The 288,358-nt window shown below is 39.4% G+C and overlaps 1 protein-coding gene across 1 annotated transcript; it reads left to right on the forward strand.

Moving 5' to 3' along the window:
• Window positions 1-2,737: 2,737 nt before the first annotated feature.
• Window positions 2,738-240,385, forward strand: fstl4 (follistatin-like 4; the record flags this gene model as incomplete). The annotated part of the gene is given in 16 exon segments (XM_079248015.1): window positions 2,738-2,887; window positions 10,685-10,718; window positions 78,009-78,181; window positions 78,183-78,253; window positions 145,701-145,887; window positions 151,131-151,251; window positions 199,719-199,885; window positions 202,989-203,109; window positions 207,012-207,173; window positions 212,887-213,021; window positions 216,320-216,346; window positions 217,485-217,603; window positions 219,045-219,194; window positions 226,605-226,712; window positions 239,385-239,494; window positions 239,683-240,385. Coding segments are annotated over 16 exon segments (2,538 nt in total).
• Between the last annotated feature and the right edge of the window lie 47,973 nt (window positions 240,386-288,358).

Genomic DNA, 288,358 nt, shown 5'->3' on the forward strand with positions numbered 1-288,358 from the left:
TTAAAAGGAAAACAAAATTAATATTTTAACATCATAATTTTGAATCATTGAAATGATTATTTACTTCTTGAAAAAGCCTGTTTTGTAGGTAAACAAGGACCAGATTCCTTTAAAAAAAATTCCTGAATCCAAGCGATGATCCGGATCACCACCAAAATCCAATCACTTCCTCCTTTTCACATATCCAACAACTCCTGAAAATTTCATGAAAATCTATCCATAACTTTTTGAGTTATCTTGAACACTAACGAACAGATCAATGCCTGTAAAAACATTACCTCTTTGGCAGAGCTAACAACAGCACATCCCTACTCGCTAACGCTAACTTTGCCATCAGGAATGCTGGAAACCATGACTCCGGGTGCTTTAGTTTCAGATTCTCATCCATGACTGTCGTGCTGCTGTGGTATGCCAACTCTACATGGCAGACTACACATTTCACATGTTTTACATTTTGTTTAGCGTGAAATATCCACAAACTTTGCAAATAGGTTGCGCCACTGTCAGTTTTCTCTTTGTTGTTTGAAAAAAGACGCTGCACAAAATGACAACACTGCCCCCAGCACTTCCTGTGGTGCATTGCATCATTTGCTTGGTGTGTGTAGAATTCTTATACTGTCTGAAGAACTATGATAGGTAAATGACGTTAAGTTACCTGATGCAGCGTTTTATTAGCAAAGCCGTTACGACTGTTTATAATGCGATGCGTTGACAATGAAATTTTGCGTTGATGAACTTTCATTGTCGACGTTGTCGAGTTTGTCGTCAAATTGTTGCAGCCTTATCTTCTCTTCCCCTCTAAATCTTGGTGCATTTGGCAGAGAAAACACATGATTTTAAAGGTCTGACTCATGAGAGTTGTGGTATCCTGACTGAGAAGATCCATCATCCCGCATCCCTCAGAGGAACTGAGTTCCCAATCAGAGTATAGCTGACTATGCTGATGTGAATACTTAAAAGATTAAAGATGAATCTTAAGAGACATAAAGAAATTTGGTTATTTATCAATTCATATTGAAAACTATCTAGCACAGAGTAAGCTTTCCGACAGCTGCACAATGTAGTAAAGGTCAAGGTGATTCCCACTCCCCTGCAATATTGAATATTTCTGAGAAAAGCATCGAGAGACATTTACCAGCATGAACATCTGCAGTACTGATGCATCGTGAGATTTTGCAGCCTTGTTGCCATTTGAGTACAAAACTTTATGGCCCCATCAGGGAGATATGTTTTGCAGACAGGTTCTGCTATAAAATACACAATAAAGCCACATTATAAAGTACGAGGCCACAATAAAAGCAATAAACAGATTACCTGAAAGGACAGTGATATGCATAACAAGCTCCTGTTCAACCATAAAGACCCGCATCAGCTGATGAGATCAAATGAAAGGTTTTAACCTGTAGCAAATTTCACTTTCCTTTACAGGGAAGGAACTGCAGACGCTCGCTACAATAACAGACACATAAGTGTGCTGTGATTAACATATCTGTTGTAACACAAAATGAACATGGCTTTAGCTGAAATGAAATTAAATGAATTTCTTCTGTTGCTTATGTTGCTGTTTAATGCAGAATGGGGTGTTTGACTGTTCTGCATTACATTATAATGTGAAGTTGTTATATCATTACAGCACTTTCTCCTTCTGCACATCATTTAAAGTTCAGATTTTAATACAAATGAAAAGCTTTCTGGCTCGTTCGCTTTAGAATCAGATCCACCAAAGCTAAGCCACGTAAACACACTTCATTGTTAAATTATTAAGTGCATATTTGTCTGTTTAAGATGATTCACAAAGTACCTTAGGAGTTGGTTATTATCTGATTGAAATCATTTCCAGTGTAGCGGCACTGAGGCTGGTGCATTTGTTTTCCTTAGAGTGTGTGTGTGTGTGTGCATCTGTGTAGGTGTGTGTGAACAAGTGTGTATGTGGCACAGTGATCAAATTGATCAAGTAATTTATATTTTAAGCTCCAGGGCTACTTCTTTATTTGCAACTTCAGAGGATGGTTCCTTTGTTGACATCAAAAGATTTGCAGTGTCCTTTTTAATACAGATAATTATCCACAGCAGTTACGGCTTTGATGTGTACAGAGCTTCTTAATGCTGAGTGTGTGTACGTGTTTGGGGGTATTTTGTACTTGTACCACATTTTCTGTGAGCAAGCGTGGACCATTGTTGGTGTATATGCTCAGTCAACCAGGTCATGGTAATCCAGCGTGGTTGAATGGTGGATAAAAACACTGTTGTTTTTTTGGTCTGTAAAGACATTTCAGCTCAGATCTGAAATGCTTTTTGGGTCTGAACGGACCAGCGACTCTTAAAGGAGCCAAATCCTAAACAAGAGCTCAGAAACCTGGATCTCACCAACAGTCGGTTAGAAATAAAGCAGCCTTTACGATGGCAGCTTCTATGTTAATATTAAATGCTTGTTTTGACAGTATAATGATTATTTCTCTGAATAAATAACTGGAAAATGTAAACTTGTGGGGAAATAATGGAATCAGAAGCAAGAATGTGAGTGAAGAAGGAATGCCTCGTGATTATTGGTCAGCCTGGCGGAACAGGCTATAACTATTTTCATACACTGATGTTTCCGACTGAACATTACTTATACCTGGTAAATGATAGAGTAATGTTGTTAGTTTTTACTTTTCATCTATGGCTTTCACAACAGAATTGGACTAAAGTGCTGTTTGGTTTTGTGTCTTTTACTTTCCTACCCAGTTAAACGCTCATGGGCAGCCTGGGTGTTTGGACTGTGGCTGTGGCCGCACTGCTGGGGACGTCAGGGTGCTGGCTGGTCGAAGGGCACAGGAGCAGCAGGCAAGGCAGCGTGGATACAGCCAGCATGCCACGTACCTCCTTCCTGGAGCCACACTCTATGGTAAATATGACTCCATGTACTCATGCTTCAGCCTTCACCTCCTTTCCTTTCATTCAGCAGACTCAGGGTGAAACAAGGTGAATAAATCAATTAAATGAACCAAGGTAGCAAAGAAAATAAGTCATTCCTGAGGGAAAAGGAATTTGTCTGTGATATGAAACTCGTAAGCCCCCTGCATTAAATACAATAATTGATGATGTTTAAATTGCCAAATAATCCAAGAACATAAAGAGAACTTCGGCTACATCTTAGAGAAACATTTTGTACATTTTCATGAAAAAAAAAAAAAAGCTATTTTTGGTCTTTTCCCATATCAAGTTATTTCTGATTTACAGTATTTTACAGGTTTTTATGTCATTATCAAAACTAAAGTGGTAAAAGAGGCCTGCAACAGGCAATAATATAATAACTCAGAACATACCGTGCTTATAACAACCAAGATGCCCTATTGTGCTGTGATTGGTTGTGTTATAATTGAGCTGTGATTTCTTGTTTGATAGTCAGGTAATAAATTACATTCTAACCAGTCAAATTTCTGTCTGCCTTTACTATAAATGGATCCGCAGTAGACTTCAACTTTCAAATGGTGATTTTTAACCCCCACCTGAATAGTCACCTGATTTGTAAGTATTCTTAGGGTTTAAAATGGCATGACCAAATATTTCTAATTATCTAAACCACAAATGTACTAAAACTACATATTGGAAAAATGGCAAAGGAATGTTATAAGCATCATGTAGGGTTCCACCTCCTGCTGGGCCGCATGGAGATGTGTCTCAGTTCAATACCCTAAACTTTTGTGGTGATTTGTGGTGTTCAGTCAGTCAAAAAAACAAACAACAATCTGACCTGTGTCCTGTGTGGGGGGCAAAAATCAGATTTGGGCCTGCACTGTGAGCATTAGAGTAATTTCTGAAGAGTGAACTTTAGTTTTAGGCCGTAAGCCTGACAGACAGGAGATCCACCATTAGTCTAGAGGCAGAGGAGATGCAAGTATTTGTCAGACTCCAGAGGACATTTGTCAGGAGTGGCAGATGAAAAAGGTTACTTTAACTGAGAAAACATGAAGTCATTTGTGCTAATTAATAATGATCACCTCTTGAAAAAATACTGTTGGTCTTCAGTTGTCAATAGTCAATCTGATTCCCATTCGGCACAGGCCTTGTTTCTCCAGTCAGCTTAATTAAAGGACAATGGTGAAAAAAACTGCACATGTGCCATTCTATGACCAGCACTGCTCTATTTGGTCAGTTGATCATTAATTACAGTTTATCATTAAATGATAAACATGTAGGTTTGCATTAGGTCACATAACTGACAGTAAGATTAGGATTTTATCATAGCACCCAAATCAAATCAAACTTTATTTATACAGTACTTTCCTTACAAAAGCAGGCCAAACTAATGCAAAAACACAAATAATGTATGTATATATATATATATATATATATAGCTGCACGGTGGCCTCACAGCAAGAAGGTCATTGGTTCGATCCTTGGCTGGGGGGGTTTGGTCAGTGGCCTTTCTGTGTGGAGTTTGCATGTTCTCCCCGTGTATGCGTGGGTTCTCTCCAGGTACTCCGGCTTCCTCCCACCATACAAAAGACATGCATGATAGGTTAATTGGTCACTCTAAATTGCCCCTAGGAGTGAGTGTGGTTGTTCGTCTCTCTGTGTGTGGCCCTGCGATGGACTGGCGAGCTGTCCAGGGTGTACCCTGCCTGTCGCCCAAAGCCAGCTTGGATAGGCTCCAGCTTCCCCGCGACCCTGAATTGGAATAAGCGGTTTGGAAAATGAATGAATGAATGATATATATATATATATATATATGTATATATATATATATATATATATATATATATATATATATATATATATATATATATATATATATATATATATATATATATATATATATGCCTGCCATTTAATGAGGGGGGAGGGGGGGGGGGGGGGTGTTACTTTTTGACATTTAGGACTTTAAAAAAAACATGAGAGAAAAGAAAATGATGATAATAATAATAATAATAATAATAATAATAATAATAATAATAATGATGATTATGAAGATAATAATAAATCCTCAAACTATTTGCCATGAAGCTCAGAAGAAACATTCCATGAAGAAAACATTAAATAAAATTAATTATGTCTAGTATATATGTCTAAATATGGAAGATAATTCATGGAAAAAGTTTGGTGATGCCAAAAAGCGAAAATAATTGCCATCATTAGTTTGGAAAATTTCTTCCAAATACACTTCCCAGTATATCTGTGAATAACATGTATGAGTATGACAGCAATAAAGATTGTTCAAATCCAGTTTGGCTACACGTGCTCCACTTGATATTACTGATTTGATCTTACAGACTTGTATTCATAGTTCATAGTTACTGACCATAGAACAAACACCAAAATATTAAAACTTTTATTACATCTTACATGTTAAACATTTCCTTTTTAAAAATGCACCTTTTTATCCTCAGGCATACAAGTTGTTGCTCGGAGAACGAAGAGTTTAGAGCTGCTTCCCAAGTTCAGTTCATCTGAAATGCTGCCTTTTCTTTTGCAAAATTAATAATTATTCAACTTTTAATGTATAAAACCTTAATTTTTTTTTTTTTTTTTTTTACTTATTCTCCTGAGAAGCTTATCTGTCAGAAAAAACAGCGGTCAAAGTAGGTTTTCTTGCATTTTCTTCATATTGTTTCAAATATGAAAATTAATATTTTTTCAAATATTGGACTGAATTTCTCTCTGGTTAAGTTGGGATTTTGGTAGAGAGGATAAACTAACCAGTTGCTCTAACTTGACTCTGCAATATCTAAATATGATCCATTGCTTTTGAATTATTAAACTAATTGTGTACCACATACTTTGTTTTTTTGTTTTTTTTATCACTTTATTTTCTTTTATCAGACAACAGAATACAAACCACAACCCAAACTGGAACACAGAATAGGGGTCACTTAGGGATCACCAAATATTTAGATGTCAGATATTCTGCTTTGTTTTGTTACTAGTTCAGCCATTTTGCCCAGCGCTTAGTGAAGATGTCTTCCCTGATCTGTAGGTAATGAGTTAGTTTAGTCAGTGTAAATTTATTCCATTATTGCCAGCCACTGATCTTCACATGGTGCATCAGATTTAAGCCAGTTCCTTTTAATGGCTTTTTTTTACAAGCAATTATTAGAAATTTAAAGAGCTACTTCTTTAATTCCTTTGATATATTTCTGGGTGGCAAACCCAGCAGAAAATACTTAGGATCCTTAAGAATGACGTACGTCAAAATACAATCAGTTATTTCAAAAAGCATCTTCCAGATGGATATGAGGGTATGAGGGTGACTGACAAATGCATGCCCACAATGTCTCCAACAAAACTGTTGTTTCCCCTTATTCCACATACTCAGATTGTGATGTCTCAAAATGGACTATTCAATTAAGCTTTATTTGTATAGTGCCGCTTCACAACAATGTTGTCACAAGGCACTTTACATACACAAATCAACATACACATCGTTTCAAGTTAATTCATACATATCCTATAATAGAAACCAACTGATTGCATCAAGTCATGACTTCGATCCAATCCCACATCCTGAGCATGCACGCGGCGACAGTGGGAAGGAAAAAACTCCCCTTTAACAGGAGGAAAACCTCCGGCAGAAACTGGCTCAGGGAGGGCAGCCATCTGCCTCGACTGGTTGGGGTGGAGAGGACAGGAAAGACAGAACAACATGTACAACTGTACTTATTCAGGAAGACCTGCGGAAAAAAGGAGAAATAAGTTAGAGACGGCAATATTGTCATATATGTATACATTAATATGTTAGAGAAATAGAGCGAGGTACTTCTCAATGCATCAGGTAACATCTCCATTGTTACATAAGTAATTGATGGCTAGACTACCCAAACCTATAAGAGCAAAGAGCATAACCTGGACAGTTGGGTCCCATACATGCAGACTCCAACTCAGGAAAACTCAAAACATCCAAACATTCTCCAAACCATTTTGATAACTGTATTGATTAAAGCAAGTCAGTAGAGAAGAAGCAGGTTTTTGTGTAAAACCAGAGGTTTTCTGCAATGCCAGCTTGCGAAGGTGGAATAAGCTTCCAGCTAAAGGTGCTGCAAGTCAAGCAAATCTCATCCTCATTGTGCATATTGTATCTCAGCAGTGTGTAAAAATATTATTATAGAGTCTGCAGAAGTCGTACTGTATGTAAAAAAACTACACCCGTCAGCCTCTGTCACAGAGAAAATGTGGGAGAGAAAAAACATGAGATCTGATCCTTCCAGAAACACAGCAGGTTTGTTCTGTTTGTGCAAATGGAATTCTGGTGGGAACTATTTAGATTTCTCCACCCACTGAGAGCAACGCTGCGGCTCGTGCAGGAAGGGAAAATGCAAACAGCCTCCGAATGCAGGAGCTGCCTTGATTTAGAGCTCAACTAATATTCTGTGGCACAAATCTCAGCGTATGAAGCACAGTGACAAAAACTAAGTCTTTTAAGTCCCAGCAAAGAGCAGAGAGTATTTTTAGAAAGAAGCCCATAGCCTTTCGTTCACCTCTATGCTTGGTTTGATTCTTTAATCAATTGATCAAACAGCGGCACTCGAGATGATAGAAGGCGGTGCTGATGAGCACACTCAATTTTATCCTGCCATCACGAGGAAGCGTGTCTGCAATTAAGATGGACAGATGGCAGAGGGAGAGGAGAGAGAGAGAGAGATAGAGATGTGGAAGCGAAGACGTAGCAATGACAGGAAGCAATAAAACCGCTGTGTTTCTCATGGGACTCTCGGTCTCCTGGGAAGCCAAGAGGGGCCCCTGAAAACACGCACATGTTTTATCTCGGAGGCTCATTACTGCTGGCATCCACGCTGAGGGACAAAAAATGCGAAATGTCACTGAGCTTCAATCGCTTCGACATATTGGCTTCTTCAAAAAAATGCTGTCGGATTGAAAAGCTGTTTCCACACAGCACGTCGGTTGTTGCTTGTTCTCCCAGCATATGTTAAGAAATTGCTTCCAAAGTTGACAGATATTTATGCAAGTCCTTATGCTGGATCACGCACATGTGATCAATCACTAACAAGCACACAATGCACATCGAAACACTTGCATCCTGTTCAGACAAACACATACATGTCAGCTGCTGGAAGTTAAAGATGTTTGGTTGGTCCAATGGATTTCTTCCAATTTGCTCTTTTCATCAGCCAGATGTCGCCTGTTTAAGTTAAACTAAAGCATTACACAACCTCTTGAAATCTTCATTGCTTGTCTTATCTATACAGAGATGGGACTATCATAATACTGCATGTTTGTTTTTATTTTTAGTGCTATATATATATATATATATATATATATATATATATATATATATATATATATTTATATATATATATATATATTTATATATATATATATATATATATATATATATATATATATATATATATATATATATATATATATATATATATATATAGATATATATATATATAAATAGATATATAGATATATATAAATAGATATGTATATGCATTAAAAGTGTGTAATACACATCTCCTCGTTGTTTACATATATATATATATATATATATATATATATATATATATATATATATATATATATATATATATATATATATATATATATATATATATAAACTGCAATTTACTCTCCGTCTTTTATATGCCATTCTCCACACAAAGCCTAACATATAAGGTAAATGGGACTCTGTAAATGACATTACATGGTATACATATGAAACTTCATGCAGATATGCTACTTACAGGCATACTCTGAATGAATACCCGCCAACCTGCCAGGTTAAAAGGACTTTTGTCTAGTTGAAATGAAAACTCACTGACTAGTTTGGCAGGAGATGAATGAAACAAAGCTTTTTGGTTATTTGTCCTGGCAGTGCAATCACTGCAGTGAACACTTTCACATGGAATATCACGCATTCACTGACTGTCTGCTTACTTTAGCATGTGTGGTGTTGTTTACACGCTGCTGCCTGCCTGCACATGGTGCAGCTAAATGAGGAGCAGAAGAAAGATGTGATGTGATGTGTAGACAGTAAAAAGACAGTAAAACTGAAAGGTTTCAGTGCCTGAGTAGGTCGTCACTGACATCTGGCATGCAGATGGCCAGAGTTTGAGCATAAACACCAAGTCTCGGGACCTGACTATATCCATAGTGGTACAAGTCTGATAGGAAATCTGATAACATGTCATGTCAATTAGATAAGGAGTCAAGATTAATATTTAGGATAAATTATCTAGTCAGGATTTTTTTGTTTTTTGTTTTTTAGGATTTTCTATTTAAATATTTTGAAAGCCTGTACAGTCAAAATGCTCCTTGTTATTTTAGTGATGTTAAAGAATGTACTTGCTAAACATTTTGAGTAAATAATTTTATTAATGTTAAGAAAAAAAGCAATCAAAGCAAAAGTCAAAGAATGTTGTTGATTGCCACGTTAATGAAAAAACTACTAAACGAAACGTGTGATTCGATGTTTAGCTGCTGTAATCCGGATTGTTTTGCATGAAAACCATCAGGCCTTCTGATTGGTTGGTAACTATGAATCGACCAGCCACATTAACAGGTGACCAGAAAGGCTCATTTAGGGTGCATTGACATCAGGTTATAACATAGTCCATGATTATTGTAATGCTAACTGGCTTGTATTATTTTTGTACATATGTATACGTAGTTCAAATCTCTGTTATGTCAATCCATTACAAGTGTCACCATAGCAACACATTAATCAACTAAGATCAGCTGGCATTTGACGGGTAAAATAGAGAAATGGCTGTTAGTTAGTTCCAATGTCTTTGCCTATTTAGCAAGTTTTGTAGAAAGGAAATAAACCTTTGTTATAAAATGTTTACCGCGTGGTATAGGCAGATTAAACAATGAGTGCATTACACAGTTATAAAGCGTGTAATACACGTCTTCTTGTTGTTTAATCCTCACATAGTCCACTAGACTTGGTCCAACTGGGGACTCAGTTCAGATAGAGACGGCAACATTATTCCTGATCGAGACTGCTTTCACGCTGCTCTTCTTAAACGAATCGGACCTTTTAGGAAACGTCTTTCGCTCTCCATCAGAGAGCAAGAAAATATGGAGCTGCTTCACATCACAGTGGTCAGGTTGCTCTGGTATCTATCAGAACTTTTACTAAAATCTTCAACATCTAAGTGTGAGTTATTTCCCTCCGCTGTCTATCACCCCGCACACATAAACTTTGGTTCACGTGTGATGCGGGTAACGATTGTTATCAGAACCCAGAATGCACCTTGTTTTGTAGACACTTCCTGTATTTTGTCTTTTTGAACAGTACCAATGTCTTCAGTTCTTTGGTTCTTTGATCCAAATCAGAATTTGTTTGCACATTCACGTTATCTCCAAACGAAGTGGACTTTCCGAGCGAACGGACTAAGATGCGAATAATAAAACTGATCTCTCATTCCAGTAGAATTCAGTGAAAAATGCAGGATGATGGCAAATGTATCAAACTAAACTGTTCAGGTCATATTTTGCAGAAAAAATTTCTCTCTCTCTCTCTTTTCCTCCTACTCTCTATCCGCTGCCCACCTCGTCCTCTGTGCGGTTGTCTTTCTAGTTTATTTTAAGTAATGAATGATTAGAAAAAAAAAAGAAGAAAAACTGAAGTAAAACACAGAAAACCAACAAACTTTCTTTCTTTTTTTTTTTTTTTTTTTTTTACTTTTTACTCCTCTGAGCTTATAATAACCACTTTTGTGTTCTCTGTTTGCAGGAGAAAGGAAAGGCAGACGGGAACATCGATCAATGTGAGTACACTTACTGTGTTCAAACCAAACATTATTTTTCAAAACACGCCACGCGGTGGTCCATTACAAAATGTTTCTATCCTCTGCTGTTGGTCTGGTGTGGACTTCTGGTTACTGGGAGACGCTGAAAGCAAATAATTCAACAACAAATAGTTCCTGTAAAATGGGCCACGAGGAAAACTCTAATAATGATATGTCTGTGAAGATGTACTGCGCTGCATTTCCTGCTTCGGTGTCTTCGGACCCTTAAAGCATGAGCGATTTAAATATAAGTTTGGGAAATATTTCACTGTGCAGATGCTGTGAGATCACTTACAGACCGTGCATGAGACTTGGAGGCGTTGTTTTATTGTGATTAATGCTGCTTGGAAATGAGAAGTATGGTGAAATTAAATGGGATTTTTCAGTAACAGAGTGAAACTAAGCTCTCCGTGTCCTTCCACTGAGTCCGGCTCAACAAACAAATACACATCTGAAATCATTTATTCACCTCTCAGTAGAGTTGTCAGGTGAATAATTATTTTGCTGTCAAGCACATTGATGCCCCTGCCAGACATGAGTAAATAATGTTTCTCCAACTTTGGCATCATTTGTTACTTAATGATTGCTCAGCAGGTTTTGTGGCTTTATAATGGACATTCTCCATCTTGACAATAAAGTCCCAGTAAGACCTGCTGATGTTTAAACTACATCCTAATTTTGGTCTTTGAGCAACTCTTCACCTTTTATTCATAAACTGTCTGACTCTTTTTCTTGCTTGTTAGTTTTTTCTGTTTCAGTTGCGCGCCGGTGTGATATTATTGTTATTTTGCGAGGCCATGAGCAGAAAGAACCAAAGATCTCCAGCGAGAACCAGAAGGTTCCGCTCACGTTTATTTCAAGACTACATTGGATTTGTAATAACCAGGCAATTTATGTGTCTTATTGTTTAACTGTCTGATGGCTTTATAGATTTCATTTACTGTGTTTTGTTAACAAGCTAAACAGCTTAAAAACAACCTTACAAAAAACATCTGAATGAGTTTTCTTGGACTTCAGTTTGAGCAGGGGTTTGTGTGTGTGTGTGTGTGTGTGTGTGTGGAGGTAGGGTTGGGGGAAGGGGTCTGAAATGGCAATATTTCCAGGGCTGACTCGACTTTTTACTCGACGGGTGACCTTATCTGTAAACATTAGGCCCACTGTGATGTGCTGTCTCTGTCTCCAGAGAGAACGCTGCTTCCTGTCTTGAGTTCTGCGTGTCTGTTTTTAGTCGACCCAAACATGAATCAAAAGATTTCTCCTCATACTTAAGATCATATTTGCATCCGTACATAGCTGAGCTGCATACAGTATGTACGGTAATATTTGGGCATTTCTGTGTGGATGTTGCATGATCTTTCTGTGTGTGAGTGTGTAAGGTCTGTCCAGGTATAACCGGGTTGAAAGACTCTCTGTTGCCCCGGTGATGGACCGTCATTCTGGCTTTACCTCTGCACACTTATTTGGTTCGTTTCTTAGTAGCATCTTGCTCTGTGGAGCGGTGTAACAGGAATCTGGAGCCTACCCCAGCAATCCCTGCATGAGAGACTGGTTTCCAGTCCATCATCGCAGGCGATGAAACATCTGATGCTGTATTTGCGTTTCTGACTGGACTTTGCTCAACTACCTCTCATAAATCTGCTGAATTGCTCTTATTTGCATTTCTAAAAATAACATTTGCATTAATACATTTAGCACTGTTTGTTTAAGAGCTGATACTTTGATAAGCTGGGATGCTAAAAATAAACAGATTTTTCTGCACTGACAAATATTTTCTCTTTAAATGTTTGCATGGTGTCAGTATGAATGGTTTTGTTGGTATAAACCTGTACAATAATTCATCATTTGGAGCATTATGTGGATGAACAGATAGGCAGCTAGGTAAATGATTGCAAGAAAAATAGTTTGATCACAGCAGGAAGTTGCACAATAGAAAAATGCCACAACAGACCTAATAATCAGTTGAACCTTCCTGAAAGACGTGAACAAGAAGAATAAAACTTAAAAAGTGTAAACATTGTAAGTAGAGAATATATGCAAACCGTTTTAGGGCTTGGCTGTATGCTGCCGCATGGTTTCTGCTGCATAAGCTGTGTTTCAGTATGAATCTTCAGTTCATTCCACTGTATAGTTTGAATGTTTGTGCATCTTCATGAATATCTGCGTGTTTCTACTCCTTTGTGTTTGTCTCAACACCATCAGCATGGTCGATAGGAATGCTGTTCAGTAAATTGCACTGCAACACAGCTGATGCAAGGCGCTTGTATTGATGAAAATACTATTTACAGCCAGCGAGATGCGGTGCGACATCACTCTGATGTCGTGTAGCGGCTTCAGTCTGCGCTACATTCCCTGAGCAGGATTCACCATTTAGCCATTATCTGTGAACACATCAAGATGTCTCCAGGACAACATGGAGGTTTTTTGCTTTATATTTGTTATTTGCTTTAATTTTGGGGACTTTGTAAAAGCAAATCTTGGTTGCATTCAGGTTATTTACGATTCCTTGCCTACTATCTGTTTGCATCTTGTAATTCTGTTGCATCAAAAAACGTTAATTCTTTTCATTAGGAGCAACAGATGCAGATATTTTGTTTTTCCATTGATGATTTCTCATCTTACCCAAAATGTTTTAAACATTTAGGTTTAAAACAAACCCAAATGGTAAATTTTTGTCATGATTTTGTGAAGTGCATGTAGCTTTACAGCATTCAGTAACTAGCAGCTGTTTTAAAAAAAAAGGAAAGTAATCTGCCACGCAGCCATCAGTGCATTATATTAAGCTACAGGAAGACATTAATAATGGATATTTTCTGAACTACGGATCATGCCACATTTGCTGGTTGTAGTGTTGAAGTGAGGGATGCTGGGAAAGTCTCTGACAGCATGTCTGCCATTTGAGGATGAGCTCGGCAGTATTTTTTAGCTTTTTCCTCACCCTGATTTTTCTCCTGAGACTAATTATCCACCGCTCGTTTGTATACTAAAATAGAGTGTTGCTATTGTGTTTCCTTTCTTGGTTTTCTCTCCTTTCCCTTGGATGATTATCAGCGGAGCTCTCTGGGACTGTTTTTACTGTCATTACCTGGTTGCTTTTCGCTTTTTTTTCATGATGTCAGTTTATCCTCTTTTTTTGTCAGTTTACTTTCCTTTCATTTTTATTCTCAACTTTTTTCTTTCCTCTTCGTCAGTGTTATTCAATTTTTTTTACTTATTTACTTTAGTTTCCCTTTCCATCCCCTCCCTATTTGGCAAAGCTGTTGTAAAGTCGTCTCCAAGCCTCACATTGAAATGATGACATTAATCAAATTGGCCCAGTTTTACTTCTGGAGACGACACACTCCTAGTGTTACCTGCTTCAGTGCAAACATCACATATGAGAATTGGCCGACTGGTCAGAGTGCGACTGCATGGAAAGTATGCAGTCATTGTTGCTGAATACTCTTTTCACAGCGTGTTGTTCCTGTCAGCAGGATCCATATGGAAAAATTGAATATTGTCCATTTATCTTCCAACGGAATGGTGATTAATTTGGTCATGAGTGCTTAATTTATGGACCTTTGCAGAGGCCTAATCAGAGTTTGTTACCGTCACAAATTAAACAATGGCAAGAGGCAAAGCGAGTTAAGCAGTCGTGTGGTTCATTTAGATTGTAATTGGGTGAGAATTAGACGGGACAAGGTTGCAGAAAGACTCTCTAATAAGCAGCAAATGACTTGGGAGGAAGCTGGGAGGAGACGAGCCGAGTGGAGGCAGCGTATGCGAAGCAGGGGATGAAGGAGGGGTGCAACAGGACAATACCACACATCCAAAGTCATTTCCTCGCTGAATTATTCAGCCAGATAAGATGTACACAGCATATTGTTATATGTTTACTGTGCTCTGACTTATGGCCATATTTGCATGCACCCCCCTGCCCCCACCCCTCCCACCCGCTTCTGCCACTGATTATCTCTGAAGAAGGTAAATAAAAGGGCAAAGAGAAAACTAGACCTCATCATGAACCAATAAGAAATGGGATAACAACTAGACATTATTGAACATGATTGATTGGCTTTGAAGTCAGGGAAACTTCAATATATATGCTACCAGTCAAAAGTTTGGACACATTTTCCCACTGGATTTAATGGAAAAGTGTGTTCAAACTTTAGACTGGTGGTGTATTTTCCAGCTATATGTCTGACCAACACATTTAGTATGTGTTTATCGGCTTGTTAGCTGAGTGAGCAACCTGTTAGGTTGAGATTTTTACGGTCAAATCTCCTCAAAGCTGCAATTTTGTAGCCGTTAGCGATGACAGTGCAACACAGGTAAAATTTGATAAAGCAAAAAAAGAGAGAGAACACACGATTGTGTTCTAAGGTGCTACATACCCAATTTTACATCCTTATAGTATTTAAAATTCCCCTTGTAGAAAACTGCAGACATTTACCTGCCATCCAGTGAATCTAGGGCACGTTGAAGGGAAAACTTGACGTAAATCTTTACCATAAGCAGTTATTAATAGTCTGTCAAGTAGAAAGTGGGGGAAAATTGCAGCGATATGATGGACAGCTGGTGATGTTGATGGATGCTGTAGTGAGCTAATGGCTGATGTATTCAACGGCAGGCAACTTTACTTTGGCAGCCGTTGATGTAAATGGGATTCTGGGTTAGAAGAGTCATAAGCAGCCAGTCGTGAGTAATGGGCTGCTATGACTGGAAGATAATAAAGGACTCCCAAGTTGTGAGCCAGAACTACTCGGATTTTCCCATTTTAATTAACAGGAAGCCGGTTTGTAAACAAACCTTACAGCCTCAGAAACCTTTGCATTATTCTGAGAAGTACAAACATATTTTCATGTGCAGCTGCTGAGCCAATTTGTCACCAAATACTGAAAAGAAACTCATTAATATTGGTTCATTAGCAAAGAAATGCCTTAACCAAATGGTTGCTTTTGCTGTAGGTTCTTGCAGGTTTGGAATTATCAAGATTCTTCCAGGAATGATTCCTGTAAGAGCTTCATTTCTGTCAACAAATCTCTCTGTTTGCATTTTGTAAGGTTTTAAAGGAATTTATTTAACACTTTTGCTCTCGTTCATTGGTGATTAATGAATAAATTGCAACTTGAAAATATGCTTTTTTTTAAAAACTTTTTAATTAGCCTAAATGTCTCACACAGCAGCATGTATGCAACTTGTATCAGAACAAACCAAATAATTTATCTCAAGATTTGATTAATTTGGTACTGTTGGTATGCCATGGCATGAACAGAAGACCTTACTAGCTGTAGGGAGGGAAAAATATCATTAATTAAAATATTAATAAATTATAAAAAGAAAAAATAGCAAATGTCTCCTTGTTGGAGTTCTGGAGACATTTGGAGTCTATCCACCCTTTCAAAAAGCAAGAGATGATTAATTCTGTTTATGCAAACTGTTAGAGTTTCATAGAACAAATAAAATCTGTGATTTCTGGCTATTGCATGCATGCATCTCTCCCAACATCATCCTAGAAACTTACAGCGTGCAGGAAGAACAGGTACGGCTGTAAGTTGTAAGTCACTATCTCTCACATGTCATAAATCTTTGTGAAATATGACTTAATTTAGCTGTTAAGTAATAAAAATTACTATGTGAAAAGTTCATTGAGACATAGAGGACTTAATCAAAATACTGAAATAAAATAAGCTGTGCTAAATCCGACCCACCTTTTCGGATCATCAGCACAAAATCAGAGTACCTTCAGGTAAAGTTATGGTCAAAAAGCTTACAAATATCCCATCACCTGCAATGCAATATGATCAGGTTTGTGCTCTCTGATCCAGCTCAAAAGCAGAGAAAGTTTTACATCGTCAGATTTATTAGCAGTAAGTGTGAAAGTCAAAGACAAAGGAGATTTGTAGGGACAGCGTTGGCTTCATGTTGAGCATGCCAACAGACAGCTAGAAGGGCTTAAGGAGGGCATTCAGCCTCTCCAGGGAGAGACTGACGGTGGCACTTTAATCTGACTGGGACAAGCTGCAGCAATGGCCGTATTTGGACACACACACACACACACACACACACACACACACACACATTTCAAGGTGTGGATAGACACTGAGAACAGACAGGTTAAGAAACACTGGAAGAATCAGCCGATACGAGTAATCCAGACATCATTATCTGAACTCCCCCAGTCAGGTTTTTAAACGATGCTTACACGTGTGTCCGCATCACAGCGGGGGCACATGACATCAGAGCAGATGTGACAAATATACGCATGTTTTTAAAGCAAGAGCAAATCACATGTCTCATCTTTCAAAAAGTCAAATTTTAACCCCAAACTGTGGCCCACTTTACTGTGATCATATTAAAATGAGCATTTTGACATAATAAACAGAACAGTCTGACTTCTTTAGCACTTCCACAGTTCACCGACTCTCTTTCTTGACCCTTAAAAACATCTTATGCAACTAATGAGTCCACTAATTGACAATGAAGGATTTCTTAATGAAGTGATTTATTATTCATTGATTCTGTTTTTTTAGAGCTCAAACTGATTTCTCTGATGCTGGTTTTTGCACAACTTGCAATTTTGCATTTAATAATTAACTCAACATTTTAGTGTTACAAACGAAGCTTTCCAAAAATCTTTCATGTACAATTTGTTATCTGCTCCATAATACTGTTTTCTAATAGTCCAGTACTGCAGAACTTATCTCATGTATTCATACGAGTATGATTGTCTGCATACCTGCTCGCTTTATGGTGGACTCAGTGAAGGGCAAAACCTGAATGACACCATCAGCGTCTCTGCAAACCCCCTCAGATCTGTCCGTTACCTTCATACTCTTCATTTTTACTGCCTTACAAGTCAACCACAGACGGCTTTATGAGCTGAGAACAAAAATGATTGCTTTGAATTCAGATTATATGCCTCTGTGCTCAGCGCTATCTGTTCCTGTTGCTTATTTCCTCTGGTACTGCGTCTGCATATCTCTATATAAGGCTGTTTCTATACAAACGGCTTACAAAATAAAAGGAGAAGCCAACAAAAGTGCATGGAAAAGTGAGAAAAACGTCAGAAAAAAATTGCCTGAGGTGACTTGGTATTGTTCTGAAAGCATCTGGAGATTTGTTGGAGTGATGGGAGACTATTCTTCCCTTATTTGTTATTTTTGTGACAGCGGTGGAAAGTACTGTCTGACAGGTCGGTCAAAAATGTTCCTCTGGGTTGAGATCTTGGCACGGTGAAAGCCACTGCGTGACATTGATATGATTTTTTTGTTTTCCCCCTACTGAATCATCCCGTGATACTCGGTGCCCAGTGGACGTCGAGACTGACAGTCTCAACGTTTTTCATCAGAATGGCATAATTTCTACTAGGCAGGTGTTTGTTTGGGACTCAACGTAAACATCAAAATGTGCCACTAACAGGCTGCAGGCTGAGTAACCGCAGTGTGACTCAGGAGGGATAATCCTATTAAAAAAAAAAACTTAATTAAAAAAAGCTGAAAAACAAAACAAAGCCTGAAACTTAACCCAAACTGGCAACCCAACTGCACTGTTACTTTAAATATTTTGCAGAAATGACTTGACTAATGACTAAAATTAGGAGGACCGAGAAATACATGAATGCCTCAAATAGAAAACAGGTTACTTTTAAAATAACTTGTCAAACTTACATTTTTTCAGATTTATTCTTTCTTTTTGGAAAAAAAGGAGCTGACCTGTGTTATTTCCATCCTAAAGTACACATGGTGGAAATGATTTAAAGCAAACTGCTGCTTCGGTTCACGTCTGCTTTTGAGTGAAACAGTTGAAATTATGATATATATCTATATCTATATATATGAGTCTCTACATGTTTCTAGATATTTCCAACTCTCTAAATGGATGCTGTCATTTTGTCAAAGCTCTATAAGCAAACTTTACTTTCTCAGTAAGATCTGCAATCTTACCTGCAGGATTTATTGTTTTTGTTCTACATTTTTGGCTGAAAAATACACAATCGTAGCTTAAAAAGTAAAGCAAAAATGGTTGCAAAATTAAAGTCAAAGCATGTGGAGTTTGTGAAATATGCACAATGTGTCCTTTAGCATCACTGTCTCGACTCAGTCACAGTTATAACATGCTGACAGCAAATGGAGTCAATCCTGGGGTTTTTACTAGTGAATGAGTGATGGGTTCATCAGAATATCAATGGAAATGCTAAGAAAGGGTTACAGTTCTGCTGTTAGAAAACACCTCAGTCACAAGGAAGCAAGCCAAGATGAGGGCCTCTCTAACTACAGTTTTATTAAGTAGTGTCAAAGAATGATTAGCAGACAGATTAGAAAGTCTCAGTTGCATCATATCGGCCTTGGAACTGGTTTTGCTGCCTTCAAATGAGGTTTTGTCAGATTTCAAGAAGAATGCTGAGCTGGCGCTGAGGTGTACGACTGAGAGCTCGGGACATGGACAAAAGAGCTGGCACAACATTGAAGCAGTGAGTGTGAAAAGAATCATCATGGCGATCACATCGGTGCGCCGCGCCAGGAAAAACTTGCGCTGAAAGTGAATCAAATTGACTCTAATCGAATTTAAAAAATGTTTTTATGAGGCAATTTTATTTCTTTTAAAATTTTCCCAAATATGACTAGCAGTCACCATTGTCCGGGTTTTGGCAGCGTGAGTGGGAACGCTTGCCAAGATTATGCCTTTGAGGACATGCTTTTTAGAATTCAATATGCAATTTGAAATTTCTCTGAAGCTCTTTGTCCACATCCCCTTCCTTTCTGTCAGCGACAAGACGGCACATAAAAGTACTGCGGCTGCTGTCACAGACACTGTGATCTCAGCAAACTACTGTATACCCATATTTCACACCGTTTCCAGAAATAACCTCACAGACTCACATGATTCTCTGATCATTGCCATTTTGTGTACACAAATCTATTTTTATAAATCACTATGAGGTCTGTCGTAAAAATATGCATTAAGCTTAATGAGATTCCTATCTTCGGTTCAGCTAAAAAACAAGTTGGTAGTGAGAGAATGGCACCAGTGGCAAGATAGGTGGGCTGATTGTAGAAAAAAACAAAACAAAACAAACAAAAAAAAAAACAAACATGTTTTAAATTAATTCACTGAATTATTTATAATTCAATAAATTTAAATATAAAACGGTTCAGGCAGCCAGCTACTGGGAGAGTAGCAAACCAGGTGCAATAATGGCAAAGTCTTCATCCTCTGAGGTCATTCTAATACCAAGGTTTCGTACTGAAACCTTTGTAAGATGCAGGTGAAACTACAAAACTGATTGCTTGAAGAAAAACAAGCACTTTTAATGGCTGACTTGTAGATTGGGATGATGGATCTTCAAATACAAGTTTAAATCATATACAACAGTTTAAATCTGGGTATATTTTGTCTTAGTTTGAAGTTTTAAATCCAGGATTTTCCAGAGTTGTTGCAGGTTGTTTATTAAATCCCGGAGGAAATTGTTGCTCCAAACCAATAAAAAGATAAATAAAGATAAGAATCTGAATAAGAAAAATGACAAATTACAGTTACTAATAACAAAAAGAAAAAAAAAAACCTGTGTTTGTACACTGTTTTCCATATGATAGATAATGAAATGTAAATATAGTTGGTACGGAGGCGGATGTTGGTACAGGAATGATTCCTGTGTCAATATTTAAGCATCAGTATAATTTTCAAGTTTTCCTTTGATTCCAGTTCTCATCTTATCTCACAGGAGAGGCCTGAGTTATCATCCATCCACTGCAAACTGCTTGATTTGATTTTTAATTCTGATATTAATTTTTTTTATATTGAGGTCTATTTTTATACATTCATTCCCACATTCCCAACATATTGCAACGGTGAGGGATTGTTTGTCAATGTTATGATACTTTCCTGTTAGTAGCTGATTGTGCAGAATAATTACTGTCACTCATGTTGACTTAGATTTATGAATAATATCTTACTTTTCTCTGCTGCTAATCCATAGTCACAATGTCCAGTTGGTTGGCCACCACCATTTTGTTGGTGTGTTTCTGGAGGTCCCACAGGATTTAAGCTTATCTATCTCCACCGTCTTGGGAGATGTTTCCATTGCGACTTCAGGGTCTCCGGTCCATCTTCTGCAGATGTTTCTGTACACTAGAGGGCTTCTTGGTTATGTCGCTCCATGTATTCTCGTCCTACCACTATCTTGCACTCTACAGCTTGGTGCTGGATTGTTTAAGGCAGGGGTCGGCAACCCGCGGCTCTAGAGCCGCATGCGGCTCTTTAGCGCTGCCCTAGTGGCTCCATGGAGCTTTTTTAAAATAAATGGAAAAAGATATATATTTTTGTTTTGATCTGGTTCTGTAGGAGGACAAACATGACACAAACATTCTTAACGTTTTCCAATGCTGTAAAAATGTGTAGAATAAATATTAAATTTCAACATTTCTGTCAAGGAAGATTTGCGTCATAGCCTGCGACACGCGTAGCCTATCAGCAGGGCGGGAGGAGGCAGGTGGCTGTTGTAAACAAACCGGCGGCTGTGTGATGGGACATGGATCCAAAAGGGAAAAAGAGAAAAATAACCGAGGAGAACAGAGGATTCAACGTTTCTTGGACCGAATCATTTGCATTCTTTGCCAATGCGGAAGGATTGCCTGAATGTTTGCTCTGTAGCGAGAAGTTGTCAAATAACAAAAAGAGTAATGTGGAAAGACATTTCCAGGGAAAGCATGCTACATTTGCAGCCAGTACCCAGTTGGGAGAGACACAAAAAGTGTGATTGCATTACTTCTGGAGAAATTAGAGAAGCGCAAAAATAGATTTAAGTGGATTGCATCTCCAAACTCCACTACTGCTGCAAGTTTTGTTGCAACCCGGGAGATAATAAAGCATGGAAAATTGTTCACAGATGGTGACTACATGAAGGAGTCAGTCATCAACATATCAGGACACCTATTTCCAGATTTCAAAAACAAAACTGAGATCATACAGAAAATCAAAGACATGCCCCTCTCCGCTAAGACAGTGAAGGAAAGGACCATTAAAATGGCGGCAACACCACCGATCAGCAAATCAAGGACATTAATTCAGCACAAGTTACGTCTTACATGCCCGATGTTGAGAAGCTGACCAGTGATGTCCGAAAACAGAAGTCACATTAAACGGGTAAGAACATAATCCTTCATAGACACAGACTGAGTAACAAAGTGGATGTTTTGACATGTAACACGTAATGTTGCTCAGGTCGGAGGATAGCTGCGTTAGTTGCGTGTCAATAGAGAAGAAGATGCTGCTGCGTTTTACCCTTGCACTTGGCATTTGCACAGTAATCAAACTGTATTAATTTAATTTATTGGTTTATTTTTTATAAATGCAGGCAGCATTTTATTGCGCTCTGTTTGTTGATAAGGGGCGCGTTATGCACATTCCTTTTTGGGTTTTTTTTTCGAATCCTCAAAATAAAAGTGACATAAAAAAATCAGATTTCTATATTGCATTTTTTTTTTTTTTATTTCAGCAAAGCAAGAAACATAACTCATTACTATATTAATGAAGTTAAACACGAGGCGGCATCGTACAACAGAGTAATCACGTGGTGCGTCATTCTCTACAGGATGCACCGCGGGGAAAATAAACATTTTATCATTAAGGCTCATTATGTATTTGTAGCCAACTTAGTCATTTTGATAGTAGGCTAATATAGCTAAGATAGATACATAAAGCATGTGTTGCCTTCATGATAAGGCTTTTAATTTTTTGCGGCTCCGGACATATTTGTTTTTTGTTTTTTTGATCCAATATGGCTCTTTTAACATTTTGGGTTGCCGACCCCTGGTTTAAGGGTTCTCTTGGCACAATCTGTATATGTGGTCCTGCATGGTGTGGTAAACCTTGGCCTTGACTGTTCTGGTGCTCAAGGCTTGCTCCTGTGCTTCCATTGTTAGTGCTTCTGTGTTGAGTTTCAGTTTAGCTATCTCACTATTGTTCATATTTACCACCTCAGCAACCTGTTGGTGGTACATCCCATACAGGGGTTATTCCTCCCGTTGCTGAGACATTCAAGCACTTTATCCCTTGGGGCCATCTTCCTGATATTTTCATGGAGTGTGGTTGCTTCATCTTGGATAGAGGTCTTGATGCTTTCTCATCATCTGCCCCTCTGTGTGCTTTGTAGCTTTTGGACACTGGATTTAGGGTGAAATCCTCTATTCACAATGAAAAGTTTCCATAATTAAACATTTGTGGTCTGAACTTCCTTCTATCTTCCACCTGGTCATCCCAGTAGGGTATCTGATCACTGGCAGGGCTTAGCTGTTAATATCCAGGATCTAGTTTTTGCCATTGAGTGAACTTCTCAGAACTTGACTTGGTCACGGTAGGTGACCACATTTCCCTGCAACTTCCTCATGATTTCCCAGTCTACTTGTGGCTCTCCTTGAAATCTGCTTTTCCACCCTTTCGGGTGGCCAGTCAGTTGTGTTTGTCACTCCAGTCCAAATGTCGTTTTGTCCGGTATATCCTGGTGGTGAGCTTCAGTGTGCTGATGTCTTGATCACATCCATGTGGAAGTGACTGATGGTGGCCCCACTCCTGAGTAGATATCTATAGATATCTCTTAACACTTGTCTATATATATCTATGGACTATCTATAGATAGCTCTTAACACTCGCCCACACAGCTATGCTAAGAACAGGGTCTCTCTGGTACAACGTTTAATATTCTGCTGGATCACCCTCTAAAAAGTCCACTGCATAATGAAACATTGCTACAGGAACTGGATGTCATTTGGAGAGCAATAATAGTAACAAAAAAAACCTCTCAGCCCTAAAAATGCTAACATTTTTTTAACGACCTCACTCTCCATCGCCAGTGAAAGTGCAAATTCCAGTTCTCATTTTTGCTACATATCTTTGATCAGGTGTTTAAAGAGATCAATTTAAAGTTAGCAAAAGTTCACATAAAATTAGCGGTGATCCTGATTTTCAGCTACTTTTACCAAAATTCATATTTAGTTTTTGGACTTGATTAATCAAGTTGTTCTTTATTTTTTCACTGACATTTCTATGTTTTCTTTAATTTTTAAGTGACGTTTATAGACAGGTAATTTTTAGTTTGTACTCTTAAAAATAATTTAGCTGAACAGTCTGTTACTTGAATAACTTTTTCTTAGGTTTTTTCTTTCTTTTTAATGTTTTGGATTTTACCGTTTCATAATTTCATCAAGTGCCAGTTCACCAGCATCACCATCTTACTCCTGATTCCTACCCTCAGTGTAAATGTAGTCTTGATGGAATTCTTTTTACTCATGGAAAGTTGGATGGGAAGTTTTTACTAAGAGAAGCTGCAGCTTGAATTTTAACTCTGCTATAGTCTCTTCCAAATGTAATCATTGCCATCTTATCCATTTGACACTGGAAATGGTTTCTGCTATAACACACTCCGTCTGTGCAAATGCACTTAGATACCTTTTTCAAATAGTCTATGAATTGAGATGCATCATTAAAGCTTGTTGATCTCTGAAACAGGTAACGTCACTGTTTTCCACCCATTTTCTTCAATTTAGAAACAGTTTAAAAGTCTCATTTTCTGCCATATTTGTTACTTATATTTGTTCTCAGTTGAACCTACATAATTAAATTTTTACAAAAATGATGGAAGATGTAACATTTACTTTTTTTTTTTTTTATCCAAAAGCTGTTCTATGTTTTAAACAAAAGCACTAAATATCATTTCACGTAGCTTAATGATTTAGTAGTTACTTTCTACTTACCAGTTAGTTAAATTAAAATAATTAGCCAAATTTTTTGTTTTGATTCTTTCCCAAAAACTTTTTATTTATCTTTTTTTTTATACAAAACTACAATCTGACTTGATCATTCATACATCCCATAATTATCATCTATTATTTATCACCAATACAAGAAAGGGATGTGTCATTGATTTAAGAGCTTTTTATTTTTGTGCATGGTATCCAAGAGACTTGTTTTTACCTGCCACTTACACAAGAGTGGAAATCCATTTTGAAATAGCTATGTCAAATGAAAAGCAAGACGTTTTTTTTTTGTTTTTTTTTTCTTTTTTTTTTTTTTTTCGTGGTTTGTCAAGCATGAAATGCTTCAAAAATTTCCGGCAGCTAATGATGAAGAGAAGATGAAGAGGCAATCTCGCTTGAGTTTGAAATATCCCTCACAGCTCTGCAGCTTCACCAGGGAATAAATAGAGTCTCCAGTCATATTTTGGAAATGCTTGTCATATTCAAACACAAATGGAGCAATTTGTGCAAATAGCATGCGTTTTAGTGGAGCAGACTCCCAGGTGTATGTACGACAGCCGGGACCTGGAAGAAAGGCTCTTCACCCTTAATGTATCAGCAATGAAAGCTCAGGCCCATGGAAATAGGGCAGCGAATGAATTAGGGTGTCATTGGTTAAGGACATCTGTGAGAAGAAAAAAAAAGGGGGGGCGTTGGATGGAGGGGGTGGGGGGGGTAAAGAGAGAGCTTTGTGTTGAAAATGCTACTTGCACAACAAAGCAGGAGCAGCGAATAGTTGGAAATCAGATGGTGGTTTCTGTGGCTGGTGTGCTTCTGTTGAGGCGTGAGAACGAGCTGTCTCCCAGCATGCAAAGTGATAATTCCACTGTCACTCTGCGTGGAAGGAAATGACAACACATTTCTATCTTGGTTAAATAAGGGTCAGATTAATTAACCATGCACTGCTTTCTTCTAACACTCAAATAAACAAAGGCAAACCAACTACTTGTGTTTACCATCAAATTTATTCATTATTTTTTCCCCAAAGAGCCACTAAGCATGAACACGGATATCATGGCAACATTGGGTGTTTCAAGGTTTTTTCAGGTTATTTTTGGTCTTGTTGAAATCATTTTAAAAAAGGTGGTCTTTACAGATTGTGTAGGTCTATTTGGGACCCACTGTTTGGAGAATTTGGCGATATAAGGAAATCTGTAAACTGTGATGGTAAAGCAGGGGCTACTGGGAAAAGGTTTTCAGGACTACTGCATTAAGTATTAACATTTTATATATCTCTTTTTGCTGAGCTTTTGATGATGCTTATAATGTTTAGTAACAAGCTGCCTTGCCGTTTCTGAGATATTTGTAATTTTCAACAAACAACAATTGTGATTTGCAAGTTTTTCCATTGAACCGTGTTTAGCACATTGTTCAGTTGATGAGATTTAATGGGAATTGCAGCTTATGCAAGATATCCACGTAGCATTAGTTGGGGGTTTTCTACTTGCTAGAGAGAATATGCTTCGACTTTTCTAAGCTTTTCTCCCTCATTTGCGTTTCTAAAACTCTGAAATTTGCTGTTTGAATGCTCCACACTGCGCCATCTTTACCGGTCATAAACTGGTCACGCCCCCCTTCCCGTGTAACTTCTGGGGGACACATATTTGCGAAAAAAGTTTGTTTACATTACACTTTTGCATAAATATTTCTGTATCAAAACATCTGAAAAACCACCTCATGACAGCGTAAAAACTTTTTAGCGATATTTGACTGCTTTTCAAAATGTAGGAGTTTTGATTGGTGTATTTTTAAATTGCGATGTTTAGTTTTTTGTATGTATGTTTTGATTTGTTCTTGTTAAACAGCATCCATGATTAAAATATAAACAATCTTTTATATTTTCTTTAGTAAAAAGTCTCTGCTATCATGCATTTGGTCTCATTGTATTTTCATGCATTTTTCACAAGTTATGACAATAACCTAACTGAAAAAAGCTAATACAAATGTTATATTTGGTCCCATGATCATTGAAAAAAAAAACCAAAACACATGACTATGTATGGTATAGGTTATGTCTTTTGAACCATTTCAGTTTGGAGGCAGATAACTGTAAGTGGGTATCCTGTTTAATCAAATAAAATCAAAGATACTTCATTCATCCCCCAGCTCGTCCAGGTTTGACATACAGACATGTAACATTAATGACAAAAAGAATTTCAGAACCAAACTGGAGCTTAGGCCCCGCAGCCAGTTTTGCCGGCGCCGCCTAATAACAGATAAGAACAGCGATACATTAGGATCATAGGGGGTCGAGGGGAAAAAAAAAAAAGTCATATAACTCCGGACCACTAGATGACGCAGTCCGGAGAGACAGGGAAAAATTTTCAAACTAAAGAAAATTTTATTAATAGTTTAACTTTCTTCACACTGCATAAAAAATTATGTTTTTTCCTGATAAAACTGCATTTTTTTTCCCTAAAAAAGAAAAAAAAAATCATAGCTACCTTTCAAAAGCACATATCTTTCTTGTTTATTGTTGTAACAGCCTGGTATTTTGTACATGATTAAATAAAGAGTGAAAAATATGTTCATAGTGTCTTTTAATTGCCTTTTGCATATATTTCTTGAAAAAATAACAGAAAAATAACACACACATATAAATTTATTTACAGTTTTCTTTGGAACTTTTTACTGGTGAAGATCAGGGGTGAATTCTACCTTGAAATTCAAATTGAGCAACACGACTCGATCGTCCTGCTTTGTCCCCCTTTGCATCTTTTACTTGGTTCACATACCGATTAGTCTCACGGACGAACAGAGCGATGATCTCATCGTTGAAGAAAAGCTCAAACAGTTCCCCTTCAGACACATCATTGTCTTCCAACTCTGGCCCTGCAAGTTCACGAACAGTGAACTGTGTTACTGTATTTCGGCGCATTCATGCGCCGGCAGCTGTCTAGCGCTTGCAAAAATCAGGCACATGAATGTGCTGACAGTGTGTTGAAGGTTAAACTGTAGATGCTGTATGACAAAAAAAGCATTTCAAAAGCCTTAAAATGTCACAACATCGGGCTGCGGTACAATGTTAAGCTGTGAAAATATAAAGGTTAATACTTAAATTAACATCGCTTGGAGTCATCGACTGTCAAACATCGTGACAGAATGTTGCATAGTAGCTCACAATAACTCGTAAGCAACGGTAGGCCTTTGTGACGGTGCTGCTGTTAATGATAACTCCAATCCACCATGAGAAAAATGCTCAGCAGCAGCTCTGTTCATATTAAAGCCACGCTGTTGTGCAAAACACACATTGCCTTCCTTCAGATGGACAAGCCAGAAAGTTGTTGGAGGAATAATCTCTCCATCACTGAGACAAAAATGGAACTTTTTTGTTTTGAATGCAAAGCTTTTTGTTTGAAGAAAGCAAAAGACACTATCCCACCCTGCTGTGAAAGATGATGGTCCCATCTCACTGCCATGAAAGTCTGTCATCATTTATGAAACAGAATGTTCTGAATCATATCCAATGTATTCAAAGGGAAAATGTCAAGATTTCAGTTCATCTCAGGTGAAATTTGGTCATGCTTCAAGATAGTGACCTCAAACATGCCAATGTTGTATCAAAGAAAGACTGATTCAGCTTTAACATTACAAATACTGTGGAAGGAGCTGAAGTGAGCAGTTTATGTTAGGATAGCTGTGAATGCTAAAGTAGAAGGTGCTGAAATTCCTCCAAGCTGCTGTGCAGGCCTGATCAACTGTTACTGGACACATTCAGGTTCATTTCTGATGCACCACTGGATTGAACCAGTCAGAAGTTGTAAAAAGTCCATGCTGCACTGACATTATATCATGAATCTAGAACATTTATGTAGAATCATGTAATTGTAATTCCTTCATTCTGGGCAATTTGAAACAAAAGCAAACAACAGTGGTAGGTTTACCATCCATCCATCCATCCATCCAACCATCCATCCATCAGTTTTCCCAACTGCTTAGTCTAATTCATGGTCGTGGTGAAGCTGGAGACTGTCCCAGCAATCATAGAGCAAGAGGGGGAGGATACCCTGGACAGGTCGCCGGTCCATCGCAGAGTATATATACCACAACATAAAATTACAATGTATCAGGTGTCATAGTCTGATGATGTCAAAATGTGAACAGTATGATGAAAAGGACTTTTTATATAGAAGTTGAATTGAACCACCAGACCTTTTAGTGACTCATGATTCATGGTTCACACAATTCTTTTGATATATACACTACTCACAAAAAGTTAGGGATATTTGGCTTTCAGGTGAAATTTCTGGAAAATGCTAAATGTTCATGCTACAGTGATATAATATCATAAAAGTAAGACATTTAAGTAGAAGGATGCACTACTGATTTGCTCATCTCAAAAAATTCATTCAACACAAAAGGTAACAACAATGGTAGTTACACCACAACAAAAAATTTGAACGTCTCAATATCTCGTCATGTGCCCTTGAGCATCAATTACAGCTTGACAACGACGTCTCATGCTGTTCACAAGGCAACTTATTGCCTGCTGAGGCATGGCATCCCACTCTTCTTGAAGGGCAGCCCTCAGGTCATTGAGGTTCTGGGGTGCAGGGTCTTGAGCCTTTACACGACGGCTCAGCTGATCCCACAGGTTTTCAATGGGATTCAGGTCTGGAGAGAGTGCAGGCCATTCCATTTGAGGTACACCAGTCTCCAACAGCCGTTCCCTGATGATGCGGCCTCGATGAGCAGGAGCATTGTCGTCCATGAAGATGAAATTAGGCCTGTGCTGTTCATGTAGGGGCACAATCACTGGATTAATGATGTTATTCAGGTAGTATGGGCTTGTCACTGTACCATTCACAAAGTGTAGGGCAGTTCTGTACCAAGTGGACACCCCTGCCCACACTGTAACACCGCCACCACCAAAAGCTGGCCTGGTGACAACAGTGGCTGATGCATAGCGCTCTCCCTGACGTCTCCAACATCGTTGCCGGCCATCATTTCTGCTCAGTGTGAATCGACTTTCATCAGAGAACAGCACTGAGGCCCACTGGTTCCTCGTCCAGCGTAAATGCTCCCTGGCCCATGCAAGACGATGATGCCTGTGCCTGGTGGTGTGGTCAGGTACCCGTGCAGGTCGTCTAGCACGCAGACCACGCTGATGGAAACGGTTTGGAATGGTCTGACGTGACACTTGGGTGCCTCTCACCTCTCTTAAACGTGCCTGGAGTTGAGTGGCATTCATCATCCGGTTTCTCAGGGCAGTGTTCACAATGTAGCGGTCATCAGCACGGGATGTGGCCAAAGGACGTCCACTTCTAGGCCTTTCTGTGACTCTTCCAGTCTCTCCATATCTCTGTTGCAACCTGCTGATGACACTCTGTGACACTCCAAGCTCAGTGGCCACTTCTGTCTGAGATCGTCCTGTTTGAAGCATCGCAATGGCAAGGGACTGTTGTTCCATTGTTAGGTGTCGTCTTGGTCTCCTGATGTCAAAATGTGAACAGCATGATGAGGACAACTGTTTAAACACCAGCTCTAATTGAACCAGGACATTTATTGGTCAATTCAAGGATCACACACCTGCCGTGATTTTTGCCGTTAAGCTCCTTGTTAGAGAACAGCAACTTGTGCAAAATTTATTGAAACATTTAACAGTTGGACATGTGCATTTAAAAGCTTAGAGAAGATCACATTAAGTTCACCTGTGCAGGTTTGAACCCAAAAGCTGAATATCCCTAACTTTTTGTGAATAGTGTATATATATATATATATATATATATATATATATATATATATATATATATATATATATATATATATATATATATATATACATATATATATATATATATATATATATATATATATATATACATATATATATATATATGTATATATATATATATATATATATATATATATATATATATATATATACACACAAAACTAGAGGTACCAGCTTGTACCTAAAAAGGTACAAATGCTTGTCGCTAGACGTGTACTCTTTTGAGAGACATTCCTGTACCCTTCAGTTCTGGTCTATTTTTGTACCTTATCAAGTTCAACCTTACCTTATCAAGTTATGTTTTTTATGTTTTTCTCAGCACTAGGCCTGGTCCATGCCACTTAGCAATATTAGCTTATCTTTAATCTAAAAATAATCTTCAAAAACTCAAAATACTGACATTGTGGGCTACAGCAAGTGTTGTGCGTCTAAACCGGTCTTAATACATTTCTTTTGAGGTGACTTATTTTTTTTTTTTTTTTTAATAAAACCATCAAATAGCAGTTGTAATATATGATGAAGTCATAGGAGGGTATAATGATTGCTGAAGAAAAGCTGGTAAAAGTCCCAGTATGCACTATGCACTGTAAAAAATAGTCCTGATACGCAAAAGGATAGAATTTAAAAGTGCCGGTACTGCATACCGCTGCGTACCGGCCCACTTAAAGCACTGCTGCTAACAATAGTTTTTGTCACGACAAACATTTTTCAATGCTGCAGATACCCTTATGGTTAAAATGGTACAAATTTGTACTTTATGTCACTTTGAACCCTTTTTCATACTCTGAAGGTGTGCTTCTGGTCTCTTAAAGACCAGTATTGTACTTTTGAGAGAACATTTCTTTAAAATGTTTAGAAATGTCCTTATCTTGTACCTCTATTTTTGAGAGTGTTTTTATATATATATATATATATATATATATATATATATATATATATATATATATATATATATATATATATATATATATATATATATATATATATATAGATAGATAGATAGATAGATAGATAGATAGATAACAAAATATTTTGCTTGGTTTTGACATTGTTTAAACTTAGTGTTCAAAATCCTTTCAGGTTTGTGTTTACTTTCTCTCCAGTGTGGTTCAATAGAATAAATGAATGATTCCTAGTTTTCTTTCCTGCATTGGGAAAGCTCATTAAATTTTGACCTCTATTAAATCACCACCAGGATGCAACTGAAGTCATTTATTTTCACCAGTCTTGTACCAACTTGCAGCACTAACATTGCCTCTCTACAAAATCAAAGTTCCTTTTGCTCATGGATGAATCTAATTATCGTCTGCTGTGCGCTCCTTATTTTTATCCCCATTCATTTAGCATATTAGGGCATTAATACTGTCAGAAATGTAATTGGATTCTTGTATCATTAAAAGTACATCTGACTGTTATTTAGATGGGGAACAGAGAATTAAGCGGTTGTAGACCACTGTGTCTCCGGCGGCTTCCACATCACATAGACACATAATATTTCAATAAAGTCACTATTTCTTAATGTATTTGCCTTCAGAAAGAAGATATGGTTCAGTAAGCTGCAGAACATAATGCAATCGCCTTTTTCATCTTCTATTATTTGCAGCTAAGAGCAAAAAGAAAGCTTTATTTTAACAAAGCCATTCTTATCGAGGATTAGGGGTCTACGTCTTCATGCAGATCATTGCTGACACATACTTGGTATTCATAAAGCTCTCTGGCCTCACTGCAAAAGCCGCTACCTGTGAACATTAGTATGGAATGTAGCCCGTCTAAAACATTACGCAGTCTGTTTTACTGCTTTTAATGATGTTTCCAAACAAAATAAACGTTGAATCAATTAATCTTTGCTTCTGTCCAAACTGTCCACCTATTGAAGAGAGGATTGGAGAAAAGTCTTTACATTAATAAAATGAAATGCCTAAAGTTTCACAGTATAAAAGCTGAACAGCATATCTTACAGAGCGTTGGCTCACTGAGCATGAGCAATAATTGAAAACCTAATGTTGCATAACTCTCACCAGATAATGGATGTTTCTTCTGGTGAAACCTGTCGTGTGGCTTCCACATTAATTACTGCTGCCAAAAGAATCTTCCATGAAACTCTATATTAAACCTTTTGTTAGCAAAATTAAAACAATTTAAAAACCTTTTTTTCCATTGCTGCATATCAGTATAGATGAGAACTGATTCTAGAATATCGTAATACTTATCAATGTGTTACTGATGCGATGGTACTACTTTGTCTTCTTTTGTCCATGGATGCACATCAAAATTAGCAGAAAGAAAGTGTGACAGACAGACTAAGGACGTATGAGGTTTGGACGTTATTATACATATAGAGCATTCATTAGCTCTTCTTTATTTATTTACAAAAGAGCAATGGATTTTTACTTTCACCAAGGAGATTATGTTTTTACCAATGTTTATCTGTTTGTTTCTTTGTGTTCAAAATAACTCAAAAAGTTATGGATGGATTTGTAAGAAATGTTCAGGAGTTGTTGGAAATGTGAAAAGGAGGAACTGAATTCATTTTGGTAGGGACCTGGATCACCATTTGGATCCAGAAATTTTTTAAAGGACTCTTTGTTCAGTATGATCATTTTCAAAATTTGTGCATGTAACTCCAATGGAAAAGAGTCAAAGCAGTTAGGAAAAGAATACAGGACAAGCCACCAACAGGTTGTAAAATATACTGAAGACTGATAAAGGAATCATTGCGAACACTATGAACTAGACCAGTGTTTTCCAAACTTTTTCATTGACGACAATAATGTCCATTCTTCTGCTTCAGTGTGAAACATTTTAAACCAGGAATCTTTGCAAACTACTTTAGATGAGTGGAGTTTTCTGAGACGATGCCGCTTTAGTAAAACAACTTTGCTATATATGATAGTTGGACAGTTTATTTCTAAAGTAACCTGCAGGCTTTTCTTTGTGTTGAGGATGAAAAGTCCCCAAGTGGTGTTATAACCTGTTTGGTTTCATATTTCATTATATTAGATAATATTTTGGTACATGCAAAAGACTGTAGTCTCATTATTACCCAACTTTGATTATTACTATTAGTCAGACAGGGGCAGATATGCTCCATCATAGTTTGTTCTCTTTTTTATTACTTGAAGTATCTCTTGTTGATTTATCATAATTTCCTATGAGTATTTTCACAAATTTATCCAGTGTAAAAACTCCCAAGTTTTATTTAGCCTTGCCGAGTCCCACCGTGATAACTTTTGGGCTTTTGAAAGTTTCATCATAGGAAGACAACAAATAGCTGTAATTGTAACAACACTAACAAAAAGGATCATTTATGGAATGATCACTTACTACAGATTTCTTAAAAATAGATTTTAAAACATGAAGCTCTAAACATTTTAATGTAGGAAATGTATGTAGAAATAAACGTTTCCCTTTAGCTCGTAATAGCTTGGAATAAACTAATATGAATATATCTTATTTTAAACATATGGGTAAAATAACAGTTATTAACATCATAAATTAAATGGTCCAATATTTAAAACCATTATGAGACAACATATACTTGCTTTGGGTTTTATATACCCAAACCAAGAGATCACTTAGGCCGATATGATTCAACAGGGATGCTGATAAAACGTATCATATTGTTTTAAATGTTTAAAAAGCTTTGAAAAAAAGTCCTGTATTTTTTCTGGTGGCCTGGCCACAGATGAGAGAGGAGAATAGTTCACTACTTGCTTCAGCTGTATCACTAAGCTGTATTGATCTCTATAGGATTTGGTCAACAACATTACTCTCACCTGACTCTGAGGTTAACCCCCAAAGGCTGCTTAAAGACTCTCTGAAGTTTATAGTGACTCTTCCAGGCGAGGGGAATGAATGCACTGTGGTTCATTCAGTGCCCAAAGGTAACCTTAGTGCTGCTAAATCACAGTACACTACTTCCAGAACACTGACTCTTTTCTTCCCTTTACACCTGATGTGACTTCTATGTGGGCTTTAGAAGTAATAAAAGTCATGAAAAAGACAGATATCGGCTTGAAGTAATTTTCAAGTTACAGCAACAGCAGTCAAACACGGCAATATCAGGAGAAAAACTTTAGAGTAACCATGAAAAGTTCCCCTGCATCTACACTGCTAGGATTCATGTTTTCGTCATTCTTTCTTATGCATATTTGCCTGCATTTTCTCCAGTCTCAATATTGAAATATCCGTGTTGGTGTAGTTTTTATTTACCGTAGTAATCTGACATCTGTTGGCAATTTTGGCACCATCTCCATGTTGAGTTGCATCATTCATAATCTCATTAGAAACAATGAATCAGTCTTGTAGTTCTATTTGCTTGCAATTCCTTCCTTGCTCTGCTGATGTTACAGACTAACTCATGACCCAAAAAAAGTCAGAATGGGCAGAGATTAATTCATGCGTGGGATGCAGTCAATCTGCAGAGCAGGACAACTAGTCCTCGTCATGTTTGCTGGAACAAAAGTGGTAGAGCTGCAGAAGTGGGAGCGCAGTGCTAACACAGATGGGCTCCTGTGATCCAAAGGCTAGATTTAAAGCTTTGTTTATCAGTGGATTCATGCAGAGGTATGCCTGCCTTCAGGACCCAGCAGCGTTGCCAGGTCCTGCTGTGCCATGATAGGTAGGGCATGAAGATGTCTGCGGGCAGATTGTGTACACGTAGGGGGAAGTGCCAGGAAATGGGCACCCCTCTGCAGCTGTGGTTAATCTTGCGACCCACAGAAAAGTAAAAAAAACAAAAAAAAAAAAGATGCACAATGCGAAATGCACAGAACGTGTGTCCAAGCTTTTGTGGCCTCTGCGTGTCGAAGGACAAAGCTTTTCATCTCACACATTTCCAAACATGCCTGCACACACCCACTGCGCCTCTGGCTCTCTCACCACTCTCATTGATCAACACAGCGAGGCCTCTGTTGCCCAGCAAAAAGCATCAATATTAATATAACTTTTGAAAGTGTTAAAAAACAACACCCTGCCAGAGTTTACAGCTCCACAGCTGACAGAACTATTTCAATATTTCTAATGTGTTGAGGTGCTAATCGTAGGGGGTAGTGGAGGCCTAGTGTTTCCAGCGATGCATGTGGATCTGGAGACCCTTCCCAGGCAGCCCGCTGCTCTGTAGTACATCTAGAGATGGGTCAAATGCAGAGCCAGATTTCCCAATTGGGATTTTAAAAAAGTAAAAATGCTTATTATTATGATAACATTACTTTTTGCCTGGTTGTTTGGTAGAAGTGATTGTAAGGGAAAATTCAACACTGAACGATCTTTTACCAAATTCACAGGTGTCGTTCGAGGTTTGCACATGACCCATGACTGAACTAGACCAGCTATCATCTTTCCAGCCTCCGCTCCCTCTATCTGCTTGGCTGGATTCCAATTGTGGATGAATATGGAGCTCAACCAAAGTTGATGGATGCCATTTGTCTTGGCAAGCAATCATACCTGTGCCAGTATTTTGGTCCCCTTCATTCTCTCTCTCTCTCTCTCTCTCTCTCTCTCTCTCACTGCCTCTCAAGACAGAAGTCAGTTAGTGTGATAAGTGATATTTATAGCCTTGATGGCAGCTGCAGAGTGCATGCACAGCATAGAAATGCAGGAAAATATCTGGAGAGTGGTCGATTCGAAGGCATCTGGGAATCGGGAGCTTTGTTTTTATTAATTGCTTTCGCTGTTACTGTCCTTTTCCCGCTCTTTCGGATTCTTTTTCTCTCCTGAGCTCCTTTCCTCAGATCAAGCTTGAAGGATAAGTATGCGCCTGATTTGCTGTTATCACTCTTCTGAAACATAGTCTGTATAGAAAATACTGTAGGAAAAGTGTTTTCACTGGTGGTGGGTTTTTTTTTTGACTGGGAATTAGGAGAGTCCCCCCCGTTTTCTCTTTCCTCTTCAGTGTAAGAGAGGCTAAAGACATACTGGCTACCTTGATTTCATGTAGCAGCTGATTGGCCGGTGTCACCTCTAATCAGCAGCAGTCTTAAGGTTGATTGAAGATAATGGATTTCCTGTAATGATGGTCAGAACCTGATGACAGAAGATCTAATCATAATTGTTGGAGTCTGCTGTGCTGGTTGCTCACCATTGATCATCTGCAGATGTTGGAGGAACCAAAACAGTTAGAAAGCTTGTATTTGTTCCACTTGAGCCCTTCAGTTACAGTAAAAGTGTAAGTAAAATGAAGTATTGTGAGGAATTCAGATGATGGTTGATTTTTCAAATCAATTTGGACCTGTAACTTTTTTAGTAGAAATATCTGTAGTCGTCTTGATTTAGTTGATTACAAAACTATTATTTAGAAGCACAAAGGAGGGGTCGAGAATAGTAGTTTTAGAATCATTGGCACCCTACAATTGTATGTTCAGAATCTGAAAATCTTTGGGATTAAATGAATATAAACCAATTTCAGAAAACTTGAATATGTTAACCAATTTCTTTTATTTAAGTTATTTAACAGAAAAATCAAAAGAAATTTAATTAAGTGAAATTTTTAAAAAATTGGAGAGAATGTTTAATTGAGACAAATTGACACTCTTTTAATCAATTTTTATTTCATTTTTTGAATAAAAATGTTTAAACTAGGTTATGGATTTTTCTCTCCCAGTTTCATTTACTACATGATGTGTTTGTACTAATGAATGGTACTTTTACTGCATGAAAAAGAGGATAATTGTTTCTGGTAAATTTTTGTTTTGCCAACCAGTTGAAATGTGGCTTAACTGAACAACATGAACAAGGGAGCTATCTGACAGCCTCCTGTCAGATATCCTGAATACCATGTATACCAATTTAAAAGACAGAAGTTTTGTGGTCAGAAAGATCCTTTCAGGATGTGATGTGAAGAAGAAAGTCAAAACAATGTGCGTCCATCCCAAATAGAATCCATGGGGCAGATATTAGCAGAACAACATTTTAAAGATAGAAAGGCTTTACAAGTGAATGAGCAAGATTGAGAAGCTGTGGTTAATGTTCAACAAGATTTTGTGTACCGACAAGTTGAAAGGCTAATCTTCAAGGAGCAAAATCCATCAGTTTATTTAAAGGCAACAAAGATCCCAACCAAACAGTCATTTTCCTACCAACAGTACAACATGGTGGAGGTTATATCATGACTGATCATGATCATATAATGACAAACAAGAGCAAAATACTTGAAAAATATTTGGACTCACTTCATTTTCTGTCATAGGTTTTTGACATATTTAAATGACTACGTTTATCTCCAAGTAGCTAATTACACGTCATATTTCATTCATTCGTTATCGGTACGGCTTAGTCCCAGCAGTCTTTGGGCAAGAGGCGTGTGCCCCCTGGACAGGTCCATCACAGGGCTAACACAAGCGGCCATTTATGCTCACACCTAGCGGCAATTTAGAGTAAATCACACAGAAAGGCCACCATTCGAGCCTCCTCCAGCCAAGAAATCGAACCAGTGACCTTCTTGCTACAGTGCTAACCACTATGGCACACTGCAGCCCCACTTCATATTTATTAGAGTGGCACATTCATTTTGTGAATTATGTTCCATAAGACATAAAGAATATTCAGTCAAGCTAGAAATGGTTTTAAAGTGGAGGTCTTGATCATTTTTAACTTCTGCAAAACTGTAATAATGTGGTAATATCACTGTGTTCACTATGTAGTATGTCCAAGATTTATAAGATGTGCACTGACAACATGCATAAATCCACTATTTCCATCGCAGCTGAGTATATTCCAGCTTGCTCATTGGCTAGCCTGCCGCTGCACCTCGCAGGAGTAAAAAGTGATGATGGAAAACGTGTTATCCATCATTAGGCAGTGCAGCATTTTGACAAAGAATTGGTTGGTGTACTATACGATCACATCTGGTTATGTAGTTGGTGCTGAAACCTGACATCAGAAATGTAAATAAAAAATATACTTTTATCATTGCAGAGGGGAATTTTAAAGAAACTAAAACCATCTGAGTGAAATATTTGAAGTGAGACGTTGATTCTTATCGTATTTGAAGTTTACAAACAGATGACATTTTGACCATGTCATCATCATTCAAGGCTTCACTTCTGAGTAAAGTGTTTGGGTTTTGGGAGAATATGAGAGGCAATAGCATATTGAGGTGATTTCTTACGTGGAAAGAGAAGTCAGCACAGTGAAGCTTCACCCAGGGGAAAAGTCTAGAGGATGATAACGTCGGCTTTTATCACTCCTTGTATGGTTGACTGCATCCTATATTGTTCAGGGACAGGCAGACCCATCCATCTCCATTGGCTTTCATACAGTAGGCAGCTCTATGGATCAAGGAAAGAGTATCAGCGTGAAATGTCAGGGTGATTTGGTTGGCCATTTACCTTTTTGAGAAGGGCTCCTGTTTTTGTAGATTCTCGGTTGCTTTGTCCTTCCACTGCAATGAAACTGTAAAAATGGACACACTTGTCTTCCACCAGAAATTGCAGTAAAAAGCAAAAGATGCTGAAATTATTTTGGAAAAAAAATGGACATGTATTCCTTTTTTTTTTTTTTTTTAATTATGTGTGATATTATATTATTATTGCAGACATAACCTAAATAGTGATTTCTAGAAAGAAATAATTACATTGTGTCATTGTGAAAATACCTTAATGGCGTCTTGATTTAGTGTAATAAAATTCCAGGCTATTAATATCCTATTGTATATGACCTTATTATAACAAATTATAAACAGTAAAAAATAATGTCTGCATGAACAACAGTAACATGCCATTGGTCTAAAAGCAAACAAGTCATGTTGATTAGCTGGCAATGTATGAACAATGATGTATTAATTGGTCATAAAGGCGCAAAATGCTTTATTTATTTATGTTTTCTGTTGGTGAATACAAGTCTTGGTCATACTGGTCAGACTGGTCCACCCACTTTTTTCATGAACAGAATTCCATTGTGTGTAAATAGGGCTATTATGTCTACACTGTCTCATGGTTTTAGTTTTCTAATCAGAGGGTTTTAAAAAAGGAGCTGCTTTTATTTTTGACATGTTTTGACCTCAGTCTTCCTCAGAAACGTCACCCCGTCGTGACGTCCTCATCAGCGAGGAGTGGAGCCCTGGTGAATTCCTGGAAGCATGACGCTCCAGGTGTTCTGAACAATTTGCTGGTTGCCCATGCCTCCTGCCTCCCTGTGGTCTTTGCAGGAGAGTCCCATATGTGGGACAGCACGAATGCCCCCCTCATCACTGTCAATTATGTCCTTTAGCCACCTCCCTACTCAAGTGCCTGAACTTGTTGCTCTCTGATCCAATGACTTTTGCGTTGTCCCAGTGCATGATGTGCTTATTTCCCTTCCAGTGATCTGAAATGACAGATTTTAGGTTTTCTTGCTCTGCAAAAGTGCAAGAAAAAATGCAAAAATGAAACAAAATTATTTAACAAGGTTTATTAAAACAAACAAAAATAAGGTAATCAATAACTCTATAACTTAATAACTATTGGTAAAAGTTCATGTATATTCTCCATAAAGTTCAGACAGGTCATGATTTTTGCTAAAGAATAGTTCAATAAATGTAAACATGTAAATAATGTTCTTTTCTGTAATGAAAAATGAAGAGAAAATGTTGTTTTCATCATTTTTAGGTCATTATGCTTTTGCATCACTCTTCCAAAACATTTGAGATTAAACTGTGCTGCATGCGGCCCCCTCAACCGAACTGTTAATTGACAGCCCTGGTTCAGTTCAGTTCAGTTCAGTTCAGTTCAGTTCAGTTCAGTTCAGTTCAATTCAATTCAATTCAACTTAACTTTATTTGTATAGCGCCACTTCACAACAATGTTGTCACAGGGCACTTTACATACATGAATCAACACACACATCATTTTGAGCAAATTCATACATATCTTATAATAGAAACCAACTGATTGCATCGAGTCATGACTTTGATCCAATCCCCCATCCTGGCGGCGACAGTGGGAAGGAAAAAACTCCCCTTTAACAGGAAGAAAACCTCCAGCAGAACCCAGCTCAGGGAGGGCAGCCATCTGCCTCGACTGGTTGGGGTGGAGACATTTAGGAGATACTTCGCTTATTCTACAAGTTGACAACCACTGTTGTGGACTGTGGACTTTCAAATTCCTTGTTAAGCTTGTTACATACTCCACGAGAAGCACGTCTGCAGTGGGGAGGGATCCCTGTGGGGGGCTTTTATGCTTTTATGTACAATGAACCCGGTTGTTACCTCCACCAAGGAGGTTCTGTTTTCCCCTGCGTCTTTTTGGTCAAGATAACTTAAAAAGATTACGGACGGATTTTTGTTAAAATTTCAAGAGTTGTTGCAAATGTAAAAACGAAAAACCAGTTAAATTCTGGTGGTGATCCGGATCACCGTTTGGATCCAGGATTGTTTTAAAAGGATTCTTTAACATTGTGCTTAGTGGAGGTTTCCGCTCCCTGAGTGCTTTTCTAGTTTCATATTTAACGAGCAACTTCGTCCGCGGCAGGGCGGGTCGTGCACGCGGCTGGGTCAGAGTGTTTTAATGCTACATGTAAAAATGTTCCTACTTTCTCACCACCTCGATCAGCTGTTTTATCAAAACAATCCGTTTTGCCGGCAACAGCAAACACACAGAGCAGCAACTCCGCTTCATGCTTTCTCTGTGTTAACCACACCCACCTCCAATGTCCGACCAATCACACGATACTTCTCGCAGCCCTGCAAGAAAAACGTTCTGCCAGCCCGGTGTGTCAAGAACTCCCCTCAAACACGTCCGTGAGAACAAAATGACGTCATTTTCTTCTCGGAGCCTCGAGAACAAGAAAAAAGTTCTCGCTTCTCGTGGAGGATGGAACAAGCTTTACCCATCAGGACTTCTGTTGCAGCTCATCTTAAGTCAATAAAAAAACACTAGGTAAAATAAAACCAACGATTATTAAAACGGATGGGTTGAACTATGTTTTTATTCTGTTGTCATTTGGAGACACTGGGTCATGGCTGACAACATAAAGCAATTTCTTCTCTGAGTGACTGATGGAAATCATACATCTTATCATTTAACAGCAACCCTCCACGGACACACACTTGCATGAAGGCCCCGCTGTATCAATCACCTTCTAGCCACAGTTTTTAATAGGAAACAGAACAGCTTAATAAATAACACAAGTCAAGCGTATACTGTTACTAATGATCTTTAGATTAGCTATTATGAGGAGCAAAAGTGCTGGGAGTCACTTAATTATTCTGTGTGGATGCCAGGACGAGTGTGTTGCAGTAAAAGCTGGCTGGTAAAAGCAGTGATGTTGCTGCTGAAGGTATGAACACACACTGCATGTCTGCGCACTGTGCTTTCATTAATCTAACATTTAATTATATTTTCCTGCATGTGTGTGGCTTTGCAGGTTAATGAAAAGCTGAAGACTTAAAGTGGTGCCAATGTGTTTGGTGCATTCTTAGTTTTGTTTAGCAGGCAAATATCTTTGCAGGTCATCAACATTTAAAAAAAGAGAAAAAAAAAAGTAATTGTGTTTATTAAAGTTCATTTTCAAGCTCTTGGAAAATCATCCTGCATTAAGACTGTAGAAATGACACAGCACACTGTTTGTGGTAGTGAATATGAGATGATACTGATACTGATGATACTGATGCAGCTACTTCACAGAGTGTGTGTGTGCCTGTGTATGTGAGAAAGGCATGCTGTGTTTGCTGGAAGTGATTTAGATATGCATCTATTGCTGTGTCTTCCGTACAATATTTTTGCAGTGTAAAAAAGCTTTATTTGTAGGTTTCAACAGACAACAATTGCGATTTGCAAGTGTTTCTACTGGATGATGTTTAATAAGCCGCAGAATTGCTGCTTATGCAAGGTAGCTGTATAACATATATCTTAGGGTTTGCCATGGCCTTATGAAGCTTTTCTCCCTCATTTCCTTTTTCTTATTCATTGTAAAACTCTGAAATTTGCTGTCATTTGTTTCTTTTTCTATGAAGAATTGGATCACCCGACGCCCCCACGCCATGTCCAGGGACACGTAAATGCAGATAAACGTGTTTCCATGACACCTTTATGATATACTTTTTTTTAAATCAAAATGTTGGAAAAACCACCTCAAGAGAGGATAAAAAAACATTTATGTGAGAGCTTCTTTGGAATGTAGTTATTTCCATTAGCAATTTTTAATGTGATTTTTAGGTTTTGTGCAGTTTTAGATAGATGATTATATGATGACTTGTGCTCTTTTCCTAATGAATGGACTCTAGATGGAGAGAGAATCATTCCCTGTCCACTGAAATCCAGAGACGTGAAAAACAAACTATTGAGAGTGATATCAAAAGTTACATAACTTATTTACACATCCTGCTTTTAAACTGAGAAAAAAAAATCCATACACAGTGAAATGAGAGCATCATCATGTTATCAAGGATGCAACATAAGTCATTACAAGGTGTCCCTTTTTCCACGCAGTTAAAAAAAACTCAGACTAACAAAATGCTGTGTAAGAATGAGACTGACTGTCTGAATTAATTTAGATGTCCTGTATAAATTATTTATATGCTTCAGATAAGTGTTTAATTTTAATAAGAGTTCATTCTCATGGGTCATGTAAGATTACATTTCAATAAAAAAGAGCAACTTGTGACACTTAATTTCAAAATATAACAAATCACACATGAATAGCAAGTCGTCTCAGAGAAATAAACGCGAAAAGCAAAGAAGTTTTTTGCTTCAGTTTGAAAGAATTGATCATGAAATTAAAATATGTATTTATGTCGATTGCATAACTGAAGAGTAGGAGAAAAAATGGGGCTAGACGATATGTGCAATGCGTTTCACTGCAACACCAGTAGTTCATGCAAACATAAACAGGTTTGCCTTTCGTTGGAAGAGGACTTAAAGCTTTTTACACTATTTTTAAAATGAAACGGTTTATGCGTCTGAAATTCAGAAGGCAGCTTTGAATGGAGTCAGGCTGTTTTGTCTTTCTGTCTTTCTGCAGAAGAATTTTTAAAGGATGTCCAAGTCAGACTTGCAACGAAATAAAGACGGAACTTTTTCAAGGACCAAGACGGTGGATTGTAGTTTTGAACTGAGAAAAATAAAATTCCACAACAACTCCAACAACTATTTGAGTGTTACATGGGCTTGCTTTGTCCTGCTTTGCATTAATGGATTTTTGTGGTAAAGTATGCGTGAAGAGTGCCTGGAGTGGTTTGCAGATAGACCACTCATTCTTTTTACCCTTTGAATTCTCTCTTTACTGAACTGCTTGAATAGTTCCAAAAATTGTTATCCATGATGATCTAAACAAGGGAACCTCAATCCAGGTTCTCAAAGACCAGTGTCCTGCAGGTTTTCCAAGTGTCCCACACCTGATTCAAATCAATGCATATTTATGAGCGGTATGAAGAGCTTGTCTGAGTCTGGTTCCAGCAGAGACACTCGGAAAACCTGCAGGACGCTGGATTGGAGGATCCTTGATCCAAACAATCAAACCCAGCTCGATCAGAGTTTGCAGGTGTTATTAAAGCCAAATGAGGTCATTTTTTGGGAGTTAATCAATACAAGTGATTGGATTGTAACATTCATTTTTGTACTGCATGTCAGTTAAACTTATTAATTATATGTGGGACAGCTGAACAGTTTATGAATCAGGACAGTCTTGATCTTACATACAGTCCATGGTCCTCCTCATTAAAGGTGGGGTATGTAAGATTTTCAATATTTTCAAAATAAATTCACTAATAAAATAACTACAATCATAATTAGATTCATTAGATAATTAGTTCCAGTCTGTCCATATTTGATGCGTTATTAAATTACAAGTTTAATTAATGACAAATGACAACAAAAACTTTTTTTTTACTGGTAGGCAAACATTTAAGAAGGGTCTTTGTCATTAATTAAACTTGTAATTTGATAACGCATCAAATAGGGACAGACTGGAACCTACATGTTTAAAAAAAAACTAATTATGAGTTATTTTATTAGTTAATTTATTTTGAAAATATTGAAAATCTTACATACTCCACCTTTAATGAACTTTTAAGTATAAAGCATAAATAGAAATAAAATATGTAACAGAAAAAGTGTTTCAAATTCATTTGAAAAAGTCAAATCAGCATTTGTGACTTTGCTCGTGCGTTGCCAGTTTTGCTCGTCTGTTGCGTTGCCAGCTGGAGGTTGAATCATGCTGTCACCATCAATGAACAGCCGTCACTCATCTTACCTTCTGATCCCAACTGAGTATCATGTCACTCTGATTTCATTCAAGAGGATGAATCACGTCTCACATCCATTAGTGATGCCTGTCTCACGCTGCTACTGTTGTCAACTGATGACGGAGGGAGACAAAACAATTAATGTCTTTATCCATGCGTGAGTGTGTTTCATGGATGGCTGTGCCAGAAGTAGAGAGAACGGGGGTGTAGGTGAACAGTCAGGGAAATGGAAAAGTAAACAACGGGCAAAGGGACATAAAAGCTCAGAATGAAAAGGATATTTTCGAGACAGAGAAAGAGGTAAAAAAAAAAAAAAAAAAAAAAGGAAATGGACATTATTAAACGTGTCCTACAGTTGCTTCTTCTATAATCCATTTCCTTTCTTCCTGTGACTGGGAATCCTTGTTCTCTTCTGGCAGCAGTGGTTTAATGGTTATTTTATGTCGACAAGAGGACTGGGGATGTGGCTGCATTTGGGTTCTTTTCGCTTTTTGTGGTCTGAATATGTTTTTGTTTAGCTGTTCTATTTGAAATATTTAGCATATTTTCCACTGTTCCTCAGAGGACGCTTTTGGCGCCAGGTGTCATGTTGGCCACACCTACAGGGACACCCTTCACGTCATTCGTCTTTTCACTCATGCCTGTTTCTGCCCTTGTTGATGTGGTCTGGTCGACTCCTGGTCCAGACGGCTCCTGTGATCATGTTTCCTGACTGGGCTCCTCTGTGCTCAGCAACATATAACTAGGCGTTTGCACGGTGATTAAGACAGGTGGTGGAAATGGGTGTTTTGTGTGTGTGTGTGTGTGTGTGTGTCTATGTACTTTTGAATTTGTGGGAAGGCTGGGGCTGATTGCTTATTCTCTGTAGTGCTTTTAGAATGTGTAAAGCACTTTGTGTCACATTTTATTGCAGGAAAAGTGATTTAAAAATAAAATTCAATTTGATTTTAATTGGATTTGATAAAAGTGAATTCCGGCGGCAGTCTTGTATCGTTTCGGTTTCTCAACCTCAGTGTGCTGTTGTGCAGAACTACACTCCACTCTGTAGAATAGAATAGAATAGAATAGAATAGAACAGAATAGAGACAATAGATGGATGCCATCCATCTCTCCTGTTTCTTTTTTCTACCCTTTTTATCTCTTCTGTTTTCTGTCTCCTTTCTTTTGCCTCCACCAACTTTTTCAGGTGCAGTATGTAAATTCACCAATAGACTGATTTAAAAATGAAGAATAATACTTTACATCCATAAAGCTCCTTTTGGCAAAAGAAAATATGTGCATTACAACACAACTCCCAGATTTCATTCTGCTAACTGATGCTGGACAGCAAGTTAAAACCAACAAGGCAACAAGTAGACTAACAAATATTTTAATATGTATCATTTTTACTGAAACAGACAAAACAAAACCCAGCTTTTTACAGAATAAAAATTTAAGGCTGGATTCTGGATTTGAATTAGGATTCTATAAACCTCACAATAACCTTTACTGGTGACCTCTTTATATCTCTTTTGCCATACAAAGATTTTTTACTGTATATAAATCTGAAATGATTACACTGTTCTGGCTTAATTCAGCTATTTAAAAGGACCACCGTGTTCAGCATTCCCCTCCGCTGCAGTTCCCACCGTCCCGTCCATAATTCAATTAAATCCTGTCTGGGATAACACAATAAAGCCATTGAGATCATTCCCATTGTGGTGCTTTTGGTCCATAATTAACATCCCTATCTCCTGCCTCGCCTGTTCAAAGGGAGTTAAGGGCAGGAGAAGGCTACAGGAACTCGATAAAAATGCAAATACCACTCACCTGTTAAATGCAAATCACAGCAGAACTGGACTTAAATCCTGTTTCATTTAAATCTCTTCATGCAAAATCTGCATTCATTTTTAATTTTTTTTCTTGCTTTATTTTGCACTGTTAACAGAAATAATTGTCTAAAAGTAATTCAAATGAAAAAAAATAAAAAATCCACAGTCGAAGGCTCAATATCTCATGGTGTTTCCATTCAAACGGGCTCTCCAAACACACACTGCTGTTGAAGCTGAACAGATAATCAGTATATTAAAGTGCTGTTTGCTGAATCTGTGAAATGAAGCCGCCCTGCTGTGTACTGGAGCAGAAAGAAAGACTCAGTACTGTTTCCTTTTTCCCACAGTGTGCCCTTTAAATATGATCATACAGCTCAGGAGTGAACAATCTCTCTGCACTGAATCGTTTTAATATAAACCCATAGATTATACATTATAATAAATGCCTCTTCTCTTCTTTTCATCGCTACTTTTTATGACTTTCTTTCTTCCTTTCTCATCCGTCTGTTGCTGTCAGACTAATCTGTTAGTTTTGCTCTATGCTAACATGGCTGACAGTGTTCCCAGCATGGCAAGCAGTTGCTGATGGCCTCCTGCATCCGCTACAGCAGTGTCCAGCATTTCCACAGGCCAGGTTGGTCTCAGCGGGGACCCGATATGGCGGATGACTCACTGCCACTTTCCCTCTGCTCTTTCCACCCATCACTCCTCTTTTTTCATCGTAATGGAGCTAATGTTCCTCCCTGTGAACGGCTAACGAAGAAGCTCGGGCCTTATGCAAACTTTATGATGCTGGAGGCCGTTTGTTTCCTCGGCTAGCTGTGGAAGTGGTGTGTCGTTTGGCGATGCACTCGTTCTAACCCTGATTTCTGCTGAATTATTGATGGTCAACTGGGTCAAGGTTGGCTTTTAGTGCTCCCCTGTGGGGCATTGCAGGACTGAGCGCAGCATCTGCACTCATAATATCATCACCACCTCGATGGCACAGGACACGGTCTCGCTAAAGCAGCCAAACTTCCAGGTTATGAAGCAAACGGATGTGCAAATGAACGATCTCACTGGTGGTATTCATAAGTCTATCTTTAGATATGACATGCTTAAACAAGGTTTTATTTAATGTTTTAGCATTATTTTTGTTTGTTTTGGTTTTCTTTTTTCTTTTTTATGTCTCCTTCTTACGTTAGATTTTCAACAATAAACCCTAAAACCAAGATGAACAAAAGGTTAATGGAGGAGAATGTAAACACACATGTTAATATGTTTTGCATTCATCATCCTAACCACTTAGTACAATGAAGGGTTGTGGGGAAGCTGGAGCCCATCCCAGCAGTCTTTGGGTGAAAGGCAGGGTACACATGCCTCGCCAGTCCATCGCAGGGCTAATAGGTTTTGATTAGCTTCAATAAAATTATCTCCTAACTTAATATTTATGCTAATCTTTACTAACCCTGTGTCATTTATTGTTGGCTTCTAATTATTTAAAATATAGTTTCACATCTTTATTATAAAGTAAAAAAAAAAAAAAAAAAAAAAAAAAGGCTTTCTATTTGTATTTGCTATATTTTTATGTTGACTACAGATGTTTTTCCTTTTATAACATGTTAATTACTACATGTGTGTGTTAGTTCAACTTTTCAACACTTATAAAACTGATTATGACAGATCTTCTCTATTAATTTACTGCATGAAATAGTATTTTCCCTGAATTCTCACAATCCCAACTCTGTAAGTAGATCTGCTGCCAGATTTTAGTTTAAGAAAGTTCATTTCTTTAACTTCTCCCAGGATTTAAGACTATTTATGAAATTGTACCTGATACTATAATGTTCTGTCCAATTTGAATGATCCAGAAGTTCCATTTCTCACTTAACAAGAACATATTTAACTCTTTTATTGCAGCTTAATTAACCTTTCATTACATTTTAATGTTTAATGGAAGCTCTGAGAAACTTATTCAATCTTTAGTTAAGTGTAAATTAACTTCTTTTAAGAAAAAGCACAGCTGGTTTTCACCTGTCCCGTCTGTGTTGAACATGCTCTTGGACAACTTTGAAAACAAGAATGCATTCACACAAAAGATCCATTAAAATTGAGTATAAATATTAAATAAATTCACTCTATGACATGTTTTTTTTGTCTACCATGCCGGAGAGCGACGTCTGCTTTCTGGATCTGCTGTCCGCACTTCTTTGCCCATTCATGCGTGTGTCTGTGTGCATGTGTGTGTTCCTGAGAACAAGTCATTTTCTCCATTGCTCTCCTCATAAGATATTTACATGGCCATCTATTATGAATTGTGATCTGATTGAAGCTGAGTGTTCCTATCTTGCCCCCTGTGTGAACTCGCCAACAAGCACCAGGTTTTTAAAAAGTCTGAACTCATTTTTGGCTCCAAAAACTCACAAAGTTAAAGACGTTTTGTTTGTTTGTTTTGTCACATCAGTGTTGCTTTTTCGGCTTCTTGTGTTGTACATGGAACACTTCTTCGCTGGTTAATCCCTCTACAGCCTGGCTAAAAGAAAAACCCTGTCAACAAACTGTTCTTTTCTAATTGTCTAGGTGCACAACTCAGGAACTTGAGTGTGGAAAGTTTTAAGTCAGCACAAAACAATGCCCTCAGCGAGCGTTTCTACCCACAAGGCAAGCAAAGCTACAGTAGCTGCTGTGTGGTTTCACCTCTATATTTAACATCCACAGTACACTGAAATCCAGGTTGTGTACGGACCACATCTACATCTTCAGGCAAGACTTGTATTTTTGACCTCATGAAAACACATCAGGTGTTCCAAAAGAGCTTAAACCCCTCATCCTATACAGGGGGGGGGACGACGACTTAGCCTTCCGCTAATATATATATATATATATATATATATATATATATATATATATATATATATATATATATATATATATATATGTATATATATATATATATATATATATATATATACATGTGTGTATATATATATATATATATATATATATATATATATATATATATATATATATATATATACATATATATATATATATATATATATATATATATATATATATATATATAGCTAAACATGGAGACAAAACTATGGCTGTTTTGGGCTTTTTATTTAGTCTTATGCCAGTATACTGCAGAAATACACTGCAACAATGGGCACAGTTTGAACAACATACGAGGCAGAAGACTTTTAACACATTCGCTACGTATTTACCCACAATGCAATGCTACGTCAAATGTAGGAAGTGACTTTTTTCGTTGTCCGCTTTCTGTATTTGGTCTGCTTGAAACAGACCGAGACCTGTGTAAGTGGACAGACTCTCTTTATTTGGACCGAATCAGAACTAGTTTGATCCAGCTCCCCAAAGGCTGATGTGAGATAGATAGATAGATAGATAGATAGATAGATAGATAGATAGATAGATAGATAGATAGATAGATAGATAGATAGATAGATAAACAGATTTATGTATTTTGTTACTTCATGTCACAAGCAGTCTATCAGTTTAAAATTGTTGTAATAAAAGTGTTGTTTTTAAAGTGTTTTTCAAAAAAGCCACTTATAAATGCAGTCTTTAAGGAAGCTTCCAGAGAGAAGGGCTTCTATAATGACTGGAAGAAGTTGTAGAAAAGGACAGATGCAGGTCTTTGCAGTTCCTATTGGGGTAGGTGTGGACGTTGGAAGAAAACTTGATATGACATTGAGTGTATGCAAATATTTATACATGAACAAAACGAAAAATGTCCGGTTATTGAGCTGAAAAATAACCAGACACCCTAAAAATAAAAACAGCAAAGATGGGTTCCAAAACTGTATTTAAAGTGTCTCATAGTACAAATATTAAAGATTTGGTGTTTGCTGTTCTAAGAAATTCTGCCACAATCTGCTTGTGATTTGTTTTATTTCAGAATATCACCAATATGATAATATGTCACTGCAACATAATCACTTCCTGTCATATCAAATCACAAATGGTGAAGCAAACATCTAAATGCAGTTTAATTCTGGAACTAAATCAGACACATAAAAAACAATCAGCTTGTTTTAACAAAAACAATCTGTGCCACATTCTTTATACTGAGTCTTAAATTTTCACATAATGCTTATTAAAACATAATATTTATTTTCTTTTCAATTCAATTCAGCTTTATATGTATTGCACCGCCCTGCGATGGACTGGCGAGCTGTCCAGGGTGTACCCTGCCTGTCGCCCAAAGCCGGCTGGGATAGGCTCCAGCTTCCCCGCGACCCTGAATTGGAATAAGCGGTTCAGAAAATGAATGAATGAATGAATGTATTGCACCACATCACAATATTGTCATCTCAGGGCAATTTATAGGTCAAAAACAAATCGAGCCAATTCATTGAATGTTGACTTCGATCCAATTCCCCATCCTGATCGTGCACAAGACAACCGTATTTAAAGCTCTACATGTCTTACAAATGATTACAGTGTCTGTTTGGTATAGTGAAACTGATTCATGCTATTGGCTTGTTGCTATGTCACTAGTTGTGATGTAAAACACCATTTCTTTTAACAGAATGTTAAAAATATTGCGCTCCACTTAGAAAATCTGTTGGAATCTGTGAGCTTGTTGGTTACATGGTGAATCAGCGATGGAGCTGCTTGAGGAACTGGAACAGACAAGCAAATGTCACATGCTCTGCAAGGACGAGCTGACAGTATGAACCCAACCTGACCGGAGCACCGGGAGTCGGACCACAGGGCCAAATATATCAAGGCCAAGAGGTCACTGTACATTTCTCTGCTGTCTTTGTCCGGTTCCCTCTCCACCTCTTTTTTCTTTTCTTTCACCTTTCCTCTTGCACCCTTTCTTTGTTCACCATCTCCCTCCTGCTCTGCCGTCTCCCGTCTCTCCTGGCGTAATGACAGCCAGCTGTCAGCACCGCGCCGGCTCTCCTGACCACCGAGCAGACCGGACAGCTGCACTGATGAGATCACTCACTGAATGTCCCTCGCTGGTCAAAGCTCAGTCAAAGCTATTTCAGTTGCGGATTTTTCGTTACTTATTCATAAGCTTCCTTTGGTTCGGCTTTGAGTGTGTGTTCGTTTGCTTTTGTGTGCCTGTCCGAATCCTCTTTGACTCCCATTCTGATTTCTGAGATTTAAACCGTAAATTTAAATTATATTTGTCTATTTATCCAAATATGTATCCACCTATTTTCTCTCTGATGCCTCTCGGGTAGCCTAAGGCGAATCATTATTTAAACATAAGAGTTGCCAGTTGTATGAGAGGGAATAAGTGTTCATGTTTTATTCAGTACTTTGAAATTTGTTCTTTTCTGTTCTTACCTTTCCCTTTACCTGCCTGGTTCAGTATGTCTGCAGCAGGTGTCTGCTGAGGTTACCACAGGTCATGAATGTAAATGTTTTTAAATTCTCCCAAGGAGTGAATATGAACAAGAGCGTTTGTCTTTGTGTTGGGATAGACTGACCAAGGAAAAAGGAAACAACAAGCAAAAGAAACGAAGCTTTATTCCGAACATAAAAACAGCCAGATGAAGGCTTGTTTGGCTTTTCTGGCAACATTTCCAGGTGATCCCACAACTACGATGCTAGTATCAAGTTGTCTAACTTGTTCAAACACATAAGATGCTCCATGATCAAGGCTCGGTTCCTTGGCTAAAACAATCTGTAGTATGAAAAAATGCACATTTGTCACATTAAAGCACAGAGCATAATTGCCTAGGTCAATTTTTAAGTTTACATTATAACTGTGTACCAATTCTACGGAAGCGTAGAGCTGTCATCCTCATAAAAAAAAGTTTGGGCCTTATTATGTTATAACGTGATAGTTTTATTGTAAAAACGTCAAACGTATCACGTTATAACGTGATAAGTTTATTGCAAAAACGTATCACGTTATAACGTGATAAGTTTATTGTAAAAACGTCAAACGTATCACATTATAACGTGATAAGTTTATTGTAAAAACGTGAAACATATCACGTTATAACGTGATAAGTTTATTGCAAAAACGTCAAACGTATCACGTTATAACGTGATAAGTTTATTGTAAAAACGTGAAACATATCACGTTATAACGTGATAAGTTTATTGCAAAAACGTCAAACGTATCACGTTATAACGTGATAAGTTTATTGTAAAAACGTCAAACGTATCACGTTATAACATGATAAGTTTATTGTAAAAACGTCAAACGTATCACGTTATAACGTGATAAGTTTATTGTAAAAACGTGAAACATATCACGTTATAACGTGATAAGTTTATTGCAAAAACGTGAAACATATCACGTTATAACGTGATAAGTTTATTGCAAAAACGTCAAACGTATCACGTTATAACGTGATAAGTTTATTGTAATAACGTGAAACATATCACGTTATAACGTGATAAGTTTATTGTAAAAACGTGAAACGTATCACGTTATAACGTGAGAAGTTTATTGTAAAAACGTGAAACATACCATGTATCTGAAAACGTGAACTTGGTCATTTTCGACTTTAGATGAGGAAATTGTTTGCGGGGTGGATAGGAGATTACAAATGGCTCATTTACAGGACTTGATAGTTTTTCTTCATACTTGGGTTGAGACATTGTGAAATTATGTTGCTTTGGAACACTTTCGATCCATTGTAATAAATATGCGTGGTTTAAGGACAGTTTTAAAAGGCATGGGTCTGTACAGAAGGAAAAATTAGTCCAATCCCCATGACGTGGCATAATGTCTAATTGAAACTTGAGCAGCGCGCGAATCGCTATGAATGCAAATATCATCGGTGCATCCAAGTGCCATCTATCCATCCCTCTTCTACCGGTTCTGATCGCAGCAGTAACCAGGGAAGCCCCCCTCCCCAGCCACATTCGCCAACTCTGCAGGGGGTCCCAAGGCGCTCCCGGGCCAGCTGAGAGATGTAATCCCTCCAGCGTTCAAGTGGTTATACGTTTTTACAATAAAACATATCACGTTATAACGTGATACGTTTCACGTTTTTACAATAAAACTATCACGTTATAACGTGATACGTTTCACGTTTTTACAATAAAACTATCACGTTATAACGTGATACGTTTCACGTTTTTACAATAAAACTATCACGTTATAACGTGATACGTTTCACGTTTTTACAATAAAACTATCACGTTATAACGTGATACGTTTCACGTTTTTACAATAAAACTATCATGTTATAACGTGATACGTTTCACGTTTTTACAATAAAACTATCACGTTATAACGTAATAAGGCCCAAACTTTTTTTTTTTTTTTTTTATGAGGATGACAGCTCTAAGCTTCCGTACAATTCAGGGTCAACACACTTTAAAGTGCAGCTTTGTTGGACGAGTTGCGGACGTCATAGTGGCGCACCAATCAGTTTGTCCTGTTTGAAAGGCTCCTCTGAATCCATGTTACAAACCAGCACTTCTTTTGGCATGTATTGAAGGTTTTCCCAGATTTCATTGTGCACAACATGGCAGGAAGTAAGAAGCTGAGGATTTTAAGCTAGTTGTATAAATCTGCAAGCATCCAGGACACAGTGAGAGGGCAGCAGCGGTATATTTTCATCACCGGACTTTGGGGTCATTTCTTTAAAGTAAATGAGGTTTTAATAAACAAATGAGGCTCAGTTCCATTTGCGTCCATGTGCAGATAAAATGGAGGGACAGTAGCATTGGCTTGTTGCCTTAGTAACTACAAATTAATTTAGTTACACAGCTGTTCCCAGTATTATTTCCAGAGGTTAACATTACCTGGACTGGGTGCGCTGTCAGCATGAGGAGAGCTCGTCTGGGACACCTCCTCCACATCTTTCTGATTTTGACACACAGGTAAACAAAAAGAAGTAAAATACAGAATTCTGGCTCCATTTTGTTTATTTATTTATTTTTTCTGTGTTTCATAAAAGAATGGGGACACTTTATTTGGATGGATGTTGCGTGTGCATCTGCTGGGCAATGGGGGACAGGTGCATGATGGGTAATTCTCTACGCCAGGTCAGCCGTCTCATCTACGTTGGACACTCCGTAGCCTACGTAATCTGAACACTCTTAAGTTTGCAGACATAGAAAGCACGTAGCTTCGAAGCAAATATGCTAGGAGGCAAATGATATGGAGTCAGATAAGAGATAAAAGTTTATTCTGTAAATCTTTTTTATTGTAGCGTTAGATTAAAAGAAAATGGTGTTCCGTTGCTGTTTTTTTCTTGGGAAGAATATGCATTTGTTCTGGTGCTTATCAGCTCTTCCATTGCAGCGCGGTGGCGAAGTTGTTAGCGTTTCAGCCACACAGCAAGACGGTGGTCCACTGGTCCATGGTTTGAGCCCTGACTGGGTGGCCTCTCTGTGTAGTTTGCATGTTCTCCCAATGTGTGTGTTCTCTCCAGGTACTCTGGCTTCCTGCCACAAGACATGCATGTGAGGTTAATTGATATTTTATCACATGTACGTCTCTTGGGATAAAAACATTTGACTGACTGTAGAATAGAATAGTTTCTCTCGTCACAGTAAGTTTTTTTATTTATTTTTTTTTTTTACCTTCAAAGCTCGTTTTACAATTTATCTTTGAATGCTTCCCAAGTTTCATTTTCATTCCCCATGTTGTGATGTGCACTTTTTCAAATCTCCTTTAGAAATTGTCTTTTTCTTGCTAAATGTGTTTTTTTTTCCCATATAGAGATGAGTGGTTCAATAACAAATAACAGGTGAGGCAGCGAGCAGAAGCTTGTGTCCTTGCATGACCTTGGTTTGCTTTAAAAACCCAAGCTGAAAGCAGTGTGGACTGCAGTGTTTTTTTTTTTAGGTACTATTTTTATGCCAGAGAGTCTGTAAAGGTTTGTCCTGGCAGATCTCTCCTCATTTAAAGTTCTTTTATTTACACATTCGGTTCTTTGTCTTTATTGCTTCCTGTGGGACTGTGGAGACTGCCTCCACTTTGCCAGTGCTCCTCTGCATTACCTCCTAATAAAATCTATTTTCAACATGGTTAATATACTGAAATAACATTCAAAGTTTGGAGCAAAACCTTGATCTATAATTGTTAAACTTTAACAGATTTGCTGGATAAAACCAACCAAACACTAAATAAAAGCAAGACGGTTAAAACAGGAGTATTCCCATAAAGAATACTGATTGTTTTCAAAATAAAAACCTGCAAGTTATTTCTCCAAAGCCTCTCCTTCCCTCATGATGCCTTTTTTTGCAGTCAGAGACACTGCAGTGGTAGCAAAGAAGTTGCTCAAGTCCAGCCTTGTTTATCTTTCAGAAGTGACACCTGCAGCACACCTTTCACTGTGTGTTTGCTTGTATTGGTGGTCTTACACATTTAAATTCTAAAAGCACAGAATACACCTGTTAGTCATGTGATTTCCATCTGATTTCATCTGGTGAAATTTTACATGAATTTAGAATAATTAGAATAATTTATCATGAAACAAACCAAGCTAAGCTGCTTCTTTTTATTTATTTTTTTTAATTCTGTCTTTACCTCAGTTTCTGCTTTTTTCTTGATTTGTTTACCATCTACCCATCCTTATATAAATCTTTGTGTATATGTGTAAACTATATATATTTATATATATATATATATATATATATATATATATATATATATATATATATATATATATATATATATATATATATATATATATATATTTGAAAACAAAAAGATTTTTTTAACAAAAAATTGATTTTAAAATTGTGAAGCGAAAAATTTTTTTCGATTAGAAAAAAAAAAAAAAAAAAAAATATATATATATATATATATATATATATATATATATATATATATATATATATATATATATATATATATATATATATATATATATATATATATATATATATATATATATATATATACATACATATATAAAAGCACCACACTTTTAGCCCTGAAAATAGGTTTGCCAACTCTTAAAATCAGTTTTATTTTTGTCTTTGCATATGTTAATAAACAGATACGGTAAGCTATAATTTTCCAGCACATGCAGTGCATTCACGGCACAACATTTCACACTGTTACTCATCAAGGCTTGATGGGAAAATCAAAGGTTACAACGTTGTTGCTGAAAGGTATTTCAATAAGGCACACAAGCTGTCGGTGCTTAAAAGGAGTACTTGAGAGTGTAAAGCTGCAGGCGATGGAATATTCACAGGTCTGTTTAACAGAATATGTGAAGAAGACTGCTGCTCCTTAATATACTTTCAGATATAATTTGACTTAGGTCAAGCAGTACACCCATCAAAATGACATTGCTTCAGTCGGTTCTGCTCTTTGCATTCTAATTTTTTCTGTCTAAAGAGTCCAAACAATGTGTTTGAATGCGCCACAGCTTTGTTTACACATCAGTGACCACAACTCGCTGAACTGAAATATCTTCTTTATAATGAAATGAGATTAAAATGTACAACTGTTCATATCTTAATACACAGAAATAAAACACTGTATTGTAGAACGTGCATAAATAAATGAGCACAAGACGTTAAAAATCTATTCTTCATATATTTATGCAGACACAAAGGCGGAACACAATCAATAGGAACGTATGGCATCTGCATCCACACTCATTTTTCACACAGTTATCTAGCTTTCACATGTCGTCCTCTTCATCTACACCTTCTGCGAGTGCAGCGTTGGTGATGACATGAAGTGAAAATCTCCTTTCACAACGGACTGATATTACCTGGGGGAGGGATTTGTAATAATAGCACAGACCATTTGGGAATCCTCCACGTCTGCCAAGATGGGGGAAGAAAAAAACAACAAAAAAATAAAGCTTGTTAATGCTAAACTCATGATTCAATTTTTACCGAGAGTTACAGGATTTTTTTTTATGAATTTATAATTTACGTTTATACCTACTTTCCATCTCTAAAAGTCTTTAATTACGACCTCAATGGCAACCACAGTTAGTAAATATGGTTCATAGTTGGCTACCAGTCACACCAGTCACATTTAATGCTTCTCCATCTGAACAAACCTAACAATGATGCAGCATTATGGTGTCATAGATATCTGTTTGAAAAGGTAAACTCTATTCATAAATGGCTTCATATCTCCATGTCCGAACAGAATAAAATTCCTTTTCATGTTTCATGTCGCTTCAGCTTCTCTGGGATCCTTTGGCATCGATGTCCCCCTCCATGGATTCTGGCCTTTGAAGCTAAATACTAGTCTGATGCTAAAGGAAACTTTCAGTCACCCTTTACTCACATTATATGACCAAAGCCTCTTTCACAGTCTGGTATACAAGCGTGGAGGTCAGAATGAGGACATTCAAAGACTGATTGCATATATCCTGCTCTTGGTCTGTCTGCAGTGATCCAGTGGTGTGGGATGAGTTCTACAGTGAGCCCTGAGGATGACTATTCCTCTGCTGTAGATCCACCACATCCTGCTGTAAAATACAAAATAAAAACATCAGTTACATCTGTCAAAAGTAAAAAAAAAGAAAATAGATTTATGGTATGTGCAAAGCTGACAACTGCACGGTTGGCCAATCAGCTTGATCTTGGCCTGTAGCATGATAAACGGCGTGAACACAATTGTTGTTGTCTGTGCAGCTCGCAGCTTGTGGCTTAGGCCCGGAGCTTTGAAGCATTAGTGAGTTTGTGAAAGAAATATGCAGTTCTGAGTTCTCTCCCTTACCTGGTTGCGATTTTTGTGAGTAATGTCATGGTGGTTACCAGGCGGCCGCTGTATGCCCAGTGTGACAGCTGAGGTTTTAAGAGCCTGAGAGAGGCTGATGAGGAGGGTCAGGCAGTCATGCATGAAGCTGCAGGAGATGAAAACTGCTGAATCCCAGCAGGATTGCAAGTAGCGGAGTGCTTTGCTCCTCTGCACTGATGCCTTATGCAGAATTCAATAATAGGAAAATTGTTTAATGGGAGCTTTTGAAGATGATTTCAAAATACAATACGACAGGTGTACCTATTTTAAGTAAATCATTTTAGTGTGTACTCTGTTTTAAAGCTATAGTAGTATTTATGTGTTGGTGCTGCAGGCAAGTCACAGAAAATCCCTGTAATCCTCAAGAGGTGAGAAATATATAACAAAGAGTTTGTGTGCCAGGAGTGCATGTTTCCCACCAGCTGCCTGATGCAGATTTTACCTCAATGCTGGGAATTGAAGGTCTTCCATTAAAGTACCAGTAGCCTTCACTGTTTGACCTGATGAGATTCATTACGCTAAACACAAATAATGTAATCTATGGTTAATCATGATCAAATTTTATTTCTGCCAGAAAACACTAAAGAGGACAAAAACTAACCTAATAATAGCCGTTGTTTAAGAAAATGACTGATTAATGCCTTGAAGCAGAAATAAGGCCTCATCTGTTACACACCGTCTTATACTACTATACTTATAATATGATTACAACAATCATAGTTAGTATTAACAGAAATTAAACTCTACCTTTTCAACATAAATGCAGCGTATTATTTATCTTTGTTCGGTAAATGCTTTTTGAAAGCAACCCTGATCTTGCTGAAGTGACACGCAGCATTTATTTTCACAGAAAACTCTCTGTGTGAAAATAGCATTAAGCATGCAGCCACAGCCCACCCAACAGAGAAGGCACCTTTGTGCCTCAGCTCTGCAGCCTCTTGCCCTGCAGAGGTTATTAGTCATCCTTGCTGTGGGAGCAAGGCCATCGTGGCTTGTTGGTCTCTGTTCTCCCAGAGCCCTGCAGCGAGGGAGGTGCAGGTGTTGTGTCAGCAGAAATACGGTGTATATATTGTAGAGACATGTATAAATACAGAGATAAAAGGTGAGAGGAGGGAGCATGATGAAGCTGAAGATGGTTCAAAGGGATTAAGATGTTATTGATAATAAAGAGATGTAGTGTAGAGGGAGCCTAACATGAGAGAGCTCTCTAGCAATGGGGAAAGAATGTGTTCTTTAACTCTTTAAAGCCTGACCACAAGGACAAATAGTGTGGAAATTATTTAATTTAGTCTGAAGTGTGTATTGTTTATAGCTTATCACTAGGGCTGTGACGATATGCTTTTGTCCCGATTCGATTCGGATTCCGATTTTTTGGTTACCGATTCGATTTAAGTTGTGATTCTCACTATTCCTTAATATTGCTGATATTTGTAGACTAAAAACAAAAAGCAATGGTACAAACGTTTTTCTTTTTTTTTTTTTTTGCTTCTTTGTTATTTTTCTTGTTTTCAAAGAGGAAAAAACAACACAGCAGCCAGACCATCATGCTGCTGCTATAACCCCCAAAGAGACAAATAAACAGATCAATATAAAACAAAAAATGAGACAAAAAATTTATAATGGATTAGTTTTATTGATTTAAAAAATATCTATATCTATATCTCAATATCTATAATCTATTTTAAAATTGTGAAGCAAAAATCCCGATGATTTATTTGTTGCAATATGTCAAAATTTTTGCAGTGTAAAATGTATCCACCAGAGACCAAGACGTATGAGACGGGGTTCAACAGAGTTTTGAACAAAGTTTTCACCATAAAGATATACCAATCGAATGTGATAGATGCTGCATTAAAGGGAAAACTAAACATTTCCATGTGCATCTGTAGACACATAAACACTGAAATGAAAAATTGAAATCTAGCCTTGAAAATTTGAGATCATGTTCTCCAGTTATAGAAGATCTTTTTTCCAGAAGTAATTATATTTCTCACGGTCACATTATTAAAAAAAAAAATAATAATAATAATAAAATAAAAAGTCTGTTTGGGAGCTCTTTTAATCCCCAGTAGTGCTGCCATTATTTTAAAACCAAGGAGTGATGTCCAAGACCTACAGTAGAAACCTTGTTTTAGTTGCAGCGGTGGGAAAGCTGCAGTGAATCATGGTGGATACAAAGTCACTTGGCGAGACCTCCCTGATTAACTTGATTCAGTCACTTATTACCAGCTCAAACATATATTTTAATGTGGTTAAACTATTCTATATTCTGTTTAGTGTGGTATTTGGAAGTGTCTGTATATTGAACAGTAAAATGTCCTGATCATTTTCTGATAGGACTTCCTGTTTATCTGAGACTTTATCTAATTTTTTTTGTTGTTTTTTACGCAGTCTAAAACCTGCATTTTTGCAAAATAACCAGTATTTTTCCCGTAGTTTAAAGGGTTAACCACATTAAATTTTACAATATGAAGAATCTACAAATCTACAAAAGAGTTAACAGCAAAACCATGAAGCTCCAGGAGCAGATGGTGTGCACATCGTAGCTCGTAGTTCTGCTGAACAAAGCTTCTATTTATCCATTCATGAGAGTTTCATGAATGTTTCAGATTATGAATCTGGGTGCGTCTAAAACACATTTTTACATACAACTTCATTTAATCATGCTCTGCATCCAATGTAGTTGTACCTTTTCTCAGTGGAATTTAAGAATCATTATCTTTCCCAGCGTAATGTTATTCACATACAACATATAATGCTGTTAAAAAGTCTACAACTCTGAACTCTCTTCTGTTTCACCAAAGAAGAAAATGCAAAGTCTTGACTATCAGACATACGACCATCACTTACCTAATCCTATGTTTACAGTACATAATTATTTTATTCCCATTTTCAGCCTTTTTTCTCCTTAATTTGAAGGAAATCCCCAGAGTCTGCATCAAGAAGTCATTATTTTACAAAGGTAAAAGCCTGCCGCCTTCCTTACATATTTTCTAAGTCCTTAGAGGTGACCACTCTCAGTGAGAATCAGAGACCCAACAGACCTGCTTATGATTAGGTGACTGATGGTCCACCTTCAGTTAATGCCAGATCATTTTGGTCTGTGCCTGACACACCTACATGGGAATATGAAGCTTAAGAATATGATTTTTCTTTGCACTTTGCAATACTCCACAGATAGAACATTAACTCCCAAAGGCAGACAGAAAAGTTTATTTACATTGTATTCCCATTGAATGCATTTGTGTTTTTCAATTCCAGCAAAATGGCTTACATCGCAAATTTGAAGAAGCTGAAGGAAAGAGAATTATTAGAGACTGGGCGAAGTTATTGTTACCTGCCTTAGAAGCTGTCTAAAACATCTTTAATCACAATTTTGTCAGCTAAGCCAGGAGAAAACCTGGTTGGCGCGAGTGCTTACCTCAGCAATTTCCCAGACTTGCTGCAGCTTCCTCCTTCAGTCATTCTTTCTCAGCTTTCCCCTCATGTTCACAGACAGGCAATAATCAATGTGTTACAGTGGCTGGAGGGAGGTGGACCCAAATGCAGGAGTCGGGGCGCCAGTCTACAGAACTCAGGTTTATTCGCAGGGCAGAGCAACAAAATGACACTTAACAGAATGACAATGAACCCACAAACACAACTGAAACCGAGGGGTATAAATACACAGAAAAACCAAACAAGAAACAGGTGAAGCAAATTAACTAAGTGAACGCAGGTGAACTCAATGACCAGGAAATCAATAAAGCTAAACAAACAAACAAGGGAACCAAACAGGAAATACTACCAAAATAAAACAGGAACCCAGAACCAAGGAAAAAGCAAACCACCACATCATAACAGTACCACATCATAACAGTACCCCCCCCTCAAGGGCCAGCCACCGGATGGCCCCAAAAACGTCCAGAGTCCCGAGACGGGCGGGAGGAGGGGGCCCGGAGGAGGGACCAGGGGAAAAAACAAAGTCCAGGGGCACAGGGCCCGGGAAAGAGTCCAAAGGGCCTAGCTCTGGAGGGCGGCCGGGAGGCCGAGACGACGAAGGCAGGCCCGGCTCTGGAGGACGGCCGGGAGGCCGAGACGACGAAGGCAGGCCCGGCTCTGGAGGACGGCCGGGAGGCCGAGACGACGAAGGCAGGCCCGGCTCTGGAGGACGGCCGGGAGGCCGAGACGACGAAGGCAGGCCCGGCTCTGGAGGACGGCCGGGAGGCCGAGACGACGAAGGCAGGCCCGGCTCTGGAGGACGGCCGGGAGGCCGAGACGACGAAGGCAGGCCCGGCTCTGGAGGACGGCCGGGAGGCCGAGACGACGAAGGCAGGCCCGGCTCTGGATCCCCCACGTTAGACACTGGAGACGGGGGAGAAGGAGCGACCTCCTCGCCGCACACTGGAGACGGGGGAGAAGGAGCGACCTCCTCGCCGCACACTGGAGACGGGGGAGAAGGAGCGACCTCCTCGCCGCACACTGGAGACGGGGGAGAAGGAGCGACCTCCTCGCCGCACACTGGAGACGGGGGAGAAGGAGCGACCTCCTCGCCGCACACTGGAGACGGGGGAGAAGGAGCGACCTCCTCGCCGCACACTGGAGACGGGGGAGAAGGAGCGACCTCCTCGCCGCACACTGGAGACGGGGGAGAAGGAGCGACCTCCTCGCCGCACACTGGAGACGGGGGAGAAGGAGCGACCTCCTCGCCGCACACTGGAGACGGGGGAGAAGGAGCGACCTCCTCGCCGCACACTGGACGGGGGAGAAGGAGCGACCTCCTCGCCGCACACTGGAGACGGGGGAGAAGGAGCGACCTCCTCGCCGCACACTGGAGACGGGGGAGAAGGAGCGACCTCCTCGCCGCACACTGGAGACGGGGGAGAAGGAGCGACCTCCTCGCCGCACACTGGAGACGGGGGAGAAGGAGCGACCTCCTCGCCGCACACTGGAGACGGGGGAGAAGGAGCGACCTCCTCGCCGCACACTGGAGACGGGGGAGAAGGAGCGACCTCCTCGCCGCACACTGGAGACGGGGGAGAAGGAGCGACCTCCTCGCCGCACACTGGAGACGGGGGAGAAGGAGCGACCTCCTCGCCGGACACTGGAGACGGGGGAGAAGGAGCGACCTCCTCGCCGGACACTGGAGACAGAGGAGAAGGAGCGACCTCCTCGCCGGACACTGGAGACAGAGGAGAAGGAGCGACCTCCTCGCCGGACACTGGAGACAGAGGAGAAGGAGCGACCTCCTCGCCGGACACTGGAGACAGAGGAGAAGGAGCGACCTCCTCCTCGGACACCGGGGCTGGCGCTGGGGCCGGTGGGGGAGAATCCCAACCTGGGACCCCCTCGGGAACTCGGGACAGAGGAGGAGCGTCCCGACCTGGGACCCCCTCGGGAACTCGGGACAGAGGGGGAGCGTCCCGACCTGGGACCCCCTCGGGAACATGGAGCAAGGGAGGAGCGTCCCGACCCGGGACCCCCTCGGGAACATGGAGCAAGGGAGGAGCGTCCCGTCCCGGGACCCCCTCGGGAACATGGAGCAGGGGAGGAGCGTCCCGTCCTGGGACCCCCTCGGGAACATGGAGCAGGGGAGGAGCGTCCCGTCCTGGGACCCCCTCGGGAACATGGAGCAGGGGAGGAGCGTCCCGTCCTGGGACCCCCTCGGGAACATGGAGCAGGGGAGGAGCGTCCCGTCCTGGGACCCCCTCGGGAACATGGAGCAAGGAAGGTGGACGAGCTCTGGGCGCTGGCGTGGGAGCCTGCAGCGCCGGACGGGTTCTGGGCGCTGGCGTGGGAGCCTGCAGCGCCGGACGGGTTCTGGGCGCTGGCGTGGGAGCCTGCAGCGCCGGACGGGTTCTGGGCGCTGGCGTGGGAGCCTGCAGCGCCGGACGGGTTCTGGGCGCTGGCGTGGGAGCCTGCAGCGCCGGACGGGTTCTGGGCGCTGGCGTGGGAGCCTGCAGCGCCGGACGGGTTCTGGGCGCTGGCGTGGGAGCCTGCAGCGCCGGACGGGTTCTGGGCGCTGGCGTGGGAGCCTGCAGCGCCGGACGGGTTCTGGGCGCTGGCGTGGGAGCCTGCAGCGCCGGACGGGTTCTGGGCGCTGGCGTGGGAGCCTGCAGCGCCGGACAGGTTCTGGGCGCTGGCGTGGGAGCCTGCAGCGCCGGACGGGTTCTGGGCGCTGGCGTGGGAGCCTGCAGCGCCGGAGACGTGGGCCTGGGCGCTGGCGTGGGAGCCTGCAGCGCCGGAGACGTGGGCCTGGGCGCTGGCGTGGGAGCCTGCAGCGCCGGAGACGTGGGCCTGGGCGCTGGCGTGGGAGCCTGCAGCGCCGGAGACGTGGACCTGGGCGCTGGCGTGGGAGCCTGCAGCGCCGGAGACGTGGACCTGGGCGCTGGCGTGGGAGCCTGCAGCGCCGGAGACGTGGACCTGGGCGCTGGCGTGGGAGCCTGCAGCGCCGGAGACGTGGGCCTGGGCGCTGGCGTGGGAGCCTGCAGCGCCGGAGACGTGGACCCGGGCGCTGGCGTGGGAGCCTGCAGCGCCGGACGGGTTCTGGGCACTGGCGTGGTAGACCGTGGACCAGGCGGGGACACTGGATACGTGGACCGTGGAGCTGGTGGCTTGATAGCCAGTCTGGTTCCCCAGAACCGCGACTGGACCTCAGTGTCGACTGGTTCCGGTTCTTCGTCCAGCCCCAGCAGCATTCCCACCAGTTCGTCACTCGTCATGCTCACTGGGGGTTTTTGCTTACGGCGCCTGGAGTGTCTCTTTCGTCGCGAGGTCCAGAGAGGGTCTGGGTCCAGAGGCTCGTAGGTCGGGAGGTGTTTGGCTGCCTCCCGACGAAGAAATTCAAAGAGAGTGATCATCTCCGCTGGGTCCTCGTTTGGTGGGTTCATTCTGTTACAGTGGCTGGAGGGAGGTGGACCCAAATGCAGGAGTTGGGGCGCCAGTCTACAGAACTCAGGTTTATTCGCAGGGCAGAGCAACAAAATGACAATTAACAGAATGACAATGAACCCACAAACACAACTGAAACCGAGGGGTATAAATACACAGAAAAACCAAACAAGAAACAGGTGAAGCAAATTAACTAAGTGAACGCAGGTGAACTCAATGACCAGGAAATCAATAAAGCTAAACAAACAAACAAGGGAACCAAACAGGAAATACTACCAAAATAAAACAGGAACCCAGAACCAAGGAAAAAGCAAACCACCACATCATAACAGTACCACATCATAACACAATGTCTTTATAGTCATCTGTTGATCAACCATAGATCAAATATACACTGCATTACTGGTACCAGAGCAGAGGCTTCCAGTTTGTGTAGCCGATGAAAATGTATTCCTTGTTTATGGGACTTCTCTCTCATCTTCATCTTGAACAGTCAAACAAGCAACAACCTTCGTAAAATGTTCTCAATTTCCCAGTAAACACAACTCTCTTTGGAAGTTTCAATAGACATCTAAACTTTCCGACTTTCTTAGGTAGTTACGAGCATGTGCAAGAGGCTTATGCATAAATTACAAAAATCATCTGTTAGACTAAATTATATTCAATTCAATTCAACTCAATTCAACTTAATTCACTTTATATCAATTCTGTCAAATGAATGAAAAAATACTTTATCCATCCCAGAGGGAAATTTCAAAATAAGATAAGTATTTTCGAAATTAGTTTTACCATTTTAGAATTACAATTATGATTATGATGAATTTTCGTCTACAGGCCTCTGTTGTAATTCAGAAAAAGGCTTTGTAGATAGAAATTAAATGCAAAAATATTTATTTATAATGGCATGGCAATAAGGAGGCTAACATATTAGCAGGAGGCTAACAACTTATAAGAAAGGTTTCACTGGAGACAAGGAGCAAAGAAAACTGCCAGACTTTTAAAGCTGCTTCACCACCCAAAAGTTTCATAAAGCAAGCTCGAGTAAAGGCCTGAAGATGCTCATTTCATGGTGTCTCAGGTTTTACAAGGTATAGTCACACTGTATGTGCTGATAATTCAACTTTCAAACCTAGACCAGTGAAACAAATGGATTCTAGAAGAAAAACACTATGCAGTGGACCTTAATATTTTAACTTCTGGGCCTGCCCCAGACAAACAATTACCCACAAAGCCCTTCAAAATCCCCAATATCTGCTCTGTAGAGAATCATATAGCAGGCCCAGCTAAAGGTAGCAGGACCATCAACTGCCTGGCTTTCTGAGGTAGCTCTTTCAAGAGATCTGAGGCTCTACTGGGAGCAACCGTGCATACATGGGGATCAGAAGATGAAGACAGATCTATCAGCTGAACCACCCAGATAATCCTTGTGACATTTTGTCTGAGGCACAGACTTGATATGCCTCCTCTATGGAGAGAAAGTCAACCTTTCTCTTGCCCCCGGCACCATTACTGTCAGCTGGAAGGCTTCATCACTCAATTATAATGTTACCACAGTTTACTTTTGAAGCTAAAGCGTTTTTATCTTGCACCCAAATCAAATTTTAACCAGACAGTGTCCTCAGAAAAGACAGACGTGTTTTAAGAAAATTGAGCAAATAAATGAGAGTTTGCTGGTGTCATCCATACAAAGTAAATTACATCTTTTGCTCTCAATGCTAAAGACGTAACTGGATTACTTACGTCCCAAGAGGTGGTGAAATCATATAAGCAGCAGCACGAGCCGGCCCATCTTTTCATTTGATTACCTCCTCTATTTGCATCTTCCTCAATCAATAAATGGGAGAAGAGGTGGCGAGCAGGACAAACATCGAGACAGAGACGAAAGCAGAGTCAGCACGTCTTAATAAGGGAGTTGACAAATACAATTAATCAGCCGTGACTGCTTTCTGTAGTCTTTTCATCGGCAGTGTCTCAGGAATCATTAAAAGTTTCTCCTCTGTGTTTTGTGATAGCACGGAAAGTTTAGGTTTAGTAGGGAGCTGTGCTGCAATCTGTTGGTTTCCTTATATAGGCTATTATGAATTGGCTTTCAGCGTGTTTTTTATTTTTTTTTAACTGTCTGTAAAGCGTCTTGAGATGGTATTGCCGTGATTTGACGCTATATAAATAAAGTTGAATTGAATTGAATTGAAATTTGAATTGCTTGTTTCATAACCTGAAAAAGTATATTTCTCTTGCCATTGTTTAGACTAACTTCGTATGGCCTGCTGTTTGCATGAGTCAACTTGAATTAAGTTAAATGATGGGATGGGTTCATGCTTAGACACAAGACATCATTAGTACATTGACATTTAATCTATCCACCAATCATTGTTAAACTGTTTTATGAGTTGGTGTAATGAGGCGACTTTTGGAGCCATCCACTGAGTTGGCTGTAGTGAACTCCAAGGTAATGGCTAACCTGCTTTATGCTAAAATAATGGGCAATGCCACATTTAATGAAGAGAAATTACTGTGGTAGCAAGTTAGTATTAAATTAAACTATACACTCAAGTTACTGCATGTGTTACTGGATGTCCTACTCTTATCTCTTAAAGCTGTCTTTCTATCACTTTGGTTCAGGTGAAAATAACTTGAAAGCTGTTGGGTTGCTTTGAAAGAAATGTTTGTATGTAACATTAAAGCAGGGGTCTCCAGCTGCAGGTTTTAGTGTTTCCCTGGTACAACCCACTTGATTCAAACTAAAAGACTCCAACAACTTGTTGTCATCTACCACATCTGCCTGTTAATGAGTCATTGATTTGGGTCAGGTGTGTCACAGCGGGGAAACACTAAAACCTGGAGGATGGTAGCTCACAAGGACCGGAGTTGGAGGCCCCTGCATTGAAGAGATGCAGTGTAACTACTGGTCACTAGCAAAGGTGTATAAAGTAGAAGTAGAAAGTAGAAGTTCTGTCTGACAGCTCTTTCCAACCAGTCACTAAACCAGGTGAATTTAATTAGGTCAGCTCCACTGCAGGTAGATGAGCCTGTTAGTGAAAACACCTGTTCTGAATCTATCGGTAGGTCCAAAAACTTGGCAGGACTTTATTTTTACTTCTACTTCTACTTTATACACCTCTGGTTACTAGGGACGTTAAACCTGCAACTTTGCACAGGCCACACAACACTGTCACAAAACTAAACAGGCTCCATCCAATCACAAAAACAAAAAACAAATCAAAAACTCCCCCAAAACCATTACTATCAATTGTATTGGCACAAGAATAAGAATCAGAATAACTTGTGTGGGGTCCTTAAGAATGCAACCAGCCAGGTTGACCAGCCTGCAGCTCGTAGACAGCGTTCAACTCATATCAATAACTTAATGTAATGCAAACATCAGCATTAGCCTTTAGCTTATGGGACATTACAGTCGTACTGTTTCATATTGAACAGTGTATGAAAACCATAAAACGTAACCAAGTCACTTGCTAATTGTTCAGGTACTTTTCCATATTCCTAGGAATTATAGGAAATGCATTATTGTCTCAAACCAAGCGAACCTGCGCAAAATGTTTAGGAAGCCATGCTAGCTTTCGTCTGTTGCAGATTAGCTTAAACTAGCTGCATTTAGCTGCATTTAGCTTCTACTAAACAGCAGCAAAATTAAGACACAGCTTATCAGGCACCTACGGCCATTGTTTTGAATGAACACTGGCTGAAAAATGTGAAAAAGTTCATCACATTTGCACAACATCATGCACAACAGACAAAGAGCTAACTTACACGTTTAACAATACTGATGCAAACTGGGAGTGGGTTTCACTTCCACACTGTTCTTTCATCAGATACCAAGAAGTGAATTCTTTGCCAAGGTGGACTCATGTCGTTACCTTTTCCGCTTGATATTTCTGACCTCCTCAGACACCATTTTTACCATCTTACTTTGTACAGTGATGACAAACTTTCCCAAAGAGGAGGGAAAAGTAGCACAAAGCAGAGTCCTCTGTGTTTATAGAGGTGGAGCCGTTAGGATTAAACAAAGCGGTCCAGGTCACATGATCCCTTGAGAGATGGATCCACTCCTGTAAACTTACAATGTCTGGTTTCTGAAGGGGGCTCCCCCCTCAGACCGCCAGCATGCATCAAGCCCTATATGTTCACCCCAGAAATCCCCCATTATTACTCACGTTAGGCTAACGTTTGGGTCAAAGTTACACGGTATCCCAGTAAATTGTTCCACTAATTTGCCCAATTTAGTTATTCAACCAGTCCTTTTCCTGTAATTCGAACTTTTTTAAGCAAAAAGTGTTGACTTTTATTTATTTATTTATTCATTTATTTATCTATTGTCTAATATACAGCTGTAGCTTTTGGATGCTTATATGGACATAATCAAATAATAAGTTTGAAAAGAAAATATTTAATTGCAATAAACAGTATATAGTTGCAGTTGTTTTCAAGAAAAAAAAAGTATTTATCTTTTCATATGTAAGTTGGACTTTTCAGTTACCTTCAGTGGTTTGCAGGCACAAATAGATGAAAATATTAGCTTGTATCAAAATTACAAGAAAAATATACTTTGATAAATCCCAAGAAGCAGATCATTGCCAGTGTATATCTGATTTTAATGAACACGTTGAGCATCATACCGCTAAACAATAGTGTTTAGACTGTAAAGTGGGCACATTAATTAACAGTAAGTCCCTGCTTCTTAAGCAAATTATAGCATTGTTACCTGACAACACACCTGTCATGATATGGTTTTATAAAGATAGTCTTTATTTCTTACTTTTTTATTATCACTATTTTTTGTAGGCCTCATTAAAATTCAGCAAGATCACATCAAGACAAGCCCCCAGATATCTGTATCTGCTACTTTTCTCAGTGCATTCCTTGGAGAATTATCAATAGGTTAGGATAATAGAGGATGTAGTGTTGATAGACTAATGATGTCTTCTGTGTTCCATGAGCTGTCATTGTAGATGACACTGTGAATGATAATAACTGAAAATAGTCTGGATCACATGCAGTGGCACGAGCACGATTTGCACACCAGCTCATTTAAATCATGCAGCTTCTTGCATCTCAAATGTAAAAGCTCCAGCCAGCAGTGGAGCATTGTTGAGATTTTCTTCTTATTGACTTTATTTATTCATTTATTTCTTGATGTGGGTGGTTGCTGTATGACGTAATGATATTTAGGTTAATATCATTACAATAATTACTTTTTTTTTTGTTTGTTTCTCAAACAACAAAGTAACTAGAAAAGCTGCACCACCTTCTGCCACTAGTTATCTGTCTTCCAGCTTCTTTCCAAATGTCTACCCAGAAAAATAAAATGATTTGGTCATACAATGACAGCGTGTCCTTATCTGTGCATGTGTGTTACAGCATATCTCACCTAACACTGAGGGACGCTGGTGTCCATTGATATTCCAGTTCAGTGTGCATGTCAGAAGTGCTTTGTCCAACTGTGCAGCACAGGGGAGACAGTGTTTGACGGCGCGTCTCAATATTTAATTATCCACAGCTGCTACAGAGCAAATAAAATGATCTGTAGGATCTGCAAACGTGACTGGGGTCTCCTCAGGCTGGAAAATGTACGTGTGTACGTTCCCTTCACATACTCACTTTCTAACTTTACTACATGTCGTGTTGAGAAAAAGATAGCAAAGCACCACATCTATCTGCTGGCTGAAAAAAATAAAAATCATAAATGTCACACACAGGCATCCTGAAAGGCTTGCGACTGCCTCATCGTTCTGTAAGGGATGGATAACACAGTAGTGCTTCAGGCAGAGAGTCCCACATCAGTGGAGTAAATGTTCTTCCAGTGTAATTAGAAAGAGGCTCAGAAGTGTCCTTGTGTTTCTCTGAGGGAAGTATATTAAGAACAACAAACAGCCCCTCTGTGGAGATGGATTAAGCAAAAATTAAAAAAAAAAAAAAAAAGTTTCTCGTGATTGCCTTTAAATGTTAAATTAATTTCAGGAGCTTGAGAGTCTAGCCTCAGGTATAAATATGTGAAGCTGTATTTGGGTTTCTAAAATAGAGGGAAAGTTAGACATAAGCGCTTTGCTCCCAGATTAAGGTTGTGCATTTTGTCTATGTGTGTGTGTGTGTGTGTGTGTGTGTGTGTGTGTGTGTGTGTGCTTATGTGGCTGTGATGTATGATGCAAAGACAGCTGCGTCCAGGTTCATTGTATGCCTCACTTTGGATAGGACTTTTCCGTATATACTTCTATATTTGTAATACTTAATCACAGGGAATGAGTGATGGCTGAGGCCAGCGTGGTCGGGGATTTAGCTAATTCTGTTATAAGTTTATTTACTATCCTTCCATGACAGGAAATAAAATGAAAAAGAAAAAAAAAAGGTCTAGCCAAATCACCATGTCCTTGTGCTGCCATGTAATTATCAACTGTGCTTTCTACAAAACATCCTGGAAATCTTTAATTACACTTGCTGAAATCTGTTTTCTGTTTTTCCCGAAACCTGAAGAAATGTGTCAGAAAGACAGAAAGAGGACACCCGCGCATGGTAAACAACAGAGGAGGAAGAATAAGGAAGATGGTTTAGAGGAGGAAGAATGAGGAGGACGAATTAGAGCTGCAGGATGTGATGTTTGACACTGGATGGTCAGCCTGGCATTGTCTTGGCACCGCTGAAAGCTTGATCCGTTCAAAGCACTTTGCCAGCAGCTTAGACAGGGAGGATTATCAGACGGCACTTTTAGCCTCTTAAGCAAGGCACAATTGCAGCCAGCATGGTCCGAGAGAGAGTGAGACAAAGGACTTACTCGGCAGATAAGCATGAGCACAAAGACTTAGCTAAATGTCAGACAGCTTGTGTATTGTAAATGCAACTTTTAGGCGCTGTTGTTGCTGTTGTTTGAGCGCCTGCTGTTTGTGTACTCTTTTCTCTGAGCAAAATGGAAAAAGGGCAAAGGAGGGGGTGGGGGGGGGGGGGGGGGGGGGGGGGGGGGGTGTTCGGAGCAAAGAAAGAGGCGGGCGGGGGAGAACATCAGAGGAGTAAGGAAGAGGAAGTAAGCAGCAACACCGGCGGGTAAACGCCACTGGACGGTTGTTGCTAAGCGTTTAATCTCTCACGCTTGGAGAATACAAACGATCTTGTAATCGTCCCCGACCTTGACATGAACAGCGAGGTGGCGAGGGAGCTGCGCGGCTTTGCATTTCCCACAGATGCTTTGCCGAGACACGCACAACAATTAGTAAACTGGAGAAAGAAGAGTTGAGTCTGTCTTTTTCCCAGCATCCTCCTTGTTTCTACTCTCCCACCGGGCTAATCACCTGGCGCATCCCCAAAAACCACAACTTCCTCCTGATACTTGATTATGATAAAGTACTCATCAGTAGCATCCGGTACCTCCAGGCTATGTTGGGCTTCAGTTATTTATTATGCACTTTAATTACTATTTACAGTGATGGAATAAATATTTAGTACATCATCTGTAAAACGTCATGAAATTATCCCCAGATTGTTTTCCCATATGACAGGAGAGATCCTGGTCACTTAGAGTTTCGTTATTATTATTTTAAGTCATGTGTGCTTTGTTGGCATTAAAGATGCTTGCTTGTCGCCATAGTGACACCTTAAAGGGAAACTGATGGTGCCAGTAAAGTAAAATGCGAAATTAAAATCACCTTTATTCAAATGAAATCGCTTTTATGCAATTATGAGACTTGTGTCCTCCAACGAGAGCACATTAGCCCTCTTATTGAATATGCTGAGAGTTGGGATGTGATTATACTCCAGGCAAATTCAATCTCTCTTTTCAGCAGTTTGATTACAAAAGCAAGGAGTGGAGCTTTATTTATTTATTTATTTATTTTTTTTCTCAGGCCAGTAGGTTATTTTACCCTTATTCCACTGAAGGATAATAGGGCTCACCCCCCTCTCAGCATCTTGACTGACTCAGCCTCAAAGCTGGATGAGCACAATGGCCTCACATTGTGCACATCCCCTCTGGGATGTGCGTTTCTTCCCTTGTAATAGTCAAGCATCCTTCACAGTGTCTCATAACTGCAATGAAATGTTATGAGGGGCAATATTAGATTTTGTTGTGCATGTTTATGTTCGCTGAGGTGGTCAAAAAGCTCCTTGGCTTCAAGGCCCCGGGGGTGGATGAGATCCGCCCGGAGTTCCTTAAGGCTCTGGATGCTGTGGGGCTGTCCTGGCTGACACGCCTCTGCAGCATCGCGTGGACATCGGGGGCAGTACCGCTGGATTGGCAGACTGGGGTGGTGGTCCCCCTTTTTAAGAAGGGGGACCGGAGGGTGTGTTCCAATTACAGGGGAATCACACTCCTCAGCCTCCCTGGTAAGGTCTATTCAGGGGTCCTGGAGAGGAGGGTCCACCGGATAGTCGAATCCCGGATTGAGGAGGAGCAGTGTGGTTTTCGTCCTGGTCGCGGAACAGTGGACCAGCTCTATACCCTCTCTGGGGTCCTGGGGGGGGCATGGGAGTTTGCCCAACCAGTCTACATGTGCTTTGTGGACCTGGAGAAGGCATTCGACCGTGTCCCCCGGGGGCTCCTGTGGGGGGTACTCCGGGAGTATGGGGTACCGGACCCCCTTGTACGAGCTGTCCGGTCCCTGTACGACAGGTGTCAGAGCTTGGTCCGCATTGCCGGTAGTAAGTCGGATTCGTTTCCGGTGAGGGTTGGACTCCGCCAAGGCTGCCCTTTATCACCGATTCTGTTCATAACTTATATGGACAGAATTTCTAGGCGCAGCCGAGGTGTTGAGGGGATCCGACTTGGTGGCCTCAGGATTGGGTCCCTGCTTTTTGCGGATGACGTGGTCCTGTTGGCTTCATCTGGTCGTGATCTCCAGCTCTCGCTTGAGCGATTCGCGGCCGAGTGTGAAGCGGCTGGGATGAGAATCAGCACCTCCAAATCTGAGACCATGGTCCTCAGCCGGAATAGGGTGGATTGCCCTCTCCGGGTCGGGAGTCAGGTCCTGCCTCAAGTGGAGGAGTTTAAATATCTCGGGGTCTTGTTCACGAGTGAGGGAAGGATGGAGCGTGAGATCGACAGACGGATCGGTGCGGCGTCTGCAGTAATGCGGGCTCTGCGCCGGTCTGTCGTGGTGAAGAAGGAGCTGAGCCAGAAGGCGAAGCTCTCAATTTATCAGTCGATCTACGTTCCTACCCTCACCCATGGTCATGAGCTGTGGGTCGTGACCGAAAGAAGGAGATCTCGTATACAGGCGGCTGAAATGAGTTTCCTCCGCAGGGTGGCCGGGCTCTCCCTTAGAGATAGGGTGAGGAGCTCGGTCATCCGGGAGGGGCTCAGAGTAGAGCCGCTGCTCCTCCGCATCGAGAGGAACCAGTTGAGGTGGCTCGGGCATCTGGTCAGGATGCCTCCTGGACGCCTCCCTGGTGAGGTGTTCCAGGCACGTCCCTCGGGGAGGAGACCCCGGGGAAGACCCAGGACACGCTGGAGGGATTACATCTCTCGGCTGGCCTGGGAACGCCTCGGGATCCCCCCCGCAGAGTTGGCAAATGTGGCTGGGGAGAGGGAAGTCTGGGCTTCCCTGCTTAGGCTGCTGCCCCTGCGACCCGACCCCGGATAAGCGGCAGAAGATGGATGGATGGATGTTTATGTTCTTTTGAAGACTCTGGAATCAAGGCTTCATCTTCACTGTTTTCTAATGTTGTTTTCCTCTCCGCCTCGACATTGAGTTTTTCATGCCGTGCAATTAGTTTGCCGCCGTTTGATGCAGCCAGCGGCCATCTCCTTTATGTGTTCCCTGGTTTTCATGGCAAATAAAGGAGCTTGTTTACATCAAAAGTAAACAAAAGGACAGGCAGGAATGCTTGAAATTTTGAAGGATAGAAGACAGGGGCTAAAACTCAGCAGGGTCAATCGGAGGAAAGCTTTGCTTTCACTCCCAAACTTCAGGGTTTTTTTTTCAACGATAACCACTCAGCCACAGGCCTGTAATGGCTCCTACACATCACTTTTTCTACCTTCTTTTGATATTTCTATATATTTATTCCAGCTATACAAGCATTTCTGCAAGTTAAGTGTGTTTAATCTACATTAAAAGGCTTTTTTCTCTGTGAAACTGAAAGAAGGAGCTGCTGAGAATGAAACAGTATGACTCTAAAAGTAAACACGGGGTTTAAATTACACATGGGATTTTTTTATGAAGTCTTATTATTACTACTGATATCTCATACAGGGACAAAAGCAACATATTATGAGCAGATACATATATAGTCTTAGCATCTTCTGCCTTATTATACACAAGCCTTTAAAAACAAACACTTTAATGCAGACCTGGCCCGTGGGCCACATGCAGCCCAGAAACAACTTCTATGAGGCCCAGCTTATGTAAAAGAATAAAGATATTAATCAAGAACCTTCAGTCATTCCTACGCTGATTAAGTAGCCTACAATCCCACAGTTATGCAGACCACGATTGCAACACTTGGTTGCCTAGCAACAATAACTCCAGCACATGTTGTGTTTTGAAGTTGTAAGAGCAGCGCTAGCTAGCATGTCGCTCTCTGTCCCAAAACGCAAAACTTACAACAAAAACTGCAGATTTAACGCCGTCTGGCGTATTTGTTTATTTTGCCGTCACATTCGAGCTCCAAACCGATGTGTTTAATATGCAATGAGTGTGTGGCGGTGTGTAAAGATTATAATGTGAGAAGTTTAGTTTGATATGATCTTTTTATGTTAAAAGTTAGGAGTAAAATAGGCTCTGACAAGAATTTTCATTATTTTATTTTGTGCATTGCCCTTGTCATGTGGGACTGAATTTAAAATGGAAAAATTAATAAACTACTTACTTTTCAAAATGTAAATGTATGCTTTTTTTTATTATTATTATTTATTTATTCATTTTGACTGATTTATTTTACCTTACTTTATGTACTGGCTCTGATCATTTTTTTTATTTGAAAATCTGGCCCACCCTGAACATCTAATTGAGTAGCCCTGCTTTAATGTAAAATAGCTGAACAATAACATTATAACTTTCAGAAAAACATGTTTGTTGGTGGTTTGAAGCAGGTTTATGTTTTTTTTTACTGTCTCTCTCTGTTGCTTTGCTGCTTCTCATCATGCCCCTTCATATTTCTGATATTTCAATCTTACTGATGAATTGCAACAAAAATTAACAATTGAAGAAGTGTTGCGACATTGACCAAAGTGGTCACTGTTCTGGTGGCTCATGGTAAAAAGAAAAAAAAAAAACAATTCAGCTGTGCATGGTGATGAAACAATGGTTCCTCTGACTCCGCATAACTGACATGGGATGAATTGCCAGCATTTTGGTGTTGTGATACATCTCCTTCATTATCAAAAAGATAAAAATAAACAAATGTTTAATAACTGCGATGGACAGGCGAGCTGTCCAGGGTTGTACCCCTGCCTGTCGCCCAAAGCCAGCTGGGATACACTCCAGCTTCCCCGCGACCCTGAATTGGATTAAACGGTTTAGAAAATGAATGAATGAATAATGTTTCATTAGTTCTATTTATTAGCCTAGAAGTCTGGGCTGTAAAAACTGTTTTCATAACATTTTTCCAGGGAAACAAACTTGCTGAACCTTGCAATAATATAACAAAAATAAGCAGGATGGGTGGCTACGTGCACTGCAGCTCTGCCACACATGAGTGATGCAAAAAGGAATCAATGCAAAATCATCTTAGATTATATATTTGGGAAATAAACTTAGTACTTTAAAAAAAATTATTAGCATTGTTTTAATTTAAGAAACACTAAGAACTTTATGGAAAATAAAATACAACTTGAAAGTGGACGACTTACTAGAGCTCCCCGTCTCAGGTGAGGGTTTTCAGGGCAGCTCATCTGCTTTTCAGGGAAAGTGAAAGTTGTTATTCATTCCTGTTGTAAACTTGAATTGTTTGCATATAAAAATATTCTCACATCTGTAATGTTTGAACAAGTAGGAATCAACTCTTTCCTTTTACTTTTCTTTTTTCTACTCTTTTCTTTCACAATTGCTGCTTATGTTTTTCTTGTTCAGTAATATCCATCTTACTTTTTTCTATCATATGAGCAATTGTGTAACCAGTGTAATTTTTTTTTTTTTTTTTTTTTACCTTTGACATTTAAAAGATGAAGGTTAAATGTGGAAAAATTATTAATTATACACCTTTGAATGTCTAGTTTCCGACGCCACAACCTCTTTAGTTGTACTCAGGCCTGATATCACAGCAAGAGAACTGGCAACCGGTCGGGCTCATGCAGTCAGGAATGATCAATCGAATGTGGAGCATTTGGCTGAATCAGCAGCTTTTTGACTGGCTTTGACTGCAAATAGATTAAATCAGGAGGGTAAAAACAAGGTGTCCTATCCAGTGAAACTTGGTGAGAGCAATGCTTGTATGCACCTATGTGTGTGTGTGTGTGTGTGTGTGTGTGTGTGTGTCGTGACAGAGAAGTCTGTTGGCCCTTTTGTTCCTAACACTATGATGTCTCTCTTAAGATCCAAAGAAAACAAGAACTCACAATGGATCATCTACTTATAATTTTATTCATGCACATGAAGTTATGAGTCATTTATTTTGTGTACGCGTGCTCATGAATGTGCGAAAGCATGCCGAGAGGTGTGAATAAGGATTTGTAAATAGGTAGTGTGTGCAAGCCATGCTTTATCCTTGTTAACATAGCCTTGGAACATTGAATGTGTTTGATTTAACATTGTGCTGTTTCTAATTTTTAATGCCCATGATAAACATCACAATGTGTTTTGTGCTTCAGTAAAACAGTTAACGCATCATTTGTCTTGATTTTCTATCAAACAGGAGATATATATGAGGAAATATTTCAGTTTTTTGTTGAAGAAGGGTTTTGCGTTAATCACTGTCAAAGATGAAACTGTTTAAAGAGGATCTGCACAACTGATAGCGATCAGAAAAATAGAAAAACACATTTTGTTCTTTTTTTTCTCTGCTGCTCTGAAAACATCTGGCCTTTAGAGGTTTTTGATATATTTCATACCAGTAGTAGTAGCAATGATTTTCTTTCATGGCTTCAAGGATTATTGTGACAAAAAGGGCCCACTTTGTGACTTTTTGTTCAGTCTTTGTGGCTGTTAACGGGGAAGTTTTCCTGCCACTGACTCCATGTGTAGCTTTGGCTTCTCTTAATGTCCTGCCTTACGGCTATTCCTGCTTCTATCATCAAGCGAAAAAAAAAAAAAGACCTTTTCATTTTTATTACATTGTCTCTTTCCTAATGCTTTATTCCCTAAGTTGAATGTACACGCCTCTTCCTCTTCCCTCAGCCCATTCTGATCCAGATGGAGACCCATGTCGGCGGACCTACTGTGGACGGGGCCGACAGTGTGTGCTGATGGCAGAAACCGGACGTGCAGAGTGTGTCTGCCAGGAAAAATGTCGACCCTCCTTTGTACCGGTATGTGGCTCGGACGGCAGGTTCTACGAGAACCACTGTGAGGGTTTACCGCACCGCCTGCCTGGAGAGGAGACGGATCTACGTGGTTCACAGCAAGGACTGCTTTTTCAAAGGGTGCGTCTTACAGTACGTTGCTTCTATCACACAGCAGAGGGCACATGAGCAAGTTTGAAAAGTTTCACTAGTTGAAAGTACTAAAAACCTCAAGTCCAGTGTGTGAATGTAATTAGTCTTTATTAAAACGAAGAAATGACAGAGGGAAGTGTTTCATCATGTCCCTGTTGTGATTACTGCAGGTGGTTGTCAGATTTTAGATGTCTCCAACAAAGTTAGATGACAAACAGCATGTTGCGGTGAGCGCATCACCGGCATTTAGTGTGATGTGTCTAAAATGTTGTTTTCTTTAATTTGTCCTTCATTAGCTTTCACATCTGTTCCTGGAGAGCTTTAAAAGCCCGATTGTGTTTGTTGGGTTATGCTTGAAGACGTCTGTGCAACTATCAGTGATTAAATGCACTTTAGTTAACTCTGGGAACAACTATATATATGTATATATATGTATGTGTATATGTATGTGTATATATATATGTATGTGCATATATATATATATATATATATATATATATATATATATCTATATATATATATATATATATATATATATATATATATATGTATATATATATATATATATATATATGTATATATATATATAAATATATATATATATATATATATATATATATATATATATATATATATATATATATATATATATAATATATATATATATATAGTATATATATAATATAATATATATAATATATATATATATATAAAAATATTATATATATATATATATATATATATATATATATATATATATATATATATATATATAAATATATATATATATATATATATATATATAAATATATATATATATATATATATATATATATATATGTATATATATATATATATATATATATATATATATGTATATATATATATATAAATATATATATATATATATGTATATATATATATATATATATGTATATATATATATGTATATATATATATATATATATATATATATATATATATATATATATATATATATATATATATACATATATATATATATATATATATATATATATATACGTACGGTTTCTTCAATGTCAAAAAGAGAGTAGTTGATCCAAAAGTATCTATTGTATAATTTCTAATTGGATTTAAACTTTTGGATATGTGGAGCAACACAGAAGTATGTTTGTGGACATACACACATGCATTTTTCTAATATGCCTTGAATGAAGGACATAATAAATAAAGTGTCTCATTTGCAAAAGTTATATTTTCACTCTGTCGTGCAGCTCAGACTTCACAGCAACAAAGCTGCTGCACAACAGCTGCATCTTTGATGTGTCTCTGGATCGCTGAGTTCGATAAAGGTTATTGTGTTTGATGCTCTTTTGTAAGGGAAAATTGTCTTCAAATTATGCTCCGGTACCTTTGAAGCATGTGCATGAGTAATCTTCAAGGTAAAAGTGGGGCTTTAGTTTGATGTTGAAACATTTACAAAGACAAGCTAAAATATTGTTTTGTAGCACATCGCCAGCTGCAGCTAAAGTCTCAAGCATCAGTCAATGTGAAAATCATGCTGCTTTTGTCAGTCGCGCACAAAGAATGCACTCATCCGAGCGCTGTGGATCAGAGCCAAGTTTGTATGAGATATAGAAGCACAACTACTTACTGTAACCGTTCCAAAATTGCTGAAATGGTCATTTTTATTGTAAAATTTTAAGGTGTGCAAGGTTAAGGCAGTTCAGACATCTTTAACCCTTTATTGGCAAATGATCATATTTGATCGCCTCACTGGACAAAATGCCTCTGCATTATGCTGGTGCATAAATGATGGAACCACTGTGATTTCCACATTAATCATCAACGATTTCTACATCCCTGCTATTTAACTGAGATCAGGTTTAAATGATGATAATATGAAAAACAAACAACAAACACAAACTGTTACTAATGGCCACTTACAGCTCTGTAACTTTTGTTATTTCATGAATAAAAACATGAGGGGGGGGGTGCATCAGAGTAAAAAAATGTTGCAGATCAGCTGACATTTTGATTACTCAGGCTCTTGGAAACATTCTGTTTTACAATCCAGATCAGACAGTGGCAGTAATGAGCCAGTTCATTTTTGCCAAATGCTAAAAAACATCAAGAAGAAGAAAAACTGAAATAATTATAAAAACCCAACAGAGGTCAGAGTGTACTGGAACAGACCATCTGGTACCAACCTGCTGCTGGCAACGGAGCTTTAATGACACATTATGGAACTTCCTAACCTTAAAACTCTGCATCCTGGACAGGTTTGATGGCACAGAGTCTGTTATGTGACTCCTGTGGTCTGAGGACCAAAGTGCAGGCAGATGAGGCATGAGGAAGGGAAAAGGTTTTACTGACAATAACTAAAACACATAGCGTGGATTACTAATTTTAACAGAAACAAACAATGGACTGGCAAGAAAGAACAGAAACACTTATTGAAGGAGTAACAAGGCACAGGTGAGGGGAGTAAAACAGGAAACATGAACTAGAGATGATAAGAGCAGACAGTAATAAATACACACCATGACACAGCCGAGGCTGTAAAACTACACCTTTGTGTTACTTTCTGAACTTTCCATCCATGACTTCACAGGATGTTTAAGTTGAGTTTCGCTTTAACACTCCAGGCCACCTCATCCCCTAGCAAGAGGATATAGCCACACTGGCTGCGTTGAACGCGAACTGTGGCTGATTCAGCAACAAAATCCAAGAATTCATTATCAGAGTAAGAGAGGATAAGAAGAAGATAAAAAAAAAAAAAAAAACAAGAGTCTAGAAAAACTGTCTTTTCCAGATACACTTCTTGGACCGGGCCTGCAAACCCAATCCTAACTGGTTCATCCATCGCAAAAAAAACCCAATCCTTGTGAATTGGAGAAGAAAATCTGTGTATCCAGCACTTTGACATGTCATCGGGTGGAGGCTGTCTTCTGTGGACGTGGGGGTGGTCGGCCTTTGATCTGGGGTCTCCTTCTGCCACTCCCACTCTTCCCTGTCTTCCCGGTCCCCTTTGCTTGTGGTTGGTTGGTGCCTTCTGGGGGTCTTTAGTTTGGATTGCTGAGGGCTATGGTTGATGGCCATGACATGCTGCTGGTTTGTCATGGTCTTCAGGGGCCCTGGGAAAGGGGGGGTGGGGGTGGGGGGGGGGGCGTGCCTAGTCCCACTGGCAGCTCACCTTCTGGAGGGAAGCTCACTTCTCTCTGGACCTAAATCCCTGGACCCCTCTCACTCCCCTCTCTCCATCACACACAGGTAAGGTTTTGGGGTGTGTGTACGTTTTGCTGGGTGGTGAGAAAGGCCATCAAGGTGGTCTTGATCGCTGCACCCAGTATAGGCTATCCTCCCAGTTTTGACACTTAGTCATCTTAACACAAAAAAAAAAAACAAAAACAGACAACTCATGGATGAGTTTTAGGGGGCGGGTCATGTAGTGCAGGGTGGGTGGGGCCACTTTGATGGTCCTTTTTCCAACACGGTGTGGTTACTTCCTCTCAGTTACTCAATTATAAATGGTGTCCAGGGAGCGCAGCTGATGCACTGGCATGTGGCTTGGCTTCCGCTTGGTGGCGGTCTGAGAGCTCTCGGTTGGCGTGGGCTGGGCCCTCTGCCTGTTGGGTGAGGGTGCTTTCTGGCTCTTGGGGCCCTGGAGCCTGCGCTGTGTCTGGCCTGTGCTGTTGGTGCCCAGTGGGGCCGACTGCGGGGGCTCTGTCTGTCCTGTGCCCCTCCCCCTGCCACACCTTGGGTGGATGTATGGCTTCAGAGTGGAGCGGTTGGGGTCTGTGCTTGGGTGTGACTCCTGATTGCCAAGGTCTTGGGGCCTTCCTGGCCTGCCTTTTGCTTTTGTGTGGAGGGGATCGCCTTCACACAATCACTCGTCTCTGAACACGTTTCAGTCCAAATGTTCCGCATGTGACGCATCCCTTGAGTCGTCCTGCAGTTTATTTACTAACAGAAGGTAGTTTCCTTCTGTGTTTCTGGTTTATATTTAACTTGTTAGTTTCTGGTGCTCTTGACAGTTGTTGGCTTTGTCCTCCTGCAGGGTGGCCATGGTTTTGTGGTTGGCTTGTATGTATGTGTGTGTGTATGCGGATGTATATGCATGTGTATGTATGTTTTTCTCTCTTTGTCTTTCTCTATCTCTCAAAGTGTTTTCTCTTCTTTTTCTCTTCTCTTTCTACCCCTTTTCTCCTCTCCAGTCTGGGCCAACAGTACAAACTCTGTAATACAAACAATTATGCAAAATAAATAGAAAAATAAAATAAGAATCCACAATAGTGAGCTTTATAGATCATTATAGCTATTAAGCTCCCCTTGGCAAAGTACTTTTGCTAAGCAGAAAGCAGCATCCAGACCATCATTCTGCTTGTTTAAATGCTGGATGAGACACTACTTGGACTCTTTTTGGGCTATAAAAAATGCACTTCCATGGTGATGAGACTAAGGATGGAAAAAGAGAGACAGATGGAGAACAAGGTAACTGGGATGAAAGAAGGCAGAGAGCTTCTTCTCAGTTTCACAGTAAATGTATTAAATGACTTTATTTCATTACATCCCCCTCATGTCAGTAAGCCACTCCAGTTTTATTTATTTTTTCTTAATGAAACTTTGCTTAAAGCTAGAGATGGAATTCATTCAGTTTTCCAACTCTGCAGCAGAGTCCTGCTTGGGTCCAGTTTTTTCAACCTGAACCCCCGCATATGTTATGATAATTACCACACGATCCATTACCCGCAGTTATCTCCCAGCCAAATCTGGACCCAACCTGTTGATATATGACTCGCCACCTGAACCGTGACGCCCACATAACACAGTAATCATCTTGGTGGTTTACTATCAGCCAAATTGTGCTTCTAACACACTTACATTAATATGCCTCATATACACCGAATCTTATTATCTTTGTGAAAAGTTGCTGTTTATGACAACATTATTTTAAAGTGAGATTGTTTTGCAAACACAAAATGTCTACAGTCCCTGCTTTAAACTGTCTTCTTCATCCCAGTATCATGGCTTCAAATGCAAAAATTGAACATCTCCAAAACACAACACAGCTAGTTGAAACTTAGATTTAAAGAAATCTAAGTTCTTGATTTGATCTTGATTTACCCAAATCTGTGGAATTTCCATTACGTTTTTATTTGTTTTTTGTTTTTTTTCCCCCTGTTTTTCCACATGTGAAGCAGTTTTCCTGCAGGTCAAAGAATCTTGCAGCCACAGCTGCACGTTGTTCAGGTGTTTCAAAATACCTGGACTTTTCTTGCTGTACTTACCAAACTTTTAGCGTTTTCTCTAATTTCACAAGTGAAAGGAGGCGGATGTTAAAAAAAGAAGAGGTTTGAGGAGCTCTGCTGTGCATTTATCTTTGTACGCCCACAACTCGTTACGCTACTCATATCTTTCCTGGAAAACCACAACTCACCACTTGGTTACCGACTCTAATAAATCATTATCATGCTCACTCCTTGACTAACTCGATAGCTAAATTGCATTCTCAACATGAGACATCAGCAGTTTCGTGCACAAACAGCCCACTCACCTAATCAGGACTTCAATTTAAAGACATCACACCTATCTTGGGACTTACGAAGCACTTATTCTATGTATTTACACAAAAAAAGATTTCGCATACATGATCAAATGCATGCATGTTGACACCCCCACCTCTTGTCTGAATGGCACTTTATAGGTCATACTGGTATCAAACTTTTTTTTTTTTTTTAAATCATCCCTCATCATGAGTAAATGAAAGTGGAAAGTGAAGCTTTATTCATGTGCATGTAGAGAAGGAGTTCATGTCAGCATGACTGAAAATCACAGATTTACACATACTCACACCAGACTGGCAGCACTTTTCATCATATCACATTAGGGAGGGAAGGATTCCTGGCAGACACCACCATGCATAGCTAATCCACATTAGGGACGTTCAGTAGACGCATTAGGCTTAAACTTGATGTCTGAATGCAAACCAGCAGGAGATGCTAAATGCTGAGGATCGTGTGTGTTTGTGTGTGTAAATGGCAGCTAATTAATGCACTTGAAGCATCACTGGCAGGCATAGTTCACAATAGCATGCTTGAGTGCCTGTTTGCAATCCCAGTTCTAGGTATAAAGAGCAAAGGAAAAGAGGTGACTCAGTTGTGAAATTTCCTTAAAGTCTCCTTGTTTCCATGTTGCGTACTTTGTTTTATTCTCCCAGTTACGTTTTAACACTCAAAAATGTAAAAATAAGAATAAATCCTGCTATAAAATTGGTATAAGTCAAGTAAACACTATGAGCAACACTAAAGCTTATCAGTAGTTCATTCATGCGGTTTACAGGAACATTTATTACAGTCAAGTGCTCGTATTCGTATTTCATTCAGTAGTTGTGCTAAATATGAAACAGTGGACAGCCTAGCTCAGTACACACCAGAGCACGAGTGGGGAACATGTTCTTGCTTGTCTAACATGTGTGATGTCTTTGGCTCTTCCAGCTTTTAAAATCATGAAATTGATCCGAGTTACATCAGGATTCCTTGTGAAGTAATAAAAATAGCCGAGCAAGTCAAAAAGGACATCGGTAAAAGTGGTTTGCAGACTTTTTGATGGGAAAGCACGCCAGAATTTACAACGATCACACTGTAAATCACTTCACTTGCCTTCACGTGGTTGGTTGGTCAGTTGGTTTACTTTCTATTTTACACACACACACACACACACACAGATACAACTAACCATTTCAAAGCTTTTCCATGCTTTAATCTACTTTATACTAAAGCCTCGGATAAATCGAGATCTAAGAACAGAACCAACTTTTTTTTTTTTTTTTTTTTTGTCATCCTTTGATGACCTCAGGTTTTATTCCACAACATATTTGTTGAAAAAGTATCTTTAAACAAAATTGTGGAAATTGTCATAAAAAGTTTATTACCCTCACCCTGAACTTGACAACCACAAACAGATGCCATGCATCCCAAAGGCTCCATCTTAAACTATTTGGGAAAAAAGAACCCTTTTTGGGCTAGATTTACTTTCAAATGTGATGAACCTAAAAGCTCAGCTGTGAAATCCTGTTTCCTTCAGCTCTGGGCCATGGTGACTGTCACAGAGTCAAATTTAGCAAGCGCTTATGCATAGTTTCATTTCATCTTGTCTGGATTACTCCAATTCTCTTTGCTTCCCTTCGGTAAAAGAACTATGCTATTTCTGCTGAGGTGGCATTTTCTGTACTATCATCCAGGTAGAAAGCTGATTTCAGATTCTGTTTTATGCATTGATCTTTGAACTGGTCCTTTCATTTTTACAACCTCCTTCTTTCCAATTTGACTGTCAGATAAAAGTTGAAGACTAACCCTGTATAGTGGCAGCCATCTTTTACCTTATTCCTACAAAACCTGTTCTATTTAAGGTTTATGAGGCATAGAAGTGGTTGACCAGGTAAGTTGGTCACCACCCCATCAGCACTCAGAGCTGCCTCCTTCAACCAGCTCTGAATGGGCCTTTTTTCTGCCTTTTCTTTACTACTTCTCTTTTCTATGCTGACTCTCATATTGTTTATGTTTGTATTGTATGTATCATTTACCATCACATGTATTTATGAGCTTCAAAGGCAGACCTGACTTTCTTCAAGGAGAAACGGCCACTCACCTTCAGGTTTGGAATAAAAACTGTTCTATTTTCCCTTCAGTCAGTGGGGGAATGAGTTGGTTGCTTTAAAGTACAGTTGACTTGTTATGGAGGTGAAGGAGTTTACTGCTGGGTTATTTGTGTGTGTCTTCAGCTTCCTTCTGACTTTGTAAGACTTTTGTACTCAGAAGTATTTATTTCTGACTGACAGAATGGGTAATGGTTAAAGAAAATGGTTATAAACCCTGGATTCGGCTCTTTGTGGTTACAGCTCCTTCAGCTGGTGCTATAAGCCAAGGTCCATTTCATGTAAAAATAAATACAAACGATAGAATAATATTACAATGACAATGATGCCATAAAACACACCCACTGAACCAAACACACAAATAAATAAAACCGAACAACAAGGACAATAGAGTTTTATTTCAATTTCAATATTTTTTCAATAAGCTGAATTCTCTTTTCACTGTGGCACTTTTAAGATAACTGAGAGTTACGTTAAGCTGCTAAAGAAGAAACACAAAACCACAAAAAGCTTAAAATACAAAAGTAAAATTGCCTTATGAAGACAGAAAGTGGTTATCAGCTTCAAAGCTAGAACGTATTTACTTCATATGGCTTTGGTTGGGATTCAGCGTCAGCAAAATAATGATAATAAAAATAATAATAACAATGAAATATTTAAATAACAGCTTCAGCCTTCTGAAATTCAGATTAATGTTGGGATTTTCTGAAAAGCATATGATGTAGTCAAGCCCTGAGAAGCAACGGGACAAAGGAGATGACACATAATCAGTAGCATGTTGAAACCTGTAATAACAAGGCCCTAATTTGTTCAAATGAAATTAGCTCTTCTGTAGTTTTAGCTCAAACGCTTCAAGAGGGTCGAGGTGTCTGTAATAGATTCCATTTACAGATTTTAAAATCTCATTACTTTTAGCAATCAGGGTGCTAATTTGTTAAATTAGCATCACAATCATAGATGTTTTCTGTCTCTTCTCCTGCAGTGAGTGGTGGGCAGTGAGCCCCCCTCCCATCTGATCCTGCCTTTGATTACAACCCCCCCCCCCCCCCCCCCCCCATTTCCTCTGGAACGATTGGAAAAAGAAGTAACACACTTGATTAATCGCTTTCATCTTCTTGATGAATAGGAAGCTTGCAGCATTGGCAGTCCAAAGAGAGCTCTGCTTCCTTTGGGTTGTGTAGACCACTCAGCAAGGGGGTCTTTGGTGTACCCAGGTATAAGCACTTCATTAGGGATGAGTATCTTCCTGGTGATTTTCGACTGGGGACCCATTGACCTTCAGTTCAGATCAGTGATGTTGCTCTGAGAGAATTCAGTATCGAGTCCACTCGGCTCATAATGAGCTATGTTTCTGTTAAAGCAGCGGTACTGAGCCATCCATCTGTTGATCCAATTCCTCTATTAATCCAGAGGTTAATTATATTTTATTTAAAAAACAAGGCCAATGTGCCTTTCCTTTTCACTGGCTTGTGACCAGTTCAGTCAGAGGGTAATTTTTTTTTTTTTTTTTTTTTTGCTTAAGTTAGTGGAGAATCTGTTTATATCTGGCTTAAATCTAAAGTGTGCCCACAGCTGTGCTGTGTTGTTTGGCTTTGATGCTAATGTCAGTAGATGCTCATCTAAATGTAGTCGTTTGAATAGTAGAAGCAAAGAGCCTCCAGATAAACAGCTGGTGTTATTAAAACAAAACAGAGGACGGGGATGCAATCGGCAGAGAGCAAAGTGGAAATAATGACGCAAATATGGCCTTTCGGTTATTTTTCATCTAGATTATTTAAACAGTTGAATGAAAACATTTTTTAACAATTATGCTAAATGTTTACAGTCAGTCTTTCATATAATGACATTGACAGGCTGTTTAAAAAGCTTTAAAGACGTATTGATATCACTCTTTGATGTTACTACAAATAGCTACGGGTTTGTGCCGGATAGAATTGTACTGTAATGAATTCCATCCTTTTCAGCCATCCATCATCTACACCGCTTGTGTTTGCCATGTCTCATTCTCAGAGCTGCCTGGACCAATCATATTAGGTGTTACGTAATAGGGGTGGTTATTCCATTAGCCATCAGAGCTGCTTCTCTTGTCTCTGGTCCTGCTCAGTCTCAGCAGACCATGCCTCCACCATCCATTTTATTGCTTGCTAACCCTTTGCCCCCTCCCATGACTGGAGCCATTAACTCGGTCACACAAACACACGGCACTTACAAGGAGCACCGACTTTTGACTTGACGTATACATTTAGCTGCACATGGAGGGCATACAGCATGGATTCAAAGCAAAATGCTTGTAGAAAAAAGCTAATTGTTCAAGCGTATGTTTGTGATCTTGCTTTCTTTGTGTTAGGTTCTTTTTTCGGGTGCCAAAATGTGAAAGGGATTACATGGCAATAAGATTTGTCTGCCGTCATGTGTTATTCCTTCCAAATCGAGGCGATCTTTTTTGTGATTTGAGAGTTATTCCTTCCTTTGAGCTGAAAATTCTACAGCTTCACAATGTTTTGTGCGGAGGGGGGAAAAAAAAGGAAGTCTCGACAGATTGGCGGCATATTTTAAAAAATGTTCATAATTTAACTGAACTGTTTCAGCAGAGTTGTAAACTATTTCAGGTCATATAACGCATCACTGGTTCAGAAGTTGCTGTCCAATTTTCTGTTAGGTTAACAAGAGCTAAGGCCAGGATGGGCTACCAGGTGTGACACATCTGCTCACACACACAAACACACCCTTAACACCCTCCAGACTTCCTCCTGACAGCCCCATATTTGTTACAGTGGGCTTATTAACAAGTACTCCTCCAACCCCAGTCTTTCATTTCAGTCCCCCACCCCAATACCTTCTTCCTCTTCCTTTTCTGTCTTCAGCAGTCACGTGGGTCTTACCTCATTAAATGGATTTCCTCCCAACAGATTCATTACTTTGAATGTTTTTCTTGTATAAAATGGATGCCCTGCCCCAGATAGGGATGTCCCCTGGTCCAGCGCTGGTCCCTTGCCTCATGAACATCAGTCTCCCTTATGAAATAAAGAGCTCTCTTTTGGCTACTGACAGCTTCCACTGCTGTACAACTGTTGTGCGACATTGTAAAGGATACTGCTGAAAGTACACGGCTTCCCTATCAGCCATGAAGTCTACAGCCTCCATGTTGATCAAGGCTACACCTGCTGTGGCTAATAGGATGTGTAATTAATGCCGGGCGGACACTGTGCGATTTCGAGGGGATTTCACCACGATTTTGCTGTCGCAGACCACACTGCGTCGGGATGTCCGGTCGGGAGGTCGTAAGCCGTACAGTGTGAGAACACTCACGAGGAAGGATTAATTGCTGCTACGTTCTAACGATGATGCTGCGACCTCCCGATCAAACTTCTGGCATGTCAGAAATCATCGCCGTAGCTCGTACAGTGTGAGTGGTGTTACGTCACGATTCTACGTTCACGCTGCGCAGAAGACACCAGTGGAGCTTTAAATAATGGCGGGCAACCCCAACTTCAGACGTGTGCGGTGGACACAGCTGCTAGAAGAGAGATTAGTAGAGCTATGGAGAGAACACAAGGTTTTCTTTTTTTATTTTGTTTCAGCGCACAAGACAGCGCACACAACTGCAACAACTTGCTGCCTGCTCGCCATCTTGTTGTCAGGCACTCTGTGGTTGTCATAGGAACCTTTGTTTTTCGTTGTTCACACTTGAGCACGTCGTGCCGCCACAACTGACGCCGACAACTAGTCGTGGTTGTCAATAATCGTGGCTGACAGCAGTCGTACAGTATGAGTACACATGTCCTAGGGTCAAATAGAGTACGAGGGACAAACGGTGGGTGCATTTCCCCGACAGTCAGATTTCTAAAATCGCACAGTGTCCGCACAGCATAAGGGTGTGTGGAGCTGCTTTGTTTTTGGGAAGGTTAAAAAAAGAAGTTTGGTGGTGTGGCTGTAACAGTAACTATAAATAAGACTGGTTTCTCAGATCTTATCTCATGGGTCCTAAGGATGCTTTCACATTGGTGATATTTGGTCCATGTTAAACAAATCTGCTTCCATTTATTGTTCTATTTGTTTGGAGAACTGTGAACATGTATTAGCACTATGGTGTGGTCTAAATAACCAGGGCTCTCTGTGCACTTGCAAGTGAACCTTGGTTCAGTTCACTTGCAGTGTGAAAGCAAACAGACCATAGAAGTGACCAACAGTTCCCTGTAGTGCCACATGCTGAAAAGCTTTCCTGCTGCTCATTCTGGAGAGCTTCTTGTGAAAAGTGCATTATGTTTGAACACCAAACTAACTGTTTACTTGCAATGAACCGTTTTTGGTCTCGGCCAGTCCAAGACCCAGATTTTTGCTTTTCTTCTTACTTGGTCAATTGTCTTTTAAGGGAATATTGCTCCCTAGCAAGCACTTTTTCTTTCTATGTAACATTGTTCCAGTAGTTTGGCCTGCTTCAGAAAAGTGCAGTGCAGAAAATAAACCAAGCCAAACAAAGGTGTACACTCCCTTCCCCCACCCGAGTGATGCAGGCTATCCAGGTGCGAGTATGCCCTAAGAGTCATTCAGATGCTTCTGAGAAGCAGAATCTTGAGGGAGCTTTAGTTTATTGTCATAATTTACTCTATTCTTCTAGTACATCAGCTTCTGATTGAACCTTGAAACCTGTTTCCAAATGAATGTGCAGACACTTTAATTCTTCGTTTTTTTTCTGCACAGTCTACATCTTGCTCTCTCTCTTTTTCACTTCTCTGCCATTGACTTCCCAAATATCCCCTTCAAGGACTATTGATAAACACAAACAATGCAATTTGAGTGTCCTGACGTGCATACATCCACAGCAATGAATACTCACGCTTCCGTCATGACACAAACAAAATAACATCTTCTGAAAGAGGATGTTTATTCATGCCTAAGAGATTTTGACATGCTTGTGACAACACTGGCACTGCCTATCACTTTGCCTTCTCAGCGATGAGCTGTACTCTGTGTCACAGAGAGTCTCTTGGATCTTTAGCGTTTGATGTGAGCTACTCTGCTTGGCACACACGCTTGTATTGATACAGTAATTGAAATGTGAGATGCCATGTGAGTAAACAAGCGATCTGACAATAGCACCCAGAATTCTGCTTCTTCTGATGTCTTTAAAATGCACAAACTTGGTCCCTCTTTCACATTATTAAAGGAATAATAAAATACCCTCTTAAAATGTGACACTGTGTCATTTCTGAGGTACATTATTGCACAAGGTTGCTTTTGTAACTTTTAGAAGGCAGTTGGCAAAGGCACATGGACAAGTGAAAAATGAGAGTACCAAATGAAGTGATATGTCCCATCCACTCTATTTAGCAATCATTTCATCACTTTAATGGCTACATAAAAGGAAATGACATTGGCTGCAACTTTTAGAACTGTACTTATCTGATGTGCTTCTAGCAAAGATGGATTTCAGTAAAATAAAAAAAATAAAAAAAAACACAAAAAGTAAGACTATTTAGGTTCCTTACTGATTATGATTTTCAAATAGCAATTAAGTCATTTCTTTACTTATTTTAGCCGGGTTAGTTTGGAGATTGATGATAAAGACACACTGCTCATTCTCAGTCTTGATAGATCCACCTCCTTCCCCTCGTATCCTCCTGACACACTGCTTCCTTCTCTTCTATCTTTCACCCTCATTTTTCTCTTGCAATGCCCCCAATACGGTGCAGGCGGGGATTTGAGTGACTCTGTCAAGCCTCTCTACATTCCTCGTCTGTGTTAAATTGGTTCAGAGCTTAAGTAGAGTGCAAGCCTGGAAAAAAAATAAAATAAAAATAAAAAACATCTTGAGGCAAAGTGACCCAGGGTATAAAATAAGAAGAAAAAAAAAAGTCATATTTACTGTGGGCTGTGTTCCTAACAAACTCAAGCACCCAAACACGCACAGACTACACAGACACATACACACACGCTTGAAAACTTTGAGGTTAAAAAAAAAATGTGTGTGTTTTCAGCCCCAATCTGCTCACATTCCCAGGGCATCAAACACTGTGGCTTCTCTCGCATGGGCGCATGGTGTCCCTTGGCGTTAGCGCCGTGACGTTGGCCACATTAGGAGCAAATGCTGTGGCAACATGAAAAAATGACAAATTCAGTTTAGGGATACAGATTTTTTTTTTTTTCACTTATATTTTCCTGCACTGCTAATTTAGGTGTTGGCATCACATTTGTTATATGTCTGTTTCTAAATTTCTCAATTTGGCCTAGTTCCTGTAACTGCTGCTTAAATGTCAAAAATACACAATTTTAAAAGGTTTGAATTGAAAGGCCAGACTTTGGAAACAGATCAGAAAGTGCGTTAAACCACAGGGTCCTGTAAGATGTTTCATTTGTTTTTAAAATATGCACGGGGGAAAACCAAGTGATATAAGGCACGTTATCTTGATGTAAGCATTTAAATAACTTTTCTATTCTATTCTACAGTCATTTAGTAGACTCTTTTATCCAAAGTGACTTACAAAGGCACACATCGGGGGGCAACTTAGGGTTCAGTGTCTTGCCCAAGGACACTCTGGCACATAGTCAGGGGAAGCCTTGAATCAAACTCCCAACTTTCCAGTTACAAGCCAACCGCTCCTCCTCCTGACCTACAGCTACCCTGAGCTACATAAGAACAGAAAACTATCAGGGCTGAGAGCATATGTCTTCACTGTGTGCACATGTTCAGGTTCATGAGCACAACTGTGAGCATGAGCCATCTTTTCCACTCTTAGTTGCTGGTTTAATTTGGTCTGAAACCAGTTAAATGCCATAATCTTACCATAACATTTGTTGTAAGGAATCATGCAAATAAATCACGGAATAGAAATACAAAACCACTTTAATTTTTTTATTGACAAAAAATAAAAATAGTCTTCCTTTTTCTTTTTTTATTTTGTACTACTTATTTTTATTTTACTTATTTTTTATACTACTTTTTTGTCTTTTGTAACAATTAACATTGTTATATTTCCAATATTCGGCAGACGTATGAGGATCTTCTTTTAAGGTTTGCTATGGTGTTTTCCAAGCTAAAAATGGTTTTTGTTAAGCTCAGCAGGAGATTTAGGTGATTATAAATAAGCAAAAAGTAAGAGACAGTCAAATGTAGCGTATAACTTCACTAATACTTTCTCCAAAATCCAAAACACGCCATTTTTTTTGCAGTCTCTAAACATGTGATTTCATATTATGTGTAATATACCTTTTATAATAATGTATCCAAAATCATCAGACTTCCAGAAGATTTTAACACACACACTTCAGCTCTCCACCAATTAGGACTTTTTACATCACCACTTCTAGCAGTGATCCCAGAAAAGAAAATGGAATAATCATACAAGTACCATATAATCAGCCGAGCATTTTCATAATTAAAACATCCCAATGATTAGACTTAAGTCGCCCTTCGGTTCTTTCTGCACATGTTGTAATCGTTGCTTTATTTCAATTGAAATTATACTAAATTACAATTTACACTTTAAATGAACAGTGTGAATCATTCGCTTTCTGCACCAGTGCCTCTGTGGAAGGGTGCAGACTGTCACACAAGTTGGAGAACGCTCATTTGCTCATAAAGCTTGTATAAACTGGCTATATCCTGTTTCCTTGTTCCACTCAGATTTTCTCCTCCTCCTTTTCTCATTTGTCTTTTTAACCTGATTTGATTGGAAAAACAAGATGGCCGAAGAGTCCCTTCACAAGTCCTGTATGAAGCACGTTGTCAGATTGTACATTTCCACTCTGCCAACTCAACTGTTTGACCAGAGGGCAATGAATGAGCCCAGATCGACAGCTAGCACAGCTCAATGTGCTGCCAGCTTTCTATTTGACTGAACGATCGACTCAGCCAGTGTCCGACTTCTCACACAGCCAGCTATTTGACCAAGCCATGTGAGCTAGTTGCAGTTAAAGTCCTGAAATGCACTGCTCATCAGAAGCATTATTTCTAAAATATGCCATCTATTTTTCTTCATACCATTATAAGAAATGCTTTAAAAACAAAGTCTGGTTACAGTGTCCCACAAAGTAGCATCTCTGCATTGTTGTCTATTATTCAAAGCTTTGCGTTATTCAAATGTAATGCAACACGTATGATTGACTTTTTTTTTTGTTTGTTTTTTATTACTGGCATGCATGAGCTCAGATTTATGGCTCTCTAGTGCTTCTTCTATTGTCTGACAAAAGTCCATCTCAGAGCAAGAATGGGTAATTTAATTTCCAATGGTCCACAGTGCCCTGAAACAACATAAGTGGCAATCTACTATGTGGGCATCTTTGTTTGGTTTGCACTGTGAACAATAAACAACGTCTCTGAATTGCTGACACTTGACTTTGTTTTTATGAACAACATCAGCAACAGTGAAAAAAAAATATACATATTGGGTTTAAAAAGAAAGAGAACACACACAGAGAGAAAAGAGTGAAAAAAAGAAAACAAAAACATTAGGTGGCCTTCAGATGATATATTCCTTTGGATGAAACAAGCATTTTTTCTTCCTTGCTAATGTTTCATGGTCATTTCACACGATCACAACATGAGAAGCTTCTCAGGGCCATACAGTATATACTGAGTGACATGGTGCCCTTGGCATTGGTTATTAGCATCTCAGCACCACAGGGCTTATTTGCATCATTAAGTCACCATTCTACCACAAGCAGCTGACTATGGAGATCGCTCTAATTCTCAGATCCAAAGGGAATAACGACCCCAACAGCTGCTTCAGGGAAGTTATCAGCCATGTTATTGTTTTCAAGCTCATCCCACAAGATTTCCTCTGAGAGCCAAAGCAGCGCCGACGGATGCTGCTGACCTTTTTGTTTTAATTCTTATGTTACAGGTGTCAGTGATGCTAGAAGGGACCCGTGGCTTTCTCTTGATGTGAGATTCCATCTGGTCCCGGTGCTGTTCCAAAGCCTGCTGGCGTGACGCACAGCAAAGCTGCCGGTTCAGCTACTGTTATTTACTGTTTTCTCGTTTAGTGCATTGAGTGTTTGTACCTGAAGGCTTTGGTTTTATGGCACTGCAGCTGTCACACGCTGAAGCTTCATTTCATCAGGTTGTCCATCTCTCTGTCCTGGTCTTGTGATCATATCACAGGATGGTTTTTTTGTTTAAACTTTACTTCCCTTATGTAAAGTTTAAATATGGCTCTTTCTTGAAACTGTGGTCATGGACTTGGTCTTTAGTGTTGCTGACTGAAGAGTTTCCAGCACTGCAAGCCACTTTCTTGTAGCTATGAGTAACTCTAGCAGCTGTGATCAGCCCTTTTGATAGATTTGTGTTGCATCCTGCTACATGGTTCACTTTGCGTTTAAGATTTGGCCTAAGCCACAATATGTAAATCCTTATAAAATGGGTTTGTAATGTGGACAAGTTTCCAACTTTTTATCAGTCATTGAAGTAGTCAGATGGTAGTGTTCTGGGTTGGGCCTAAAACCTATAACCTAATGACTTACCAGATAAAAGGTGAGTGGGCTATTTGAAGGACGAAAAGGACAAAAATGAAAATTAGGGAAAATGGACATATGGTAACATGAGTTTACATGTGGAAGCCATTAATAGTGACTTTGTCAGGTCTTAATGAGTCTCCATCAGCCTGGGACTTTTTCTGGAAAGGGCTGTATATTTGCCCAAAGCAAGAAGACAAGGTGGCCGAGTCATGTTGGCTTTTTCTTGAATGTACTGCTCAGTGGAATGAACTTTTCTGCCACAAGACAACAACAGGTGTAAGAGAGTTCTGGAGTGAGAATGGAAACCATGAAGTTCTAAATGCACTGGGCAATTGCTTGTATAAATGTGAGTGTCGCCATACATGCTGCTGGAGAGAAGTAATTAGCTCTCCTTCTACACACCACCAACCAACACACCAGAGGCAATATCGCTTCTTCTCCATGCATTTCCTATGAAACTCAGCAATGAGATGAAAACAGCATTTTTCTTCCATCTAGTACGTCCAGTTAAAATCTTCTATACATCTTATGTTTTATAGCTTACATTTAACATTGTCTTCTGCCTCATCATTATTCTCAGTCATTTTGTTTTATGAAAAAACTAAATCTATAGATATGCTCACGTTAACGCCCACATTTTTCAAACTGTGGTGTTACAGAAAAGGCAGAAAATTGGATTATAATGCAGTTCTGGTCTTTCCACAGTGTCACAGCCACCATTTGGAGCATTTACAATACATAAACTGCTTATACATAAGACCATACTTTTTTGTTGATTTACAGAAATGCACACATTTCCTCTATGTATCGAAGTTGTATTTTCACTTTAACAGAGTACCAAGAAAATGTAGCGCTTTAGTTTTACAAGCTTGGTTTGGAGGAAGCTTTCATTTCCAATCATATCCATCATGAAAACTAAATAAATGCATTGCTGGATAAAAATGAAACTGTTCATCTTTAGAAAGAAGAGATGTCTTCGGGTGAAAAGTGGGTCTTCTATTGAAATGACCTGCTGTGATTGCATCCACCTCCACATAATCCAAGTCTTTTATCTAACACTGATATTTTGTTTGTGGGGGATAGTAGCGCGGTCCCTGGTCTTACTCATTTTTATGCAAAACACTCCAATTATTCAAGTATGCTGCATAGCAATGCAAGATTATAGTGATGGGATTTCTGTGTGAATTAGTCACTTCCCTTCTAGTACAGGTTGCTTATTACTCATGTTGCTAATTCTGCTGTTTGTCCGCTTCACTCGCCTGCAGTTATTTTCTTCATGTTAAGTGTTTGAGCATATGATTAGAAGCTCACACTGAAGGTCACTTTATGGAATATTTACCTACTTGAGTGGCCAACCTGTGACCAGACTGTGACAAATGACTGATTAACAGCTGTTCCACACAGTTTACAGCAAAACAGTTTGTCTGGAGTAAAGTTTCAGGACTTGAAACAGCTACACTTATTTACACTAAACGTTGTGTGAGACTTTGTGTGGAAATGAAAGCTAGCTACCAAACAATCATTGTTATTGGCTGCTTCTTGCAACTTTAGCACCCTCTATGTATATATATATATATGTATATATATATATATATATATATATATATATATATATATATATATATATATATATATATATATATATATATATATATATATATATATGTATGTATATATATCCCATCCTTTACTGAATTTCACAAGTTGGGATTAATAAAGTACTTCTATTCTATTCTATTCTATTCTATTCTATTCTATTCTATTCTATTCTATTCTATTCTATTCTGTTCTATTCTATTCTATGTGTTTCATTAAAAGCTGATGGTCATGTCACCATCAGGCCTCCACTTCAGCCAATTTTCATCTCTACCTTAATCTGGTAGTTTATGTAGTTACTGGTTGCATTTAAGATAACTTACATTGTATAATGTCAATCCTGGGCTTTTAAACCTTTCACTAATTCTGGTACCTTAAAAAACAAACAAACAAAAAAAAAGAAAAGCATGTACTGACGTTTTATTTTGTCGTCTTGGCAAACAGGGATGGGACTATGCTGCTTTTACCTGTCATTACAACTAATCTGTTAACAATTTAATTCTTAAAGTCTGGTTCTGGCAGAAAACTGCATGATAATTCAAGAAAACAATTTAAATAATATTTATTATGATTATTTAAACTTAATTAATTTTCTAAAAGTGTTCAGATATTGGAATGTGGTATAGTAACTGGTCAGGTGCGTGTTATTGGAAGGAGGGATTAACATCAGAGCACAGACAAAAAAGGTGATTGATAAATTATAAATATATTTAAAGCAACAAATAAACTTTCTTGTACTGACTTTTGTAATTATGTCCAAATTATACAATGAACAAATGCAAATCAATAATCAGCAGCTTTGCACCTGCACGAGTCATTTGGAGCCTTCACCTGAATCCGGAGCAGACATTTCCTGCTCTGATGCAACTAGGACTGCTGCTGCACCATTACTGTTCCTCATGATGTGCTTTGGGACTGGTCAGGGCCCATGGCAGCCTGTTGATACACACTTTCCCATTTCCCACAATAATAGTAAAAAAGTTTTTTCTGGTTACTCTTTTTAGAAAAAGACTTGCAAGAGAGATCTGTCTACTTGTTGAGTACAGCGAGAAAGTTGCTTCTTTAGCAACACATTATACCAGAAATATTTAAGATCATTTGTTTTTATAACTTTGAAATTGTGCTGTAACCTTCTCTTCTTCGTTGGTGTCTTACAACTGTTTAATTGAACTCATGGCTGTCACTTAATTGTAGTTAAATTAAAAAACGAAGTCTCTTAAAAACAAAACAGCATTTACTTTAAAAACAAAAAAGAATAATTAACCTAGACGGCATTTGTCTTTCATTATAGATAAATATCTTCATAACTGTACAGAGAACAACAGTGACATATTTAACAAAGACTACACTGTCACTTGCACCAAGTTTCTTTACCCATTGTTCTGCTTATGTTGTCGTTACCTCATATGAAGATGACATGTCCCCTGACAGATAACAGCAACTCTCGGGGTAAACATCAAATGTTCTACGCTCCTCTTATCTAGTCTGACGTAGTCATATCCATTGTGGCCGCAGAGCCGGCGTCTCCTGCCTTATCAGCGCGAGACACAGGATGCTGTTCTTCTGTGTGTAAGCTTCAGTTCACTGGCAGAGAGGATGATAATTGAAATCCTGAGTGGCAGGTCACTTTCATGGTAAACAAACACTGCATACTGGAGCATCAGTAATTGCTTCTGAAGAGCGACTGCAGCCTTATGCAGGAAATCCAAACAAACTCGCGAAAAACGAGCGTACACAGAGAACATAACCGCACACAGCTTTTTTATTTTTTTTTTTATTTTTTTCCAGGGTCACTTGACGTGCAACGATGCACAGGAGTCTGGCAAAGGGACCTTCAGTGAGGAGGCATGCACACTCTTCCTCCCGCTGACTGACACACACAGTGGCTTTTAGGCTCCAGAGCTCACAAAGTGCCTTCCATCTCTGTGCAGAGCAACCATTCCTGCAGCTACATCGTGTCTCTCCCAGCTTGTTCTCTCCTGTGTCCCCCGAGCCTCAACCTAGCTCTCCGAGCCATCTGCATGTTCTCCTCCTTTCCCCTCTCTCTCTCTCTCTCTCTCTCTCTTTCTCCCCCACTCCTTCTGCGCTCACTACTTATTCACTCATCCGCCTCATTCTCCCTCCCTTGGTCCCCACGCTGCTCATCCATGTCCTCCTCCTCTCTTTTGTAAAAATTTGCTTTACTCTTCTTTTAGCTGAAGCCAGAATAGTCAGCATGTTGTTTATCTGCAAAATAAAAATGGCTTTAGCTGCAGGAAGAAGCCATATCTGCCCAGAAGCACCGTATTAGATGCCCCCTCGACTAGCCTGTCGGAGACTGTTTACTTTTGGTGATTCAGGTTTTTTTTTGGACTTGGTCAAACCTCAGGAGGCAGTGTACTGAATCACAAGCTCGGCCTGTCTTCAAACTTTAGTGTAAACTAACTCATTCAAGGGGAAGAAACAAAAAAAACCCAAAAGTTTCTCTCTACACCCTTTGGGATTGTTTTTGCTTTTAGAGCAGTTTTACTATCAGGAAACATTTGTGTCGGTGAAATTTAACCCTCCCTCAACAAATATTTAATCTTTCCTCCCCGTTTTGTTTCTCCTCCCTTGTAAATCTCTTGTGTTCCACATTCCCTCCTTTTGCTCCGTCCTGTTAGTGTGTTGTACAGAACTTTTCTCTCCCTTTGCCTCTCGCTGGCTGTGCTGTTCCCCATCCCTCACTATTATTTAGTCTTCTCCTGCCTCCCTGAAGCCGAGCCCTTTGTAGTTGCCGGGTGCTTTGAGTGCGCCCTCCATCCCATAACTTCCAACCTGCCTTAAGATGACTGTCCCTCCCAATCCGTCCTTCAGTCAGGCTGCAATAATCAGTGTAACTCGAAGCGACATGCAGTCTCCTGAGGTTTGAGGTGGCGATTCAGGCCACTGCATTGTTTCTCCAAACGGTTCTTTGCTGCAGAGAACAGAGGACTGACATATATAGCCTGCAAGTAAGCAATTTTTCAAACCTTGAGTTTTCCAGCCATTGAGCAGGGCTGCAAATGAGGCCTGTGTCACTGGACCATGAATACAGACAGAATAAACTTCCAAAAATAATTGTGGTTTGAGCCACTAAAGTCAACAAGATATGAGATTCTATTTTCTATTCTGCAGTCATGTAGCAGACGCTTTTATCCAAAGTGATCCACATGTGAGGAGCAGAGGTGGAAATTCCTGGTCCAGAAAGTAAAAGTCCTGCCATGTTTTTGGATCTACCTGTACATGTAGAACAAGTGTTTTCACCAAGCGGCAACCTCCGGCGGTTAAAAGTGAAGCCTATGCGGAAGTGCATAAAACTGCAGTTCCCATCCACATCCACTAGGGGCTGCAAAACAGAGCAAATCCCCATAGACTCCCATGATAAAAAGATCGACTTCACAGCAGAAATAAACATGTTTACAGCCGAAAATCCATTTTCGGTTTAATAGGTCTGGTTTACCTTCATGACAACTGTGGGGGGAGTGAATTTTTTTCTAACTCGCCCGTTTAAAAGTAATTTAATCTCCGAGTTCGGCATATTTGGGGGCGTGTCTTTTTGATTGACAGGTACCCAATCTCCGGCTTCAAGTCAGAAGAACGTAGAACAACCGCGGTTTTTAGCCGGTTAACAACGTGACTTAGCTTTAGCCTGCTTACCTCCGTTAGCTGGTTAGCTCCTGTTATCTCGGGGTTAGCTCAGTTAGCTTTTAGCCACAGAAAGCTCAGAGTTCGCTCGATGTTAATCATCCACCATGACACTCACGGCTGCCCTCTCAGCTCCACCTCTTTGCTCAGAAACCTACGGGTGACGTCACGGAGACTCCGTCCATCTCTCTATGGTTTTCACTAACAGGCTCGTTTACCAGGCAAATAAACTCTGCTCATTAAATTAAATTTTCCAGTTTGGTGACTGGTCGGAACAGCTGCCGGACAGGACTTTTACTTTCTGGACCAGGAATTGCCACCTCTGGTGAGAAGTGATCAATGAACCTAAACGCTTGTCTTGTGGGTGCAGGATAACCTTTCTAAGAGAATTGATCATCACATACATGTATGAAGAAAAAGAACATGTAGACCTACTGTACTGACATTAAAGCTGCATAGTTCTTTCTAAAAGTTTTCCTGGAAGCTGTGTAAGCGCTTTGACGTCCCAGTATGTTTTGCAGCAGTATGTATTTGTCATCTTCGATGCTGTCAGCAGGGGAGCTGTGCGTCTGACTCTGTGCACAAGATGCTTCATCACTCAAACAGGTGCCTGCCGCTGAGGCAGGATTGATGCTTCGAGAGCACTCAATTAATTGAAGCCCATTATCAATAACAGGCTGTGAATCATCCCTTAGATCTTCTCTGATTTAATTTAGCAACACAGAGGGATCAGCGGTGTTAATTAAAGATTTATAAGAAGGCAGGGACATCAGAAATAAATGTGAGCATCTGGTGCGATTAATTTATCACATCTTTTTCTGAGCAGTGACTCTGCACTCTTACGTACTTTCTGGTTTGCATCCGAGGCTTAAGTGAGCAATTGATATCGCATTAAAGAGTAATATATCACATGCTTCTCTTGCGAGGGCATGTGTGAAAGACAATTCCAGACGGCAGCAGGTATGATGAAAAATGAGGTGATGATGTCCTCTGGCCTGAAGCTAATTACATGTTTGCACTGACCTTCCGTAGAACGAGTTCATTCAAACAGATGTGCACACATGGGAACTTACAGCCACCAGCTACGGACATCTACATATCAGCCCATGCACACGTTTAGAAAGATGCACAATTTTTAATGCGATTACTCTGGCAGACATTTATAGATTCAGTTAATCTAACTGTAGGACAGGTTCACCATTCCACTTGTGTTTAATTCCAATTAAACCTGGGCCGTGGACAAACTCATTTTCTAAACCAATTACCCTGGAAGGAGATAAAATACAGAAGCAATCTTTGAACAACCCTTTTCTCCGTGAAATCTCCCACCCATATATTCAAATCCTCCAGTAAGCAGAACCACCTGGCAATGTGACGGCAATAAACCACTGCTGACATTTGTCAGCTTTGTGCATGTGGGCGGTGTAGCCCTGCCTGGCAGCCTGCAAGTCAGTCTCTTTTAAGCTAAATGAAGCTAATAAAGCTAAAAGCTAAGCATACAACCAGCTCTATATCAATAACTATTCAATATCGTTGGCCTCAAAGCATACTTGCCAAAGTCATATTTAGGCTATGCTGTGATACTCTGCATTGCATGTTTACTGTGCATCGTTGCCTATGAAACCTTAAAATATGACTCAGGTGATTATGCTATGATGCTAATGATGTGGCATGCTATGCGACAGCACGGTGGCTTAGTTTGTACAGCAGAATCATTTTTTACATCTTAGGATAAAACAGTTTATTTTCTCTGTGTTCTTATGGATTTTTCTTGTAGTATATGTATAAATGCATCACAGGGACTGATTGTGTGGAAATGCATTGGCTCTTATGTTATATTAGGCCAGTTTACGAGCGTGTTTATAGATTGAGACTTTTTTCTTTTGACTGTTTGTGCTTTTGAAGATAGTACAACAATATAATCAGGTTAAGGGGAACATTGACTAATTATGATTATTTATTTTGAAAAACTCATTTCAAATTTTAAATCACAACCTTTGGGGTGTTTTTTATTTTTATTTTTAATTCTCTGCAGCTCTGGATCATATCAGGGGTTTTAGTAATAAAAAAAAAAAGAAAGGCAAAATTCCCACAATCAGGTTTAGTAAGAATATATTAACTCAGTTATATAAACAATAAGATTACGGAGAAAGCCCCTCTGTCCGTCTTTGGTCATGACATTCTCTTTAAAAAAGCACGATATTTTGTCTTTTTTTTAAGTTTTGAAAAGCTACAGGTGTTCAACCCTCTTATAAACTATCATGTAATAGTGGTTTTGACACCTATTAAGTAAAATGGATATTTAACAGCATAACTGTAATTTTTTTATCCCGCAAAAGAGAAGTAATTTTGTGAAACAATGTTTAGTTTTCCCTTTAGAATTAAAATGCACTTTGATTTTTTTTTTTTTACTGTGAGACCTAATTGCATTCACCCAAATCCTTTCTACTAACCCTTCACCACCCCTGCAGAGGACCCGCAGAGCCCCTTCAGCTACAAATCTTTGATCTACCAAACTATGAGCATCCTAAAGCCCAGCCATTGACTGCCATTGAACTGTTTTCTGGTGGAGGGGGCCAAATGGAGTTGCTTCCCTGCTGGTGTGAACCATACAGCTTGTGAGTGGCAGATCGAGAACTGCCATCTCAGGATAAACGTGAAAACAATGGTGGACACAAATGTTTGGGTTAGGATTTTTTTTTTTAGGTTTTCATTAAAGCAATAATTCATTAAAGCAATAAAGTAACAATTCCCCTCCAAATATCCTGTGGATTCCATTGTAAAAAAAAAAAAAAACGAATGCTGCTGATGAGCTGAGGTTGTGAGTGTGTTTCTGTCAATATTATCATCAATAATTACTCAGATGCTGACCATTTGAGCTGCAGATTTAGGCAGAAATGTGCATTAAAACTTGATAAGGAAGCACTTTAACAATGTTTTAAAGAGTCAATTCAATAACCAGCATGTGAGTCATGTAACAACAGAACACTGAAATCATCACACTGCTTTCTACTTCATCACTGTTGTGGTAAAAATCAGCCAAAGGTTGAACAATCTGGACAGGAGGGGAAAAAGATGTATTTAACAGAGAATAAAATGGACAAAGCATCACAAGAAACCATTCAGAGGTCCGATCAGGCAGAAGTCTGGAGGGGTTCTGGTCGGAGAAAGAGACAGGAACCTCTTTTAACCCTTTCAGAGGAGACGTCAGTGAATGTGATGAATACATGTTTTCCTTTGATCTTATGCTTAACAATGCAATGATATGAGAATTTCTGCCATTAAAAACAGAACAATGCATATGTTAAACATAATGTGAGAGGAATGCATATTCATCCATACAAGTAGAAATAATACATCACTACAATCTCACGATGCAGCTGTCACACGTTTCATTACTTACATCACTTCTGCTATTTATAAACAGTTAAATGGAAAATATAGTTTTCTTCGGTCAGATGTTTAAAAGCTAAACGGTTGTATTGCTTGTATCAGGTTGTTGCCATGGGAATATATGCCTTAATGAAAGTATGATACTTAGCATATGCTTTAAAGTATTCCAGACATACATTAGCTGCATACATGTTGTACATTGTGTGCAAAGGCAGAAAGTAAACTAAACGGACAGTTTGTATTGTTTGTGTGAGGAACTTGTTTTTATTGTCCCAGGCTTGTGAGACGGAGAATTTGAACTGTAGTAACAAAAAGGCTTCATGCGTCTTGCTGTGAGCACAATTTGACAATTTACATTATATGTTAGTCTCTAATTTACTTATTTTCCACCTAAAAGTGTTGCAAACAGAAAAAAGGAGTTTGGAAGGCTGAATGCAGAAAGCTTGATAGCACCCTGTAGAGTTTTCTTGTTAAGAAATAATTTTCTGTTGACAGTGAAGCTACTCACAGCAGCTTGTTCTGCATCAGTTTGAGGCCCAGTTAAAGTAGCTCATGTATGGCATTTTATATTTATAACTTGTCATTTCAGTTATCAGAATTAAAACCTTAATATTTCATGCATGCGTATTTTCTTGCATTTTTGTTTTTTTCTGGTTTTTCATCACATTGATGCTAAAAGTAGATTAATGCGACATTTTTTAGTTATTAACAAATATAATGCATACAATAAAATTATGTATTTTGCAGAATGATTGCCTCATTCAGCACCATTATAATCACTGGCTTAAACTGTAGGTTTCTTTTCACTTTGTGTGGCAACAAATACCTTTATAATGTAATTTACTGATGAGCTGCTGTCCATAAACAACTGACAGAGACACAGAGACCTGATATCTGGTGTAAAGCCAAACCAAACGGTGATTAAATTATTATGCAAAGAGAATTCCTCAAGGCCTCGTTGTGTTTGGTAAATATGTTAAAACAGATGGAACCATGAGGATAACGTACACTTAGCCAAAGCGAGTATCATAACATGAACTGATAACTGAGGAAACCTTTGATATGACAGAGTTCCCAGTTATGCTGGAAGCCACATCGCCTCCATTATGTTCATCTTTTAAAATCCAGTCTATTATAAGAAATGTCCTAGGTAATTATAATTACCTCGTCAATTAATTGCCAAACATACTGTATATTTATATATTTACAGTAAAAATGACCAATTACTCCTCCATTGAACCCCTCACAGGTGAACTGGCAGACCGGGTTGACTTCATTTCTACTGCATGAGTAATTATCAATTATTTAAATTAACACAAATAATTTTTTAAGCACTTGAAATGAAAAATAAAAGTAGGGAAAAAAAATATAGATGACATAGAAGATAAATGGCAAAACTTGGATGAACTTTTCTCTGCTGGAGTCCCTAAAAAATGTCTTTATTAAGCGTAACAATGCATAATACAACAATAATTATTATAATAATAATGATAGCTACTATAATAACATTAAAATTAAACTTGCAAACTTGCAAATTTAATAGAGCTAACCTTAAAATTTTAGAAATCTCTCTCTCTCTCTCTCTCTCTCTCTCTCTCTCTCTCTCTCTCCATCTCACACACACACACACACACACACACACACACGCACACATACACACAATTTAGAAATTCCCTCCTTCTACTTTCCAAACATATTAAAAGAGAAAAAGTGGGGTTCCATGGAGGTTCAGTTTCAGCAGATAAAGATAATCACTAGATAATCAGCCATGCCGGGACATTGTATTTGTCTCTCCCACTGCTTCGGAAGGAGACAGTGGAGCCACAAAGGCTCAACACATGGATGAAGCCCCACTACACTGATACAGACACACACACACACACACACGTTTAAAAAATACCAATAATATGATAAAAATAGTGACCTCAGGCTTCACAGTATGAAGGATTGCTCTTTGAGGATCAATTTTGAGACAGAATAGTGTGGGGTCTCTGGATGATTCTTATCTTTTTTTTTTTTTTTTGTGCTTTTGTCATGAAGTTTTCTTTTGTTACGTCCATTTTTTAGGCTGATGTAGCTTTTTTTTAATCTTCTTTTCTAATTCACTTCCAGCTTTCACCCAACCAGCATGCGCCAAGCTCCACCATGCAGTAAATTATTAAATATGCGGCTTATTAATTATCAACTTCCTCGCTGTGTTTACTTCACACAGTATAATTTAATTCATGTGAATACGTTGACAAAAATAATGGAATGCTTCAGATCCTGCCTGTAAGTCGGTTTTACAACTGGTTTTCACTTTTTACTGAACATTTATTTATCATAGGAAGGGAACATGCTACGTTTAAATCTTATAGAGGCCAAAACGGTCCAAAACTTCCCTGGAGAACATGCAACCTAGTGACCATGAGAGCAACTCAATGTGAATGGTGGAAATAGCATCCATGAATGCAATGGTTATATTTAAAAATATATATTGTTGTGTAAATCATGATAGTTTATGAACCACAACCCCCAAAAAACTTTGCAACTTATAAAAGAAAAGTCTTTTCCAATATGATATGATATTATATGTTTCCCTCTTGCTGTTTGTAGCAGGGCTGTTTTCTTGGACCACGTTTTATTTGTACGAACAAAGGCTTTTTTAATCGTTTTTCATTGTAGTTTTCCACAAATAGAAGTGATATTTGTAAAAGTTTGACTAAGTAAACTTGCGGTTCATAGCTGTTTCCCTTGACTCATGTATACTCATAAGCCACAGTTCTCATAAAATCTATCCCAGTTCATGAAATTTTACCAGAAACTACTTAATGAGAGCATAAAAACTTTATAGCAATATTTGTGATTTTTCTTTATTTTTTTCTTTTAAAGGTGGAGTGTGTACGATTTTCAATATTTTCTAAATAAATTGACTAAAAAAATAACTACAATCATAATTACAAAGACCCTTCTTAAATGTTTGCCTACCAGTAAAAAAAAAAAAAAAAAGGTTCTTTTTGTCATTTGTCAGTAATTAAACTTGTAATTTAATAACGCATCAAATATGGAGAGACTGGAACCTACATGTTCAAAAAACTATCTAATTATGATTGTAGTTATTTTATGAGTTAATTTATTTTGAAAATATTGAAAATCTTACATACTCCACCTTTAATGAAGGTGTTTCCATTAGCGATTATCTCTTTTAAATTTGTAGGCTTTAAAGGGATATGTTTTTGGAGTAAAGGAAATGCAACTCCTGTTGCATAAAAATTGTGATGCACATCAACGTATGTAAATCCATTTAGCCAAAAGTTACTTAATTGTCTAGCATGTATGATGTGCTGATGTTGGTCACTTCCACATGTTGCATTCTATGTTTCTTCAAAGTGAACTTTTCTTCAATCTTGATTTGTCTAAACTCTAGTAGTAAAACAGTGGAAATTAGGCTGCAAAATGTCCTACATGGTACTCTTTCTATTTTTTTTTTCAATCTTCCGAGCTTTCATCTTTATATTTTCACACAGATTTACTTCTGTAGCAACATAATAAGGTATCTGTTTGTTATTGAAAATTATTGTAACTCATTATTGAGTAACACAGAATATAAAGATAAAATGGTCTTTTTTCCATGTTTTTCCTCTTTTAAGTAGAAATAATTTGAAATTGTAGGAAATTACTCTTCCACAGAACTGACATGTCTTTTGTTCCTCCTGATGCATATTTATATAAAAAATTGAAAGAGCTGTATGAAATTATCAGTAGTCACACAAATTAATAACTAAATGTAGTTTCATTGTAGCTGCTGAAGAAACTGAACATTCCTGCCATGTTTTTTCTTCAAAGCACATTGTATCAGATTTTTCATTTCAAAATATGATCTATTGTTTTAAGCGGCTAAAAGCTTTTCTTTCTTACTTTTCTTTGGCGTTAAAAACCAAATTTTGCATGAAAACAAACAAGCATGGCAGCAAACTGCCAAAAATATCATCTGTGCCCGGCAGTTCAGAGCCAGAAAGCACATTGATTGCTTGCCCAATTTGAGTTGAATGCAGCCTCACTGTGGATCTAGCCATGGGCTGCATCGGAGTGCATGTGCAGACAATGCGTGTGCCTTTGTGCGTGCATACGTGCAGTGGTCCACAAGTACAGCAGGCATGGCAGCGCCTCATTATATCAACTGATGAATAGATTTCCGCTTGGATGGAAGAGGGCGCGTCGGTGGTTTCCACCCGAGGATATTCCTTCTGAAAGAGCAGGTGGGACCCGAAGACACAGCCTCTCAGAGCTCAGAACACCTCCCCAGGTATCTGATGATGGTCTCCAACCAGGCAAACACCGTTCATCATGTTACAGCCCATGGCAAGCAGATAGAGCACTTGTAATATTTGGAAAGCATTATGCTGGATCGTCTTTGCTTTGCATGCTCGTATGATAAAGAGGGGGGTTAGTTTGTGTATGTTTGTTGGCTTTGTGTGTGTGTGTGTGTGTGTGTGTGTGTGTGTGTGTGTGTCCCAACAGGCTGTTGGATGAATTAGTTTGATTTGTGTTGTTTGGCTGAGAGCTCATCCTCTGTGATTTTGGATTCAAATCCTTTTAAGGGTGTATTTTATAACTGTAATAATCTGAAATGATGTTATTTACATATTTTTAAAGGCAGAGTATGTAAGATTTCAAGGCGATTCTTTCCACCACCAGGTGGCAAACACCAGGTCGTGAGCAAAACCACAAAACTGCTACCTCCACAAACGACCACAGGTTGGCAGTAATGAGCAAAACTCCCCCCTCACCCCTCCTCCTTGCCAGCTCCAATGAGGGCAGGAATTGCTTGTGAGCTGTAGCTCAGTCGCTCTGCAATAAATGGGCTTATACCCCCCCTACTGGTGGAAAAAAAAGTACTTTTTTTTTACTGGTCAGAAAACATTCAAGAAGGGTCTTTGTCATTAATTAAACTTGTAATTTAATAATGCATCAAATATGGACAGACTGGAACCTACATGTTTAAAAAACTATCTAATTATGATTGTAGTTATTTCTTTAGTTAATTTATTTTGAAAATATTGAAAATCTTACATACTCCACCTTTAATACTCTTTTTAGGCAGTGAGTTAGATATCAAACATAAAATTATGGATTCATAATTTTCTTAAACATTCTCAACAATAGAATCTGCAGTTGTTTCTCTGCTTTCTAATGTAATGAATTGGTGTTTTCCTGTTGGATCTTGTACAGAAATCTATTGATGCCGTGCACAAACGTAATGCCGTTCTACCTAACTGCCACCATTGTGAGTACCACACACTGATCCTCTCTGACCAGAGTCAGTGAGGCTGTTATAATGTATGGCTCATGAATAATTCTCATTTCAATCCAGAAGAACTGAAAAAATAGCTGTTTTCGGATGTGATATGGAATCTCTGCAGAAGTTTACCTACAGCTAATATCAACTTACAAAGTACAGGATCCATAACCCATCTTCATATACAAGAGAAAGTAATTTTGTTATAAGCACTGGCGCTTATCGCTATTTTACAGCTGTCTGGGTGATTGACCTGATAATATGACATCTTGAGGACAAGAAACTTTTGTTTCTGTCGACCGATATCGAAGCTAAGCTAATAACTGCTGTCTCCGTAGCAAGATCTTCATATTAAATGCTGATAAAAATGTGTTTCTTACACAAAATGTCTGGCAGATTCACTCTGATCACTTAATTTTCTGAAATATTTGTACAAGACGGTTAGCAGTAGCTAAAGCTAGCTTTCTTAATTTGCACTGAAACTTTCCTAATACGAAATGTGTCAACTACATAGCATATGAACTCCGACAACTTGAATGGGTCCCTGTAGCGCTAGATACTGGTGCGGGTTCTCATCATGGCATGGAAGCATGTATGTGACATCAACTGCAAAGTATCAAATGCATACATTAAGTCATTAACACGATAAGTACCAGCTAGTAATTAGAATAAATCATTCAGGAAATGGATATTTTCATAGTTTTGTTGAAAACATTTCCTTGATAAGTTAAAGTAACTGTGTCTGTGGGTTTGTATTTATTGTTAGGACATATTTATTTACTCAGTGAGTACATAGCAACAACACAACTGCTGTTTGCCTCTCAGATCAGCAGGGAAGTACTTCTTCCAGAGGAGGATTCTTTACTTCTCGGCTGTCTGTGGCCATCCCATTAAAACTGACTTGTTTCAATGGACTCTTTCTGAAGGATATTGTTGTTCTAATAATCCTCCTAGTTTCCTCTTCGTCTCTAGTCTGTGCTTTCAATGAACAAAGAACAGTGTTGTGTTATAGGATAGTGGCTGGCTCTCCACATGATGAAAATGCTGAGGCACAGCTTTGATGTTGCAAGGCGTTTTTGTGTGTAGGAGTGTGTTTGTGTGCTCACTAGATATTAAACCTATCTTGTCCCTTTTCTTTGTTATTGTTCAGCCTGGGATCAGATCTCATTGTTAATGTTATGTTATTAATGAAAATGAGCCGCTTTCATATAAGTAATTTCAGAGTTCAGTTCATCCTTCAGAACTCACTTTCTCCACTTTTGAATTTGAGGTGTCGCCACGGTGACAAAAGACTTTCATTCAGTATGCAGTGACAGATTACAGTAATTGTATTGATTAAAGGTTACTGTTAGAAACGTATTTCTTCTGGAGCATAATGGTTTAAAAGTGAAGCTATTTTGGTGAATTTGTTCCCTTCCCTGTCTAATGTTGGCTCAGCTCAAAGATGGACGGCAGATGTGACAAACACAGTCGTCTTTGTTCTCCCTGTATGTTATTTAAAAGCACTTTGTTGCACCGATGCATGGTAAGATCTACAGTATAATTATATGTTGTTGGTTCTTTCTGCTCTAATTGAAAAGTTTGTGCTTTTCCTTAAGTTATCTTCCAATTTGAATTTTCCTGTAAGCCTTATTATCACTTGCAGTTTTCTTATATTACAAATTCTTACAGAGTGTAAATCACCTTTAACCTCAAGTTCAGGAGTGTCCAAAGTCGGCCCTCGAAGGTCCGTGTCCTGCAGGTTTTTATGTATCCCTGTTCCAACACATCTGGCTTTCATTAAATGGATCCAACAGCCTATGAGGTTCTGCACAATGACTGATTAATTTCAGTCAGGTGTTTTGAAGCAAGGATGCATGGAATACCTGCCGGATTGTGGCCCTCAGGAATCGGAGCTGGACGCTCCTGCTCTAGTCAGTCTGATGAATTATACGCCATTTCTCTCCTAGTGGAAGTCAACTTTTTTATTAGTTCATAACACCTTTCTTAAGATTTATTTGTTCCCTTTTAAACTGTTATTTGGTTTACAAATCTATTCCATTATATTTAACCTGTTGTCTTTGTATTGCTTGAATTAAACTGTGGTCAGGGATGTTGAATACTGCTGAAATTTGATGTTGATGGTTGTTATCTGCTACAGTTATTTTAAATTGAAAGCTATGCTAATTCAGTTTCTAGAATGCATGGCTATAACAATGATATATCTCTTCAAACTCATCGATTAAAACATGGAATAATAAAATGTAGTCAGTACATCTTTCCTTAAAAGTTATTTATAATGTCTTTATTTATGGAAGTTACTGATGGAAGTTTTAACCATGAATAGATCCTTCGATGCACTTGTAGTCTACCACTTATTCCATATCCCGTTACCTTGCAAAATACTGTTCGTCTCAATCACTTCCATCTTAGAATAGCTGCCATCTTCACGTTTATCGTGGACCAAAATTAACTTCCTTTGCTCTCATAGCTGACTGTTCAGAACCTGTACTGTGAAGAAGACATGAGCTAGCCAGCACTATTTGATGACTTCTAGCATTAATGCTTCCTTGCAAGATTTTAGGCGCACAATTCTCAGGAAGATCAATCTGCATATATTTATTTGAATTGTATGGTAATTTTAAGAGAGAAGCTATTGTTCATGAATTCTGCTCATCAATCATAATGCTGGATTTACAATTCAGATCCTCGTAGCGCTGAAGAGCAAGATAGCAGATGGCTTACTCATCCAATGCACAGCTGTCCATACAAGCACGGATTGAGCTGAAGGTATACAGAGTTGACTTAAATAATGCTACACATTTTTGGGGATTATACACCTGTTACAATTCAAGACATGATGTCTGGTGTTGCTTTGACCAAAGAGCTGTGTCTGAGAGGGAGGATGAAAGGAGCCTGCACAGGGCCTGCAGTCAGGCTATTGATTACGAAATACCAAGAAGTAGAACAATGTCCCTCATTTTAAAAACCTCGAAACAATCATGAGCATAAGACTCACCTTTTAATATAACAGACTATATCAACGAAAATGCAGACACCGAACAAATGCTGGTCTTTAAAGGTTGCTTGATAAGAGAGTGTTTGTACTTTTGGAAACTTGGTTTGGGAATGCCTGAACAAATAGCAGTAGATTGTTAACCAGGCTACTAACCTTATAATTTCCAACCAGTTCCCAAAAACAGATCAGATTTTTCCATGTATAGACCGTTCTCAAGTTTCATCACTGATCACATGACTTGCATGTCGGCAATGTCCGTGAGTGGGAAAGATATAAACTGGTTCCAGTTTGGTTGCTACACCTCACTTTTTGTCTCAAAAAAGTAGTATTACATTGGCTGTGCCTTTGGATGTTCCAATAGTCTTGCCAAAGATGAGGTTTTATATTATCAGACTGCCTGTCGACCTTGAACGATGGGCTAAATGGATTTCTGCCATCAAACAGGATAACTGGCAGCACTCTCCACTGTGTAGCAAGCACATTGTTGGTGTTGAGCTTCTCAAAAGTTTCTCAAAGTTTTTGAAAGTGTAGATGTGACTGCTGTGAAGTTAGTTAGATATTCTCCAAATTCAGCCTTCATCACGGTGTAAATGTGAAATATGAAGATGAACTGATGTCTGTTAAGTGACCTCAGACAACATCGTTGTGAAGTGGGACCATACAAATGAAGCTGAACTGAATTGATTGATGAAAATTTATGGACTTTTATTTACCTACCTGGCATCAATAACTAGTAATAGAAAAACAATGTTTTCTTAAAGTAATTGCAATATTAATAACTCTTAAACATAGCATTAAGATCTACCTAACCTTTACATTGTGTTAATGTTATCTATGCTTACTGTTACTCCTCTTTGACATGAAGTGGAAATACTTTATTTGGGGCACTTTCCACAGCTGGAGGTCCCATCCTGCCACAAAAAAAAAAAAAAAAAAAAGCTGATAACCTGTGACAACTTGTAAGCTTTTAATTCCGCCCCTGGGAAGTTAATGTGGCAATTGTAAATGTCATGGTAAGCTAAGCCAAGTATCAAAATCTCAATCAGTTGGTTATTTTTGGGGGCTTGTAAAGCTGTATTTATACAAGCCTTGAGCACTGACAAGCACCCCTTTTCTTTCTTTTTGAAATATCACAGTCAGACCTGGCAACACAAGTACTGAACTGGTTTAGAATGTGTGACCTTTACCAAGCCACTCTTGATAACAAACAATGGCAGCTAGCCTTTTGCCACCCAACATGGCGGCATATGAAACAAAGTATGATGTCATTAAAAATAGTGTCTAAAAGCAACTTGTTTCTATATTTACTCTTACCTCATTCATCTTTTTGGTGTAAAAGTTTTACAATTTAAAGCTCCATTAACTTTAAAATGGTTCTTTTTTTCCACTTGCAATTATTTTAAAAAGAATTTTGACAATATTTCCTTCACTCTTTTTGTAGAATTTTGTTATTTGTAATATAATTGGCAATAAATTTAACTCAATGTAATACTTACCTAGAATGTCCAACTTTGTCAGTGGTGTAGTGGTTGCTCAAGAAGTGGGTATACTCTCAATTATTTGCCCTTTAAATTCAAATAAAAAAGGCTGCGTGTATCAGGCTGCTCAACATAAAAACATCTTTATTATGTCTATGTTCATGCCAAAGTTAATGCAGTTGCTGGCTAACTGCACCAATGTGGCATCAGTAACATTAGCTGAGCTGCTGGTTGATGTACATTAATGGGAAATTTTGGAACAGTAAAAGCAGCATCATAGGTGATTTAGAAGTAGGTATTCTCAATGCTAACTGAAAAATAATTGGGCATACTCCATAAACCCTGGATTACACCACTGAACTTTGTAAAGACGTTCAGCTCTCTTGATCTAATAATGAGTTGGTTATTATGCAAAATGATGCAAACAGTTAACCCAGAACTGTGTCAGGTTCCCCAATACTGTTTACCTGAGCTGCAAATTAGGTCTTGGGCATGAAGACTGGCTGCATTTGGCATGGATCACCAGGTGCTGAGACATCTGTCAGATTCCCTTAAGGATTGGTTAAGTGTTTGTGTGTGTTCTTCTGCCTGCACAGTGCGCATGCATTACAATCTGCATGAATGCCTCTGTCTGGGCTTGTGTACAGTGATGTGGATGTGAGTGACATGAATTATTTACAAGAAGCCACTGATAATGGGTCTGTCATCAGCCTCGGTACTGAAACACGCTGATGGAATTCCAGGAAGGAGCAACAGGGCTGAGATTTTCATGGAGGAGTCTGGTTTGAAGGTGTGAGGGAGGAAAGAACAGCAAAGGCAGCAGCAAAACCAAACAGATAAACAATGACAAAGTCAAAGTGTGCCTCATCCTGATTAAATCATGAAGTGGCTGCAGGAGAAGCAGCAGTCGCGGCCATGTGCGCAATCACAGGCGAGCACTGCGGCACTCCAAGCAGAAAGAAATCACACACACCGTAGAGAGGGAAATTAGAGGTGGGAAGGAGACAGATCAATAGAGAGATGGCGTGAAAGGAATGTGTGTGTTTTTATAGCACTGATTTCTTCAGGCACTCATCTGCTGAAGTGGCTCTTCGTCAAAAGCAAACAAACAAAAGCTCATTTAATATTTATATCATCATGCACACATCCCAAAAAACTGGAAACACTGTTGATTTCCATTTATTAAAAGTCACTTTGAATAAACACTGTCGTCCTTTTTGCTGTGCCGATTCAGTTCTGGTGCAGCGAAAAATGTTGCGTTTGACACGTATTGGCAGACATCAGGAATAATCTTCTGACTTAGTTACCCGTTTAGCTGACACGTGTATTTGTTATAAACTGCTACTGACTGACTGTAGAGCGGCAATTCCATGCAAATGTCAACCACACCATGAAAAAATGTAACAATATTTAAAATAAAACCTATTTAAAACATATCATCAAGGTTTATATATTTAAGTCAGAAATACTTTTGATCATAATAGTCATGTAAATATATGTTTTTCCTCTCTATAAGAAGGAGATGTCTTAATGTAACTATTTATTTTCAATGTAACAACTTGCATGTCTTTTTAAAAGGCCAGAAGGGCAATAAAATCACCTCCAGACGTCTTCTAATTTCATTTTTTTTTTTATCAAGAAGGGTTGTTCTATCAATATGTACAATCATTTGCACTTGTTTGTCTTCTCATTGGTATCTGGAATGTGCTGTTATGATGCTCATATATGGGACAGCTCATGTAACATCTGTAACGTTTTTAAGGAAAGGTTTTTATAAAACATCCATTTGGAAAGTAATTTCAACCAAACTTTTTAAGCAAAGCTAACTTTCATGTTTTTATGTTTCATACAAGGTGCTTGAAGAGCTAATTCCCAGCTAGTTTATCTTCATCTATAACAGCTCCTGGCTTTTGGATTTTCCAAGCTTTTTAGGCATGGTCATGATGCTTATTCATTTCCACTGAGCAGATCTCAAAGAACAGCTGGGTTAGGTTTCGTGCACAAGGACACCTTGACAGTATTGGATGGGGAAAAGGACAGGGGTCTTATTCATTATGTCCTGCAACCAACCAATCTTTCCTGCTCTCTAGGGAGTGTAACCTGAGCAACCATCTCATCACGGTTGTGTTTCTTATTTGCTTTCCTGTCCAGAATGTCCAAGCTAGCCTGAAGATTTGTACCAGCACCCCCATTTTCACACCCGCCATTTCCCATGGCCACTGTCACCATGTTCGGTCACTGCTTATAAAAGCCAAGGTGCTTTTCAGACTGAGTCACTGTGCCTCAACTCCACTAATGCCGCTTCTCATCACGGCGATACATCAAGAGACTTGTACGCGTTAACCACACGCATGTTTACCTTCCCCCTGGCGATGGGGGAGGCAGCTGTAATTTCTGCGAGTCTGAAAATTGCAACAGGTGTTTAAGGTCCAGTCCTTGATCCTTTTTGTAATCAAACTGTCCTTGTTGGTGCATTCAAGGACGCTGTGAAATCAGAGACTTGGAAGTTTACTGCAGAACTACAAACTGCTGCGGGTAGCAGTCAGTCAGGGATCCTGTGTGGCATCAACACTGGGTGTAATGATGGTTTCTAGAAAAAAAAAAAAAAAAAAGATCTTATAAGACACCTGAAAAAAGATTTCTGAAAATTAAGATGCCACTCAAATGATAGGGAATTATAGTGAAATAATAGTAAAAGAAAAAAACAAACCAAAAAAAAAAAACATGTTGACAAAGCCAAATATAACAGTTATACCCAACGTTGTAAAGATAAAAAAGATTTTATTTTGGATAAAATAATTGATAATAAGACATGCTTTAAAATGATAACATGCTTTAAATGTATTACATACCTCAGGCAATGTCAGCTATTATTCCCATACTGGGGTTTTTTTTTTTTTTTAATCTGATGCTACCAGTTGTCTTAGAAAGGTGAAACCAGGTATGTTCTGTGCAGGAAAATGGAGGAATCTTCCCTGACGAAACACTTGGTGAAGCTTTAAAGATAACTTTTATGCTGCAGTACTAGTGCAGTACACAAGAAGAAATGAACATGACCTAGGGTGACAAAACAGAAGATGCAAAGAGCAGATGTTACTTGGTTTGTGCTACACGTCTTTACATGATCTGATTGCAGATCTTATTGTATGTAATCGTATTTTCTAAAACTTTTATGTTAGCCAAAGATGGTAAACTACATTGAAGTAGATTTAGTTTAATCTGACACAGTAACCAGAGATGACTAGGTGTTTAGTCTTAATTTCGCTTCACAAATCTGAACCAAAACCCTCTGCCACCAAACTAATTAAAAAGTGCGACTTTCCAGCTATTTATCCTGCTGACGGCAAATACGTTTGGGCATGTCCATCGACTGGTGAGTATATTGTCTTCATGTGTTTTCTGTCTCATTCCACTAAAGGAATGTGTCTCAGTATACAGAGGTTTAAGTAGTCTCCGGGACGCCATTCGCCCTGCTTTGCTTTGCTCTGCGGGGGATTGGCAGCTTCTACTTGGCAGCTCTGATTTTATGACATTTCTAATGTTGCTAAAAGTGATGGAAATAAAACCTATTACAATTCCAAAGCTGGCATTTGCATCCAACCTTTTGGAACTCATATTCTTGAGTTGCTCTCTGGTTCAAACATACGGCTAAATGACCCCAACAAGAAATCTGTCCAACATGTACAATAGTACAGGTCTAGAAAGGGTGTTGTCATCTGCTGCTTTGCTTAGCGCATCATCACATATCTGTGTCAAACAGACTGTTCCATGTTCAGTTATTTTTTCACTTTACAGTTTTAACATTACAGGAGCAGATTGAGTTTAGTCGGTTGTGTCCATCCATCCATCCATCCATCCATCCATTTGTTTTCTTAACTGCTTCGTAAGGCACAAAACAAACCAAAATGTTTTTTTTTGTTTTTTTTTTAAAGAAAAAGTCCATATTAATAATCTAAAGTCCATCTTGTCAAAGCTTGTTGAATAGAAATCAGATAAATACAAGAGGAAGGGATTTTATTATCTTTCACCGGGGCCTGTTTGGATGAACACAGAGCTGCTTTTTAGACCAATTAGGTAAAATTGAATGATTTCTCAGGGCACACCTGATGATCTCTCGTGGCACACTAGTGTACGGCATAGTGGTTGAAAAACACTGGGTTATTGTCACGAGAACTCAGGTGAAAGATATAGACTAAACTATAGGTCATCATAAAGGCAATGTAAATAAAATTGCAGTTTCCATCAAAACTGAAAGAGCTCTTCCGGATGAAGAGCGAAACATCCTCAGGTCCTGCTGATCTGATTAAAACTCTGCTAGACACCACGACCTGGAAGGAGAAACTTCATACACATCGAGCTGATTCATGTGTATTTTTCAGTATAACCAAAAGTAAAGATTACATGAGTTGTTAACACACAAAGGTCTTGCAGATATGACTTGCAACACTTTTATTTGTAATGAAACTCAACTACTGCTGATCAGCACACTTGCAACTGTTGCTCCTGTCCATTTCCTTTCATTTCTATGAACACATCCACAGGGATGTGAGGCTCCTCAGCAGGGGCCAAAACTGATATGCACCAACGTTACGCATCTGACTTTCCATCTCATAAGAAATATGGGTCAGGAGGCACAGTACTGCCAATTAGGTTTTAACTAGCAAGATTTTTAATGATCTGAGGCAATACGATTTTTCTCACTTGGTTGAACTGCACAACTTTTCCCCTCCTCTCATTTTCTGTGCCACATATATTTCTAATTTAATTTTCAAACATCATGTCTGTCCAACTGTGAACTTCCCGGTTTTGATTTATGTGGGGAAGTAAAATACCTGACACTCATTTGCAAAGGGTTTGAAAATCTTAGGTGAACGTGACTGGAAGTAGCATGCCATGTTATGCTCATCGTTTTATTCAGGGAATGCGAAACATTTATCATTGAGCATGTCAGCTTCAAGTGCTATAAATGTACTTTTAATTGTTATTGACTCCTGCTGAGAAAGTTTGTTTTATTTACACTGATTTTATCGGAGATGCTGAGAGCATCCAGTTGCTGACACTGTGTAAACACGATTAATATATGTCCGTGTAGGAAATTATGGCAAATTCAGAGTGGCATGTTAGTTTATTTTAGGTTCTGAATACAAATAGATCGATGCTGCTTCAGCTTAGAATAAAAACTGTAATAGTGGCAGTGACATTTGCCTGTGTAGTCAAGTTTTTTTTTTTTTTTCTATGTGCCATGTTACATGAAAGTGATGCAAAAAAAAAGTAGATTTATCAATTAAAAATGTATTTACTGGGAAATCTCGAGTGACTAAACACAGCAATGTCTCATCAAAGCTTCAGAACTGGAAAGTTATCGACATGCACTCGTGCCTTCCACCCTTGGGATACAATGGCAGTTTATCCACTGTTTGGGCTTGTAATTGCCTAAATATTCTTTGCTAATTAATCATTAATTATTCCCTGTCGATTAATTATACCAGATGATGAAGGACCTCCAGAGACGGGAGGCTTTAGCTGTGCATCATGTCTGTGTTTACTGACAACAAAGTTGCTCCTGGAAGGACGAATGTTCCCCGCTGCTGCTGTACAAGCTGCCGAAGGTGTAATGATGCCACAAACTATATTTAATGAGAACTGTGTTCATGGATTTTTGCTGTGTGTACTCATGCTGCAGGCTGGTGGAGAGTTAAATTTATGGGACAACAACTCCTACTGTATTTCTATCTTATCTTTGACTAAAACCTGGCGCAAACACTGAACACTTGCTCAGAGCTCCACAAAATGCCCTGCAGAGGAAGCTTTAATAATGCAAAGGTAATCATACTAGTGTCTATGCAGACTCTTTGTCATTCATTTCCTTGTAATCCTATCAGATAAAAAAAAAAAAAAAAAAAAAAGGTAACCGGGCTTCTGTTCTTGCTCTTGAAGACTCATCTTCTCTTCCTGGTAGAACTGAAGAGGTCTTTTATATTAGAGGAGAAATGTCATAAAAGTAATTCTTTGCATGTAAGAATGTAGCAAAAACATGTTGGTGATGTTTAAAGTAAAGAAAATGTGCATTTAAATGGTAGTATTACTCTTTCAAACTAAGCAAAAGATGCGGAAAAATGATTGACGCCTTTTTAAAAAAAAAAAAAAAAAAAAAGCAGAGGCAAATTTTATTAACGGAATGGGCAAAAATAGGAATTTAATTCTGAATGAAGATGGTGAAAAAAACAATACAAGATTGTACCATTTCACAGCTTTTAATTTAATTCTTTAAAGGCAGAGTATTTAAGATTTCAAGGCGATTCTTTCCACCACCAGGTGGCAAACACCAGGTCGTGAGCAAAACCACAAAACTGCTACCTCCACAAACGACCACAGGTTGGCAGTAATGAGCAAAACTCACCGCTCACCCCTCCTCATTGCCAGCTCCAATGAGGGCAGGAATTGCTTGTGAGCTGTAGCTCAGAGCCACTCTGCAATAAATGGGCTTATACTCACCCTACTGGTGGAAAAAAGTACTTCTTTTTTACTGGTCAGAAAACATTCAAGAAGGGTCTTTGTCATTAATTAAACTTGTAATTTAATAACGCATCAAATATGGACAGACGGGAACCTACATGTTTAAAAAAAAAAACTATGATTGTAGTTTTTTTTTTTACTTAATTTATTTTAAAAATATTGAAAATCTTACATACTCTACCTTTAAACTTTAAATATTATTTCAATTTTTAAAATTGTTTTATTTATTTATTTATTTATTTTTTTTAGTAAATAAAATAATGAATCAATGATCTAGAAAATTTCTTTGTACTTCTGCATATTCATGTTCCCTGTAAAAATTTATGCATTTATGGGCGTATAACAAACAGCATTTGTGTGTATGCTTGGAAGGCTGATCTGGGATGATTTAAAAGAGGAAAAATCAGTAATAATCATGATCAGTTTGAACTTTAAGTAGAAAGAAATGTCAAAGTTTTGAGTTTGAGGTTTTTTTTTTTAGCCATTTGCTGCTGTAAAATATAAAGATTTGCTTTCAAGGTAGAAACAAGTGTTAGGGATGAGGAACTTAAAGTTCACTTGGGCTATTACAATATGAGAAAGACATATTGGATATGCTGTCAAGGTGAGGATTGTTTTATGGACAGTAAAACTGGTGATGGAGCCCCAAAGTCGGAAGTGAGGATCAAGCCATCCATGTGTAAAGATCACATTGGATGTGAAACGGTGTGTTCATGGCTGAAAGATAGCTGACTGATAAAGAGTTTGTAGTTTATAGAGGGCTGTGTTTGATGCCATTCTCTGGATGATTTCACTGTAGTCCAGAACTGCAAGTTTTGTCATCTTGAACAGAGTGTTTGTAGCAGAATAACTTACTTGAAGAAAAGAAGAGCTAATCTTTTTTTTTTTTTAAGTTGTATATGTGTGGAAAGTTATAAAGAGTTTAACAAGAATCCAACCATTTGTTAGATTTATTACAATTCAAAGCCAACCAATCAGCACAGCAGCTCTTGGGAGTAATGAGGAAATATATAAAGCAGGTGGCCTGTTGTCTTTGAAAGGTAAAGGCATTTCGTAATGCCCATCCTTTCCTTTCGTTATGGTGTCAGAGAGCAACTGCACGAAGCAAGCGTCATCTTGAGACACATACTTGTCTATGTAATTTCTTTCGTTAAAGTCCATTTCTAAGACCTTCAGCACATCAGTGACTGGGGGCATTGGCATTACTTTTACTACAACTCTGTGCACGAAACTCTGACTACCGTGTCTATCAAGATGTGGATTTGCTGACCCTATAATGCTCCAGCCAAGCACAGTTCTTTCAGCAAAGGGTTCATTTTCAGAGCCAGTAATGACCTCTAGGGGGGCCAGTGCTGATGGACAGTCGTAACCGATTAAAAGCCCAACTTCGCAGTCCTGTAGTGGTTGTGACTTATTTGCCATATGCTTCAGGTGTGACCACTGGAGGGCAGTTTTCTTGGTGGGAATGTGAGACTTGTCTACTGGGATGAAATCTCTTGTGTAGGTTTGGCGGAGCTGGATCTTAGTTTCAGAACTGAACCCACGCACTTGCAAACCACGAACAGCTTTGCTTGCTATGACTGTGTCAACAGCTGTCATTGTGCTAAGCCTTAACTGTTCCGGTTGAGCGCTTACGTTTAACTGGGACACTAGATCTGCTTGAATAAAGGTGGAGTTGCTCTGTGTGTCAAGCAAGGCATAAGTGAGAATTTCTCTGTGTGGCTCAGTAGCCGCTGACAAGAAGACCGGGACAATACAAGCTGTGGCAGAAGTGTGTCTTGTCAGTGTATGAGACATAACCTTGGGAACTTCTTTGTGGGTCTTTTTCCCTGTAGTTACTGAGTGGTTGCGTGGTGTTTCTGAAGGCCCTGTGGTTTTCTCTATGTGCAAACAGGTTGGGTGACGACGACTACATACACTACATGTATGTCTCCTTTTGCAGTTCTTTGTAGTGTGGCCCCTTTTCCAAAGCACATCCAAAGCAAAGATGGTTCTCGTGAATGAAGGCCTTCTTTTCATCAACAGTGTTTGTTGCAAAGGTGCAAGTCGTCCTTGCAGACTAGGCAGGGTGGCTTTGGTTTAAAGGCTGAGATTGCTGATGTGCTTGGAGTGGGTGATTTCATTTGAGTCCTTGTGTTAAGTGTTTTGGCTCTCTTAGGAAACCTGTCATCGGTAAGTTTGGTGCTTAACAGGAGGGGGGAGGCAATGGGGTTGCATGCTATTTTGGCTTCCTTTTGCAGGAACTGAGTGAAAGAAGCTAGCGATGGGTATTCTTCTAGTTTGTCTAACTCCTCCACTACAATATGACTCCATCTGCGCACGATCCAATCAGGCAGCTTCTTCAGAAGCTTGTGATTTTCCTCACAATCATTCAGGATGGCTAAGCCTTTAATGCGAGGAATGGCCTCGACGCAACCTTGTAGGAAATCTGCGAACTCTCTTAACGCTACCGGGTCGTGTGCTGGTATTTTGGGCCATTTTGTCACCTTTTCTCTGAAGGCTCTTTGAATAACAAATGAACCTCTGTACCTATCTTGTAGTATTTCCCAGGCTCCCCGATAAGCATCCTCTGAATTGCGATAGAAGAACCCTTCCACTGCCTTACGTGCTTCACCTCCAAGATAACTCTTCAAATACAACATTTTTTTACACATGGGAAGTGGTTTTTGATCGATCAATGCCATAAAGGATATCTTCCAATCTATAAACTTAAATGGGTCGCCGGTGAATACAGTTGGTTCAGGTCCAGGCAGACGGTTTGAGATAAACAAACTTGCAAGGTCAGGTGTTGGATTAACCATTTCTTGATGCCTTGACACCTCACATGGTCCAATTAAAGGATTGAATGGCACAGCTTGAGGGTTTAATGAAGTTTGATTTTCTCTATTTTGGGAATTTTTGGGAATTATCTTGCACCTGTTGGTTTATTTCCTGTTCGTGATTTTCAATACCATCATAGGCGTGATAAACTTTCACTCGTGCTGCTGCTACCTTAGCTTCATTTTCTGCTTGCAGTTGTTGCAATCTTGTTTTTTCCTCGTCCAGCTTCAGTTTAATTTCTGCAAGCATTTGTGCCTCCTTGAGTTTTAATTCACTCTCCAGTCTGCTCAGCCTCGATTGTTGCTCAAGTAGCTGTTGCATCGCCTTTGCCTGCTCTACTTTGACTGCAAGGTCTGCTTCTGCGTCTGCACGTTTCCTGGAGGATTTGGAGGTGGCCTTTGAAGAAGAGTCAGAGTCTTGTGATGACTCTGAAATAACAGTTTCTGTCTCTGTGTTTCCAAAGACGGAGCCATAATCATCCTTATTTAGTATCATCCTGACTCTCTCTTTCTCGAGTTGATCATTAAAGGTTTCGTTAATATCCTCAACGCGCTTGTTAATGAGGTCACAGATTTCAGCTGTTAGGGCAACACATGCATCCATTCTCTTAACAATATCTGGCGTAGCAGTATGGTTGCAACGAAAGGGCTCATAATACTCTTGCACCATTGCTTCATGGGTTTTGATATTCTTCAGCTTCGCATTGAGGTCTTCAGCTGAGCAAAAAGCCTTTAATTTAGTCCTAGCTTCCTTCGCTTGCTCCTTCCAGGAGTCATATGCCTTGTTGAATGCCTTCTCATTTTTCTTAGCTGTTTGCTCATGCATTTCCTGACCCTTTTCTGTTAGGTTTCGCTCTCTGGAACTGGATCGCGCCAGTTGTGTCTCTGTGGGTTTGTCAATTTCTTTAGCAGGTGATGACATTTTGTTGACCTTGTGTGTCTTGCTCTTAAAGTGTATATCTGAACTCAATTTTTAAATGAGTTTCGACTTAAACATTAACACTTGTAACCTCATCAAGTTAGCAAACGACGCTCACAATGTGACAAGCACTGAAACAAATACACTGCTAATTCTATCAAGTCAAAACAGTTTACCCATTTAAGTAATTACAGAAGTTCAGTAGTTAGGATTTGCAATGATTACAGCTCACTTCAGGATCTTACAACATTAGGCAATGAGGTAGCAGAAATGCGATCATTTCAAATGAGCAATGATTTTTTTTTTTTTTTTTTTTTCTTTAAACAACCAATACGGTCCGCCGGCTCCAGTCAGGATCAATGAGATCAGTTTTACAATTCATTCAGCCAGTCTCTGTTCTTGCTGTGATGTCTGGATGTTATCGAAGCATTAGGGGGTCCTTTACTCACAGTTTGATCAATATGATGACGTAGAGTGCGATGGCTGACATGTTGCGTCGAGTTTTCACTGTTGCAGCCCTAAAGGAAGAAGAGAGTTTCTGATGGGTGCAGCATTTCATTGTTCACATCTGAGGATGCTGGGACTTTCCGGACACCGCCAGCATTCCATCACAAGCACCGTGAAAACTATAAAGCAAAATAAAACAAGGGAAAATACATTTGCTTATCGTTTGTAAATTAGAATAATAAACAAACTGAGATATGAAACTCAGTTCCTGACACCGAAAATGAAATGTATGAACTTCATTTCGGTATTACAAGTTAAATCATAAATCAGTAATCTGCTGCCTTCATGTACAACATCCAAACTTACACAAACTATTTCAGGAAAATTATATTAACAGGCTTAATGCTTCAATACACAATTTACATTACATACAAATCAACAGCATACCTCGCTCCGCTTGCCAAGGGGCCCAAGTTGACTCATAGCCGTTTGCTTTAGCCCACCTTCACACAAGGCGCTGCTAACGTGTTTAGCACATACACACGTCGGATATAATGGAAGGTAGACAGCTTTGAAACAAATGAAAACAACAGCAGAATAAGGAACGACTTAATCTAACCTTATAGTTTCAACGTGCATGTATGATCAGATTGTAACTATTTCTGATTAACTTACGATAATGGAAAGTAGATTAAGACTTTCTGCTGCCAAGACCAACGGGCGGAAAAATATGCACGTCTATCACTTCCGGGGCACGTAACGTCAGTGACGTCAGCGGTACGCAAATAAAATCAATAGATGAGCGGTCATTTATAAGTCATATAATACATATAAAATGCAAATTGTGAGACTGTTGTATATCTAATAGGAACCTTACTGATATCTTTTTTTCTTGTTTTAGTCATTTTTATCATTTTTTTTCATAAACTTGTTTATGATAAAAACATGAAAAAAAACATTTAGATCATTCTTATTTAAAGGAAAAAGTCTTTATGTTTTATGTTTGCCACTTTAACCTTGCTGTTGCTCTGGTATTATTCAAGAAAGTTGAGCTGACCCATGATAATTCATCATGCACAGGGGCTTTGGTAATTAAAGAAGGTACAGTGATGAACTGTGGTTCTCTAATGGTCTACAATTAGTCACTTCTACATGCACTCCTGGGTACTCCTGGGTACACTGTCTTACACACTACTGTATTGTACATGTGACAAACTGGCCTAAATTTACTCACTGGCTATATTTAATTCCATATCCTTGGCTAGTTTATTGTCCCTTTCTCTTTTTTTAGTTTCTTACCGTTGCCATCATTGCCAAAAGTAACTCTCATTTATAGAAATTCATATATCTGTTGAGGAACGGATGCAGTGAAGTTTGAGATGTTTGCTTTCTAAAAGGGCCTAATTTAAAAGAAAAATAGATTGTGACTAAAATGTGACTAAAAAAGTATTGACTGATTGTAAAATGCCATAAACCAATATTTTATCACCACTAGACCAGAGAAAACATGTAATTGTTAGCAATTAGACATATACTATTTCTTTCAACATATTAGACATAACAGCATGATCAAACCTCCAAAAAGCTGGGATGGGGCTAGCTTTAGCAAACTCCTCAGCCTCTTCCTTAACATTTGAAAGACACTGCCACTGCAACGTGCTATTCTGACACTATTTTACGTGACATGGCTCCAACAAGCAGCTTGTTTTTATCACCACCCTGGAGCAAGAGCATTTTGTTGCCATTATCTTTCTGTGATTGTTTGCTGCCATCAAATTCAGGATGAATATTTTATTTATTTTTTTAATCATTTATGTGTCCCATTTTCTTTTTCAAACATGTTTGCTTTGTTTTATAGTGAAGAAAATATTGCAATATTCCTTTTTAAATCATTGCCTTCCGTTTCATATAGATCTATATTTGTATTCAAGTCTAGGCATGTTCAGGTATTTGTATTGCTGAAAATAACTGTCTGAATCTTGAGCAAAACTTACCCGGTTACCATTTTCTGTTGCTTTACGTTTGTGGTGTCAAGTCTGTTGAGCAAAAGGGGAAATAATAAAGAAGCTTGGTCTGGGATCTGAAGAGCCTTTAGAGCCAGATGGAACTGGGGATCCCCAGCTCTGAAACGTCTCATCTAGTTGACAAGTCCTCAAATGAAGGATGAGTTTTCCGTTGTAAAATTGTCGGGTCAGGGAGTTCTGCATTTCTGATAATCGGGAGAGCAGAAGAAGGAATAAAGTGAAACATTCAAACTTCTCTAAAAGTCAACCATTTTCAAATCCAATTCTCCAAAAGGTCAGAGTCGAAATGGGGAGCCCGGTTTTTAGCTGCCTGACCACAACGTTAAATTAGTTTGTTCTGATTGTGTTCTGGTTATTTCCTAAATCAGTTGAGAAGGGGTCTGAATAACTCAGACTCATTCAGGTGACCCTATTTTAGAGCTAAATTACAACTCTTACCTGTCAAGTTGAAATTTCTTTGTCCCTTCCTTTGGTTTTGATAACTTCTCCCAATGCTGCCAAACGCATGACCCAGATATGCTCGCCTAATAAAGAGAGAAGGTGGTACGCAAACATGAGAGCCATATCCACAGAAGCCATGGAGGAAATTCAGAAATGTGTGTTATTTGTCTTTTGTTAATTTCCCCCTTCATTAGTTCTGATTTCCAGTTAACGACCTGCTCCCGCTACTATTTCTACCTGCTGGCAGAGAGAGCAATACCAGCTGTAAACCTCTAATGAGTCAATAACAGTCCAGTGCTGCTGGTGTACCTTGGGGCAAACAATTGAATGTGCATTAAAATCTAATCGATTCAGAGATTTTGCTCCGTTTGATTCATTTATTCAGAACATGGTCCGAACAGCAAGTCATCATGCACTGTGTGATGTAATGTGTGATGCATGTTCACATGTTCAGCTCCTCAGTTGTTGCCTAGCTTGTCCCTTAGGACTTGTGGTCAGGTCTCCACAGGTGCCCACACACGCCTTGCATCCAAACTAATTGATATATGACCCAGTTGACACATGCATGCGGATGCAATGAAGTGTTTTAAAAGGTCATACTCCTCATATAGTCTTGTCCAGTTCCACATCATGTGCCATGTGTCACAGCTGACATGCACTCTCTTACATACATGAACACATTGCTGTACACTTTATGTGATGATTAAAATGTTATAGTAAATCCATTTTATGCAGTGGATTCTACTGGTTTGACCGCAACACCCTGGTAATTTCAACACGGTGGCATAATTTTATTCATCCAAACATCACTGCAGTTGACAACATTCATTCATTCATTAGCTAACCGCTTTGTCCAATTCAGGGTCGCGGGGAAGCTGGAGCCTATCCCAGTAGTCTTCAGGTGAAAGGCAGGGTACACCCTGGACAGCTTGCCAGTCCATCGCAGGGCCACATAAAGACATACAAACACTCACTCCTAGAGGAAATTTAGAGAACCCAGTTAACCTAACATGCATGTCTTTGGACAGTGGGAGGAAGCTGGAGAACCCAGAGAGAACCCACGCATACAGAGAACATGCAAACTCCACACAGAAAGGCCACTGTCCAAGCCTTGCCCCAGCCAAGGATCAAACCAGTGACCTTCTTGCTGTGAGGCCACAGTGCTAACCACTATGCCACCATGCAGCCTGCGTTGCCAACAGTTTAATCAAATTTCCAACAGTATTCACCGGTTCATCACATCGAGCAGAGTATAGCAAACTTACATGCCACCTCAGTACACTTTACTGGATCTGGGTTGGACTCCTTTTGCCTTCAGAACTGCCTTCATGCTTTGTGGCATAGGTTCAAATAAGTGTTAGACATATTCCTAAGTGATTTTATTGACATCATGGCTTTATCTAGTCACCATGACGAGAATCTCCCGTTTCACCACATCTCAAAGATGCTCCTTTCGGTTGAGCTTTGTGACATGGTGCATTATCCTGCTGGAAGCAGCTGTCAGAAGATCAGCTCACTGGTCACGCTTAGGTCTTCTGTGGCATTCAAACACTGCTCGCTTAGTACTATGGTTCCCATACAACCAGTATCACTTATACAAGGCAGGATAGATCCAAGCTTTCATCTTGTTTATGCCAATTTCTGATCCTGACAAGGAAACCTGAAAACAGTGCCCTGTTCTGACAGAAGCGGCATCTCATCGGCTTATTCGAGAGGATCTTGGCTGCAGCCTGGAGACTGAGGTGGAGCTGAATATTGGATGGGGTTGGATGTCCAACCTAACCCCAACCCCAACCGCACGCCCATTTGACATCCAACCACGCCCATTGGACACCCAACCCCGCCCAATATCCAGCTCCGCCCCATTCTGCAGGCTGCAGAAATATTGCTCAAAGAAGATGTAAGGCTGACAGACTGTGAAAAGATATTAAATGACACTTAAATGTCATTATAGTACTTTTAGCAGCAGTTGACGTGTGGCTGTATTTTGATGCTGCAACGTGAGGAAGAAAAAAGGGAAAAAAGACTGAATATGCTGTCAAGAGACTCCCACGCGTACTACCTCAGCCCCAACACTGACACAAAGTTTTCACCTGATATATGGTGTAAAAAACAAGAATGAAAGACAAATTCTTCAAGTCATACATTCACTGGCAGAATGTAGATGAAAGAAAAGCTCCCATAAAAAGCGATCAATCTCATTCTCCTTGACGGAGGAGAAAGAATAAAAGCTGTTCTTGGAGTACATTTCTCTACCTCCTGTTCCTTTTCTGTTGTTTCTTTGGTGCATTATGCACCATTGATTTGCACTAACAGATGTGGAAAAAACTGCTCACAGCTGCCAGCAACATACTAGATCAAACAGTGAAGACAAAATAAACTCATTATTTTCCACTTCATACTCCCATCCACCCATTTCCAGGTCACAAGTTGCCAGTGAAACGTGTCCTTTAGCTTAAGCCACATGCATCATATGTGTTCAACTTAAATTAGACATGAATCCAATTAAGATCCTTGCTTTTGATGACCTCATTCTCTAATGACTCATTCAATAACCTGCCTGCTGCAGTGCTTCATCCTGCAGGCTTTAGTTTTAGTGGCTTTATTTCCAAGTGCCTGATAATAAAGTAGTAAAATAATGTATAGACAATGAAGTAAAAAAACGTCAATTTTATCCTTGGCAAATCTCCACGCGCCTTCGTGAGTGGGCATCAGAAACTGCAGGTAGCTCCAAAGAAAAAGATGCTTCCAAACATGCCAGGTGACATTGTTTATCCCAGGAACACTGATCCTGTTTTAGCACATCAAAGAATAAAAGAGAAAAAAAGACTGAAACACACAGTTTTTTTTTTTTGCTATATCTGCTTCAGGGATTATTATGAAAAAAAATTTAATTTTAATTCTATTCTGAATTTAACAAGAAGTCTGTAAAATATGATCTCTCTTGTGAGGTCCCATCAGAAGTCTGGTGACAGAGCTGACATGTAGGAATTAGAGTAATCCTGCCTTAAAGAAAGAAATGCACAGAGTGTGTTTCCTGCATCGCTCTGAGAAGTGATAACCTCGATTTCAGCAGCATTCATGGATAAAGGAAAGCGTTTCTAAAAATGTGCGAGCATTTGGAGGCGTGGGGGTCAAAAATAACTCCAGGTTCCTCACAGGAAGGATGTTTTCAGGACTTGTTCTGAATTGTCTGTTTTAGAAACAGAAAATTATGCACATTCCTAGCTTCCATAACTATAAGGTGCCTTTAATAACTGATTGCTTGCTGGGAATGTGTGACTGCTGTGAAAAGAAGAAAAATCGAACTAGTTTTCAGTCTGAAAATAGAAGCTGATGTCTTCGCCGGACCTACTTACGGGTCAGCCCAGCCATGCATTGCTCTACATGTAGTAAAAACAAATTAAATATGATATATTTGCATCACTTAATTACAACACAGCCAACAGTCTCAGCGCCCCTTCACTAAATTCAAAGTACTGAAGTCTTGAAAATAAGGTAGATTAAATGTTTTCACCCCCTAAATTATGGTTTATCTGTAAGACTAGAAGAACTTCCACTGAAGCAGATGAAATAAAAACTTCTAAGTTTATTTTAGTATCAGCTTTCAGTGCACTTCGCTGTCATTCTTGTTTAATCTCAAAAACTCTCCTACAAGGTCACTGTGTTGTTTCAGAGGGCAACACGATCAGTTAGCGCAGGGCTCTGTGAGGCAGCCATTTCCTCCAGTGCCCTTATTCAGGCAATTTAAAACATGTACCCTCATGGGATCATCAGGCAGCAGCTTGCAGGCCTCAGCAAGAGCCACGAAAGACCTGGAGATTACTGGAGGTGTGAGGGTGGATGCTAAAAATGTAATCAACGCCAGAGCTTGTTCCCGGCCTTAATCAATTAGCAAGAGCAAGAACTTTGCAATTATTTTCTTTTGCTAAATCTGCTTCAGCGGGGCTGAGAGTGCAACTGTATTTATAGTCATGCTGTGTAATCGAGAATTTGATTGGAGTTTCTGAGTTCCATACTGCTGTTTTTTTGTTTTTTTTTCTTTTATGACCCTGCATTTTCGTCATAGTTATAGTTGTCCATAGATCAACCAATCAAAGGTTTTAGTGGGAAACGCCACAAAATTATTAATTTATCTTAACTCATTATCCAAAATTTGGCAAAAACATGCTGTTTTTTTGTATGTATTGTTTGAAAATCGCAGCAATGGTTCCAATATAATTTCATATATATATATATATATATATATATATATATATATATATATATATATATATATATATATATATATATATATATATATATATATATATAGCCACCATGCCTCTTCTGGAGTAAAGGTCAGGAACAAATAATACTATTTATGTTCTGAAAGATGTAAACATTAAATTAAAATCAAAAGTTGTTTCTGTTTTGAGTGTGTGGTGTCATATTTTATAAATTTTTTGTCTCTCTATGTTGAATTGACTTTGTGTCTGTCAGTGTGATCATAAGAGAGCCCACTACGACTGGCTGCTGTATGGAATAAATGTATGTGGCGGACTGGTTTCCTTTGGTTTTTAGATATGCATAGCTTCACCTCTCTGTGCTTTCAGGTCATTTCTTCTTGTGCAGTATCAAATCGTACCAGCTGAGCACCAGTTGAAAGTCCTCTTAACCGTGTGTTAGTAATAGCTTTTGTTTTTGCTTCTCAAAATGCTATCAACAAGAGGAATGTAGGCAGGGTCCCTCCATTGCCACTGGCTCTATCTTAGTATGGCATATGGGGACCCATAGTCTTTTTTTATGGTCTATTTCTCATTTTGTTGTAATCATGGTCTCAGTCTTGTTGGTTTTATTTTTTTTATTTTTGTTTTTGGATTCTGAAAATATCGTACACACTCATATTCTGGTGCAATACACTGACAGATGGTAATAGATTAGGGTTCATTATACTGCCCACTGTCATGCTGGCACAAGAACAAATATATCATGCAATAGAGAAATCATCGGGCATATATGTCAAATTCAGAAATTTAATAACATAAAAAGGGAAAATATACAAGGTCTTATAATGTTAGCAGGGTAATGATACCATAGTGATATTATAACCCATATACCACCCTGTTACTAAATGTTTTTGACAAGTGGAGACTCACCTTTTCATAGACATCCAGCCATTTATGTTGCTGCTGTTTTATGTTGAGTTGGTCTCAGCTGAGATGTCTCAGCAAATGCAGCATTTTGCATCAAAACATCATCATGAACTCATTGAGTTTTCATAGAATCATGTAAAAAAAAAGTGTTGAAACAGGTATTAAAGCATTTCTGTATTGATTGGTTTCTGGGAACATGAACATAACAGCTGTACCTGCCAGCTTCTCTACACAGCAGCACCAACAGAACAATAATAACTAGTAAGTGCAATGGTAATTAGGTACTAAAATGCAACAATTTGAACATTCTCCACAACAACATAAGCTATCTTATCTGCTGTCTGAAGCGTTGTGTGTGATTCCATGTGACATAGAGATATAACGTCGATGTGTAGAGGCCTGATGTGCAATTTGTGAAGCTGGTTTTCGATGGTCTTGCAGGCAGGCAGCTGGTGCATGCTTCTGTGCTATTTCTCCTTTACAGCTTTACCAATAACTTTGGTGGTCGCAATAGGTTTCTCATTTAGTCAGCATCAAGCTGCAAAGACTCTGATAAGGTTTTCTGAGCACACACTGATCCACTCTGCTGAATGTAGGCAAACAGGCAGACAGCAAGCCTGTACTCGGGAAATCTAGAGGCGTCATTTTAAATCTGTGTGAGTTCTGTGTTAGCTCAGAAATGTGGGAGTCCATTTCATACAGTAAATGACCACTTTGTAATGCTCTGATATTATATTATTTCTCACACTATCAATAGCAAGCTCATAATATTACCAATGTTGCATGGTAAGGTGTCTCTTATGCCATGATGATGCTTACTGATGGCTCTCAGCTGATCTTATCAGCTGACTCAACCAGTTCCACATCATATTCAGGCACTGACGTTTATATGACTTGACAGCTCATATTTTTATGCTTCCAGTCATTCATGCTATTGTTGCTTTTGACCCGGGTCACTACAAAATCCCTCCACCTCCCCACGTTCCTCCTGCTGTTCAGCATACATGGATGCTGTGCAAGCTGTTTCTGGATAATGACTCGCTGCGTCTCGCTTACTGCTTGGCGTTATCTGATGAGCAGCCCAGAGCAGAATTCTGTCAGTCAAAAACATCTGATTTGTAAGGAAAAATGCTTCTAAACTTTTTTTTAGCATCTCCAGCTGATGAGCTGAAGGGTTTTGGACACCATTGCATGGGTCCTTTATGATGCCAGCAAACTATTTTCAGTCTAGTGATGCTTTGACTGTATCCCTGAACAGCATCTGGAATCAGGAGAGCACAACCTTTAGAGTTTAATTATGTAACTTTCCAACCTTAAAACTCTTTTGATATTTTGTGATATCTACTATGTGTATTTCTGGAGCCATTTCTGCCAAGGCCGGCACATGCTAGCAAATGGATATACTGTAAACACACCGGCTGTTTTAAACATGCAACATGGTTTAGCTAAGAAAGGGAAGAAGACACGTCAGAAGAGAAAAACAGAACGAACAAGAGATGAGACAATAGTCTGGATGACACCATCTATTACTGGCTAGAGAGTTCACAGCACAGGTAGGGAGATGGAAGCCAAATTAGTTTATTATTTATTTCGAACAGTAATTAGAATATAACTCAAACATGAATATAAAACGACAAAGCAAACAAAGGGTCACACATGTGACGCAAGAAAAATATAACATATAAGGAAACAATCTGTATGTTCGAAAAGGAGTAGGAAGAAGTGTAAAACGTATTCAAGTGAAAATGAAACAGTCAAGCAAAGTAACATTATTTACTAGACTCAGTCATCATCTCATCAATAATAATATTCCAAACGTGAAAATATTAACATATACAAGAAAACTGTAGTTTAGTTCTATCTTTTGTAGCAAGAGCGCCGCCATCTTGCAGTACCGTAAACGGTGACGTCACGGGGTTGGTTGGTTTTGCGTTCCTGATGAGAGTCCCGTTGTACACATCAAATTAAGAGAGACAACAGAGTAAACAATCGAGACTTGTGAACCAAAAGAGAAGAGGAGGCAGAAGGGGGGCACTACTGCATTGCTCCTGATTGTAAAAATGAATTTCACGGAGTTCGGACTGAGGGCAAAACAGTTCATTTTCACAAACTTCCGCTAAAAAGAAGAACTGTGCTTCTGCACTTGTTGGCAGCACTGAAAAGGAAGAACCCACCGATTGGCCCAGAGTCTTGTTTGTTTTTGTTCAACAAGCTAATATAAATTTAACTTCAAGGGTTTTTTAATCTTTAAACTTTATTGTAATTACAAAAGTACAGTTTTTCTCCACTAAAAACGTTTTGACAGCAGGAAACAACTTCACACATAAGACGAGCTCCTAATGTTACTGTTAGCTCATGCTATTGTTTAGCTAATAATTAGCTAGCAGCGTTAGCCTGGAGTAAAATAAATCTAGACGTTTTATTAGCTAATTGCAAATTGAAATATTGTTTGCATCTTTTCCATGATATTACTGTTTCACTTTTATTTTATTTTATTTATTTTATTTGAGATTAAACCACCAGTGATTACTAACATTAGCTAGCTTTTCTAACAGTTAGCTGCTGTTAACCGGACGCTCCAGTGTCGCCGCTCGGACATCCTTCAGGGACAGCATGGCCACCTCCAACACGTCCACCTCCCGTCACAGTAGATCAAATGTGCGAACTTCAGTTATGCACAATTTACCGCGCAAGACATGGTCTAAGTCAGCCTCTTGGCAGCAGATCGACTCCACCATTGTGGGCATTGCAGAACAGTAGCCACACCTACACAAGTGGTTGTGCCGACCCGCTCCGCCCCATAGAGAAGCACCGGCTCGTCATCTTCCTCCTCCTTCCTCATCACTGCTCGACTCACCCGGCGTATCGGCTTGAAAGCGTAGACAATGAGATTATTATATCCACTCAGTCTTTCAGTTTTGTCCTCCATTGTACCACTCTTATTAATTGTGTTACTGCTTTAGGTAGACTAGATTCACTCAGCTCGCAGCCAAAGAACCAACCAACCCCGTGACATCACCGTTTACGGTACTGCAAGATGGCAGCGCTCTTGCTACAAAAGATAAAACTAAACTACGGTTTTCTTGTATATGTTAATATTCGTCACGTTTGAAATATTATTATCAATGAGATGATGACTGGATCTAGTAAATAATTTTAGTTTGCTTGACTGTTTCATTTCCACTTTAAATCCTACTCTTTTTTCTGATTGTCCATGTTACACATCATATAATCACATTAACTACAAGCATAAATCCACATGTAAATTAAGAATTATTGCTTCAGACATCAGACCATGCATATTAGCCGAGCCTCCTTATAGGGCACACAAGATCTTAACTTACACATAATGACCCCAGACTACATTATCCATGATCATGCAATTCAAAACATAGCAATGAACAGTACTCCATCATATTTGTTCCGATTCACAATCATCTGTGCCCAAATACAACAACATAATCCGCCAGGCACATCCATGTGCTACCTGCAAATGCATATTAAGCCTACTTATTCCCATACCTTTTGAAAATACTTTTATTTTAAATATTTTTTCTTAAATAGGATGATGTTTGGACATTGTTTCATCTCCACTTTCAGTCCGCTCCAGCGTCTCTCTCCATTAATTGTTAAACTAAATCCTTTTTTAGTTATTCAATGTCGCCTTATTTTAAATTCTGACCTGTCTCTAAAGTTAAACCCCCCACAAGCCGAACTAACCAACAATAGGGGACGTATCACTGAGAAAATTGCAAAGGTTTAGCGATGCATAACTCAAGCAGTCTCCTGGTCTGAGGACCTGCTCTGACTGTCAGAACTTAATAACATAATAGGTGCTGAGGAGCTCATACATAAAATATTGCTAATTTTTAATTTAGGCCTTTTTTAATTGACTGAAGATGCTGCAAATAAAAAAAATCTTTGCCAGCATAAGAATGCATTCTTATCACGTGACTTTTATGTTCTTTTACTAAGATCATCCCATTTAATCTTCTTCTCCGCCGCTGCCTGCAGGGTTTATGCCATTGTTCTTCTCAAGTAAGACATCCATCTTCTCATTGAGTACAAGACACTGCAATGAGTACAAAACAAAAATGCCATTGTAAAATAATTAGTAGTTAAGAAATAAATATAAAATGTAAACATGGAACACACACACATACATATATTACACATATATTATTCAGCTAATTTATGTAACAAAACCCAGATCACCTGCATTTTTGACACATTCAAGCACAAGCCGAATGACATCATGCGTGAATACCAAAGAACAAAAGACCATAAAATCATGGTTGAAGCGCCGCAAGAATACTCCTAAAAGCACAGTTTGTTGCTAAAGGAAGAAGAAAAAGAGCAGGTGAAATTCAGTCAGCATTGTGTTTTATTGGGATTTCTTTCCAGACAAAGTAGTTTCCAGCGGCATAAAGCCGCTGCATCTCCAGCAGCATCTCACCACAAACCACACCTGTCATGTCGGTGAGCCACCTGAGTGTTTTTCTAAGAGAAATAGCTGAATTCTGGTCATCACAGTACACAATGTGAAAAACCTCCACAACATCGTTAAACACCCTGGAGGCTTCTCATACAGTGTCTTTGCTGTTGGCAAAGATAATAAGAAAAATAAAAAATAAAAAATCCCCATCACTGGAGAACAAACTACTCCTGGCTGTTGTGTCTGCAGAGGCGACGACGGGCAAAAACACAGCAGAAAAACTAAAATCTGCTTTTTTTTTCTCAAATTATAGAGTTCACCACAGGATAGATATGTGAACGTAGACTGTTGAGGAAGCTGTGGGAGGACTTGGAGATTCATATTCATTCCAGCTGGATAAATCCACAGATGTGAGTGGAAATGCACAACTTGCTTTTGTTAAAACACTGATGGTGGAAATAATTACAAACACTGGTTGGGTGGAAAATTAGCTGAGAAAGTATTCCTCAATGGATACATTGCTGGGAAAAGTTTGACTTCCACTGTTTTTCCTTCCAGATTTTATGCAAAAATAAATCAAGTAACGCCGATTGGATTTTGCTTGAAGCTCATTTACTTTTATTCTGTTTGTAGTCGGAATGTTTCCCTTTCTCACATCTGTCAACTAACATCAAAGTTCATTCAAAGGAAAAAAAAAATCCGAAAGCACAGTATGATGAGCATTAAAATGCAGAAAGTTAAAGGTTAAAGTATTTCCCATCACAAGAGTCAATGAAGAAATGTTGGCTAAACTATGAAGCTCGCAGTAAGCCAATTTAAACAGCTGCCAACTGTGATTATGCAGTATAAGGCTCTCCTGTGACTTGTGTCACCCTTCCGAGATTGGCTCCGCTCTTTCAGACCTTATTGCCCCCCGAGAGCAAAGAGTGTCCGTCATATCCATAATTATCTGGAAAGGAGGTCCATTGCTATTGCATCTTAGTGGCACGCAGGCGGCATGGCAGTAAATAATCCCATCATCTCAGCCAGAGGAGGTCAGGCAGACATAAATTTAACACAGAGCAGTTTTACATGCTGCAGGCCATTGTAGGGAGGTTTCATCATCAGAAGGATTGATGCCTTGGATTTCCCTTCCTTCCCTCCGTCTTTTACCCCAAAGTCTAGAACTCCAATGAGCCCATATGTTTTTTAAGAGAATCCTTGCATTGAATTCTTGACTCCATTAGTCCAGATGTGCATCATATAAAAGAGCAACGTCTTGGGGAGAGAAAAAAAACCAAAACATTAGCTGCCTAATTTGTCCATATTTAATCCTCCTTTTTTCTTTATTTAATAAACAAAGAAATAAATGGATTTGAAATGGCTATTTAACCTGTCACAAGGACCTCATTTGAAGGTTTGAAGCTCTGAAAATAATTCTTTTAAATGAAAGTGTGGCAGAAAATGTGGAGGATGTGCAAATAGGCTGCTTGTCTTGGCAAAGGTGTTTGATTGGTGCCATTGTTGCGTTTGTCTGTTTGTCAGCAGGATTACACAGAAACCACAAAGCAGAATTTGATGAAATTAGGAGGGTTGGGGAGTGGGTAAAGGAAAGAACGTGCACATCATACTGTGGTGCAGACCAGGATTATTCCTTTTTTAAATGACTAAATTCACCATTAGGTTGTGCAGATATTGCACACTGTGTTTCATGGATCGTGCAATGATTTGAGGACCAGAAACTTACTCTAATTCTGACATGTTTTGGTTTCGAAAAAAAAAAAAAATCCAATTGAGGAGGACATCTGCTTTTATATGCAATAAATCCAGTTATTTCATATTTAATAAAATCACTGGCAGGATGGGTTGTGCACACGACTGGGTCTGTGTCTTTGTACTTTCTCACCACCTCGATTTAAACTGTTTAAACTGCATCAGTGAAAACATGGTAGCATTTGTCTCCTTCGTGCTTTTCCATGTTAACCACGCCCACTTTAAAAAGTAAGTACCTTTTGGGTCACGAGGTTGTTCTCAACGCAAAAATGGCTGTCCCCAGTCACATCCGGCACTTTGTTCCTGTGGCCTCGAGAACAGTTCTTGCTTCTCTTGGAGTTTGTACCGGGCTTACGTTGGGGGGGAAATCATCACACAGTGCATCACTAGAGTGTTAAGTCAAAGGGAAATCACTGGACTCTAATGTTACTAGATTTCTCTGGAAAGACAAACCACCACGGATTAGTCTAAAAACACTCCAGAAGACTAAAGATAGCGGTGGCTTAGACTTGCCTAATTTCCAAAATTACTTTATAAGCAATAGACTACAATACATCTCTAAATGGCTTAAACCTAGCTATCTAGATGAACCATGGCTTAATATAGAAGAAGCTATGTGTGAGGATATGGCAATTTCAGACCTGCCATTTATCAGCACAGCTGTCAAACGCCAAAAATGCTTTAAAAGCATTAATATCAGCTCCTCACTAATGGCCTGGTGGGAATTTCTTAAACTAACCAAATCCTTGCTTATTCCATGCAAACTTACACCTATTTGGAACAATCCCGACATCCAGCAAAACCGGAAAATGATAAACTTCCCTCAGTGGAAGAATAAAGGAATAAAACAGTTAGAACATTTAATAGAAAATGGGAACTTTCTCCCTTTTGATACAATTACTTCACGATATGAAATCAGCAGCACAAAATTCTTAGAATACCACCAACTTAAATCTATTATAGGTAAGAAATACACCCCTGATCAATTAAACTTGCAGCTACCTATCAGGGCTGCAGAATTCTTAAATCTCAATGCCCCGAAACTGTTATCCAAAATATATAGATTACTATCAAAGCTAGACGATTCCATATGTCTCCCAACTTCTAAATGGGAAGCAGACTTATCCAGTAACTTTGACCAAAATGAATGGTCACAAATCTGTTCAAATACATTTACAATGACTAAGAATTCAAACATGCAACTAATACAATTTAAAATTCTGCATAGAACTCATTATACAGGACACAGGATGTTCAGGATGGGTCTGTCACAATCAAACATCTGTCCACACTGCACTGGCAACACAATTGACAGCTACTACCATGCTTTGTGGTCTTGCCCACCTGTCCAGGAATTCTGGTTTCAGGTATGTAAAGATCTGTCAAATTGCTTCAAATGTAACATCCCTACAAACCCCAAACTGGGCCTACTGGGTTACTTGGGTGAAATTAACATAGAATTTAATTCTGCAAACTTAATCCTCACCAGTTTATGTATCGCAAAGAAAACTATCCTTCTAAACTGGAAAAGCAAACAAAGTCTGTGTATCCAGCAGTTCAGAAATCTCTTATTAGATCACATCAGTGTCGAGATGATGTCTGCCTCCTCAAGAGATCAGTCAGCTGAACTTTATTCCCTCTGGTCCCCTGTGATCAGCTCCATCACTTAGTATGGGGGGAGAATGTGACCTTATTGCGCTCGGGGTTGGTGGCCGGTTGGGGTTCTCTGGGGGCTGTGGGTCTGTGGTGGGCTCCTGGGGGGGGGATTTTGACTGCTCCATTGCTGGAGTGGCTAGGTTTCTAGCCCTACTGTGGACCTGGATGGGCCAGCGGCTGGAGTTGCCGCGCAGCGGCGGGGCGAGGTCGCTGGCGGGGGATGGGTTGGCGGGCGTGACTCCGTAACGGGCGCCTGTGCCGCCGTGGGGTGGGCTGGGCGGGGTCCCGGGCTCCGGTGCCCGGGGTTGTCCCCTGTCTCTTGGGGGTGGGGGGTCGGCTTGTGCCGGGGGGGGGCTGGGCTGACCTGGACCTGTCGCTGCGGCGGCGGGCAGGTACGTGCTCTGGTGCCTGGTTGCGACCCTGGGACTTGTTGAGTGGGGGGTGTTTGATAGTGTGGATGGGATGTGAGTGTGTATGGAGGGATGTGTGTAGGGGGTGTGCGTTGAGGACTGGTGGCGGTACATAGGTATGTGGATGTGTGTGGGTGGGGAAGTGTGATGATGCGTGTGTGGGGGGGGTGTCGTGGTGTCTGTGGGGGGGGTAGTGCCGTGTGTGTAGGGGAGTGGGGTGATGCGTGTATGTGGGGAGTGGCGGTGGTGCATGTATACGGGTGTGTGTATGGGGGGGGAGGGGGGGCGTGCTGTCTGTGTGTGTGTGGGGGGGGGCAGGGGTGTATGTATGGGGGAGTGGGTGGTGCATGTGTGTGGTAGGTTGGTGGATAAGTGTAGATATGATGGATGGGAGTGGGGGAGATTTGGATGTGACGTGGGGGTCAGGAGGATGGTTTTAAGGGTGGGCTGAACGGGTGGTTGGGTGGACCTGAATGTGTCCGGAAGTGTGTGTGTGTGTGTGTGGCTGTAGGTTTGTGCTGAGACAGTGTGAGGTGCCGATGTGTGGACAAGGTGGGGACTTCATGTCCCCAGGTGGGGGTGTCCTCTGTGAGTGAGGGGGCGGTGGACAATCGGTCTGGGATTCCCCTTCTGCCGCCCCGCCTCCTCTTTGTCCTCGTGCCCCCCTTCTGCATGTGGTGAGTTGGTCCCCTCTTGGGTCAGTGATGACTCTCTGGTTAGAGTCGCCGAAGGCTCTGGTTACGGGGATGGCTGTCCCCGGCTTGTCCTGGTCCTTGGGGGGCCCTGGGAGTAGGGGGCGTGCCCAGTGCTGCGGGCGGCTCACCTTCTGGAGGAAAGCTCACTTTCCTCCAGACTTAAATCCCTCAACCCCTCTTCCTCCCCGCTCCCCATCACACACAGGCAGGGTATTGGGAGGTGTGCACGTGGCGCTGGGTGGTGAGAAAGGCCATCAAGGTGGTCTTGATCGCTGCACCCAGCCTCGGCTCACCTCCCAGTTTTAATTACACTTAGACACCAAACACCAAAACACTGACGACTCACATGATTAGGGGGAAGAGCATGCAGTGTATGGTGGGCGGGGCTGCTTAGGTGGTCCCTCTCCCAGCACCGCGTGGCAATTCCCTCAGTTTTAATTGCAACTAATACATACTTCACAATCAGTCATAAGCGGGGGGGAGGCAGGGACGATAGGGTCTTCTCATGCCCCTGCTCTCGGGGCTTTACTGGGGGGGGGTACGGGTGGGGGAAGAGTGCCGTCCATTAGGCCTAAGTCTGGGCTGGCCTGGCTGTAGGAGGGTTGTCGCCGGCCCTGGGGGGGTGCTGGGTCGGCTGCATCTGTGGGGTGGTGGGGGGGACGCTGGGAGTGGTGGGCGGTAATTATGGGGGCCCTGATCGGGGCCATCCTGTCCTCTGCCCCCTCTGAGGTATCTCACATGGGACATGATGGAGGGGTGAGGTGAGGATGTGTGGGAGTGGGTGTATGGGGTTACAGATGGATGGTGGGATGGCTGGGGGGGGGATTAGGGTTGGGGATATAGGTGGGTAGGGGATAGGGATGTGTGAGGATGAGTAGATGTGTGTGTGGAGGGGTATGTTGGCGCGTGGGTTGTATTGGGGTGTGCCTGTGTTGGAGGAGTGAGGGTATGTGTGTGTGTGTGTGTGTGTAGGGGGGGGTGTATATGCGGAATGGGATGTGTGAGTGAGGGTGAAGTTTGGAGGGGGGCTATGGGTGGTGGAGGGGTGTTTGGTGGGGCATGTGTGGTTGGGTAGAAGTAGAGGGATGGGGTGGCGGGGTGTGAGCGTGTGTGTGTGTGGGGGGGGGGGGTGAGCGTGTGTGGGGGCGGGGGCGATTGGGATTCGTGTGACTTGGTATGGGTGAGTGAGTAGAGGTGGGGTGGGGTTGTATATGTTATGGATGATGTGCATGGATTGCAGAGGGTTGTGTGGATGGGGGTTAAGAGGGGAGTGCGTGTTTGGGGGGGGGGGGGGTATGCATGTATATGTGTGAGGGGAGTGCGTGTTGGGGGGGGGGCGGGGTATGCATGTATATGTGTGTGTGGTTTGGTGGTGGGGGGGTGGTGTCCTGTACCCGGGGGCGCAGCTGGTGCGCTGGGGTGCGACCTGGCTGCCGCTGGGTGGCGGTCTGGGGATCCTGGTCCTCCGTCGGTGTGGGCTGTGCCCTCTGCCTGCGGGGGCGGGGGGCTGCTCACGGGCTCTTGGGGCCCTGGGGCCTGCGCTCTGTCTGCCCTAGGTGGCCGGTGCCCGGCGGGATCGGCCCTTGCCGGCCTGGGCCTGCTGGGGCCTGTTCCCCCTGACTGCGGGGGACTCTGGTTGGGCACCTCCTTCGCCACCTCCTGGGCAGATGCATGGCTGGCTCTGGAGTGGGGGGGTTGGGATCTGTACCTGGGGGTGACTGTCGGTTACCCGGGTCTCTGGGTTCCCCTGGCCTTCCTCTAGCTGTAGGCGGGCGGGGTCACATTGGCATGATCACTCTTCTCTAAACACGTTCCACTCTGAATGTTCTGCATGAATGTTCTGCATGTGTCACAGTCACTGAGTCATCCAGCAAGTTTATTCACTAACAGCAGGTACCTCTCTTTCTGTCTTTTTGACTTAACTTGCTAGTTTCTGGTCTTCATGATTGTCAACGGTTTTGTTCTCCACGAATCTAGAGTTGGCTTGTGTGGGTGTATATATTTATGTGTGTGGGTGGGTATGTGTGTGTACTTATGTGTATGTGTATGTGTATGTATGTATGTGTATGGATATGTATATATGTATGCATATGTGTGAGTGTATGTGTATGTATGTGAGTATGTATATGTGTATATATGTATATATATATATATATATATATATATATATGTGTGTATGTATGTGTATATGTATGTATGTATATCTATCTTTATGTATGCATGTATGTGTACATGTGTGTGTATGCATGTGTATGTATGTGTATATGTATGTATGTATGTATATATGTATATATATAATGTATGTGCGAGTGTATATACATATATATGTAGGTGGGTATGTATGTGCATATACATGTATGCATTGATCTCTTTCTTTTGTTTTTTTTTTTTTGTTTTTTTTATGTTCTCTTTTCTGTTCTCTTTCTGCCCCTTTCCTGTCCTTTCCGGTCGGGTCCAGTAGCATAAACTCTGTAATACAAGCTATTATCCAAAACAAATTGAAAAATAAAATAAGAATCAAGAAATACAAGGGGATCATTACATCTACAAAAGTTCCCCTTGGCAAAATAAATTTGCTCAGCAGAACACAGCATCCAGAACATCAGTCTGCTTGCTTAAATGCTGGACAAGACAAAAAAAAAAAAAAAAAAAAAAAAAAAAAAAAAAAAAAAAAAGTCAAAGGGAAAGAATTTCCTTTTATATAATTCAGTTTCAGTGGCTGCACGGTGGCGCAGTGGTTAGCACTGTGGCCACACAGCAAGAAGGTTGCTGGTTCGATCCTTGGCTGGGGAGGGGTTTGGTCAGTGGCCTTTCTGTGTGGAGTTTGCATGTTCTCCCCATGTATGCATGGGTTCTCTCCGGGTACTCCAGCTTCCTCCCACCATCCAAAGACATGCATGATAGGTTAATTGGTCACTCTAAATTGCCCCTAGGAGTGAGTGTGAGTGGTTGTTCGTCTCTCTGTGTGTGGCCCTGCGATGGACTGGCAAGCTGTCCAGGGTGTACCCTGCCTGTCGCCCAAAGCCGGCTGGGATAGGCTCCAGCTTCCCCACAACCCTGAATTGGAATAAGCGGTTCAGAAAATGAATGAATGTATTAGGAGAATGAATAATTCATTTTCAGTGAATTATTGAGGGAAGTATTAATAGCATAATAGCAATGACACATTATTATTAATTTCCTAGGGGACATGTCAGACAACATGGGAATTATGTCTGATAAAAATTGACAAAGGTTGAAGGAATGTTGGCTTCACAAACAGCCGAGATGCACCAGCAAGACCATGGCTGCCTTTCAGGGCTCATGTAATCTCATATTTAAAAGGAAAAGAGGAACTTCATGACTTTCATCTTTACATACAATCCTTTCCCCTTCAGCATGACAGAGAATTTCTTCTGTCTCTGTGTTTGTTCCTCTCCGCTTGACATTTATAAAGTCAGAGCTGGGAGGATGTTTTGAGGAGTGGGGTTTGGTTCTGGCTCCGGGACATTGAGTGTCCACGGCACGCACTGCTTCGGATCACTCACTTAAGCAGCTAACATTTCAAACAGGCAATAAAGAGAGTCTTAGTCCCTCTAGAACAATAAAACAGAGTCAGGGGTGGATGCACGGTAATGCAGACGGATATTTCTCTGCCACTGCTGCAGCTGCTTTGCTTAGCACAATGAGGAGGACTGCATGAAAGGACATGCCATCTGCAGCAAAGACAAAGAGCATGGTTCACTGTAACATGCAGGGTTGGCATCCATTCTCTGCGTAGGGACGCAAAGGTCTTTAGATGATTAGGATAATTTGGTATCTTAATCAGCTCTGTCAGCTACACAGCGCTGGTGAAACATAGCATATGCGCTCTATTCTCTCTTTTATTAACCATATGCAGCGATTGCCTTCACATAATCTTCAGATCCACTGCATAAAACCCTTTGTAAGACAGGAAATCAGATCAAGGAGACTTTTTTTTTTTCCCCCTCTCCATATAAGATACAGTGTAAATATATTTCTGCCCTTTCAGGGCAGAGACAGAGATAACAGTTAGGTGATGATCCCTCATGTCTGAACCACCTCACGCCTCATTTGCCGTGCAGGAAGAACATTGAACAGGGATTTAGCCAAGACCTTGACTCAACTGTCTGCTTGGAAAGAAGAGTTCACACTGTCTTTGCTGCGTGGTTGTAGGAGTCTTTGGGTGGTAATTATGAAAAGGTCATCACCGTTGAAGTGCGTGTTTCCTTAGCGATCTTTGACTGGAAGCCAGTTGTACTCCACACAGACCTCAGAAATAAAAAGAAGGTAACTGAGATTTATTGGATTGATTACTTCCTTTGCAAAACTTGCTGCTTTCTGAATTGACCTCAACCTCGAGCAAAACACTTTGATAGATTTACTTGATTATCTGTGTGCAGTAAATCATAAGCTCCTAAAACCACGAGTATTTAAGAGTCTTCTGTAAGAAATGTCAAACTCCATTACACCTAGACAAGTATTGCAAATTGCATTCTCCAGCCTCAGTTAGTTTCCATCCATCCATTTATCCATTTTCTTAACTGGTTGTTCCAATGAAGGGTCTCAGGGAAGCTGGAGCCTATCCCAGCAGTCATTGGGTCAGAGGCAGGGTAGCTAAATCCAGTTTAGACCAACAATCCAAAAGCTTGTGTAACTGAGAATGTCTTCTTTTCCATATGTGTTGTTTCCCTTGCAGGCAGTGCATGCACTATGTCCGAATACAACAAGCTGAAGAACACGCTGCTGGATATGCAGCCAAAAGTGCAGAAGGACGGACAGCAGAACCAACAGAGTGACATGGAGGCGAAGAGAGCGCTGGTGGACACCATGTTTGAATTCTTGGATGGAAACCAGGATGGCCGACTGGTCAGCGATGAGCTGGAAAAAGTGAGTATCAAGCTGAATCGGCCTGATGATGACAGCATTATAAAACATTGCAAGTGGAACATTGCAATTACAAATAAAAGGAAGATCCAAAAATTAATATGAATAAGTTAAATAACTTGAAATAAATAAAATAGTGCCCTGCGATGGACTGGCGAGCTGTCCAGGGTGTACCCTGCCTGTCGCCCAATGCCAGCTGGGATAGGCTCCAGCTTCCCCGCGACCCTGAATTGGATTAAGCAGTTTAGAAAATGGATGGATGGAGGGAAATAAAATAGTTTTAAGGAGAGGTGCTATTCATGAAAATAGTGGAAAATGCTGCATATTAGTGTTACAGGCCTCTAATGAGTCCTTATATTTTTGCAGGAAGGAAAAAACACGCTGTTGGCAGGCAGGCTCTGATCTGCATTTATTAGCAATCTTTTTTTTTTTTTTTTTATCAAACATTCCACATTTTAAAATGCAGACATTTCTTCAGAATTCTTATATATACAGTCTTTAGTAAAACACACAAAAAACTATGCATTACATTCCTACCTAATCTAAATTTCACGTTAAATAATCAAGTCTGTTGTAATGTTCAGTGTGTAATTATTTCAGCACTTTTAATAAAAACAGGGTTAATGCCATTTGCAGATGAGGTTCGTCCATATAGTCTAAATGTACCTTCTAATGTTAGATAAGCTCTTTTCCAGACTCGCGAAACTTCAGATAGCATCAGATCGCATCTTTCCTGACTTCCGTATTTTGCTGTTAAAATGGGTTAAAGAGATTTTAAAGTTAACAAAAAACACACGGCTATAAGAGAAACAGAATTCTGAAATTGAAACAGAGAAAATTCAAGTTGATTCATCACACCTGGAACAGTTCAGCCATCTCTTTTAATCCAGGTCTGCAACACAAATACCAGTTGCAACCTGAAATCTTTTATTTAGGGCTGTATGTCTGTCCAAAACAACAAACAAATGACACAAGATACACTTAGATGCTACATAATCAAAGCAGTTTGGTGAAAAATTTAGTGTAAAAAACAGTTTTTGTATGCTGAACGATACCATTAAGGCATCAGAAAACAATAAAGCCCAGTGTAAAAGTTAGTCAAATACATCACTGAGCAGGATGGTAGGAAGCTAAAAGTTCTCCTAAAAAGCCAGAAACTTAAATAAAATGATCATTTCATTTAATGGCGAAAAAGTTTTGATCTTTGTAGCAAAGTGACTTTATAAATACATTTGGTAGCGTAGCTAACGACATCATGCAAGTCGTCTGAACGACACATTGATGTCGTGTGGAAATCACAACATTTATCTGTAAACACCATGCAGGTCACATGACCGCATCTCAGTTCTGCAGAAACAGGAAGACGGCATGATGTCAGTGTCAAAAATAAGCTCATTAGAAGTGGAGCTAGATGTAAGTGCTACTAAATACGCAGATATTGCAGCATCTGGCAGAACAGAAATCTTTTGTTAGCTTAACGCTAATCAGAAACTCCAACAAGTTTTGTGCTCTTTTAAAATTGAAAACATATTGAGTGACTTGCCTTTAATGCAGAGCTGCATTAAAAGATTTAACAAAGCCGGCATGTCACTGACAAATCTGAAGATAAGTCATTCTTATTCTGTAGGAACTTAGAAATTCTGTTCCACACAGATTATGCTTTTAAGGATCAAAGAGGAACTGCAGTCATTCATACAAACTGTCTTCACTTCGGGATCTATCTGTTGTCACAGATAATCTTGGAGAGTAAAGTCCTGTGCTTAGGGTTTAAAAATGTTTTATTCAAACACCCAAAGGCAGAGAAAAGTCTGTGATAGTGAGCGTACGGCTGCAGTCAGCTGCAGGCAGCAACATGAAAAATAAAAAAAAAAGTTTGTCGCATCCTTTAATATGCCATGTCACATGTGCAGCTCCATACTGAATCCGTTGAGAAGTCGGGTTTTACTTTCAGACTCGGAAAACTGGAGGGATGAAACATATAAAGTAATAATCGTGTTGATATTTTGACCATAAATACAACAAAAATAAAACAAAACCAAAATAAATAAATACGCAACAGAAGAAAAGATGGCCTGATTTCCAGGAGTCTTTCAATTAAACATGATGGATTTCTCTAATATTTCAATCAAAACTGAATTTTTTACTTCCATCATTTACAGTTTTTGAATATCAGAAAGGGGAAACAGGGCGGGACTCCTCCAGGCTCAGTGAGACCCCCTTCGGTGGGTTGTGGCTTTAAACACTGTCACAGTTCAGAGACTTAAATAAAGGCTTCTTATTTCTTTAGACTCTCAGGCTTCCTGCATACTTTTGAAGTCTTTCCAAAGATGTTTAAATATATTCAGAACTATGATGAAACCTTTTGCAGTCTTACGTGGTACAGTGTTGACTTTAAAGGTGGAGTATGTAAGATTTTCAATATTTTCTAAATAAATTAACTAATAAAAGAACTACAATCATAATCAGAAAGTTTTTTGAACATGTAGGTTCCAGTTTCTCCATATTTGATGCGTTATTAAATTACAAGTTTAATCAATAACAAATGACAAAAAGCACTTTTTTTTTTTTTTTACTGGTAGGCAAACATTTAAGAAGGGTCTTTGTCATTAATTAAACTTGTAATTTAATAACGCATCAAATATGGACAGACTGGAACCTACATGTTTTTAAAAAAAAATCTAATTATGATTGTAGTTATTTTATGAGTTAATTTATTTTGAAAATATTGAAAATTTTACATACTCCACCTTTAATGTATATTGCGGTTATTTCTCCTGTTTGTAAAAAGCCATGTGTTTTTAACCCAGAAGTGTCCTGACTCGTGCCTGTGCATGATCATCGTAGAGCTGTTTCATCAAGATTTTCTTTTTATTCATTTCACATTTCCAGACTGTCCTTTTTTGTTTCCTAAAAGGACAGTCTGGTTATGATGCTCATCTGCAAACCTCTGATGCTGACTGAGTAAAGCAGCTACATTTACATGGGAGTTTTAATTCCTCTTTATTTCTGAATTAAAGTTAATTCCACTTTAAACTGATGAAAATGACCATGTAAACACGTAAAAAATGCAAAAGTCAACTTGAAGTCAAATGCACATATTCCCCACGTTGTTTTGCCTCCTGTCTTTGTTTATCTATCTTCCTTCTCCTTCTCACACCCAAACAGTTTTCACATCACGCCCAACTGGCTTGCAAAGTAAAAACGAATTTGCGATGGCACATATAGGACAATCAGACTTGATAAGTGTGTTAAACAAGAGAAGGTGACACCATTAATTTGCCCTCTCAAGATCATCGTCTCCATCTAATATAACATTTTTTTTTTATTGTGCCTATAAAGTGTACAATTCTAACTTTATTTACAAATTATTTGAAAAAAAAATTTAAATTAAATTAAAAATCACAAACATCAGTGATGATTAGAATTTGGCTCATGAGTGATATCGACCTGTTTTCCATCTTCAGAGGTGTTTATTTTCTTATAATCATTTTCATTAAAAAAAAAAAAAAAATAGAAAAGATTTAAAATACACGTGCGACAAATATTTTTTGTGGTTACTATTATTAATCTGCCCATCCACTAACACAGTTTGTTACTGTTACTTCACTTTTTTAATGCTCGCCTGTAAATTTGAACTTTAACTTCAAATGCATACTTTATATTGTTAATAATATTCTTTCTGGTTCATGTGAATCGTTGTGTTTATGCTCTTCTAACTCCCGACTGCTGCTTTAACATGTGAAATTGAGCTAAATGTGCTTATCTTATCTTAGATAAAAAATTTGCATCAAGCCTCGTGCATCTTAGATGCCCCCCCCCAGAGTTCATACATGTTGCTCATATGCATAACTCCACACAGAGTCAACATGAGTTGATGCCCTGCAGTAAGATAACAACCATATGTGCCTGTGTGGGTGTGCAAAGCCTTTAAAGATGATGGCTGTGGCTGAAAATGAAAGTGTTTCCGAAATAACCGTGTGCATAATTTCTGTAATAAGAGTCTTTTTCATCCAACAACAGTCATTCACATTCTTTGAAACTGCACTTGTGTCTAAAATAGTGTCTAAAATCCCTCGATGTCGAGTTCTAGTGTAGAAAAACTTTCTGTTTCATGCAGATTGCCATCTGTACCTTCTATCCAAACACTTTCCTCTTCTGAGATCTGTTGGATTTTATGAAGTAGTTATGGCCATTTTTTCTGAATAGAAATGTAACAAGGAAATATGTGATGTTTCGGTAAGGTGTCCTGTTAAAGTGCTCCATAATAAATCACACAATAATCCACTTTTCTAGCCTGAAGAGTCTTCAGACAGAGATGGACTTGCTGAGAGACGTTTATATAAGTGACTGCCATGGTTTCGTGAAAAATAAAATAATAATAATGGAGCAGATACTGAACAGAGGTTAGTCCAGTGGTGTAGTTCAGGGTATACGCGGGTATACGGAGTGTACCCACTTCTTTTTCAGGCAGCATTATATATTATATATATGTATATCTATATATATATATATATATATATATATATATATATATATATATATATATATATATATATATATATATATATATATAATTTTTAATACATAAGTTTTTCTCTGAAATATAAGTTTTTTTTTAAAGTGTACTGTTATCAAAAAAGTTCACCAATCAGATGTTTGCAAGCCTTATTGCACTTTTATTTAACTCTCATTTACATGGAATAGACATAATACTCTGTAAAAACTGTTTGTGTATCTCATTTCATTTTCTGGTTGGATGAAGACAGTGCACTTTTGAGAATTCAGTCAACTTGAAAATTACACTTTGTCCTTTTGGATAAACTTAGACTGTTTCATTTACTGTTACCAGCAGGACTAATTTATTCAAGCTGACTCTGTTTTCAGTACTCACATGAGGGATTCTCATTTAGAGACAAGTCTGTTGCTGGATTTACAGGCAAACATAACTTAATATGCTAAGTATTTTCAGAAAAATTAATAATCTAAATTAAAGAGAATATTATGGCTAAATGTAGGCTAGTACTGTTGTAATTAAATGTGATCCCTATATTTCTTTTAATTTTAAATACTGAACATTTCACATCTGTGCCTTTTATTTCAGGTCATAAAAATTTACATTAATACAATAATACGAGAGAACCGACAAGTTTAAAGTTGTATAAATGATGTAGCAACATCCTCCTGTCCACACATTTGTTTTTATTTTCATGTGTTGTAAAATCATAAGTTTTTTCTGTTCGTTTTAGATCTCAATGAAGGAGCATCTGGAAGACAGTCTGTTGGAGTGCACAATGCAAGATCTGTTGCGCTACGACGACTACAACAATGACGGCCACCTCAGTCTGCATGAGTTCTACACGGCTTTCCGTAAGTTCTTTTGCACTTTGTCTTCCTTTTCTTTATTTGCAGTTTAATTTTCAACATTGTCTTTAAATAACCAAACATGAAAACTATCTGCGATGACGGTATTGTTCTTGATATAAAATATCCATCCATCCATTTTCTGAACCACTTGTTCCAATTAAGGGTCGGTGGGGTACACCCTGGACAGGTCACTAGTCCATCACAATGCTGATATAAATTGTGTTTTCTATAATGAGGCTCGTCCTGACGTATAGCATCGTGGACTGTTCCAGTAAATCTATATGGAATCGTCAACACCACGCTGAAAACATAGATTACTGTTGCAGACTTTTAAAAGCTGGTAGCATCCATCATTATCTCCGCTCTAGCAATGAGGACAGAAATGATTCAGCTGCAGATAAAACCATGATTGATTATAGCGTCTGAAATCACTCTAATAGCCTTTGAGGTTTAAGCTGAATGGTGGTCCAGGGCCTAGCAGGCTCCACCTTATTAAGACCAATAATCACAGTTCCATCACTGCTGTTGTCCTAGCGTTGGCGTCAAAATGACGAGAAACCATGGCAACGTTGTCGTTTTGTCCTCAACGTGTTGCCTCACTTGGCCGTCCAATACCTGCCGACCAAATTCAACTAGGTTATAAAGTCTGTCAAAATATATCAAAGCAGCAGTTAGCAATGGCAGCTGGCCATTTCCAAGACTTTATTTTCAGCTTGTACAGGTCTATTAAGCCTTGCACTAATTCAGCCTCCTAATGACTGGTTTTAATGGGAACCAACCCACTATTATTCAGTTGCTCTGGTTTCACCCTCCAGATGGGCAGTGGGCAGACGTTGCATGGTATTTATCTACCTCCAGGTTTGCCTGCAGGGTTTTAAGCTGAGTTTATCAATGCATTTTATGTTTGACAAGCAGCTGAAGAGGTGGGTTGGGACCAATAACAAGCTATTGATCAGATGACGCTCAAGGTTAACTGTTGGACTGCAGAAAGGCAACACCAAGAGGGAGCAATTACGTTTGAGTGGCACATCTGGTGTTCTGGATAATGTTGATTGTGTGCCTTAGCATAACTGTGTGTGTGTGTGTCCTGGGATGCAGTCCCTGCTCTCTCCAGTGACTGGTCTGGGAAGCAGTGCAGCCAGGAATCACAGGTGTGCTTAGCAGAGCAGAAATCCACAATATGGATAAAGCCTTGGAAAGGAGAATATCAATAATGAAGCTAAACGGTGATGTTTCTCCCTGGTTGCTCTTTTCTTTTAAGCCACAGGCCTTATTCCAGCCGCACATCTAAACCAGTGGCATCGGGAATCCTTTAACTTTAAGCACAAGCGTAAAAAGCATAGTCAGCAATCCGTCTTTAGTTTCCACATTTGCTCCCTGTTGATACTCTCTTTCTGTTCTGTAGCTTTGATGTAAGAATCACAAGCAATTTCCCAAGAGGACGACTCAGCTTCACTGTTCATCCCACATTTCCTAAACTTGTGTTGCTTAGAAATACTTCTGCTTTCTTTTCCTTCAACACCAAAACGTTGACAAATACACAACCTTACAGAGCTCCGTTATGTTGCCACCTAAAGCTATTCTTGTTTCTTTTTCATTTTTCTACAGCAAATTGAATATGGTTGGAATATACTCCTGATTACATTCCTATTGATCCTCTCCCTCTTTTTCTACCCTTTACAAGCCCTGCCTGTTGTGTTTTCTGATTTTTTTTTATCATTTTGCTGCCTCTTTGTCACTTGTGTTAAGTAGATTCCACTTCAGCACCTCATTGTTTCTTCAAGAGTGAGGGTTTAAACTCAAGAGTGAAGATTTCTTCACAGATTCCAAGCAATTAATGGAAGACAGCGATCACATTTTCCCTTGTGCATCAAACATTCAGAATCAGTTCTGACGCTATCAGTCAAACAGACGATAGAGGAGCTTTGAATCTCCCAAAGAATCATTTTCATAAGTATGCATGTGTTTATTACATGGTTTTTATTGTAGTTTAGAGATTTAGAGTAAAGATCTGCTTATACAGAATGAAGCTTTTTTTATTTTTTTTTATGAAAACATCTAATCCTCCAGGACCATCAGCATCTATCAAGACTATCAAAAGCAACTGTGATGGGATATTTAGCCTCATGAATTGCTTAAACAACTAATGAATTATTACTGTTTTCTCCCAGTTAACTCGCTTGCGATTGAAACCCACTTCTGCATGATTGCTAGTGTTGCAGTTTACACCAATAATTAATAGTTTTTTTTTCTCTTTTTCTCTATAAAGCCAGAAGAAAGAACGACTTATTGCTCTGCGCGACTGAATAATAAGGTTTTATTTGCCGTAGAGTGCATTGCAAGGCAGAGATAACGACTTAATGGTATTTAAATCAGCTCCACGGTGTCCCGTCTGTTTGCAGTTTCGCGGGATTGTGTTTACGAACATTTATTACAGTGTCAACACTGTGTGGGAGAGGATGCTTCGTACATGTGCCCTTTGTATTGGAATCAGAACCACTGTAATTATACTCCAGTAAATGTGCAGGAATTTGTCTCACGGACTGGCCACTGATGCCGGATCGCATTAACTGTTCAGGAAAAGGCAGCAGTGCATTAGCATTAGAGCTGATAAGTCAGCAGGCTTATTGAGGGGTATCTGCAGCCTACAGATGTAATACATACGGTCACACAAGGTCATAGCTCCCCTGTGGATCCATGCTTACAAAGCTGCTCTTCATAAATACATGGACTGAGTGCATTCTATGCATTATATGTGGTGAGTAAGCTTTTGTAGCGCACAGTCTGAGATATCTGTAGTTGATAGGAGAATACCGGCTGCTCTGCTGTGTCTGGTGCTTAGCATGATACGAGTCAACAAATCTTCTTGCAAGGTAGCAAGGTAGGAGACACAGCCAGCTTTGAAAAACTGCACAGGATGGTATCTCAGCAGCATTCAAAGACTTATTTGGATAATATGGGGGCATTATGTTGCTATCATTTGAGGGAATCCAGTTGTGAAAGACATTATTTCCATTATAAACCAGAAAAAAAAAAGGAAACAAATACATACACTTCAGTACGCCTAGGCAGCGGGATATACATGCAGGTATGATGTTATAGCAACTGTCAGACTAAACACTCTATAGAGGCTCAGCACATTAGCAGGGAGAAGATCCGCCTGTTAGTTTTCCGTTACAGATGCAATCAAACTCGTCACACCAGAAAGCCAGAAGGGAACGTCACCACACATCAGGACCTATTATAGCAAAATTCAGGGTCTTGCTGAGTGATAGTGGTCAAATTTAGAGACAAAACTCTAAATGAAACTCTGAGAATGAAAGAATTTAATAGCGAAACCTCCAGATTCTGCAGAGACTGTGGAGAGCAGCATGAAGCAAAAATGAGGGAAGATCTCGTGTGCGAATGCTGCAGCGATCGCGCAAGCCTGCTGGCGTGCTGCTTTCATAAAAGATATTCACGATGACTCTGAATCGACAGAGTGAGGGAGGAAAATGCAAGGAGAAAGACTAAATGTGAGCAGAAAGTAGCAACAGCTGAGAAGAGAATAGAAAGTGAGCATAAGAAGAGTTTGCTTTGATTATGTGCCTCTTAATTTTCATTTTGTTTGTTTGCTGATGCTGCCAATAACAAAGAGAGCAGTTATTAGTGAAAGTTACACATCCAGAATCAAAGTTCATCTCCAGTCATTTCCTTTCACCTGATTTTTTTTTTTTTTTTTTTTTTTTACCAAAGAAAATAAAGAATACATTTTCATATGTTGGACATTTGAGCCAGCATTGCAGTTTTACTTTACAAACACGTGTTTGAGTTATAGCCAACCTTTAGTAAAAGGGAAGGGCTGGAAGTCTTCGGTTTCATTTTCCAGTACCTGCTGCAGCACACTGCTAGTGAGTTCTCTAATTAGGACCAGGCTGGTTCTCCTAGTTTGCATTCTCCAGCCATCTTTTCCACACATGCAGCTCTTCAAGTCTTAAGCTTATCCTCTACTGTGAGTATTTGTTTTCTGTTTCTGTGAGTATTTGACACCTGTTAAGAGTGGAATTATATGGAAATCCTCAGCTGCACTGGCGGCGCCACTCTGCAATTCTTCCTAATTAATCAAGAGAGTTAAGTGGAGATGGAGAGGGTGGAAGAAAAGAGGGAGATGGATGGGATGTAATGGAGGTGGAGGAAAGAGGGCTTTCAGTAGGGGAAGTTGGAATACCGAGAAGGGATTTAGAGAGGAGAGTCAGTAAAGAAAGCAAAGGCAACTCCTCTGCTGAAAGGGAAAATCTGGTAGAAAAAAAGGATAGAAAGTGGAAATAAAGGGCAGATTTGGGTGAGAAAGTTTTTTATCTTGAGTTTTATTGAATAAGATGTTTTTGAGTTCATGTTTTAAATGATGTCTGGGGTACTTTCAGGGGATCATGTGAGGATATTTCATAATGTTTTATGTTAATCATAAAGCTTTTTTTTTGCTGCACCCTCTCAGGAATGGAAATTAATCATATGATGACTGAAAACAAACTCAATAGGATTCCATCCGCATTGTGCATTGACCCCCGCCTACATAGAAAATGCTTTGTGAGTAGCAGCATATTAAAATGAAGGAGTGGCTTCTCAGGTTTAATTAAAAATTACATATCTGGCCTATAAACCAGAAAAATGGTTCATTTATATCAAGGTTATGAGTTTTATCTCTGTTTGATCTATTCACTTTCATTTGAATAATTAAATGTCAAATGAGGACATGTGACTATTAACAAGGAACAAGGACACTACTGTGTTTTTAGACGTGGTGGGATAAAGAGAAAAGAAAAGGAAGAAACTGAACAGCTTTCCACATGTGGTTTTAGTCGTGCGAGGAGGAGCCAGCATGAGGTCAGAGTAGATAATAACAGCAGGGAAGATTCTGTAATGCTGCATCAAAAAGACACAGCCTGGGTTACCACTGAGTCAAGGAAAATACTCGCATTCCCACAAGTAACCATGTGCATCACATCCACTGCTGCAACACCAGCTCTGTTTATCAATCCTGTCACATTAAAGCTGACTGACAGATTTTGTTCAGCTATATAATTAACTCTGTGGAAAACAATGTGGCTAACTACTGTGTTTCGCAGAAGAGGTTGAACTACTTCATCCTGCCAATCCTGCCATTGTAATGAATCAGTGATAACCAAGCGGCAACCTCCGGCGGTTAAAAGTGAAACTTCTGCGGAAGTGCATAAAACTGCAGTTCCCCCCTCATCCACTAGAGGCTGCAAAACAGAGCAAATCCCCATAGACTCCCATGTAAAAAGGCCAACTTCACGGCAGAAATAAACATGTTTACAGCCTGGTTCAAAAATCCATTTTCGGTTTATAGGTCAGGTTTACCTTCATGACAACTGTGGGGGGGAGTGAATTTTTTCTAACTAGCCCGTTTTAAAGTAATTTAATCTCGAAGTTCGGCAAATTTAGGTGCATGTCCTTTTGATTGACAGGTACCCGACCTCGCTCTTCAAGTAAGAACAACGTGACTTAGCTTTAGCCTGCTTACCTCCGTTAGCTGGGTAGCTCCCATTATCTCGGGGTTAGCTCAGTTAGCTTTTAGCTACAGCAAGCTCGGAGTTCGCTTGATGTCAGTCATCTGCCATGACGCTCACGGCTGCCCTCTCAGCTCCACCTCTTTGCCCATATTTGTATTTTCCGGGAGAGACGACGCGCATGACGCTGCCAACATGGCGACGGTAGGAACGGCCCACCGAGCTCTAATTCAGCTCTTCAGTAACCTATGGGTGACGTCACGGAGACTCCGTCCATCTCTTTATATACAGTCTATGGTGATAACCAATCGTGTCTTTCATTGTCTACTTTGAACAATGCACAGGTTATTATTCAGTATTCTTGTTGCTTTACATGCTTTCACGTTGCTGTAATCAGTGTTTACCAACTTTTTTTTTTTTTCTTTTTCTTGAAGACCACCTCATTGGTGCTACCAAAAAGCCATGGCCCAGGAGAGGGTCTTGGCTGCAGACTGGAGAATGAGGCGGGGCTGGATGTTGGACAGGGCTGGATGTCCAACCTCGCCCCCTCAACATTTTGATTGGATCATGTTTCTCCTTCCCTCTAAATGGCCACTGCTAACTCTAACCCTGAAACTAACGCTAACACCCACCCCATTCTCCAGGCTGTAGCCAAGGGTTATAGCATGTAAAAATATTGTAACAAGGCAGATTGCTAGGTAAAAGAAAAGCGCCTACAGCCTTAAAAACATTTTGTTCTGCTGCTGCTGCAGCGGCTGGATGGACATGAGGAGGTCTTGTTTTAGTCATCACCTTCAACATATTGCACATAAATGAAACGCATGACATTATGTGTGTCGTTCCATTCACACAAACTGCAGAGAGAACCTTCCTCAGCTTCTCGTACATTAAATCACTTCTGACTTTAACAGTGCTGCTCAAGAGTGCAACAGTTTTAATGTCGTCTGCCACCGGGAGACATTACGCATGCAAAATGAGGTTAGCAGAGCAAACATGAACTTCTACACTGAACTACATCCGTATGAAAACTTGCAAGTCACCCAAAAGTGGCTGACGAAGGAGCTTTAAATAGATTTAAACGATTTGGTCAATTTTTTTCATGATTTATAAAAGAAAGTACTTTAATTAATACAGTCACACAGGCTCTGTAGAGTCAAAGCATCCCACCTTGGGAGTCGAGGTGCCCAGGTTGGAAATTACTGGCCATAATAAATTTTCCTCAGTAGCTTTCTATTTGGCATGTTTTTGTTATTTTACAGAACAATTTGAGAATATTTTGCCTTTGGGGGAAAAGTCCATTTTACAATTGTCATGTGAAAGTGGAAAGTGCAGCAGTTTTAAGTGTTGGGCACCAATACTCTCTGACTTGCTCAGAAAGGCTGATTGTTTTTCTTACTTTATAAATTGATCAGAGAGCCGCAGCGTCTCTGGACCACTCAGACCTGCAACGGAGTCAAGTAACCTTGTGCATGTCTGATAAGGTCGGCACAAAACAACTTCACTCAGTTGCCTATTTGGTCGGTAAATGTTCCCAAGTGGTAAACTATCCAAAACCACAAAGGAACAGATATGATCTACATCAGCCAGATTTCTTTTAAGACTGTGTTTATCCTGAGAGATCCGTTTAAGGTAAAGTAACTGGTACATAATTATTTAGCACATGGATACAGATGGACATAGTTGAGCTGTTTCTCAAAATTCTTTGATAAGATACACCAGGGTTCCCCAAGAGCCGCTGTCCTGACGTTTTTCAGTGCATTCCCGTTCCAACATGCTTCCATTAAATGGAATGCAGCCAACGAAGTTCTGCACACTGACTGTTTGGGTCAGGCGTGTTGGAACATGGATGCATGGAAAACCTGTTGGATTGTAGCCCTCTAGGACCGGAGCTGGGGTACCCACAACTCCCACTTATCTTTCATGAAACTAAAACATGTTACTGACCACAGACCCAATCCAGTCAATGAAACAAGGATGCATTCAGTGTTTTTACAAATACCTTTTGGTTTTAAATTTGTTTTTGCTTTCCTTTTTTAGTTATTTATGAACCACTTGCAGCCCAGTGACTAATGCTTTACTGGGCTGCTGGTTTGGGACTCTTGTTTCCACAACAACAAATTAAACTAAAGAAAGTGGAAAAAATTTGTAGCCCACAGGGATATGTTTCAATTTTATTGCTTCAGTATAATTAAGTGTTCATTTTGAATGTTGTTCTAATTTCACTTGTATTCTTTTTATTTTATAAAGTGTGACATATTTTATACCAAATGAAAACTAAAAAAAAAATAAAATAAAAAAAAAAAAAAATATATATATATATATATATATATATATATATATATATATATATATGTTTAAAACTGTTTTCAACAAAGAACTGTTGTAAATTGAAGATGGTGACATCTTGCATTGTTTTCAGACAATGTGCGATATCTCTACATGTATCTGTAGACTCTGGATGTTTTCCGATCTGTTTCCATGTTGCCTTGCACATACAAAGACGCTCTAAGGGAGTCCTGAAGGCTGGGATGCAAGATAATATCTCTCTGTTGCTGCCCAGCAGCCTCTGACAGGGTTTGATCTTTTATGTTGCTCTAGTTTGTCCCTAATCTGCACAAATGATCTTTGCTGAGATTAGATATCAGTCTTACAAGGAGAATCTGTTGTTCTCTGACAGCCAAGTGGGTGAGAGATCTCCAGCGAACCTGTACACTGTAGTGGCTTTGAAGTCATGTTTCCTCTGAAACCTGCCGCACAACATCCCTTACACCTTCTTCTCTCATCTGCTTTCTATCACTCTATTGTCCGTGTTGTTGCTTCCATATAACTCCATCGTATCCACTTTCTACCAATTTGTTTCCTTTCTTCTTTTTGATATTGTTTGCTATGCTTCCTTTCCAAATCTGTTTTTGTTTTGTCCATGTTTAGTTGTTCTTTTCTTTTCCTCTCCTTTCCTTTTCTTACCTTACCTTACCTATGCACACTTTCCTCCAGCTCTTTTCGGATGCCTCATTACCGCTCAGTGGACCTTAACAGCTAATTGCCGGTGTGTATAAGGGGTTTAGGTGCCTTCTGAGTGCTGTCTTTATTCCTGGGTAATTACCACTGTCCACTAGCACCAGAATCAGGTAAGGGACCATAAAGGCTTTCATCCAACTTCTTACATGTTGTACTGAGTGATGTTTACGTTTTAGCCAAATTTTTGCATCTAAAATCACAGTAGATTTTCCCTGTTTGATGTGATCTTTGGATGGTTTGCTCCCAGATTAAATGCTCTTGCCACGGCTTCTCTTGGAGCTTCTCCTTACGTTATCTAAGTGAAACACTGTAAATACAAATATGTAAACACATTGCAGACATGATATCACGCTTTTTATTTATTTTTACTTGGAAAAAAAAAAAAAAAAAAAAAAAAACTTGTTGAAGAGCCTTTTTCTTCCTTGACTTAACTGCATCACATTAAAACACATTTACCTAATAACCACTTTGTGGCTCATTTGGGCCGTTTTTCTAAAGCAGGCTGCCTGATTTGTGGCTGTTTGCACATCCATGCTGTGCTGCATTCATACAAATGTTCAAACCTTTCCATGAAAATAGATCTTGACTCCCTTATTCACCTCAACAGTGTTTTTATCAATAAAATAAAGAAAAAAAAGACAAAAAAGAAAACACAACTGAAAGCTTTCCACTGGCATCTTGCCGTATCAGGGCACAGGGGGATGCACCTTAGTGATATACTCTGCGAGGTAATTGTGCATTATTAACTAGCTGTAGGTTCAGTTTGCTGAAACTCCACACCATAGGTCCATGCAACGTACTTTCTGGGTGCTGACAGAATTCTGAAGAAAAAACTGACTGATGTCTTGTGAAAATGTGTTGTTACCAGTCCATAACAACGCAGGGTGCAAGGGCCCATTCACAGGCGAGCGGGCGTGATTACTTCCTCCAGAAGTGAGGTTTGCAGAGTTCAGAAATTGCAGGATGCACTGAAGAGGCATTCCAGTTTCATGTTTGGCTGCAAAGCTGGGGTTAAGCCTTCAGAGGGAAAATAAAACCGCCCTGTTGTCTGATCAAAGCAAAAGTGCAAAACCAATGAGTCATTTCTGCTGTTGTCTTTTTTATGTGTTTCATGAGGCACTAGCCAGTGTCTTCTTCACAGGAAGTCCATGTCAATCAGGAGGAAGTTTCAAATACAAAACGGGTTGGTCGAGTTAGTTTCAGTTGCATTTTTTGCTGTTTTTGTTCATATGTGCCCGCCAAGACAAACCTGCTGTCATGTAGTGGAAGCCTCCAATGACAATGAGGGCAAAACTAATACAGACTACATGGCTGTAATTTATCTGCTTCATATCGTTTGGCATAAAACGACAGCACAGTCACACTTCATTTCTTCTCCTATGGCATTATAAGTAAGTTCTAAGGCATTGTTATAATGGCAATATGGCAGTTATAATTTCTAGATTGGACTGCTACTACTTAGCAAAGGCAGATTAAACTGAATAATTCACATCATAAATAATGATGGATATTTTGCCATCTTATTGGACTGTGAGAAAGTTTGGAACAACCTCCATGTCGTTTATACGGCGGCTTGATCTGATTGGTTGAGCTCCAATTTAATTTATCAGGACAATCATGTTCATTTATTGGAGGCAAAACAAGATAATGATCAAGATCAGAATTTGATTAATAAGCAGCTACACCTCAAATTAGAGTATAGTGTGCCATCAGACTTTCCAATTATCTGACCAATCGATGTTTTATTCTTTATTTATTTTTTGTCTTGTTTTTATTTTTTCTTTTTACATTAATTTGTTTTGGGGGTTTTTTTTGTATTGATGGAGGTTTTGGGACAGGAAGTAAACAAATAGGAGACTATATTCTGCACCATGTGAAAAATGAGGGTTTTATTTATTTATTTATTTTTTTTTGTTTTCTTTTTGAACAACGGTTGGTGCACAGAAAAGAATCTGAACATGTATATGAGTATGACGTGGACTCTTTAAAATGCACTTAAAGTGGAACTATTATGTGCATTTCAGGATAATTTATTTTTTATTTCTGAGACCAGAAGGGCTGGAATTGATCGAGTTATTGTCACAAATCGCTTTATTTACTTCAGACCGACCCTCTCCGTAGGCTGTCAGATCAGCCTGTGGGCAAAACGAGTGGCTTGAGACTCTTCCACATTAAGCCCCGCCTCCCGCCACTGCACTACATCGGGAGTGCGCACCGCACCTGTTTTCGCCGTCATTGTAACATCTCATAAACAGAAGGATTAGGCTAATATAAACTCAATAAAAAAAAACTAAATACCATGTCAACACATAGCATACAGCCCTACATGTTGGAACCTGAATCAGAGCCTGAAAACGAAGTGGAAAACAGCAACCCACAGCAAGGAATGCAGCAGGATGTCTCTCTTTGGTAAACTCACCAGCCATCGTTGGAAATAACTTTATCCGACGTTTTCCACCCGCCTGATGTATTTGTACATGCCCTTGTTAACCAGTAGAAGGTAACCAATCACTGAACCTTATCCCCCGGGACGTCACAAGGATTTCCAAGTAGAAAAAACTCTCTAAAACGACCGAGTTTTTCGTCGCCATGGAAACCAAACGGAGAGAGTTCTGGAACTCAAACTCAAACTCAAACATGCGTTTAGCTGATAAAAAACGGTGCCGTTCACATGTCTGATGAGGATTCAACACTGTAACACTGTAGAAAGCTCAGAAAACTCCAAATACCATAATAGCACCCCTTTAACAACAAAAATAAAAGATGCTTCTTAAACCGCCTGTTGAAAACTGCAAACAGAAGTTTTCCCCGGAGTAACTATCACTTTTTTCAAACATCAAGTGCAAATAAAAGGGAATCAGAATGTACATCTATGCATGTTTTAAAATTGAAAAGACTTTTTTTGCTACTTTATTATTAAAAAACATAAAATCCTCAAACTTCCAAAGGTCACCTCAGATTATTTGATTAAATTTTCTTTTTACGGTGATTGCTCGCTCGCGTCCTCCATTTTTGCAGCAACATGAAAACATTTTGTGGCCGGAAAGATGAAAAAGTACATGTTGCCAACTATGACTTCCAACAACCATTGAATATTTGTTATATTCTTGTGCTCTATTGAAATGTTTTAGAAAAATAAAAAAAAGAAATTAGCCTCTATGATGATATTTTCAGCCCTTCGTGAAGAAACTATTGAACACTCACTCTTTATATCTCAGACACCGGGCTGAGTGTTATGGAAATGAAGCATGTAATATATTTCCCCCTATCTGGACTCATGTGGCAAGCAGCCAATTAATATTTTAGTCTGCCTAATCACCTCACAAATGCAGACACTCATGTACTTGCTTATGCACAAATAAACATGCGCCTCACATTCGCTGAGATTCACACAAATTCTCCAGTAACGCCTCACAGCCGGTGGTCACCTTGCAGCATTCTGACTACAAAAGCTAAAGATGCCCTGCAGGTTGCCATGGCAACTGTGGCTGTCTGTTTAATCTCCGAATCATTTATTTAGTGCAACACTTCCTCAATGCAGCTAATTCCCCTTGGAGCCAGAAGGGGGAAGAAAAGCAAAAGAATCATAAAGCCAGAGGTACAGTAAAAGTAGGAAATTCCGACCCTGCACACGATCAACAATTAAGGATTAAAGACGTGTGTGGTTTGAGATACAAGACTATATTATGTCTGAGAGTAAACATCCTCCCAGACAGGTGGACATTTTATATGCCGGGGGAAACATTGAGAGAGAGAGAGATGAGCAGAGGGAATGTCAACAATGAAACATGACAGGACGGTGTCTGTTGATCCGCCTTAAAAAGCAAACACAGACTTGTCATGTGGATCTAAACAAAGAAAAACATGACTGACGTCCCGGAATGATAAAATGAGTCAGTGGGCCATCTGTTTGTGGTATGCTATTATAAATAAGTGAAATTAAATTAGTATCCCAGGCAGCGGGAAGCCCTCCTCAGTGAAACACTCATCTGAAATATCAATGCTCTGTAAACGTCTGCCAGACTTGATACTCTGTTTTAATTAGTTGCTCATTTGGGTGAATTCACTGAAAACGCAGAGAAGAACTCCTTATCCTTACTTGTAAGTGTTATGATCTTTCCTCTGCTTGGCAACACACTTCATTGGTGCCCCATTCTTATTCTCCAGACAGGAAATGTATATAGCACAGTCCCAAACAACCTCAGATTACAGGACCTCCTTAGGGCTTCTGGGTTAAAGAACGTTTGCCGTATAATCACAGCATCCTGCTGAGGCGCTCGTCATTTACTGTCACCTAAAGTCTTTCCTATCAAAATATAGCCAAAAGCACTCCAAATACTTCACAAAAATAGTATTACATCCATTCCAGTTGCTTTTCAAGAGTTAGAGGAGATCAGTGCCACTATCATGTCTCAGTGTTTGCTGTGAAGCTGGAGCTGTGAGCGGATTAGGCTACTTTATAATTAAGGCTGGAAGCAAAAAGAAACAGATGGCTTGGCAATGGCTAAGTATATTAAATAAATTATGTTGAAAAAAAAAAAAATTCCTGCTATTAGACCCACACAAGCTCACTTACGAACATCTTTTTTAACATGTTCACAAGCACAAATGCAGAAACAACCGACTTCACAGCCAGTGAGTGAAAGTGATATTTTTATGGAAATGATACCGCTTCCTAGAAACGGTCTGTGCCATCAGTAGTAGTTCGTTAGCTGTCGTATCACACATAAATCTGCTCCAGCACGCCAGCCAAACTGACGACAGTAACTCAAACCGAGCTTGCATCCAATAAGAAAACATAAATACACAGTTGGTGAAGGTACTGGCTGTTCACGTTTCCATAGTTGGGTGGACAGATACACATAAAAATCACAACACGGGAGAATCTGAAGAGCGGAGACGTAACTTCAGCTTAAAAAGGTTATGTATCATCTGAGGATTCAACAAAACCTCAGGAGAGAATCTTGAAATCCTTCATTGATGTGAATGTTTTTATTTGAATAACTTTTTGGAACATGGTGCGTGGTAAAAAAAACAACGTTTTTCCCCGAAGACCATTTAAGAGCAACAATTGGGAGGCATGTCAATAATGAGTGCAAAAGTACTCTGAAAGTTGACCTAATAGAGCAATATATATATATATATATATATATATATATATATATATATATATATATATATATATATATATATATATATATATATATGTGTATATATATATGTATATATATATATATATATATATATATATGTATATATATATATATATATATATGTATATATATATATATACATATATATATATATATATATGTATATATATATATATATATATATATATATATATATATATATATATATATATATATATGCGTGTGTGTGTGTTTGTGTGTATGTATATGTATAGGGTAGATCACATCTACAATGTAATCTTAAGGGATGTTATAGTTGAATAAATGAACAGGTGAGGGAAAAGCGAATTAGAAACAAGTGAGTAGATGAAAACCAGAGATGGATGAGGTAGAAGTCTGTAAGGTTTGCAGACAAATTTTACTATTTTCAAATCAGGTCAGCTGAATTTCCCATTTTGCTGCTTGAACATGAAGGATAATAAGCCACAAGTAAACTGCAGCTTCAAACTGAGTCCTAATTTGTCTCACATTTATATTTAATTGTTCTAATCTAAGTATAATGGGAACGTTTCTCACAAGCACGGTAGCTGTGGCTCATGAACTGGAGAGGATAGATTTCTGAGTAAAGCTCAAGAGGTAGAGTTGTCTGAAGCTTGTATGTTAAAGACTGAGCAACACAGTGTCCAAAATGTACATACTGGATGAAAATATGTACAAATAGAATTAAGATTCAATCTACTCATCTTAAAAATTCCTCCTTCTAGATTAATGCATGTCAGAGAGCTTAAAATTGTGGGGGTTTTTTTTTAAAGAATAAACACTGGATGTGTGGAAGTGACTTGCATTGAAAACATAGAAGAGTGCGAGATAAAAACAGTCCATTAAACTTTTCTATTTGCAAAGTCTAAATAAAAAATTGAAATCGCAGCATGATGATTTCGTTGAGGACAAGCGAAGAGAGGAGTTACGTAAGTGTCATTAGTGTCGATTTTCTTTAACATGGCGTGCATCTCCGCCAACCCGCAGCAGTTGAAGAGTCCTTAGCGGTGAAGTAGAGGTAATGTTGCTATGGGGAAAATATTTGTGCGAAGATGTGGAAGAGCACTGAGTGCATCATTTAGGAATCATTACGATGCGACTTGCCGTCGCCGACAGTCGGTTTTTACCAGACACTTAATATCATTTCTAATTACACATACTGAGTAATCTCATTCATCACCCCCCCAGCTTGACAGAATCCCTCCTCTGTCTATCCGTCTTTCATTTCCACCTCTTTAATTTCGTCGTTATGTCTCTAATTAGCCATAGAGATGTAAATCCACGCTTTGCAGGGCCACTAGGGGGCTTTGGTTTGACCCCCACCGACATCCATTTTCTGGTCCCTCATCTCTTTGCAACTTTGCTACTTCTATTTTTTCCCTCTTTCTCTTTTGTTTGCAACCAATGGGTCCCAAGGGCAGCCAGTGTGTTCCAGCACGCCATAATTCACAGGCAGCAGCCTTCAGGCTGTTAGTGGCGCAGCATGTGGTCTGCTTTTATCTCTCTCCTCTAACTCCTCTCTGGCGAGGAAATAATTCATTATCATGCCTCCATTGATTTGGTCTCTTTCTCGCCTCTGTGGAGGAACATGCCCAGCCCCCGCCCCAACCTCCCTCAATCCCAAACCCTTCTTCAATTTCAAACAAGTGTGCATCCGGATGAGTGTGTGTCTGCTTGGAGGGGAGTCCTGTTTTCCCGTTTCTGCCCCTCTCATCTCTATGACAGTATCACCTCCAGCACCCACCTTCATCAGTCTTAAAAGTCCTCTTTCTAGCACCGTAGGAGCAAAAGGGTGGAAGTTAAAGAGTTTGTTTTTTTCTTTATCTGGAGTATTAGACAAGCAAACATGTTAGAGTGCAACTAAGTGAGTCGTCCTGGCTCGATAACCTCGGCGTTTTGCGTTTTGCGCTGTGTGAGACAACAAGAAATATTGTTGTTTTGTTGTCGTTGTTTTCTCTGGGCAAACATCTGTTCGGTGTAAATCACCAGGAAGTTGGGTCAGATGGTGTGCTAACAGTGATAAGGTTGCCTTTTAATGGAAGAGAAGCTTGGATTAAACGGCTAAACAGAAGCCAGCATCGACGTCGCGAAGCTGAACTCTACCAACCCGGCAACACACACTCTGGTTTTATAAGGAGATAAAAGAGAGCAGAACGCAGAAAAGTAGGGGGAAGAATGAAAGTACTAATGGCAGTATGGTGGTTTCCAGCTGAAATGCTTTCTCACCCAAATATTCATGCTAGTTCCTTCATATTTACAAGACTGACAGGGACAACACTGACTGCAATAAGACGCTGCTAGTGGACTTACTGGTCTGTTTTCTTCTGGGAAGGACAGATTTTGAATCAAAGTAAGACCGAAAATGTCAAAAAGTGTGAAATACAATGCGGAGTGGATTTAGAGAACTATGATGAATGATTATATATTCTCACATTCATCAATGTCAAGAAAATCCAAAAGCTAAACCAGGCCGATCAAGGCTAACCTGACTTCCATCATGTCATAAAAAAATGAAAGCAAACAAAAGACTAACAGAAATTATTTGATTCATACGGCAAATTAGTACTACTTTTTTTTTCTTTTTTTTTTTTTTAGAATTGTTACTTTTCCTATCCTTAGATTTTGAAAACAAAAACTCTTCATTGTGTTTTAGGCAACAAGAACTTGTTGAGTGACAAACGGCCAACCAGAAAATAATTATTTGACATGAATTCTGATTTTAGCTGAATGATTTCATCTCTGGCCTCTTCATAGTGTTTTTGCACCATCGCCAAGAGCGGGCTGGTAACCAAACATGCTGGTGTGAAATGAACACGACTTCTTCATGCTGTGTGCTTGATGGTGGACATGCTTGTTGGTTTCCACAGTACTGGCTCTTAATTTACCATATTTACATGCTTCCTGCACATAATTTGGTGTTTGAAGGTTTTCTTGATTCCACATGTCTGTGAGACCAATGTGGACCAGAGGCTGTGTGAACAAGAAGAGGGATGGACAGAGAAAGGCAAAAAGAAATATTATTTATATCTAAAAGTTTGAGGCAGCAGTGAAGACATGAAGGTTAAAAAAAAATGTGTCGGGGAAAAAACCAGAACCAGGAAAGGCTCTCAGCATAGAGTACCAATCAAACACTTTCCCATTCATCTGAATGGAAAAGTGTGTCTGAACTTTTGGCTGATATCAGGTATTTGTTTGCTTTTGCAGCACTTATTCAGTGAGACTGAAACAAACTGAGAAACGCTCCATCCTAACTGCAGAAATAAGAAGCGTCAGGCAGGCTGAGTGACTAACGCTGAACGTTCTTGTCAGCAGCTGACTGCTTGCTCTCGGGTATTTGTATTATTTTCAGATTTTTCTCTGCAACAGGCGAACCGGCTCGCTCTGTCGCATTTATTTTGATGACTTGGTATCCAGAAGCAGTAAATGAAGCCGGCAGTTTATATATTTGAGTGCATATCGAACCCTGAAGGTATCCAGACATGAGTTTCAACTTCACTTCTGTCTTTTTGTTCTCTGATTAGGAGCACGAATGTTTTTGCTCTGTCAAGCACAAATGACTTAAATTGTCCTCTAAATTTCAAATGTTTTCATTTTTCCTCACTAATTTGTTATTTATTCCAGCTATAGTGACTATACTGTAGAATATATCCACTGTATAGCCTCGCTTCCAGACATTTAACTCTCAGATAAACAGCTTGTCTTGCTGTTATACTAGTAGTTTTATCTTATGTTTTCTTTTTTTTTTTTAATCTAAGTATTCATCTTAAAAAGAAAAATGCTCAGCATTGAGAACTGCTATGTGAAATGAACTTTGGATGGCCTGCATGTGAGAAGTGTGTGAAATGTGACTGCGGTGTTAACAGCTGTGGGACACACAAGGAGCCTTCTCTTGTAAAGCGTCCTAAATTATTTCTCATGTTTATCTGTATACTGATATCAGACAAAAAGAAAAAAAAACATTTGGAAGAACCTGAAGCGTTTGCACAAATCTGTCTCACACGTACCTTTAGTACATCCTGACCTTAGATTTATGCTACTTCCACTCAGGTAAATGTATCCATTTTTATGGCTTTGTGTTGTTCAGTCGGGCGTTCTGAGGAACAGCACTTCTCATTCAGCCTTTCCTTAAAGGTGGAGTATGTAAGATTTTCAATATTTTCTAAATAAATTAACTAATACAATTATAATTAGATAGTTTTTTGAACATGTAGGTTCCAGTCTGTCCATATTTGATGCGTTATTAAATTACAAGTTTAATCAATGATAAATGACAAAAAGCACTTTTTTTTACTGGTAGGCAAACATTAAGGAAGGGTCTTTTGTCATTGATTAAACTTGTAATTTAATAACACATTAAATATGGACAGACTGGAACCTACATGTTTAAAAAAAAAAACTATCTAATTATGATTGTAGTTATTTTTTCAGTTAATTTATTTTGAAAATATTAAAAATCTTACCTACTCCACCTTTAACTGGTCAAAAAAAATACAGGGCTCATATTCAACAGTCATCTTAGCTGCCACTATGATTTCATTTTTTCCTCAAAAGACCTCCAAAGCTAGACATTTTCTTCAGTTAACGTTGAAAGTGCAGCTGTGACACCTCCAGGAAGCTGAAACAATCAAACATTTTGAAGCACGAAGGGCCGAGAGAGAAACGGAGAGGTTGATTATAGGGGAGCCGGCAATCCTAAATCTCCAAAGTCTTTATTCTCAGGAGAACTTCTGATTCTCCCCGGCACAGATCAAGTACACGGTGTCTCCCGCGGCTGCGAGCTACTATTCGATCCAGTCCTCTGAAACAACATTCACTGAGCTGGCTGGAGGGTTAGAGTTTCTTCTTCTTCTTGTTGTTTTCCAGGCAAAATCCCACTCAGAAGGACCGTGTACACAAAACGCCTTCATGAGGTGATGTATTACACATAAAACTCCAAAAAGGAATGCTTTGATGTCTGAATACATATGATTTCTCACAGATTACAGGACCTAAATCAACTGAAAGATATATATATATATATATATATATATATATATATATATATATATATATATATATATATATATATATATATATATATATATATATATATGAAACAGAAAATATGAAACAGAAAAGGAGCCTTACAGGTATTCACAAAGTGATTGACTTCAGGTTTTATTTTGTAACATGCTCCTTTATTGCGTATGTATTAATTCCACAGTAGCAAATCTGGACTGATTCACATGTTTTACAGCTTAGAATACACCCCAAATGGATTGCACTTCAGCACAAACAACAAGAAAAAAATTGTACTCTTTAACTATTTATATTCTGCTTCTTTTAGCAGCATCAGTTTGCAGCGTACGCCTTTAGTCACCTGTATGATTAATGTGTCAGGCAGTGTGCGCAGAGATTAGCATACTGTCTTCTGTAAACACACACAGGCCACTTTAGGTCAGATTCTTGCTGAAAGAGGTCCTTTTGTTGGGGGGGATCATTCCTGTATCATTCTCATTGCACGCAGAATCTTAAACCCTGCAGCTGTTCTGTTGCCTATATTTAATTCGATCAATCCACACGCATGTATTTAGCCTGAAACTTTCAGAGCGATGTGGAAGACCACTTGTGATGCTTGGAGAATCCAGAACAATTCATTAGGGTTCTTTATGCAGAACACAGACTAACTTTATTCTCCTGTAATTTATTAGATAGCGGAGAGAGACGGAGCGTTTTAGGGGAAAATTATGTAGCAATTAATCAACTTCATCAATTCATCAGCCGCTTTTTAAAAGGCCTGTTAGTGGTTAAAACGGAGTAATAACGCAGCAATTAATTAGCCCACTTTTACCAAAGTTTACTTTATGAAACCAGATGAACCGAGAAAACTGAGGCTTTGTTTTAAAAAGGGAGAATTTGTCATGAAAGGTTTGTAGTGGAAGAAATGGGAACATCCTCTTTTCAGTTTGAAGTTAACTTGTAAACGGAGAACAGATCTCTTTTAATATTCATTTGATTCCAGTTAATCTTTTTTATGGCAATCCAGTCTGTTGAGCGGCCCCCGAGTCTCGAGACATAGAATAACAAAATGTCTGTAGCTAGAGCATCTGTGCTATTGGACTGCAGACAGAGAGACATGACAAACAAGACGGTCCATCTATACCCAGATTTTAACATAGTTGTTGTTTAATCTAAAGAACAAAAAACCAAAAAATGTTTTAGTTGCTTTTGAGCTGAAGAAAAACAGGATGTTGGATTCATGACACGGGAAAATATGCAAGAAACACAAGTCAGTTCTCTGATTTATCATTCTGCAACTGTTCAGTCATAACTCTGCAACGTGGAGCTGCTGTCATTGGTGGATAGAGAAAACCCAAACCCCAGCCAAAAAGATGGTTCTTCTATCGTTTTCCACCTAGTAATTTTTGTCAAATTTTTAGTTTTTTTTTTCTGCTGCTTGGTTTGCTCTCAAACTTCTTGTTTTGGTTTACACATAAATGAAATAAGTTACTTTCTAACAGCTATTTAAAGAGACAGCCCACAAGAATTTCTATGCACTGCTCAGCCTTTAAAGGAACCCTTTCCTGACATTCATTTATTCAATCTCCAGACCGCTTAGTCCAAAGAAGGGTTGCAGGAAGCTGGAGCCAAACCCAGCAGTCTTCGGGTGAAAGGCAGGGTACACCCTGGACAGGTCGCCAGGCCATCACAGGGCCACACAGAGACAAACAACCACTCACGCTCACTTCTATGGGCAATTTCAGAGTAACCAATCAACCTAACATGCATGTCTCTTGGAGGAAGCCAGAGTACCCAGAGAGAACCCACGCATACACAGGGAGAACATGCAAACTCCACACAGAAAGGCCACTGACCAAACCTTGCCCCAGCCGAGGGTTGAACCAGTGGCCTTCTTGCTAACCACTGTGCCACCGTGCAGCCCCCTGATAGTAATTCAAAAGGCATAAATTATGTTTCCCAGCTTCAGAGCAGAGACCTCACATTAACCCCATAAAGCCCAACCTGACATATTCTGAGACATTTTGCATCACTTTATGGCAAAAACTTTGCTTAACAGCCAGACATGATGTAATACTTGTTTTCTGTCACTAATAGATATCAGGAAGCAGAAAATCACACTTTAATCATTTTGACATGTCACATTGGTAATAAATAGTAAATATCCACCAAAAAATGTTAGTTTTTTTGGTACATTTTGTCAAAGAGCCAAATAAAGACCTCATTCAGTTTTCTTTTTGTATCATGGATCAGGCCTTAAAGGGGCTAAAGAAGCTTGTTTTAGCCAGAGAGTTGCAACAGATGTCAAGTCCTTAATTACCAAAGAAAGATCTTATTTGTCATTCTGCAACTTTACTGCAGCTTAAAGACACACTACAGAACAGCCAGTTCCTTATTATAGTGTAAAGTCTAAAATCACATTGCGTCTGGATGTAAAAGTAGTATATGTCGGTTTCTCAGCCTCAGCGGCTCCAGAAATGCATATGGTAGATGTCACTGTGTCATCGAACAAGTCCGGGACGCAGAGTTTTAAGGTCAGAAAGTTACGTAATGCGTCTTCAAACAAGAAGCAGGCTGGCAACATTTTTTGTCAGGACATAACATGTTATCATGTCTAGGGAGGTTTTGGAGATTCAAATGCAGATTATGTCATGATCAAGTCATTTCTTTTGTCACAAGTTGAGACTTGTGTTTTATGTCATGGTGCATCCATTCAGCTGGGGATGAGAAAAAAAAGAACAAGTTTAAGTTTCACTTTATTCACAACAAGAACATTGTATTTCTGCATTGCATTTCAAACACAAGTACACTTTGTTTTTCGTGGCGACAACACTTAAACCTTCACCATTTCTCACCTAAATTACTCTGTCAAAACAGATCAATGAGGCATGATTCAGCCTTGTATTTTACTGACTTTTCTTTTTTGTATTTTTTTCGCTGTAAAAATAGCCCCTTGTCACTTGATTTAAAGTCATTTTTCTTAATATAGAAAATTTATTTTAAGAACATCTAACTTATACCAAGCAGCACTGTGGCCATTAATCACAAAGCTTGTCAAAGGCTTTAAAAGTTGCCGATGACAGCAGATACATGAAACGGAAATGCTGTGTGTCGTCCGGACCAAAGGAGCTGGAACAGGAATATGAGTTCAATGATTTAAAACTGGAAATGAAAGTTGTCAAAACAATCATTTGGCTAAATGAATGAGGCAGTTTGGTATTCGAAGTTATAACAAAGCAGATAGGTAGCAGTGCTGGCGGGGTAAATCTCAACTTCCTGCATAATTCAGCTATAATGTTGAAATGATTAAATACTACAAGTCCTTAAATTGACTGAAAGTAGGTGACGCTGATCTTGTCAATGACACTGTTCTCTTATGGTGTTTTAAACTTTGAAAATCTTAGTTTAACACTGAAATTTTATTTGCTTAATTAGCTTCAAAGAGGCATCTCAGTTGCGATATTTTATCCAGTATTGAAGCAGCTGCGTGAAAGACATAAAAAACAAAGTGTAAACTTTGGAAAAGGATAAATTACAGACAAGCCCTTTGAATTTATATCACTGTCAAGCAGCATGTGTGTCCTGCCCTTGGCAGTTATCTTTATTAATGTTTACCTCAATTCATACAAACTTTTATTTTGAAACCAGATTTTATTTTGAAGTTTGGTTACCACTGCAAAACAGGAAGTAGAAACTTGACACTATGCAGTCAAGCTAGGACCGCGTGTGTGAAAGCTTGGGAGACAGCAGGCTGGTGAAGTGTGCAGAGGCAGAAGACACCAGAAAAGTTCACATTCCCCAGCAGAATCATTGCTTGTATGTATAATTCCATTCTCAGTGCTGAGTTTATAAGTTTATTAATGTCAAAGAGTAAAAGACTAAGTTATTTGGATAAAATATAAATGCTAATGTGCATAATAGTGTTAGTCATTCATATAGCTTGATGCTAGGGTCTTACTTTTTTATCATTTGTGTTGGGAGTTTCAAACTGTTTTTATTCTAAATGTGTACATGATAAATCAGCTAATTATGGTATTTTTTCTGCTTGTTTTAGTTTCACTCTAATCATATCATCTCATTTGTACTGTGGATTCAACGTGCAAATAAAAATCCTTCATGTTCATGAATGGAGAGTTTAACTTACTGTCTAGTTGAAGTTGCTACACCTCAGCGAGGGCAGTACAATGTGTTTTGACTACATCTGCTGACATGACACATACCATGACGCACGTCTTAAAGCTAAGTATATATCGCAAAACTACTAAAAAGTATGAATATCCTTTTTTTTTTTTTTTTTTAAATATCTAACTAGAAAGAAACTGACCTTGTAGGAAGAATAAAACATAATATGCATAAAATCTTAATAAAGAAAATGTACTGTTTTTGTGCAGTCAAAGAAGTAGGATCTACATTTGCATTTATCACGGTCACTATAACCTCCATCATCCCTGTGAGCTCATAGCCCACAGGGATAACATTGCTCATCTCAATGAGAAGTAAGCTGTTAAATACAGGAAATAACATAACATGGGTTTAGCAGATAAATGTGATTTACATTGAGGAAGTCATGCAGTACTTCTGAGGCTGAGGTTCAGCATCTTTCCCAAGGATATTCTAAAGCACTCTGGGAAGTGGGGAAGTTGAGACATTTCAGCAAACATGGACATGTCATTGGAAGTCTGGTTCAATGTGAGCATCCTTCAGCACAAGAACTTGAAGGTTAGCTTGGCGTACTTTGACCTGTATTTTAATTGGAGTGGTTGTGCAACACACAGTGCTAATGCCTGTAAGATCAGGTTGCGGTGGCTTTTATGTGGGTTTTTGAACCTATTTCGGTCCTATGGCTGGAATAGTTCTGCAGCATTCTGCAATCAAAAGCAAGCTCTAGATCAGCTAAAATATATGGTTCAGATTTCATGCATAGACACATGAACAAACCATTTTTTAATCTGGATTTTAAAGTGTCTACATTCATTGAAAGTTTAACCTCTGCTGGCTGTTTGTTCCACTTATTTGCACCATAACAGTAAAATGCTGCTTCTCCATGTTTATTCTGGACTAAGAGCTCTGGTAGGTTCATGTTCTCTGAACATATCACATATGTTTTCCTGAACCGCTCTGGGATTTGTAAACTATCAGCTTGGTATCCCCAGTAAAGTTAAAAGGGTAATGAAAACTCACTCACCAAAGAGTACACAAAGTGTACTCTTTGATATTAGTGCGATAAGGCCGCCATATATTGCAAAGTCCAAGATCCTCCATAAACTGTTTTACAATGTTTGTTGAACAGTGTTTCACTTGATTCCTACTAAGCCTGTCAACTGGATCTAGAGCCATGCTCTAACAAACCAAACATGTCCAAAAGAAAATCCTTTGGCATTTCCATCTCTCATATTGTCTATGTAAATATTAAAATCCACAGTGAAGATAAGTTGTTCAAATCAGTGGAGATAACTAACAATAAAACTTGCAAAGTATCCACAGGATCTGTTAATTATTAAATTAGAATTTTAAGAACAAAATTAAAAAAAAAATCTAATTTGTCTTTAATTATCTTTGGCATTTATTAATATAACTTTATTAATATAACTAAAATAAAGTGGACATGAAACTCATTTTTGGTAACCATGTTTCTGTCAGAAAAAGCAAATATAAATTGTGAGAGAATTGGATTTATTAACAAATACTTTTTGTTTGACAGACATACAGTATGTGTAATATTGAGTAAGGCCAGTTTTGCAGACTTAACATTTGTCTCTATTGTATTCTGACTTGTACATCATGCAGTTACCAGATTAGACTGATTCCCACCTCAATCCGATTGTATTCGATTCCTTCTAGCACAAACTAATACAGGAATCCTACTGAGTCCCAACTTAAAGAAAAAAAAGCTGCCATGTGTGGATGTGTGGGGCAGAATTTAACCCTCATTGCAAGAGCGCATTGTTGTGTGACATCTGTCTTGGTTAAAACTAATCCAATCAAATCAATTTAAAAAAAAGCTTTACTGTCGCTGAGGTACATGCAAAAGTTGTCCAGGCAAAATAAAACAGTGTTTCTTCAGGGACCAATTAAAACAAATAAGTTTTATCCCCACTTATCGAATCACATCCTACACACCATAAAGAAAAGACAATAGTTTGTGCCCTGCATCATAGAGTGAGCTAGAAGATGTTTTTCTCAAGCTAGCCAGAAACTGAACTTAGAGTATTAAGTCAGACATACACAGAATATATCTGATTACTTTAGTAGCTTCATCGGGGGTCTTTTGAATAAATAAAAACTTTCTGATCTTCACAGAAGACAAAATTTTCTTTTAGCCATGATTGAACCTGCAACCCGAGGATAAATGTCTTCATCCACCCAAAGTCCTGTTACCTTTTTATCCAGCACATGTCTCAGTGAGTATTTTGAGGTTTAACAGTCAATAACACTCAGATTAATTTACTTGAATTAACTGCGCACAGACTTAATCATGACAAAGTGCTGCCTGTGGTAGCTGTCTATTTTCAGTTGCTGACATTGATTACAAACATACTACGTATCCTCTTAAAATCCATGGAAAACATCCATACTTGGGGAATTGCCATTGACTGGCACACTTTGCTTTCTGAGTGAACCACCAAAACACACAAAGAAAAAAGCACATCCTTGGAGCCACAGTTAAACCAGCACCTGATGGTAAAATCATGGGATACCTGCAGTTCTCTGCCATACTAAATGTGTATCTGAAATAAGCCAGAGGTCGTGGTTCACTCAGTAGCTACAAAAACACTGGGCACCACGTACAACAATCAGTTTTTTCATCAAAATCTGAGATAACTACACATTTAGGATAAAGTTTGTCCTGGCCAGTGAATTTGACTATTGCCAAATTACACACGAACAGGAGAAGAATAAGGTTATTTATCAAATTAGGTCTGATGCCATAATGCTATACACTTGGTAGATTATCATTATTATCATCATCATCATCCTCATCTTCATCATCATCGGTATTTTCATATCTACAGTGATATGTAGTCATGGTTGGTAGGGTAGGCAGTGCCTACCTTAGGCATCAAGAAATAAATGGAATCATTCCATTTTAATAAAAAGTTTATATATATATTACTTTCTTTTATAATAATTACTTTTATTATAATCTTTCAGATGATAATTTCCCAAAGCCTGAAGTATCAATTTCTTTAGATTTGAAAGTATTTTATTGCTTTTCATTGCTCAAACAAAAATGACTCACTAGCACCTCCTCCTGGCCAGGCAGAGAAGCTGCACAACTCACCCTTACCTGTACTGTAAATCAAGGCCACTTCCTCTATTGAAGGCACAACGCTGCTCTACCTTTTCTTCTTATGTCATCAGTATGATGAGTCTTCATGCATACGCAGCAATAAAATCATATACGTAAAAAGAAAGATCACTATGCTGCCTTTTTAATGTAACCGCACCCATGCCAGTGGTCTACGTATGTTCACAGAGAGTTAGTGAATTGATGCTTCACTCTCAAAGTTGGTTAACGTGCTCACCGGAGGGATGACGCTGCCAGAGAGACTTAAACAATTTTCATGTCTTTATTTTGAGGAAAAACATCAACATACACAACTGGTGATGAAATAAAGAGTTAAATAATCTAGAGACTGCTGTTGAATTGTTTTGCTAGCTTTGCAAGTTCCTTAATGGTGTCTTACATTTTTGATTGTGTTAGATGAAGCAGGCCCTTACCTGCCTTCATGTCCAAATGATCATGTGTCTGGCACCAATTGCAACTGTCTGCCTATCTTATCCTAGAGCTCATGCCACGTGCATGGCAAGGATTAGTTCTTTTGTCTCTGGTTAAGTCAGATGATGCAGCAGTTAGTGAAGTCAGAATTTTATAGGAGAAGCATGACTGTCTGGAAATGACTATGATTGACAGAATTTAAATTGGGAGTTTGGTTATTTCAATTTGCTCTATTTTGTTAATAGAAATATAAAAATCGGAGTTTGGAGAAACACCCACCGACATTTGATTTTAGCCAAATATATACATCCAGATCTGATTGCATTTTACAGCCATGTTAATCCCATTTTGTATTTCTACAGTCTCAATCCCACTGATATGTTCACATGCACTGTAAAAGTCGCTTTTGGCCGATGTGTTTACATGCATTGTAATCTCAGTATCTGTCAGCCTGACACATTTTTTCTTTCCCTGGTGTGATATTTACATGCAGAGCAGATTTGTTGTCAGCTGAATAAAATGTTTCATTCCTCAAAACAAGGTCGGTGGTAAGTTCTTTGTGTGAACTTGTGCCAGACAGCGCTGGTTGAAATATATGACACTTGACACCTCAATACAGAAGCATCTTTTCCAAAGATGTAGCAGAGTTGATGATTTTACGACAGCAACAGCCTTTTTTCTGACAAGCCAGTCTGACCTTGTATACATGCTTGCATTTAACTTGTTCTCAAAGCAAAAAAAAAAAAAAAAAAAATATATATATATATATATATATATATATATGTATACATATATATATATATATATATATATATACATATGATAAAAAAAAAAAAAATATATATATATATATATATATATATATATTTTTTTTTTTTTTTTTTTTTTCAAAACCCCTTAAACCTTTTTTAAAATGAACAGATATTGATAGACACAGTGAACATTTTGGAATGTTTTACCCTGAGTGAGACATAAGCTGTTCAAGAGCCTTCACACTGGTGTTTATTTTTTATTTTTATTTTTTTTCCAGCTCCTGAAGTTCAGTTCCAGCTGGTTTCCCACTTCAGACATCACAACTTTAGCCTGCCCTGTTTGCTGCTTTGTTAACTAGACTTCAAAATGGTTTCTTACTAACTATACCACCAGATTTATTGTGTTTCTTGATTCCTTGAAGATACATTTCTGTACAAAGAGTCTTTTAACACATCCACAAAGCCATGGTTTGTCGGGTCCTTAATGCCATACATCAGTCTGTGATGCTGTATTTCAGTCAAGTAGTCACATTGTAAGACCTCTATCTGCTGACAGGGTTTAAACACAAACATTCAACAAATCTGTTTATGTAAGTCATTCATCATTTATGAAGTGTTATTTTTCAATAGTTTTGAATATGTAATGTCACAATGTTTAGCCATATAATTATTTCATTATATTTAATCGCAGGAACAAAGTATAGTTTGTAACGGGATCCCAGTGCTTGAGAACTTAAAAAAAATGTGATAAAAACAACAAAAGGATAAAATATCCTTTTCTCTTCATCATTTGACTTCTAAAAATGCTTTGCGATGGACTGGCGAGCTGTCCAGAGTGTACCCTGCCTTTCACCCAAAGACAGCTGGGATAGGCTCCAGATTCCCCGCGACCCTTCATCGGATTAAATGGTTCAGAGAATGAATGAATGAATGAAAACCTAAAAATACTACCTATGGTGTTGTTGTCTTCTGCAGTCTGAACTCAAGAGTACATTGACCTCTTTAACCTCAGAGTATTGCTCTGGCAGGATGCCCCCATGGGAGCACCATGAAAGAAAATTATTGGTGTTTCTCTTCCTCCCCCCCTGCAGCTCTAATCAGAATGTTGTTGGTAAAATGCTTGCAAGTGTCCACATCCACAGGAAATTTCTCACAAACTGTGTATAATTTAAGACACACGCCTGCACATTTAAACACACAGCACTCCGTGCTCATGCATGCTCCCGCGCTCACACACACGGCCCCCGATGCATCTCATTGCGCATTCTGTCTCGGTCTAAGTGGGCCCTCAGGTCAGGTCAAGCTGTGGCTCCTGCAGAGCAGAGTTGTGCTGCAGGCCACTAATCTCTCCTATACAAGGCTGAAAGGGCTTTGAAAGGAGAAACACCACTTAGCCGGCCCTGTCAGTTGGCGCCTTTGCAGTTTACAGTAGGAGGCATGGCTGGGGTATAGAGGGGGGAGATTGTGTCCTCCGTTCCTTCCATAAAGATGAAAGATTACTGAGATTGTCAGGGATCTTATGCTCCTATCTGATGAGAGTATAGCTTTAATGAATTGGGTCTCATCTGGCCAAATGAAGTATGGGAGATTAGCCGCAGACTGTCAGCTTGTTTCCACTAAGCTTCTCAGAGCAGGATGACTTTTTTTTGGCTTCTGAGACTAAAAGCGTCCTTACTTATATCAAAGCAGAGGGTGTGAAGATCCTTTTTTTTTCCAAGTTGTCTTATAAGCTTTCCTTTATTTATAATCCTTATCAGCCTCCCCCCCCTCTTTTTTTTAACTATGCTTCTAAATAATTTAACAGCCAGTAACACTATACAATACATGTCAAACAGCTCATTGGTTCATTTTTGTTAAGATAACATTGCAAATTATTTGCCACAAATGCAGTTAATAAAAATTTTGTTTTAATGAAATATCAAATTTTAGGATTAAAAAATCTAAAAAGACTTATATTTTTCTTCCACAGAAAATGGACATGTCTCTTCATAAAATAATGTCACATAAAGCACACTTCCATCATTCCCAATGCAATTTGATAAAAGCCATTTTAAAGTGTTCTTTTCTTTTTTTTTTCCCCCTTATTTCTTTCATACATGTTTTCAACCAGCTGTGGGAGCACAAACACACACTATTGAACTTTGGCAGACTTTTACAGCGTGGAACTTTCTCGGCAAGGCAATTTTATTTGTATCGCACATTTTATGTACAAGACAATTCAAATTGCTTCACATAAAAACATTACAGCATTACAGCAAGGTGCAGAGAACATAAAAACAAGCAAATACACAAGAAAAAGTAAACAAAAGTTAAAAAATAAAAAGAGAGGGAATAAAAAAATGACAGGCTAACAACATTTTCCATCCTAGCCCATCTCTGGGCTCTGTCCACCCAATAACAATCTGTCTGATGTTGCCAGCTGCTGTGTCACTTTCTCTTTATGTTTTACTTGCTTCCTTCTATAACATACTGTTGCATTTTTTCGATGAATCATCCATGGCGGACTTCAGAATGGCCAGTGTGCGGATAAAAAGTCTAGCAACTCTGCCTAATTCAACCAAACTATATAGTGTTCCTAGCAAGTGAACACTGCATCTGTTTGTGTGACTTGACATCATCATCCTGCCTCCAAGTACAAACAGGTTCCTCTGTACAAAACTACTAAAAGAAAACAAAAATATATCTTACATTATGTTAAATGAACAGGCCAATATGAAGTGCTGATAACTTTGGGTTCGTTAGAAACAGCAGCATGATGGCGATAAGTTTGTACCGCCATCAACTATCAGAGACATGCGAGCCTGCTTCTCACACTTAACTACAGCCTTCCTGAATGACAGTTTTATTGGGCAAAAAAGGAGGTGCGATGATCAGCAGTGGACATTCTGATTGGATAATGGGACTTGGGAATTGATCCAAGGTTGACATATTAGACTGGCTGACTGCTCCAACCTCTAACCAATCAAAAGCAAGCATTGGTTCAGACCAATTCCCATCACACACAAGTCCCACGCAGAGTTAAAGAGAGTGAACGCAATCTTTCTGATCTGTACTTTACAACAATTCTTAAATGTGTCTTCATTGTTATTCCCTCAATCTTTTTAAATGTTTAAAAGTCAATGCTAAGAGACATTAGCAACCACTATCTTGTGCATTAAATAATAGTCAATATTGTCATGATCCAACTGATGTGAGACCATAACTACGGTGAATCCTTTGTATGTCTGCTCTCACCTTTCAGTCTGCACAGGTTCTCAGCAACACCAACATAGAAATGGAGTCTGTTGTTAGCAGCCTGCTCAGTGAAATTGGTCATTAAATAATGTGGAGGTAACGGTAGACCTGGGAGGCGTGCTGCCACGGAGGGACTCTGGAAGATATCTTCAGAAACTCTCGACACCAGCAGGCCTATTTTTCAGTCTCCTCTCATACAGGTTTAACTGAAGGAGCTGCTCTCAAGTACCAAGAAAAGATTTTATTATATTCCAGCTTTTTACATCTTTTTTTTTTTTTTTTTGTCAGGCTTATAGTTCCAGAAATTACCCTATTTTATTTAATGTTTCCCCAGTTGCTGAGCAGCACTCAGTCATAGTTCACCACATACTTCTGATGTCTCAGAATCATTCCATCTGCATGCTTTTCTATAAAACACATCTCTGCTTGCCCTACTTTTTTTTTTTTTTTTTTTAAAAACAATTCTAAAAAGGTTTGTTCCCTGACTAAATAATGGGAAATAAGCAACATTTCTGGCTGTACTGGCAAGCTGAGATACGACCAGGTAAAGAGGCGCTTGAAGTAGAATATCTAATATCATGGAGAAGCAAATTAAAACCAGATAGAAAGAAAAGGAAAAAAAAGTGAGATAGAAAGGAAGACAGACAGGCACTCACAGTCGCCGAGGCATCAAGAGGGGTAGAGACTGTCTGTGAAGGACAAAGATGGAGGGGGAAAAAAAAAAAAAGGCCAAAGATGCAAACACAGCATCATGGAGAAAATGAGATGGTGGGTTGAAAAGAGAAGGAGACGTAGTAGCATACAAAGAGAGAGAGAGAGAGAGAGAGGAGAAGTTAGAGGAGCAATGAGGAGTGGCAGCAGAAGATTCTCCTTTACCTGTGGAGGAGATTAAGGGTCTGCATCCAATGTGATTAATGAGCTGGCCGTTGATTGCTCATCCCCCCATCTCTCTAAGAATAATCGCCACACCAGCATACTCAAAAGAAAAAGCATGAATATCTGTGTGTGTGTGTGTGTGTATGAGTGAGTGAGGGAGAATAAGTGCCTGCATGTACAAAGAAGATGCAGAAGAAATAAGTAAATGTGGGCAAAAGACAGTAAAAGAGCTGCATGCATGTACAGTACATGACAGATGTGATTTATACTGCATGCGCAGAATTAACTGGGAATTTCCGCAGTTACTGGGGGAATTTAACGTGCAACGTGACATGAATTGTTAGTGTTCGTGTTTGAGCTATTGATTATGTATTTACAAATAGCTGCAGCCCACATGCAGAGATCAGCCCTTGTAACGAATGCAGTGACACACCAGGATAATATGTGTACACTGTGGGCTCCCAGTGGGAGTTCTGTCTCCTCAGATCTGCAATCCAAAGCTGTCGCTGCTTTCAGAAAACATTATTACAGTTGACAGTGAGGAAGTTGCTTTTCTTTTCATATAGTATTCGTAGTATTGACGATTGATAACTTGGATTGCAATGCAGAAAACTATATCTATACTTTTGTTTTAGTTTAATTAGAAGAAGCATAAATCTGATTGATGCAGTATCTACATAGTATTTAGATAGTCTTCTATTAGCGTGTTAGCATATCCAGCGGTCACACGATGCTTCTGATGAGCAAACCAGCGTCTTTCTTGCTCTCTTTGCTGGTGTGTATGTGCTAATACATGCATGACTGAAAGAGAAACATGTTCAGCTCTATGTCCTTTAAGAGAGAAAGCTGGTCCTGAGAGACAGTTCTTGGCATGCTAGATGTTGCTATTAATAGTTTATTACAATATGTGATTAAAATCCAAGACAGCGACAGCTCATGGGCTAAAATAGTTTAAATCAATTCTGTTCATTTGTTTGGACTGAAATTAATTGTGACAACAATCCAAACATGGCAGCGTCTCACAGAGAGCCAGCCAACAACACTTTGTGGAGCTAATGTTATCAATTAGTCTGTCTGTCAAATTGGATGCAAATCTGCAGGAAACTGCATCTTGTGCTGCTTGGCTAAAATTAGTCTGAAGTGACCCCGGTGATCCCACAAGTTTTACAAGTCATGTCGATGATACGACAAGTTATTTCTGTGTTTTATAAAGATAATTACTTCTACTTTTTCTCCCCTGCGTGTGCTTGTGACTGGAAGTGCTGTCTGTGGTGAGGAATGTGTGCATAAAGAGCTTGACACAGAATGCAACTGTGCTGCAGTGCATGATGGTTGGATATTTCCATTCGTCCTCAAGAACAATCAATATAAAACAATCCATTTAGAAGCAAATCAAAATGTGATTTTAGTGGTGGGTTGACCTTACTCTTCTAAATGTTTCGCATTCAACAAATCTGTTGCCAGTTTGGCAGCTTTGCATGAACATGCAGGATGTGTGAAGGTTGGCGAATGGAGCCTACTTACCGGAGCAGCTGCTTTTCACTCAACCACCAGCTTAGTGATTAATGCCTCAGTATTCATTTACTAAATCAAATTAAATGAGGATATTTGTATTCCAGGACAGTCAAATGTGAATTTCTCAGTTTGTCACACATAATTTGCATACATGATACATGATGAGGGGAGGATGAACTTGTCACAGGTGACATGCCACCTTCCAAGTCTTAAATGCAAAAAAAAAAAAAAAAAAAAAAATGCAAATTTTAGACTGTCTAAAATTTCAGAGCTGTTTTTAGTTCTTCCTGTCTGCATGTGTGCGTTTATCTTCTCAGGTTTAGTAAGAGGCATCACACGGGTAGTACATGATACGCTTTATCTATGCTTGTGATAAATCCGCAAACTAATCCAGGAAAGAAGGTTGCAGTAAACAAGCACTTATTACCGAGGTGTCATCTTACTTCCACTGTGAGTAAGATGTCAAAAATTCCCTTTGGAAGCAAGTTTTGCTCAGATATAATAATACATCCATATTGACTGATCTGTGGTTTTAAAAAAGGTTAACCATAAATGCAGCTGTACAGTATTTATTTTCAGACATGGAACTAAAAACTCACAGGAAAAAATGTCTCTTATAATATCTAAACAGCGGAAAGTTGACACTGCTACATTTGTCTTGATGTGAGGTTGATAAGCATCTGATCAAAGTGGTGATGACGACCAAAGCTTTTCATGAAAGATGAAACAACCAGGTCAGTTTTTCAGTGCAAATAACCCATCTCCCCCAGCCAGTTTAGTCTTTTTCTAATTTTCATGCAGTTGATCAAATCCCACTCTTGTTTGTTGACAAAGACTGGACAAGTCTCCAGTGTTGCCTGGTCGGAAAATTCAGCTGCTAGTAAACTGGTGGATTGTTTTCTAGATGGTATTTTCAGTTGTACTTCTGAGGTTATAAATGCTTGTTTGCCTCATAGACTGACACATCCAAGCAGGTCTTTGCTCTCTGCATTCACATCAGCTTGTTTTCTTGAGTTCTGTTCATGCAATTCCCCACGACCGACTACCTCAACTTTAACCTTTCTCCCATCTGAGCTCCCTCACCACCTCTCTGTTCTACAGTCAGAATGCCGTCTGCCTTATCCTCTAAAACAGCCACGTTGTTGTGCTTTCCCACCTTCTGGCGAGATGCACGCTGCAGCTCGTGATAGGCTGGTCTAATAGAAGTTGGGAAAGGCACATGCAAGTGAAATGCAGTCTCACTTCACCACATTAGATATTCACAGTAAGATCTTGTTCTGCATCCTTCCATCTTTTCCTGACTCATGGACACACATTCACTCCTTCCTTTATTCCCCCTGGTGTGTCATTTCATCTGTCAGCATATTTCGTTCTTTGCTTCTCCCATCCTCTCTATAAGACGACTTTATTCTTAGCTCACATCTTTCTCTTTTTCCTGCTTCATCCTCCGATTTTTTTTTTTTCAAATGATTAGTTGATTCACCTTACTTTGCTCTAGTTTAAGTTTTAACTCTGCAGCCCATTTTCTTCGCTCCTCTTGATGTTGCTCATGCTGTCCATCTTCAGTGGATACAGGAGACCTCCCTGTTGGCCCTGTCAGCCTATCCATAGCTCGGTCAGCGGGGCAGATCGATGAGTGAAGCTCCTGAATTCCTCTGAGAGTCAATTACTAACTTGCACATTGGACCTATTTTGGGAGAGTGGGAAACTGTAGGACTCATTAACCAGCTAATGTCATGACAACCTTCCCCAGCCAGGCCGGGGGCAGAGCAGGCGCTTGCCTGTGGATATGCAATTTGTCTGGGTCATCAGAGAACTGGACAGAACACAGGAGAATGTCAACGACAGGTTTATGCAGGGTTGCCATGAGTGTTGCTAATACGTCTGTAATCAACTGGCTGTCCAGCTTGTGTTTGTGGCTCCACTTATCTAAATGTGTCATCTTCTTTTGCAAGAGGGGCGAGATGTGAGAGCACTGACGTCTGCATCAGATACACCGTGTGAATGGAGAGTTCCACTTGTTCATCAATACTGACACAGAGGTGGTCGTCGTTATGAATAATGTGGAGCATCGTGCAGCATCTTCAATGTGCTGTAAACCAACCAGCACATCTCTGATGTCAGATCTCTGCAAGATCTCTGCCCCACTCATGTCATCACAACATTTCTTAATATCCTTCTGGATACAGTTTGATGCACATCTCCTGCAGTCACATTTTGCAAATAAAAAAACTGTCATTAAAGTGTTTTGTCTTCAATAATTTATAAATGGTTATATTTTTCTTTAACAGATGGATTTTGTTTATAGGTCCCATAAACAACATAAATAAATTGATATATCATTTTCTTAAAACTTAACATGGTCAAACCATTTGTTCAATGTTTTTGTCCAATGTTAATTGAAAAAGTATATAATGGTTATTATTTTAAATTGAGGGTTTTTGGATAAAAAGCCCAACAAAATGATATTACTAGTTATTATCATAATAATTTTGTTTTGTTTCTGTTTTTAGATTTTTTGGGCTTCAAAGGCTTTTCATTTCAAGAAGCTTGACAGTGAAGGGGTCACAGAGAACATGTGAGGTGGCTGCACAACCAGTTGAGCCAGTTGCTGCCCCTAATATGTTATAACAGGAGCAAAATAAGACATGTGCATGTGTAATGCTTTTCCCATACAGACAGACAGAATGTATGTCTGTATATCAGAGTATGTCCTGTGTTCACAGTAACTCATTACTACAAGTCTTTTGCGGTTTATTGTGACACATCCGGGGAAGAAGGGTGTAACAAAGCAACCTTGTCACGTTGACTGACGAGCGACATCGCCACATCCTTCCACACACACACACTCATAGGCTTACCGGACTGTTGTCTCCAGGACGCCACCAGGAAAACCCCATGATACTATTTATCTGTCACCTTCCCACGTTCTACTGAGCGTTACCAGATTATCAGGGGTGTACACGAACTGGCGTGCTACCGACCTTAAAAAAGGGATTGTTTACTTACCACGTGTTGCCGTGTTTGCATGTTGGGTAAACAGAGGCACCGTTCCAGCCACACTTAAAACGCGGAAGTGTATCACAATGCTGCAGTGACGTCACCACCACGCTGCGCTGAAACGCTGCATCACCGCAAGTCATCATGTTTATTTTGTCCTATGTAATGTTGAGCATTCTGATGTCGGGGTTGTTCGTATGGATATCCATTGAGGAATGTTTTTGTGTTTGTGTTTGTGGTGTAGAAAAAAATGGAGCTTAGAAAAATCCTTTATATCTGTAGTATTTGGGAAACCTCCTGTTTGGGGAGGAGCTTCATGTTTATAAGACGCTCATTTCTGAGTTGACAGGGTGGCGAGTAGGTGGGATTGTGTAGTGCAAAGCTGGCATTTGGTAAACCTTTGGAGAGAAACCTGTGTGCATATTGCTAATACTGTACATACTGGGACGGGACACTGTATATATTGCTGCACATTGGCAGATTTGTAAACAAACCACCTCAACGGAGCCATGACTGCGCCATTACTTATTGGAACTACACAGAACCATGTGACAAAAGGCTGCATGGGGACCGTGTTAAGCTGAATGAACTCAGGGTAAATGTTGGAATAAACTGGGGAAAATGAGTTCCTCTCTTCAAGGTAGAACTGAAGTTTGGCAAGGAACCAACTCAATAGAGACTTAACTGACATGCAACAGTGCAAAAAATGGCTCCAAGTGATGCCATGCTGTTCCGCTTATGCCATCATAAACAAACCAAATTATGGAGTAAGAGTGGTACGTCCTCCTTTTTAAACTTCTACATCCTGTTTGTTGTGACATTTAGTTGTTTAAACATTGTTTTTGTTTTTGTTTTGTTTTTTTTGTTGTTTTTTATTTGGAAAACAAAAGACATCCACAAAAAAAAAAATCTCAATAATATTCTGATCTGATTTTCACTGATTGGAGAGGGAGGAAATTTTTCAAAACATTGTCTCAGTCTCTTTGCTGTAATCTCAGTATATGGAGTTTGCATGTTAATTTCCTCAGATAGCTTAATGGTGTCAGGATGGGTTTCATCACACATATTTCACAAAAGCATGATTATTGCATGAGGTCAGCAGGTACATGCTAATCATACGAGGTTACGTCCACACAGCAGCTGCTAATGCCCTCATTTTTATTTAAAATGTAATTTCATGTGACTATCATTAGACTCCGGTTTGAACAGTCTATGACCCTAAAGTGACTCACATGCATAGAGGAAGGCATGAAATCACATGTAGCATGCTGGGCTTCAGATATGGAAGCTGCACATGACAACCTGTGTATTCATGTTGAGGTAGCAATCAGAGCTGACAAAATGATGATACAATATAGTTCCATCCGCTGTTTAGATCCAATATTGCCACATCCTGCATCCTTTGGCAACAAAACTGTGATGTCTGTGTCAGTTGGATGAAATACAACATGGTCGTTCAAACTGAGGTCGCTTTGAAATCGATCGGACATGCAACTGATTTAGTACCATATGTAAAAGTGGCCTACGCTGGATTTAAACAAGTGACCTTGTGCTGTTAAGACTGTCATAAGAAAATCATATAATGGGTCACTTATGGGCAAAACAGTCATAACGGCGCCTGCATGCAGTGTGAATATAGAGTATAAATACCTTATTGATAATACCAAATCCCACTTTCCACTTTAGACTGGAGGCTCTTCTTTAGAGCAAATCCCCATAGACTCCCATGTTAAAAAGGGCAACTTCACAGCAGAAATCAACATGTTTACAGCCTGGTTCAAAAATCCATTTTAGGTTTATAGGTCAGGTTTACCTTCATGACAACTGTGGGAGGAGTGAATTTTTTTCTAACTCGCCCGTTTAAAAGTAATTTAATCTCAAAGTTTGGCATATTTAGGGGCGTGTCCTTTTGATTGACAGGTACCGATCTCCAGCTTCAAGTCAGAAGAGCGTAGAACAACCGCGGTTTTTAGCCAGTTAATAACGTGACTTAGCCCGCTTACCTCCGTTAGCTGGTTAGCTCCCGTTATCTTGGGGTTAGCTTGGTTAGCTTTTATCTATAGAAAGTTTGCTCGATGTCAATCATCCGCCATGACGCTCACGGCTCCCCTCTCAGCTCCACCTCTTTGCCCATATTTGTATTTTCCGGGCGAGACGCATGACGCTGCCAAACATGGTGACGGTAGGAACCGCCCACCGAGCTTCAATTCAGCTCTTCAGAAACCTATGGGTGACGTCACAGAGGCTCCGTCCATCTCTTTATATACAGTCTATGGTAAAACATATTTTATACATTTATCTGTTTACTTTTTTTTACTTATTACCAATCAGAACAGGATGCCAGTTTGTTGTAAACCACCTGCTGTTTTTACAACTCCTAAACACCTTCGACTTCAATGCATCCACACACACGCCCATGTACCCTCCCTGAGCTGTGGTTTATTTTCCACAGTCTACTAATCACAGCCACAGTTCTGCATGGAGTGAAAACCGAGGAGTTTCTTTCTAACTTGCACACTTCAAGCTGCTGCTGTCCTCCCCTTTCTTAAAAGAATCAATATGAAGTTGTGTTAGATGTCCGTCCAAACCATCAACTGCTGCTGACTTGGCAAACCACAGAGGTCTTGCTTTCATGCGCTGTATTAAATTCAATATGAGCAGTGGTCTCGTTGAAATTCACAGTACCACCTATAACTGCCCCTTCCAGCCATGTCAGATCAATGCACTTCATCTCTCATCTGTCCACATGGCACTCAAAGCCTGTTCTGCCAACCAAATTACTGATCTGCAGATTTATAACTTTGTTGGACCTGGCAGTGTACAGTACCCATGGCATCCTGAAATATCACTGGCAGACCCAGCTGTCAACACAGATATATCTATCACCAGGAGAGCTCTGTGAAACAGACAGCTAATATCCCAGGGTCTTTTACAACAGCGTTTGTCAAAGTCTGCACCAAGACAGGAAGCTTCCCACAAACATTTCAGTCTGTCCACCATCTACTTGAAGTCTGTTTGGACAGTAAAATATGCTCTCCTGCAGATTCTGTAGAGCTGTTGTGATACTGGCCTTTTTACTTATATGCCTTCATAAACCAAGTTTTAAGGAAGATCTGTTTGTAATTTTTCTATTAAGACTGAGTGAACACTTAGAGGAAGCAAAGGTCAGATAGAAAATGACAGAAGTTTTTTTTTTTTTTTTTTTAGTAGAAGACGGATGTAAGATGCATTATTTTATGTATTATTCATTCTTAATCAACTCAGATACTTGGTCAGAGAAACTCGATACCAGCGGACTTCATGCTTGGCAGGAGTTATTGAGTTTATGCAGATTCTTTTAATTTTAGGAACTGGTGAAAATAACGTATCTGTCAAAGTGCAGTTTGAAAGTTTGACTGGAGATGATTGTGGCTGGTTGATGAAATCTCAGGCAAGCTGACATTCAAGGTGAAAGATAAGGTTATTTCATGTTTTTTACAACCCAATACATGTTTTTTTTTTCTTTTTCCATTTCCGTCAGTCGTCTTTGTGTCACTATAAATGTTTCTTTTCCGCTTCATATTGTGAATTTCTTTAAGTAGCAAGAAGCCCAATAGCCTAACATTGTAACTTTTATTTCCCTCAGTTGTTAGCCGTAACAGTGATGTTCAGGGGATCCCGGTCGAATCATTCAAGTGATTTAAAATGCTTGCAAAATCACTGGATGTGAGCTGGAGTGGGATAGAGACAGGAGGCCTCTGAACAAACTCGTCTCCATCATGCACAGTCCATTATGCTCCACGCACAACACACTGGAAGAGGAGCAGAGCTCCTTCTCTAATGGACTGCTGCAGCTCTGCTGTCATAAAGGAAAGGTTCAGCAAATTATTCCTCCCATTCATAACAGCTTTTTATAAGTCATCCATGTGTGAAGGGTGATCACACCTTTCACCTTCACCACTGCATCCATAAATCTCTTCGTACCATTTATTAATAATATTGTTATATTTTCTTTTTTCAAGAAAACACCAAACTCCACCGTCAGTTTCAACCGTGGTTAAAGCTGGGGTAGGTAATGTTGGAGAGCTAGCAAGATTTGAAAGTAGCACGCTGTCTTGACTCCTCCCCTTCTGGTTTTTCTGCTTGCATGATCCAAGACTTTTTATTTGCAGCTTTTCTCAACAATGATTTTCTGTTTTTCGGCTGTTTGGTGGGAGGAAACAAATAAACCGAGCTTGGTCAGGAAAATCCTTCCTGCATTTTCTCAGCCATGTTTGCCGTCCGAGCTCCTTCTTTACTACTTTGTATTTTCATCCTAACACAAAATTTATATGCAGGGTGTGGAATCAAGTATGCTGCGGGAGGGGAGGAGGGTTTTCTCCGAAAAGATGGCCTCTTGTTGCATTTTTATGCCGACAAAAGCCAAATTTATATGCAATTAAAGAAGAAGGGGGAGACCTACTCTGCAAACCAGCTACTGCAGTGCATTGGTGAAATCAAGACATGACTGTCAATAAATTTCCTGCATCTGAATGATAAAAAGACAGAGGTCAGTTTTTTTTCCAACCCAGTGATGTCTCCGAAGCCCATGTTGATCTCGGTCCTTTAAGCCCATATCTGATGCAGACAGCAGCAAGCCTGCATGTGATCTTAAATTTGATGCACGCATCACATCAGTTGTGAGGTCCAGCTTTTTTCACCTGAGGCAAGTAACGAAAGTTTAAAACTCTTCTTTATTTGCACCTCTTTGACATTTTAATCAATCCTTTTATTACAACTCGTTCAGACGACTGGAACGCGCTTGATGTTGGTCTCAGCTAGGAGGTTACTCAACTTCAGCGGGTTTAAAACGCTGCCGCTCGACTCCTAACCGGTACTACACAACGAGAGCACATCACTCCAGTTTTACCTTCTCTTCATTGGCTCCTTTGGTTTGTTTTTATGTGACTTGAAAAGCCTTCTTTATGTTTTCTTATTTGTCTTAATGGCCTTCCACCTCCTTGTCAGCCTGACCTGCTCCGTCCATACCTTCTGTCAGGTCAGCAGATCAACTGTTAACGGACATCAAAACAAAGAAGAAGTCGAGCGCTGACCGCGCTTTCTCAGTTGCTGCTCCTAAGTTGAGCTGCCGTTGTACATCAGACACACCACCTTGTTTCCAGTTTTTAAATCTTTTCCTAAAACACATTTTTTTCTCTTTGGCTTTTAAATGAGTTTGAGAGGCTGGTTATTTTTATCGTTTTCTGCTCTTATTGTTTTAAATTTTCTTTTAAATAAGTTATTCTATGTATTTTACATTTTCCTGTACTTCAATTATTTTATTTGGTTATGTCTGTGTGTGTGTGTGTGTGTGTGTGTGTGTGTGTGTGTGTGTGTGCAACACTTTGGTCAATCAGTCATAAGTTAACATCCTCAAATCACTAGAAGATGCCTACAAGGCTTCTCCAGAAGAGCAAGTTCTGAATCACATAAGAAAGGCTAAACTAGAGCTAAATGAAATAATTAACCAAAAAACCCAGTTTTTGCTACAAAGACTTCGCTTAGAGAATTTTGAACATAGCAACAAATCTGGAAGATTTCTCGCAAATCAATTAAAAGCAAACAAGGAGAAAACAACCATCTCCTCTGTTAAAGATTCAAGAGGAAATATCCTCCATGATCTTGATGGAATAAATGACACATTTAGGGATTTCTATAAAACATTATATTCCTCAGAAACAGATCCATCAGACAACAGCATTGAGGAATTTCTCAGCTACCTCAATCTTCCAAAGTTACAACAGGATCAGGAAATGGTTTTGGACGCACCCATTTCAGTAGGGGAACTACATGAAGCTTTAAAACACATGCCCAGCAATAAAGCTCCAGGACCAGACGGTTTTCCAGTTGAATATTATAAAGAATTTTGGTCTATACTAGCACCCACTTTTTATAAAATGGTTTCAGAAATTAAGGAAAAAGGTCGAATATCTCAAAACATGAATTTGGCTAGTATTACAGTAATACTAAAACCAGGAAAAGACCCCAAACTCCCATCTAGTTATCGTCCAATATCACTAATGAACGTAGATCTTAAAATAATCAGTAAAGTGCTTGCTACAAGACTAGAAAAAATAACTCCACTTATCATACATCCTGATCAAACAGGATTTATCAAGGGACGACATTCCACCACTAATACGCGCAGACTAATAAATCTAATTGATTATGCCACCATACATAACCTGGAAACTACAATAATCTCTCTAGATGCTGAAAAAGCATTTGACAGGGTGAACTGGAAATTCTTGTTTGCAACATTAAGAAAATTCGGGTTTGGCTCATCGTTTATCGACTGGATAAAGATACTGTATAGCAATCCAAATGCATGCGTCAGGACAAATGATCAAACTTCTCACAGCTTCAGATTGCAGAGAGGCACCAGACAAGGCTGTCCACTCTCCCCCTCACTTTTTGCAATCTTTATTGAACCCTTAGCAGCTAGCATTAGACAAAACAAAGACATTAAAGGCATTAACTGTAGAAATATGGAGCATAAGACCAGTCTTTATGCTGATGATGTATTACTTTTCCTTCAAAATTCACAATCATCCATCTGTCAGACAATCGCACTCATCAATAAATTCTCATCAATTTCTGAATATTCCATTAATTGGTCTAAAACCACCGTTCTACCCATCAACTGTTCCTTCCATAATACTCCTGACACTGCTTTACAGTCAGGAGATATTAGATACTTGGGAATAAACATCTCACCCAGACTGTCAGACCTTATAAAGCTAAATTATGTCCCTCTACTAAAAACAATTGAGGACGATCTCACACGGTGGAAATCTTTACCCATATCACTAATGGGAAGAGTTGCAACTATAAAAATGATGATTCTACCTAAAATCAATTATCTGTTTTCAATGATCCCCATTAAACCTCCCTCCACCTGGTTTAAATCGCTGGACTCTAATGTTACTAGATTTCTCTGGAAAGACAAACCACCACGGATTAGTCTAAAAACACTCCAGAAGACTAAAGATAGCGGTGGCTTAGACTTGCCTAATTTCCAAAATTACTTTATAAGCAATAGACTACAATACATCTCTAAATGGCTTAAACCTAGCTATCTAGATGAACCATGGCTTAATATAGAAGAAGCTATGTGTGAGGATATGGCAATTTCAGACCTGCCATTTATCAGCACAGCTGTCAAACGCCAAAAATGCTTTAAAAGCATTAATATCAGCTCCTCACTAATGGCCTGGTGGGAATTTCTTAAACTAACCAAATCCTTGCTTATTCCATGCAAACTTACACCTATTTGGAACAATCCCGACATCCAGCAAAACCGGAAAATGATAAACTTCCCTCAGTGGAAGAATAAAGGAATAAAACAGTTAGAACATTTAATAGAAAATGGGAACTTTCTCCCTTTTGATACAATTACTTCACGATATGAAATCAGCAGCACAAAATTCTTAGAATACCACCAACTTAAATCTATTATAGGTAAGAAATACACCCCTGATCAATTAAACTTGCAGCTACCTATCAGGGCTGCAGAATTCTTAAATCTCAATGCCCCGAAACTGTTATCCAAAATATATAGATTACTATCAAAGCTAGACGATTCCATATGTCTCTCAACTTCTAAATGGGAAGCAGACTTATCCAGTAACTTTGACCAAAATGAATGGTCACAAATCTGTTCAAATACATTTACAATGACTAAGAATTCAAACATGCAACTAATACAATTTAAAATTCTGCATAGAACTCATTATACAGGACACAGGATGTTCAGGATGGGTCTGTCACAATCAAACATCTGTCCACACTGCACTGGCAACACAATTGACAGCTACTACCATGCTTTGTGGTCTTGCCCACCTGTCCAGGAATTCTGGTTTCAGGTATGTATAGATCTGTCAAATTGCTTCAAATGCAACATCCCTACAAACCCCAAACTGGGCCTACTGGGTTACTTGGGTGAAATTAACATAGAATTTAATTCTGCAAACTTAATCCTCACCAGTTTATGTATCGCAAAGAAAACTATCCTTCTAAACTGGAAAAGCAAACAAAGTCTGTGTATCCAGCAGTTCAGAAATCTCTTATTAGATCACATCAGTGTCGAGATGATGTCTGCCTCCTCAAGAGATCAGTCAGCTGAACTTTATTCCCTCTGGTCCCCTGTGATCAGCTCCATCACTTAGTATGGGGGGGAGAATGTGACCTTATTGCGCTCGGGGTTGGTGGCCGGTTGGGGTTCTCTGGGGGCTGTGGGTCTGTGGTGGGCTCCTGGGGGGGGATTTTGACTGCTCCATTGCTGGAGTGGCTAGGTTTCTAGCCCTACTGTGGACCTGGATGGGCCAGCGGCTGGAGTTGCCGCGCAGCGGCGGGGCGAGGTCGCTGGCGGGGGATGGGTTGGCAGGCGTGACTCCGTAACGGGCGCCTGTGCCGCCGGGGGGGGGGCTGGGCTGACCTGGACCTGCCGCTGCGGCGGCGGGCAGGTACGTGCTCTGGTGCCTGGTTGCGACCCTGGGACTTGTTGGGTGGGGGGTGTTTGATAGTGTGGATGGGATGTGAGTGTGTATGGAGGGATGTGTGTAGGGGGTGTGCGTTGAGGACTGGTGGCGGTACATAGGTATGTGGATGTGTGTGGGTGGGGAAGTGTGATGATGCGTGTGTGTGGGGGGGGGGGGGGGGGGGGTCGTGGTGTCTGTGGGGGGGGTAGTGCCGTGTGTGTAGGGGAGTGGGGTGATGCGTGTATGTGGGGAGTGGCGGTGGTGCATGTATACGGGTGTGTGTGGGGGGGGGGGCAGGGGTGTATGTATGGGGGAGTGGGTGGTGCATGTGTGTGGTAGGTTGGTGGATAAGTGTAGATATGATGGATGGGAGTGGGGGAGATTTGGATGTGACGTGGGGGTCAGGAGGATGGTTTTAAGGGTGGGCTGAACGGGTGGCTGGGTGGACCTGAATGTGTCCGGAAGTGTGTGTGTGTGTGTGGCTGTAGGTGTGTGCTGAGACAGTGTGAAGTGCCGATGTGTGGACAAGGGGGGACTTCATGTCCCCAGGTGGGGGTGTCCTCTGTGAGTGAGGGGGCGGTGGACAATCGGTCTGGGATTCCCCTTCTGCCGCCCCCGCCTCCTCTTTGTCCTCGTGCCCCCCTTCTGCATGTGGTGAGTTGGTCCCCTCTTGGGTCGGTGATGACTCTCTGGTTAGAGTCGCCGAAGGCTCTGGTTACGCGGATGGCTGCCCCTGGCTTGTCCTGGTCCTTGGGGGGCCCTGGGAGTAGGGGGCATGCCCAGTGCTGCGGGCGGCTCACCTTCTGGAAGAAAGCTCACTTTCCTCCAGACTTAAATCCCTCAACCCCTCTTCCTCCCCGCTCCCCATCTCACACACAGGCAGGGTATTGGGAGGTGTGCACGTGGCGCTGGGTGGTGAGAAAGGCCATCAAGGTGGTCTTGATCGCTGCACCCAGCCTCGGCTCACCTCCCAGTTTTAATTACACTTAGACACCAAACACCAAAACACTGACGACTCACATGATTAGGGGGAAGAGCATGCGGTGTATGGTGGGCGGGGCTGCTTAGGTGGTCCCTCTCCCAACACCGCGTGGCACTTCCCTCAATTTTAATTGCAACTAATACATACTTCACAATCAGTCATAAGCGGGGGGGAGGCAGGGACGATAGGGTCTTCTCATGCCCCTGCTCTCGGGGCTTTACTGGGATGGTGGGATGGCTGGGGGGGGATTAGGGTTGGGGATATAGGTGGGTAGGGGATAGGGATGTGTGAGGATGAGTAGATGTGTGTGTGGAGGGGTATGTTGGCGCGTGGGTTGTATTGGGGTGTGCCTGTGTTGGAGGAGTGAGGGTATGTGTGTGTGTGTGTGTGTGTGTGTGTGTGTGTGTGTGTGTGTGTAGGGGGGGGTGTATATGCGGAATGGGATGTGTGAGTGAGGGTGAAGTTTCGAGGGGGGTATGGGTGGTGGAGGGGTGTTTGGTGGGGCATGTGTGGTTGGGTAGAAGTAGAGGGATGGGGTGGCGGGGTGTGAGCGTGTGTGTGTGGGGGGGTGAGCGTGTGTGGGGGCGGGGGCGATTGGGGTTCGTGTGATTTGGTATGGGTGAGTGAGTAGAGGTGGGGTGGGGTTGTGTATGTGATGGATGATGTGCATGGATTGCAGAGGGTTGAGAGGGGAGTGCGTGTTTGGGGGGGGGGGGGGGGGGTATGCATGTATATGTGTGAGGGGAGTGTGTGTTGGGGGGGGGGGGGGGGGGGGTATGCATGTATATGTGTGTGTGGTTTGGTGGTGGGGGGGTGGTGTCCTGTACCCGGGGGCGCAGCTGGTGCGCAGCTGGTGCGCTGGGGTGCGACCTGGCTGCCGCTGGGTGGCGGTCTGGGGATCCTGGTCCTCCGTCGGTGTGGGCTGTGCCCTCTGCCTGCGGGGGCGGGGGGCTGCTCATGGGCTCTTGCGGCCCTGGGGCCTGCGCTCTGTCTGCCCTAGGTGGCCGGTGCCCGGCGTGATCGGCCCTTGCCGGCCTGGGCCTGCTGGGGCCTGTTCCCCCTGACTGCGGGGGACTCTGGTTGGGCACCTCCTTCGCCACCTCCTGGGCAGATGCATGGCTGGCTCTGGAGTGGGGGGGTTGGGATCTGTACCTGGGGGTGACTGTCGGTTACCCGGGTCTCTGGGTTCTCCTGGCCTTCCTCTAGCTGTAGGCGGGCGGGGTCACATTGGCATGATCACTCTTCTCTAAACACGTTCCACTCTGAATGTTCTGCATGAATGTTCTGCATGTGTCACAGTCACTGAGTCATCCAACAAGTTTATTCACTAACAGCAGGTACCTCTCTTTCTGTCTTTTTGACTTAACTTGCTAGTTTCTGGTCCTCATGATTGTCAACGGTTTTGTTCTCCACGAATCTAGAGTTGGCTTGTGTGGGTGTATATATTTATGTGTGTGGGTGGGTATGTGTGTGTACTTATGTGTATGTGTATGTGTATGTATGTATGTGTATGGATATGTATATATGTATGCATATGTGTGAGTGTATGTGTATGTATGTATATGTATGTGTATGTGTGTGTATGTGTATGTGTATATGTATGTGTATGTATGTGAGTATGTATATGTGTATATATGTATATATATATATATATATATATGTGTGTGTATGTATGTGTATATGTATGTATGTATATCTATCTTTATGTATGCATGTATGTGTACATGTGTGTGTATGCATGTGTATGTATGTGTATATGTATGTATGTATGTATATATGTATATATATAATGTATGTGCGAGTGTATATACATATATATGTAGGTGGGTATGTATGTGCATATACATGTATGCATTGATCTCTTTCTTTTGTTTTTTTTTGTTTTTTTATGTTCTCTTTTCTGTTCTCTTTCTGCCCCTTTCCTGTCCTTTCCGGTCGGGTCCAGCAGCATAAACTCTGTAATACAAGCTATTATCCAAAACAAATTGAAAAATAAAATAAGAATCAAGAAATACAAGGGGATCATTACATCTACAAAAGTTCCCCTTGGCAAAATAAATTTGCTCAGCAGAACACAGCATACAGAACATCAGTCTGCTTGCTTAAATGCTGGACAAGACAAAAAAAAGAAAAAAAAAAAGAAAAAAAAAACATCCTCAAATTACAATAAAACTATGGGCTGCAGCCTCAGTTGTTTCTCTTTTTTTCCTTTACAGAAAAGGTCACAATCTTCCTGCAACAAAAGATAAATTTAAAAAAATATATTTTTTAAGCTTTTACTCAGTGATACATCTTGTAGCTTCCATTTAGATTTCTATCAGGTGTCTCTATTTATTTACATGCTGAGTGTATCCTGCACCACGAGCCCGTATTGACACACGATTGCACACTCACATATATCTTGTCAAAGGCAACATCCCTGAGCTCCATGTTCACACAGTATCTCACTGCCATCAGCATGCCCGTTCCAGTTTTACACCCATGAAATAAATGTCATTTTTATGTGAGCAAATAGTGTGCAGAGAGGATAAAAGAAATGACAGGAATAGGAAAGACCCGGTGCTGTGCAGTAAAGGTCATGAGAAAGTTCTAGCATTGTGATTGCATGTCAGAGCTATAGTACATCCTGTCGTTTATTAAATGTGCTGTTTTGATTGTCAATGTAAATGTTTAAATTACATATTTTATCTCAGTGTAACCTATACTCCTTAAATAAGGGAGCAAAAACAACATAGAGTTCAAAAACTGGCTCTGCAGAAATATAGCTGATTGCATATCCCAGTGACAGATATTATTTATGGACCATGGCGAAATATAATTCCTAATTTCCTGTAAAGGTGAACTGAATTAGATGGCCATTTAAATTAACATACATTGTCCTTGATGATATTTGATGATATTAAATGATATTTGGCTTGCTGTGGTGATTTTTCCCCATGAATATTCATCTTTCCCATACAGCTAGTCCCCCCCCCTTTCACTAGAAATTGCTTAAAAGCGTATTAAGCTTGGCTACAGTTCCACCACATCAGCAGACTCATGTGGATCTGGGACTCTCAGTTACACTTTTTTAATCACTTTCTTTCTGTCTTGTCATTTTTTTCCCTCATTCTCTCTCTGCCTCTCTCACCTTTGCCTCTTTCATCCATTCTCTGTCTACCACCAATCATTTCCCTCCGTATTCTCACACTAACAGAGGTTGTCCAGCTGAGCCTGGCGGATGACCAGCGAATCAGCATCTCCACGGTAACAGTGGGGCTGAGTGCCGTCCTAACATGTGCCATCCAGGGGACACTGCGTCCACCGATTATCTGGAAGAGGAATGGCATCATATTGAACTTCCTGGACCTGGAGGATATCAACGTGAGTACATGTTGGTTTTGTTTCCATTGTGGCTGATGTCAGTGCTGCTTGAACTGATACAGCCTGCTTTGCCTTATTGTGTCTTTCCAAGTTGGTTGCTTTGGATTTGGATGAAAAAACAGAAGGAAACCATCAACAGCCTCTGAGAATCACGTCCTTATTTCTTATACATTCAGCTAAAATCTTGCTCTTATGTTGCACCGATGTAATACAGCGAGATTTTTCGATTAAATTTCGTTTATCTGCCAGGCTGTGTTGGAGCGTTAGCATTTTCCTTCTATTTTTCCATCCAAATCCAAAGCAATGGACAGTAAGCTGTCAAGGGTACGTACGATACTTACTGTTGCGCAAATGCTCAACTAAAGAAGCATGTGAAAACACACACAATGGAAGAAGGAGCAGTATTTGTTAAAGCACTTTTATCTCTATAAATCAGCCACAATTAAAAAAAACAAAAAAACAAAAGCCATTAAGAAAGAACAGGAAGCTTAATAAGTCATTCCAATAAAAAAAAAAAAAAATAAAAAAAAAAAAGAAGAACTGGAGCTAAGAAGCAGCGTTTCTCTGGTTCTCTCCATGAAACGGTACAATTAATGTTAGCTCAGTGCCTAATGAACTATGCAAGCATGCGGTTGTTTGGACACATCTGAGCAGGTGACAGCACAGCGCCAGCTTTTGCTTTATCCACCAGCGGATCACAGTTCTCTAATTGCATGTTAATGAGCAGCCTTGTTGGTCTGCTGTGGTGATGAGCCGATAAACAATGTCAAGTGTTAAGGTGGAGACTGGAGAGGAGGTGATGGCAACAGAGGTCCCTCAGGCTCTTGACCACACATAATGGATTTCCACAGAGCTTACTGATCTGAGTAGAGGAGGGAGAGATGAGCGCCGACTGTGTTCGACTTTCTTTTCATTCTGTTAAATCAAAGAAGAACCGAAGAAACGGCTCAATTAATGACGGAGATAACCTTAGCGCTCTGCTGTGTGTGGCTAGTTTCTTGGTGCACCGGATATCAGCATAGACAAGAGAAATGCAGCACATTACAAAGTTTTTGCTTTTCTACTTTTTACGTGGAACTTGACTTGGAACAGTGCAGATCAAAGGGGTGACAGAATAGGATGAAGGAGAGGATATTTCTCTACTGTCCTCTCTGAGTGCCATTTTCTTCTGTTAAACCGAGCTGAATGGAAACTAGATTGTTGCAGAAAGTTTCAATTGACACTGACTGAGATTTCCCTGCACGCTACCCATCCCTTCAAACCTGGAGACTTGAGCCTCAATTATGATCATTCTCCCTGTGCCAACCCTCCCCTCTTCTTCACTGCTTCTATCATACATTTTTTTTCCCTTTTAGCAATTTTTAACTTACATACAGAAAACTGGACTTTTTGTACTTGAATTGGCCCAAGTTCTGCAAACTGTAACTGTACAGTGTAAGCGGTGGCATATAAACCAAACCCAATAAGGAAGGATATCAGTGTTGAGTACTGAGTGGATTGTTTCTTTGGTGTAACAAGGATTTTGGCAATGAATCTTGCTGGAAAGTGTATTTCTCTTTTGAATGGTGCCACATTTGTAAGAAAAATGCATTAGGGGGATTAATAACAAGAACATGGACGTCGACTGTCTCTTTTAAAAACGTACTAAATCTCTGCCAATGTTGATTAACTATTGTTTTTCATTAGATCAGATGATTAGAACATAGAAAGTGAGAAAAACAATAGGAAAATAAGATGATAAGCTTTGAAAATTATTTGGGGTTTTTTTTTTGGTTGTTTTTCATGGTAACAACCAACATACTCAACTTTGTTGTTTATCCTACAAGTCAATTTTCCTTGCAGATGTTGCACCGTTTAAGAGATGATCAGTGGTTTAGTCGTTGAAACCAGTTAAATTCTGTGTAATCTGAAATAAGGAATGAGATTTTGAAAAAAAAAAAAAAAAAAGTTAGCCTATATTGGTTAGTTTAATTGTTTTAATTTGCTTTGTTTCCCCACCAAAAGAGCAGGACTTAAGTTACAAATTAAGTTTTATGTATAAATTGTCAACTCTTATTTGCCAAATATGCCATGACACAAGATATTCTCCTATTTAAAACAAAATTCTTCCTTTTTTCTGAGTGTCCATAGAACTCTCACAAATTATGAAATAACCTGGAAAAACGGTATTTTAGATCAAACTCTCAATTCCTTTTTTTTTCTTGGTTTTGCCTTTGAAATATCTCAGATAATTGCAAATTCCAGGTAATCTGAGCAAATGAAAATAGTGCTCAACAATCACGACTTCTGCCCAGTTCCATTAGAGTCAAACACACACACAGTCAGCATGCTCGGCCTCATTAGCACTCATGTTTTAGCTCCATAGTCCAAATGACACAACCATTTTAATCATCCTTGCATTTTTGTATTGCTCACATTAATTGTAAATTCTGAACTTTGACTGCCTAAATTCTCCCTCTGTCTTACCAGAGATACGGAGTCCCATTTGTCCCATCACAAAGCGACTCCCTGTCAGGTCACGCTCGTTTTTAGAGCCTCCAGGAAATAAATCTGCTGTGTTTTTTTAGGTTTAAATGTCATGACAAAGCTGCATCAGGACTTGAGCTCTGCCACTTGGTGGGACAGCAACTATTTAATGCCTTAATCCCACCCTAAGCTGTGGCTGGAACCCCACCGGCGATTGCTGCATGCTGCACCAACAACAACCAGCTCCATTCATCAACCTAATGGGCTTTATATTTTTAACCCTTGCCATTTATCAGGCTGAGGCAGTGTGGTGAAGGGAGAGAGGAGGATCAAATTCCCCATTGCCTGCCTCAGCTCAACGGGGAAACCGTTGATTCATGGTCTCTCTTCCTTTTCCCATCACTCTTTTTCTCTCCTGTCTCATCCCATCATTCCCTGCTGTTGTGTGCCTCCTCTCTGCTCTCTGAGCATTGTTATGTATTCTATCAAGCTCCCTCCGTTTTACGCTCGCTCCCTGTGGATGTTTTTCTGCACCACATTCCTCACCAGTATTCCCACTACTGCACCTTCTTCTTTCCACGCTCACTTCGTCTTTCTTTGCATAATGCTCCTCTTCCATCTCTTTGCTGTGTTTCAGGACTTTGGGGACGATGGCTCCTTGTACATCACCAAGGTGACAACAATCCACATGGGGAACTACAGTTGCCATGCCTACGGCTATGAAGACCTCTATCAGACACATGTGCTTCAGGTGAATGGTCAGTAGTGGCTCATTTCTTACTTAACTGTGGAGGATTATTGAAAATGCCTCAGTGTTTGATTGTGATGCTCTTTGGTTCCTTTTAATCGGCTGCTCATGATGGAGAACTGAACCAGTGACGGGACTGGTAAACATGCAGCCTTTTGGTTGAAGAACAGTCTCAAACACGCACATAACATTCAGCTCAATGTAACCCAATGAGCATGCCAATACTACAGCTGTTACAGGCACAGTCAATGTTTGGATCAGAAGGAGTTGAATATAAAGCCTTAAAACCCAGGAAAAAGACCAGCTGGAGGTTATATTCCCCTATAAACCAGGTACTGATCCGACCAGTGATAAGCCTGCACTGGTTAACACTGGGCTAAAGGTGACAGATTACTTATTCCTCACCTCACTACGTGAAAGCATGTCATTACATCATTCTTATTTGTTTATGTAACAAGGAAGTTTCTCTGAGGTCGCAACCGTTTTAAGCAGGAGCAGATTTCACCTGAAGTCTGATTGGACACCAAAGGCTCAACCTCAGGTGATTGGCAGGTTAATGGTGAACAGAAATGTCAGTCTAGAAATGCACTGATAAGTACACAGCAGTCTGAAGTAAACTTAAAAGTACTTAACTAATAACCTATCCTTTAAAAATATTGACATTTAGCTGAACGTTTACAGAAGAGAGTTCTTCCTGTGTGAGTACACCTACTTATGTCATGTAAAGATATTAACCCGGTGTTATGTACAAGACAGTAATAATTTAGTCATATGGTAGATCTAGATGTGTTTTAAGATAACACAGAGGATCCAAGTCACATTTCATTTTCAGTGAGTGTATTTAGGGGGTACACTTATCAGTTCAGCTAATTGAGATTTTTACATTGACTGTTAAAATTGGATTCTTCAGTTTCCAAGTGGCTTAGCACCGACAACGCTAGAGCTACGTGATCCAGTTTATATTTTCATATATACATTGCAAGGATATATTTTCATATCATAATAGGATAGCAAGGCTATTTTTTTTTTTTTTTTTAAATTTTAAGTTAAGCCGTAACTTGATAATGTGGAGAAATATAGCCTGTAACCAGTCTTATTGTGTATTAAAAGATATAGTTGCAACGTTTCCCACTGTCTGGCCTGAATAGAGACATGATTAGGAGAGTGTAGTGGGTGAAATACCAACAGAATTTAGGATAAAAAACAGATAACATGAAACTCATCTTACTTTTTGAAAGCTTTTTTGAAATGCTTCTCAAATAAATAAAGAGAGCAAAGATCAAAGTTCAAATATTTGGTGTATGGGAAAAAATATGAGCTGCTTGAAGGGCTTTAAATGATTTCACCTCCATATTTCTGATTTGGATTGAGAGTCTCTTAGTTTTCTGTGGGAATAGAAAGTATTTAGTTTACTATTATTTAAAGTAATTTTGATCTTCTTTTAACGTATAATTGTGAAGGAAATGTCTGCAGAGATGCTTTTCAAAACACATTAGTTTCCTATAAAAGTATAAATATTATTAACCATCTTGTTCCAAAAAGTCCTGGAAAGAAGAAGCCTCATGACACTAACACTTGTAACATAAATTAAAAGAAAAAAAAATTTAGTCTCTTTTCAATTAAGGCAGGATTGGCTTTTCCCTGCTATTAATTGATAAGAAATACAGCTGAATTATAGACCTTAAAGGAGCCGGAGTGATGTGAAGGAAGCCGTGCAGACAGGAAGAGGACAAGTTATCAGAGGAGGACACATACCAAGTGTTTGTTTTTGCTATTGAAGGTATTTCAAACTAGACAGGACAAAATGAGATAAGGCGGAATGAAGTGGAGCCAGGAGCCACATTATACTAAGTGGGCGGTTTGCATCCCTGTGTGCCGTTGAAGCAATAACATCTTTCTATGCTGTGCTGAGCGGAATGACAATGCTGCAGCTTCAGCATAGCCGAAGTTCCCATAGTTACAATACCGTCCTCGTGTCTGTGGTGGTGTAGTGGTGACCCAGGGTGTGTTAGTGCCGTTCAAAAATAAGCCAGCTATACACATGAAAGTGAACACATCAAAAAATAATGGAAGAAGCAGGGTTATTGGTTGATGCTCAGCAGCTATCGGCTGCTGCTAGCCTGACGGTAAGCAGCTCCACACGTGCAGCATTGTGCTTCGCTCTGTGTGTATATTTCATGAGGAACAAAGGTCCCTTTTTGATTGTTGTTCATTTCATGAGTTGACACATTAATTTGAGGTAAACATTGTCACAAAGCATCTTTAACCAGGAGCAGAAGCTGGAACAAGACGTCTCACCAGCAGTGATGAACAAGTTAAGAGAAAACGTTTCAAATCACGGCTTTAAGCTTTTACAGTAGCTTGTTCTCTCTAAATGCATCACACCACATAAGCAGCTTAATGAAATATGTGCATCTCTTAATGGGAATACACACTAGAGTGTCTATGGTACCTTTATTGTTCAACACAGCCTGGATTCTTGTAGAAAATCTCTTTTTAATTTCAATATTTGTCAGGAATTATTCCCTTGGTTTGTTGAAGGACATTTCAAAGGTCTTTGGATTTTTGCTGAATTTTGTTGCTCTTTGCTGAAGATTATCTCACCCTTCTCCAATAATGTTGAGGTCTGAGCTCTAGGGAGGATTTATCACTCCATAAGATCTGTTTGCAGCCCAGTTATTGTCACGTTTGGCATTCTTCATCCCTTCCTTAACAATTGCTTCTTGACAGCCCCAGTTCCACAGAGACCATTTCTGATGAGGCCTCCGTAAAGATCTTTGCTACAGTCTTTATTTTTTTCCCCCTTTCTCTGAAGGACCTCACTTTCCCACACATAAGCTGCAAACAGCTTTTTAGCACCTGCCACTTCTTTTATCCCCTCTGCTTGTCTAGTTTCCAAATTATTTAGGAGCACACTGCACATGACAAGTTTTCAGATAATCGCCCTGGTTGGCGCAGAACTACTATTTAATGCCCATCAAACTGTGTTATATTTGGTGTTTTTCATGGATGCAACAAAAGAAATTGGACCAAATTATGTGTCTTTGCGACAGGCTGCTGGTGACAAAGTGTCTACAGATACAATTTTAATGGGTACTTTGCCAAGTCATCTGTTAGATGGAGACATAACACTGGTCCATCCCTTGACTATAGTGTTTTTTATGGTTTAATGGCTCTGTTAAAAAAAAAAAAAAAAAAATTCATCTGACAATGGAGAGCCATAAAGACTAAACTGAACAGGAGTAAAGAAAAGCAGCACAATGTCCAAAGAAAATTTTTAGGAAAAAAAACAAAACTAGTTTCAAAGATTAAAAAAAAAAAAAAAAAAAAAAAAAAAAAAAGAAGAAAAATCTGGCTGCTTCTGAGCAAAATTAAAAATAGGTGAAACAATCATTTTAAACAAAACTGCACACTTTACTTTCTTCAAACAGCAAATATATATCTAACAGCAAAAATACAGAAATGAAAAACAAATGATATTTTATTCTAATTAAGGGACATAGAGTCCATCGAGACATGGCAACTTTTTTCAATCTGAGAATGCCGGCATCCAAATCCCTAAACCACATCATACCTGTTCATGTAAACTATTACCTCATATTTAATTTTACCTCAATTCATCTGCATTCATTCACAGCCTTCTCCCCAGAGGAGGCGGGAAGTGACAGATATGTCCAGCATCTATTTCATGCAGGACTAGAGCTGCAATAAAACAGCCCCAAAGCTCTTGGATCCCTGTTATTTGTGAATATATTCCATGCTGGGATGAGACAAATTCCCCCTTTGCCCACTGCATGTGTGGGTGTTTGTGTTAGATCCCCCCCTGGAGTTACAGTTCACCATGAAACACTGCATAATTATGTTTTCACTTGTCCCTCTCCTCTCTCCCTGCTTCTGCGTTTATGTTTCCAGTCCCTCCAGTGATCCTGGTCTACCCGGAGACGCAGGCCCAGGAGCCCGGCGTTTCTGCCAGCCTCCACTGCCATGCCGACGGCATCCCGAATCCCAAACTCCTCTGGCTGAAGAATGGCATGGATCTGCTGCCTAGCTCCTCCAAACAGCTCTCTCTCATAGGTGAGGAGTGGTAGAAGGAAACAGTCACACCTCACCGAAGTAGGGTTTCTAATCTGCGAAGTGATACAGGCTTTCACATATCTTTATTAAACCAGAAACCAAAATGGCTCGTAGCAACGAAGCAAAGCCGAGTCGCTACCAAAGTATCGACAAACACATTTTGTAGCTGCAATATTGCTGTGTGCTTACCATTGATTTTTATTTCCATACAAGGATGATGAAATTGAGTTTGCAGTCACCCTCTTCAGCTGTTTTCATTTGCTCCACAGACAATGTAAACCTAGCTGCTCTGCAGAGGAACTGAGAAGGACGAGAAAAGTTTGAACTATCTATAATGCATACATAGCAGTTTCTTATCTGACTTATTATGTTTTTGTTTTTTGATAAAAAAATGCTCCTCATCTCATGGAAGGAGCAGAATGAAGCACTACTTTCCATTTCTTGGCCTAGTTCTCATTAGAAGAGTTTATTGACAGTGTGCGTCATTGCCTATGCTAATAGCTTGTTATCAACCCTCAGACACTCAAGCAAAGGAGGTTTTGTAAGGTTCACCAACACATAAACACTGCAGTGGCTCCACTTTCAGATTTACCAGGTAATGTGAAGAACAGGGCCAAGAGTCCTACTTACAGGAACAATTTGTGCTTTACTTCACCGAGAGCTTCAGGAGAGTGAAAAGACATTAGCGAGAAACCGATTAAGTAGTGCAGATTTTTTTTTTACTTTTTCCCCCCACAAAAGGTATTACCACACAGAGAAGAGGTACTTCATGATCTCCTTGAGCTAATATAATACAGATTTACATTTCAGTCTTAAATGTCTGCAGCCTGAGTACTAACAGTCAATAGTGGAAGTGATTGTGAGCCACAGTTTAGCAATAAAAATAAATTTATGTAGCTGAGTAAATGGGACCACGTGGGGCTGGTCATTGTGCTGAAACCACCGCAGCCTGCTGAGTCTCTCAGCCTCTCTGCTTGATATTTCATGTTGTTTAGTTTGCTATAAAGCAGATTAAATCCAATTTAGTCTTTTTTTTTTAATTCAATTCATATTGCAAAATCTCATTATGTGAGTATGCTTACTGGTATTTCAGATACAATCTCTACCTCGGGGGGGGGGGGGGGGGGGGGTGCATAGTGATGACACATCAAGCATTTGAGTTTAATCATTTATTGGTCTTTAGTCTGGCTCTGTCCCAAAATGTAGTAAAACAAATGCTATTAGAACTGATGCAGACTGGTTTTATAACATTTAGGATACCAGATGTAGAGCTTACTTGGTCCACTAGCCATTAAATACCTTTAGGTAGAACATTTAAAGTTGCACTACTGATTGTTGTAAAATGTATTAGGTGAGTTGCTCCCTAACATTGGCTAATTTAGCATCTCTTATTGCATCCTGTCTCTTCTCTGAGCTCTCTCCAGAGAGTAAAAGTCAGTCTAATATTGACTCTTATGTCCCTTTTTTTCTTCCTTTTCCATGCTTCCTCTGATAATGTTATGCTGGGTTTCTTGGCTTAAGCAGCCACAGTGCAAAATGGCCAGTGTATTGATGTCTAGCTGCTAGCATGAAATGAAGTCATGGAAATTATGAATGCTGTTTTAAACTAACTTGATGTGAAAAGAAAGATAAGTGTTAGCAAATTTCTTTCTTCTGCAGAATGATACCATTTTGAATGTTCCAGTATTGAAAAGAAAGGTAGCATCAAATACAGTAGGTAGAAAGCAAAAGAAGACAAAATGTAGCCGGAAAGAAACTAAGGGGAGGACAGTGTGAATATTAGATGCTATAGAGGTTCTTTGTTACCGTTGTGTCTTTCATTTGAAAAGGATGAAAGACACAATGAAAGCTTACTTTAATGTTTTTCTTGCACAACATGACTTGTGAAATCTCCAGCGTGGCTCATACACATCGTGGGATCTTTGTAGCGTAACAAAAAGGATCAGAGTGCAGCTGTACAGTACATCACTCATATGGAAGCTACTCTAAACCTCAGAGCTCACCTTTGATGGTGATCTTTTGAGTTTCAGTACAATCAGCATCACCTGTCGCCAAAGCAGCTGAAGGAGAGGATGCAGAATTTTACATGAACAAAATGTAACGGTAACTTGCGTTGATGACAATTTGTCAGAAGTACTTTCTCTAATCGTTTCAAGTAATTTGTTTTCCAAAGATGCTTGGAACATGACTAAAAAGATTGACAAAGTAGCGCATCCATTTATTTCATTTCAGGTTTTGCTGTTTTGACAGATTGGGGTGCTCAAGTAAAGAAGTATTTATTCTTTGTTGGAAAAAAAAACTCTTTTGTTGTGTTGTAATCAGTCTCCAATATATGTACTACACTTCAGCTGTGTGTGCATGCTAGTGTATGCAGTTTCCTACCATCTAGTCAGACAGCTGGAGATGAATTTACAGACTTTAGATTAGACCTGCAAACGGCTCCAAGACAGATGTGACGGCGCTGCACTTGTCCAACATCTAGCTGTGTCTACCGCTGTTGTATTGGATGTTTGTAACATTGTAGGAGGCAGTTTGGATTTCTTTTTTTAAACAGCAGCTTATTCACAATCAATAGGTTAAAGTATATCACTGCAAAACTTGATAGAACAAAAGGGTCACTGTGTGATCGTGGACGGGGAAGCAGGACCCAAATGGAGAAGCACGTAATAAAATGACAAAAGACGCCAGACAGCTGAACACAAAAACTACAGAGGAGAACATAAGGAGAATCCAAGATGAAGATAGTGAACATCAACAGTGAAACAGTGATTGGGATCTGATAATGAGCTAAATAAATTAAGCATTTAGGCAAAGCTAGTTTATTTGCATTGCAAATTCAAGTACAAGGCAAGTCAATGTGCTTTATAGAAAATAAACACTTTGCAATAGGGTGCAGAGGAAGGATTAGAAAGTACGTTAAAGAATATATATAGACAGGAAAACATCATTTAAAAAAGTGTGCAAAAATAATAAAGAAACCGTCCTAAAACCATTTAAAATAACTAAATTAAATGAAACAGATAAACATAAAAAACTTTAACGTCAGTAACAGCCCAGGTTAGACAACAGATGTGATGCAGATTTTATCCTTTTAGGAAAGGAATCTGGATTAAAACATGTCGACATTTGTTGGAAGTTTAGGTAATATTCACATCAGACTTTTTGAGCCGAATCCTCGTCCGTTTGCTTGGAAAGTCCGCTTCGTTTTGAGAAACGTGAATGCACCAAACAAATTCTCATTCGGATTAAAGAAGCGGACTCAGTCTGTATACAAATGCAGGTCCTGGTCTGTTTCAAGCGGACCAAATACAGGAAGCGGACTTCAAAAACAAAGTCACTTTCTGTATTTGATGTAGTATTGCATTGTGGGTAAATACATAGTGACGGTGTTAAGAGTCTTCTGCCTCGTGTGTTGTTTATATTGCACCATTGTTGCGGTGTATTTCTGCAGTATACTTGCATAAGACAACATAAAAAAAGAAGTGGAGAAAACAGGGTTTTCTTCTTCATGTGGATCTTGTCTTCTCTTTTACTAAATAATAGTGCAGCGCCACCTTTGTTGAGAATAGGGATATATTCTAATGGTTTGGCTCATTTGACCAAATGTGAACCTGATCTCGGTCTGCATGGATACACCCATCTACAACTGAGCCGAATCCCCAATCAGACAGAGTCTAGCAGACTATCCTGATGTGAATGTGTTGGAGAAAAATCTCCCATTGACAGACAGACACTCAGATCAGTGAGAATGTACTAAAGCTTTACATGCTGCAAGGAGTTCCCACAAGCCAAGCGTCCTCAGCCTGTGGACAAGGTGAACCAACAATCAACTTAGAATTACGTCCTTATGTACTCTTTTTCCCCAAACCCCATCTGGGAACATCATCATCCCAGTTCTTGGGACCCCAGAGTGAGGTTTACGACGCCAGTCTCCAGCAGGGGGTTAATGTCCTTTGTAGATATTTACATTTCAGAGAAACTTTGAAGTAAATAAGAATTTCTCTCTACAAACATAATTCTGACCACCTGACCTCTACAGAGGCTCACAATATCATAATTACAAGATTTTTCCAACAGAATGAAGCTGTAATCTCTACTGGTGGTTTGTTTTGCTCGTTTGCAGCTAAATGCTGCTTCTCCATGTTTAGTCTGGATTCTGGCCTGGACTAGTTGACCTGAGCTTTTAGATCCAAAACCTCTGATAAGTTTATATTATCTAAACATATCCTGGAGACATTTGTGGCATAAACGGTTCTGAGGTTTGTAAACTATCAGATGGGTTTGCTGATCTACTCTATGATTGAGAGGAAACCAGTATTAGGATTTTAAACGTGGTGTTGTGTGTTCACATCTGTTATTCCAGGTTTAAACTCGAGCAGCAGCATTCTGGATGAGCTATAGCTGCTTGATACTCTTGTTAAGAAAGTCCTGTTATAAAATCACAACAGTAATCCAGTATGTTGGAGCAAAATGCATGGAGGACAAAGCCTTTCATTCTGGTGATTATTCTGAGTTGGTAACAAGTTGCCATGGTGACAGCTTTGATGTTGATGCTATAAATCAGATGTCAGTCTGTCAACACTCCAAAGTTACAAGCTTGTTTAGGGAACAGGGGAATAGTCACTGAGGTTTTATCACTACCTAACGGATAGACGGAGGCATCGGAAGGAGGTTCTGAAGCCAGTGGTAATCCAATACTTCCAGATTGTTGGATCCATGTTGGATGCTCATTCAACACCCACCTAAACACCCCCACTCATAGAGCCAGGTTCACCTCCAGAATTTGGAAATGGCCCGCTGCGTTTCCAGACTCCAACCCAACTGAACACTTGTGCGATCATCTTGGGCATGCTGTGAGCACCAGTGGGACCAACATAGCTATGCTGGTTGACCTTAAACAACTCCTGACTGAGGTCTGGGACAGCGCAAAATGAACAAAGTGGAATAAAAACATTTCATTCTTCATGACTGTTGCAGGAGATGGCCATTATCTAAACCAACAAGCATGTCAAATCAGGACAGAATAAAGTTTCATCCATGTTTAGGATCAGTGTGTGTGTTATCCTGCTTGTTGATTTTAGCTTTGTGATGTTAATGCTGGCCTCCATTTAGCTGCGCAATCCAAGCCAAGACTGGATATTTTCTTCCATTAAAACGCCACCTTGTTACCACAACCACACTAGGAGAATACAGCTGAGGATTTTTACACATTTTTGCAGGCACAAGCCACACATTTAGCCTTGTTGCTCATCCCACAGAAGCATCATCCTTACAGATGAAACTTCTTGACAAAGGCGGTTAATCAGGCTTTCTGAAAATGGATATTACTAAATGGTATCATTAAAATGGAGAAATAATCACCTAAACATAAATTATGGTACTTTTTGTGATAAGTTATGTCTGTATACATGTACACTACCAGTCAAAAGTTTGGACATGCTTTCCCATTAAAACCAATGAGACAGCGTGTCTAAACTTTTGACTGGTAGTGTATATTTCTTTCAAACATCACTAAAATTCTCTTAATCTTGAATTAGAGGGTCTTCGGCTGAAAACTTCTCTCACCAGCCTGAATTGGAAAAGATAAACAGCATTTTGCTTTTTTTTTATGCGTTTCCCTCCCTGCACATGACTGCACAATGAAAAAAAAAACATAAAAATAGTTCAAGATGACAACAGTAATGTGTCTTTTCCTTGTTTATTCTCTTTGTAGCGAATAGTAGTGAGCTCTTTATTGGCAGCGTGCGGTATGAGGACACGGGGGCCTACACCTGCATCGCCAAGAATGAGGTGGGAGTGGACGAAGACATCTCCTCTCTCTTTGTAGAAGACTCAGCCAAAAAAACCCGTAAGTCTTTCAGTGTTTATTCTCCGTACCAAACACAATTAGCCGTCATATCTATGGAAGAGATTATGATGATTTAACATTCTGACAGAAATCCTAATGTCTGTAAATATAAAAGGGATGAATTAGAGCAGCGACTGCTGCTTCGGTCCTGCATCAAAGTCTGCATGTTGTGTGTTTTGGCTGCATTTGGTTCAATATAAAATCATTGCGTTTAATCGTGGAATCTAAACTTAAGCACTGAATATGCTCCAATTTCTGCCAACACACACGTGTCATGATTCATTCCCAATCAGTCACAGTCGTATTGATTCAAGAATGAGGCTACTTGTTCAGCGTCACGCATGAACGAGGCGGATGACTGGAAATTGCAGTTGAAATGCCTCCTGTGTAGACGAGCTTTTTTGAAAATGATCCATGGTTCTTCTGCATTTTTAATCCGGTGAGCGCTGAAGCCAATGAGCGCATGGAAATAAATACACACATAAAACACTTCATGTCAAGCAACAGCGAACTGATTCTTTCTGCCCTCAGATGTCAGAAAAATGAAGGGAAAAGAAAAAGCCCAGACAGGCGTTTATAATTAGACAAACAGTGAAACTACAAAGCCACTTTTTTTTAAAGCGTAGCTTCTTCTGTAAACATGCAGAGACCACCGTTCCTCCTGCTTTATTATTACAAGGAAAGCAAAATCTTCACATAATAAAGACTCTTAAATCCATTCTTTTAGAGTTTGTGTAAGCCTCTGCAAGCCTTAACACCTATGGGCTCCTTTCATCCATCTCTGAGCAGATCTCCATAAGTAAAACGTACTTGTTAACTCCATTCTTTAGGTAAAAGTAGAAGCTTCATTGGGTTGAAGCTCGTCTTTGACTGGGCAACTTTAGGACATAAAGTCATGTGACGAACTGCAAACATGATGCCCCAAATCTAAATGTTCTGCTATCAAGGTTTTATTGTTGGCGACCTACTGGGATGATTATTCTTCCTCTGGAGTTCTTGGTCATCTTCCAGAAGGAGACAACTCCAGCTGTAGTTTGGTTACATGATCGAGCTACTTCCGTTTGTCACTTATTGATGCCGCTCAGTTCTTGTTAACACTTAAAGCTTTAGAATTGATTTTATATTCTTCCCACAGAGCTGCTGTGGGTCTCCACCGGCAGTTCATTAACCTTGACTTCTTGGTTTTAACCCTTGACTTCCACTGTGGCTTGTTTGAACTTTATTTACATAAATATGTGCATTGTTAAAGTCTAACTTAGCTGTGGCGGTGACCACAGATGGAGCAAGGTTCTGGACTCAACTCCTGCAATTCAGACCTGGAAGCTCCCATGATGCAACTTTCCATTGCCTGCATGTGCACAAACTGCTTTTTCTTCTGCTAATGTGACTTCATTTTTGTCAAGGCTGTAGACAAGTCAACCTATGCTTTAAATGCTGGCCAACACTAATATTTACAATACTTCTTTTTTCTATGGAATTATGTACGTTTAGAAGAAAAAAGAAAAACGCAGAAAATTGTTGCAAAATCCTAAATAAGACAGAAATCCTTTGATGTAATCACTTTTTTTTTAATGTTTTCCTGCGTGTTTAACTGGAAGAGCTTAAATAAGGCAGCAAATACAGCTTCTAGACATCTTGTTCTTGGCTACGGAGGATATTTTAGTCATTGTTTTTTACTAGTCTGCTGCGGGTTACAGCTTATAAATGCTAAGGGAACATTCACACATTGTGGATCACTAAGGTCACACGTGTCACTGACTCACCTGACTGTCATGTGGGTTTTTCAAGCGAAGTTTCCTATGAGTTGTTTACTTGCCTGACCAACGCTGTTGTGGTCGAAAGGTTCAGTGTGTGAAATGTTGTGAAACCTCCTCGGAGGCAGAGTCGAAGCTGCATTATAGGTGATGGAGAGGTGTTACCTGAGGCCACCTTCTCTCTTCACAGATGTTTTGTTTTCCACTTTAACATATAGGAGCAATTTCTCTAAAGCCATTTGTTGTCTCTGCCACCAAAATATGGACACTGCTGTCCTCAAAGAAGAGTCCTTTTATGTTTGAGATGCAAGTGGATGGCATTTTGCCTCCTGGAGCTGGGCGTCTGTGCTTGGCCTTGCATTTGTAAAGTGCTTGTTTGGTTTCTCCTATATGAAGGTCTGAACACTCCACACGGCACTGCGCTGTGTACGCGACTCCACTCAGCTTGTGTTCAGGTGTCTTGTCCTTTGGGTGAACCTAAATGTCACGTTTGTAATGCATTCTGGAGGATATTGTATCTCAGTAACTCAGAAGGATTTTCTCCATCAAAGTTCAGCCGCCTTTTTTTTTTTTTTTTTTTTTTTCAGCTCTTGCAAATCTAATTGACAAGAATTGGTTTTGTTACATTATTTTATCATCTCCCTATAATGCAGCTTTGACTCTGCCTCAGAGGAGGTTTCACAACATTTCACACACTGAACCTTTCGACCACAACAGTGTTGGTCAGGCAAGTAAACTTTGCTTGAAAAACCCACTCAGGTGAGTCAGTGACACATGTGACTGTAATGATCCACAGTGTGTAAATGTTCCCTTAGCATTTATAAGCTGTAACCCGCAGCAGACTAGTAAAAAACAATGAATAAAATATCTTCCGTAACCAAGAACAAGATGTCTAGAAGCTGTATTTGCTGCCTTATTTAAGCTCTTCCAGTTAAACACGCAGGAAAACATTTTTAAAAAGTGATTAAATCAAAGGATTTCTGTCTTATTTAGAATTTTGCAACAATTTTCTGCGTTTTTCTTTTTTCTTCTAAACGTACATAATCCTACAGAAAAAAAAAAAGGATTCTAAATATTTGTGTTGACCAGCATTTAAAGCAAAGGTTGACTTGTCTACAGCCTTGGCAACAAATTAAGTCACATTTGTAGAAAAAAAAATGGTTTGTGTACATGCAGGGGATGCTAAGTCGCATCATGTGAGCTTTTAGATTTGTTATTATGTCCCTGAAACAGATAAATCAAACAACTAAACCACCCATACATTTCTTTGCTATTTGGTCTTTAAAAAATCCTCACTGTTTCAAGGGGACGATTACTACCTCGAAAGATTTAATTACACATTTAATTAAAGTAAAAAGAAATCAATCTCTTGTCTTCCCTTGAGAAGAGTGATGTCTTGAATCAGGAGAAAAGATGAATCCATCAACGTCAACACCAGTGGGGAATGCTTTGTAGCCGTAACATGTTTTATTTGAGGTGAATTAATCCGTTTCTTCCTCCCACCCTCTTTTTCTCCCCCGCTGCTCCTACGGCTGATTCTGCAGTTGCAAACATCCTCTGGAGAGAAGAAGGTAAAACATTGCAGTCATGAGTTTGTGTTTGTGTTCTTATGAATATGAAAGTGTGGCAGGCGTGTTTTGTAGCCTTCAGAGCCTGCAGCCCATATGAACTCTGCCGCTTCTTTTTTTTTTTTTAAGTTGTTAGCTTAGCTGTCCTCCAGAAGCGCAACATTGTTTTCTCTCCCGCAGCTTCTCTTCTGTCTTGACCTCCTCTCTGTGCTTCCTCCACAAGTTTTGTGCTTTCTAATCAGTTTTTGGTTCACATCAGGGGGAAACAGTCGCACATAAACATGGACAATATGTATATTTTGCAAGTAACAGCATAGATTCATTTCAGAGGCAGTGAGGGGGTGCAGCTCTGTGCTTTTCAGTATTATACAAATCCATCTTTTCTTTATGGTGTAAATGTTATTACCACAGGAAAGTTTTCCTCCACTACAGTAAGAAGCACTTTGCTTTAGAGGCCAATAGAAATGTAATCTGTTGTTTTACATCAGATCTTAATGACCCAAAGCAGTTTAAAGTACAATGTAACAATCTTGATCATTTGTTAGTGTTTACAGGCCTTTGGAAACAATTATGGCTAATTAAATGTGAGCGTGTAAGAGTGTTTGTTCCTGAGCGTGTGTGCACGCATTTGTCAGTGTATCGTTACAGACTGTCCGTTTGGATAGTTAGCTTTATTACCTGCAGACTGTTGACAATATCTGAAAGTATCACACTGCAAAACACCCTGACAGACCAATCACTCACACAGTTATTGTCTGGGCTGGTATGAACCACAAGTGCGAGAGCGTCCGCTTAAATCTGCTCACGTCACCTCAGCCGTTTCCGCCAATCAGATGAGACATACAGACAGCGGCGTTAATTTGACGGCCGTTTCTTACAGTAGGCTCCGGACATGTTGTTGACAGGGCCCTTTGTAGGCGTTGTCAGCAGCTCGCCATCCAGCCCAGCTAGCACGAACGCATGCTAACGGGTGTCTTGTCGCGTCCCCTCTGGCAGGAATTGAAATTGAAATGTCCATCACAAATGTCACACGTGACAGGAGAGGGATTTATTGTAGGTTTCAATTTGTATTTGCTCCATTTCAAGCAGATTTTTTTTTTTTTTTTTGTCAACACTCTCGCCTTCCTGTCTTGTGTTTTAGGGCTGAGCGTGGGAAACATGTTCTATGTCTTTTCTGATGAGGGCATCACCGTTCTTCAGCCCAGTGAATGCGAAATACGCAAACACATGAAGCGAACAGAGAGGATTGTTGCTACTTATGTAAGTACATGCTGATTTAATGCAGGAATAGATCCAGCAAAAAGCAAACCATGCATTCATGTTGTGCTACAGCGCTAGGAGTATCACATTGCACCACAACGCAAAGCTCTGCAAGTTACAGCTCATTAATCACAGTGAGAAAACCTTCCAACCTTGACAATCTCCATGATTTTATTTGTTCAGCCAAATCTATACTTTTCATTCCAGTCCAGGGCAGCGTGGAGAGATTGCCACAGAAATCAAACCCATCTGTCCTCCTCCTCCTTCCTGATGTCGCAAAGCGACTCCTCACCTCACTAAATGTAATGGGATTACTCGTGTCCATTAGTCAACAGCTCACAACAATAGAGTGCATGTGTCTATGCAACAGACCTTGGGCTTTTTAATCCCCCAGAGAACATCCATCTCATGGAGCCAAAGGCTTTAGACGGTAGAAGTTGCTTGTTTGTTTGAGGGATTTGGTTTTTACAGAAGGGTGTAATTGTATTAGAGATCAATACAAACTCAATAAGCCATGTGTTAGCCAGTTCCTACTATAAACAGCAGTTTCTCTACTTTGGTGAGGCAGGGAGGAGATGGACACACTTGTGTGGGCTTGTGTTTTTTTGTACTTATGGGGTCCAAAGGCTTTCTGGGCATCTACAAGGTGGAACCGCAAATTCCAAGGAGGGTCGAGGGTCAAAGGCGTTACAGTGGAGTTATGATTGGGCTTTCTTTATGCTGGTTAGGTCGGGAAAGTAATGTATTGTGCCAACAATGGGTTGCTATGGAAGGAAAACAAAAGGAGAACATTATTTTGTGTGACGAGTTAGCTAATGAAGCGGTTTATGCATTTGAGTTTCCTTTGCATGGTGGGTGGAATGAGATCTTTATGTCCTGAACCAGTTGCAGGATATTTATATAATGATATCAAGGTGAAGTGAACATGTTTTCTGAACTCTAACAGTGGAAACTTGTTTTCTAAGAAGCTCAAACAAAGTCGCTTTTGAATCATTACGCTACTTTTCAGCAGAGGTGGCGATTCCTGGTCCAGAAAGTAAAAGTCCTGCCATGTTTTCGGATCTACCTGTGCAATCAGAACAGGTGTTTTCACCTGGCAAATAAACTCTGCTAATTAAATTCAGCTTGTTTGGTCGGAACAGCTACCAGACAGGACTTTTACTTTCTGGACCAGGAATTGCCACCTCTGCCTATCGGTTTGGTAGTTATAAAAGTTATTAATAGTTATTAATGTCTCAAGTCATTCAGAAAGTCAGTTTTAATTAATATAAACATATTCACACTTTTTGATTCAGTTTAAAATAAACCCTGGTTTATAAAAGACACAAAAATGCACGAAAACCAATGAATAAAACAGCAGTGATGTGAGTGAGAGTTCAAAGTAACATAAAGAAAACTCCTTTTCCTCAAGCTGACTTCTCTGCATTTCGGTTCTTCCCAGGAGGAGATGTGCCCCAAAGGTGAGGGGGTGTCGCCTCAGCGCTGCGTGTGGTCCTCAGCAGTCAACGTCAGGGATAAGTACATCTACGTGACCCAGCCCCTACAAAGCCGACTGCTCGTCGTCGATATCCAAGCACAGAAGGTGGTTCAGGTGGGTGGAGCAGGTCGCCATGGAGATAAAAGGAAGTCACTAGTCTTAGATATTGTTCATCCAAACTTGGGTTTTAAAAACAATGTTGTCGGAGCAAAAGTTTGCCGATTAGAATCATGAGAAAACTGCGTCAAATAATAATATGACTCTTCACTTCTTAATTGGCTGCACTACATGAACAACGCTGCTTTGTCAGTTGCTTTTGTCATACACTGAAGTATGATCACAATAAAAACATTGGATTCATGTCTGAGTGCTCGCCTACATCACCCCGAGTTAACCAGATAGGTTTTGAATGACTTCACTGAATTTTAAGTAGTTTGTTTAGATGAAGATGGTAGATTTGCAACAAGTGATAATCATGAATTATAACAAGAAACTGAAAATGAAATCACTGCAAACTGCTTGACTTGCAGTGGAATAATGGTCTGTCAAAATAATATAATATGTCAAAATGAAGACTCAAAACTGACACTGTTCACATTAAAATAGCATCTTACGTTGTGCTAATTCATCCCATGTCAAGCCTTCCCTTTGCTAAGGACTCATTAAAGTGGAACTATTATGTGCATTTCAGGCTAATTAATTTTTATTTCTGAGACCAGAAGGGCTGGGATTGATCGAGTTATTGTCACAAATCGCTTTATTTACTTCAGACTGACCCTCTCCGTAGGCTGTCAGATCAGCCTGCGGGCAAAACGAGTAGATTGAGACTCTTCCGCATTAAGCCCCGCCTCCCGCCACTGCACTACATCAGGAGCGTGCACCGCAACTGCTTTTGCCGTCATTGTAACATCTCATAAACAGAAGGATTAGGCTAATATGAACTCAATAAACAAACAAAATACAATGTCAACACATAGCATACAGCCCTACATGTTGGAACCTGAATCAGACCCTGAAAACAAAGTGGAAAACAGCAACCCACAGCAACGAATGCAGCAGGATGTCTCTCTTTGGTAAACTCACCAGCCATCGTTGGAAATAACTTTATCCGATGTTTTCCACCCGCCTGATGTATTTGTACATGTCCTTGTTAACCAGTAGAAGGTAACCAATCACCGAACCTTATCCCCCGGGACGTCACAAGGATTTTCAAGTAGAAAAAACTCTCTAAAACGACGCGTTTTTCGTCGCCATGGAAACCAAATGGAGAGAGTGCTGGAACTCAAACTCAGACTCAAACATGCGTTTAGCTGATAAAGAACAGTGTCGTTCACATGTCTGATGAGGATTCAACACTGTAACACTGTAGAAAGCTCAGAAAACTCCAAATACCATAATAGGACCCCTTTAAAAAACCAAAAGTTCCCATTTAAACTTACGTATCTCTTTAAAAAACACTGATTTAGCCAGTGTTACCCTCCATGTCAAGTATCAACACACCGAGATGCACTGAGTTCAGACTTCCACCCATCTAAAAAGGACCATGTGCAAGATAAAATAAATTTAAAAGCACCTCAAGCGTTAGAAACAATATGGAGCCCAGGTGGGTGCTGGTTGCCTTGCCATTTATCTTGCCTGTAACGGCTGCTTAGAGACTGAATCCCTCAGGGTCCTTCCCAGGGTCAGCATCATTTATACTAAGGTGCAGGATGAGAGGAAATAGGCCTAACTCAAGGAGAAGGAGGCAGATAAGAAGAAAGGAAAAGTGTGAGCTGAGAGAAGGAGACAGAGAGGGACAGCACACTGAGAGGAAAATGTCATTATAAACCTGTTACTTGACCTTGTTATCCAGGTAGGAAAATGGGACTTAATGCATGGAGGGATTATAAAATAACAAGCCTCTGGGCCTACACATGTAAAAGACCTTCCCCTCGTCCTCCAGAAGGTTATGACACCCAGATTGACACAAAAAACCCACAAACCATGCAGATAGCTCTGTTCTTTCTGCAACTTGAGTTTGATTCTATTCTAACTTTCGGTCATTTTGACTCTTTTCTCTTTAGTCGTTCCATTTTTTCGTTGAGTTTATTTGCCTCTTGCATCCATTTTAATTGGTTTGTGTCACTATTTTGCACCGCTTGTCGTCACACTTTCTTCTGTTTGGAATTATTTGGCACCAGTGGAAAGGCCAGTGGGAAAAGGAGCTTCTTTCATGTTTTTTTTTCTTTCAGTTAAAAAACATAACATCCACATTGAATCCCATATAACTGAAGGACAGATTGTTGTGGGACACATATGATCAGCAAGATGTTTCCTCAGCACCTGGAGTTATAACCTGTGATGTATTGTGAACCACCCGCTCCCTCCCTCTCTTCTGTTACTTCATTGAGTTCTGTAAAACCACTTTTTTACTCTTTATTGCCTTATCTATCTGGCTCTTGTCCTGCTTTCCTGGCCTCTGGGTGAACGAGGTTAATGCACTCCTTTTTTTAAAGCCCACCTTTTTTTTTTTTTTTTCTTTTTACAAAGCACACTGGTCGTGCCTCTTGCCCAGTGCTTGCTGGGATAGGCTCCAGCTTCCCCATGAGCCTTAATTGGATTATTAAGCAGTTAAGAAAATGAATAAATGAACATTGATAGAACTGGATAAAAAAAAAAAATGTAGATAAAAACATGAGCAAAACAGAAACTTGATGTTTGTAAAGTCAGAATAATGAATGTATTTTGAATGAGAGTAAAGTGAAGAGAGACTGGACTGAGTTTTGGAATGTAGTTAATGAAACAAATGTATAAAATGAGTATAAAATGAGAGAATTTAACTATCTGCGCTGCTTCTTTTTGGGTTTTTTTATATTAAAATTCAAAAACAAGATATTTGAAGTTAAAGTTATTTCCAACGTATTCATCCTAAAGCACAACAAAAAAAATCTGTTACAGTAAGTCTAGAGACAGAAGCAGTGTATGCGCAGGTATACGGAGTGTAGCCACGTCAGCTCTGCGTATATCCACTTCTAAATTCCTTGTGATGCTGCTTTTACAGTCACAAAGACCTCTGCACATGTACCCACGTCATCCAGCAGCTAAGCTAAGGTTAGCTGTGCTACAATGTTGCAGTTAGTCAACAGCTGCATTAACTTTAGCCTGAACATAGACATAATAAAGCTACATGTACATATGTCTATGAGCCTGTCTCTTACTAGTCTGTAACCCAGTATTGGTTTAATTATTTCATAACTCTTCCTCCCTGAAACCGAAGTGCAGAAATGATGTGACAATGAGCAAATATACTGATGGATCTTTTAAGTAGACTAAATCAAGTCTTACATGTCACTTTTTCTGAAACAGCATTTTTCTGGGCTACTTTTTTTTCCTCTGTTTTTAAAACAAGGACAAAAAATTGAGAGTATACCCACTTCTTGATGGAGCACTACAACCCTGTATAGAAGGGATGGCTGTGTTGAATCCAAGGAAATGTGAGACATGGTGTTGACTTTATGTTCCAGACATTTCTTACTGCAGTTTTCTGCACCTTTCTGACTTTTGTGGCGTTTCCAAAAGTCTGCATTTAAGTTGACACTCTTAGATCCCAGAGACAGGGGATTCAGGCTGTAAACATGTGGAGAGGCTTCAAAACAGAAAGGTTTCCATATTTTTCTAGACAAATAAACGTCACCTTTTTTTTCCCCAACAGAGATCTAACCTGGATTTAGATGTGACTGATCTGTGCGGGTGAAGTCTCCCCCTGGGTCTGGAGACACCAAGCACATCAGCTAGCTGAAAACCGAGCCAGTTGGCAGCAAACCGCTGGTTCTGTAGTCACTGTAACGTTTAGATGATGAGTCTTTAAGACGCTGCAGTGAATCAGTGAGATGAACCCCACAGTTGTCGTTTAGATTTTGGTTACGCTTTTTCGTTTAGCAGCCCAATTTTCCTTTTTTTTTTCTGAAAGCAGTTTAAAAACCTGCTGCTTTCAAAACGGATTAAAATGATCCTACATTTTCACTCTGTGTTTTGGCAAAACGAACCCTGACATCGTTTCCCGGAGCTTATCTGACACCGACTCTCCACATTATTATTGTAACATCTCTTAGCGTGGCGTTTCTGTGGTGTGTCAGCAGCTAAAACCTTGTACCACTGAACCTGTTTACCTCAGGTTACTGTCTTTTACACGGTCTTGCCATATTTAGCACCTGACATTTTCAGACAGAATATAATTATATATACAGCTCTGGAAGAAAAAAAAAAAAAAAAAAAGACTACTGCTACTTTTTCATAAATCGGCTTTATTAGCAAAAATTAAACTCTTACATAAGCATGTCTCATCCTGCTTTATGAGGACAACAAAGCTTCAGTCTGGCAGAGGGTGAAAACAGCTTTGAACTGAAAGAGATTTACAGAAACTCACCACTGAGGAAACATAGGCTGGTATGAAGTTAAACACTGTGGCAAAGTGAGAACGGAGTGATGTTCACGGCAAGAGCTGCTACAAACATGCTCCTGTCGTGCAAAACTCGCTTTAAGCTGCGAGAAGCAAAGACTTCCGGCTGGGGTTTTATGCAATCAGATTTGTTTCAGAATCTCCAAGCAGAACTTTTTTAAAACTCAAGCAACAAACAACAATTAAGATCAAAACTTTCTAAAACTTAAGTAAAATAAATTATCTCAAAATCAAAAATTATCAATCATCATGAAAATTATTAGGCTTTTATTTGGTTAAATTGAGTAGTTTTTTTGTTTGTAGTTTCCTCTTTCTCTTTCTAATATCTCGCTATTTTGGTTGCGCTTCACAGTCTTTGGTTTTGATTCACGATTCAACGGTTTCATTTCTGACACAAACCTTTCATGGGCGGGCTCTTTTAGGGGCGCATTCCGATTGGCTGGTGAGTTTTCTGAAACAAATCTGATTCCATAGGGTTTTCAAAACAAAACATCTGGAACTGGTCAGAAGATTAGAGTAAGGTCACTTTCCATGAGTCCAGTTTTCAGCTTTGCCCAACACCTATTGGTTTAATGGTTTGATGGAGACCCAGAGAGACCTACAAGCCACAGTGGAACCACAGACGGGATGTAGTATCACTACATCAAGAACCTGTCATGGTCGGCTCAGTCTCCAGATCTGAAGCCAGCTGAAAACCTCTGGAAGGACATCGAAAAACAGATGGTCACAAACCATCAAGTAAAGCTGAGCAGCAGGTACAAAGTAAGCCTAGAGCAACTTGAGCTGTTTGGGCAGTAGTCTATTATTTTTTCTGGAGCTATATATTGATCATATGGACTATTTTCACCTGGCATCATCCAACTTTGTGGCTGGACAGTGTGTTAGTTTACACCTAGTTTAATAACACTCCCAGTTGGTGACTGACGGTGTGTTCAGACCAAACGCGTTTTGAGCATCAAGAGCGGCAGGTTTCAATGTAAAGTCTATGGGGAGGCACGGCAAGACAGCGTCGCGTTTTCTCGCGTCGCGTTTTGAGCGTTGTGGGCGTGCGCGTTCCACATGGAACGCGCCAAAAATTTAAGAAGTTTTATAAGCGTGGAACACGCGTCAAAAGCCAGAGATTGACAAAGCTGCACTTTGGCTGCTCGACGCAGGGCGTCAACCAATCAGAGCGATCAGCTCGCAGCTCCTGGAGGATTCCTGTGGTGAACCCAGACACGGGTCTGAGATGCCATTACTCCGTACAATATTTAGGATAACCATTCCTTGCTAAAAAGCTGAATGTTACTGATTTGGAAACATAGCCGGATACGTTGCCTAGCAACGCTTTGTTTGGGGTCGGCGGTGGCTCTCTGCTGAGTGCGGCTCTTGTTGCATTAACACTGACTATCACTGCCCTACGACAACGTTCTCTGGCTTTATTTATTAAATATAACCATGCCATCGCTTTACTGAATCCGCCGTCATTCAAACTGACCGGAAGGAAAGCACCGCCTCCCTCCTCTCTTTTCAGCCGCGTTTGCCGCTCGCTCCAGAGACACAAGCGGCAGACGCAGCAGGAGCGTTGGGAGCGTTTCGGGCGTCGGACACAAAAGTGGCAGTTTAGTGACCGGCGTCGAGCGTTCAGGTCTGAACACACCGTAAGAGACACTTGCAATGCAAACATGTGGAATACAGTCTGTGGCAGACAATCTCAAGAAAATCAGGTCCAGTTTTTCTGCAAAAAAAATCTAAATAATCTTTATTAAACGCTTTACATATTAAGGGATTTCTATCTTCAAGAATTGACTGGTATTTGTCAACAGCTGTCCAGAAAATAACGTAAATGTTTAAAGCACTGTTCTGCAGCACTAAAATAGCCAAAGAGACAGAAGAAAGCTTTAAGGACATTTTGGAAAAATTTAAAATTAGCAATGAAATGTCATTTTAGAAAAGGAAAGAAACCAACGTTTCTTCCTTTAAACAGTTTCTGGAGTCCATCTTCAACTGAACATTGGTTGCAGCATTAATGGCTCGGCCTCAGCTTTACCTCTGCTCCGCTCATGTAGAAAAACACACACACACAAACAGCGTCCACCTACTCCTCAAACCATACATAGGCACATGCTGAGTTGACACTTGGCTGACCGGTGGAGAGCAGAGGGCTGGATCTCCCATTACTGAACACAGAGCTCGCAGTCTCGCTCCACTGGTGAGGGTGTCAGCAGCTCCCCGTCCACTCAGCCAGAAGCAGGGTAATGGATTGTGTTATTCCTTGTTGTTGACATTGCAGCATAGTCTGAGGTTGAGCGTGTTCCCCACCTCTCCCCAGCTCATGCTCTCTCTCCCTCGCTTCCCTCTTTCTACCAGCTGTATGGCTACAGATTATTGCCTGTTCTCTCAGTTCTCTCAATGATATGTGTCAGATACCTTCATGAAGACCTCATCAGCAGCACTATCTTAGTATTCCATAGTTTTCATGATGCAACAACAGTCTTATATTCACGAGTTAAGAGTGTAAACGGCCCAAACCTGCATGTTTACATGCAGATGTCTGTCCAAGTGCAGATTCTAGCAGTTTAGAACCTGCATATGTGAAAAAAATTACCGACCACCAACAAATTTAGACAGAATCTGGGGGTGTTACAAGTGCATTATGATCCAGGTTTATATTAGGCATGAAAGGAAGCTTTTTTTTTTTTACGACAAGGTTTCTAGAGTCAATTTTACTGTCTTATTAATGACTGCAGTTTCATTCTCTGCACTCCACTGGTTCATTGATGCAGTTTGGGTCATAATCTACCAGCTTTAAATGGATGCAATAATGAAAATAAAGGAAAATACCTAATAAATTCTGAAAACAAACAAAAGATTAATCAGTTGAAAAAAAAAAAAAAGAATAAAACTACAGCAGCCTGTTGGTGGGCTCACTAAGCATTGATAACATTAATCCAGCTATTTTTATTTCTATTTCTTTTCCCCTGTTTGTTTGTTATGTATCTGTTAGACTCCTGTGCATTTCCAGCATCACGAGTAAAGCTTTATTCCAGGTCAAATAAAAGGTAATTAATTCAGACTTTGTCCTGAACTCCCTTTGTGTCCTCCAGGCGGTCGCAACCGACCCTTTTCCAGTGAAAGTGCTCTATGACAAATCACATGACCAGGTGTGGATTTTAACATGGGGAGACATGGACAAAAGTCATCCAACACTTCAGGTAAGTGTGATTCTCAAACAAGACATTTTATGTCTTCAAGCTCATGTTAGCATGAACACAAGGGAATAATAAATTTACTGCTCAATAGCAGCATTTCCGGAGTGAGTTTTCCAGCTACAGACACAGTTGGTTATGATCTCTCTGCATGCATCTTGTTTTCAGCTGTGTGCTGTCAGGAGATGCAGTTCCTACCCAAGGCAGAAAGAAATAAATGTAATGTTTCCATTTTAATATTAGTTTATATATTTTACACTGTCTTTTATAATTATTGTCTTTCAAATGATCTTAGATGATAATCTCGTAAAGCCTGTAGTACTTATCGATTTGAAACGGATGTCATTTAGAGATTTACATAGCTCTGTCAGGGTTTGGTGGAGGTAAGGGCCCAAATGCAGGAACAGACCCAGGAGTGCTGAATGAAGAATTTTTATTGGCAGAACTCAGAACTGAAGTGAAGGGAAGCGATCACAATGAACCAGCAAATGGAACTGAAACAAAGTGCTAGTGTTTGGGAAACCAAACAAGAAACAGGTGTAGTGAATGAAACTTACCAGACCAGGTGAAAACTATGAACAAAGGCTACAGAGGAAACAAGGCCAGGAGACAGAACAGGAAAAAAAACTACAAAATAAAAACAGGAAACAAAAACTGAGAAAAACGCCTGAAACTCCATATCATGACAACAGCACCTCCTCCTGGCCAGGCAGAGAAGCTGCACAGCTCACTCTTGGCTGTACAGTCGAGGCCGTAAGCACTGCCCTGCTCTGGCTTTTCCTCTTATATCATCGCAACACATACGCAGTCAGTTCCCTAACATAAAATCATTTACGAAAAAAGACAGATCGCTACGCTGCCTTTCTGCGTTTCTATGGCGATGTCCTACGTATGTTCAAAATGATCAGTGAATTCATGCTTTGCTCTCAAAGTTTGCTAACGTGCTCACTGGAGGATAACCATGCCAGAGAGGCTTTAACAATTTTCACATCTTTCTTTTGGGGAAAAACGTCAACATACGCTGCTGGCTGGCATGACAAACAAAGTTAAAAACCTGGGGACGGCTACTGGGCAATTTAACTTTGCGTGTTTTTTTGATGGTGTCTTACAACCTTGATCATGCACATTAAGCAGGTACTTAACTGCCTAAACGCTTTAATGATCATTTTTGTATTCGGCACAATTTGCGACTGCCCACCTACCTAACATCACAGCACGTCTGGTTGTTTTGAACTGGCTCATGCAGAAACAGAAACAGCACCACAGTACTAAAGCCTGTTACATACTCCACGAGAAGCAAGAACTGAGTTCTTGTTCTCGAGGCTGCAAGAACAAGAAAAAACGTCTTGTTCGGCAGTCCATACATACTACACGAGAAGCCCGTCTGCAGCGGGGAGGGATCACTGCGGGGGGCGATGTCTGCTTAATGCGCGATGAACCCGGTTGTTACCTCCATCGAGGAGGTTGTTTTCCCCGGCGTCTTTTTGCTCAAGATAACTTAAAAGGTTACGGATGGATTTTTATAAATATTTCAAGAGTTGTTGCAAATGTAAAAATGAAGAACTGATTAAATATTGGTGGTGATCCGGATCACCGTTTGGATCCAGGATAATTTTAAAAGGATTCTTTAACATTGTGCTTGGCGGAGGTTTCCTCTCTCTGCTCTGTTTTTCCAGTTTCACATTTAACAAGCAACTTCGTCCGCGGCAGGGCGGGTTGTGCACGCGGCTGGGTCCGAGTGTTTTAATGCTACATGTAAAATGTTCGTACTTTCTCACCACCTCAATAAGCTGTTTTATCAAAACAATCCGTTTTGCTGGCAACAGTAAAAACGCGGAAGCAGCAACTCCGCTTCATGCTTTCTCCGTGTTAACCACGCCCACCTCAAATGTTCGACCAATCACACGATACTTCTCGCAGCCCTTCAAGAAAAAAGTTCTGCCAGCCCGGTGTGTCAAGAACTGTCCTCAAACACGTTCGCGAGAACAAAATGACGTCATTTTCTTCTCGTAGCCTCGAGAACAAGAAAAAAGTTCTCGCTTCTCGTGGAGTATGTAACAGGCTTAAGTCTCTAAGCTGATGACTGGTAGACCTGTGAAAATCCTCATATGTGCTCCATCAACTTTACTTTTGCTCAGGTTCTTTCCGTTTTACTTACTTTTTCAGAAGCAACATTAAAAACTACAACTTCTATGGTTTTGCTGTTAACAAGCTTATTTCAGAATTGGCAAAGCCGCTAATGGTGCATTTATGAAATGTGGGAAATCAGAATCTCCATCTATTTTTAAAACCTTTGACTAAGTACCACAGAATCATTAATACCTGGTTCCTTCCTTACATGAACTGTACAACTGCAGATGAGAATTTGCAAAAGGAAAGAACTAAAGAGCTTTTACTTCATCCATTGCAGAGTACAGTAAACGCATTAAGTGACTCGGAGTTGTTGGTGGAGACAAAGACGGGGGGGGGGGCTTGGAGCGGCTACTGCAATGTGATTACTAATCTGAATGGCTGAAAGAATGGGGCAACTTAAAACCAACGGTTTTATCTTGTGTTTTTGAGCTTGTCCTCACTTCAAACAACCAAATTCATGCTCTGAACAAGTTATTTTGCTTTATTTATCGGATCCCTTTAAAACTGCAGGGTACAGCCTAACAGGAAGCTGGATGTCGGGCCGAATTCTCAGTTCTAAAGTGATAAAGTGAAATTATTCAACACCAGAAAATCATTTTGGAAAATATTATTTGTTTGTTGATGCACTTCTGTTGCCTGGTTTATAAATCTGGCGAGTGATTATGCAACAGAAATCTATCTTAGAGCAGCCATGAAAGAATAAAATTGCCCTCTTTTATTACTGTCTTATTTCTCCATGTACTTCTGCGGTGTATGTGTTTGTGACCACTGATGAGCGATTATGTTCCTTAAAGAATATAATCTATTTAAGCCACAGAGTCTTCACCAAGCAAGGAAAAACGGCCTCGTAACTAATTGACCATATCCATGCATCTACATCCCTGTTTATGGGATATTAGTATGTTGCATGACAACATCTAATCTATGTATGTTTTAGAGCGTTTACAGAAGCAGCAGAGAGGCAATTCGCAGCTGCGATGTTGTCGGCTTGTGCCTGGCGTCCCTTTGGACCAGTGGTGTTGGAGGCGTCACAAATGAGGAATGATCGCAGGTGTGGTCGTATTTAATCCACCTCAGGGGACTGGAATGAGATGAGGGAAGAGAGATAAGGATACAGAGCGGGTCGACGAGGTGGAGGGGAGAGGGAAGGGACCAGAACCAGTACCTCTGGGAGTGAAGCTCAGCTGTTTTTTTTTTGTTGTTGTTTAAAACCTGCAGCGCTCGAATGTTCTTGAATTTCTGTGTGAGGACGCTTCTAAAAAAAACCTCCGAGGGAATCTCGGTTGTAATCTCTGATATAAACACAAGTGTGTGTTGTTTAGCTGGTTTCCAGTGAAGGGAGGGATCCCATCAAAGTCATGAGAGCAGTTGTGTTTGCATCTTCCTGTTTGGGGACGTGCTGCGTCTGTTCACCAGAACTGCAGAGGGATGATGCACAACCAAGTCTGTTTTTTTGTTTTTTTTTGCTTTGTTTTATTTTTTTTGTTTTGTTTTGTTTTGTTTTTTTAAATGAAAATGAGTGTTTTCCGCTAAAGGAATCATTTTACTGGGATGAGTGGTTATCTCTCTGTGTGACCCTGTGATGGACTGGCGACCCGTCCAGGGTGTAACCTGCTTCTCATCTAATGATTGCCGGGAAAGGCTCCAGTTTCCTGCGACCCTAAATCAAACTAAGCATTTAGAGAATGAATGATGAATAGTTTTACTCTAAGCTTAAATGCACATTATTTTTTCAGCTTAACTGGTCCTGAAAAGGAGTGACATCATAAATAAAAGTCTAACTCAATTGTTGCTCAGCAGCTAATAACTTTGCCTTCCTCTTATAAGTGACGCTTATTACTGCTGATTTAAGGTATACTGTAAGGGACACACAATAAAACTCTTTAATGTCTTCTCGATGAAAGTGTTCTGTACAAGTGGCAGCGTGAGACACGAGCAGTGCAGAAGAGCTCTACATATGCTAGCAAGCGCCAATGCTAATATGTAGCATAAATAAGTGACAGGGAGAAACTCAGCAAAAATACTGCCATACAAGCAAAACCCTGCTGATAATAAAGATGTCTGTTTGTGTGGCAAAACTCTTCAGGTTAGCATCCAGAGTAGCAAACAAAAAAAAAAAATCATATAACGATGACTAAGCATGACTAAGCATTTTGTGATCTCTTATGACATCGGCTCTGTTTGAAATAAAGATCCTGGTTGTTTCCATGAAATTTAAGGAGGTTTACAGTGTGTATGATATGTATTGCTTTGTATTATCTGTAGGTTAACATGATCCTCATGGTGTTTCTAAGATGAATATGGAGGCTATTCCTCCATTCTTCTGGCTGATAGAGAGGTTGAATATTGACACTTGCTGGTGAGTTCTTAAGATGTTAGCGGGGCTATGTCTTAAAACTTTTGTAAAATAGCTCAGCCTAACTTTTTTAGTTTCCACTTTTGCACAGTTACTTTTGTAATTGGGCTGCTAACCTCTGGTTTTTACTGACAGTAATGTGGTTTTCTTGTAGGAGGAGAAAACCATTAAATTTTTCTATTGTGTTCCATCTGAATTCACACCAACACAGTAACTCATGTCTTTATTCTGATACTTACAATGTAATCTCACACATCTCAGCTTTTCTTTGAGACCTAGATTTTTCACATGGCCCTGTCTCAGGAGAGCCATCACCATCCTGAAGGACTCTAACCAACCGGGTCACTTCCTGTTCAAGCTTCTGCCATCAGGCAGACGGTACCGGGCCATCACAGCCAGGACAAGCAGCTTCTTCCCAACCGCTGTCAGAGCCACAAACAAATCTCTAATGTAAAAGACTCAACCTCCGCAATACACACATCCTGTCTCAGTGGCTTTTCACTGGTTTTTAATATAATATTTTTGTTAGATTTAGGTATGTGAATGTATGTTTCCTTATATGTGTGCCTGCACATTTGTGCACGTACAGTCACTCAAATAACTGGAGACTTAAAAAAGGAACAATCACTAAAAATTTGCAAAAATATAATATAGTAATATAAGACACTGTTTTTTCATGTAATTGAGTTGAAGAAAGAAAAGCACATTGGTCCTGGACAAATTAGAGCACTTTTCTGTTGAACAGTGGGACAAAATACCTGTCAACAGGTGCAGAAGTCTGACTGAGAGGAACAGAAAACACCTGACTGTAGCAGAAACATTAAAGAATTGTTCAACTCAATATTAGTTTATGAGTGATGTCATATGTAATAAATTATCTTATTTGTTTGCTTTAAGAAAAAAATTCTATTGAACCAGAATTAGAAAACAATGTAATAATTTTTATTTAAAAAAAGAAAAAAAATTGTTATTTATTATTACTTTAGTCAATTTCAACTTATTTTACAGGCAGCTGTTTTTTTTCCTTCTTTAATGAAAGGGTATGAATAAATATGAGCACAACTGTGTGTATGTATGTTTACATAAATATATATATATATATATATATTTTTTTTTCTTCTATTTACATGTTTGTATTGTTTTGTAGTATTTATAGTGTAAACTAAGCATACTTGAAAGACTTGCACCTTACTTTTCCTTGCAATTGTTGCAGTAACAATTAAAGCTAATCTGATCTAATCTAATCTAATCAGATCTGATCTGATCTGATCTTTCTAGTAGATATATTGAAAATATGTCCAATTGATATTGTGGGCGTAGATTGCCACAACAATACAAAAGTCACAACACAAATACAAAACCAGAACAGTCCACAGTTAGCCAAGACACAAAAGCTACAATGAAAGTTTTACAATCACAGAAGGGGGAATTTGCACCAAACTATAAATGAAAAGCTTTTGGAAAAGCTTCAGTAGTGGGGAAAACACTAATGCTGAATAATGTTTATGCACAATTTTAAACATTGACAACTGTAAAGTATGAACAAAGAGTCAGAGTTAGCTACTTCCTGTGTGAGGTTGTAGCTGTGGCAGAACTCCCTCTGTAACTCACTGCCTGCCATGTAAATTCTGAGAAAAACAAGAAAAGTGTGGAAAGCTGTGGCTTTTGTATTGTTGCGACACTTTCAGGCTGCCGTGCAATTTTATTGTGTACATCATTCCAGACGGGAGGCAGAGCTTACCAAATCTGGGCTGCAGGTGCAGATTGTTTTGGATCTAAATGATGCCATTATCAATTTTCAACATTAAGTAATGAAAAAAAAAACAACAGTTTTTCCCCAACCTGCGAGACTAAACAAGCTCAGAGTTTCCAGGTTTTCCACTTCTTTGCAAAATGTGCAGACACGATTGTGCCCGTGTTGTTGTCACAACTAAGGTGCACGCTGCCGGTGATTACATTAGAGTCGATTTACACCTCAGCCAGATGAAATCTCCAATAAATCAGAAAATTTGGTTAAAAGATGCTTTCAATTGCAGAGAAAATGATTTTCTCCCGTAATCTGCAACAAGCATGGAGAGCAGCTTTGCAGAAAACACAGTTTTGTATTTTTCATTTTAATTTCCTTTTTTTTTTTCTCCCTCATTCGTTCAGAAGTAATGAATAATTACTGAACAGGGCATAAATCTATCAAAAATGCAATTGCAGGGAAGCCACATAATGAATTGGAGGCCACATGGATCACACCACAAATAAATGGTCTGATAATATCATTATCATTTGGAGTGAAAGTAATTGACCTGTTCAGCGCCGGCCCGTCGCTACCAGAGGCACGGCTTCGCTTCAGCAGATCATACATGTGTATGAGTGCGGTTCTTTGTTTGAGCACTTGCAGTGCGCAAACTGTGTGTAGGTGTGCATTCATCTGGGTGCGTGGTGTCTCTTAGCAGCCAGGTTTAATGATGGTTCAGTAGTTCTGTGTAAATATCAGAGGGAGTGTGATTGTCAATTCATTAGAGAAGACAAATGGAGGAATCTCCCAGGCAGAGAGAGACATGGCCTTTCAGATTGTCAGTCCAATCTGCATCTACCTGACAAGAAGATATGCAGCTCCCAGGCACATTGTTATGCACATACACACACACACACAAGGGCTGCTCGATGGCATCAACACTGCACAAGCGTCACAGCATCACCAACACATCACGATTATCTGACCTGTAAATTAGCGTTCGTTGCTTTTAAACATGTAATTTATATGGCTGAAGGAGTGAAATCTCTTGTTTTAGTTGACAAATTTTGCAGCAGGAATTAACGTTGTTGTTCCAGGGATTAGTCTTCATTTTATCCCTCAATTTGAACATGTAGCTTAAAGGTGGAGTATGTAAGATTTTCAATATTTTCAAAATAAATTAACTAAGAAAATAACTGCAATCATAATTAGATGATTAGATGACAAAGACTCTTCTTAAATGTTTGCATACCAGTAAAAAAAAAAGTGCTTTTTGTCATTTGTCATTAATTAAACTTGTAATTTAATAACGCATCAAATATGGACAGACTGGAACCTACATGTTTTTAAAAAAAAAAACTATCTAATTATGATTGTAGTTATTTTATTAGTTAATTTATTTTGAAAATATTGAAAATCTTACATACTCCACCTTTAAGGTATCATATTTCCTAAATGACACAAATTCCCTGGATCATTTAAAAAAAAAAAAAAAATCCCGATTCATTTTGACGTATTTCAGCTAGATGACTTACAAAGAGAGAAAAACTATATTTAAAAAAATCCCCTTCAACTCTACTGCAGACTGAGTGTTGGTGAAAGAGGAGAAACTACCCAGTCAGAACCAAAGCCCTTGCAGGTATTAGGTGGTGCAGTGAGGCGGGGGCAAAGTAAAACTCAATTGGGCTTCATTGCTCAAGGTGTTGATATGAAATCCAAGGATGAGCAATAACAAAAGAAGGCCCGTGGCATTAAGGGGAGAGCACCTGCAGCTCCACAGACCCCAGCAGCTGCCTAATAATACAAGAGTGATTGTACATCGAACCTCATTAACTTCCATTGTTTTACTCGGCAACTGTTGTAATGACTTTTTGTTAACAAGCGTTCCTTCTGTGTCATGCAACAGTGAGGCAAAGGCATTTTTTTGGCTAAAAGTGAATGGAGGAAAGAAAGTATTAGAAGTCAGCAAGTCAAAATGCTATTTTTATTTCTGTTAATGGATGTAAGGAAGGAATGAGGAGCCTGGCCCCCCCATTGGGCTGCAAGCAAAGGTGCAGCTTTGAGAAACTGGCATCAAAGAAAGTTTTTCTCTAAACTCTTTGCCCTCAGAAACATTTCTACATACTTTCTTGAAACATTTGACTTGCTGTCTTAACCTTGAATATTTTCAAAGAGCGGAATGTCTCTGAAAATATAACGTGGAGGTTTCAAAATAAAAAAGGAAATAAGTGATTCTTTTATAGTTTGCCTGTGAACAACCCCACAATGGAAACAAGCCTGATGTCAGTGCCACTGTCAACCCGATGGATCTAAAGCCATTAACCTCCCGAAGTCATCAGACTTCACTTTCTGACACTATGTGAGCCTCCTGAATAAAGTAACATGCGTGCTCGGGTGGCTGACACCATTATCATTCAGTATTTTTTTTGACAAGTTGTTATCTGTCTAATTGTTTTACCGCAAAATACTATTTGTTTGTTTTTCTAATAAACCAAAGGAGTTGCAGTATTTTAATGTTTAAATTAAAACTTTAATTATATTTTAACGAGATAGTTAATATGCTGTAAAGTACTGTCCCATCAGATGTGTATTTTCTGAATTAATCTGTTCTGAACACTTCAGAAGTCTGTTATTTCCATCAGCAGTCTCTACTGTTCCCATGGTAACCATAGATGCCCATATCATAAGACTGCTTCCCATGTGTTTGTATGTTAGGCTGTAAACCATGAGCCAGTTCTTTTTCCACACTTTTCCATACCTGTTATGCTGTAACGTGATGTCTTGGTTTCTTCTTACCACTGTCAACGTTAGAGCTTCTTCTATTTTCCGAACTTCCACTAAACCACACAGACAAGGCATCGTATGAAGACAGCGACTCTGCACATTGCAGTTGCCTGACTGTCTCTTCACTGTACCAAAAACAAAATTCACCAAGTCATAAATTCTGTTTTACTTTAGTTGTTTAGTGGTCAAGCATTTCCTTCCACCTTGAACGACTGCTAATGTGTTTTCCTGTGACTCTGCTTTCATTTAAAATGAATCATAAAGGTCCTTTTTTATATATATATAATTACCTCCATGACTTGATTTTTCAGTCTTAAATTTTTCATCTATTTTTCATTTAAATTGTTCATTAAATCTACAAATGACACATGGATCTACACAGAACTATCTTGTTTACTTTATGTCAGATTCACAATAGTGATGCGAAGAAGTGAAAATGTGTCAATGTCGAAACACTGACAACACCAATGGGATGTTTTCCTTGAATAAATGCAGCTCCATCAAACACCTCCCTCATCCTTGACTCAGACCTGATCATGAAGGTGTGCATGATGAAGCATGTGTCATTTACAAGATGGAGCATCAACGTCTGGAAGTACCCCCCCCCCGTACTTCTTAAACTTGCTGATTCAGTGCCAGGAGAACGACATGAGAAATTAGGTTTTTATTGTGGTCTGTGCTCCTGAGTCAACCTCAGCTGAGGGAGATGGTGTACAGAGAGCCGAAGCAGGGCAACATATCATCGGCTCAAGTCACACAGATGCTTTTGTGTTTCGTATGACGTTGTCACGGCGACAAGCTCTGGTGGTTAGAACCTGACATATGAGGCTTCACTTCACTTACAGAAACCAGAAGCAGGTGACTGAGATGGAGCCATCCCATGTTCTATAGAGTTAAATAGATTCAAGAGGCAAAATGAAGGACTCGTATCTGTGCCTCTGGACAGTTTCAGCAAGTTCATTTTTTTGTCGATGAAACATTTAGCATGAATCAAAGATAAATAATGCTGACTGTATCCGAATTAATAAAACTTTTAAGACTCTGGCAATCCATGATCATTTGGTTCGTGCAGATCCTCCCTGTTGAGTTTCCTCTGAAGCAAATGCATCATTAGATTTTTATCAGCTTGGTCCATAAAACCCTTTAAATCATTGATTAATGTGAGTTTAATGGCATATTCACACTGTTTGGTATGATTTAATTGAACCCTGGTCTGCTTCCACGGATGGTATGTTTAGTTTGGAGTGGTGTAAACATGTATGCACATATCAGCTCTATAAATTACTATGTCGGTTGCTGGAGATGCATATGTGGCTGAATTATGGCAGAAACATTGTAGTAGTCTATTTAACTGAGTTGAGAGGGAAGCACTTAGTTTCGGTGATGTTGCTGGTAATAATGGTGTATAATTAGACCGGATGAAGTGCTTTGTGCCATTGAGAAATGAGCTTTGAATAAATCATGTGGTCTTTACCAAATATCAGCAGAATATATGAGGTTTTTCAAACCGCAGACTTAAAGTGCTACTCGCTATGTGCTTGTCCTATCTGCTGAAACATGGCATCCTACCTGACTTCACATTGACAGTCTTGTTGGTGCGAGTGATTTAAAATAAAGCAGGTAAAATGTCCAGCATGGAGAATTATAGGCGTATGTGGGCGTAATGTCTCGGATTGGCTTCAAGACTAAACATAATGACCTATTTTAGTTTGGTTTTAACATTAACAAATCTTTGTATGCACTGAAGGAACTAGCCACCAAGCGTTAAAGAAATAAAACTACAGTATTCATGTGTTTTTAAGATCCTTCTAAAGCTTTTGACAGAGTTAAGGCCTTTACACACCAGGACAATGCAAATAAATGACACAAAATTGTGAATAATTCAGAGAATTGTTAATGTTTCTGTCTATGCACACAGAGTGCAATGCGGAATTGTGAATAAATGATAAAAATTATAAACTTGCAAGGTGGATTTCACATCAAAGCACAACAGCGTCATGCTGATGCTGCAAAAGAAAAGACAGAAAGAGGCGCTGGCTGCATCTAATTCTCAGAAAAAGAGGAGAACTTCGGGAGTTTAAATTTTTTATTCCATGAACTGAAATTAGACCACAGCCTATGTTGGATGCGCATATTAAGTAATATCTACCTCAAGTCTAAAAAAATAAAACTTGCAAAATTGCTGGATGGAATTCCGCGACTGATGTGAATGTTCACGTTGACTTTACACTGATCCGGTAAAAAATATTGCCATTCGAATTATTTGGACAAAATATCTGGAGTACGTGCGTAAAGGCATTTGATCATTGTAAAATATTTCCCAAAATGGAGGAGTGACGAGTTCCATTGTATCTGATGAGAATTTAGTGTTGGTGTTCACATCAGTCCATGCAATCTGAATGGCATACGAGCACTTCGACAAGGTGGCGTTTTGTCACCCGTACTTTTCAACATTCACATGGATGACCTCTTTAGAAAATTAAATGAATGTAAAACTGGATGTAAAGTTGTCTTATTAATCATCTGATGCAGATAAGTTGGTTATTCTGTCTCCCTACAGTGCTAGTTCACATCAGCTGCTTCCAGTCTGGGCAAGTTATGCTGAGCAGTTTGACATCATATAAAATCCTGAAAAGACTGTTGTCATGAGAATCAGAAATTAAAATTCTCTCCATTTTATGAAGCCGAACATGCATAATTGTGGTGAACAAAGTCAAATATTTCGGGTATATAATCAGAAATTACTTATGTGACGGTGATGATGATATCCACCAGCAGTGCTGTAAACTGTATGCACAAGCAAATCTGCTTGCATGCAAGTTCAGCATGCACAGCTGATGTGAAAAATAGCCCCTTTCAGAGCACACTGTACTCCTTTTTCAGCTGCTCAGTCATGGTGCAGATTTAGTGAAGTTAAACCTTCAGCTGGCATTCAATGATGCATTCAGAATACTGTTTTAACTTCCAAGATGGACAAGTGCAAGTCACTGACATGCTTGTGTCAAAATGTGTACGTAGCGTCCATGCTGTGTTGAGAAATGTTATGTATAAATTCATGTGTCGATTAGTGGACTTGAGAAATATCATTTGACTGAGCCAAAACTGAGCGATACAAAGTGTTGCTCCGGTTTTTGGAAGCACTTATAAATCTCTGTTCATACGTATGTTGTTGTAATCTGTTAGAAATGTTGTTTTGGTTTTTAATCGCTGATATGGACTGATGCGTCTGGAATAAAGATTAAATAAAAAAATATCACAGTAAAGTGATACAGTCTGACTAACTCAGTGGAACTGAGTGGATAAGACAAGGTGCCTGTAAAATCTTTACATATCACTTACCAGTTAGGTAGTTTGTCATTTTAATCAAGTAAATAAATGAAAATATTCAGAATAAGTTTTACACCCGAAATCTTTCAATTATTAGTTTCTTACGTTTTGAAATCACATTGAAGAGTTTTACACGTTAATGGATTTCGGAAAACAAAAATTCATTCATGAGTTCATGCAGGGAGAAGACATTATAAAGCGTGGCAAATATTTTAAAATATGAAGCGTGATTTTGAAGCTATAGTAAAATTCCCACAACCATCTTTTTGAGCCGCACTTTCATTCATTTTTGTCGGATTAAAAAAAAAAAAAAAAAAAAAGACTTTTATATTTCTGTCTGTGTTAACAGGTGATTCCTCAGGCCAGTGTCGGGGAAGTGCATCGTGCCATTCGCACAACTTTCCAAAGGGTGAATGACTTCTTCATCCCTCCAACTAACCTCATCATCACTCATGTGAGGTAAAGTTTGCCCACATTCAGTCACCTCTGACCTTACCGACCTTTCCGCTTGCTCATCACAACTGTCCTTCTAAAGTAAAGGAGAAAAGAGCAAATGAGAATTCTAATAAGAGTCTCTGTGTGTATTAATCACTCCCCAAAAATTCTTGAAAGGTAATTAACCTCTCTTTTGAACTTTGTCAATGTAGGTTTGCCTTTGTCTTCCTCAAAAATGAGCCAGCGATACACAAGATTGATCTGGAGACCTTCCACCGTGTCAAAACCATCAGTCTGAAGAACTACAGCTGCATACCAGACAGCATGGCCTACACACACCTGAGCGGCTTCTACTTCATTCAGTGCCAGAGCAAGAGCTTTCTGCATGCCCCGCCCCAGCTCCTGATTGACAGCGTGACTGATGCCGTGATTGGCCCAAACTCAAACGTTACAGGCCAGGCTTATGTGTCATCAGATGGCCGCTACATTGTGACACCTGACCTGCAGCGTTTAAAGCTAATAGTTCAGACTGTGTCATTCCAGGGAGAGTTGGGTCTGAATCAGGAAATACATGAGCGTATAAATGTCTCTGATCTGGTTTTCCAGCCCTCCTTCACAGAGTCTAACCAGCATGTTGTTGTGGCCACCTCGGGCTCAGGCACGGACCTCCTGTTTGCCGATCTGTCATCAGGCCGTACTGAGGTTCTCCGGAGCCTCAAGGAGCCCCTGGCTCCCCAAGCTTGGCCCTGGGGAGGCCCAAACAGAGTGGTGGTCTCCAGCGGGCTGTTCGGACAGTACCTGGTGACGCCATCAGTTGAGTCCCTGTTTGTCCTAAATGGAAAACAGAGAACGCCGCACTGCGAAGTGTCTGACATCAGCAGAGGAAACACAGTTGTCTGGGTCGGTGAGGTATGAAGTAAGAAAAAAAAGGGGGGGCTAATTAAAAAAAAAAAAAAAGAGATGTAGAATTAGTGAAAGACATAAAATAAATCTTAAAAAGGGTGAGGAGAGATAGGGCCAAATTATAATTAAGATCTATGTGAACATTTGTTGTGGACTCAACCCTGCGACTGAGCAAGATGGGGGCTTGTCCGGGTTCTCTGGAACAAATACGCGTAAAAAAAAAAAAAATTAAAAAAAAAATTAGAGTAATGAAGAAAATATTGAAAAAAACATGTTGTGATATTTTTATTGGGAGAAAGTGTCAATGCCGTTCAGTGCAACAGTGATCTATGTGCACTTAACTAAACAGAATTGTACATTATTGCACTTCCTTTCATGCTATCACAGCAAATAGGTTCGTGAAGAGGAGTTATTAATGAACTATGAACTATGCACAATGCTCACTTTTTTTAGAATTAAAAGCTTTCCAGTTTTTGTTTTTCTCAACAATGTTTGTCGTTCTCACCAGTGCTGCATATAATCACCACAAACTGTCTGTATGTCCTGTCCGCCGTTAGCGTGTACGTGTTCAGTCTTTTTAAAAGCTACCAACACCATCAGTTAATTCGCCTTTGTTATGGTATTGTACTGTACTCTGCCTCTGAAAGCTTTCCTTCTCCCCATACTAGCAGAGGTTGGCTTTATGCACATGTGTAATACCCTCTATTTACGTTGTCTATCCAAAGAGCCCAATTGGTCCATTAGCCGTTGACAATGGATGTTTCGGTCACAGAGGAAATGAAAAGTACATCCTCTGGTCTGTTGCAGCAGTATAATGTGTCCCCTGCTGTCCTGCACATTTAGTCTGATTCTGACGCACAGCTCTGTGCTGTGAAGCCTGAAAATGCCACTTGTACCACTTAGCTGATTCCCTCAGAGTAATCACTCCGGTTTATACTGACCCATATGCCGAGGCCGAGCCAAAGCGCCATCAACTCTGCTATCGGACGGGCTGTGAGCATTTGTGTGTCCTCTCAGAGAGCTGGTTACAACTTCAAGTCAGAGAGGCTAGACTTCTCATGTGAGAATAAATAACAACTAAATCTGTATTTTTATTAGTTACTTTCCAGCCATCTTACAAAACTTCCGAAATAGAAAAATACATTTTAGCTTAAAGCTTTGGAGCTGTTGCAAAACTAGAGATACATTTCGTATTATGTAACATATACAAGACTACTGATTGTCAGACAACATTACTAAGTGTACAGCTTTGTCTTATAGTCATTGTAATTTCAGAATTGTATATACACTTAAAAAAAAAAAAAGTCTTAACACAGTAACTGAATAAACACCAGCAACTCTTCATCTAATGGAGCAGCACATTGTCTGTGGTTGAACTGCATCATCCTCGGCCTAATTGTGCTTTTCCACTTGCACTAATCATCACAATGATGAGCCATTAGCAGCAAGACAGTGCCGCAGCTCCTCTGCGGCTGTAATAATGGCTGGTCCGCATTGTCTCTCAGCATTTCTGCCTCTTGACAGCAGTGTTTGTCTACATGTGGAGGCATAGGTCACAGCTTTTAAGGCAATGACATTTCCTTTCACTTCTCACTCCCAAAGACGGGAGCTGCAAGATTTCTCAATTAGCTTATTCCTACCTTGTATATGGTTGTGTAGTATTTACAGCAGAAAAGACACAGACTGCCTTCCCTAGAATATATTTAACTACGCTTTACCATAGGATTCAGAACGAATGCATAAAAAACATTTTTTTAGGAGGAACATAGTGGAGTTAAAGCAAAGACTACACATAGAAGCAATGATTTCTGTAAGGAAATCTAAAAAAATTATGTCAGTGTTTGTTTCTTAACTCCCATCTTGATGCCTGAAGTTAACTGTTTGCAGCTAAAGCCTGGAGAAAGCGTCTCCCTCTTCAGATGTAATAGCTGAATGAATGAATGAATAAATGATGAATAAATATTTTCAAAATTATCACTGAAATACTGTACAGAAAGAGCAGCTGTAAAGAATGGCTGGCCGACGAGGTCTGGGACTGATGAGGTCCATTTATTGACTCAGAAACTCTTGTAAGAAGTTCATTTACATGCAAGTCTTTCAGAGCTAGAACCCACAGTGGTGTTTGAGAGGGATTCATCATTTATATAGGGTGTATAAGCAGGTTGTTGTAAGATGCATCCTCCCTTCAGACACAGCTGTTGGAATAGAAAAGATGTTTTACGTCACTTGATTTGTGTGTAAGCAGCTCTAAAAATAGTCAGACTGTAGCCACTATAGTTGAGCTCAGTTTTTGTGCACACAGATGCAACTGTTGAGGTTATTGGTGAAAGATGGCAATTAAAAAGTTTGGTCCTAAAACTTACAGACTAACAGATGAGCTGAATGAAAACTAATCCTTCACAAAATAATCAGGCCTGCTCATCGAACGAGAAAAACTGACCTAAGAACCAAGTTTTAGGTCAGTTTAGTCAGCGTTAGGACAACTGTCGTTAGGACAACATCGTTAGGACAAAGGTCTCACCCACAGCTGTTAAAACACATTATAATATCTTATTTTACTTACATCTCACCATATTATCGAACTGGATAGTTTGCATTACCACCCTGTGATTCGGCAAGTTTGATTTTTAAATATGATGTTTTCGTATATTTAAATAGTGCCAGTACATTCCTGCTGCTCCAATCATACACCACAGACAGCTGCACAGTTTTTACCCTTTTAATCAACATTGTGGAAATAACTTTACAAGGTGATGACATCATATGGAAATATGTTACATGCAACTGAGTCCAACTTCACATGAGAATGCCTTTGCATGAAGCCCAGCGTGAACTGGCGCTCTGAACTGCAGTGCTTCAGAACACTAAGCTTAACAATCGCATGCTGCGACTGAGGCGAGACTTCATTGGGGCACAAATACTCACAGCCTTTGAGGTCTTTGCTGGTTTGGTGGATCAACAAGAAAGACTGACAACTAAGATGTCAAAGTTAAGCTTTCGTGTGTTTAGTTTGAAGTATACTGTATCAGCTAGTGTGCCTCCCCCCACCCAAAAAAAAAAAAACAGCAACCAACATTAAATATTTATCACCGTTCTTAATGCGTGGTTGTGCCTGTAGCTCCCCGATGCAATGTAACATGTAGGGTTAAAACCAAGCAAGAAAACACAGAGTGAAGCAAATTTGTCGTGATTGCTCGTGACTTTGGTATTTGCTGCTAATCCGCCATGAAAACCTTCCTGGCTTCAAAAGTATGATGAGCTTTTTGAGGGCGCCAACAGCGTCATTGATAATATTTTTAGACCACTGTTGCACTGAGGAAAGAAACATATTTGGCAGTCTGGATGATATATATTATATTGAACTTAAACTGAAGTTTAACGTTCCTCTAAGATCACTATTCCATCCAAAGCTGCTCCCCGATGGCTCAGAGGTATTCCAGCATACTGGGCACATGCATGTAAAATGGGAATAAATCTTCATCTTGGCTACTGCTGACCTCTCAGTGAGCTCTCACAGTCACTCACAGTTTGCATTTGCTTGTGAAAAAGTCACTTTTTTGCCCTCTTATTGTCACATCTGTCGATTCAGCAGTAAGACGATGCTACTAGAGCCAAGGAGAGCGAGAGCAAAGACACTGCACCTGTATTTGCTGATATTATTGGCTAACTCATGTTTGTGTGAACCCCTCCCACTCAGTGTCACATGACTATTTCCGTGTCTCTCCTGAAACCCTGAAGTAAGGAGCTGAAGAGCAGAACAGCTTGGTGTGATAGACCTTGATAGGACCCACTGTTGTAGATAAAATTGTTCATGTTTAGAACACGTTCAGACATGACAAAACTGACTGTACAGTTTTCTTTATGCATTTTGTGTGTTCTGTTTATGAGGGAGTTGTTTTGTAAAAAAAAAAAAAAAAAAAAAAAAAAAACAATAAAAAACAAAAACAAAAAAAGGAATTAAATATATTGTAAAAATCAGCGTTCTGTGTCTCAGTCACTTCCTGCCAACCAAAGGTGGAAAAAAAGATTATTTCTCAATTTCAAATAATCCTATTTTATGTGAGGAACACAACAGACAATAAAAGTTATACAAAAATTAAATAAAAAAAGATGATTCTTTGAAAATCATATGAACTAATCTTTTAAGTGGTGCTACTAAAATATAATAAATATGCTTTTTACATGAAAGGAAAAAATTAATTTGATGAAAAAAATTTTGTCGTACTTCTTATTCTGATTCGATGACTAGCTCTCTTGCTTCTGTTTTTGATCTTTCAAAAGATGCAGCTTTTATGATATCTTGCACTTCTAATACATCACACATTTATGACTGGTTATTTTACAGCCACACGTCATCAGTAAGAGCTGCATTGGCTGTCGTTGCATTGTTGAACTGACAATGCTTAAAGAAAACGTTGCTGAATCCTGAGCTGGACTGTGTCTACATTTCTCCCATTTCCTCCATTCATAAGCAGTCCTGTTTGGTTAAATTTGTTTTGCCTGATTTATGTTAAATCTTGTGAAGAAGGGAGACAGAAAATGGACCTATAGGAGTCCTTAAGCTACATCCCAAAATGTACGACTTCCTAATTATTAATGTGAAGTGGTGACATCTGATCCTGTTAGGTTTTTTTGTTTTCTTTTTTTTCTGGCAAATTTATCAAAGTAAACACATTTTGACGCTTCCAAGTACCTCTAGCAATGTTATGATTTTTGTAAAGTTTTTTTTTTTTTTTTTTTTGTCAACAAGCAACGGACGGCTATCTTTAAAATTTGGTAGTAAGGAACAGAAGTGAGTTTGTCTCTCTGTGTTGGCCCTGTGATGGACTGGCAAGCTGTCCAGAGTGCACCCTGCCTCTCAACCAATGATTACTGGGGTAAACTCCAGCTTCCCCACGACCCTTAATTGGAACAAGTGGTTAGGACAATGGATAGATTGATGGACTAGAAATGAACTACATTATTTGGGAAGCTAATCCATAAATTTGAGTAAAAAAAAAAAAAACATTACCCAGAAGTTTTCATGTAGCATGTTTACAAAGGACAGTCAGAACAAACAAGATGACAACATGCATGTGAACAAACTGAGTGATATCTACAAAAGGTCTACAGCTGACAAGGTTACCCAGGGACAACGTCAGCATCTTAAAAGAATGACTGGATATTGGTGACATGCTTCAGTCTGCCTCGTGAAATCCAACCTTTGTCCTTGCCCAACTTTATGGCCAGAGCCAGCTGATGAGCCGGCCTTCACTCCGGCTGGAGCTAATGAAATCTACTTTCTTCCTGGGCTCAAGACACTTCAACAATCCATGACCATTACTTACAACACACTGATACCAAGGGATGCTGTCAATGCTCTCTGCATCAGTGTCAGAGTGACAGAAAAGGGTGAAAGAGAACAAAAGGCTTCCTGCAGCCAAACATCAGTGAGGTAAGACAATCTGATCACACAGACAATTACCATCCTGTTCACACCGGCCTCAATTCCCTGCAACTGAAAACACTCCACTCCAGGCTCCATCTTTTTGTCCGGCTGTCACCGGGTTCTACACTTTTACAAAGATGATGGCGACTTCGGTACTCTGTTGAGGTGGTTTTTATTCCCAGGTGCAGCAATATATCCAATACTCTTGTCCAAATATGTACAATATGTACAATATTTACAATATTTACACGGGTTTTCCACACAGATTTCTCAATTGCCAGCTTGCCAATGATCGTCCAACCTACTCTCCACACCTTTCTCCTCTGAATAAGTCCCTCATAAACTTGAAGCTCCTTCCCTAACCTAACTCAAATAACTAGCTTCTCAGATAATTTAAAGAACATGGTTTTTCTTCCATTTCATTTTGTCCTGTACACAAATGTTTAAACAGAGAAATTCCACACAGGATATACATTTAAACATTGTCGACATCACAATGATTAACCCTGTATAACAAGAATAAACCCCACAATATGCCGTGGTGCAGCATTTCAGGGCGTCATGTAACGGTAGCGTCACTGACGCATTGCGGCATCCATCCGCATCTTAAGCGTGGCCTGACGTGGGTTTCCCTAGCAAACATGGCCACACGTGGTAAGTTAAAAACCCCTATTTATCTCTGTAGTGAGCCCACATAAGTGCGCCCCCCCTCATAATCCGCTACCTCTAAGGATGAACTCGGGAATGTGGCGCTATGCGGTGTCGCGGGCTACCTGATGATGCCGGGAATGTCAATTAGTGGGTGTGTGTGTGTGTGTGTGTGTATGTGACGTCGGTCGGCAGCCAATGTGACGAGGCCGCTTTGTCACACCGACCAAGGTCACAACATGGTCAGACCTCAGGGCATTGTGTCCACAGCTGGAGTTGAAGCAGTAAATTAAATTGGTTTTGATGGGATCCAAAGCTGTGGGCCTTTATTCAGGCTGAGAAAAGTTTATAAAATATCAATAGAGAGTAAAACGTACCAAACCAAGGTCAGATAAATTCAAACCTAATGTTACCTCTTCAGTGGTAATCAACTAACAAATATCAAAAGGTGTCAAATTTAGAAAGGTCAGACCAATTTTTATGTTCAGAATTTAACAGTAGAACACGAAACGGCACCTCCAAACTCAGTGTGGCATCTGGTTCAGTGATGGTTTTTCTCAATCGCTTTGGTGCAGTTCTCAAAACAGAACATTAACATTTGCACAAAAGTTAGTGTGTTTATCAAAACAATTAATACAAACTGCATTTATGTCAATGAAACTATCAGAGCAATCAAAAGCCATGAAAAGTCATGTCACCATTGAGAACTGGCAAGGTACTGAAATGCCTCAGTCATGTTTTTATTATGGCAGTCTGCTCTGTTAGTGCTTTGGAAACAAACAGTCACATTTTGGAGATACTACCTGAAAATACCCAAACCACTGGATGTACAACCATAATAAAACTACAGTAATGTTACATGTTACTGTTTTTAGTAAAGTAACTAAATACATGACAGAATACATTTTATTCACATTTTACTTCGTACAATCTGCCATCTTAAAGTACTCTATTCAAAACACAAAAACGAAACACACTTCATTCACTTTAACTTCAGTAAACAAAAGTATCAACTTATATCGCAAATGTAAACAACATACTGCTGTACATACGCTCATACCTTTAATTGCATTGAATATAAATTAAAATACCAAATTGTGAAATGAGTACTATCAGTGTTTTAGATAGATTAAAAGTAAAATTTTGGTTTTAAATGACAAGCATAAAAAGCAATCAAATACGATCTGCTTCAAAAGGCATGGTGGAGGTAGTATCATGGTTTAAGTCTGTTGTGTTGCATTTGATATAGATTTACTGTAGACATTTGTTTAAGTTGGAGTCTACTTTTTTACAAATTTTTTACAAAAAAAACTAAACAAAACAGGAATATGAAGGGTTGATAAACTTCAAAGTTTCCATGCAAACCTTATGTACACCGCCTCTGTGTCAGTCTCATACACAGTAAACCATGAGAGACTCATGTCAGCAGCTGAATGGTGATTAGAAAAATAAAAAAATCAATTCAAGAAGGGGGCTGCATTTGAAACATGAAACATATCTGTTGTGTGAGCTGATTCAGTGGCAGACTCTACTGTAAAAGCACATAACCCTCAGTAGAGTTCATTAAAGTGGGATAGAGCTCACATGAGTGTGCCAAAAAAGACAGATGCATTAACACCTTTTCAACATCTGGCTAAAAGCCTGGCCTTCCTTGACGGGTTGAGAGAGTCACACTGAGTGAGTAGATTTCTGTCTCAGTGCCTTTTGACTAGATTTTCTTTTTTAAGATTTCATTTATGAGTTACAAGTGTAAGAGATATCACAGTTACCAATGTGTTACCATAGATAGATAGATAGATAGATAGATAGATAGATAGATAGATAGATAGATAGATAGATAGATAGATAGATAGATAGATAGTTTAAGGGGTGAAAAGCTAACCAGCCAACCAGAAATTAGCATTCTTTGTATCCAACTAGATTCATACTAACTTAGCGTGATGCTGAGACTGGATTAGAAATATGGGTGTCGCCTTGGTTAAAAGCATTTTTAGTGAGGACGACCAATAAATACCATCACTGAAACCCGTCCAATAGATGAGTCAATTCTCAGTCAAACTGGTGACCCATACATTGTGACCATGAAAAGCTGTGTGACCCAGATCTGCCTTGATTAATACATAATTCAATACTCATATTTTAGGGATTTGGGGCGTCTACAGCGTGTGACCATTTCCTCATTGCCATACTAATCAGAGTGTGGAAAAGGGAAAAGACCAAGTGGAATTATCTGGGAAAGAGTCCATGTTGGGATGGCAGAGAGCCTGAGCTCAGCACAAAGGCTACATCTGTTCCTGCCAGGTTTCACTGTTTCATATGAGCTGCAGGAAAGTGGTGGGGTTTTTTTTTTCTATCTTGGTGGCAGCTACACCAGTGTAATTTAAACCAAATCAGCACTCTCCTATTCAGAACAAAAGAAACTTGAAAGGGAATCATTACTGCTACAAACTGAGTTCAAAGCTCACATTAGCCAAAACAAGCACAAGAACTCCTCATGTCAGATCAGTATAGCTGTTGGTATAATCATGCAATCAAACCTACAAACTCTACAAAGGCATTAAAAAGCTGATGAAGATTAGAGCCTTTATAAAACTTGTATTTCTAGAACTGGTTTGTCTTTTTCCTGCTCATTTCAACATATGCCCTCTGTAGTTTGAGTCCTTGATGATCATCTAAACCAGTGTTTCTCCGCTCCTCACCTGAATGAAATTCATTTTCAACAGGCTGAATAGTACTTGATGAGGAAGTTCATAAAACATACTCACACACACACACACACACACACACACACACACACACACAGAGACACTTGGCAGAGTGGACCCGGATTGATAAACACTGTCCAACTTGTTATACACATATATGTGTATATATATATATATATATATATATATATATATATATATATAGAGAGAGAGAGAGAGAGAGAGAGAGAGAGAGAGAGAGAGAGAGAGAGAGAGAGAGAGAGAGAAAAGGGCTGGTTTCTTTATTATTTTAAGAGAAACTGGTGAACTTTGGCAAATTTGTACATTTTGGTGATGCCTAACAAACTTAATTCAGCATCTGTTTTACAACCTGTCTCTTCTCTGAACTCTCTTTATTTTTTTCTTTTTCTTTGGCTGAATATGTCATAGAGCACATCTAAACTGGTCAGTGTATTGACGTCCAGATGTCTGTATGTGAAACGGCGCTGAAAAGCAACACGCAGCTGCTATAGGATGCAGACTGGAATACAATGTTGTAAAGTGCAGTTCCTCAGCCCCAGAATGCTGCAGGGTAATAGTGGCTCTAGAAATGTATGAATGGCCATGAGCCATCAAAATAAATCAGAAGAATGGACTGTTAAAGTAAACAATGTACATAGTTTAAATTACGGATAAGCAAATAATCTTCATTATTGAGGCATCAAAACATTTGTCCACCCATTGATTTCAATTCAACCACAAATGGTTAGAATTTCTAACCATTCAAAATCTTTTCAAACAAAAGCTGTTTTGGTGATCTTTATGCATCATCGTACATTCAGGTGTAACAATACATAAATCCACATTGATAAATCAATCGTGTGGTTCATGAGCGAGTAATATTGATCCAAAGCTTAAACATCATTCAAAAATCAATAACATAACCATTTATTTAATACAAAATATATGTTAAAAAATAGATGCATTTTGAATTCTCCTGGCATGGTATTTTTCCTTTTATTCATTTAAAAACTTGAGCTCAAAAGTTAAAGAAGTTCCAAATGGATGTGGAACTTGACTGGAACTTGATTCACAGGTGATTGATTGTGAGCTGTTTTAGCCATGCTGTACACGAGTGTGTTTTTAATTCATTTAGATGAGGTCAGTTAACATTTGCATACACATCCTGCAGACTGAAGGATTCTGGGTCATTTTTAAATGCAGATTTACAAACAAGCGTTTATAAAGGAACCTCATTCTGCATAGAAGCTGTCAGTGGTTCCTAAATGTTGACTGAATGCTGAATGACTTGTCGCTTGCTTGAAACGGCCTTCTCATGGGTCACCCAGTACATTTAAAAAGCCTAAAAACATGAAGTAGAAAGACAAGATTGAACACAACTTTGTCTAAAAGAATTCAAATGCCGTCTCTAACAACATTCTTTTAAGCACCGAGCTTATGATTGTCCTTCCAGAAAAGCACTAATATGCTAGGACAAGATCAACAAGGAAAAGAAAAAAGAGCCTACATTTTAAGTTGTTCCCTTTTTCCAACACTGCCCCTCTATGAAAGAGCAATTCAGTCACAAAAAGACGATGAAATTCAAGGTACAATTGCAAATCCATGTCAGGCATATGTAGATCAATATCTGCTCTCTAGCATAGGGCCTTCCAGTCACAGAAAAATACCTTTCCTTTTTCTTTTTTTTCCACCCTGCAACCTTTTCTTTCCACCATGTGGAGTTTTCAAGGAGGGATTTCCTTTAGAAGATATGATGTCATGATACAAAAGGAATGTAGGGCATCACCAGAGTATTAAAAATTCATCTTCCGGGCACATTTACTAAATTTCCCAGTTATCCATCCAGGAAAGGTTGAGATATTTCAGGCTGAAGTGCAGCAGAAAGTCCTCACAGCACCAACTTTGATATTTGAGGCTGATTGGGGTGAGCACAGCACCGCTCCACCTATAATGAATTCACTGTATATAAAATGGTCTTGCAATGGATATGACATGCAGATGTGGGATGCAATTTCACTGTCACGTTCTGAGTGTTATTGCTGTGGTATGTGGACACATTGTTAACACTGAGGAAAAGAGACAAGAGAGATGTGTTCTACGTTGGGGTTGCGTTTCACTGTGCAGCATCAGCGAACCAGGCCTGCTCTGTGAGAAATCTGTCATCAGAGCATCACTCAATGCAACCAGAATAAGAAACCGCAGCAATGAGTAGAACAAGACACAAAAAGAACCAATAGAGCCATCTTATTCGCTGCATGGGCTGATATGACATTCACAAGCTGAACAGTGATGATGAGAGCAGAGATACGACAACAGATGTCAGCCGCAGGAGGAGAGATTTACCAGCATGGATTCAACTCGGAGTGTCAAATATCAAGGTACAATATCTTCTATCCAGCATCTGCTCTTTGTTTATGAGAAATCCAAACTAGATAATGGAATAGAACATGCATGTAATCAGTTTTTGTGGGAAAAGTATGAAATTGGTGTAAACATTTACATGTTTACACGTTTAATTAATGCTTTATTACATCTTGTTTGACTACTATAATGCTCTGTCTGCTGGGCTCACCCAAATAAAACCCACAGTTTCCTACAGCAAGTCCAAAATGTGGCTCTTTGGTTTTTAACAGGCATTAAACAGCATGAACTCCCCCTTCCCACCCTGGCTTCGCTCCACTGGCCTCCTGTCAATATTAGAATTCATTGTAAGATTTTAAAAGTTGGTTCTTTAATCGTTGAACGTACTTGCATATCAGACCAGATCAGAACTAAATATTCCATCATGATTAAAGTCTGCCTCTCAGCTCCTCCTTGTTGTCCCAAACGACGACCAAGTTGAGTATTTTCAGCAGTGAAATGAGCTAGCCTCGTGTATGAAACTGGCCCCCACTCTGGAAACTTTTAAATTGCATCTCAACACAATTTTCTGCTTAGATTTTTAGCACAAAATGACAATTGTGTGATCTCTGTCTTTTAACGGATTTTAGCCTTTTAATTTAAGCGTATCAAGGTGTTTTTATTGTCTTCGAACTGTGTAATAGCATTTCTTTATATTTAATTTTTTCTGGTGTATTCTATCATTCAAATTCCTGTGTTGAACTTTAATCTGTTAATTTCTTTCCATGCATTTCGATTTATTATTGTTCATTTTAGTTTAAGATTTGCTCAATAGATTTTAGATGTATTGATAAATTTTGTTTTTAAAGTCTTACAATGCCTTTGTGTTTCAACAATTATTTCTTACATTAAAAGCACGCTGAAAAATATGCATTTTTATAATGTGCTATATAAATAAAGTGAATTGTACAGTTGCCAGCGGATGCAAATGCGCTTCATACAAATAAACAGCTGCATTTAGGAATAGAAATGCAAGCGGGAAACGCTGTATTTACAGAAGCGCTGTAAATTCAAAAACGTAATGCAAAAGAATGAAAAACGTGCTGCAAATAAAGAAACATACTGTGAATACAGAAAAGTGCTGCACAAACAAAAACAGCTGCAAAAAGAAAACGCTGCATATTCAGTCTCGGAATTGATCGGAACGGCAAGTTTCTACCCGAAAGACAAACAGAGGGAACACAAATGGCGATTCTGTAGGTAGTTTGTGTGCAGGAGAAGAACTACTTCTAGAGTTGCCACCATATAGTTTATGTTTGCCACCCATCCCGTAAAACACGGAATCGTCCTTTAATTGACAGACAAACTACCGTCCCGAATCCGGGACGGACTTTGTTCCATGTTGTTTCGTAACGTTCCAACAGCTAACACATGTCGTTCACGCACATCAACACTCAATTTAAAGATAATAAAACTGAATAAAAAACACAGAAAATACAACAGCCGGTAAAAAACGTCTTTCAGGCAGAATCCGCGCAGGTCCCAGCCTCCTCCCCTCTGCGCCCGTGTGCTGTGCAGTACATTATTTTATTCATGTGGTGTTAAACTGTTATGATAACATGACGGCAAGTCATGAGACAGGCAGCAAACAAATACAGCCCAAAATGGAAGGATTAAAAAACGAGGAGCTGCATTTCATGGCACGATCCGCAGCATCCCACCATGGTCCCACACAGTAAACATTTTATAACAAATGTTTTTCTTTCTTTTTTTTTTTTTTTTTTTTAATAAAATATGCTAAATAATAGAAACTATTTTATGTTGGCCTTGACAATTGGCCTCAAGCTACTGCGAGTTTCTCTCTTTCATCTGTCAAAAAACAGTTGATTGACACGTTGCTATGGTAATGCCTGTAACGGAATGACGGGACGGTACTTTAACTTGCCCAATAATTAGTGAGTCTCGTTCAAAGACTGCTGGGATCGGCTCCAGCTACCCCGCAACCTGTAATCGGACTAAGCGGTACATATAATGAATGAATGAACTCTTCGTCACCACAGTATAAATTATATGAATTTGTCATCCCCCTCTTATCGCAGGTGCAGGTGAAGTGACACCCACGCACAAACTTCCAAAAGAATCACCGTTTCTGTCCCCTTTCTTTGTCTCTCGGGTAGAAACCCCCTGGATCACTTCCGTTGTGAGACTGAACATGCAGCGTTTTCTTTTTGCAGCTGTTTTTGTTTATGCAACGCTTTTCTGTATTCGCAGTACGTTTCTTCATTTGCAGCGCGTTTTTGGATTTGCAGCGCTCTTCTATTCATGTAATGTTTCCCGCTTGCATTTCTATTCTTAAATGCATCTGTTTTTCTATATGAAGCGTGTTTGAACCTATATGCATCTGTTTTTCGATATGAAGTGCGTTTGCACACGTCGGCCACCGTAAAATTGGGATGAATCGAATTAAATTTGCAATACTAAGTACATTTATGAAAATGTATCAAAGCACAATGTTTAAACAATAGAAAAGGAAAATTATCATCACCCAGATCTGCTGTTCCCTCTAGTTTAATTGCTAGCTTGCTTATATGTTTCCTTTTTCTGTCACAGCACCATTTCCAGCCGCAGCAGGCAGTTAAACAAAACAGGCTTAAATAACAGCAAGCACACACTGTAACTAGCTAATGAGCCAGATGCACCATTTAGCAGCTAAAAGATCCGATATCTTTGAGGAGCTGATTGAGAGCGAAGCCAGAACCAAATCTGATCTTTAATGAAAAACAAAATAAAAACTAAAACACAGATTATTTTTGTATTTTAAACAACATCAACATGAAATTATTTGCAGCTTTATTTTGTTGCCTCCAAGTGGTTAAAATGAGTTTAAATAGTTACATATGCAACATTTTCAGCTTCATGTCATAAAACCACTAACAGTTTTATGGTAAGATGTTTTGAATGAAACCTGTTTCACAGGACTTCGGTCTAGACAGGTCACTCTCAGTCGCAGGCGTTTTTTTCTGAATGAATGAAGTTCTGGATTAGCAATAGTGTAAAAGTGCCCAATGTCTGAATGCAGGATGCTGAAGCTTTAACAGTCTGATGAAGCTGTTTATTTCATGCATCTGAAAGGGGCTTAAATACAGAATCCTTAACAATGTGTCATGTTCAGTCTCACGTGATCTGTTTTAACCACTTAATGGTCACACTAACAAAAAAGCCAGAAGAAAATGTTTCTGTGGAGATTTTTTCTATTTGTTTTGGAAAAGAAGAAACAGAATAAATGGTTATTTTTAGCAAATGTTGGAGATGTTAAAAAGACAAAGTTATTTACAATTGAACAACAGTGAAATGGTTAAAATTTCAAACAGTGTTATAATGAACGCATAGTTTGGGTTTTACATACTCAAACCAATTGGTAGCGATGGTTCAGGCAGGTTTATTTCCACATTTTCTTCAACGAAATTCATCAACGTCATTGCAAATTTACCTCTACCAAATGGTAGACCAGAACCTGAAAGGGTTACGTGCATTTTCAGGATTTTAGTTAATGCTTTTGGTAGTTAGATCCCCACTGGCATGGCAAAAGTTTCCATCCAACATGGGTATGTAGCACCCATGGCAGATCTACACCTGGCAGTAACAGTGTTCTGTGGAAATGTCCAGGAAGCTGCTCCTAGACACCAAAAGCTGAAATTTCAACAAAAAAGTGCTACACTGCTGGAACAATGTGTTTGTTTTTTTTTTTTACTCTGATCTAATGTAGAACATCATAGTGAAATACTTTTAAAATCATCTTTTGATGCTGTGGGGCAAGAATTGCTGGGTTTAAGCAGATGTTCCTGATTTGACAGTTTGTCACAAAGCCAATCAGAATGTTTAGCAGACACTAAAAAAAAAAACAACAAACAATTGGACATGAACTGCTGGATGCATTTTTTTCTTTTTCCAAGGAAAGTCATTATAAGCATTCAAACTAAACCTTGGCAGCCGCTTTACATATCTCTAACTTATAAAGATGTACTAACATCTATTGTAAAGTCAGTTTTAGTTTGAGCTTCAAACATTCTGACTAAAGTTAAAACACTAAAAACAGAATCAGATATTCAGATCCAGATTATTGCTGCTTAAATAAAAAAAGAAAGAAATATTTGAATTAGCTCAAGATTAAATTAACATCAGGTTTCCGTGGGTTACAGATGTGTCACAAGGCCTGTCAACATGCCTTCATCTCTGGGGCAGATGATGATCTTAAAGACAATCAGGTATCTACAGAAGTATGTCAGCTGGATGTCAGGCTTTAGAGCTGAAGTAAAAAATAAGTACAGCCATAAAAATAAAATGCTGCTGGTCTGTCTTTTTTATGATGTGACACTGTGAGCAAATCATACTCACTGCAGCAGAGGTGTTAATAATAATGAGGGGTATTAGTGGTCTGATGATAGTTATGATGAGGAGTGTGTCAGAAATCAAGGTGTGCTCAGCAACTAACGTGCCAAACATGAATTATTCATGAGAGAGCAAAGAAATCCCTTCACAACACTGACAAGAATAAAGTTCCAGCACGCAGGAAAATCATGGACTTTCAGTTCAAAATGGCACAACCACTGTACTACATCTGTCTTTGTTTGCTTTTAATCCAAGAGAAAAATCTTCCTCCTGATGGATCAAAACATTTGTCAAGCCAGGAACAGACAAGAGTTCATGTTAACTGATACTAAACACTGCCATGTTGGGATTTTTGGAGCAAACCAATCTGCAGCTAGTTTCCTGCTAGTCTTTCAATCATTAAAAATGTTGACTTTTTGTTCTTCTTGTTAGTTTAGGACTTAAAGCCACATTTTGTATTGTATTATTTATGAATATACATCTCATTCGTCGTGTGACCACTAACATATTCACAAGGTAGCCTGCTTACTCTTCCCAGATGAAGTGTCTCGTCAACGTGTTGGATTGAACTTTGTCCATTAGATCTTTCGCCTTCTCAAAACTCTATCCGCTGAACTTACCGCCTTGAAACGTTCCTTTCTGGGGGAGCCTCAGGCAAAAACTGATGCAGGTTTTACACATGCTGTGATATGTTTCTGTTAACGTAATGATGGTTGCTCTGTTCCTTGTTGTAAAGCACTTTCTAACATTCTGATAGGGTGCTATACGCATAAAACTTTTAAGATTGTGTTTATTAATTAATTGCAGTGTTTTTTTTTTGTTTTTTTTTATTGTATTACACACTTTGTTTCTGGTTGTTTTACTTGAGTTTGATTTTTATCTGCTGCTGTGTGAAGTACAACATTGTTAGGACAATTTTTTTTATTTTTACAGTTATTAACCCTTTCATACATAGTGGACACTATGGTGGACGCCTATTTACAAGGTTTTTGTCTGGCATATTCAGGAATTAGGATGGTATTTTTTGTAAATGAACCACTTCAGTGGACATTAGTGAGTCATTCAGGCCATTACCACTCACTGAATAAAGGAATATATATTTCTGTACATAAATGCGCAAGTTTGCCTTTTGTGATGAATGGGAAAATAAAATGATACAGCTGTTTTTTAATAGAATATTATTGTGATTATATATGAATGCATTAATATGTTATAGAATACATTTAAATAAATAGAATAAATTTAAAATATCACCAATTGACAAAAATGTGTCATTGTATTTGTCTGTAGAGGTAAAAAAAAAAAACACGTGGGATTGTTTTGTTTTATTAATGCATGAAAAAGTTAATATCATTATTTTATCACAGCAAGACTTTTGCGTGTGAAGCTTGCATGCTCTCCCAGTCCATGCTTGGGATTTCTACAGGTACTTAGGCTGGCTTCCATGGGTGAAAAACATGTTGCACAGCCATGGATCAGAAGGAAAAGCTAGCGTCCAACATTGTTCCCACCATGGTGAAGGTGAGCCCTGCCAAACAGAAAGCAGCATGAAAAATGCCACTGGTAAGAGCTGAAAAAAGAGAATGTTGAAAAGGTAAAGTCAGGAGGAGAGACACAGCTGAAAAGGGATGAATAATGCATTACAATCACTCTTTTTTTGACATCACTGCTAAGAACCGCAGTAATGCACGGACGCTGTTCACTCCTGTTGACCAGCTAACCAGTGCTCTTTGCACAGAGGTCAACCGCGTTTATATAAGTTCACAAACAAGCAGGATGGCGAGGTGCATATCACAGAAATACTCAATTCTTTGGAAACCAAACATGGATTTGTTTTCTGCATCTGATGCTTCAGAGCCAGACTGGGATAATTGACGTGTTGCTGCATGCCTTTGTGTAGATCTCCACATGAAAACACAGAAAGCTGCAGTTCAGTTAGCCGTCAGTCAGCAGCAGGAGCAGCTGAAGGTCTGAGCCAACCTTCTCATGTTTTAGCAGGCTGAGTCAAGCAGTATGAGTGAAATTTCCACCCACAAAACCGTGCAACCACTGACACATTATTTTATTTATTTATTTTACCATAAAAGCCTTCTTTATGGACCATTGAAAGGCTGTGCTATATTTTTAACTGCCTTAAGAGACAAAGATGACTGATAGATGTTAAATCACAGGAAAACCCCCAACATTCCTCCTTTCATTTTCTTTCTTTAACAGCATCCACTTGTTTGTCAAGTCCAGCTAGTTGATTCTGTTTCACAATAACACAGAACATTAAACTGCTCATTTGAGGGCTGAGAGCACATCTGAGGTTATAATGTAAACGGTGCGTTTATTTCTTTAGACACAGACCTAATGTTTTTGTCAAAAGCCGTTTATGGTCATTTTTATCCTTCCCAGCTGCACACGTTTAACTGCTGGAGGAAAATATGTTAAATGTGCAGAGTCAGCTATGTTTTTGAAGTCATTTTTACATTCTATGTACGAGTGCGGGGCATCTCAACGAAGGGAAAAATGTGTTTATTAGAATATAAAGGTGCACATTTGCTCTGTGTAGTTGAAACATAGTGGAGATTTTTGGGATCGTAAAGGTTTATGAAACGTGAGCCGGTGGAAACTGTGAATGAACTTGTTGATTTAAGCTGTTTATTGTTTTTGTAAGGCTGTTTTTTATTCCGTCCCTGTTGAAGTCCGCACACTCCAGTTTTCTGCTGCTGTGGAAAAAAAGTCTGTTAATGACAAGGACTCTGGTTCTGAAGTGAAAAAGATTACAAAGTTTATTTGACAGAAAATAAGAACAGAACAGAATAATACGAATTACAATTTGGAGAGACAACCCAGAGGTCAGAGGGGGCGGAAGTCTGGAATACTCTAAAGAGTTCTACACAAACCTACTTTTTAAGCCCTCACCTACAGTATATCAATGCATGTCATAAACCTAAAATAATTCTAAACAAGAAATGTTTGTTGTTGCTTAAAAAGTTAGGTCAGACTGACCCCTAAATTATAATCTCCCTAATGGCACCGTAATATTTGACTCCTTAGCTGTAAAACTCTTCAAAGGAAGAGAGTGTTAGAATTAATCAGATCTCAGATGTCTGAATCAAGCGGCAACCTCTGGCGGTAAAAAGTGAAGCCTATGCGGAAGTGCATAAAACTGCAGTTCCCACTTCATCCACTAGGGGCTGCAAAGCAGAGCAAATCCCCATAGACTCCCATGTTAAAAAGGCCAACTTCACAGCAGAAATAAACATGTTTACAGACTGGTTCAAAGATCCTTTTCATGTTTATAGGTCAGGTTTACCTTCATGACAACTGTGGGGGGAGTGAATTTTTTTCTAACTCGCCCATTTAAAAGTAATTTAATCTCAATGTTCGGCATATTTATGGGCGTATACTTTTGATTGACAGGTACCAATCTCAGGCTTCAAGTCAGAAGAACATAAAACAACCGTGGTTTTTAGACGGTTAATAATGTGACTTAGCTTTAGCCCGCTTACCTCCGTTAGCTGGTTAGCTCCTGTTATCTTCGGGTTAGCTCAGTAAGCTCTTAGTTACAGGCACTCAGAGTTCGCTTGATGTCAATCATCCACAATGACGCTAACAGCCTTTCAGCTCTACCTCTTTGCCCATATATGTATTTTCCGGGCGAGACGACACGCATGCCCCTGCCAAGATGGCGATGGTAGGAACCGCCCACCGAGCTTCAATTCAGCTCTTCAGAAACCTACGGGTGACGTCATGGAGGCTCTGTCCATCTCTCTTTATATACAGTCGATAGTCTGAATGCATATGTCTCAGGCACGCTACACATTGCTATGTCTGTAAAGTGGAGTAAGCAGAAACTGTGTAACTCTTATAGTTATGGGTAGTCTAGCCAACCATTACTTATGTAGCAATGGGGATGTTACCTGATGCACTGAGATGTACCTCGCTTTATTTCTCTAATATATTAATGTATAAATATATGCCAATATTGCCGTCTCGAACTTATTTTTCCTTTTTTCCGCAGGTCTTCCTGAATAAGTGCAGTTGTACATGTTGTTCTGTCTTTCCTGTCCTCTCCACCCCAACCAGTTGAGGCAGATGGCTGCCCTCCCTGAGCCGGGTTCTGCCAGAGGTTTTCTTCCTGTTAAAGGGAAGTTTTTTCCTTCCCACTGTCGCCGCGTGCATGCTCAGGATGGGGGATTGGATCAAAGTCATGACTCAATGCAATCAGTTGGTTTCTATTATTGGATATGTATGAATTGGCTCAAAATGATGTGTGTGTTGATTCGTGTATGTAAAGTGCCCTGTGACAACATTGTTGTGAAGTGGCGCTATACAAATAAAGTTGAACTGAATTGAACTAAGCTTGAGTTCTAAAGTTCATCATGACCTTTTAAGAAAGCCCACAAAACCATAATCAGATATGAATATATGCTAAGGTTTATGAAATATATGAAAATGTAAGTTAGAACATAAAATTTCCACAACACACCACGACGTTGACAAGGTTTAATGGTAATTGTTCACAATTTTTCTGAGGAAAGGACATTTAATCTGAAGTGTTGGAGCTGACATTGAATATTAAAAGCACAGACCAGCTGACATGTACTTTTTCAAAAAGATTCTTTGCAATTGAGAATATCAAAAGATCTGATTGATTTCATGTAATATAGATTAAATTGCTCAATTTCAGCTTTTATGGAACACATGGATGTATTTCTTTCTTCAAAGAATATCATTTCAAGCTTCCATCTCTGTGTTTGCCCTTGAAATATTTTTTTATATATATCTGGTTTGATTGATACACAAATTACTTTGTTCATTTTTTTCTTTTTCATTGCACATTTACAAAACAGCAGACTGTTTTATCAAGCACGTAAGCGTCTTTTTGTCACCTAAAAAACATCACCAGAATCCACCTTTTCTCTCTTTTGCCAGCACCAATGTGCTGATGCATGCCTTTAGATACTGTAATGCCCTGCTTTCCGGTCTTCCCAAAAAGAGTAATTCTAGTTTACACCCACTTTGGAACTCAGCAGCACAAGTTCTGATGAGCACCAGAGGGCGGGAACACATTACACCAGTTTCAAAGTCGCTGCATTGGCTCCTCGTGCAGTTCAGGATTGATTTTAAGGTTCTTTCAGTTGTTTAGAAATGTCTTAATGGTCTAGGGCCTTCTTTTCTATCTGACCTACTCATAAATGATGTTTGTTTGTTTTTTTTTACTTTGCTCCTTTATCTGCATTCTTTTCCCCCTGTCTGGTCTGATTGGTTTTAAGTTTATTTGATCTTGTTTTTGCTTTACATTGTTTTCTTTCTGGGGATCCTCCACACTGGGAGTTTTGTCCTTTTGACCTTCAGGGTTGTTGCTATGGTGACTGCTCTTGTCTGATGGATGAGGGTCCTGCACTGCAGCCTTAACCTCCTGACTACCAGTAGTTCAATTTGTCCTCTGTGGAGGACCTTTGTAAACCTAAATATTTTCATCTCCCTGAATGCTACTGTACTAGCACCTTTTGGTCTTTAAAGAGGACATTTAGTGCTTTTAAATGCTACCTCATTTGTGGGGGTGGGGCTTTGTGATCTTTATTTCTCTCAAGAAAAATGGCCTCCATTGCAACAAGCATGTTTTATGGGAAGAGCCAAAGTGCATAATACTTTTCTTTATGTTGATTTTTACTTGAAATTTTGTAGTTATATTTCATTGAATATCTTATAAACACATTAAATTGTCTCTTAGATAAATATAACTATATTTTACTTCAATATTTCAAAGTTTAGGCAATGTCCTCCATAGTGGACATTGCCTAAACATTGTAGTTAGACATTTTTTTTCCTGGCAGTCAGGAGGATATGGCTGTGGTGTAGATTCTGGCCTGCCCTGATCTGAGTGGTCCCTGTGATGGTGCCCTCTATATTTATGAGTGGGTTAGCATTCGGTTTGAACCATTCCTGAAGATTTTGTTTCCTCACATCAGCGTTAAACCAAATGTTTATTCCTATTGATATTTTTTTTCACTTATATTCAGGCAAGAGACAGTAACAAGGGATAAGGGTCCATGTTTGTCCCTGATATAGTGTATACTTTGTCTTTGCTTGTGTGTGTAAGAGACTATAAGGAGGGGAGTCTTTTTTAATTGCTGCTATATATTCTGATCTGTGAAGGCTTTTTGAATATGAATAAAATGTTTTTATTGTGTAAATCACTTTTGGTTTTTTGCAGAGCTTTATATACAATATTTGACATTTGAAATGATGTTAATGGGAAATCTTAAACTTTATAGTAGGAACATTTTTTAGTGTGGACAAAACTTGCTTTAAAAGTTTTCTTCCTTTTCAACCTTTAAAACTTTAATGCAATTGAAATCTTTAATTAAAAAGATTGGCACAAATTTTATGCAATTGTTCTATATTGAACAAATTATGACTTAAAGGTCTCTAGATGCCTCTATAATGAACAACTACAGACATGTCTCTGTCCTCTCTTTTATATCCAGAAGTATTGGGAAAGTTGTGTTCAACCAGCTTAATGACTTTTTAAATGAGAGGAGAAATCTTGATAAATTTCAATCAGGCTTTCCACCTCATCGCAGCACCCAAACAGCTCTGGTTGAAGTGTTGAATACTGATTCTGGTCAAGTATCAGTTCTAGTTTTGCAGAATTTTAGCACTGCGTTTCTTACTGTACAACACAGAATCATGTTGCACAGGCTGGAAAACTGGATTGGACTTTTGGAAGTATTTCTTAATTGTTTGAGGTCCTAGCCGGTGGCTGGAGTGATTTCATTACAATAAGCAACTATGAATTTGAATGAGTGGCCATGACTTGCAGAGTCCCCTGCAGTCAGTCCTTGGACCTCTTCTGTTCAACAAAGCTTTAGCAGATATGATCACAGTCATCAGACAACTGCAGTCCAGCTGACTTACTGTGTCAGTGTTTGGCAAAGACGGTAAGCATTGTAAAAACCTGGAAACTTCAGCTCTTAAAACTCTGGCCCAAATTGTTAACCATGGAGTGTTGATAGACTCAGATCTGACTTCCAGTAGCCACATAAAAACTGTCACTAAGAGAGGTTTTTACCAACTCAGACACATCAACAGAATTAAAGTTGAATATCTCAGAAGAACCAGGAGAAACTCATGCATTCATCTCCAATACACTGAATTACTGTCATGGTCTTTCAACAGGACTTCCTAAAAAGAGCAATAAACAAACAAATGCAGCTCATCCAGATGCCGCTGCTGGAGCTTTTACCAGGACTAAAAGATCTGAAAACATCACACCAGTTTTAAAATCTTGACATTGCGGTCCAGTCAGTCACAGAATAGATTTGATGGTTTACAAATCCCAAAAACGCCTCAGGTCCAGAATACATCTGTGATATGTTCAGAGAATCTAAACCAAGCAGAACTTCTAGATCCAAAGACTCAGGTCAGCTAGTCCAAACCAGAGTCCAGACTAAACATGGAGAAGCAGCATTTGACTGTTCTGCTGCAAACAAGTAGAACAGACGGCCAGTGGGGATTAAACTTTTAAATCCAGGTCATAAACATTTCTATTCCCAACTTTTAACTTACTTCACTTTAATCATTTTAATTTAATTCATGATTTTATTGTGATCTTTGATTTTGTTGCTGCCTTTAAATACTTTCTAATACTTTATTTCATACTTTATGTTAAGTGCTTTGAATGGTCTTTGTGTCATACCAATAACCTTGCTTTGCCGGTTGACAAGGGTCTTTACAACTCTAAGCCTTAACCAAATCGACAAGGCAAAGCTCTTGAATAGTTTCAGGTTTAATTTCTGTTTCTGTTTTTCCAAAGAGGAAAAACAGACATTATTTCAGACAGACTGCAGTTGATGCTAACTTTTTTAGTACTCATTTTCAGGTCAGCATAAAACTCAAAAATAGCAGAAACAGTCCTCTAAAGGCTTCTGCAGACAGTGAAATGTGCTTTTCACTTGGCATTGGCCCAAACCGATTGGGAACCACTGAGGCTGCAGGCTTATCCCTCTTCAGAGGGCAGCCATCCAGAAAGCGAGCAGACTACAGTATATGTCACTGGCGGGACAGAGCAGTCACACAGGATTTAAAACATACACACCCTCCCACACACACACAAACACAGATACTTGAAAAAGTAAAAAAAAGGCATCTTGAAACCTGGAACAGACTAATCAAATCCAAAGAAGTTTTCCAAGGCATTATTAGTATAATTAGTCATAATTATCTGAATTTGCAGCCACTGTCCTTCTTTCAAATAGTCATGCAAGTTCAACAAAGTACTAAGTACTTAAATACTTTAATACAGTAAATTATTTTCCATTTTAAATCCAAGCTTCACACATTTCTGCTTGCAGTGTTTTTAAAATCTAAAAACATTCTCCTTTACAGCTTCTTTGCATTCACAGCAGCACGTCTGCAAATCATTGCTTATATAAGATCCATGAAGAAGAATTATAAGTGGCTTCTTTTATATTCTATTCTGGTTTGAAACCAGTTACCTTTACTTTTTCTTCTTTTCTTTTATGATAAACTGCTGACATTCATCTGTGGTCAATGGTCTTGGGATTTTTATATGTATTTTGATATATATATATATATATATATATATATATATATATATATATATATATATATATATATATATATATATATATATATATATACACTTATATGTGTATATATATATATATATATGTACCTGAGCCTTAAGCAGGTACTTCATCATGAACTTTTATTTATATATATATATATATATATATTTATATATATATATATATATATATATATATATATATATATATATATATATATATATATATATATATATATTTATATATATATATATATATATATATATATATATATATATATATATATATATATATATATATATATATATATATATATATATATGTATGTATATTGGAGTTTACCAGCTCCAATTCTTTGGCTCATGAAAACGTCTGTACATACACTGCAAAAACTCAGCCTTAAAAAACAAGAAAAAATATACAAAAATTAGTTAAATGTTGCTTAAAATGAGACAAATTATCTGCCAACAGAACAAGAAAATTTGGCTTGTCAAGACTTCCCAAAACAAGTAAAAATACTCTTAAAACAAGATTAATTCTCCGGCATAAAAACTAAGAATTATCTCACCTTTGAAAAAAAAAAAAAAAAAGCATATGTGTACTCAATTTAAGATTTTTAATCTTACTTAGATTTCAGTTTTTACAGTGTACTAAAATCATCGGTAAATATGTGCATTATGAATGTGTATAATGAAAGTACTGTACCTCTTGCTCAATACTGCTTTCTATCCTTGTTTACTCATTGCTAATCAACTTTAGGCTTGTTTGCCTTCACATCCCAGTAAATGACATGTTAATTCTGCCGGGACAGCCGGGTGGAAATAAGCACTGAAAGGAATTAGCAAATTACGTTCTAACAAGGATGTCTGTGGTGATATAATAGGCCCTAATGAAAGTAATGTTTTCATCAACGTGCTGACAGCATGGCATTCTCCCAGCTGTACCCCTACCTTATATGGTAGTCTCATGGGATGACTCAAAGCGAGAACAGAAGGGGATGGGATATGAAAACATGGACCGATCTGGCAGTATAAATTCATGCAATCAAATGTGGAAAATGGCTTTTCTCTAATGGTGAGAAATGATTACGTTCAGCCAATTAGTGCGATCTAATTGAAAATGTCAACATAAGCGCTGAGAGGTGGAAGGAGACATGAGGTACTTTTCACTCGTCACAAGTCTGACACTTTGTATGACTAACAACTGTCATGATCTGTTTAAAAGTCAACCTTGTCTCAACTCTGGTCATCTCTCTAGATCTTTCTCTTTATTTTCCTCTCTTCTTCGCGGAATGTCAGGTAAGTCGTGAAGTAAAAGTTGTGTAAATGTAGTATAGTTTGGTCAAATTCAATGAGGTGAGCACATGTGGGGTCATTGGACCCATCTTTCTCAGAGTGTCCCAGCATTTTTAAAAGCCAATATCAAATGGTATCTTACACTTACACTGAATATTTTTTATATAAAAATGGATCATCTGTGAGTTGCATTGTTCCCCATGCATTTATACTTATTGGTTATCTAAAACAAATAAATAAAGACGACTGTTAAAGAGTGTAATAAAAAAAAAAAAAAAAAAAGAGGTACTGCTAGAGGGAGTTAGGGGTGTAAAACAGCAAGTGAAAAACAAGGTAAATGTGGCAGGAATCATCTCAGGAGATTATTGTAGGGGAGATCTGTCACTTCCGTGGCATACAGTAGTCATCCTGAAGGTTACACAAACAGTAAAGAGCATTTTCAAATCTATTCTCACTGGTTCAGATGAAAGAACAAGAAATAACAGCAAAAGAATGGACATCTGAGGAGTGCGAAGCAGGGAAAGTGGTGTCCTCTAATGCAGTGACCTCCAACCCCTGGGCCACGGCCCGGTACTGGGCCATGGGTCATTTGGTACCGGGCCACAAAGAAAGAAAAAATGATTTCCATTATTTTATTTGATTTTATTTTTACGCAAAAGATGTTTTATTTTGAAAAGTGACCGGTTTTTCTCTGTTGCATCCGTCTCACTCTATGCACGTCACAGCAAGCGAAATCATGAAGTTTGTTTTTATGTTGTGTCTCATTTTGCAGGTATGTTGAAACATTATCATAGCGACCAGTGTGTTGCATTGTGTCAGGTAGAAACGATGTTGCTCATGTGATGTTTTGTTGGTGGTGTGACGTTACGAGGACACCACTAATAAAGTTGCACATGATACCACAGTGGATTTACATTCATTATTATTACTACAGAGAAAATACAACAGTTTTTAATGCCGATCTTGTCATTTTATTTAGTTTTTATAAGCTTCACCTTTAGATTGGGCCATGAAAATATTGTCAGACATTAAACCGGTCCGCGGTACAGAAAAGGTTGGGGACCACTGCTCTAATGGATTTCGTGAAAAGAATTGTATTTTGGGCACACTGAGTCGTAGCGCTTAGATGTCCCAAAAGATGCTGCTTGTGCAGCGTATTTCAGGTGAGGTCTGCAGAAAAATTGAAAACAGTGACCTGCTCATGCTTTGTAGTCCTCACAAATTGGAGTCATCAGTGATGGCCTTCACAACATAAAAACACTATTGCTGCCCAATTAATCATATGACACACTCGTTGGATTGGAGCTAAATGAAGGGAGATGAGAAGGATAATTGAACGTAAATCGCAGAAAATCGCTGTACAGCATATCTTATGAATAGAAAAAAATCATTTTTCTACACTCAGCACCAAAATGCTCAAAGGGATACACTCAGTTTCCGGTTAAATTTCAGCCTCTACAAGAGTGAAATGAGGAAATCAAGCATCAAACACGTTGAGAGTTGGCTGCTGTTCTTTTCATCTTTTCAGGATGTGAAGAGTTGTCAAAGTTCTTGTCGAAAAGAAAGAAAAAATCCTTTCGATAATTGATGATGATGTCTCTATACAGGAGCTCTCCGCAGCAGCTTCAACAACCACATCTTAAAAAATGAGGATAAAGTGGTGCTTTTAGTACTTGCAAATTTGTCAGGAGTTCCTCGACCAAGGTGCTCCCAGCAGCGTTTGACCGGTTTTTGGCATCCAGGAACCGCCCTGGTCCATCTCCCCGTCGGGATCATAGCATCCACATATTCCTGTTCATGCAACTCATCAGCTGTAATCTTCAAAGCGGTCCGGACTGCAGTTACAAGCCTGAGAGTTAAAACATGCCAGCAAGTTGAAGGAAGAACGAAGGAAACTTCTATTAAAGTATCCTGTGAGATTAAAAAGGCACATTTACGGCTCCCCTGCAAACTAATTAAACTTCATTTTTGGCTCTTCAATAAAAAGGTGTGAAAACCACACATTGGTGAGATCACAACGGAGGCAGATTGCTCAGTGGATTCATGTTTGTTTGATAAAGGAAACTAATCCCTTTTAGAAACATTGAAAAAAAAAGTACTGCAGGTGGCCACAAATAGATTTGACGTGACCCAAAGGATAATTGCTTTATTATTCACAGACTACTGCTTCTTTGCAACATTACAATAGGCATCTGTTAGATGTCACTTAATTTGTCAGTGAATTAAGGTCTTACCTGCCAGAGATTAGCTCTGCCATCTATTTAAAGCCTTAAAAATTAGACAATCATACCACCTTGTTCTAAACTGGTTTGCACATCCTCTTTATATAATAAAGAATGAAACAATATTCGGCAACTAACAAAGTTTTTTGACAGCAGGAGACTAATAAAGGGAGTAGAAAGCATATCTTTCCCAGGTCATGATGCTGCTGAGTGCGTCATTATTAATAGCAGATGGGCAGGTTCATGCACGCTGGTGACAGAACCAAATTGGAATACAACAGTATTAATATTGACGATCTCATTTTCTCATCCTGCAGGGCTTGGTTTGTCCAGAGTGTGTGAGCCATCACTGGCAGCTGATGGTAATCTGTTAAACTGTTAGGTTGTCTATTCATTTCCACTGACAGTTAATTAGACTCAACTCTATTTACTCAACAGTTGTGTTGAAGAGGAAATTGTGTCCGTGCATTAAAATGTTCTTTAGTGTCAGTCACGGGAGCTGTACCATGTCTTCACTTTAAAATTGGATTTATCAAGTTATGTGTACAAGTTGATGCAATGTTCTGTTTGTGTGTGGGGGTGAGTGTCTTTTATTGCTAAATTGAAGAACAATCCATCATATATGCCTGTCTGACTTCATTATGCTGCCATTATTCATTTAGCAGTCACTAATAATCGTGAAAGGACCTGGTGTGTTCAAGTTTGGGGAAATTAAACTTTAGTACTTATAATCCAGCGTCTGTCCAACTTGCGGTGCATTTTTCCATTTTCTTTTGGTTTTTTGTGATGTAGTTTATGGTTTTCTTCCTGACATTTTTCATCACCACCTCTTTGACACAAAGAGGAGTGGAAATTGTGTAAAAATGGCAACCAGGCAGAGCCCACTGTGAATGCCAAAGGCCTATCAGGGGAGCACCACAGGAATGAAGCATGACAACAATCATGATCACAACAAAATGGTTGAACGAGAGGGGGAATATCCAGACCAAAAAGGAGCTGTGATAGAGTGGGGGTAAGGACACGACCAGGCCAGTATGAAAAAGGTGAAGAATGTCTGCTGACAAGATAAATAGATAGCTGAGAGTGCTGTGTAGCTGGGCCTGTGCTCTGCTGAGGACAGATTGAGTGTGTCACTGGCTGAAGTGACCAGGCAGAGAATCAAGAGCCTAAGGAGATGGCTGTGGCAAAGTCTAGAAAGCACAGTGACAGCAAGGATTATTAAACCTGAGTAATGACTGCTGTTTCTTATATTGTTTAACCTCTTTACTCAGTGCTGCAGACAAGGAGCTGGAGGATTGGCTTGGACCATTTCTACTGAAATGTATGATGTCAAGGGCAAAGGATCAGAATGAATGATCAACTTCGCCTATCGTGTTGGATTATTGTTTTTGTTTTGCATTCATCTTCATGGACTGAACCTTTGCACTGCATGTTTTTCTGTCTGTTTGGTTGCAGCTTTAAGATCTGGCGAGTTTTGTTATTGACTTGATATCAACTAAATCCAGGGCAAGTACCGCTGGTACAGATACAATACCAATATCTTTGCTCGAAATTTCAAAATTGTTTTGTGATTTCGCCCTTGAATTTTGATCATGATTATGATCCCAATACAACACAGTGCAAAGATGTGAGTCAAATAAAACATTTTATTAACAAACTGATAAATCTAGATCTGAGTAATTTAAAATTAAAGTTTTTTCTTTGTCAAAAATCTAAAATAAAAACATTAACAATGTAAAAAAAGAAACATGATGTTATTCTCTTTTATCACACAAAATTGACAAATTAAGAAAATAAAACCAAAAAGTGCAAAATAGTCAAACAAATGCAAAACCTCCTACTGGTCAGTTCTCACTTACATGTTTTGTCTTTTTGCCCTAAAAGTTCAAAATAACATGATGTTGGCATCGAAGGATGCTTAACTAGCCTCAGTATGGAAACTTTAGATATTTGGATTGAATCTCCCCGCCCTAATTTTCACCTATTAGTCACATGTTGTTCATGTATGGCATTTCCTTCCTTTCACTGTTTTTGCTATCTGTGCTCCATTGTATTTAGTGTGTGGGCTGAAGAGTGTATTGATTGATTGCTTAGACTTATTTCAGTTTAAGCTAATCACAATTATTTGTTCCCTCCTTAACTTTATTTTTATAAATAGAGGTTAAAACTCAACCTCTAGTTAGCATGAAGACACAGATTGAGATCAATCTTGTTTGTTTACATTGTTGTTGTAGTTTTTGCCATCTGCATTAACATCACAGAGCTGCTTGCAGGGTTTTTGCAAGTAATCTTCAAAAAGCATTGAAAATCTTCCCAGCCAGCCCCTGTTTAAACCATAATACAGGACAGTCCAGTTGGAAGGCACTGGCTGGACAACAAAAGAGTGTTTGCTGTCAGTAGTGCTCTCTTTCTGCAAGTTTGATCTCTGTAATTTAATTAGAACAAAGACAATCCATGTTGTTCAGTCTGCTTTGTAATCACGAGAGCTTATAATCTTGGATGTTTTCCAGGGGAAGGATCTGTCAGCTTATATGGGTTTGAATGCAGAAGTCAATAACTCATCAGCAATGATGGCACACAGACACCAACAGGCAGTCAACTGTGAACAGAGTAACAGATTAACATCCTTTCTCACTAACACACACACAACACACTTTACCCATGAATGCAATTACTCACCACTCCACAAACACAAAACTGGATACATGACCACAGGTGACAGACAGCAACAATCATCAACCGATTCTGTCAGAGCGTCTCTGTAAGAACTGTAAATGTGAAAAATACTGTAAGACGGGATTTGTGTGTAAAATCTCAGACTAATGACCATAGACTGTATATAAAGAGATGGACGTAGTCTCCGTGACGTCACCCATAGGTTTCTGAAGAGCTGAATTGAAGCTCGGTGGGCGGTTCCTACCGTCGCCATGTTGGCAGCGTCATGCGCGTCGTCTCGCCTGGAAAATACAAATATGGCCAAAGAGGTGGGGCTGAGAGGGCAGCCGTGAGCGTCACGGTGGATGATTGACATCGAACGAACTCCGAGCTTTCTGTAGCTAAAAGCTAACCAAGCTAACCACGTGATAACGGGAGCTACCCAGCTAACGAATGTAAGCGGGCTAAAGCTAAGTCACGTTGTTAACCGGCTAAAAACCGCGGTTGTTCTACATTCTTCTGACTTGAAGCCAGAGATTAGTACCTGTTAATCAAAAGGACACACCCCTAAATTTGCCGAACTTCGAGATTAAATTACTTTAAAATGAGCGAGTTAGAAAAAAATTCACTCCTCCCACAGTTGTCATGAAGGTAAACCTGACCTTTAAACCGAAAATGGATTTTTGAACCAGGCTGTAAACATGTTGATTTCTGCTGTGAAGTTGGTCTTTTTAACATTGAAGTCTATGGGGATTTGCTCTGTTTTGCAGCCAGCCCCTAGTGGATGAAGGGGGAACTGCAGTTTTATGCACTTCCTCATAGGCTTCACTTTTAACCACTGGAGGTTGCCGCTTGGTAATGACGCTGTGGCTTTCAAATTTCCACCAGTGTTAACTTTACATTTAAGGTTCAAACACTGAGCACAGATAATTGGCTTTAGCTTATTTATGTCATGTAACTCTGTTATAAAACCCGAGCTGTATCAGAGCAGGGAAACAGCACGGAAATGTTGCACAAGAAATAACAGGTTAACATGTAGTCTTGACAGTTTTCAGTCACAGTTTCAGACTTGTGTTGCAGGGAGTTATTTTTTCCCAGCTATGTTAATAAGAGCAGCATCATTTGGGATTTTAATTGCATCTAAATACAGTAGTGAGCACAGGAAGTGTGATGCTCTACATTTATCCTGCTGAAACCTAAAGACCCTCAGCTGTAATCATAATTAGAATGTCTTTCTAAAATTTGGTTTTATTTTGTTTATTTGATCAGTTTATTCATTCTTTTTTTGTAAACTGTTAAACAAAAAAGAAATGAGAAAAGAAAAAACCTATTTACAAAAATTGTAATAAACAATTTGTATTTATCATTTTTATAGCAAAATCCTTTACAGCCTACATCAAAATCAGTAGTTCTCAAAAAGAAATGAATTAAAGATGCAATCCTTAACTTTTGTACCTTAAAACTGTGCATCTTGGACTTGTTCGGCGACACAGACACGTCTGCATTTCTAGAGGCGCTACTTCTCAGCAGCGTCCCGAGGCTGAGAACCGAACTGTATGGGATGCGGCGTGACATTGCGCTTCGTGGTAAAATAAGGAACTGGCTGTTTTCAACATGCAACTTTTCTGATTCAGCAAAGAAATGCAACAAGATCAAAAGAGAGAAAGGGACAAAACAAGAGTCAGCTCAGGAGGAAGAGCAGTCATCTTTCAACTGGAAAGTTGGGAGATTAATTCCTGGCTTTTCCTGACTATGTGCCAAAGTGTCCTTAGGCAAGACACTGAAACCCAAGTTGCCCCCGATGTGCCTGTCGGGGTATGATTGTGTAGTATATGTGTGTGTGTGTGTGAATGTAACAAGTAGTGTAAAGTGCTTTCATGACTGGAAAAGCGCTGTAGAAGTACAAATCCATTTACCATTTGCTGGCTGGAGAGAGCTAACAAGTCAGGCAGGATTGAAGATGGATGCAGAATTAGCTGTTGATATGGGGTGCATGACGGGGAAAATGGCAAAAGTTCGGTGGTGTGTTTGAAGGCTAAATGGGGAAAATGTAAAATATGATAAATCTGTTCATGAAATTTAAAACTGAAAAAAATGTTATTTTAGAAATGGACAAATAAGTTTGCATTTGGAACATGTCTACACTACAATAACTTGTGTTCATGTGGAAAGCATGTGGGACAAAAGTTAACAGACAATAAATGTTCTCATTTCCTTTTCAACATTAAATGAAACTATATGAGATTATATGTTTAGATAATCTTCTGGTCTTTTAATCAGAGTTGTTATTCTGTTTTTGATCATTATAATGCTCAACATGTCAACAATAAACCATTGAATGAATAAGCATCAGAAATGACCAAGAAGCCTCGTATTTCTCGTGTTACTTTGAGCATCCTAAATGTACATGTTGCCAATGTTAAACACTAACACTGATCCTCACAGTTAAGAAAGAAAATTCTGCACTTCAGACTTTTGCAGAAGCAGCTAAACTTTACTGAAGGGAATCCCTCTGTGATGTTTGACAAAACAGCCAGACATGGACAATCAGCCCTCATGGTGTGTGTCTTTGTGTGTCTTTGAGATGTTCATTTTAATCACATCCTACAGAGATCACACTGCCAGCTCTACGCTGTCAGGTACGGAGGGATGGCCATCTAACTGATAATGAAGCATCACTGCAACTGTGAAACGTGATTGTGCAGCAACTGTGCAGCTCCTATGTGCAAAAGTAACCAACATCATCATTAAAGCGGGCCTAGAAATAGGAAGCCATTGTGCCTGTTCTGTTGTGCTGCTTTTTGCACAACCTGACAAGATAAGTCTGTGTATTTATAAAATAATTTCTCATTTTACTATAATATGCTCTTTGTCAAGCAGATAAAAATCAGAAAAGTAATGATTTTGTAACTGGAACCTCAATATGACTTCCGTTGGACCAGATCTAGGTTTGTGAGGTAGTATAACACTAACTGGCTGGAGACAAGCGGTGTGAAGAGAGTGCTCTGTATTAACAAGTACAATGACAATTACAAGACAATATAGTAACCACATTAATGACAACAATAGCCGGGAAAACTCTTAGTACTTCAAAAGTACTTTCACAGACAACCTGTATTCCCTGTCTGTAAATGTCCCAGAGTCAAATCAATTGTTCAATAATCTTAAGTCCAAATAAAAGAAAACCAATGTCTCTAGTAGCTTGCCTTCAGGCAAGAAAGGAGGAAAACCTCAGGTGCACCCTTAGTTCTGCTACAAGCAGTGTTTGTAGGATCCAGGGAGGTCCTACCACACCGTGGGTCTCCAGAGAAGGATGGGGTCTTTCTAATCTTTGTAAATGAATTCTAGAAACTAGGATGGCTCGCCATCTCAACGAGGAGAGAATCCAGAATCATGAAGTCCACCCAGGCCAGGAGTGGGGGGGTAAAAAAAAAATCCAGCCTGCATGACAATAAATTTACTTATTGCATGCAGCTTTAATATTCAGCACATATAAATACATTTAAATATGTTTACATACAAATATGGCCATATAATCATTTTCATTTCAAATTTAACACAATATAAAACTGATGCAGCATTAGAATCTGCATAGAAGGTGTTTACCAAAGTATTTCCCAGTCTTGTTTTACATTCACTGAATCACTTATGATTATAAAATCCAATGTTTGACATTTTACAGGCAACATCTGAAATTATTCTTAAACTTTTTTTCACAGTACACTTTTAGCAGTAACCATATCCAACCTTTTCTTTTTTTGCAGTGTGCACACAGCACCATGCAGCGCCTTACAAGGAATCAATTGAGTGATCTGGAAAAAACACAAATCAAGAGCTTTTGCTCAACTTTTAACATTACACATACTAAGTTAAACATAAAAGATACTTCTAACCCTTATCAAAATACAATTTAATCACCGAAAACATCCCAGTTTGGCAACTTTGTGCGAGTAATTGCAACACGCACATTAGGGGAAATGAAACGTGGCTACCACGCTTAAGCTAGCTTAAGTAACTTTCACTTACACCCAGATGATCAGATGAAAGAAACTCAAGACATAACAGCCCCGGTCCGTCTTACTCATTGCTTTTCTCCTCCTTGAACCAAAAGCTTGGTTAAAGGACTTTCTATTTCCATCTGGACAACTTTCTTCTCCATGGCCAGCATGTGCCTTCTCGTGTCCGAGTAAGAAGGAGGGATCTACTTCCCTCATACAATCACATAAACACACGCATGACTTTAAACAATAGAGAAAAAGAATGTCAAAACATACTTGACAGGCATATATATAACCCAACAAAGACAAAAAAAAAAGTTCTGGAGCGCATGACAAATAATAATTAAATATATAAAAATAAATTCATTTAAAAAAAAAAAAAAAAACCTAATTGAGGAAGCTTGGTTCCTCTGGGCTACAAATTCATGGAAACATTTTTTTTTAATATTCAGAAAAAAATCTGTGGTAGAGAAAGAAAAATTGAAGGCAGCAATGGACATTAAAGTTTACAGCCTGGTTGATACTGAGCCAGTGATCGCTCCAAACAGAGCTGCAGGAGACTGAGGAAGAATATAAAGTTAGCAATAAATTCATCCTTCTGGAGTCTGCACTACAGGAGGTGAAACATAGGACAAACCAGACCAAACTTTCAGCTCCTCACTATGTAATCATATGTGCCGCTCACAAACTTCACTCTAGGTAGAGAAACTCCAAAGAAGAAAAAGTAGTTAATCATGTGGTCCCGACAATCCCACGGATAGCTTCAAAAACCGAAATACTGAAAGAAGAAAGACAAACAGCGTCAACACAAAGTTTGTTCCAAATAAGTCCAGCAGCCGCTGCCTTAAAGGAATCCTTTAATAGAATGAGGGGAATGTTCCTGTTGCAGGTCTGTGAAGCAGTTTGAAAATAAAATACAGCGCCAATACTTTTATTTATGAAGCAACATATCATGTTAGTGCAACCTCAGCAATACGTTACTGTAGTATTTTAGAGCAAAGTTTAAAATTAAATTCATATTTTGGACGCATTTAGATTACAATATTTGTTTTTTATGTTACTTTTTTTATTTATTTTTTTTTAATTTTACTATTTATTACTATTATATGAATGCAATAGGACATGGATACACATGGATCGAACAAAGCAGGGAGGTAATGTTACACCTGCAGCAGGACCAAGCAGTGGTGAATCAGCTCTTTTAGACTGAAATGTCAGATGTATCTCCATGCATCTGGTATCTTAAAAAGTAAAGTCAGCTGTTAATTTGGTATTTTCATAAGTGAATGCTGCTCACAGTAATGTGGTCCATATACTGATTCAATTATCAAAAGGTGAAGACGCTCATTACCTGACTACTGTAAATGCAAAAGCTGCTAATTATAAACATGCTTGAATAATATTTGCTATACCGCAAATGGATAGCATGTTGTTTGCTAAGATGTCTTTTGAAAAGGGCTATTTACATTTATTTATTGTTGTTTTTGTTTTTGTTTTTTTAATCAAAAGACAACAAACGAAAAGAGCAAGATGGATTGATTGAGTTGTTTTTCTTTTCGATCTCAGCATTCTTGCATGAAGCCCCTCTGGGTAGATCTCTTGGATACACACACTGCAAGGTTAAAGAAGTTGTCTTCCTTATTGTTATCACTGTCATCCTAACCATCTCAGCCTTAATAGGCATATTTCTACAACACTAAGAATTTCAACTGTATAAATTTAGATACCAAAGCAAAGTCGCAGGTCTCTTGAGGCGTGTGGGGCACAGAGCTACTTCCCTGTGCATTTTAAGCGAGTGCTGTGAGCAGGCAAAAACCAAATATGTGCACATTTTCTGGGTCGGTTCATATTTTTCTAAGTGGAAGCCTTGGTTGAAAGCTGACTGAAGCAGTATGATTCAGATATCTATCACACGCAGCACAATTAAGACGTTGAAAAGTTTGACCAAGAAAAAAAAAAAAAAAAAAAAAAAAAAGAAAAGTTTGACCAAGATCCAATCAACACAGTGATTTGTTTGAAAAGTGAAAGGGGAAAAAAATGTCTTTTTACAACATTCTTCACTTAAATGTATTTAAGTAATTTACTTTCATATTTAGCTAAAAAGTGAAGAATGTAAGGATGTCTTTTTTTATAATGTGAAAAAGAAAAAGAAAAAATAGAAAGAAAAGTCAAGTAATAGAGGGAAATTCTCTCTACAATGCAGGACTGCAGGAATCTATCCCAGTGGGACTCTAGGTAAAGTAATGGTACGGTATAATATATACTTCTTCATCTTCTATGTGGGCTACTTAACAACGATTCTTACACATTATTTGATTGAGTTTAAGTTGGAACATCTCACTAAATAATAACATGGTAGTTTAGTATAAAAAATATATTATTCTTTTAAACTAAAGAAAATATTCTACTGTGTCCAAAGCTAAAAATATGCTATTAACAGAAGCTTAATAGCAACTAAAATCTAAATTATTATCTGTAATTATTAGGAGAAGCCTTTCTCTTTTATTTCTAAATTCATTGTTTTTTTGTTGTTTTTCAGAGATGTAAGCAATCGTTTTAGATTTAGGCTGAATTCTCCTCTTTGAGGCATGATCTCGCATCCAAACTGCTCTCCCCGGCCAGGATCTAAGACTCCCTTGGCAAGGTTTACATTATATGCTGCAAGTCCGTCTGTCAGGGTGAGTCAAAGAACTTGGAGAAGGAGTTACTAAATGTTTGGTGAGACATCAGATATCTCAAGGGAAACAATTTGACAGAAAAAAATTAAATCTGCAAAATATGCCATCCTGCTATAAAAATAAAACCAACTTAAATACCCACCTGAGAAGGAAATACAGTCTAAGTATGGAGGTCCTCCTCCCACATAAATTGAGCTCCGACTTGCCACAGCAGAGCCCCAAGCAATAAAGTATCACAATTTTTTTCTCAGCATCCTTCTTACTGTTCATGTAGAAACCACAATACAGCTCAGTTTGCTCAATGCTGCTAAAGCTCATCCATCTACTTGCTGTGGTTACAGCCCCCTGCACTATGCTTCATTTCAGTTCTGAGGATCTCTTCAACTTTGTAAACGGTGATATGCAGTAGTGAGGTAACTGGGACAGAGTGCAGAGGAAGAAAGGAAAGATGTTTAAGGTCTTGAAGGCCATGTTCAGCCCTAGTTTTACCTTAATTTCTGTCAAGCACTTTTTTACATTTAAAGATGCAAAATTCTTCTTTGTTAAAAGGTCCTTAATTGGATAGCTATAAGCAATTTTTTACATTTGGCCGAGTCTGAGCTGACAGTATATCTTTACACGTTAGCTGCCTCACCTCAGCTAATCCAGCTGCTTCTTTGTTCAGTTATATCCTCAGTAAATACCAATGGCCCAGTGTCACTGGAAAGCAAGCAAACCTATCCCATTAAGCTGCCTCCTTTCACATTTAAAGATGTACACTTAAGGTCATGATTCAAGCTTTCCTCATGTTTTTCCATTCACATAATTTTGTTTCTTCTGTCCAAAGAGGACTTATAGAGCTGTTCTGCCCAATGTTTTTAACTAAATCTGTCCATCTATCCATTTTCTTCCACTGAAGCAACTGATTCAGGAGGGAAACCTAGGCATTCTTCTCACCAGTCTCCTGCAGGATCCATAGACTGCATAATGAAAGATGAACAGAGCCTCCATGACGTTACCCGTAGGTTTCTGAAGAGCTGAATTGAAGCCCATTGGGTAGTTCCCACTGTCACCACCTTGGCAGCGTCATGTCTGCCATCTCTCTCCCAGAAAATTCAAAAATGGGCAAAGAAGTAGAGCAGAGGGGGGGGGGGCTGTAAGCGTGGGGGTGGATGATTGACATCTATCAAACTCTGACCTGTAGCAAAGAGCTAACTTGGCTAACCCGGAGCTAACCAACTATCAGAGGTAAGTGGGCTAAAGCTAAATCTCGCTAACTGGCTAAAAACTGCGGTGTACATTCTGTAGTGTAGTCTTCTTGCAGCGGATGCTGCGTACCTGTCAATCAACAGGACACACCCTTAATCATGTCAAATTTCGACATAAAATTACTTCTAAACAGAGGAGTTATTACAAAAAAATCACTCCCCCCCACAGTTGTCATAAAGGTAAACCTGACCTATTAGACTGAAAATGTTTTTTTGTAGATACCAGGCTATATACATGTTTATTCTGCTGTGAAGTTGGCCTTTTTAACATGGGAGTCTATGGGGCTTTAGAGACCATAGCAGATGAGGTGCAATTTTTTTGCACTTTTGCTTTGCTTTAAACCATGGGAGGTTGCCGCTTGGGAGGATCCCAAGATCATAAAAGGCCAAGAGGGATATAGTCTTTACAGTGTTGTTTCCCCCTGGGTCTTCTCCAAGTTGGTTGTAGTCCAAAGGCAATTGATCCAGATGTATCCTAGAAGCTGCTAGAAGTCACTTGTCACCAATGCTTGTAATGAAGATAGACCAGTAACACCATAATCCACACACAACAAATTTCTGCAACCCTTCATTACTGCTGACAATCCTTGCATTGATTTCCTGCTTCAAATTTTCATCACCAATGCGCAAGATCCTGAGATTCTTCAATTCCTCCATTTGACGCAAGGACAAAATTTAATCTGGTCTTTCTCTTCTTGAGTTGTACAGATAGTATAAACCATGTGGTGAATCCATAGTATTAAAGATAAATCTTTATGGTATATTAGGATACCTCCTCCTTGAATTTGCAACACATAGTAGCAAACCAGTGTAGTGTTTTGTGTTTTTAGTCATGTTGAATCATATTGTGTTGAATTCTCTGGTTTTTCTGTAATTCTCTACTCTTAAAGATGCAATTTCTCTTTCATTACTTCTACATTATGCTTTTCTGTATAACTCATACAGCCACAACTATCCATAAGTACAAACTTTTCCTAAGGACGCAAGGTCAACACACAAACTCAGGTACAGATCTGTGGATGATAGGTGTTCTAAAACCCAATGTAAAAATAAAAACAAACGAAAAGTTGCTGGTATATTATTGCTTAGACCTAAAAGAGAACTTTGTTTTGCTGTTTGGGTTGTTTTTTCTGGCTTCCGGTCTTTTTTTCTCCTGCTTACAGCCAAGATGCTCATTATAGAACAGATTGTAATCTCCAAGATTAGAGCAGCCTGAATCAAGCAAATTGAATGAAATCTCTGTAGGCTTCACAAGTTTTCATAACCTTCCCAACTGTGCACAAAATACTTCTAGTATCGTGGAATCTGTTCCCCATTGTGAAGCAGTTTATCTTCAGAATTAAATCGCATACTGATTACTGATTATCATAACAGATATGTTTCCAGTATTGCCTCATGGCCTGCTCTCTTGTAGCAGGGTTTGAGAAAAGCTGGCTCACCTCATATGAAAATTTTTATTTTGGAGCAGCTTTGGATCACTTTCTTTAAAAGACATTTTCTACTTTTTAATTAAAACTGATTATTCAAACTGAGAGTGTGCTGATTGCTGCGACCTGCAGGTAAGCTGCTGATGCTGATATAATGTTGACTTCTCATTATATCACACACACAACACCACCACTAAATTAAACTACGTAAATGATGGTTTTGCACATTGATTTAGTTGTATATTAGAATATTTACATCACATAGATGCTGCAGATTTCCAACACACCTGGCTTCCATTAACAGGATCCAACAGGCAATAAAGTTCAGCACAGTGAGTGATCAGTTTGAGTCAGGTGTGTTGGAACACGGTCACATGGAAAATCTGCAAAACTGTGGCCCTTGTCGACTGGAGCTGGTAACCTCTGCAGTACACACTATTGCAATTTGACTCAATCCAGGTCCTCAAGACCCACTACCCTGCATGCTTTAGATGTTTTCCTCACTTAACACACCTTTTTGAAATGATTGGCTCATTAACAGGCTTCCAAAGAGCCTGATGTGGAGTTTATTTATGCCTACCAAGTTTGTTAGACCTGGGAAATATCTACCATATACAGTACAGTGCACTGTGTCCTGAGGACCAGGATTGATGTAGAGTGATCGTGGCGGCCATTGAGGAAGAAATAACTCATTTTCCAAGAAATCAGTTAGAGATTATCTGAGCTTTGTGACATGATAGATTATCTTGCTGGGAGTAGTTATAGGAGCATTGAGCGATGGACATGGTCAGCAATAGTAGTCAGGAAATTCTGGCATTAAAACAATAGTCAATCGGTACCAAGAGACCCTAATTCCGCAATGAAAATATCCCCCACACATGACACCACTATCAGCAGAACCATTGGTACAAGCCAGTATGGATCCATGATTTCATGTTGTTACAACAGATTTTGACTCCACCATCTGAATGTAGACATTGACCATGCAGACTTTTTCCAGTCTTTCTATTCTTAGTAAACAAGAACATCATACTATGTAAACGTTGTCTTTCTATAATTTCCAACCATTTTTCCCATTCTCCTCTCACCGATGAAATCAACAAGATACAGCAGATCATCTCGATCATGTCGAAACTGAGTAGCTATTTTCATTAACAAAACTTTAAATGGGTGTACCGAAGGAAGAGGCCACTGAGGTTATGTTTCTGTTTGGAAAGTTTATCTACAGTGAAAGATAATACCCAGATGTGCCTTAAAGCACCATACTGGAGAAAGGACGTCTGCAGAGACATCCCTTCAGGACTATGTCCTACCAGGCGGAGTTGCATGAAACTGGAGGGGGCAACTTGCACAGATGGAAAGGATGCTGCCTGAAGCAGTTGTAGACCAGAATTTGGAGCACTGCTTTGCTGAGGGAGAATTGACATTTAGGTTTAGATGTTTTACAGCTGATACTTTCTCTTGTTCCTTCAGGATATCAGGAAATAGTCATGTTTATACAGAATTATGTGTTGTGCCCCCTAGAAAGACTGGGTGTGGACAGGATGGTAGTTGCTCATGTTTGACCTTCCACATTGACACCTTTACGGACATTTCACAGCTAGTTATCCTATTAAATACTGGGAACTAATTGGCTTTGTTTACCTTGATGGGGATGTTTAAATGTTTTCCCTCCTTATTTTAGTAGCAATTCTTAGGGTTGATTTAAAGTTTATCTTATGTTTCTGGCCATTTTAGATTCCTTTCCTCGTCTTTACTTTTATCATTTTGACAATTTAAAGCAGATACATTTATCCTTTTCTGAGTATATTTTATTAAATAGTTAGCCTTGCACTGATCCATAATTCATTCAATCAAAGAATTGTTTATGTAATAAATTGATATCACACGTATCACTGAGCACAAGACACACGAGAACACAAACAGATTTGCTTCTCTCAGAACAGTAAGGCTCATTACTCCTTGTGCAGCCGATTTTTCCCGCACCCTGTTCACAAATAATGATCTATCTGTGGCCTTTTGAGAGGAAATGTCAAATCAGCACGTATGATAAGGTCTATACAAGAGCAGCCAATAGGCCATCACCTCAGACAAGGGGGGAAAAATGCACCTGCTGGTTCGCAACATGTCCATCGTCAGTCATTTAGTCTGCTATTGATTCTTAAAATTGTTTTAGTCGGGAGATGGCAGCAGGAAGCATTATAAATCACTCCATAAGCGCAGAGAGAAATGTCACTAAGACAGCTGTGAAAACGTGGAGGAAGTTAATAAAATGGTAAAATGGTAAAATGATGAGGTGGACTGCATTTAGAAGTCTGAGTGAGATTTGGGCCCTTAAATCATCTGCTGCTGGCTTACAACATTCAGTGAACGGGGATTATGGGGTATGTTGTTCTCTATGCCCTTTGTTTTTGCACTTTTGTCTTTCTAATTTCAATTACATCACAAGAGAATATTGCCTGTGTTCCTTTTTGTTGTTTTTATTTATTTATTTGTATGTGAGAGGTTGATTGAAAAAGAAATTGAGGAAGCTAACCTCACCACAACAAAATGACGCAGTCAGAAGCACAGAGAGCCGGTGTGTGAAGGGACCAGTCAGCTTCCTGGCTGAATAATTGCCTTTTTTGGCATAAACAAGCAAAATTCTTCATGCGTACAGGTCAAACAGCAGGGGTATGGCACAGTCTTTTAAATGAACTAATGTTGTACTTGTTCTTTAAATACAAATTCAGGTTTTCAAATGTAAAAGCCAGAAACAATAACAAGAGTAGCTGCAAATATTACAAGACCTCAGCTTTGGTTTCGTCTTTCAACACCGGTTCATGTCAACTCTAAAGCCTTAGCACCATGTTTCCATTTCATTATTTTCTGTTGACCTGAGAAAAGAGGAAATGAAAGAATAAGTAACAGCTTTTCTGTAGTCTTTTATTTATCACATGGAGACTAGAAGGAAAATATTACAGTCGAAATGGTGAAAGGGAGCTGCTTTTGGTCCAACAGCCAAACTAAACCTCATTCAATCATAGCAGCATTTATTTTTCTCACCTTCCTTCTTGAAACTATTTTCTCTCACTGTGCAAAGCTGGCTCACACATTTTCAGTATGTTTTTCTCTCCCTCGATTTTTCTTTGTCTCTTCTTTTGTTTTTCATGTTTGTGGCCATACCGCTGTGAAGCTGCACATTCACATGAAGCCAAATTGAAGAAGAAGAAGAAAAAGAAAAAAAAAGCTTGCTGCAGTCCAGCAGCCTGGAGTTGTGGGGCTTTCTCCTGAATTATGCTATTTATTTTTTCTTATTCTTAAGGCCTGGTGGGCTTGCTTTCAACATTTTCACACACTGCAAAGAAAAGATGAGAGGGGAAAAAAGGAGAAATAGGTTACATGAGTGTGTAGTACAATATTTTCGTCTCATTTGTTTTTGTAGTTATCAGGACTTCATGTGGGCAAAAGATAGTAAGAAATATGCTAATCTTCAAAGGGACAATGCATTTTTGAGGACCAGCTCTTACTTCTAAAAAATGACTGGATAGGAATGGAATTTGGTGAGATTACATGAAACGATAATCCTTGACAGTGGTACTGATAATGATGCCAAAAAGCTCTTTCTCCAAACATTAGCGTAACAAAACATAATCCAAAAAAAAAAAATAAAATAAATAACACGTAAGACATTCTGGACACAAAGAATTTTCAAGCGCATTTGCTCCAAAAATAAATGCAGACCACAGATATTGACCAGACTTTTGGCTCCACAGTCATCAAAGGCTAAAATTACAACAGTAGTAATGCTCTGTCAAATATTCAGTATTTGTATTTTCATTTCTATAAAAGTAGACTAAAATTTACTTTCAGAAGTCACTAATTAACTTCTTTTGTCTCATTTTGCACCCATTACAAGTAAAAACCATTTTGCAGTTTGAAGGGCTAGAATAAGTGGTACTGCCATGTGGCTGGTCTAATGGACCTCTTGGAGTCACTGCTTAAACCTGGTAAATCTTAACGGATGTCAAATCTCCTGTGAAATTTAAAAAAACAAATACGTTTTGAAATCTCAAAATTGTTTATATAAATGCAAATAAAACACTAGCTTATAATGTTATATTTAATAATGCCTTTATTTGATATGAACAATGTTAAAATGACAGTTTTCTATTGTTAAAACATGAGAGGAAGGTTTGAAATTTACCCTGAGCACAATGGGTTCAAATGATTAGGTAAATACATTTCTATACAACATTTCCCCCGTTTCTGTGATCAGCTCAATGTGTGACAATATTCTATCCTTTTCTGTCTTTGAATTAGTGTGTGTGTGTGTGTGTGGAAGTTGTTTTTTTTTTTTTTTTTTTTTTTTTTCTGGTTGACTGACCTGTAGCCCTGTATAGAGTCAAGACACTGCAAATAAACCAAAGCCCCTCGCAGCATCTGTCATTCATCGTTTGATTTTAAACCAAATCAAGAAATGTTGTGCATTAATCATACGACAGAGCTGCATGAGAAATTTAAATATTAATAACACAAAAGCAAAACAAGGAGAAATTTTCTCACAAATATGCTCATGAGAATATCCATCAGTTGTTAGTGGAATTTCCTACATTTCTTCAGAGTACAGCCTCACAAGCAGCTAACATTCACTAATTGGCACCAGGGGTGTAGTGACATTTGCTGAAATACCAGAATGCACCTCTTGGAATGCATGTGTGCATGTGTTACTAACTAAACATGTACAAGCATGTACATGCACAAATCATTTGAGTTCATCCAAACATTTCCACAGCATCAAGTGTAGACCATAATGACAGATCAACTGAGGGTCTGTAGGATTCTTCTACATGCCCAAGAAATTGTCAGACATCCTCAGAGGGACGATAGCTTTAAACAATCTCTTCACTATTGTCACATGCAATATATACTCTTTGTGACATACTCTCAGGGACATACTCTCTCAGTGACATACTCTCTCAGAGATATACTCTCAGAGATATACTTCTCGTGACATACTCTCAGTGACATATTCTCTCGGCATACTCTCTCAGTGACATACTCTCTTACTGACATATTCTCTCAGTGGCATACTCTCTTACTGACATACTCTCTCAGTGGCATACTCTCTCAGTGACATACTCTCTTACTGACATACTCTCTCACTGACATACTCTCTCAGTGACATACTCTCTTACTGACATACTCTCTTACTGACATACTCTCTCACTGACATACTCTCTCAGTGACATACTCTCTCAGTGACATACTCTCTCAGTGACATACTCTCTTACTGACATACTCTCTCACTGACATACTCTCTCACTGACACGCTGTCTCTGAGACATATCCTTTAGTGACAACTGCTAGTGCAGGAGGCTTTCAACCACTTAATGATTCAGCACAAAGTAGAGAAGTAAAAAAGAAAATGTATAATAAGTATCCATCCATTAATTTCCTGCCCTTATCTGGGGTTGGGTCTCATAAGTACTGAAAACCAAACTTCCCTCATCTCATCCACTTCTTCCTGTTCATCTGGGGAGTTCCAAAGTGTTCCCAGGCCAGTAAAGAGATGTGGTCTCCTTGCTCCTCCCCGGGGTCTCCTCTTGGTGATACTTGCCCAGAACACCTCACCAGGAGGCATTCTAACCACATGCTAAACCATCTCATCTGGAGCAACAGCTCTACTCTGAGCCTCCCCTGGATGATCGAGCTTCGTACCAATTCCTTAAGAAAGAGCCCGACGACCCCACAGAGGAAACTCACTCATTTGCAATCTCATTCTTTTCATCACTACCCACAGCCTGTGACCACAGGTGAGGGCAGGAAAGTAGACTGACCAGTAAATTTAGAGCTCCTCCTTCTAGCTCAGGTCTTTTTCAGCCACACTAGATCTGCATCTGCACCACAGTCGATCCACCTGTCAATCTCTGTCAAACAAGGATTAAATATGACATGTAGCTGTTCTTTATGTCACCTGCTTAACTGAAATATACAATATGAGGTGCGTATTTGCTTCTCTCAGGGGCCTCACGATTCATGGTGCCTTGAAGATGACCAGATATCAACATTGAATATAAACACACATCTTATGACTTTAAGGGCTCATAAAGTGATACTTATTTCATGAAGAGCTGTTTAAATTTTGTTTACTCAAACCAGCTGAAGGATCTTCTCTTACTTAGATTGAATTCAAGGCAGCTTACATCTTAAAAGCTGGAAATTTCAAGTATGTATTTCATTTTATCTGATCATACATGAATGTATTTCATATTGCCTTTGTCATAAAGATATTAAACTGCAGAATCATGATTATGTTAATGTTAATGAAAAAAGTACCATAATGGTATTGTATTAAAAGGAAAAAATGTTGGTACAGCCTGACTAGTATAGTCAATTAGGTGTAAAGGTTAGGTGTAGTTTAAATGTGAAAACACATGTGGAGGATTTCACCAAACAAATATTCGCTAAGATATTAAAGATGCTTGCGTCAAAATAAAAATAAGAAGTGCACAAAATACTCTGAGCTTCATTTTCTGATCTGTAGGTTTTATTGTTGGTGGTCTTGCTTTCGTCCATTTCTATACCGCTTTGTTGCTGGGAAGCAACCATGAAAACCATACCATAGCCTGAGTTTGTAATGGTGATCCGTCTCTCAGTTCCTAGGTATCTGTGTCACTTTTCCCTTTTCTGCATGTTTCCTTTGCCTTGTCTGTCATCTGCATGTAAGTGACTGATTCCTGTCCTTCTTCGGGCAGCCTCCTTCTTCCAGCTGTGGCTCATCTCCTCATCACTGGCAGCTTAGCTTCACTGGTCTGATCCCCACTCATCACCTGATTGTAGTTATTCTCATCTCAGGTAGTATTCAAAGCTCCAGATTAGTTCACCGTCATCGTGTCTCACAATCTGTTCACTCCTGTCTGGTAAAAAGTTTCCTTTTTTTTTTTCTCCAGGATTCCACATCTGCCAGCAGCTGCCTGCCTGCTTCATCAATCTGCACCGTTACCAGTCAATTACCTGCCAGTTACTCCATTCACCTGTCAGCTTGCACTCCTGCTATCTGTTACATGCTGCTGGATCCGCTGTCCTAAATCCTGACAAACCAAACACATTCCTATAAATCACTAAAGCTTGTTCCATCCTCCACGAGAAGCAAGAACTGAATTCTTGTTCTCAAGGCTGCAAGAACAAGAAAAAAATTCTTTTTCGTCAGGTCCATACATCCTCCATGAGGAGCAAGTCTGTAGCAGGGAGGGATCCCTGCGGGGGGCGATGTCTGCTTTTATGTGCAATGAACCCGGTTGTTACCTCCGCCAAGGAGGTTATGGTTTTCCCGGCGTCTTTGTGCTCAAGAAAAACTCAAAAGGTTACGGACGGATTTTTATAAAAAAAAAAATTCAAGAGTTGTTGCAAATGTAAAAATGAAGAACTGATTGAATTTTGGTGGCGATCCAGATCACTGTTTGGATCCAGGAATTGTTTAAAAGGATTCTTTAACATCATGCTTGGGGGAGGTTTCCGCTCTCTGAGTGCTTTTCTAGTTTCATATTTAATGAGCAACCGCATGTAAAAATGTTCGTACTTTCTCACCACCTCGATCAGCTGTTTTATCAAAACAATCCGTCTTACCTGCAACAGCAAACACACGGAAGCAGCAACTCCGCTTCATGCTTTCTCCATGTTAACGACGCCCACCTCAAATGTCCGACCAATCACACGATACTTCACGGATCCCCGCAAGAAAAAATGTGTGTCGAGAACTGTCTTCAAACGTGTCCGCGAGAACAAAATGACGTCATTTTCTTCTCGGGGCCTCGCGAACAAGAAAAAAGTTTTGCTTCTCGTGGAGGATGTAACAAGCTTCAGTATCCAGTTCAACGAAACTCAACTCCAGCTGTTTTGATCTGCTTTTAGGTCTTACTCGTCAGTTCTTTGCTATATTAAATATTCCTCATAATTTGATCCAAAATGTGGTTTAGCGATCTGAATGACCAGATGAAGATTAACACTGATTTGTACATCAACACAAACTATCAGTGCTAATATGGATCCACCTTTGTTTGTAAGTGAACAACATTAATCAGATTGCACCAACTTCTGTATATCTGCCCAATTAAAAGCAGCATCTCAACATGTGTTCTAGAGTGTAAATAAATATGTGTATATGGTGGGTACGCTTACTTTTCCTTGAGGTCCTTAACACTCATGCAGCACCATCACCCTGACTCCAAACCTGACTCATATTTCATGGCTAGATGGTTTGCCTGTGTGATTCTGGTATCTGATAGCTTATCTTTAGACTCCTCCACACCAGCCTGGAGTCTGGTTCAATAAAATGTAAGCAAGAACAGCCACTGACAAAGAAACCCAGGTGAGGGGAGAGGATCAG

Source organism: Telmatherina bonti (assembly GCF_933228915.1).
Source record: "Telmatherina bonti genome assembly, chromosome: 10".
In the NCBI taxonomy this organism is placed as follows: domain Eukaryota; kingdom Metazoa; phylum Chordata; class Actinopteri; order Atheriniformes; family Telmatherinidae; genus Telmatherina; species Telmatherina bonti.